The sequence below is a fragment of the Microtus oregoni genome, unplaced genomic scaffold (assembly GCF_018167655.1).
Source record: "Microtus oregoni isolate MIOR12 unplaced genomic scaffold, Mior012 000029F_ref0000214, whole genome shotgun sequence".
Taxonomy (NCBI): domain Eukaryota; kingdom Metazoa; phylum Chordata; class Mammalia; order Rodentia; family Cricetidae; genus Microtus; species Microtus oregoni.
Genome location: NW_024543088.1, coordinates 19,482,797 through 19,766,249, shown reverse-complemented (window position 1 = coordinate 19,766,249; position 283,453 = coordinate 19,482,797). Strand labels below are relative to the sequence as shown.

At 48.1% G+C, this 283,453-nt stretch overlaps 11 protein-coding genes and 1 pseudogene across 12 annotated transcripts; 6 read left to right on the top strand and 6 right to left on the bottom strand.

Annotated features, from left to right (window-relative positions):
- Positions 1 to 76,750: 76,750 nt before the first annotated feature.
- LOC121464722 (immunoglobulin omega chain-like) lies at positions 76,751 to 77,248 on the bottom strand. Its single transcript, XM_041677757.1, has 2 exons — positions 77,203 to 77,248; positions 76,751 to 77,115 (listed from the first exon to the last, which is right to left on the bottom strand). The coding sequence occupies exons 1-2, from the start codon at positions 77,246 to 77,248 to the stop codon at positions 76,751 to 76,753; spliced, it is 411 nt and encodes a 136-aa protein (XP_041533691.1).
- A 35,101-nt stretch (positions 77,249 to 112,349) lies between these two features.
- Positions 112,350 to 115,695, top strand: Slc25a1 (solute carrier family 25 member 1). Its single transcript, XM_041678090.1, has 9 exons — positions 112,350 to 112,608; positions 112,932 to 113,039; positions 113,119 to 113,218; positions 113,292 to 113,430; positions 114,078 to 114,162; positions 114,283 to 114,387; positions 114,544 to 114,659; positions 114,744 to 114,817; positions 114,986 to 115,695. The coding sequence occupies exons 1-9, from the start codon at positions 112,515 to 112,517 to the stop codon at positions 115,098 to 115,100; spliced, it is 936 nt and encodes a 311-aa protein (XP_041534024.1). The 5' UTR covers positions 112,350 to 112,514; the 3' UTR covers positions 115,101 to 115,695.
- A 15,473-nt stretch (positions 115,696 to 131,168) lies between these two features.
- Gsc2 (goosecoid homeobox 2) lies at positions 131,169 to 132,559 on the top strand. The gene is made up of 3 exons (XM_041677642.1): positions 131,169 to 131,430; positions 131,551 to 131,804; positions 132,458 to 132,559. Exons 1-3 carry the CDS (start codon positions 131,181 to 131,183, stop codon positions 132,557 to 132,559), a joined length of 606 nt encoding a protein of 201 aa, XP_041533576.1. The 5' UTR covers positions 131,169 to 131,180.
- A 2,848-nt stretch (positions 132,560 to 135,407) lies between these two features.
- On the bottom strand, positions 135,408 to 136,040 carry LOC121464804 (annotated as a pseudogene).
- Positions 136,041 to 136,377: 337 nt separating this feature from the next.
- On the top strand, positions 136,378 to 147,768 carry Ess2 (ess-2 splicing factor homolog). The gene is made up of 10 exons (XM_041678295.1): positions 136,378 to 136,526; positions 137,452 to 137,620; positions 137,706 to 137,801; positions 139,620 to 139,789; positions 139,896 to 140,013; positions 140,303 to 140,436; positions 141,179 to 141,281; positions 142,396 to 142,505; positions 144,663 to 144,778; positions 145,268 to 147,768. Exons 1-10 carry the CDS (start codon positions 136,392 to 136,394, stop codon positions 145,545 to 145,547), a joined length of 1,431 nt encoding a protein of 476 aa, XP_041534229.1. The 5' UTR covers positions 136,378 to 136,391; the 3' UTR covers positions 145,548 to 147,768.
- A 112-nt stretch (positions 147,769 to 147,880) lies between these two features.
- On the bottom strand, positions 147,881 to 148,957 carry Tssk2 (testis specific serine kinase 2). The gene has a single exon (XM_041678345.1). It carries the CDS (start codon positions 148,955 to 148,957, stop codon positions 147,881 to 147,883), a length of 1,077 nt encoding a protein of 358 aa, XP_041534279.1.
- A 3,374-nt stretch (positions 148,958 to 152,331) lies between these two features.
- On the bottom strand, positions 152,332 to 153,432 carry Tssk1b (testis specific serine kinase 1B). Its single transcript, XM_041678334.1, has one exon. The coding sequence runs from the start codon at positions 153,430 to 153,432 to the stop codon at positions 152,332 to 152,334; it is 1,101 nt and encodes a 366-aa protein (XP_041534268.1).
- A 2,100-nt stretch (positions 153,433 to 155,532) lies between these two features.
- Positions 155,533 to 220,850, top strand: Dgcr2 (DiGeorge syndrome critical region gene 2). Of its 2 annotated transcripts, none has more exons than XM_041678024.1 (10): positions 155,533 to 155,868; positions 182,471 to 182,593; positions 193,715 to 193,840; positions 196,847 to 197,066; positions 199,111 to 199,187; positions 199,513 to 199,689; positions 207,005 to 207,208; positions 215,347 to 215,499; positions 216,533 to 216,769; positions 217,938 to 220,850. In XM_041678024.1, exons 1-10 carry the CDS (start codon positions 155,790 to 155,792, stop codon positions 218,192 to 218,194), a joined length of 1,653 nt encoding a protein of 550 aa, XP_041533958.1. In that variant the 5' UTR covers positions 155,533 to 155,789; the 3' UTR covers positions 218,195 to 220,850. The 2 variants fall into 2 exon arrangements, with proteins under 2 accessions (XP_041533958.1, XP_041533959.1); XM_041678025.1 differs by having other exon boundaries at positions 196,856 to 197,066; positions 217,938 to 220,849.
- Positions 220,851 to 222,183: 1,333 nt separating this feature from the next.
- Positions 222,184 to 224,731, top strand: LOC121464634 (carbonic anhydrase 15-like). Its single transcript, XM_041677671.1, has 8 exons — positions 222,184 to 222,250; positions 222,425 to 222,460; positions 222,857 to 223,027; positions 223,447 to 223,607; positions 223,689 to 223,781; positions 224,071 to 224,137; positions 224,243 to 224,406; positions 224,519 to 224,731. The coding sequence occupies exons 1-8, from the start codon at positions 222,184 to 222,186 to the stop codon at positions 224,729 to 224,731; spliced, it is 972 nt and encodes a 323-aa protein (XP_041533605.1).
- Positions 224,732 to 225,811: 1,080 nt separating this feature from the next.
- On the bottom strand, positions 225,812 to 226,492 carry LOC121464803 (protein FAM246A-like). The gene has a single exon (XM_041677903.1). It carries the CDS (start codon positions 226,490 to 226,492, stop codon positions 225,812 to 225,814), a length of 681 nt encoding a protein of 226 aa, XP_041533837.1.
- A 24,604-nt stretch (positions 226,493 to 251,096) lies between these two features.
- Znf74 (zinc finger protein 74) lies at positions 251,097 to 260,789 on the top strand. Its single transcript, XM_041677902.1, has 5 exons — positions 251,097 to 251,261; positions 257,578 to 257,703; positions 258,089 to 258,173; positions 260,187 to 260,384; positions 260,425 to 260,789. The coding sequence occupies exons 1-5, from the start codon at positions 251,097 to 251,099 to the stop codon at positions 260,787 to 260,789; spliced, it is 939 nt and encodes a 312-aa protein (XP_041533836.1).
- A 10,672-nt stretch (positions 260,790 to 271,461) lies between these two features.
- Scarf2 (scavenger receptor class F member 2) lies at positions 271,462 to 282,539 on the bottom strand. Its single transcript, XM_041678389.1, has 11 exons — positions 282,341 to 282,539; positions 277,704 to 277,762; positions 277,511 to 277,612; positions 276,815 to 277,334; positions 276,510 to 276,728; positions 276,243 to 276,371; positions 275,636 to 275,739; positions 275,442 to 275,559; positions 275,121 to 275,236; positions 273,644 to 273,796; positions 271,462 to 273,007 (listed from the first exon to the last, which is right to left on the bottom strand). The coding sequence occupies exons 1-11, from the start codon at positions 282,490 to 282,492 to the stop codon at positions 272,157 to 272,159; spliced, it is 2,523 nt and encodes an 840-aa protein (XP_041534323.1). The 5' UTR covers positions 282,493 to 282,539; the 3' UTR covers positions 271,462 to 272,156.
- Between the last annotated feature and the right edge of the window lie 914 nt (positions 282,540 to 283,453).

The following is a 283,453-nucleotide window of genomic DNA, read 5'->3' as shown; positions in this document are numbered from 1 at the left end:
AACTTAAGTTAACCCATAATTCTTATCTATGTTTAGTCACATGGCTTGGTACCTTTCAGTGCAGCATTTTCATCTTGCTTCTTCTGGGTGGTGACTGCAGACTGAGCTTTTCCCAGAATTCTCCTAGTCTGGTCACCCCACCTATACTTCCTACCTGGCTACTGGTCAATCAGCTTTTTATTAAACCAATGTGGGTGACAAATCTTTACAGGATACAAGAGCTATATCCAACAGCATCACATAGTGTGACATTTTTGTGATCTCCACAGTTCATCAAACCAACTACTTATTTACTTGAGTCAGCAACAGAATTCCTAGAGGCTTCGTGAATTGGTGAGTGGGATATTGAGACTTGACTCCTATCCCAGCTGCTAATTTTGAATGCTTTTGAGTGGAAAGACAACTTATTTTGTTTGGGGGGATCAGCCCCCACATGCAAACTTTGAATCCATTGTTATCTTTCCCATGTTCTGCAACAAGGTGCAGGGGAATGCCTTCATGGAGATGGCAGCTCATCTTCCTGGTAGAAGTAGGTATTGCAATCTCTATCTCTAGCTGGGGAGCCACTGGGTCACAGCAGAGCTTATGACAGCAGACCTTGCATTTTGATGTGTGTCTCAGTCACTGTCTATTGCTGCGAAGGACACCATGACCAAGGCAATTTGTAGAAGAAAGATTTTAATTGGGGGCTTGCTCACAGTTTCAAAGGGTGAGTCCACAATCATCACAGTGGGGAAAATGGCAACAGGCACGCAGATGTGGTGCTGAAACAGCTGCTGAGATCCTACATCTGGTCCACAAGCATGAGATAGGGACAGAGAGATTGGCCTGGAGTGGACTTTTGAAACCTCAAAGCCCACCCCCAGTGACACACCTTCTTCAACAAGGCCACACCTCCTGATTCTTCCCAGAACAGTTCACCAACTGGGGGCTAAGCTTTCAAAATATGAGCCTATGGGGCCATTCTCATTCAAACCACCACAGTGTGCGTTTAAAATACAAAGATTGAATATATAGAAATACCTTTATTCGTTTTAATTTTTGAGACTTTCATATGTGAGTATAATGCATTTACATCATTTCTATCCCTTCCTCTCTTCACTCCAGCTCCTACTGGGTGTTCCCACCCAGGACCTCCCTGTTCAAATTCATCACATGCATGCACATGTGCGCGCGAGCACGCGCGCGTGCGCACACACACACACACACACACGATGCAGGATGTGGCAATGAGGGACTATGACTACTGCTACCTTATGATTGAGCACACTGAAATTTAGACCGAGAGGATTTCCCCAAAGCACGCCACAGGGCGGTAATGACTGCGGGGCGGAAAATGTGTTAGTTCCATGAAGGAAGAGATTCCTGACCCTCTGAGATCTCTGGATCATGACCTATACAGCAAACCTAGGACTTAACATCATCTTTCCAAGTCCTCCTGCTTCAAGATGGTGACAGGGAAAAACAACTGTTTTCCTGGAGGGCCCTGGCCCTCAGAGAATGGTCTGAGCCCTGAGTCAGCTCCAGTCTATTTCACCCTCTGAACCGACAGACAAAGTCTTTCCTCAGATCAGCCCTACTGACCACCCAGGAGGCCCGCTGCCCTCCAGGGCCACCCTGAGGGCCTGTGGACTACTGGACTGCCAACTGGCTCAGAACTCAGAGCATTCCAAACCAACTGCCAACACAGCAGTTGCATAGATAATTAGCCTCTCCCTAACTGACCAAGTCCAGAGATGAGACTTAAGCCCAAAGAAGCAGGAAGGTGGCTGGTTGGCTTCAGATGTCTCAGGAAAAGTCTTTGGTTTCCCAGGGTCTTTGCTGACTAAAGTCTGACCTGGTGGCTGAGCAGGTAGACCAAGGCCAGGCTGAGAGCTGCCAGCAAGGCGTCCACTCCTTGTCTGTCCTATTACAGCCTGTGCTGACAGTCTCAGCGTTGATATGCAAATATCAGTCATTGTCACAGTCTCTGCAAGACTTGCAGAGAGTGGAGGGGGAGTACCCAATCTTCGTGGTCTTTTCCCAAGGCAGTTAGGAGGCTGCAGGCCCTGCTGGCACAGGTGGTAGCTTTCCTAGACTGGGGACTCAGTTCCTGGTGTGTCTTATGTTTGAATGTTTTAGTGTCTTTGCTTCTTAATCTGCAGTCTTAGAAAACAAACTCACAATGGGTAATTTTTGACACACAGGTGGCAGAAGGCCATAAGAAAGTATTATCTTTTCCAGGTTCCTGATTCTTTTGTTCTTGACATGCCGGGGCCAAATGAGTCCATACTAGACATAGGAAGAAAAGTCTCTGTGTGCCATGAATTTAACACACATGGGGAGGGGGGGGCTGACAGGAGAGCACAACTCTTACTGAGAGGAGGCGATACAATGGCCAAAGCCTGGGCATGATTGCTGCCTAGTGTGTACTCGGGTCCCACATGAGCAGTGTGACCCAGGGAACTGTCTTTAGTTTTTACTCTGTGATACTGGTATGCTCTTAGGGCCTACTTACTAGTGCTGTGTTGTGAGGTGCAGCCTCAAACCGCAGACAGAACCTGAGGAAGAATGTCTGGTGCGTTTGTGGTGTGCCTGAGCCAGATTGTGAGGTGACTGCATCTTGCAAGAAAATGGGGGTGGAAGATGTTACTTGGAAGATATGACACCAAACAGGGTTCCCATGGGTCTGGTGCCTTGTAGTTTATCCGGAGGATCTGTGATCACCACACCGACCTTGCAGGGAGGGCTGCGCATGAGTTGAGCAGTGGTCGGGCCCACTGTTCCAGCTGGACAGGGGGTGATAGGCCCAAGATGTGAAACATTGGTTCACCTGACCTCTGACCAGAGAGGCAAAGGCCTCCACTCCATTTCCCAAGTTTTGTCAAGTGTTTGGCTATGGGAGATTGTTGATGTCCTTCCTGTATGAGGCCTGAGCCAAGAGAAGGGCAACTGCTGGCCCAGACCAAGTCGGGGTCAACAAATAAGCTATCAGATAAGCTCTGCCATTTTCCCTCTGTGGAAACCAGGGCAGCCCACTTCAGGTCTCTCTTCCCCAGTGTCTACCCATCAGCTTCCCCCTAGATGTCAGATGACAGCTCACGGTTCCTCTGGCTCCAAAGCGGCTCAGATTTCAGGCCTTTTCCAATCCACTTACAGAATGCTTTCACGGGGAATAAGCTCAGATTTAACTGGCCAGGCCTGGATGAACTGTTACTGCTAATTATTAGGGACAAAGTTGTCTGATTGCCTCATGCCACAGAAGCTAGTGTAGGATGCTTGCATGTCCCCACGTGTGGTCCCTGCTGATCTGACAGCAGGCAGAGGTAGACCTGGCTGAGAACAGAAGGTATCTGCATCCGCTCTAAGTGTGCTCCTTCCCAACCGCCTCCCTCTTCAGCAGAACCCACCCCACAGCCTGTCGGCCAGCCCAAGTGCTGCGGGCGAAGGCCGAAGATATCACTCCTCTAAAGAGTCACTTGATAGCCGCTGGACCAGATTGCCCTCTTCACTGATTTCCTAGGCCCTGCTACAACCAAATGCCCACTGTTCCTCCTTCTTACCCCCAGCAGTGCCCAACAGAGGGATCACGTTCTCATCAGCCCCATGAACTTCCTACCCTCACCTCTCAAGTTTCTTCCCTTTCTGAACACTCTGCCAGAGCATCAATGGCTGGCGTCAGATTTGGCAAATCTGATCAGGCCCAATTCAGTCTCTAAGTCACCTCTCTTGTGGTGTTTACTACTGAAGCAAGGAGAACAGGGTGGCAATGTTTCCTCCCCTCTGGTCCCTGCCTTGCTGGACAGGGCTTCATTTCTGCCTGAAATATTGGGTAGAATTCAGATGTAGCTCCCTGGCACAAAGAGTGCTTCATTGAAAAATGCACCTTTCTGTTGTTTTAATTGATGCTGATTATTTCACAGTATGACTACATATGGAATACTGGCCCCTATAAGTTTATACACCGGATGCCGACAGTCAGGGCAGAGTCCTGATCTAGTTCAGTCACAATAGCAGTCTCCTGGCGGGTGAAGGAGTAGCAATGTCTAAACTGAAAGGTTACAAGAGTGAAATGAGTTAGGACATGCGCATTCTGAGCACTGTTAGCATGGGTGGGTGTGGCAGTTCGCTGGGGGGAGGGTGGGGCCAGAGGCTGATTTCAATGTTCCCCAGGGCTTTCTGCTGCGGAGCTGAGATGCCAAAGGTTGGTGGCTGTGCTCACAAAATCCACTAAGGTCTACCTTGTGTGGGCTGCTTGTGTTTTGATATATGTGTATTTATTTTTAACAACAATGAAAATTTAAGTTTTAAATATGCAATGTTTTTCTGAAGCTAGTTCTAAAGCTATACAACTAAAAAGCAAGCGGTCACAAATTTAATCTGGTTAGAGGACGAGACGTGCAGATGGCCCCTGTCCTCTGACCTCAGGCTTGATGTGAATGCCTCATTTAGAGGACCCCAGGTCACTGCTCCCCCACATGTTGCTCTAGCATCTGTAGCACAGACACAGGATCTGATCACCGGGGGACGCAGAGATGAGGGAGCAGGGGTCCCTTGTGGGAAAGCTGGGTAGGACTCCAGGCCTCAGCAGCCCTGGGAGGTGGCCTTGGGCAGCAAGGCCAGACTTCTTTTATCAGACATGGACATTGTGGTTACTATAAATGGTTAGGTTTAGGGAAAAGCCTGGGGCAGGCAAAGGGTTTGATCTAAAGGTTTCAGCCATTAGGAGGGACACAGTGTCGTCCTTTAGTCTTGGGGAATGATGTAGAAGTGGGGTGCTGTTGTGCCTGGTGACATCATCTAACTAGGTTGACAACACTACCTTGTTGTCCAATACTTGGGCTGTGCCAGGTATTTAGCAAGTTCCTAGGGCGTTTCTGGGTAACTGTGTGGGGATCCACAAAACAATGGGCCCAGTTAAATTTCTCTTGCAGTCTTTGTTTAGGGCTTTGCCACCTGGAAGCCCTGTTTTCAGAAGGGAAAGCATGAACCCCTCCAAGTAGTGACCTGACAACCAGCTTACAAGCACACCTCCCAGCCTCCCTCTGGCCCAGCTGGAAGAGGTTTTTACAGCCTCAGGATGGAAAGCCCTTAGCTTCATCAGGCACCCAAGGAATGGGCTCGCTGACCATGATGGAGCCAGGTCTTGCACTGTGAACACGGACAGCTTCCAGGAGTTCTTTCCTTTTCCTGAAAACAGTTATCCATTGCCGTCAAACCTCGTCCGTGTCTTTCAATAGAAACAATTACGCTGTGGTAGTTAAAAAAATATATCTATACACGTATTTTCAGTATATCAGTATAATAATGCAGAAAAATGCCATTTAAAATGGAATAAATCCAAGTATAAGCTTGGATTTAACTGACTAGGCCTGGACGAACTGTTATATAAGCACAAAAAATGAAAGGAACACACGTAATTCTTCAGGGTCCTGCCATCAACATAAACCGAGCCGAAGCTGCCATGGCTTTGCTTTGATCTCTTGTGTGTGCTTTGTTTATTATACACATATGAAAAGCCCAGAGAACTCCAGTACCTCCGGTACCATCAGGTCTTCCCCAGAGCCATCCAGACTCCACTGCAGCTGAGTACCTGAGCTCACTCGCATCCCAACTGTCTGGGATGCTGCGGTGGCGCTCACTGATCACAGAATCTGCTCAGCCCCCACGGGATGGGCACATTGGAGCAAGTGGACCGTCCTTCCCCAAGTAGCCCGAGAGAAGGTGGTCAGGGTTGCCGCGGCACTGCTCAGCCCACAGGGTGTGCTCGCTGCGCTGCCTTCACCGCCCCTCCTAACGCCCTTCCTCCCTCTCCTCACATCCATTGCCATCCTCACTGTTCTCTGGGGATTCCACAAAGAGAATAACGGTGATGCGTGCCCAGAGTCTCAGTGCAGAACTGGGGTGGGGTGGGTGTGCCCAGGGCAGCAGGACCAAGGCCAGCTGTTGCAACCCACAACCTAGTTCCTCAGGATCTTGCTCCTTTGTTCAATAGTATGAAAGAGGTTAACACTGAGAGGAGGCTCTGGAGGGAGACATTTTAATGCAGCGATGTCCTCTGCACCTCAGCTGTGTGGATGAGACCGGGAGGAAACTGATGGAAGAGCAGAGGGAGTGGGGCGGAGCTGGTCCAGGAGGCCAAGAGGGGAAGGGACAAAGTGGATGCAATCTCATGCTCGTTGTTCACCATTCACTGTCACCTTCTGAGTGGCACAGAGCAGGGACACTGAAGGGTTTCAGTTGTGGTGATTATCTGGGGTGAGTTTAATCCTCATATAAACTCTACTTTTGGAGGAATTAAAGATAACAAAGCTAGGACTAGAGGTGTCATGACTTGTTCAAACCCCCTTACTTGGCAGGTAAGGCAAGAAGCTGAAGCCATGACAGTTGGTGCTGGAGTCTGCACTGGTGCCCAGGGAGCGTGTATATGACAGGCATGAGGTTAGCAGAACTAGGGAGCTTGGTAGCCACTGCACTTGGGGCAGTGCGTCTCAGGACAGGGAAACTCTGTCCCGCTTCCCAGAGGCCAGTGACTGGCCCTTCCCACACCTTTCTGGGATCTTGCCTGGCTACAGAGGGGCAAGCCAGACTCAGGCCTCATATAAGCGAGCAAGTTGAGCTAGGGTTGGGAGAGTGGTGGAGGCCCCCGTGAGCTTAGGTTATGCTTCTTCCTCATCGCCCTAGGAGTCTGGGCATACACAGCAGTCTCGGGGGAGACCTTGTTGTCCTTGTCAATTCTGTAGGATCCAGAGAAGGAGCAAGTGCACAGTGAGCAAAGGAAAAGATACACACCAGGGACTGATAGATAAATGGGGGGATCGTTAAATAGGGTGCTCAAATCATCCACGGGAGATCAACTTGTGAAGTTGAGGCCAGTAAACTGGAGTTACTGATTGAGTTTCTCTCCATGACCGAACTTCCAACTTTCCTCCCTTTCCCATTGCAGGCATTGTTTGTTTTGTTTTATCAAGACAAGGTTTCTCTGTGTAGCCCTGGATGTCCTGGAACCCATTCTGTAGACCTCACAGATCCGCCTGCCTCTGCTTCCTGATTGCTGGGATTAAAGGTGTGCACCACCACTCCCCGGCTTCCATGAGATAAACAGTGGTAACTTATTTCGGAAGTGGTTTACCTCTTAGCTGTTCTTAAGGACACACCATGTTTCTTTTGCTGTTGTTTAGCTGCTCACCGCTCCCTGAAGGACACAGTGTTTCCTTTGTGGCTCTTTTGTTGTTCTCTGCTATCCCTCACGGAGTTAGGGAGACCAGGACATCCCCTGACAAAGGAGCCTAAAGGACAAGTTAAGGCAAACTTGTTTAGATCTGAAATGAGGGGGCCACCTTGACTTCTAAAGCCAACTTTTCAGCAAGTTCAAGCAACACAACAATTCACCAATGTCTTGAACCTCACACCTCTCAGGCCTGGTCTGTGCTATAACCTAGAAGTGCTGAAAGTTCTGAGGGGGTCAACTTCCTGTCTCCACTGGGCACACGTGAGGGTCAACTTCCTGTCTCCACTGGGCATACGTGAGGGTCAACTTCCTGTCTCCACTGGGCACACGTGAGGGTCAACTTCCTGTCTCCACTGGGCACACGTGAGGGTCAACTTCCTGTCTCCACTGGGCACACGTGAGGGTCAACTTCCTGTCTCCACTGGGCACACGTGAGGGTCAATTTCCTGTCTCCACTGGGCACACGTGAGGGTCAACTTCCTGTCTCCACTGGGCACACGTGACGGGGGAAGCTGTCAGCTCAAGTCTGTGCCTACAGAGCAACTCTTATCACAGCAGATTTGATTTCCCTCCTGGGTCAACACCCTAGACCCAATCATGCATAGCTTATGCTGAGTTCCCTGGAGGTACCACCAGCACAGCTGAAGGATTTGATGTTTGCTGGGACAAAGGCAGGAAAAAGCAGTTTTAAACACCAGAGCTAGGGAAGATAACCTTAGAGCCGGCGCCAGCACACTCCACACCCAGAGACTGTTGGCAGATGCAGGTGACAGGCAGACCCAGCATGCATTTTCTTTTACTTCCCAATCTAATGTTCAGTCTTGGAAGCAATGGGTGGTGCCTGATTGCTGGTGACTCTGTTGCCCCTGGGCCCTACCTGGAGAACAGGTCCCTGCCTGAGAGTCATCTTGGAGTCACGAGGCTTAGGCTCACACACAGAAGCAGCAAGTTAGTAGTGACTGGTGCTCCTCTGCCAGTACCTGTTAAGGTCGCTGTGGCTCGCACAACACCCTCCCGGAGTCTTTCCAGTCAGAGGTCTTTAACAAAGTACTGCAAGCCACTGCAAACTTGAAGACGAGGGAGGGGAGCCAAGGTCAGCCTGTGCAAAGTCACTTCCTTGTTGCCTGCAGGCCTCTAAGCTCCGCCTCCAGCCACACCGCCCTGATGCTCCACTGTGACATTGGCATTAAGTGAGCTTGGAAAGCAGGCCATGGCAGAAGTTGAGTCAGAGATGCCCCCAGGTGTCCCAAGCAAAGAATGCGTTCTTGATCGTCAGTGGTGTGCAGCTCTACGGGGCATCGGGGATGGGGATGGGGCAAGTGGGACTAAAGGATTAAATTCTCTTTAATTGCTCAAATACATTCATTACTAAAGCACATTCATACAGCGGCCATACTGGATAGCTCAGGCCTCTAGAGCCTGAGGATGAAGAAGGCAGGATTCTCTGTCCTGGGGCTTCCCCTGCGGAAAAGTTGGCTCCTGGGTGGGGATCTCTCATTTGTGGATATTCCCTGGGTACATGTACTCTGTGGGGCACCAGGGGTGTTGAAATAATGAAGGCTGCAGCTAGGGCAGAGGAAGCCTGGTAGGGAATGTACACGGGATGGGAGAGCCCTGTGAACACTCAACACATCGGTGTAGTAGGATATTATACAGAGGGCAGGCTGTGGGCCCTGGGACCCCGCCTCCTGTCTCTTGGCCCTGTGTTGAAGCCCTGGGCAGGTATATGCACAGGTGTGACTCAGCACACTTCCACAGACCTGAGGGAGATCCCAGCCATGAGCATCAGAAACTCATGGGGACCAGCAGTGCACAGTGATGAGCATCCCAAGGAGAGTCCTATGCTGGAGTAGCGTCTAGGACCAAGATCCCTCTATCTGTGAGCAGAACATAGAGTTTGGAACTGACCATCTTAACATGTGTCAACGATGCTGTCAAGATGGCATCCTCAGGGCCATCCAATGGAACAGCAGAGATGACTGAGAGACCACTCTATTGCTATATGAAGTATGTCTGCGCTGTGGCCCATGGCACCTGTCTTCCCTGCAGCCAGAATGTTTGGCAACTGTACTAGTGAAGTGGCCTCCTATGGCTTTCCGTTTAAATGTGGCTCTGGGCAGAAAAACCATGGGTTAGCAGGTTCGGCACCAGGGCTGCTTACAGGTGACTTCTAAGAGCGGGAGAAAAACAGGGGCTGGGCCACGTCCCGGTTTCAGGCTAACCAGGTCTTAGAGCCCCCCTGTCTGCCTGCCCTTCCATATCTGTTTTTGCAGTCTGGGTCTGAGGAGCAGAACCCTGACTCCTACCTTGCCTCCCACCAGATGCCACAAAGGAAGGTGCCTGGCACACCCTCATAGCTCAAGAAGACATGGAACAGGGAAGTAACCATGTCTCCTCGGATATCTCAGAAGATTTCAGTCACGGCCCCCTGTATTCTCCTCTTGTGGAAGGAGCGCAGAGATAAATGGCCATGACTGGACGTGGGTGGTGATCTCCACCTACCTGACTGTTAAAGAACCTCCATGCTCTGTATCTTTCTCCTTCTGAGATGTTCAACCGCAGCCCCAAGCTTGCCTTTGCTGCGGACTATGCTGGCCAGCTGCCTGTGCCTTCCCCTGGTCCCTAGTTTTGTAGCTCTCTCTTTAGGCATTTAGTTAGATCAAATCCTTCAAGCACTGGGGAAAACCATTACAGAAAGTGGGGCTTAGGGCAAACTGACAGTGGAAAGCATGTCTGTCATTCGGTCAAGTCCTGTCAGCACTGTGGGGAATACAGGAAAGGCACAGCTTCCCAGGGCCACTGATGGGGCCCAAATCTTTGGGGACCTTGGTTCAAGCCAAATTGGGGTTTGTGGCTTTGATTCAGAAAAAAAAATTCAGGACTCACCATTATGAAGCAGAGTCCAGGTTTAGTGAAGACTTTACTAGGGACTCAAAGGTGAGCATTAAAGAGAAGTAGGATGCTCAGAAGCAAATACAACACACCTAAGAGCGGAGGTGCGGGCATCTGGGAGAATCAACGACGTTTGTTGTGCAATAGCTGTATGTAGGACCTTGGTGGGGTTTGAAGCTGTTGTCAAAAGGGTGGCTAAGGATCTAAATGGGAGCACAGGGTGGTTCTTGAGGGCCCCTGACGGGATTACAGTTGATAAGGTTAAGGTCTAGACCATAGGGATACAGAAAGCAGGATATTGTTTCTGTAAACAAAAGTAGCACTCCAAGGTTCTCAGTAAATGGCTGGGAAGAGGGACCCTTCCCAAGGTCCCAAGCCTTACTCTGTTGCTTTCGTAGAAAACATGTGCCAGAGGAAAGCTCTCGTTGGGGGCCTTCACAGCAAATGTTACTAGTGCTGGGACTCCTACTTCTCATCTGGGGAGGTTTCAGATCCCGGGGCGAGAGTCTCTTTCCCAGTCCTGTGTCCCATGATTTTCTTTTTCTATCTTGCCCTACTTTCTTCTTGTTCTTATGGTAGGACAATGTTGGTCCCAGTGAAGAAATCTAATCCTATTAGGTACAAGAACTTCACCATCTGAGAGACCCTCAGACCAGCAGTTGTCTCGTTTTGTATTTGCATTTTTATAAACATATTGACATGCATTCTTAGGAGGGAACTCCAAAGCAGCTGTATTTCAAGTTCTGTCGGGCAGTGATGGGAGTGGGTGCTCGTCTGCCCCATGGCGGAGTTTCCTTTGGCCCACCCTGCAGCACAACCTCCCTTTCTCCTAGCAAGGGAAGCGTGTGCCCACACTCAGCCCTGGAGAATGCCGTCCTACTCGCTGCAGGCCACACAGTGTGTGTTGTCCAGGGCACAACCCTGAGGAAGACAGAAGTCTCATCTAGGAACTGTATCTGAAGGGAATGAAAAGACAGAATTTTCCTGAAGAGAGTCGGTATAAAATTGCTTGTGACCGGAGTCTTCCCCTAGGGGTGACAGGTGGCAGCACCTGGGGCTCCTTGCTTTAAAGGTAGGCTGAGGATTAACCATGAGGCTCTGATTAGGGAAAGGCATTGGGAACACAGACAGGGGCCAGCAATGGGGCCACCAGTCGAAGAGACAACCCTGGAGATGACTAAATTGTGGAGGGATTAAAGTACATGGGTGCCCCTAAATTGTGGAGGGATTAAAGTACATGGGTGCCCCTAAACTCTGCCCTGGGAGTGTCTCATCCCCAGACGGTCATGACAGATGCAGAATCTCTCCCAGGAAGCAGAGTATTAGAAATGGGTCTGGAGTTTTAAGAAAGTTACCACATAATCCAAGTCTTTCAAGGGAAAATGTTTTCTGCTGAAGGACATGTAGCCATGTCAAATGAAGCAGGCAAGCATTTTTGTTAGTGCAAAGGGGTCCCATGTGTCCCTGAGTGCTCAGAACTTGCCCTCACACGCTTGTGTAAGAGTGCTGACTGGGAAGGGATTTTTGCATATGGTGTTTGTAGAACAAAATTTCTTTAAAATTTCTTTTGACCCTTTTAGGCCTTTGATAGAAAAGATGATACGTTTCATTCCTATCCAGGTAATTTCCCCTTCACAGTACATTTTCATCCTTTAAATCCCATTAACACCCTCTGACTTCCCTGTTTGACGTGTGGAACATATATAAGATGCAGGAATTGTACTAATGAATTGCAATTTTAATTAGTTGTTGGATTAATTATCATCTGTGTGGGATTGCGCAACACCGTGCTGTAATCCTGGTTCCTATCTTCAGAGCCAGGGAAGTCAAGACCCCTTTCTATTGTTTAACCATCATTCCTTAAGATTAGAAAAGGGTCCCTTATTCCTGCATGATTTTCAGTTAACTCAGTGGATGAAACAGCCCCGAGGAGTCCTCGTGCTGCCTCGAGGAATAGCCTGGAAGCACAATACTACCTGCCGCTCACCACACAGACGCCTGGCCTGCTGACACCGTGTGTAGTTAGTCTGTTTTCCCAGGCTGTTTGTATCACTTTTCTATTGCTGTGGTAACACACGTGGAAAATGTAATTTGTAAAAGAAAGCATTTAACTGGCTTACACTTTCAGAGGGTTAGAGTCTGTGATGGAGGAGCAAAGGATCAGCTGAGAGCTCACATCTTCATCCAAAACCACAAGGCAGAGAAAAAGAGGCATACACTGGAAATAATGGGAGTCTTTTGAAACCTCAGAGCCCACCCTGATACATCTTCTCCAACAAAGCCACACCTCCAAATCCTCTTGAAATGGTTCTTCCAACTGGGGACCAAACAATCAAACAGGAGCCTATGCGGCCATTCCCATTCAAACCATCATATCATTTGCCTGGAGGCATCTGCTGATAGGCTGTAGTGTTCCTAGTGTAATTCACAACTCTTCCTTGGCTGGGTCTGCATTTTCATTATGGTAGACCACTAATCAAATGCTGCTGCTATTTGGTTCTTAGCCTTAAACTCACCAGGGCCTAGCACCCTGATGGAATCTAGATAGACAGAGTCATGTGACACCATTAGAGTCACTTCCTTTCTTAGAGAGACAGCTGGCGTTGACCGTGGCTAGCCTGCTGATTTTGAGAGGGCTAGCCAACTGGATTAAAGCACGGGTCCTCCACCTGCCCTGGAATATTTGGAGCGGTGGTTTCCCACAGTATCACCCACCCTCCAGTACTTAGGCTAGAGAGGTATCCTATTTCCACAGAGGCACACAGAGGCTGTGACATCCCGACACCCTTCCAGGCAGCAGGAAGGAGAAGTGGTTCTGAGCGAGGGGACTCTAACTGCTCCAAGGGACAGCGAGTGCCTTTGCCTCAGTCTCGCAGCCCTGACCGTCATCTGTAGTGCACAGACATGTTTGATCTGTTCCAGCCGTGTCTTCATTTCCCTGTGCCATTTCTGTAATATTCTGGCTCTTTAAGAGACAAGCCACACCTACTCCCTTCCTCCTTGTAGTCTCTGTCCCACTTCCTCTCTTCCTGTCCCCTTGCTGGGAGAGGCAGCTTCTGCCTCTCTCCCCACTTCTCCACTTCCCCCCCTTTCTGTCTCTTTTCCCTTTTTCTCTTCTCTCTCTCTCTCTCTCTCTCTCTCCCCCCCCTCCTCCTTCTCCCCTTTTTCCTTCACCTCCATAACCCAACTAATAAATGCCCAATACTATTCTGTACGATGTGCCTGTCTATGTGCCTCCCACCCCCCCAGGGACCAGCCCCCCACCGCATGACTGGGGCCCAGCCACCTTGGTTTGTGAACCTAATGCCACCAGGACCCTGCAGCAGAGCTGCTGGGGACCTGCTGCAAATTCATAACAATTTCAACCTCTATAGCATCTCTTAAAAATTTGATTTCTACCACTTGTACTATTTTGTCATGCCTAGGGATCTCTGGCTTTTATAATGTTTACAGGATGAGATTAGACACACTTCAGACTGAATAGTTAGTATGGAAGGTTTTTTTTTCTGTTTTTTTGAGACAGGATACAGGGTTTCTCTGTAGCTTTGGAGCCTGTCCTGGAACTCCCTTTGTAGACCAGGCTGGCCTCGAACTCACAGAGATCCTCCTGCCTCTGCCTCTGCCTCCCAAGTGCTGGGATTAAAGGCGTGGGCCACCACCGCCCGGCTCAGAATATCTTCTTGATGAAAGAGTATCTATTTCTCTGAGTCCCATTGTCAGAATATTTTTTGGTGTGTATATGTGACTGTGTGTGCACATGTGTGTGTGGGTGTATGTGACTTTGTGCGCACGTGTGTGTGTGTAATGTATCTCACCTCTTTCTGTCTGAACCTTGGTCGTGCTGATTTACAGCTCCTCCCTGGCCCATTCCAATTAGTTCTCTTTCCAGATTTTCACTAATATTTGGTCTCCAAGCTGGAAAGAATGAGCTGGCGATTAGAGTGTGGGGTCTGGGAGAGAAGAAGGCCTTGTAACCCAAGAGAAAGGGAGCAGAGGAGAGACCACACATAACTGATGATTAGTGTCCACGATGGGATGGTTGATGACCCTTTCTAGGCATGGCAATCAATACTGTTTATACAATACTTCATAGGTAGTGTCTCAGTCACTGTTCGAGTGCTGTGAAGAGACATCATGACCAAGGCAACTTTTATAAAAGAAAGTTAAGGGCTAGCTTACAGTTTCAGAGACTTAATCTATTATCATCATGCCAAAGAACATAGTGGCAGGCAAGCATGGTGCTGGAGAAGTAGCAGAGATTAGACAAGGGGAAGAGGGACAGAGGAGGGGAGGGGAGGGTGAGGGAACAAGAGACTGGACCTGGCATAGGCTTTTGAAACCTCAAAGCCCACCTCCCCAGTGACACACTTCCTCCAACAAGGCCACCTCCTCCTTATCCTTCCAAACCTTTTAAAGAGTTCCACTCCCTGGTGACAAAGCCTTCGAATGTATGAGCCATGCTTATTCAAACCACCACAAACAGGAAGGTCAGTGGGCTTTTCCAGACATCACAATGCAGACAGCATTTTATAGGGGAACAGCCCTAGGTCCTCTTGGGGGACAGTGTGGGTTCTAAGCAATGCTATAGGCAAACATTTGATCCAAGGCAGTGTAGTGTCTAGAATTAGCTCAGTGCTTCGCTGTCTAAGGGTCTTCTGCCTTGTTTCTGTTTTGCCTAAGGAGGGAGGGTGCTGAAAAGTTTTTACATCCCAACAAACCTCTCTGCTGATGCAATAATCCAAATCAGAACAAATGAAACTGAATTAGAAAAAGCCCAGTTTTGCCGGGCGGTGGTGGCGCATGCCTTTAATCCCAGCACTCGGGAGGCAGAGGCAGGCGGATCTCTGTGAGTTCGAGGCCAGCCTGGTCTACAAGAGCTAGTTCCAGGACAGGAACCAAAAAGCTACGGAGCAACCTTGTCTCAAAAAATCAAAAAAAAAAAAAAGAAAGAAAGAAAAAGCCCAGTTTTAATGGATGCCAGCGCTCCTGGATGGCCTTCCAGGCCCTCAGAGAGGAGATGGGGAAACAAGACCAGGAAACCCACGTGTTTGTTCTCTGGGGGTCAGTTTAAATAGCCTGTCGGCATGATCTCAGACCTCTCTGGGGAGGGGGTCACCATTTGGTGGGCTTTCTCAGAGATGGAGTCTGAACTGAGGCAATTCCCAGAGGAGGGGGCCTGGACTGGACTGGACTGTTTATTCTAGACTCTTTGGGTAAAGGGGGGTACCAGGGGGCTAGGGCAACACTTGGCACAAATGGGTGCCTAGGAGTTTGATGGACAGTTCCAGTTTAGTATGTAATCTTTTTACAATTCCTCTCAAAATATAGTGGGCATCATTACCTTAATGATTTAAGGTAATTTCCATTAAGCCAATCATGGCACACCTGGTTCCAAGAGAACCATAATGACATTACCAACAGTAGCCACTGGAAGGGGACAGGGAGGGAGCCTCTTTCTACCCAAGGAGGTGGTGGTTCACCATCATCAGTAAATAGTTCAACTTTTCTACCTTAGGTATTTCTGTTAAGCCCCCTTGGATGCTTTGCAAGGTTCCTGAAGCAATCTTTCTCAAATGTATTTGGACTTTGTTTTGTGGGACTGCCAGCTCCCTAGTAATGACACAGCGACTATTAAACATGGAAACCCAATCTTTAGCTTGGTTTGTTTACAATTAGCGCTTATAACTTAATGAGCTCAGTTTTTAATCTACATCCTGCCACACGACTCCGTTACCTCTCCTCAGCACAGCATGTCTGACTTGCTCTGAGTTGGCTGGGGAAATCTGCTCACCTAGATCCCTCCTCCTCTTCCCTTCTCTCTCTGGGAGTCTCACCTATTCTCTCCTGCCTAGCCATTCAGCTCTTTATTAAATCAATCAGAAGGCTCCTTGGCAAAGACATATCTTCACAGTGTACAAAAAAATTTAACACGTTTCCAGGTGAGGAAGCCTCTCATCTGAGGTTTGTTTTCCTATTTGCTGCCTTTTGGTTTATAATCAGAGAAATAATACATACCCATACCTTTTAGCAGTGGTGTAGACCCCTACACAATGATAGCTTTTGTGTAACGACACGCGTAGCCTGAGGTCCCCAGTGACCTTCTCACAAGGTGTGTATGAGTGTGATTAGTGACTTTCCGGTTACTGTCATAAAACATTACCAGGACAACTTACATAAGTAAGAGTTCATTTGGCTTACAATTCCAGAGGGTTAGAGTCCATAATGGTGGGGACAGCATGGTGGCAGGTGGGATGCATAGTGGCCACAGCAGGAAACTTAAAGCCCACACCCTTTACCATAGCCTGAAGCAAAGAGAGTGGAGCTACATGCAGGCAGGGCTTTCTACTTCAAGCCTGTCCTTGTATCACCCCAAATGATGTCACCAACTGGGGACCAAGTATTCAAATGCCCAAGGCTACAGGGACATGTCTCATTCCATAGCTCAACTGGTTGGGCAGGGGCAAATCTCTGGAGGTTTCATGGCTTCTCTGATATGGAGAGGACAGATGACTTATCAGGGAGGTCCGTGATTCTCTGAGTCCCTGCTGGCCTTGGAGGGCAAAGGCCAAAATATTGCCTGTCCTCTTTCAACCTTCCCATCCTGATTGGTGTAAGCATCCAGGCTTTGATATCGGATACACAGGAGGGTGAATTCACCAGTCATATAATTTCAACTTCTGTGTAACTTTTAGATAAAATCACCCAAAATGTTTAAAAGAAATATTGGATTTGTTAAGACCAGTGTTCCTAATGGTGAAAGGCTAACACATGATTATCTTGACTAGACGTTTGCTCTGGTTCTTTTGATTTGGTTCAGATAAATTCTACCCTGAGCAGACCAGCAGGATGTGGTAAGCCCACAAGTGTTCTACAGTGGATGTACAGCTGACAGATTTACTGGACTATCCATGGGAAGTGTGTGTGCACACCCACATGATTGTGCAGAGCTACGGGCACACCTGGCCTTTGGATAAGTCACTGTTAATTCTGTAGAAATCCTGCGAAACCACGGCATTTCTATAGTATCCCAGCAGTGTATGAACCTGGCTTTTCCTAGAAGGCAATGACACCTTCCCCACACGCTGAAGCCCCCGGCGTGAAAGGATTCACTCAGTCAAACCTTTGTTCTCATAGCTAAAATCTACATAAAACTAGTCCCTCACAATCTGTCTTTATTGACAGTAGTCACTGATAAGAAAGGAGCCTCATATGGGAGGTAGTGTGTCTGCTCTAATAGCAGGTGTGATCTACGGGTCTTCTGCTCTGACTTAACAAGCTACTAATATTCTATATTTACCCTTCATGTTGGTTTCAACTAACATAAGATCATAGCCCAAGAAATTAACCGTTTATATAAGGAAAAAGGTCTGAGTCACTAAAACTAGCTTCAGAGAAAAAAAATTCTCATGTGGGCATCCCGCTGGAGTCAACAGCAAAGTCCCCAAAAGAGATTCCTTTTAACTCAACCAGCCAGACACTAATGTAAATCAAGGCCGCAGGTTAGTATAGCTACCTATACCATGTTTCCAGCCACCAGGGAACTTCACAGCGACGCCCACTCTGAGACATAAGGCGCCACCTTGCCAGATCCACTGCTTTTGGGACTGACTCTGAAAATGCCTGCTTGATACTATTGTTACCACCTATGGAATTGCTAACTTGTCTGTATGCCTATATAAACTGTATGCCTGTTTAAACTTTGCGGAGATCACCCTTATGCTTCTTCTTCTCACTGCTTCTTTGTTCCAGTGAATAAAGAACATGTAGCAGTAACGTCCGTGAGTCGATTTATTTCATTTTACCCTCAGATCCAATTAGCCAGGTTTTCAGTCTCCCCTTCAAACAGTGTCATCCTTAAGGCCTGTCCTCTACAAACCTCGTATAACTAAGACCTTCTTTGACCTGGCTTTACAAAATTCATCCAAAACTACTCTCTCCCTAACTCCTTTAGCCAAAAATATAAACTGATACTTTCATATTTTTCAACAGATTCCTCTCACATTTACTGATTTTTTACCCTATGCTCTTCATCTGTTCTAATTGAATTTATATAAAACTGCATAAAAACTTGTAGAAGTGCCTAGAAATAGGATAGCCGATCTAATGAAGATCAGATGCAGCAGGGCACTGCCCCGTCCAGCCTGAAAGTCAGGCCCTTCAGTAGCTTGTTTGCCTTGAGTGTTGACCGCGGGAGCTCACAAACGTTAAGCTGTACTTGAGAGTTCTTCTGCGTCCATGATCTGAAGATATGTGCTCCTATTGCACCCTGTCTTTGTGTTGAACCAACAGCCTCTGAGCTAGATTGTCTGGTTCCTTCTCTCCACCACCTGCCATAGATGCAAGAGCCCTTGAGCCATGACCTTCCTCTTCAAATTCCAGAGGATGCTCAGGGTCACTAGATAGGAAGCTGTCAGTGCTGGTCTGGCTTCAGTGGAATGTCATCTAGTCTCTACTCCAGCATCTCTTTTGTCATCGAGTTGCCTTGGCCCTCTGCTTTTGGGAACGGTGTCTTAGTTATGGTTTCTATTGCTGTGTAGAGATCATGACCAATTGGGAGCTGACCTACAGTTCAGAAGTTCAGTCCATTATCAATATGGTGAGACACGACAGTGTCCAGGCAGGCATGATGCTGAAGAAGGAGCTAAGAGTTCTACATGTTGATCTACAAGCAGCAGAAGCAACTATGAATCACACTGGGCATAATTTGAACATATAAAACCTCAAAACCCACCTCCACAGTGGCACTCTTCCTCCAACACAGCCACTCCACCTAATAGTGCCACTCTCTTGGCAAAGCATTCAAACACATGAGTTTATGGGGGCCACAACTATTCAAGCCACTACATTCCTTAGTCAGGATTTAGAGTCACAGAACTTACAGAATGAATCCTCCCACCCCATATAAAGAAAGTTTGTTGAATGACTTAACAAGCTGCAGTCCAACAAGGCTAGCCGTGAACGGAGATCCCAAGAATCTGGTAATTGCTTAGTTCCATGAAGCTGTGGTGTGGAAAGTCCTTCTGTATATGTGTTGCTTTTATTAGTTAATGAATAAAGAAGTTGCTTTTGGCCAATGGCTTAACAGAATATAGCCAGGCTGGAAGAGATATATATGTATAGAGAGAGTAGGTGGAGTCAGAGAGATGCCATGGAGCCAGACACCTTACAGAACCTTGCTGGTAAGCCACAGCCACATGGTGATACATAGATTAATAGAAACAGGTTAAATTAAGATTTAAGAGTTGCCAATTGGAAGCTAGAGCTAATGGGCCAAGCAGTGATTTAATTAACACAGTTTCAGTGTGGTTATTTCGAGGCTGAGCAGCTGGGAACAAACAAGAGGGCTCTTAAACCAGGCTGGGTGTCTCAGCTGGTCTTCTGTGTATGCTGGAATCCTGAAGAAGCAGACTCCAGTGCCAGGGAAGGGATGGATGTGCTGACAGGGGGAGGGCAAGCAGGAGAAGAACAAACCTTCCCTCTTCCACTGTCTTTATACAGGCTTCCAGCAGAAGGTGTGGCCCAGATTAAAGCTGTGCCTTCCACCCCATGATCCAGATCAAAGGCTCATTGTCTTCCTGCCTCAAGATCCGGGTCACAAGTGTGCCCTCCATTTCTGAACTGTAGCTCATTCCAGAAATGGAAAAGTCGGCGACCAAGAATAACCACCACAAAGGGTGAGTGTGGTGAGCTCCGTGACACCGTGACCACTGGGACCACGGCTGCTGCCCTCAATGGGAGTTGTGACGGCTGCTAGACCAGCAGACCTGGTCCCATCGGCTTCGCCTCCTGTCAGTTTGCAGAGGAGCTCTTTCCCATCTGTGTCTTCCTCTTGTCATCCCTGTTTGATGTTCTCGATGGTCACGAAAACTTGCGCAGGATTTGTCTTGCTTTGGCTGGACCAGGTCGCTGCTGTTGTAAATTTCTCGCCTATACTGGAATCCTGTAGTTCTGATTATACCTGATGTCCAGCGTCTTTGAGGGACTGATGACAAATGTGTCTTGACACTTGCCATTGTACTCTGACACATTGATGACACCCTAGGGTAACGTCTGATAATCTTGGAAATTGCTCTGCTCAATCTGTGATGACCCTGGCAAACCTAGCACTTGGGCAGAGACATAAATCTCCTGTCGCTGAAGTTCTTTTTTTTTTTTAATTTATTTATTTATTAAGGATTTCTGCCTCCTCCCCGCCACCGCCTCCCATTTCCCTCCCCCTCCCCCAATCAAGTCTCTCTCCCTCATCAGCTCGAAGAGCAATCAGGGTTCCCGGACCTGTGGGAAGTCCAAGGACCGCCCACCTCCATCCAGGTTTAGTAAGGTGAGCATCCAAACTGCCTAGGCTCCCACAAAGCCAGTACGTGCAGTAGGATCAAAAACCCATTGCCATTGTTCTTGAGTTCTTAGTAGTCCTCATTGTCCGCTATGTTAAGCAAGTCCAGTTTTATCCCATGCTTTTTCAGACCCAGGCCAGCTGGCCTTGGTGAGTTCCCGATAGAACATCCCCATTGTCTCAGTGTGTGGGTGCACCCCTCCCGGTCCTGAGTTCCTTGCTCGTGCTCCCTCTCCTTCTGCTCCTGATTTGGACCTTGAGATTTCTGTCCGGTGCTCCAATGTGGATCTCTGTCTCTGTCACCTTTCATCGCCTGATGAAGGTTAATATTCAGGAGGATGCCTATATGTTTGTCTTTGGATTCACCTTCTTATTTAGCTTCTCTAGGATCACGAATTATAAGCTCAATGTCCTTTATTTATGGCTAGAAACCAAATATGAGTGAGTACATCCCATGTTCCTCTTTTTAGGTCTGGCTTACCTCACTCAGGATAGTGTTTTCTATTTCCATCCATTTGTACGCAAAATTCAAGAAGTCCTTCTTTTTTACTGCTGAGTAATACTCTAATATGTATATATTCCATACTTTCTTCATCCATTCTTCCATTGAAGGGCATCTAGGTTGTTTCCAGGTTCTGGCTATTACAAACAATGCTGCTATGAACATAGTTGAGCATATACTTTTGTTGTATGATAGGGCCTCTCTTGGGTATATTCCCAAGAGTGGTATTGCTGGGTCCAGGGGTAGGTTGATCCCGAATTTCCTGAGAAACCGAAACACTGCTTTCCAGAGTGGTTGCACAAGTTTGCATTCCCACCAGCAATGGATGAGTGTACCCCTTTCTCCACAACCTCTCCAGCAAACGCTATCATTGGTGTTTTTTATTTTAGCCATTCTGACAGGTGTAAGATGGTATCTTAAAGTTGTCTTGATTTGCATTTCCCTGATCACTAAGGAAGTTGAGCATGACCTTAAGTGTCTTTTGGCCATTTGAAGTTCTTCTGTTGAGAATTCTCTGTTCAGCTCAGTGCCCCATTTTATAATTGGGTTTCTTGAGTTCTTTATATATTTTGGAGATCAGACCTTTGTCTGTTGCGGGGTTGGTGAAGATCTTCTCCCAGTTAGTGGGTTGCCTTTTTGTCTTAGTGACAGTGTCCTTTGCTTTACAGAAGCTTCTCAGTCTCAGGAGGTCCCATTTATTCAATGAGGCCCTTAATGTCTGTGCTGCTGGGGTTATACGTAGGAAGTGGTCTCCTGTGCCCATGTGTTGTAGAGTACTTCCCACTTTCTCTTCTATCAGGTTCAGTGTGTTCGGACTGATATTGAGGTCTTTAATCCATTTGGACTTGAGTTTTGTGCATGGTGATAGATATGGATCTATTTTCATTCTTCTACAGATTGACATCCAGTTTTGCCAGCACAATTTGTTGAAGATGCTCTCTTTTTTCCATTGTATACTTTTAGCTTCTTTATTGAAAATCAGGTGTTCATAGGTTTGTGGGTTAAAGTCAGGGTCTTCTATTCGATTCCATTGGTCGACTTCTCTGTTTTTATGCCAATACCAAGCTGTTTTCAATACTGTAGCTCTGTAATAGAGTTTGAAGTCAGGGTTGGTAATGCCTCCAGACAATCCTTTATTGTATAAGATTGTTTTGGCTATTCTGGGTTTTTTGTTTTTCCATATAAAGTTGATTATTGTCTTCTCCAGATCTGTGAAGAATTTTGATGGGATTTTGATGGGGATTGCATTGACTCTATGGATTGCTTTTGGTAGAATTGCCATTTTTACTATGTTGATCCTCCCAATCCAGGAGCAAGGGAGGTCCTTCCATTTTCTGGTGTCTTCTTCAATTTCTTTCTTCAAAGACTTAAAGTTCTTGTCAAATAGATCTTTCACTTCCTTGGTCAGAGTTACCCCAAGATATTTTATGCTATTTGTGGCTATCGTGAAAGGTGATGCTTCTCTGATTTCCCTCTCTGCTTCCTTATCCTTAGTGTATAGGAAGGCAACTGATTTTTTGGAGTTGATCTTGTATCCTGCCACATTACTATAGGTGTTTATCAGCTGTAGGAGTTCTTTGATAGAGTTTTTGGGGTCGCTTATGTACACTATCATATCATCTGCAAATAATGAAATCTTAACTTCTTCCTTTCCAATACGAATCCTCTTGATCCCCTTATGTTGTCTTATTGCTATTGCTAGAACTTCAAGCACTATATTGAAGAGGTATGGAGAGAGTGGACATCCTTGTTGTGTTCCTGTTTTTAGTGGGATGGCTTTGAGTTTTTCTCCATTTAATTTAATGTTAGCTGTCGGCTTGCTGTAAATAGCTTTTATTATATTTAGGTATGACCCTTGTATCCCTAATCTCTCCAAGACCTTTATCATAAAGGGATGTTGAATTTTGTCGAGTGCTCTTTCTGTTAGAATTCTTGACACAATATTCTAACCTGGAAATCTCCACTCTCACTCAGTTATCTCGTGCTAATGGGTGTATCTGTAACTTACCGTTCTCTTCTGTGACTATGTACCTGGGAACATTTTTTACCGCCAATAAGCCCGAGAATCTGGCTTGCTTCACGACTCCAACTGGGAACTGTCCACTGTATGAGTACCAGCTTGTTGGTGCAGCACATGATCAATCAAAGGAAATCTGTATGACAGTTGTGTAGTTTGGTCTATTTGTGTGACTCCTAGCAGTGGGATCAGGGTCTGTCTCTACTGCTTGAGCTGGCTTCTGGGAACCTATTCCCCATAGTGGGTTGCCTCGCCCAGCTTAACACAAAGGGAGGAGCTTAGTCCCACCTCAACTTGGTATGCCATGCTTAGCTGGTACCCATGGGCCCCCTTCTGAACAGAAACAGAGGAGGTCTGGAGGGGGGCAGAAGGGAGGTGAGTGAGGGAACAGTAGGAGAGGAGGGAGGGGAAACTGTAGTTGGTATGTAAAATAAATTTAAAAATTTAATTAATAAAAACAGGAAATCTCTGGATTCAATCCCAGCACCCAGACAGGCTGAGCTGGGTGATGTTATGTGCCCAAAGACAGCAGGGAGGCAGAAGTAGGGAGGGTTCTGGATGCATGCTGGGTGAGATAGGAAGAGAGAGGCAGTATGCAGGAGTATAGGCCCTGCAGGAAGAAGTTCCTTGTCCCGGGCTGCTGCCCCCGGGTCAGAAACTCACTCACCCCAGAAATGGTTCTCCCAGTGCCCAGATCAGATCTCCGTGCTGGTTGGGTAGCTCATAAACAAAGCGCCTACCTTGCTTGCTGCAGGCAGGCTATTGAAACAAAGGAATTCCCGCCCGCCCGGATGCCCTCCGGATTCGATCCCAGCACCCAGACAGGCTGAGCTGGGTGATGTTATGTGCCCAAAGAGGACAGAGAGGCAGAAGTGGGGAGGGTTCTGGATGCAAGCTGGGTGAGATCTGAAAACAGGAAATCGGAGAAAAAAATCAACATCTGAGAGCACAATAGGTATTTCTAATGTCAGTCATCCATTCCCAAAATATGCTGATAGCCAGGTTTTGAGCTGTTGGTGTGTTTCCGTGTGCAGGCATCCTCCCTGTTAGAAGCTTGGGGAAAGCAAGTTTTGGCAAGCCACAGATGAAAAAGCTGTCATCCCTACAGGCTTGGCAGGCAAACCTTCTCCTACCCAGCAAAGCCTTCCAGGCCGTGCAGTGTTCTCGCTGCTCTGTGAGAAGGAGGCCTCTGAATGCCTCACAAAGCCACCTGCTGCCAAACAGCAAATTAAAATAGCTTAACGGCAATGGCGTAGAGCATTGATTTCAAGCCCTCCTTCCAAACAGGCTGTGGTGTGTTCAGGCCCAGCCTCCGTTCCTCTACCAGCTATGCTGTGGACTTCCTTAGTTCTGGGTGGAATCTGGATCATTGGTCTCTAGCCCAAGCATTGTCTTCAAGATAGCAAGCACAATAAGCAACTTAGACTTAATGCTCCTCCTATTGTTTCTCTTTGGAAATTTCATTCCCTAAATAAAAACTGAATCTAAATTACATCTGTGGCACATTAGCAATGACCTTGAGTAGGGACACTGCCTGCAAAGTAGAAAAGGCAGATCACAAGAATAAAAACCATCCAGGTATAAACTCTGCGTTTGCACTTCCAGATGATGGCAGAGACATTTATGTCCCTGTTCTCACCAGGAAAGAAAGGAGCACGCACTTCAAGTCAGCCAGAAACATCATTTCTTTTCCCTTTAGATTCCCCCTCAAATCATTTGGAACTTTTTTGGTTTTTTGTTTGTTTGTTTCATTTTGTTTTGTTTTTTTGTTTTTTGAGACAGGGTTTCTCTGTAGCTTTGAAGCCTGTCCCAGAACTAGCTCTTGTAGACCAGGTTGGCCTCGAACTCCCAGAGATCCGCCTGCCTCTGCCTCCCGAGTGCTGGGATTAAAGGTGTGTGCCACCACTTCCCGGCTTTATATTACTTCTTGTGTCTGAGCAGCTGTTAGTCACAAAGTGTAGCTTAAGGATCCTTGTCTTTTTCCAAGTAACTATGGCCCCAGTAACTGTTATCCCTTTCTCATCCTGGGATGTGAGGCAAACACTTGACATTAACATCAGCTCAGGGTAGGTCCAGAGCTGGGTCCAAAGGATTGATTCAACTGACCAGCAATTCCATATGGATATCCTTTGAGAGTCCTCATCAGGGTGCCTCACAGGACGATTTGAACAACCCTGTTTTTATCAGTCTTATATCCTCTATTCTTCCCATCACTTCAAGAGCTGTCTAACCAGAACCTCAGCATTCACCTTAACGAGCCATTGCTGGAGAGTCAGAGACTCCCCCTTTCTCCCTTTTTCTGTCTTCCTGGAGTTGCTCACACACCCCACTCCCTGTACTAGACGTTGCCCCCTTTGTTTCTCATTTTCAGACTAATTCAGTCACCAAGGCATAGTCCAATTTTGTTACCTTGATTTGTTCATGAAGTTACCTGGTTTTCATGGTGCTTGCCTCGTGCCCTTCTCTCTGAGATGCTAATCTGGTTGCTGGTTGCCATGGCACTTGCCTCATGCACTCCTTTCTTTGCCGGTTTACTTCTGACATAATCTGGTGTAACTTGACAAGGCGAAAGGTTTTACTTCTTTGCACAGAGCATAGCTGGGGGCTGCACGCCTCACTCCGAGTGGTCAGAGCTCAGTCTCTAGTCCTCACCTGACTAAGACTGTTTCTGTTTCGATTGCTGTGAAGAGGCAACTCTTATAAGGAAAACATTTACCTGGGGCTGGCTGAAACTGTTTTCAGAGGGTTAGTCCATTATCATGGTGGGACATGGCAGCGCGTAAGCAGATGTGGTGCTGGAGAAGGAGCTGAGGGTTCTACACCTTGATCTGCAAGCAGCAGACGGGCGTAACTTGAGCATAGCAGACCTTGAAGCCCACCTTCACAGTGGCACACTTCCTCCAACAAGGCCTTCTAATAGTGCCACTCCCTACAGGGCCACTTTCTTTCAGACCTCCACAGCTACCTTGGAGCGGGCCAGTTGATAATCATCAGAGTATTCCTTTGGAGAACAGGACACAACTTTCAGCACATGCTTTAGGCTTAGGAAAACGCTGAGGCAGGAAAATGATGTTTGCCAGATGGCATCTTTAAACTTCCATAAAGATGGGACCTCCTTTCCTTCATTTGACCTTTGACAGAAAAGACAGCGCGTTTCAGTTATGTTTCCACACAGAGGAAGGACATGCGTGGGATCTGATAGCATCTCTCCATCACCCCCTTTCCTCGTGAGTCAAATGACAGTTATTGTCTATTCTCTTGTGTCTGACCAATCAAAATCCCGTGGAAGGAATGTGAAGGATAACTTGGGGGTGAGCTGTACCCTGGAATTCCTTCTGCACCGTACTAGGATCCTGAGAAACTATCTGTCCACTATAAACTCATACTTAGGGTAGCAAGAGGGCTCATGAGGAAAGCACTCGCTGGAAGTCTGAGAACCTGAGCTCAATCCTCGCAACCCACCCACCGCAGACGGGGGGACTGATAGAAAGTTGTTCTCTAACTTTCATACGCGCACTGTGGCATGGACACGGATGTGCAATGCGGTAATCTTGGTAATGACGAACATAATTTAAAGGCCTTTTCTAGGACTGAGAGGTGACTTAGAGCACATACAGCTCTCGCAGAGGACCTGAGTTCAGTTCACAATGACCTGTAACTCAAGCTCCATGATGACCCCCTGTACTCTGGTGTGTTCACAAAAACATGCATGCTCACACACACATGTACACACATACAATTTGAAATTTTAAAAATTAAAAAACTCCTCTTTTCCTAATGGTGGTATAGTTCCATCCCTGAATCTTAGTATACAAGATACTGAACAAACAAAGTTTAAAATTTGACAGATTTTGACAAACGTTACCACAGTATACTAATGTGGTCACTGTCCTCCGTTCTGGACACAGAACTTCAAAACCTTAGCATTTCCTGTTTAGTGGGATTGCCTTTGCTATGCAAATGAAGCCAGGGACAGGCTAAGGGACCAAGGGAAAGACCAGCCTCCTTACTTGGTGAACAGACTCAGGAGACTGGGTTCAGTTATGTGGCCAGTATTGTACTATATAGCGCCTCTGTGATGAAACCCAGAGGAGCTCAGCCTTGCGAAACGTTGTGGCTGCTGGTAGGTCTCATATTCAGGACTAATAGCTACTGGAAGTGCCCATTTAACACATCAAAGCAGATTCTGCCCCTGTCTCCCTCGGTCTCTAGCTGGCTTGTCCCGCCTCCACGCCCCCATATCCCCACATTCCTAGGCCCCACGTCCCCATGCCCCCACATCCCCATGTCCCCACGCCCCCTATGTTTAGCCTCCAGCCGCTGCACTTCAGTGCCCTTCCTCAGGCTGCTCACCCAACAGAACCCAGCCATTTTGGACACTAGGTTTCTTGGGCCCCTGGCTCTTGGCTAGCTCCACTCCTGGATCTCTTTTGGTCCTCTTGCCCGCATCCCTCTCGCACTCGGGGCCAAGTTCAGTCTGACTATGCTACCCCTTTTATCTACAGTGAACCTTCTCCACTATACCTAGGAGCCTTCATGGCCTCAGTTTTTTTTCTTTCCCACTTAGCGGAAATGACTAATAAAGCTGAGAGCCTAGGAAACTTCAGGAAAGGGCAGGAAGCTGTAAGTTGGGACAGTTGGATGTTGCCCATGCACGGCCTTTGTAATTGCAGAGAGTGTTTTCCTTAGTAAGCAGTCACTTCTGGTGAACTGTTAAACCAGGGGAGGTGGGAGAACGGTTGTGTGCAACCCTAGGCTAGAGTTGGGAGAGGAAAAGATGTGCACCTGCACAGTATGAGGAAGCTTGTTCACTCTAAGGAGGCAGAGAACAGCTGAGGCACGAAGTGTTGGCTCTGCTTTTGTCAGGGGCTGGAGTCTAGAAGGGAGTCCAGGGAAAGGTGGTGTGGGGGTGGAGGAGGGTTGGAGGGGTGGTGGGCTTGGGAAGGGGAAGTTGTGCAAAACTGACTGCTAGGTGGGAAATTACATGATGGTTGCAGATACGGCTTTTCAAGTTGGTCAGAGTTGACAGAGCCCTGCAAGACGGCATTTTATTCTGTGGTCAGAGTTGACAGAGCCCTGCAAGACGGGGTCCATTTTATTCTGTGGTCAGAGTTGACAGAGCCCTGCAAGACGGGGTCCATTTTATTCTGTGGTCAGAGTTGACAGAGCCCTGCAAGACGGGGTCCATTTTATTCTGTGGTCAGAGTTGACAGAGCCCTGCAAGACGGGGTCCATTTTATTCTGTGGTCAGAGTTGACAGAGCCCTGCAAGACGGGGTTCATTTTATTCTGTGGTCTGGCCGCCCGGTTCTGTGTGTGGCCTTTGCAAATAGTTCATCAGCAAACACGCAGGCAGCCATGGCACTTCCCAGCTCATTGAGACTGCTTCAGGGGGCAGAACAAGAGAACCAGGGAGATTTAGGAGTCATTTTGTATTGGTCCTTTCAGGGGTATTCAAATACACAGCCGGTGTCCGAAGCATGGGTCCGTCAGAGGGTCACTAGCTAAGCAGCTGACTGACGAGTCTTGTGAGGACTTTACCTTCAGCTTGCAGAACTGAATCCCAGCACAGAGGCTGGCCCTGCAGTTGCACTGTGGTTACCCCTGCTGATGGGAAGTGGACGGCTTCATGTCAGGCTGTGGAATTCTCTGGAACAATCTGGATTAAGTGTCCATTGTTCGTAATTTAAGTATGAGAAAATCAAAGCCAGGCATAGTGATGAACACCTTTAATCCTATCACTTGGGAGACATAGGCAGTGAGGTGTCTGTGCATTCCTGGCCAGCCAGAGCTACATAGAGAAATCATGTCTCAAAACACCAACAACACAGATATATATATATATATACATATATATATATTTACACATACACATATATTTCTCACTGTATGCAAAATCTACTCCAGATGAAACAAAGACCTTAATGTAATTTTTGACACCCTAAACTGATATAGGAAAACATAGAGAAAATACTTCCAGAAATAGATTCAGAAAATGACTTTTCACCAGGACTTAAGCTGCTCAGAAAGAAGCTAGTAGCTGATAAGTGGTTCTTATGAAATTAAAAGACTTCTGTTCAGCAAAGGGAGCCATGGAATGAAGAGGTGGCCTACAGAACGGGAGAAAAGTTTTGCAAGCTGAACCTCTGACAGAGGGTTACTATCTAGAATCCACAGTAATCAAAGAACTCAGAACAGTGAAGAACCATGACTGGAGAGATGGCTAAGCGTGTTTGTTGCTCTTGCAGAGGACTTGGGTTAGGTTCCTAGCACTTACCTGATGTCTACAATCATCCATGTTTCAGTTCCAGAAAATCTAACACCCACTTTGGGATCTGATACCCTCTCTTGAGCTCTGGGCACCAGGTGGTCCTGTGAAGCACATGCATACCTTCAGGAAAAACACTCATAGAATAAATCTAAACAATGAGATCAAACAGCCTAGGCAGTAACTTGGTTAATGAAATGAACAGTTTAGAAACAAAGAGATACAAATGGCCAATAAACATGAAAAAAATGTTCAATCTCACTAGCAAATTGAAGCTACATTGAGATTCTGTCCTACCCCGGTAGGACAACACAGCAGAGAGAGGCACCCAGAGCTGTTCCGGAAGAAAACAGACGACCACACTGGCACGGAGCCACATCCCCGGCCCTGTGCTTGATTCCTGTGTGATTCTGTGTGAAACGCACACTGTAGGAGTGAGATCCTTAGAAACCCTTGTATGTTCATGCTTTAAAGCAGTCTCCCAAGTGTTTGGGGTAATAGAACTGTCATAATATTAAAAGTATTTTAATAATACCACAGATCCTGCTAAATGTGAAATTAAAAACATGAGCAGAGGCAGGAGGATCTCTGAGTTTGAGGCAGCCTGGTCTGCAGAGCAAATTCCAGGACAGCCAGAGAAACTCTGTCTTGGAAAACAAAAACAAAACAAAACAAAAAAATAAAAACAAAAATTAATCAAACCAAACAAACAAACAAACAAACAAAAAACCCCCAAAAGCAACCACATAAAAAACAGTCTGAGCATTTGTTAGGTTAGAGAAGAAATCCCCCAGCTTTATGAGACAAGATAAAAGCCATGAATTATAAACCCAAGAGTGTGGCTGCAGATTCATGGAGGCACACAGACCTCAAGAAAACCAAATGGAAAGTTATAAGAATAAAAGAAATACTCTTGATCCAAAGAAACTGAGACAATACCCTTCATGTCCAAGACAGAATGTGTATATAGTAACGTCTGTTTTTATTCAAAACAAAAGGGTTAGGTTCCCATCACAATGACAGTTCCCTGAAGATGTTGACGTCAGTGTGGTCAGTGACAGCCTGGCCCATGGCTTCAGGACTGTGACAAAGCAGTCTGTGATAGATATCCGAGAGCAGCAGATCAAAGCTGCTACCTTAGGACAGCTGGGCAGCAGAGACAGGAAGGAAAGACCCACCCTTTTCTGGGTTCCTCCCTAAACTCCCCAACAGCAGCAACAGTCTGGGGGACCAAACCTTCAACACAAGGGCCTTCGGTGGACATCTTAGATTTTGAATGACAGCAAGCAAAGAAAATAAGGATGTCAGAGGAAAGTAGGCAGGTAAAGGAAAGGAGGAAGGATGGGTTTGGGTCCATCAGAGCCAGTGCAGTGCGAAAGAAAGTAGATGCCAGATAAGACTGCACTGTCCGTAAACAGGAGGCAAGCCAAGCAAGGGTGTCGGAAGCAGACAGAGGCAACAGTGCTTTAGGGAGAGCAGGCCTGACCAGGCCATGTCCTCGCTCTGCAGTAAGGCGTGAGCAAGGTTGTCCATGTTAAGTTATGGTTTAAGAGTAAGACAAATGGCGGCGTGTGTAAGTTCTCCGCTACCCCAGTACAAAGAATGGCCATAGTGAGGCCGTCCACAGAAGGAGGGCGGGGAGGACAAAGAGCGGGAACTAGAGCCGTAACAACTGCAAACAGAAGGGTGCTTGTACAAAATTACAATGGATTTGGCATGAGTCAAAAACTGAAGCTTGCCTAGAAGACACATAGATGTCTCAGTAAACGCTGGCCGTTGTGACAGAGCAGTGGAGAGGAGTGGCCATGAAGCTCACGTCTATGCAGCAGGCTGAACACGCTTGCAGACAAAACACACCATTTTGTCCTCAGAAAGTTGTCTCTGGTGGTAAATTTCAAAGAAAAATGCTACGGTTCTCAGTCCTGACGGTGACTAGCTGTGTGACTGCCCCTCAGTGGTCATAGCATGGCTTTGTGGTAATAAAAGCACGGAATACCTGGTTGTGATGGGAGTTAAGGGTGATCCCATGTGTGATGAAGTTCTCTGTGCATGTGGGTTTCTGTGATTCTCAAGGAACTCTTTGGGTGCAAGGAAGTGTCCCTCCTCTACCTCACTCCTAGGGCCTTGCTCGGTGCTGGGCACACAGGTGTTGGGGCTAGCTCGATTCGGCAAATAACCAGGCTGGCTTAAATATAAACAATTACAGTTTTGATTGTTATAAGGGGAAAACTCACGCCACAAGAATGGGAAGTCTGAGTTCCTCTGTGTCTGGCGGGAATCACCCAGAGAGAGAGTGCACAGCTGGTCCGTCCCAGTTTTTCTTCCTGGGCTCCAGGTAGCCATGCCTTAACTAGGTGTGATTGGTTAACAGAGCTTCCCCATCACACAGGAGCAGCAGAGGTGGCTGAAAGGACTGAATCTCCACTTCAACAGCTGGTTGTCCTCCCCACCATGTGTTCCCACTTCTGCCATGGCCTGGCGGGGGTCAGAGCAGCAGCATTGGGGCCCATTGTGCCGAGCTGGGACTCTCTGCCTCTTGTCTGTACCAGGGTGGCAGAAACAGGGCAATTCTCATGTTCACATATGAGGTCCAAAGCTGGGAAGAAGGGCAGAGTAGCAACTTGCCCCAGGATGCTTTTCTCTTAGTCCGGCACACTCTTCATGCCCTCTGCAGGAGTGGGTCCTGACCCAGAGGAAGAGAGTCTCTGTGGACAGCCGTGTTCTGGACAAGGGTCTCTGAGGCTAGGACCCTTCTCTCTGTGCTCACCCAGGAAACATAATGGTTAGGGTTTGAGGTCTGTATGGACTTGTGCCTGAAAGTAGCTTTGCTTGCTATGATCTGTGCCTTGGAATAGAAAATAGAGGTTTCTGTGGGGGAGGGGCTTGAGAATTAAAAGATGGGGCAACATTGGCTCCAAACACAGGGTTATTTTTTGGGGGGGGAGGGGGAATCCCCTTATCATGACTAAGGTAGTATAACTAAAAGGAGCCAGATTGAGGGTCACCCCTCTCCAACCAAGCTCACTGGTACTGCTAAAACTGCCAACCTCAAGGCGGCCAGGCATACCTAGGGCAGTGTTCATCCACCCTGACCATGGCTGGGCCAGACACCGAGCATGCAGTTGGCAGCTGCAGACCCAGAAGCAATGAGTATGGGGTCGCTGGAAGGAAGCTAGCAAAGGGTAGCTGGGTGCTGCCATGGGTGGCTGAGGGGGCATGTATGAGTGCCAAATTCCAGTTGTGCCTCTTGGGGTAGAAGCAGGGCACAAGCAGGAGTGAGAACTGCCAGGTCCCAAGCTAAAGAGCCCGTTGGAGGTGGAGCTTTGTGCAGCTTTCGGTTAGGACCTCACTTGTGGACTAGGTTGTGTCTCCAGGGCTAAGGAGAAACTTCACAGTTGGTATGGAGTGGTATAAACTCCTGGCAGGCAGTGGAAAGACAGTCATGCCTGAAGTCAGGCTGCCACAGTTTATGTATGGATTAGAGGGACTGGACAGGACGAAAGGAGCTGGAGTCTGTAGGAAACCCCAGGAGGAGAGACTGGGAAGACAGCCCGAGATCCACTAGGGGATTCCAACTTCATATGCCGACTGGGGAGTAGACCAAGCCTACAGATATACTGATCAATGGGCTGGAACTCAGGGCAGAGGCAGTGACTGGCAGGACGGGAGACGGACACCAATATTCCAAGAGAAAGGAGTCTTCTGAGAGGAAAGGTTCCCTCACACGGGAACCGAGGACTCTGTTTTGAAGGCTTTGGGGAGGCAAATCTGGTACCTGCGGCTGCTGTGGCAGCTGAGGCTCTGGGATGCAGAGCCTGATTCCTCCTCTTCCTCATCCTGAGGCCCCCACATGGCTTTGACAAGAAGGGCTAAGTAAGGAACAAGCAAGGGCAGAGTTGTCCCTGTGCAGGGGATGCAAGCCGCCTCTCTCTTGATAAGTGTCCGTGAGGTAGTGGGACCAAGGGCTAGGAGAGAGAAGCAGCTCTGAGAGGGAAGCTGGGGCAGGGGACCTATGCTTCGTCTCAGACACGGGGCACCCTGAAGCAGCCACGAGAGTGGGTGCCAGGAGACTCTATGTCTAGAGTTTCCTTCTGCATCTCTTGTGCTCTTTGGCTAAGCTTTGGAGGCAGCAGGTGGAGAAGTCCACCCCTTGGATAGAGTGAAGGACTGGGTGTCACTGCAGCGCTGTGGCCTTAGACTCACCCCTAATGTACTCTTGATGCTCTGAAATCCACCTGCCTTTCCCTGCCTTGGTGCTGTGCTGAATGGTAACCACACAGCTCTGGGGTGGAGGCAGCATGGCAGGGTCCCCTCGCCCATTTGGCAAACAGAGGAATCTTGTACCTTTGCCGCCTCAAACTGGTGCACACCCACTTCCTCCTTCTGTCCTACCTCCCCTGGATTTTCCTCGGAATTGGCAAAAGATGAAAGGGACACTGGAACTTCTTCAGAGTGCAAACGTCCAACACTGAACACAGAGCAAGGTGTCCCCAGGGCAGAAGCTGCCTCGGTCCAATTGCAACATTACCGAATATTGCTGTGCACAGGCAGAGGCCTTGGGCGACTTCTGACATTTGACCTGGTGTGTAAGTCAGCTTGCTGCAGTACCCTTGAGTCCCAGAATCCCGGGCCACATTCCCCACAGAAGGCTGTGCAGGAGTCTGAACCTCTCGCCCAGGTATAAGGCTACTGGGGGCTCTCAGAGTTGGGGCAGGAGTGACTCACTGAGGCGGGAGTGTGAAAGAGGGTGAGGGGAGAGCTGCAAGTGGCTCACCGGGAAGAAACTGACTGTGAAAGACACACAGAGTTCCTTGCTGGTCCTAATCCTTAGACTCTGTGAGACAGGCTTCTCCATGTACAAGGAGGTGGTGACAACATGGCCTGGGACAGGGATGGACTTAAAAATTTAGAGGGGAGCGTGGGTCCTTGTTGGGAGCTGTGAATCCCCAGATCCTGAATTTCTTGTAAACAACTTGTTTTCTCCTGATCTGAGTGCGTACAGCTGCTCTGAGCATGAGACCCTCAGGAGTTCCTGATGGCAGGAAAATGGTTTCTGGTGCATTTGGCTGGGGCGTGGCTATCCCTATATAAGCTGCCCCTGGACACAATAAAGGGGGCATTCTTCGGGCAGTCTGGCATCAAGCATGACCTGTGTCTCTGTGAGTCTTTGTGGGTTTCAATCTCCAGCCCCTTGCCCGGTTCACGAACTGTATGGTGGCGCATAGAGTGTAGACGGGTGTGGTGCACTGCAGGTCCTGCTGTTGTTGTTGCTGCTGCTGGGTGTCCTGCCCCCGGAGCTCAACCCCTACTCCTCTCCTGTCTCAGGGCCTCATCGCTCACCTCTGCGGAGGAAAGGGTGTGCGCTCTCCGGGGCTCTTTTCCAGCCCAGATTCCTTCCCTGGATTGAAGAAGCCCTAATTCTTTTCGTTCTTCTGAGAGACAGCCTCAGTATTTTGTTTTGTTTTGTTTTGTTTTTTCGAGACAGGGTTTCTCTGTGGTTTTGGACAGCCTCAGTATTAATGTCTCCTCTTATCTTGTACCGACCTCCTGCCACACCCCTTCCTCACGTTGACTGTCTTTTCCTTCCTCCTTCCTCCTAGCCATCTCCTTTTTCCTTAGCAGCCTCCAGCACCATGGTCTTCCTTTGAAGACACTGACTGGAAGATCAAGGCCATGCTGTCACCCCCCACCCCCCAGGTCACGAGCTAATTATAAACTGTCCACCCAAGCCATGAGAACCTGTATGCTTAGGGTGGTGTTGTGCCCTGTGGGAGAGAATTTAGAAGTAACCCACATGACAGGAGAATTTCCTGAGCCTGGGATGCCTTGGGAATTGGGAAACAGTGGGTCTTCTCGGCACTTGCATAGCTGGCTAGAGATGATAGTTTGTTAGCCATGGAGTCATTTATACACAGATGCTAGTATGCATGTAAAACCTACACAGGATGGATTTACAGCCATGTAAAAATCATCAGGACCTACCAAGGTTTGCACCAAATGGGAAGAAAGGCACATAGCAAGTCAGGGTCACGGTGAGGGTTTGGGCCAGCGCAAGGTCTGGCGGGACCACTGTGGCAGGAAGCCATGTTTCCTAGAAGCTCCACTGTTGGGTCTAGTCTAGGTGTCTACAGACATGGCCAGCAGGACTCTCACTGTATGACTGCCTCCCACAGGTCCTTTAGGATTTATGCCCTGCCGTGGACGGGCCTACGGGACAACGGGACATGAGCTGCACAAGGAGATGGGGCTTTGCTCCTAGTTCCATTGATTGAGGATTGGGTGAAAGATGTGTGGGTGTGGTGTGGGAGTGGGGTGCTTGTCACTGCTTCTCCAGAAGGACCATGTGCAGGAAGACCAGAGTGACATCCATCAGCTCACCCACTCTGGCAGGGTCCTCAGAACCAGGAGTGGACAGTAAAGACAGAAGATCACAGTGACATTGTGAGGTCTAAAGTGGGCAGGTGGGTGACTATGCCCTTCCCACTGCCCCAGGCTTCTGGAGCACCCCTGGTAGAGAGTCTCCTCTGTCACTGGAACCTTTCCAGAGGTGTCACGGCCCACCTCGTCCAGCAAGGAATGACGTGACCACCGGAACTCTTCTTGCAGCAGTTTATTCCAGGACTTTATTTACTTTCTCTCTCTTTCTTCCTCTCTCTCCCCTCTCTCTCTCTCTTCCCCTCTCTCCTTCTTCCTCTCTCCTCTCTCTTTTTTTCCTCTCTCCCCGGGCAAAACTCTCCCAGCCCTTAAGTAGGCATGGGCTGCCAATCCCGAACTGCCAGGTGGGCACTGCCCATAGGTTCACGCATATGCAGGCAGCTGATAATCATTGCGTGATCATCAGGTGTGACACCACGCAGCTCGCTACAGTTCCCCCTTTTGTTTTGTAGCCAAACTTGGGGAGACTGTCCTGCTTCAATGGCCGTGAAGGCCTGAATGATCATAACTGCATTGCAATGCTGTGAAACCCTTATGTGGCAAATGCACCGCAGGCATACCAGGGAGGCAAGCACCATTAAGCCTTGTTAGGGCTCCTACTCCCGTCCACTCCTTCAGATGATCCATGGAGCGATCCAGGAAGATAGTCCTTCTGCCAGGCTGGTATCCATGCGTGTGGAATCTGCAGTCACAATCGTCACCCGCAGCTTTTCCAGTTGTTCGAATTCACCAGACCAATTACCTAAAAGATAGCTAGACAATTCTTTAAATTTTTCATATCACACACAGCCCCAGATATTTCCATTCACAGCCAAGCTGAGCCAATTGCCACAGCTGCAGCTGTGCCGCAGCAGCAAGGGCAGTCAGAACTGGTAACAGAGGGGCCAGCACAGAGGAGAGGAAAGGAAGGCAATCTTGCTTTCCCTTCCCTGGCTTTCCTCTGCCTGCTCCTGTCATTCCTGGGGGTTTGACTTTTAGGAGTGGCTTTGCCATGACCCCAGGAGCAGTCAGAAACCACAGCTCCTTCAGCAGTCCCCCAAATAACATACCCCAGGGGTCATACCCCCGTGGCTCATTTATTCCTGTCAGCTGAGTGCATGGAAGACACCTTCTCCCTCGTGCACCTCTTTGGTTTCTCTAGCAGCTCAGCTGATCCTGCTTCTGCTCTGAAGGGACTCAGCTCAAACTATGTTTTAGAGAATTTGGGTGTTGTCAATCCGTCTGGCTACTTCCTGCTGAGCGGGGATGTTGCATTCTTTTTTTTTTCTTTTAAACACTGCCTGGCCCATTAGTTCCAGCCTCTTATTGGCTAGCTCTTATATATTGAGCTAACCCTATTTTTTTTTAATTTATTTATTATATTATGTGTATAGCATTCCTTCCACATGTGCCTGCAAGCCAGAAGGGGGCACCAGGGCTCATTATAGATGGTTGTAAGCCACCATGTGGTTGCTGGGAATTGAACTCAGGACCTCTGGAAGAGCAGTCAGTGCTCTTAACCTCTGAGCCATCTCTCCAGCCCCCCCCCCATTTACTACAATCTACTGCCATTTTCCAGTCGCACTGGGACTCAGGTCGCGGCTGTAAGGTGGAGGCTGGCTGAGCAGCCGCCCTGACTTGGTCCTGGCCAGTTGCCCTGGGCTAGGACAGAGGTTCAGATCTTAACGTGTTTGTGTTGCACTTCTATGCCCTGAGGCAGGTCCCAGTGTTTGCAGCTTAGCAGACCCTCAGTGCTGCTTGGCCTTGGAGCTGCAGCTGCTCACACTCCACTGCAAACTCTGGAGGCTTCGGTAATTCAAACCACATGAATATAACTCCCTTCCTTAGCATACCTTGTTCAGTGGCAAAATCCAGATCTCTACCAAGCTTATCCCAGGATGACACATTAAGATTGCCAAAGACGCCGGGCAATGGTGGCGCACGCCTTTAATCCCAGCACTCGGGAGGCAGAGGCAGGCGGATCTCTGTGAGTTCGAGACCAGCCTGGTCTACAGAGCAAGTTCCAGGACAGGCTCCAAAGCCACAGAGAAACCCTGTCTCGAAAAACAAAAACAAAAACAAAACAAAACAAAAAAACAAATAAGATTGCCAGAGACGGCAAACCAAGAAACAACTGTGTCACATTTAGCCAAAAAACTCTCCAAAGTGCTCCGTAACAGCTCGTTAAGAGCCAGAAAAATCAGGTGTGATGTTGAAGCGCCCATTCTAAACTCCCATTCTTAAACCATCCACTTTGGTTGTGGCCCTCATTTTAAACCATCCACTTTGATCATGGCTCTGACTTTAAACCGTCCGCTTTGGTTGCGGCCCTATTACCCCCACTCTCCCTTCTTCTACAGGAGAGAGCGGAAAACCCGCTTTTTGTCGTGGATCCCCAATCTTTACCTTGAGGATTATTTGGTGCACCCCCTGACTGCAGCAAGTTCTGGGCTCCACAGAGAGAGGTTTGGAGGTTCCCCGTACGAGGCCACCAACTGTGACGGCTCACCCTCGACCCTCAAGGATGACGCGACCACCAGAGCTCTTCTCACTGCAGTTTATTCCAGGACTTTATTCACTCTCTCTCTCTTTTCCCCTCTCTCTTTGACCTCTCTCCTCGGGCAAACCTCTCTCTCTGGGCAAACCTCTCCCAGCCCTTAAGTAGGCATGGGCTGCCAATCCTGAACTGCCAGGTGGGCACTGCTCATAGGTTCACGCATATGCAGGCAGCTGATAATCATTGCGTGATCATCAGGTGTGACACCACGCAGCTCGCTACACAGAGGGACAACACCCCAGACCCAAATCAGGCCTCTTGTGTACACCTCCCAACAGATGTCCACCAATCAGACATAATGCCCTGAGGCTGAGAAGCTTGTGTTTCAGTAGCAAGGGGATGGCCAGACAACAGACAGCCCTGTATGGACTCACTGACATAGGAAAGAGCTCATAGTTTCTCTAGTCCATGCTCCTGCCTGGGTCTCAGAGCCTCAGGTATACCTAGCTTCCTCATCCCCAGAAAACATTTCCCACAGGATATGGCATAGCCGATGACCTCAAGGAGTTTCCCCACCTGAAGTCTTCATTCAAATCCCATTGTGCATGATTCAAACTTTTAGATACACAAACATCCATAGAGAGTTATTTGAGAGTATGTCACCTATGACTCTACAACAGTGTAGAGTGGATGCCATGACAGTGGCTTGCCAGACTAGGGCTCCTCTGTCCTTGAGTGAGAAGACAGACAGCATTTGGTACTGATGATCCTGAGGTGAGTCAGAGAAGCTCCTCAGCACTATCTCTCCAGCCACTTGAAGGAGAAGTGGGAACCACTGAGACAGGATCAGCATCCCCCTCCCACTGTGCAGAGCTTCCCATGGCCCTTCATAGCCCTGCCCTGCACCTAGAGCATACGTGTGCACCTCCCTCCAGCTTCCTCGTGGCAAACAACTTTCAGCAGCGCCTATGCCAGTAGCAGCTGCCAGGGAACTTCTAGGACTGGCTATGAGTAGAAACTGATCCTGGTTCCAGCTCTGCTAAGGCCTGGGCAGCTGGTCTCCATTCCGAGCTGAAGAAGAGAACCATTGTCCCCCCAACCTCCGCCCGTCTGCTACCAACTCGAGCTCACATAGCTGCTGTCATCAGTCGTGACTGTTGCTTAGGGAGGTGAAGGCGTGGACATGAAGGAAGCTCACTCCTTCAGGCTTTAGGAAGACAGCCATGCTCCTGCTGTCCACCACACGGGTATGGTCTGCTCATTCTCACTCAGGAGGGGACCAAGTATGCTTGACTTACCCTGGAAGATGGTGACATTTCTGCTGACTTCAGGTCTGGCTCCTCCCCTTGTCCGGTGCCCGTCCTTCATTCCTTCTGCCACTAGAAATACTGTTCCTATTTGCTCCTGTGCAAATAGCAAAAAGAGTGAGTTGGACAAAATGAATGTTACAGTTTACCTCTGAGCCAAAACAAAGGCTTTCGTGTGGGATGACGGTCATAAAAGATTTGCTTTGGGGATAACTTCATGCCATACAATGTATGATTTAGTGGTCCTATTGTAATCATTTTGACATCTTCAAATTGTTAGGTTTATGAAAACAGAAAACAAAAGAAATGCTGTCCCTCTGGAGCTACTAATTTTCCATCCGTGGGTTGCTGGCCTCAGCATTAGAAGGGTTGGGTTCAGTTTCTAACCAGATGAACCAGGTTGTCTTAGTGAGGGTCACTCTTGCTGTCATGAAACACCATTACGAAGCAACTCGGAAAGGAATGGGCTTTTTGGCTTACACTTCTGTATTGCTGTTCCTCATTGAAGGAAGTCAGGACAGGAGCTCAAAGAGGGCTGGAACCTGGAAGCAGGAGCTGATGCAGAGGCCAAGGAGGATTGTTGGTGACTGGCTTGCTCCCCGTGGCTTGCTCAAGTCTGCTTTCTTATAGAACCCAGGACTATCTATTGAGGGGTGTCCTCATCCACAATGCGGCACTAGTTAAGAAAAAGCTCTCCAGGCTTGCCTACAGCCCGATTTTATAAAGGCATTTTCTCAATTGAGGTCCCCTCCTCTCATATGACTTTAGCTGTATCAAGTGGACATAAAACTATCCAACACACAGGGTCTCCTCAGAACCCCTGGAAAACTGTTACCTGGGGACTCAAGACTTTCTGGTACAATTGCATCTCAAGTGCAGTTTCTAGGGTACAGAGCGACATGTTTAAGCCTAGAACTCTTTTTCTTTTGTGGGAAAAATATACCAAAGTACAATTAAACGTTACTACAGCATAGTGCATTTCCATAGAAAGCGTGTTCCAAAAGAATACTTAAAGACTGAAGAGGTTTGTGTCAATGGTGAGGGCTTGCCCTTTGAAACCCTACCTGGGGTGCAGTTCAGTGGTGAGAGTCTGACTACCTTCCACAAAGCCCTGGGTTCCACACCTAACAGCACATAAATGGAATGGTAGTCCATACCTATAATCCCAGAAGGTGGGAGGTAGAGGCCTCCAAGGAGGACCACACGTTCAAGGCTTTATCCTTGGCTACACAGTGAGTTCAAGACCAGCCCAGGCTACATGAGGCTCTGCCTTAGAGATAAAGTAAACCAAGACTTTCACAGCACAGTTTGGCTCTATTTATTATCACTTAGACATCAAGGGATTATATTGACCTGTCTATTCAAAAAGACCTGCAGTAGAAGCCAGAATCTGTTAGAACAGTTCAGATAGAGTGCAACATTACAGTCTCCCATCCTGAGTCCCTGGATTGCAGACTGCTGTCTACCCTTCATCTTCCTAGGAAGAAGCCACACACTTTCCCTGGTCCCTCCCAAGGATACATCTGGCCTCGGGGCTCTTTTTACAGCGTTCCCTGGAAGCCAGCCTCTGAAGTGGGAGACAGGTTTTCCATATCAGCACGGCATTTCATACTCCCAGGAACACCATCTTAGGGCCAATAGCAACCTCCTTGTGGAACAGTCTCTAAACCCTGCCAGAATTGGGTATGGCCTCACTGCAAAGGCAGGCCCGCCCAGCAGCCCAGCTGAAGATAGGCTCAGGGAGGTGGGTCCTGAGGAAAGACTCAGAAGTGTCACTGGTGGGGTGGGAAGAACTCTGTAGACTGCAGAGAGGTGAGGGGTGCTGTGTGGAGGGGTGCTGTGTGGAGGGGTTCTCCTGGCCTGGCCTCTCAGTGGGAAAGGCGGAACGCAGCTTTGGCCTCCAGAGCCCAGAGAACACTGTCCTGGCTGTTGATGAGCTACCTCATGTTGTTTGGAATTTGATTTTTATGAGCACCTTTAGTCGTTCTGCAATGGTGTGGAGTATTGATTCCTTTACATTAACGTTTATTTCTTCTGTGTGCACATATCAGACCATGCTTGTCGAGGTCAGAGGACAGCTTGCGAGGAGTTGGTTCTCTCCTCCCACCATGGGAGTTCCAGGATTTTGAACTTAGGCTATCAGGCTTAGTAGCAGGCCCCCTTACCCACTGAACCCCCCCTTGACAGCCTGCGATTGTTTTGCTTTAAGAATGATGGCATTAAGGATTGAAAAGATGTCTCAAAGATTAAAAGCACTTGCAGGACTTGCAGAGGACCTGAGTTTAATTCTAAGCACCCGAGTATCTAATTCCAAGACAGTTCTAGAGGATCTGATGCTCTCTTCTGGCCTACACAGGCAGCAGCCACACATAAGCTATATATACATACATGCAGACAAACATGTATGCATAAAAAATAAATTCCTGAAAAAGATGTGCTAAAGAGATAGCTCAGCAGTGAGGAGCTCTTCGCTGCTCTTTCAGAGGACCTGAGTTCAGTTTCCAGCACCTACCTATATCAAAAGACTCACAATCACCAGGAGTCCAGGGAAGCAATGACCCCTTCTGGCTTTTGCTGGCACCTGAACACACACACACACACACACACACACACACACACACACAAACAGAGAGAGAGAGAGAGAGAGAGAGAGGGAGAGAGAGAGAGAGAAAGAGAGAGAGAGAGTTTAAAATATATATAGAAACATATAAATACCTACAAATATTTATAATATATACTAATTATATACAAAAGTCCGAGAGAGTACTTTGGTGGTAGAGTTCTCACGTAACATGTACAGAGCCCTGGTATTACTTCCCAATACCACACTAATAAAAGTAGAAAAAAAATAATGCTGGAATCTAAGGGATTCTCTATCTAATGAATACAAAAACAGACAAAACGTCATATACAGGCACACTCAAAATCAAGCTTTGTGGATGCAAACATGGTCCCCATTCCATGTTCACATCCTCACACTGGCAACACTGAACACAGTAGATTGCAGAGGCTACTGACTATGGCCACAGATCTTTATCTGGAACCTGAATTTCTACCTCTACCCCAATCCTCATTTACAGCAGGAAGCTAGAATCATGGCCAAAGCCACTGAGACAGTTGTGTATCAGGGGCCAGTAAAGGATTCCCCAGCCACACCATCCTCTGTGTCTCTGGTGTCCTTCCTTGTTACACAGGAGGAATCAGAATGAGGGGCTGCCCATGCTCTACTCTGGTGTCAAGAAATAGCAATCAAGTAAATGAAACTCAAAGACAAGAACAGAACAAATAGTTACTTACCAATACCAAGAGACACAAGTTCTTCATGGCAGAAATTTCTCAGGCCATTTTGTTGGGCAATTTCAAAACGTATCTTCAAGTGGAAAGAAGAAGAAAAACACGCTGCCAAGGGAAATACCTGCTCTCACAGTCTGTAAAGATTCTAGTTCGAATCAGATCTCACATGGCAAGCTTTTTTCTCTTCTCAATTTCTACTGCCCAAGAAATTGCCTCTCACCTATATTACATGCATTCATATTATCACACCTTAATATTTTGAAAAAAGAAGGAAACGTCGGTGGTGAGGGGAGCAGGACAGAGCTGGACAGTGCCACCTTGGGAAAATGGGAGTTTCCTACCTTAGGGACCCCAACTCAGGCCACACTTGGATTTGTGGATTTGATGTTGAAAAGAATTTCAAGAGTATCATAGAGAAGAGTGGTATGGTGAAGCACAGCTGGGGTTCTAGAAAAGATCTTCTAATACAGGCTGTGGTGGATAAGCTCATAGGGAGTGGTACTTTTAGGAGGTGTGGCCTTGTTGGAGTGCCACTGTGGGAGCAGACTTTGAGGTTTCCTATGCTCAAGATACTTCCAGTGTCTGAGTCCACTTCCTGTTGTTTTCTGATCAAGACATAGTCAGCATCACGTCTGCCTGCAGGATACCATGTCCTGCCATGATGACTATGCATTGAACCTCTGAACTATAAGTGAGCCTCCCCAAGTAAATGTTTTCTTTATAAGAGTTGTCATGGTTATTGTGTCTCTTCACAACACTAGAAACCCTAACTAAGACATAGTCTTAAGCTATATTATAAGAAGCATAAGAAAGAATCATCCAGAAGAAAGAAAGACACACTTACTGTGGGACAATGGTCTTGTACCCTATATAGATTTGTTACTTGTATTGGTTTAATAAAACTCTGATTAGCCAGTATAGGCAGAGTGGCCAGAATAGGAGAATTCTAGGAAGAGAAAAGGCTCAGTCTACAGTCAATACCCAGACACAGAGGAAGTAAGATGAGAATGCCTCACTGATAAAATGTACTAAGCCACGTGGCTAACACAGACAAGAATTATGGGTTAAATTAAGATGTAATAATTAGTTAATAAGAAACCTGAACTAATAGGCCAACCAGTTTATAATTAATATAAGACTCTGTGTGTTTCTTTGGAACTGGGTGGAACAGAAACCTCCATCACCATACACTGACTGTGTGAGTGTGGACTTTTCAAAGAACAACTAGCAGAGAGTAAAATACACCCAAGTGTGGTGGGTGTGGACTTAGCCAAGAGGAAGTGGGTGATTGTCATAGTATCAGCCATATATACCATTTCAATGACTCTCTGTTTACTTTCTAAAATACTCCTACGAGGCCTTCCCCCATCCTTTCTTTTTTGTTAATATGGCTCTGGAGATGCCCTAGATGGAATTGTAACTCATGGTGAAACTAAAAGCCACCAGGGCTGCACAGGGGGTTAGTCCACGTCCCTTCCCTGTGTCTGATGTTCTAGAAAACTTCAGGTTTATGGCTAGGGTGATTAGTATGTGCTCATCTCTGGTGAAGTTACTAAGTAACCCCCAAGACCTCTGAGGGAGCTGGTAGGAGGAGGGGCAAAGCTCATTTATGTGGATGCAGGGTAAGCATGGAAGGCAGAGAAATGAGAGTCAAATAGGCCAACATCTTTGTCTGTCCAGCTAAAGGCAGCTAGGCAGTGTGGAATGGTTTAAAATGAGGGAAACCCTGCACACGCATGTGACACAGCTCCTCCTGTCCTATAGAAGGTAGGCAGTTGACTGGCTTCTCCACAGCTTCCCATTCTTTTCCACGGTCCACATATTGGAGGCCACGTGTGACTCAATTTCCAGAACTGAGTTGATTCAGACTTAAAAGTCATTTGAGTTCAAGCTTGCCTGAGAGACAGTTCTGATTAAGCCCAAGGGAAAGAGCATTTTTGCCCATGAGATCTACAAAGATTCAGGCTGGCAAATGCCAACTGAGGGCACATCCAGTTAGAAATAGAAACTACTTGCTGCTTGCAGGATTCATGTGAGAGAAAGTGAATCTGCTTGCATGTCCTGCCAAGGACAGCACAGGGAGGTGGTTAACTGACTGTGGTGCTCTTTGGTCCACCTTTTGCCATTATTCTGTATAAAAGCAGTTCTGAAGTAAACTCTAGGCTGTTTGGCTGTTTTGGCAAAACTAAAGAGACTTCCCAATTCTATCCTGTGTTTTCTGTCTCAGTTTCTTTCATATGACATTTTCTTAGCCTTAACAACCTCCAAATCCAGAAACCTTAGATGACTTTGTGGGAGTAGGCTCCTACACCCACACTTGAGGCTAAGATACCTATCAACATGCTATGAAATCATTGTGCTATAAAGGGGCTAAACCCATTGTGAGCCCCAAGTATCAGTGAGGAGCAGCCAAACATCCCCCTAGGCTTCGCAGGTGTTGCACAGGTCAGGTTCAATGTGGGGTAAGCAGAGAAGATTGGGGTGCAGCCAGCCAAAATGAACGCCAGAGAGACACGGAGCAAGAGCCACAAGCAGAGTTCAGGAGTCAGTGGACCCCACCTCCCACTACCCACCTCCAGCTCCCAGAACCAGTAGCTTGGCCATTGTCAGGGATCTCCATCCTGTGTTGCTGCTGGGGAGCAGGTTTTCCTTACTAAGTGGTAGCTGTGGGATCAGTAACTATGTGTACTCCTAGCCCATCCAGTGCTGAAGGAGATGTACTGAAGAATAGATGTGGGTGGCCTGGAGGCTGTGAGGGTGGCAGCTGAGGCTTGGGACAAGGCAGGCATCAGACATATGCTTGTCCCAGATCAACAGCCCTAACCTTTGGTGTTTGACAAAGAAGCATTGAGCTTCTGTGCTCACAAAGCCTGCATGTAAACATTCTCCAGCTCTATTCTGTTCTATTTGTGTCTTCTAGCTACTGAGGTCATCCTGTCTTGCTTTATTTTATGTTCTGTTATTTATTATTGTCCTTGTAGGGTGAAAAAGGTCAAGGAAAAACATCCTGACCTTGACTCGACCTCAGGACTAGGGTTTGAAATTTCAATTCCTGAGCTTGCCCCAGAATCAGACCACAAAAACCACCAATCTCAAGGCACCCTATAAATCTCTGCCTCACCCCAAAAAACCCTATATAAACCCTATACCATGTTCAGTTTGCTGCTGCTTCTCACTTTAGAGGCAATCACCCTTCTGCATTCTTCCTTCCCAAAAAAAATTGAGTGAGGTTTGTTGTGCGGTGTGACAGTTTTGCCAGAGCAGACTCTGTAACAATTTTTGCCAGAGTGAAGCAGAGCAGAACTGTAACACTTTTCCATAGTAGAGCAGAGTTGTTCACTCTGGGGGATCAAAGCCAAGTTATAACACTTTCACTGCAGCCATAACACTTTGGGGAGCTGAGCAGAGCTGTAACACTTCTCCTGAGCAGGGGTGAGCAGAGCTGTAACACTTCTCCTGAACAGGAATGAGCAGAGCTGTAACACTTCTCCCCAGCAGAACTGAGCAGAGCTGTAACACTTCTCCCCAGGAAGGCTGAGCAGAGCTGTAACACTTCTCCTGAGCAGAACTGAGCAGAGCTGTAACACTTCTCCTGAGCAGAACTGAGCAGAGCTGTAACACTTCTCCTGAACAGGAATGTGCAGAGCTGTAACTCTTCTCCTGAGCATGGCTGAGCAGAGTTGTAACACTTCTCCCCAGGAGGGCTGAGCAGAGCTGTAACACTTCTCCCCAGCAGAACTAAGCAGAGCTGTAACACTTCTCCCCAGCAGAACCGAGCAGAGCTGTAACACTTCTCCTGAGCAGGGGTGAGCAGAGCTGTAACACTTCTCCTGAACAGGAATGAGCAGAGCTGTAACACTTCTCCCCAGGAAGGCTGAGCAGAACTGTAACACTTCTCCCCAGGAAGGCTGAGCAGAGCTGTAACACTTCTCCTGAGCAGAACTGAGCAGAGCTGTAACACTTCTCCCCAGGAAGGCTGAGCAGAGCTGTAACACTTCTCCCCAGGAAGGCTGAGCAGAGCTGTAACACTTCTCTCCAGCAGAACTGAGCAGAGCTGTAACACTTCTCCCCAGGAAGGCTGAGCAGAGCTGTAACACTTCTCCCCAGGAAGGCTGAGCAGAGCTGTAACACTTCTCCCCAGGAAGGCTGAGCAGAGCTGTAACACTTCTCTCCAGGAAGGCTGAGCAGAGTTGTAACACTTCTCCCCAGGAAGGCTGAGCAGAGTTGTAACACTTCTCCTGAGCAGGGCTGAGCAGAGTTGTAACACTTCTCCCCAGGAAGGCTGAGCAGAGCTGTAACACTTCTCTCCAGCAGAGCTGTAACACTTCTCCCCAACAGAACTGAGCAGAGCTGTAACAACCTCCCTTGTCAGAGCACAGTTGTTACACTTGCATTGGGGAATCTTTCCCTGGAGCAGGGCTGTAAACTGCTAGGCTTATGGGGACTTTGTGGTATTCCTTGGCTCCTGACTGCCAGGATCCCTTTCCATTTGAGCTGCAATGCTTACATTTGGTGTTGTGACTCAGACTCACACAGTGCCTGTGCTCCAGGATCCCTTTCCATTCAATCTGCAATGCTTACATTTGGTGTCATGACTCAGATAGACTCACACAGTGCCTGTGCTTCTCCCTCTTGGTCTGAGTGAGCTGCACTGGGACACTATCCCTCACCTCCAGTCCACTCAAAACAGACTCACCTGTCTCACCAATAACTCAGCACTCCATCCACCAGCACCAATTGGGTAAGCTTCCCCTTTGGTCAGTGTAAACGTTTCCCTGTGTTCAAGGAAGTAACCATTGAGTGTCTGGCACCTCTTTGGTACACCTGGCACCCGACCTGAAGGGCTCTAAACTTACTCACTTTTGCAATTAGATTTGGCTTCAGTGCCCCTTAAATAATCAATCCAAATGGGCACCTAATGGCACCTTAGACCCTAATATTATTTGAGAGCTTTACAAATACTGTGAGTAATTGCGGAAATGGAAAGAGATTCATCCATTCTCTATATTCAAGCTTTCTCTTTTCTTCACTCCAAGCCCAGGGTTTTTTTTTTTTTTGTCTGATCTCCCCACTCCCACATTGTGTAACTGTCAAGTCTTTTCAAGCTACCATTGATAGGCAATAAGCCTGTTGCAAAGTAGGACCTGGAAGCCGAACCCAGTGAGGGTAGAAAGCAAAGGAGTAGGCCAGCTGCAGTATGTGCATCCCTGGCACACACTCCTCCCTGGCTGGTGCATCTCTCAGCTTCTTCCTGCAGCATTCTTTATCTATGGCTAGTGCTCAAAATTTTCCTATATTTAAGCTTTCTTTGTTCCCAGCTTACTGGACTCACTTTTACAGGAATTCAGGTATCTTCTATGTATGAGTGGTGTTAGACCATTGTTTTATGCTGACCCACCTCAATTGAAAGTTGACTCTGCAGTTGGGGTATAGCTCCCCTTCCTCTAGACCCAAGCATGCTTGTTTAAAAGGTTTCCTCCAAGGAAGAGGAGTGGGGGGAAATGCATAATTCAATAAGAATATTTTTTTTAAAAAAAGGTTTCCTCCATGGGTTTCTCCAAACCCACAGAGACACACAAACTTGTGGGAGTTCACAAACTCTAGACTGAGATCTGGGGAGCCTGCATGGGACTGAACTAGGCCCTCTGTATGTGGTTGACAGTTTTGTAGCCTTGTCTGTTTGTGGGCTCCTGGCGATGGTACCAGGATCTACCCTTGGAGCATGAGCTGGCTTTCTGAAGCTCATTCCATACGGTGGGATGTCTTTCTCAGCCTTGAGGAGGGGAGAGATGTTGGTCCTACCTCAACTGAATGTGTCAGGCCTTTTTGACTCCCCTTGGGAGGCCTTACCCTTTCTTAGGGGTGGGTTGAGGGGAGGTATTGGGGGAGCAGGAGGAGAGGAGGGGGAAGGAACTGTGGTTGGTATGTAAAATTATTATTATTATTTTTTTTTTTTGGTTTTTCGAGACAGGGTTTCTCTGTGGCTTTGGAGCCTATCCTGGAACTAGCTCTGTAGACCAGGTTGGTCTTGAACTCACAGAGATCCGCCTGCCTCTGCCTCCCGAGTGCTGGGATTAAAGGCGTGCGCCACCGTCGCCCGGCTATAAAATTATTTTTTAAAAAATATTTAAAAATAGGTTTCCTCCAAAATCTCTTTCCCATATCAGGCGATCTACCTGTTGTGTGACAGAAAAATGCGAGCAACACTGAAAATAAAGGGGCAGACTATTTCCATGGAGACTGTTGCTACGCGTCTCACAAGCCCAGCAGGTATCACTAGTGGAAGTTAGGGAGTCCTGAGAGCTAGGTAGCCATAAAGTTTGGTGGCAAAGTGCCTGTTACTCTGAGGGTGCAATGCCCAAGTAGAGCCCCTTCTCAGTGACTTGTTGAAGAGGTAATTGGGCATTAGACTGCTGATGGCATTCTCCAGGCTTAGGCATGTTGGAATAGGATCCCATAACTGCAATTCCCTTGTAATATGGAGGGACCGTATTGTAGCATACCCAACCAGCACCAGTCTGGAAGCATTCAAGACAGAGAAAAATTGGTCTAGTAGGGTGAGAAGGGGGTGAACTTCCTGGGGGCACTCTGGGGAGAATGTCTGAAAAATTGCTGATCCCCGATTCCAGGAGGGTGATTGTGACTGATTATTGCACCAATGTTGGTGGAGGTGGCACTGGCTTTGATGGTGCCAGCACTACGTTGGGTCCTACCGCTGAAGACTTTGGGGTGTTTATTCACACTTGGATGCCAAGGAGTAAACCTGGATCAGTAGGAGTCGATCGGTTTTTATCATAGAGCCTATGCCCCAAGTTAACCCTCCCTGCCAGCGTTCACCTGCCCTTCCTTGTTCGGTAAAAGAAATCTTTAAGAGTTACAGTGACCCTCTACCCAAGTCCTTGAAAACACCTGAGCCCCCTTCCCCATCCAGACCTGTCTCATTGTCCTGCGGGGCCCTTTAACACATTGGGGTCGGACAAGCCTTTTTATGGAGACCAGATCATCAGTTTTTGGTGCCGTACACCAAATGTGCCCCGGAGACACACAGTTCCATGACCTGCAATAGAAACTTTCAGTTCCCCACATTTTTTCCCCACTGTTTAGCCCCACCAGTGTGACCAGGACAGGCAAAAAAGTGGTATTGTTGGCAGACGTTGTCTGATATTGTCAACTGTAAGAATGTGCCTAGATCAAAGTACAAGTCTGAGCACCAAGTCCAAAGGGGGGCTACCTTGACATTTGCACTCCAAATCTTTTGGGTGGCCAAGTTGTAGACCTCCCAGGTTTGACTCACTGCACGGCGGGGGTTCAATGGGGACACTGGCACTGACTGGCAGAAGCAGCAAGGCAGCAGTCAGCATGGTCCAAGGGGGCCGAACCATCTGCAGCATCACACCCCGAGTTTGAGGGGATTGTCGGGGTCCCTGTTGACTTCCCATCCTTCTCCTCTGTACTCCTCTCTGAGTGTGAGGGGATCTGCAGGTCTGGCATGAGAGTAATGGATCCAGGAGACTATGCCATCAACCTTAACAGCAGTGGGTATCCTCAGTAGGATGACGGAAGATCCCTTCTACCTGGGCTCTAATGTTTCTTGGGGGTTCCTTTTGACGTAGACCCAGTCCCCTGGCTGGAACATGTGGGATTTAGGAGGGGCATCAGACACATAGAGGGCTCTGAATTTTGGCCATACATGCTTATGAGCCCACTGGACTCCCAGTATGGCATCAAAGGCTTCTGTCATCCAGCTCTGTCTGCCAGGAAGTCTACCTGCAGGTTGGGAATAATAGAGAATAGAGTCCCAAACATAATCTCAAAGAGTTTCAGCCCCTTCTGATAGGGTGAGTTCCTAACCCTAACCAAGGCAAGGGGGAGGAGGTTCACCCAGTCCATGCCAATCTCCAGGGCTAATTTGGTAAACGTCTCTTTGAGAGTTCTATGTATTCTTTCTACCTGTTCTGAACTCTAGGGTCTATAAGCACAATGTAATTTCCAATCGCTCCCCAGTGCTAAACTCTGACTTACCTGGGACACAGAAGCTGGTTCATTGTCTGATCCTGTCATAGTAGAAAATCCATTCCTGGGCAGGATGTCTTCTAGGAGCTTGTTTGCCATAACCTGTGCTGTCTCATGTTTGGTGGGGAATGCTTCTGTCCATCCCAAAACGGTGTCTGTAAACACTAACAGATATTTATATCCATATTTTCCAGGTTTAACTTCAGTGAAATCTGCCTCCCAATATGCACCAGACCTCTTTCCTCTGAGTCGGGTTCCAGGACCTTTAGGATCAGCAACAGCATTGGTTAGTTGATGGGCTTTACATTTAGAGACAAGGTTTGTGATTTTCTGTGGTCCATCTCTGGCTTTAATTCCTGAGGGTCTCAACACCCTTTTATTCACCTCTTTCAGGTCATGAGCTGATTTATAGCCATTGGTGTGTGGTTTCTTAACAGGCAGCAAAGGTGTGTTCCAGGTCAACTGCACAGGACGGAGGACTCCCAAGACTAATAGTAGCCTGATGTGTGAGGTGATGCCCTTCTTGGCCTCTGGAGACGTGGGATATTGGCAGACTTTGACCGGATCTGCCCCCGATTTGATCTCTACATAAACAGGGGGAAGGTGAGCTGCCAATCCCATATCCCCTGTTTCAGTCTATGCCAATGGAAACTTTTGGAGCCATTTTTCCAATTAGGGTTCAGACTCAATGGCCACTTGATGCAGCCTATAGTCTTCAATCAAGCTATTAGTCACTACTAACAGGCTTTCTGTCTTCATGGAGCTTCTTAACTCCTTTATCAGAAAAAATGTGTCTGGGCTTTCATTTTTGTCAATAGATCTTGGCCCAATAGGGGATAGGGACATTCTGGAATTACCAGAAAGAAGTGGGTTACCCGTGTGCCGTTCCTAAGCCCACCATTCTTCTGGTGGTCCATGAACAGAGCTTTGCCCCCGAGGCCCCTTGGATCCAAGTATTTTTTTTGGCCATGGGTCCATCAGCCTTTGAGTATTGAATTTTGAACTCTTGTATCTACCATGAAATTAACGTTTTCCCCCTCCACTCTCAGGGTTACTCTGGGTTCAGGAAGGAGAACCAAACCCATCTCCCCTAATCACTGCCCAGCTCTGGCTAAGGACTTTGGCATTTTCCTTGGTCCTCTTCTTTGGGTACTTTGGGCAGTCTCTCGCCCAATGCCCTAGTTCCTTACAGTATGCACATTGATTCTTTCCCAGCAGGGGCCAGGGGCCTTTCTTTGTTACCTCTCATTGTCTCTTCCTCTTCTCCAGCAGCCAGGTGTCTCAGTCACCGCCTGTGTTTCTCTCGTCCTGCTGTAGCAGCTCTAGGATGCCAGGGAGATGCTGGTTCTTGTGCCATTTCTTTTCATCGCCTTGTCTTCTGCACTATCCCTTCCACAGGACACTTTCTCAGCCACTGCAACACACTCTCGAATATTCCTGTCTCCTAAGTGTTCTAGCCTTTGTATTTTCCTTTTGATATCTGGAGCTGCCTGTTTTTTTTTTTATTGTTTTTATTGAGCTATATATTTTTATCTGCTCCCCCCTCCCTTCCTCTCCCTTCCCCTTCAATCCTCTCCCATGGTTCCCATGCTCCCAATTTACTCAGGAGATCTTGTCTTTTTCTACTTCCCATGTAGATTAGATCCATTTTTTTTTACTATGTTAATTCTGCCTACCCAAGAGCATGGGAGATCTTTCCATTTTCTGGTGTCTTCTTCAATTTCTTTCTTCAAAGACTTAAAGTTCTTGTCATACAAATCTTCCACTTGTTTGGTTAGAGTTACTCTGAGATATTTTATGCTATTGTGGCTATTATGAAGGGTGGTGTTTCTCTGATTTCTTTTTCAGCTGGAGCTGCCTGAATGCTAATGTCAAAGCTACCACACTTCTTGTGACTCTGGACCAAATGGTGAATATCTTCTGAAAGCCTCCTGTAGCTGCTCCAAAAATGCTGGGGGGCTCTTATCTGATTCCTGTCTGACATCACAGACTGCACTCAAAATTGCAGGCTGTCTTGAGGTTGCTTTGAAACCCACCAACAGATCCTGGCAGTAGGCTAGGAGATTCCCCTTACCTTCTGCTGTGTTGTAATGCCACTCAGGGTGGGTTAGAGGGAATGCAGCATCTATGAGAGCCTGGTTGGTTTAGATACCCCAGCAGGTCCTGAAACCAATTTCCAGATTTCCACCTGGATCTGATCCCTCTCTTGCATGGTGAACAAGACGTGCAGGAGCTGTAGGCAATCATCCCAACTTGACTGATGTGTGAAAAGAATGGTTTCAAGGAGGTTAATCTAGTCTCAGGGATTCTCAGAGAAAGGGACATTTTGGAACTTCCAAGTATAGAGCTCACTGGTGGCAAAGAGCCAACAATAGAAAGGTTGATTCCCATCTTGGCCAGGTGGTTCAGTGGCCCTCAGGGGGAGAGCCATGGTGGAATTAAGAGTTCCCCCTTTCTGTCTCCTGGTGCCTCTGGCCAGCCCTGATTCCTCTGCCTGCACGGAACCTGCAGAGAGCTCAGGAGGCTTCTCCTGGGTTGCGCTGGTGCTGACTGAGGTCTAGGGGTGTGAGTATAAGGAGGGGGGAGGAAAGAAGTCTTCTGTAGTATTTCCCTCCTGAAAGACCAGGGTGCAGGGGGGACCGCCAGGTAGATATTTCTTCTCTGTTGCCAGTATCTTGACCTGATGGAGAATAAAAGCTTTAACCCAAGAGGGAGGGTCTTCTATCAAACTTCTCCAGGTTACAATGTAAGGTATCTGGCTTGGGTGTCCAGCTCGAGGTCTGAACACAATGTCCTCTATGGCCCTAATCAGACCAGCACCAAAGGTTCCCTTCAGAAGCCAGTTGACAATAAATGTGGGCCATTCTGTGCTGCAAAGAGTAACAAACTTTCCCTTAGGAATTTTCATGCCTTGTTTATGAGTCATGGCTGTTACATCCTTCCAATGAGCTAAACATAAGTCGAAGGGTGAGGAGGGGGACAGTCCCATCATTTCTACCTCAGTCAAATACACAAAGGTGCCAAACACAGACAACATATAAAACTAAGGGCACACAAAAAGATTTTGTCCCAACGAGTCAACCAACAAAGTTTCAAAAATAGTAACAGCTTGGTCTTCTTAGGAGGGAGCAACCCTCTAGGCCCAATTACACCAAAAGCTGTCCAGACACGAGACTTTCCATCCTTGATCAAGCAGACCTTGGGGTACTCCTCCACAGGGAGGTGGGACTCAAACCCACAATCTCCCTCCTCAGGGTTTGAAACATCTTCCGGATTCTTGTGGTCCTGGCCCTCTAGTGTGTCTGCTGGCGGTCTCAGCAACCCTGTGGGACTCTAACCTCGTAGCCTCTGACCTCGACCTTTACCAGACCTCTTCACATACTCTGCGTGCTTCAGAGAATGGGAGCGCAAACACAAAGACAGAGACAAAGAGCAACCAAGAGATTACTATCCGCTCAGAAACCCCTTGGGCCAGGGTCTGGGGAAAGCCCCCAAATGTTGTGGCCATGTCATAAGACCCCCAAACAAGACCACCACAGGAGCAGTATCCAATGCAAACACAAAGGGGTTTATTGAAGCAGGTCCAGACCTGGGCGGCAACTCAGCACTCGGGAGGCTGAGAGTGGTCCTGAGCATTCAGGTAGAGTTTATGAAGGTTTATAAAGGTTAAAAACCACAAGCAGGGTTGGCATTACCCAGAATGTCTTGGGGTAGTTGACATTTAACCTGATTAGTTGTGGCGAGCATGGAAGCACAGAATTGAGGGGTAGGGTTGTTAAAAATACATCAGGCGTAGTTAAGGCATGTGGTTAGTAGCTGTCAGCAGTCATGCCCAGGGTAAATTTCAAGCCATTCTGGGAACATGGGATCATGGAGAGGGCATAAGATGGGTGGTCTTAGTTTAGTTTAATTTTAACCTTCATACTTGCTCCTATCTATTAGAATCCTCCCTATTCTGACCTCCTCCCGTAGGAGCTGCCTGCTAAGCCCCAGCAGCCTCCTTAAGCCTATCCGGGCCTCTGCAGCCTTGTTCCTCCCATCTCTCAGCCCCCACTTAGAGCTTATAGAAGCTCCCTCCAGCTGAGTTATTTTGTGACCTTCCTCCTCTTCCTCCACAGACTCTGTAGAGTTCAAATGGCCAAAATTGGTGTTGCATCCACCCTCGACCAGCAAGGAAAAACACAACACCCGGAGCTCTTCTCACTGCAGTTTATTCCAGGACCTTTATTCACTCTCTCTCTCTTCCTCTCTTCCCCTCTCTCTCCGTTGACCTCTCTCCTCTCTCCTTCTTTCCTCTCTCTTTGGGCAAACCTCTCCCAGCCCTTAAGTAGGCATGGGCTACCAATCCCGGATTGCCAGGTGGGCACTGCCCATAGGTTCACGCATATGCAGGCAGCTGATAATCATTGTGTGATCATAGCATAGGTCAGGCCTTAGCCATCTCAGGAGTTGATTATATATCTCCATCAGGTGTGATTCCATGCAGCCCGCTACAGTTCCCCCTTTTGTTTTGTAAAGCCACAGGTAAGAGTAGAGGTCTGATCTTTGTTAAAAATGAAACATCTACTAGTGTTTGTCCAGGTGTCATTCACTCAGAGAACACTAGACCTGTCCGGTGCCTTTTTACAGAGGTGGGAGCTAGACACCAACCCACATGCAATCAGACTTGCTCTTCTTGAGGTTGATGTATGCTTACCTCAAGTGCAGTGCGTAAGCCTTGCATCCTGTGCTCGCTTACATCTCTTTTAAGGTAGATAGCCAAACTTGGGGAGACTGTCCTGCTTCAATGGCCGCGAAGGCCTGAATGATCATAACTGCATTGCAATGCTGTGAAACCCTTATGTGACAAATGCACCACAGGCATACCAGGGAGGCAAGCACCATTAAGCCTTGTTAGGGCTCCTACTCCCGTCCACTCCTTCAGATGATCCATGGAGCGATCCAGAAAGATAGTTCTTCTGCCAGGCTGGTATCCATGTGTGTGGAATCTGCAGTCACAATCGTCACTCTCAGCTTTTCCAGTTGTTGTTCGAATTCACCAGACCAATTACCTAAAAGATATCTAGACAATTCTTTAAACAGATTAGCTGCATGAGAATATTTTTCATATTGAATGCTGGTCACACACACAGCCCCAGATACTTCCATTCACAGCCAAGCTGAGCCAATTGCCACAGCCGTGGCTGTGCTTGCGGCAGCAGCAAGGGCAGTCAGAACTGGTAACAGAGGGGCCAGCACAGAGGAGAGGAAAGGAAGGCAATCTTACTTTCCCCTCCCTGGCTTTCCTCTGCCTGCTCCTGTCACTAGGAGTGGCTTTGCCATGACCTCAGGGGCAGTCAGAAAGCATTGCTCTTGTCTGTATGCCAATGCCAGGTTGTTTTCAGTACTGTAGCTATGTAGTGGAGTTTGATGTCAGGGATTGTGATTCCTGCAGAAATTCTTTTATTGTACATGATTGTTTTGTCTATTCTGTTGTGGGTTTTTTTTTTTTTTTTTTTTGCTTTTCCATATGAAATTGTGTACCATTTTTTCAAGGTCTGTGAAAGATTTTGCTGGGCATTGCATTGAATCTGTAGATTGCTTCTGGTAAGATTGCCATTTTTATTATGTTACTTTTACCTACCCAAGAACATAAGAGATCTTTCCACTTTCTGGTGTCCTCTTCAGTTTCTTTCTTCAAAGATTTAAAGTTCTTGTCATACAGGTTGTTGTGATCTAGCTGTCCTCACTCCCCCTGACCAACAGCTGAACTTCCTTGTGGTCTGCAATTGACAAGGATGTTTGCGTTCTTTCTGGCCGGTGGTTTTCCACATAAGCAGAAAAGCTATAAAAGGCTTTAGCTCAGGAAAAAATAAAGGTTGCTGTTCTTCCACCTGAAAAGAAGCCTCCGTGTCTCAATCCTGGCACCCCCACCAGTCTTGGCATCTAAGCCACGCCAGCAGCATGGCACAGGTCTTCCACATGTTTGGTTAGAGTTTCTCTGAGATATTTTATGCTATTTGTGGCTATTGTGAAGGGTGATGTTTCTCTGATTTCTTTCTCAGCCCATTTATCATCTGTGTACAGGAGGGCTACTGATTTTTTTTTTAGTTAATCTTGTATCCTGCTACATTACTGAAAGTGTTTATGAGTTGTAGAAGTTCCTAGGTAGAATTTTTGGGGTTGCATATGTAGACTATCATATGTGGAAGCCCACTTGTGACTCACTTTCCAGCTGGAGTCATTTCTGACTTAGAGATGTCATTTGAGTTCAAGCTTGCCTTCTCTACTTTTTCTTATAACCTTAAGGGCTATGAGAGACTTCTGATTTAGCCTGTAAGAAAAGAACACTCTCTAGTAGACAGTATACTGCTGATGACAAACCTCAGGAACATCAAGACAGAAAGTAAGGCTCCTTCTAAGCAGCAAGCACATGTTGGAGAGGAGGCTGCTCACTCAAGGACAGGAATGGTCTTGTGGTTAGATACTGACTGACCGTCTGTGCTGTGCTTTGTTCTGTTTCTGTATATAAGCAAGTCCTGAAATAAACTCTGGGCTGTATGGCTACTTCAGCATGACCAGACAGACCTCCCAATTCTATCTTGTCTTCTGTTTCTTCTGACTTTTCTTTAGTCTATTTTGTTGATTTTCTTAAAGAACCAACTCTCTTTCTCATTGATTTTTATATTGTTTTTCTTTATTTCTGTTTTGTTGATTTCAGCTCTCAATTTGATTATTTCCTGCTGTCTAGTTCTCTTGGGTGAGTTTGCTTCTTTTTGTTCTAAAGTTTTCAAATGTTCTGTTAATTCACTAGTGTGGATTTTTTTCAGCTTCTTTATATAGACATTTAGTACTATGAACTTTCCTCTTAACACTGCTTTTATTGTGTCCCATAAATTTGCTATGTTGTGTGGTCATTTTCATTGAATTTAAGAAGTCTTTAATTTCTCCCTTTATTTATTCCTTGTCCCATTGAAGATTTAGGTGAGCATTGTTTAATTTCCATGTGTTTGTGGGCTTTCTGGACTGAGTATTGCTGTTGAATTCTAGTTTTAAGTGATGGTGATCTGATAAGATACATGGGGTTATTCCATTTTTTTTTATCTGTTAGGTTTTTTTTTTGAGACAGGGTTTCTCTGTAGCTTTGGAGCCCATCCTGGAACTAGCTCTTGTAGACCAGGCTGGCCTCAAACTCACAATGATCTGCGTGCCTCTGCCTCCCAAGTGCTGGGATTAAAGGCATGCATCACCACCGCCCAGCCGAGTTTTGTTTTGTAACCAAGTATGTGGCCAATTTTTTAGAAGGTTCCATGAGGTGCTGAGAAGAAGGTATATTCTTTTATGTTTGGATGGAATATTCTATAGATGTCTGTTAAGTCCATTTGGGTCATAACATCTGTTAGTTCCCTTATTTCTCTGTCAATTTTTTGTCTAACTGAGCTGTCCAGTGGTGAAAATGGAGTGTTGAACTCTCCCACTATTAGTGTGTTGGGATTATAATTTAAGCTTTAGAAGTGTTTCTTTTACATATGAGGGTGCCCTTGTATTTGGGGCATAGGTGTTCAGAATTGAGATTTCCTCTTGATGTATTTTTCCTGTGACTAATATGAAATGTCCTTCTTTGTCTCTTTTGATTGATTTTAGTTTGAAGTCTATCTTGTTAGATATTAGGATAGCTACACCAGCTTGTTTCTTAGGTCCATTTAATTGGAATTTTTCCCCAACCCTTTACTCTGAGGTGATGTCTGTCTTTGAGGTTGAGGTGTGTTTCTTGTATGAAGCAGAAGGATAGATTGTGTTTTCGTATACAATCTGTTAGCCTGTGTCTTTTTATAGGTGAGTTGAGTCCATTTATATTAAGGGATATTAATGACCAGTGATTGCTATATCCTGTTAATTTAGTTTTTGTTGGTGGTGATGTTAATTTGTGTGTTTTTCCCTTCTTTGGGATTTGCTTCTGTGAGTCTCTGGATCTGGCCCACTCACTCAGCAATTGTTCCCCTGTGCCTGCTCCTGTGGATTTTGCTGTCTGTGTTTTTGTTGATGTAGCCAACTTCATTGGGTTGAAGTTTTCCTTCTAGTACTTTGTGTAGGGCTGGGTTTGTGGCTAGGTATTGGTAAAATCTGGTTTTGTCATGGAATGTCTTGTCTTGTCCTTCTATGGTGATTGAAAGTTTTACTGGGTATGGCGTCTGTGATCTTTTAATGTCTTCATAACCCTTGACCATGACCTTCTCATTTTCATTGTCTCCAATGAGAAGACAGGTATAATTCTGATAGGTCTGCCTTTATATGTTACTTGGCTTTTTCCTTTGCAGATCTTAATATTCTTTCTTTATTCTGTTTGTTTAGTGTTTTGATTATTATGGGTTGAGGGGACTTTTTTTAATCCAGTCTATTTGGTGTTCTGTATGCTTCTTGTATCTTTGTAGGCATATCTTTTCTTAGGTTGGAAAAGTCTTCTATGATTTTGTTAAATATCTTTTCTGTGCTTTTTGAATTGAACTTTTTTTCTTCTTCTATACCTATTATTCTTAGGTTTGACCTTTTCATGGTATCCCATATTTCCTGGATATTTTGTGTTAAGCTTTTGTTAGATTAAGTGTTTTCTTTGACTGGTGATTCTATTTCCTCTATTGTATCTTCAGCATTTGAGATTCTCTCTTCCATCTCTTGTATTCTGCTGTTTATGTTTGCATTTTTGGTTTCTGATAATTTTTTCATGATTTCTGCTTCTATAATTCTAAAATTGATTTGTGTTTTTTTATTGTATCTATTTCAGTTTTCAAGACTTGAATAGTTTATTTCATATGTTTGATTGTTTTTTCTTGGTTTTCTTTAAGGGATTTGCTGATGTCTTCCAATTTTTTGTTTGTCTTTTCCTACATTTTTTGAGGGAATTTCTCATTTCCTCTTTAAAAGTTTCAAACATTCTTCTGAAGTTACTTTTGAGGTCATTTTCTTCAGATTCATCTATATTTGATTGTTCAAGTCTTGCTGTTATAGGGTCTCTAGCTTTCTGGTGTCATGTTGCTCTTTGTGGTGTTGCATCTGTTCTTACCTTGTCTACTCATCTTTTCCTTAATTGATGTGGTTGGGGCTGTCTGTGACTCTGGTGATTAATCTTTTAGGTTCCAGTAGATCCAAGGCTCAGATGGTTGTTCCTTGTGGTGCAGTCAGTGCCACAGTTCTAATTACCCCGTTGGTCATTCTATGTTCCTGGAGGTTGCTCAGCGTTTGCTCCACTCCCATGGAGTTTGCCGGCTCAGACCTGTTTCTGTAGATGTCCCTGGTCTAGATCTGCTCCTGCAGAGGTCCCTGGCTTGCGGTTTGTATTGCAAAGATGTCTAGCTCTGATCTTCTCCCTCAGAGGTCCCAGACTTGGGTGTGCCCAGACCTGTAGAGGTTCTGGCTCAGGCCTATTCCCTCAGAGGTTCCAGACTCACGCCCAGACCCACAGAGCTCCTGGCTCAGGTCTACTCCCTTGAAGGTCCCAGATTCATGCCCAGATCTACAGCAGTCTCTGGCTCTGGCCACTCACTCAGCAATTGTTCCCCTGTACCTGCTCCTGTGGATTTTGCTGTCTCAGGTCTGCTCAGGCCCAGGTCACTAGCTCAGTCCTGTGTCCACAAATGTCCCTGGTCTGGATCTGCTCCTGCTCCCATAGAGTTCACCATCCCAGACCTGCTCCAGTCCAGGTCTCTGGCTCATTTCTGCTCCTGTGGAATTTGCTGCCTCAGGCCTGTTCTGGGCTAGGTTGCTGCCCCAGTCCTGCTTCCACAAATGTCCCTGGTCTGGATCTGTTCCTGCTTCCATAGAGTTCACCATCTTAGGCCCACTCCGGCCCACGTCTCTGGCTCAATCTTGCTCTTCTGGAATTCTTTACCTCAGGCTCACTCAGGCCCAAGATCACTGGCTCAGTCCCACTCCCGAGGAGCTTGCTGCCTCAGGCCTGTTCCAGCCTAGGTCGCTGGCCCAGTCCTGCTTCTGCAAATGTCCTTGGTCTGGATCTGCTCCTGCTACCGTGGAGTTGACCCAAAAACTTAATCTTTATCTTCCATTCTTTGTTGACTCCTTCAATTCACCCTCCCACCTCCTCTTTATTACTTTCCTGCTGGCCAGCTTTCTGGAGGGTGTTCCTCAGAGAGAGTCTCTAGTTCCTGGTCTCCACAGTGCCTCCTGCTGTGACACCTGCATGCCCAAGCACCACTATCAGGCAAGAGTCTGGGGATGAACAAACACACAAACAAAGACAGATACCCATCTTCAATCCACTCTCACCATTCCCGAGGGTGATCTCTCAGAGTTTCCTGGGTTCCCATCTCACTGAGAGCCTCCACTTACACCATTCAGAGCCACTGCGTGTACTATGGTACTAAGCCTGCAGCTTACTGTCTGCACTATGGGACCATTTGCGAGCCAGGAAAGGGGCTGGATGTTTAAACATATACACAGAGAGAGACATGGGGACATGGCTCATTCTTGAAACAAGAATTTCCCCCTTTATTGTGTTCAGGGGCAGCTTATATAGTGCTCTGGCCCTGCCCCAGCTCTTGGGATCTTTCAACTGCAGCAACCAGAACCAGCTCCCCTGTCTCATGCTCAGAGCAGCTGCAAACACAAAAAAACAAGTTATTATAAGAAATTCAGGGTCTGGGGGTTCACAGCCCCCAACAACTCAGACCTTCCTAACCCTTCTGAGCCAAAAGGACTTACCAGTTGCATCATGCTACAAAATTATAGAGGATTAGATTTTCTAATAGCAGAGAGAGGTGGTCTTGTCTCTTCCTTGGGGAGGAATGTTGCTTCTATGTTAACCAATTAGCTATAGTAAAAGATAAGATCCAGCAACTCTAGACGGATCTTCAAAAATGAAAGAAACAGCTTGATGATGCTGGCTAGTGGATCATTGAAAGTTCAATATGGAATTGGATGCTACCCTTCTTAACCCTCTCTCTTTTCTTAATCCTACTAGCTGCACCCTGCCTTATAAACTTTTTGTCAAAATTTCTTCAACAGATCCAAAAGATTTCTAACAAGACATTTAACCAGTTACTATTACAAAATTATCAGCCCCTAGCTATGGAGCCAGAGGCCTGTAGTACCTACCCAATTACATCCTGACAATTTATAATGGGATTGCCCCCAAGGATCTCAATGGTCCTAATCAGCAGGAAGTAGTCTAATGATAATGTTGCCCTCTTTCCAACCCCCATTGCTTATTAATAAACAAAAACTGGAGGAATATAGGGTGAAAAGGGCCAAGGAAAAATACCCTGACCTTGACTTGACCCCAGGACCAGGGCTTGAAATCCCACCAATCCCTGAGCTTGCTCCAGAGTCAGGCTGCCGAATCCCATCAATTGCTGAGCGTAGAATCCCACCAATCCCTGAGGTCCCTGAGCACAAAATTCTACCAATCTCTGAGCAGGAAATCCCACCAATCCCTGAGTTTCCCCAGAATCGAACCACAAAAATCTACCAATTTTTGTGGAATATTGTTTTAAGGTGTGTTACATTTGTTTCTGCTGTGGGACGTTTGTTTAATGATGCAAAGATGTGTTGTGATGGAGGAAGGTCATTGGTTAAATAAAAAGAAACTGCTTGGCCCTCACTGGTTAGAAGATAGGTGGGAGGAGTAAACAGAACAGAACGCTGGGAGGAAGAGGAAGTGAGCTCAGACTCCACAGCTCTCCTCTCAGGAGCAGACGCCTCAGAGAGACGCCATGCCCCGCTCCCAAGCAGACGCATGCTATGAAGCTCCGACCCAGGATGGACATAGGCTAGAATCTTCCCGGTAAGCGCACCTAGCTGTGCTACATAGAATATTAGAAATAGGCTAGTCCAGGTGCGAGAGTTCGCCTAGAAGAGGCTAGATAGAAATGGGCCAAGCAGTGATTAAAAGAATACAGTGTTCATGTAATTATTTCGGGGCATAAGCTAGTCAGGCAGCCGGGATGCTGGGGACGCAGCCCCGCCGCCCTTATTACTACAGTGTTGCATTCTTTTATAATGGATTTGTTTAATTCTGTGATGCTGTATTACTTTATCTAAAATACCTGATTGATCTAATGGAGCTGAACAGCCAATAGCAAGGCAAGAGAAAGGTAGGTGGGACTGGCAGAAAGAGAAAATAAATAGGAGAAAACTGGGGAGAGAGAGATCAAGGAGTGAGAGTAAAGAAAGAGAGGAGGACATCAGGGGCCAGTCACACAGTCCCACAGATACACAGCAAGACACAAGAAGAAAAGATATGTAGAAATAGAAAAAGGTAAAAGCCCATAGTCAAAAGGTAAATGGACTAATTTAAGAAAAGTTGAATAGAAATAAGTCAACCTAAGACTGGGCATTCATAAGAACATGTCTCCATGTGTATTTATTTGGGAGATGGGTGGCAGGGCCCCCAAAGAGCCAAAGAGCCAAAAGAGTAAAAACCAGCCTGCAGCGCCAGCACGGCAACTGTGGTTCTTCTGAGCGAGGGACATCGGGATTAACACGCCACACAACTTCAGGTTCTGCAGACAAGCCTTTTATTCCACTTTCTCACAAGTGTATATAGCCCTCAGCAAGGGAGGCCAAATCAGCAATAGCAGGAAGCTCATCATCATAACTCAATGGCTTAGGGGTAAACATCAGATTGTTCCTGTTTTTGTTCCTGTTTTCAACCAACCTCAAGAGTGCAAAACAGATCAAGTGGGGGTGCGAAGGCCTGTCCTCTAGGGACCCAACACCAGCCAACTACAACCAATCCCAAGTCACCCTGGAAATCTCTGTCCCACCCATAAAAAGCCCTATATAAACTCTGTACCCTGTTCAGTTTGCTCCTGCTTCTCATCCTAGAGGAAGCCAACCCCCTAGATTTTTTCCCAATAAATCTCTTGAGTAAGGTTTGTTGTGTGGTGTGACATTTTCATCAGAGCAAGCCCAGCTATAACCACATTCACGGGAGCCAGAGTGGAGCATAACACTGTCACTGGGGAAGCTTTCCCCTAGTGGAAGAGAGCTGTAACACTTCTCCCGAGCTGAGCAGAGCTGTAACAACTTTGCTGGGTAAACCATCTGCTCAAGAGCAGAGTTGTTACACTTGGCTTTGGAGAAAACTTTCCCTGGAGCAGAGCTGTAGGCGCCTGCGGTTATGGTGGCTTTGTGGTATTCCTTGACTCCCAATTGCCAGGATCCCTTTCCATCTGAGCTGCAATGCTTACAGTCCTAGGAACAATAGTCTGTATCCTAAGCACTGCACACTAATTAGAGGCCACATTTACCAGTAAAATAAAATGTAGAAGTCGTGTACATAGTTTAATCTCTACTCTTTATAATTGTCCTATAAGACTTTGGTATAAAGTTCTGCACTCAAAGGCCTTACATAAAAGAATCTAAGAGAGGAAAAGCCTATGTCATCTATCCAAATACCATTTCTGTTGCTCTTTTATCTTTTGGCAAAATCTGGTGATATAGCCCAGCTTAGGTTGGCCTCAAACTCTCCCATCTTCCTCAGTAGGCAGGGTTCTGGGATTCCAATGCTGGGGGTGAAACTCAGGACAAGATCTCTACCTCTAAGCTGCATCCTCAGGCCTATCTACCATTGCTTATCTCAGAGTTCCATAGCTCCCCCTGAAACTCCACTTCAGTCTGAAGAAGTGCCGTGCCTATATTTTTATAGGAAATGTGGTGGCAAATTTTCTTTGTACTCTTTCACTATTATTGTCCTTTGTGATTGTTCTTACCTCACTACCAATCTTGGAATACATCTCTGCTACATTCTACAGCCCTGGCTGCTGCTTTCTGTGAGTACTGCAAAATTTCCCAGTCTCTCCTGCTGTACAGTGCTGGACGAGAAGTCACAAATAGCTCAGTCCTCCTGCTGTACAGTGCTGGACGAGAAGCCACAGATATCCCAGTCCTCCTGCTGAACACTGCTGGATGAGAAGCCACAGACCTTGTCCTAGTGTGCTTTCTATGACTGTCCCAAAAGAAACTTAGAGAAGAAAGGGTTTATTTCCTTTTACCACTCCCAGGTCATATTCCATCACTGAGGGAACTAGGGCCAGAGCTCAAGGTGGGGATGTGAAATCAGAAACTGAAGGAGGGTTGATGGAGAAATGCTGTGTACTGGTTTGCCTCTTGACTCGCCCACTTTGCCAGAATGACCTGCCCAAGGGTGGCATCACCCACAGTGGACCAGGCTCACCCCATCCATCACTAATCAGGAAAATGGTTCGCAGTCTTGCCTGCAGGCAATCTGCTGGGGGCATTTCCTTACGAGTCTGTTGATGCATTATTTGAATGACATAAAGCTGACAAAAAACTAGCCAGAATAGTCCCTAAATTTGGAAATCTCTTCTATATAGCTAGCCACTTCCCCTGATTTAAGATTATCTTCTTTGGTATGTGCTTCATGAATCTGTGAAATTTCCATTCATTCTTGCGTATTTCCCTCATCAGCTTCCTTCACTCCTTCAGGCATTCCCATAGTACGGATGCTCACACCTGGTGCTGCCGCATCTCTGAGGCTGCGCTAATTTTCATTGTTTTTCTTTCCTTTCCTTTTGTGCCATTGATCTACACAACCTCTCTCTCTCTCTCTCTCTCTCTCTCTCTCTCTCTCTCTCTTGTGTGCGCGCGCATGCGCGCCTGTGTATGTGTTAAATATTTTATTTTATTTTGAGGCAAGGTTTCTCTGTGTAGCTTTGGAGCCCGTCCTGGAACTAGCTCTTGTAGACCAGGCTGGCCTCGAACTCACAGAGATCCTCCTGCCTCTGCCTCCCGAGTGCTGGGATTAATTAAAGACATGCTCCACCACAGCCCAGTTGATTTTATTTTTTTACAAAATAAAATATAAGATAAAACAAAAACCATTACATCAAAGTTGAACAAGGCAAACCAACAGAAAAAAAGATTGTCAAGAGAAGACATGAGAATCAGAGACAGGACTCCCATTAAAATACTAAGCCGAGAGCTATAATATATAGGAAGATCTGGTGCAGGCCTTGCAGGCCCGTGCATGCTGCTTCAGTCTCTGTGAGCTCATACGAGTTTTGCTCAGTTGATTTAGAGGGCTGTGTTCTCCTGGTGTCCTACAGCCCTCTCGCTCCCACACTCCTTCTACCCCTCTCTCTGAGGGGAGGGATTTAGTGGAGACATCTCAATTATAGCTGTGTGTTTCAAGGATTCTCTCTCCAGTAACGTGTGACTGTGGGTGTCTGCATCTGTTTCCACCTGCTGCAGGAGGAAGCTTCTCTGATGGTGGCTGAATAAGGCATCCAAGCAGCGTCAGTATAGGTTCCATCTTGTGGAGTGGGCCTTAAATTAAATCAGACATTGGTTGATTACTCCCCACAAACTTTGTGCCACCATTTCCCTGGCCTATCTTGTAGGCAGAGCACCATTGTAGATCAAAAGTTTTGTGATTGTGTTGGTGTTTATGTTTCTCTTTTGGTATCCTGCAAAGTGTACCTTCCTGTACCAAAGAACTGGACCATGAGTGTACGGTTCTATGAAGGCATCAGCTCAACCTCTCCATGGTCAATGAGTTATGTGGGTGCTGTCTTCAGCAATGAGGCCTTGCTGTCAGTTTGTGAAGAGCAATCTATTGTTTTAGAAGCAAGTTTTGGGGATTTTGGGACTCCTTTGGCCAAAAACTCAATTGTATGTAACCAGGTCCTGGTACTGAAAGCTTTATTTGGTGACAAGAGATGGCCAGTTGGGACTCCATCTCCCGTATTATCTGGAGACCTCATTAGGATTGCCTTCCTATGTTATAGAAAGTTTCCTCTACACTAGGTTTCCATACCACCCATCAAATACCTCTCAATTCTTTCTCTTCCCGCATCCCTTCCTCAACTCCATCCCTCTCCCTCTCCCCCACCCTCATTTGATCTTCCTGTTCCCATTCCCCCACCTCCAGTCTACCCATAAAATCTATCTCCCACTCCCAGGGAGATGCTGAGGATGTAGTTGGCTTTCTTTGGACCACCAACCAGCTCCCAAATAAAGACACAGAGACTTAGTTATGAATGCTCGGCCTTATTTTATGCTTGTTCCACTAGCTCTTACAACTTAAATTAACCTGTTTCTCTTCATCTACATTTTGCCTCGGGGCTTTTTACATTTAATTCCGCATGTCCTGCTCTATGTCTTCCTCTGGAAGAACATCCAGTGCTCTTAACCACTGAGCCATCTCTCCAGCCCCATACCCTCAGTTTTAATCTGCCCATCGTCAGTCAGTAGACAGCTGTTTCTGCACCTTGGATGGTGAAGATAAGGCTGCAGTGGACAGGAACGTGGTCCACTGTTGACCCTGACTTCCGCTCTTTTAGAGGTGTGTTCAGAAGTGGTTAAACGAGACAAATACAGGTAACTTCTGCACAGTGTTCTATGAGACATTTGAGCAGACTCCTATGGGATGGGGAGATAGCCCAGGCATCAGCGTGCTTGTCTTCTAAGCCCAGGGACCTGAGTCTGATCCCCAGAACCCATGTAAAGAAATGCCAAAGCTGGTGTGACACTTGCCATCCCAGTGCATGAGAGGTGGAGAGCGGCAGATCCCTAGTGTCCTGCGGCCCCTGGTCTAGTCTCCCTACTTGGTGAAGGCCAGGTCCATGAGAGAACTTGTCTGGAAAAAATGACAGCACCTAAGGAATGACACCTGAGGTTGTCCTCTGGCCGCTATACAGACAGGCCCATAAATCACAGAGTAGATTGGGCACATGGAGGGAAAGATGGGCAGCTGCTGTACAGAGCAATGGGAATGGAAGGTGTTCTATATTCCAGAATTTTCTCTGCAATGTCATGCCTCTATGCCACAGTACTGTGATATGTAGTGTAGCTGAAAATCTGTTCAGAGGCTTGGTGAAAATTATTCCTATTAAGATGACAATATTAGGAAATTCCTGGAGCTCTCAATATACCGCAAGTATGTAACTGAAGCAGCAGCCAGCTCTAGAATCAGGGTGTGATGGCTTTACTTAGTTGTCGGTTTGACTGTATCTGGAAGGAACTGCAATCCAGAAATGAGGGCACACTTGCAATCTGGATCTTGAGGCTAGAAAACACAGCTTTAATCTGGGCCACGCCTTCTGCTGGAAGCCTATATAAGGACAGTGGAAGAGGGAAGGTTTTTTTCTTCTCCTGCTTGCCCTCCCCTTGTCAGCACATCCTTTCTTTCCCTGGCACTGGAGTCTGCTTCTTCAGGATCCCAGCATACACAGAAGACCAGCAGAGATACCCAGCCTCATGGGACAGGGCAGCTACTGGATTCTTGGGATTTCCAGTCACAGCTAGCCATGGTTGGGCTGCATCCTGTAAATCATTCCAATAAACTCACATATATACGGTTTTTTGGTGGGTCATAGATATTTGTTATAATTTAAGGGAATATAGGAATTCAGGATAAAAAACAACTATTAATCTCAGATAATTTTGCCTTGGCATGGATTTTGGTAGATTGATACAAATTCAAAGTCAATATTCTTACTCTGTGTGTTTTTGCTACTGTTGAAAGGACTTTTGTATATTGATACAAATTTAAGATAATTTTTGTCACAACACACTGCATATATGTTTCTACTCCTGTTTAAAGGAAGGTTATTTTGTTACAGCATGTTGTATATATGTTTCTGTTCTTGTTTAAGGTACTGTACCTAGGCTGTTCACTTAAAAATGTAAGACAAAATTCTAGTTTTTGAAAGCTATTATTATAAACTGTGTAGGGCAATCAAGAAACATAGGTCAGTAGTCTTTTATAACAATCAAATTTGTAGATATCTTAGGTAGGTTTTCTAGGTTAAATAGATATATTTTAGATAGATTGTCTTCAAATACTTTAAAGTCCTATAGAATATGGCATTTAAAATGTTTTGTTGATTAAAAGATTTTCATGACAGTGAGATACATCCTGGCAGCACCAATTTACTTCAGAGAAGATGAAGGACATTGAAACTCCTTATGGAGTTTGTTTTCATTATGGCAAGGTTAGCCACTGAGCAAAGAAATATTTTGCCTTCGACTGATGACAGTGTGATGACAGGAAAAAAAGCTGATGAAATTTGCCAAAACAAGGCAAAACAGTCCTTCAAAATTCCTGTTTCACTGAGAAATCTGCCTGATACTCTAGGCCTGTAGGCTGAAGATGGATGCCCCAATATTGCAAAGGAACTTTGGGTGACTGCCCAGGCAGTCAGATGCCTGTCATTTCTAGAATTTTTGGAAGTCATTTGCAATGCACTTTTTATTTACTTAAATAATATTATACCCTTTTGGTGCCTTTGAAGGAGCTGAAGACTAGATAGTTATAGTTGTAGTTTTCCTTAGATGTGATAGAATGTAAGGGTAAATCCCAGTCTCTGGCCTCCATCTTTGGAGGCCCTGCCCCTGAGCCCCTTGCACCTTGACCCCTCCCCAGAGGAGGGTCAGGACCACTCCCCCAGTCTATTTAAACTGCTTCCCAGAAAATTAACACATGGGCTCCCCACCCCCACCCCGCATGGTCACATTGGTGTCTTCCCAGGTGCCCTTGGGGCCACCTCAGTGCAGGAGTCCTAGTCAACCTGGATATGTTTTAATTCAACTTATTTTGATTCGGCATGATTGGGATTTTTGCGTCAACAAAGAGCTCGTGTTAGAAAATATTTCTAACAGTAAGTTAGGTATAAAATTTTGGATTTGCTAAGATAGGATAGATTATGGAGTATTTTCTTTAAATTTACCAGACAGATAAAATTGGAATTCATTATAATGTGAATATAATCTTTATTTGATAATTGTTTTTATTGTATACAGTCTTACTACGTTAAAGTTAAAATTTTCATTTTTGTTTAGAAAGAAAATAAGGTAAAATGTTGGCGAACATAATTTTAAGGTATGTTACTTTTGTTTATGCTGTGGAACATTTGTTTAATTATGTGAGATGTGTTGCTTTTGTTTATGCTATATTTGTTTAACTCTGTGAAGCTGTGATTCTTTGCCTGTCTAAAACACCTGATGGTCTAATAAAGAGCTGAATGGCCAATAGCAAGGCAGGAGACAGGACAGGTGAGGCTGGCAGGCAGAGAGGATAAACAGAAGGAGAAAAGAGGAAGAGGAGCAAGGAGAGAACAAGGAGAGGAGGCCACCCAACTACACAGCCAGCCCTGGAGTAAGAAAGAAAGTAAGATATGCAGATGCAAGAAAAGGGAAAAGCTCAGAGGCAAAAGGTAGTCAGGGTAATTTAAGAAAAGTTGGCAAGAAACAAGACAAGTTGAGGCCAGGCATTCATGACTAAGAATAAGCCTCCATGTGTGATTTATTTGAGAGCTGGGTGGTGGACCCCCAAAAGTTAAAAAAGTCAAAAGAGTAAAACTTCAGAGAACATGGGGGGAGGGGTCTTACAAGGTGGCACTTGGAATGAAAAGGGACCAGAATGCCAGCGCAGTCTTACCCTGAGTTGGTAGTGAGCTGGGGGAGGGGCCTATGTGGAGGGAGAGCATGGAGTAAGCACTGGGGACAACAGGACAAAGGTCCTTCCATCTTACCACGCGTCTTTGTGGTGGGCACTCACTGTCCGGGCCATTTGTTCACTGTGCGTATGAAAAGGACAGATTTCCATTTTAGCATTCTCCTTTCACTTGTCAACTAAAACAACAAGGCAATAAAGAACCTCCCAGGGCTAGGAAGATAGCTAACTGGCTAAGCCACTTTTTGTACAAGCCTGAGGACCTGAGTTTGAACCTCTGGAACCCATGTAAAAGCTGGGCACAGTGCCTTGGATCTGTAATCCTAGGTGTCTATCCTATGGGAGTTGGGATCCTTAGACGTTCTCAGGCCAGCTAGCCTGGCACCTGCTGCAGCAAGCAAAAAAGAGATGAAGAGCCAACGTTTGGCCTCCCTGTGCATACAGAGTGTCACAGGCACACCCACACTCACACACACAAACGGGCTTGTTCATACACACATAGATGCACACACATAATATATATGCATCATAAACACACGAAGAAAAACAGAATGAAAAAAAAGAACCTCCTCCATACCGAGAGCATGGCAGCATACTGTTGCAACCCCAGCTATCTGGAGAATGAGGCAGGAATCCAAGCCCAACCTGGGCTACACAGTGTGAGACCCGTCTCAAAGAAAACAACATAACTCACCCATAACTTAGCCCTCTGAGGGACTATTTGAATATCAGAGGCAGGATAAACATTGAGTTCTCCTCCTGCTCATCTGTCAATCATCACTATAAAGGGCCGCGAGCACATGAGCTGAAGACGTGACTGCTCCGAGTACGGCTGAAGAGAAAGCTTTTACTGGAGACAGGAAGGAGAGTCCAGGCAGAGGAAGGAGAGTCCAGGCAGAGGCATCTGAAGAGCCCAGAGCAGAGAGGGAAGGTAGTAGATTGAGAATGGCCAGTAAACAGGACCGGGTCATTGCTGGAGAGAAAGAGAGCGAGGGCAAAGGAGACCAACAGTGAGGGGGAAGAGAGGGAGACAGAAGAGAGAGCATGGCCGAAGTAACTGGATTAAAAGGGAATGAGAAGCCCATGAGCTGGAGAAGATTGGGGTAGGGGTGGGATGAGAAAAGCTGAGAGGAGCCACCAATACTTAGGACAACTGGCAATCCCTGGTGCCTATTAGCATACCCAGCGCATGCTGGCCCCAGGCTCACTCACGTTTCTTTTGGACCTGATAAGGAAATGGCTGAGTCATTTTCCTCTCCTTAGCAACAGACTCAGGAGAAAAGAAGTAGATAAATTTCATGATTTTCTTTAAAGATATAATTGAGTGAAATAACCCTGCATTTGCACACTAGTGAAAGCAGAGCCACCCAGAATCCATGAACAGATAAGGTGGGAAAGTCTAACATGTTCGTGCCCGCAGCCTGTGGACGCTCACCAGCTCTGGCGAGACTAGAAGTTTAGTATCCTCTGCTGCTCAGCCCCTCTCCCCGCTCCCCAGATCGGTTCTAGGTGTCAGGGTTCCAAGAGCGAATTCTTTCCAAAGGATTTTCTAAAGGGGGCTAGAAATGCCCTGAGTGTCAGCGTCCCTGATGCCAGGGTAGAGCAGAACATGGGCATCTGTTTAGATGAATAAACATCTCTAACTGCCTGAATCAACAGTAGCCATATATCATATTTTTCACGAATATGGTTATATACAGACAAACATGTTCCTGCCTTCTGAGATTTCACGTGTGCAAGAGGAAGAACAGTGATCGTTCCAGAAATGTCCACTGTAGTTGTTAGATTTCAGACATGGCCACGTCATTGCTAACACTAGGGAAAGTTCCAGTAGTTCATGTGAGCTTGTCCTGAACCCAGGCCTTCTGATGCCTACCTACATACACCTGCTCAAAGACCTGCAGGAGACACACTCACATAAACACATATAATATATATGTGTTTTGCTATGTGCTAGAATATGTATGTTATAATTGAAGGTCCTTGGATCTCCATCCCTACCTCAACAAACCTACACTGGTTAGATAAGGTTAGTGTCAGGGTCCAATGCCCCAACATAAACTATCTTTCTCTCTGGACTGGCGTGGAGGCACGGGAATAATTAAGACACAGTTTACACAGCAATATCAGAAGGGAGTCTCAAGGTTCATTCAAATCCTGAAGATCACCTGCATTTATTATCCAAACACCTTTTATCCCCCAAGGTAAACTGAGGGGGAAGTTCATTAGCATTCTGTTTGTGGGGGGTAGCAGGACTAAAGTCATGTCCTCTGTCACTAGCTTGGAATTGACCCCTCTTCTCAGATCTACATAATTACAAAGCAAGGAGCAGCGTATCCTGAGCTCCGGAATAGCAGCAGCACTCTGAAAACGCTTGCTTTCGGCATCTCTGCTGCTATTGTGACTTGAGAGGCTAGCTTCTGATACAATGTAGAAATATGTGGCCTGTATAATATTGTCCCGTGGGTTAGGGGTTTTGTTTGTTCATTTACATTGTGATGGTAGAAAGCCACTCACATTGTGGAAACCATACTTTGTATTTTTAGTTTGGCTGCTTCCAGAGCCATGACTGTGTGGCTTGAGCCTCTTGAGAAGCAGAAGAATTCTGATACATAATTACAGAAAAGTCATATTAAAGTAGTATAAAAACATTACTTTCTTGTGTGTGTTAGAAAATATTATTTTATGGTGTGACTTCTGTTTGTTCTGTGAAGTTGTGATTCTTTGCCTGTCTAAAATGCCTGATGGTCCTAATAGAGTCAAACAGCAGAAACAAGGATAGGCGGGTCTGGCAGCCGGAGAGTATAAATAGAAAAACAGGGAAAAGGGAGAGCAAGAGAACAAGAAGAGGAGGGCATCAGGGGCCAGTCAGCCATGGAATAAGAAGGAAAGTAAGATATACAGAAGAAAGATAAAAGCCCGGAGAGAAAAGGTAGTCAGAAACAAGTCAAGCTAAGGCTGGGCAATTATAAGAAAGAATAAGCTTCTGTGTGTGATTTATTTGGGAACTGGGAGGTGGGCCCCCCAAAAGAGCCAAAAAGAGCAAAGAGCAAAAAGAGCAAAAAGAGCAAAATACCAACATCCAGGAGCCCCTCAGATCCCCTCCCCCAGGGACTCAGGATCTTTCTCAGGTCAAAATGTTTGAGTCGCTATCAACATGTCCAGTTCAGTTTGTTCTGTTTCCTATTGGCATTTGGAAGCTGTGTGCATAGGTCACCGTCCTCAGAACCCCACAGTTCCACACGACTGTCAGGAGTCCTCTTGATTTTCTAAGCGGAGTCTTTGCAGTACTAGGTACTGCACACTGGGACCCGCCCCCACTCGCTCTCTGGCTCAGGCTCAGAAGGTTCCCTGCGTTCCTTCAGTGCCTTCGCCTCCTTCAAGCTTTCCCTTGAAGGTTACAGCATTCAGTCACTTGTTTCATTAGTCAGACATCAGAGGATGGTAATGTGACAGAGGGAAGCCACAGAGAGACAGAGGTACAGACAGTGAGAGAGTGTGGCCAGTCACAAATGTGAATGTGAACCTGGGCTTCTTCCCAGTCTCCCGGAATCGCAGTGACCCCAGCCACTGTGGGGTCCCAATGAGATCCTAATGAGAGTAGCCTAGAATTCCTTCGCCCACGCGTTCATCACTCATTCCCTCGCTCCCCTGCCTGTCTCATCACCTAGAGTGTTTATCACACGCAGAGCCTCTAGCCAGCTGGGAATTTGCAGGCTAGCATAAGAGTCTTGCTAAATAAAACCAGAGCTGCGAGGCAGGTGCTAACTGTAATTAGGAAAACAGGCTGTCTGCCCACTGGAGGGAGGTAACAACTGAAGAGCGGCCAGGAAACGGTTGCCCAAGGAGGGGGAGGAGAGATCGCTGTGGAGCCTTGCATCAGTGCAGAGGGCAGACACAGTCCAGGGACAGCTTGAGGGAAGGTTTGGAGGCCACCAAGCGAACTAAGCACCTGATCAATGGCAGTTAGGGGAAAGCGGCAGAAATGGACGGGACAAGACAGGAGTTCCAGCACAGGAAAGGCTGGATGGTGAGCAATCTGAATTCTGTCCCTTCAGTCTGTGTTCTTTTCATCCACCATACACAGTTGTGGTTCTGAGCTGAGATAAACCACAACTGTAAAAACATACTGGATTACCAAAGAAGTAATTAATCCTCATACATGCCTATTATACTGGTTTCTCATTAAAATGAATATACTGGAGATAAACTGTGTTAAATAAAATATATCTTAGAAACCATTTCACCTGTTTCTTTTTTATTATTATTTTTAAATCCTATTTTTAGAAATGGGAAGTCACACTTTGTTTCCCAGGCTAAAAACCCTGAACTCAAGCAGTCTTCTGCCGCAAGCTACCAAGTAGCGGGGACCACAGGTTCGTGTCGGCGTGCACAGTCACTTTGTCTGAATGCGGCCGCTGGAGAGTTGGGGACCATGGATGTGTCTTGCCCCCATGCCTTAGAATACAGGAAACAGTCTGCGGTAGAATGAAGGCAGGTAAGGGACAGTAAGGATAGGGGACAAGTCCAGGATCCAGGAGGGAGAGAGAGACCTCAAGGGTGAGAAACAACTTGGACAAAAGGGAAGGAACTGGCACAAAGGAAGAACAGGCCACACCCGTGACAGACAAGTCTAAGGTACGCATTTCATATAAATTAGTCAGTGTTTGGCCAACAAGATGGTTCAGCTCAGTGGGTGAACATGCTTGCTGCGTGTTAGGACCTGAGTTTGACTGCTAAGTCTCGCACAATGGAAAGACAAAGATGACACGCTCAAGTTGTCCTCTGAACTCCACACGTGTGGCATGGTGCGTGAGCATCCATACGCACACACACACACACACACACACACGATAAATAAACTACTAAGTAATTAAAATGTTAGTCAATGTTATTACTATCCCCGTTTCATATAAAAAAAAAAAAAAACATTGGACTTCAGGCCAGACACAGGGCGGTCTTTGCTCTGGCAGGCCAAGTCTAAGCTCATCTTCCTCTGAGCTGGGGAGATAGGAGGAACCAGATGGTGGAGGAGGCCGAGCCCCCACTGCTTCCTGGACTCCTTGTTACAGCATGGAGTTACCTCAGGTGGTAAAAGACAGAGCAGAAGAGGGGCATGTAAGAGTAAAGACGCTAACTCTCCTTGGAAATTATGCTCCCAGAACCCTTCCCACAGGGCGAAGGCCACATGCAAATAACTTGGTGAGCTGAGGAGATGGGAGCCAGAGGGGCAGAGCAGGACAGACGCTGAGGACACTGTTTTACAGATCAGAGAGTCATGGGCCAAAGAATGACACTGGCGTGTATCCACTACTCAGGAGGGGACCCTTGGGGTAAACAGTGGTAAGCAGGTGTTCTCAGTCATATCTGAATGCACAAAGGACGCCATATTGCCTGGCACCTCCCTGAGGTGAAGCATGTCCGTACGACACAAACTCCCACTTTTAGGGGCACTTTCTGCACCGCCTCCCTGGAGATCCAGACACTAAGTTGTGCCCAGGACTCTGGGAACTCTTCCATCCCCTGTAGCCAACAAGCCTGGTGTGGCCTCAGTGGACCATACACCTCATATTTGAAGGTCTTTCCACAGGCCATCGCTCAGAACCCGAGGCCCTTAGACAAGAAAAGTTGAGAAGGCCCCTGATGACACCCCAAGTAGGGATTGTTGAAACAGGCAGGAGTGTGACATTTTTCTCCAGAGCAAGGGCAGTCATTTGTGGTGAGGGCCACATCCTGCCCCCCTGGCCTATTCCTTGAAGTTAGCTTTGCAGGCAGCTGCACTGGTCACTCACCCATTGCCTGTGGCTGCTGCTTTGCTCTAAAGACAGAACTGGGTATCTCAACAGTCAGATGGTCCACAACAACAAGGCTAAGAACAATCTGGCCTTTGGGAAAATGCCGGCTAGTCCCATCACTCCACTGCACAGAAGGTAGATGTGTCTCTCTCACCCTGGGGACTTTTACTGCTATCTGGAGCCATCTGGGGTTGTCATCACTTACAGTGGGGACATGTGCTGTGTACTGTATTTGGTAGCAGAGAAACTGTTGAACACCCACAATGCACACGCAGCCCCATGGCGAAGCAGCCTCATCCCAAAGCATCACTAGGTACCAAGGAGGGGAACCTGCTGTACCCCAAAGTAGAGGGCCAGTGATGGTGTTCCCTTAGCCCCTTTACTCTGTGACTCTGAAGGCAACAAGAGAGGACCCTGCCCCTGGCAAGGAGGTCCCCCTCCAGGATGTTTCTGTCACCCACTTGCCCCATGATCATAATGAGCTTGCTGTTCATGGTGCCTGGCCAAGCTGAAAACCACTAGTCAGGTTCCAGGGACTAGCCAGTTCTTACATTGGTTCTGAGATCACAAACCAGTCAAGCCAAACTCAGAGAAACAGCTTTAATTCTATAATCCAGCCTCCAGTGGGGCTCACAGCAACACTGCAAGACAAGGGAAAGCTGAATGGCTCCATCTCCTTGGCTCTGCGAAGCCCCATGCTCTACCCCTCCTCCCTCTACCAGCCTAGCCGAGCAAAGCAAACTGCACCTAAAGTTCAGGATCTGAATGTCTCTAGAGCCTGGGATCCCGAATCTAGAACTACTTTTCTCCTCCTCTCTCCCTCTCCATCCACTTCTCCCTTTCCTGGTTCCGGGGCCCCATGGCGCAATAATACACAGCCTCGTCCTCAGGCTGCAGTTCAGAGATGCTCAGGTATACCAGGTTCCTGGCCTCGTCTCTGGATCCGGAGAAGCGAGCGGGTATCTTGTGACCCAGGAGCTTGTCTGAGTGTAAGAAATGTCCCAGCAGGAACCTGGGAGGGTGATCAGGCCTCATCTGGAACCAGTAAATGCTGTAAATGTCCATGTTATAGTTGCTGCTCAGGGCGCAGGTGAGACGAATGGTGGTTCCAAGCGAGGAAGAGGCAGATGGAGGTTGATGCAACACGGGCTGAGAGCCACCACCTGGGAAGACAGAAGCGTGCCCATCACCCGGGCAGAGCAAGGCAAGAGGAGGGGCAAGGAGGCTCTAGGCCCCAGGAGTTCCCTTACCTGTGAGGTGGGCCAGCAGCATGATCAGGACAGAAGTCCAGGCCATGGCTTGCAACCTGCAGCAGTCTGCTTCCCACAGTCACTGCTCCTGGGGCCCTTGCCGGCTGGGAAACACTCTCCTCCCTGCTTTGAGAAGAGGGTCATTGCACCCTGGTTCCTGCTCACCACCCTCCCGAGCTTTCTGGAGCATCACTTACCAGAATGGTGTGATGGTAGCTTTTGTGGCTTTGCCTTGGTCCCGTGGAAGTGTGCTGGGAGGAAGCACCTGCTAGAAGCTCGTGACCAGAACCCAGGAGCTGGCAGGTGGGCTCATCTCCCTGAGGGAGAGTGACCTCAACTGCCCCTGAGAAGCTGAGCCCCGTAGAAACAGATTTCTTGTTCACGTGTAAATGCCTGGTGAACTGGGACGACAGGATGCATCCTCAAAGCAGGAAAAGCACCTCTTCACACAACAGGAAACCGGGGGCCTAGGAGAGGGGTGCTCTGACTGCTTCCAAACTCTGAAGAGCCATCAACCCTCCTAGAACAAAGTGACTTTAGAAAGAAAAAGCAACAGGAGCCGTATCTTCCTGCCCTCCCTGCTCTCCGTTCACTACACATGTGTCTGCTACAGAGTAAACTGCACCTCGTTCATACACCGAAGCCATGCTCACCAATAGACTTCTATGCCCAGATAGGGGCTATTAGGAGACCACCGATGGGACCCTGAGCCAAAAAATTGCATCCTTATAAAAATGGAAAAACTGAGCAGACGCTGTGGATGAAGGGCATTAAGAGAAGGCCTCCATCTCTATGCCAAGGCATCTAGTCAGATTCCCCCTTCTAGAATCCTTAGGAAGAACCTGCTGACAGCCTTTGGAGTTTCAACCTTCTGAGACAGGAGAGAACAAGTTTCTGTTATTTAAGCCACTCAGCATGCAGGGCCTTATCCCCTGCAACCTTAGGAAATGAATAGAGAAGCTTCTCAGTCTGTGTGAGCTACAGTAACAAGAGGCCATCCTCTGGGTGTCTAAAAACAGAAACTCATATTTTACACATCCCAAAGCAGCAAGGTCCAAGAGCTCCATTCAGTTCTGCCTGCTGAAGGCTTGCTTCCTGGCTCACAGAGGGGGGCCTTTTCCTTCTGACCTCACACGGCAAAGGGGAAACGGAGCTCTGGTGAGCTTTTTCATAAGACCTCATAATCCCTAAAGACCCCATCTCCCCACGTCATCCTGGGGGTTAGTATCTCAGTCTGTGAATGCTAGGTGACCCACGCATTCAAACTATAGCCAAAATGGACTCCAGAGTGGCCTAAGAGCCTCTCCCATATGCTCATTCTTGTACAAAAAGCTAGACTTTCCTGTCCCTTGAATCCCATGCACCGGGTAACACAGAACAAGTCACCTTGTCTGCAAGTAAGTCACATATGATGGCAGACACCCTATCTTAAATGAGCCTATGTCACTTCTCTCCCTGATGCAGAACAACTTGACCCATCCTAATCAGCTGGGTGGGGACTGGAACCTTCTCTTCCTGCCACCGCATTTGCCAACATTATCCTCTGCTAAAGGGGTGTTGGGCAGGCCTCTGTGGACACACTTGAATAGCCTTGTCCAGTCATGGCTGTAGCCATATCCAGAACCTGTTGCTATGGCTCCTCCCTGCTCTCACACGCCGGGGGGCAGGGGATGAAGCACTGGGTGCTCAGACCCAGAGTGAGAGGGAAACTTTGTCCGCTCGTGTGTTTGTTCACTCAGTTCTGCAGGAGTAGCTATTCATGTGCTCGGCCTGTGTTGGTAAAAGTTTCTCTTATTGCCTGGCTCCCACAAAGAACCTCGGTCTTAAGACTCAGAACTGGAGACGGTCCCACTTGTGAACATCAACACTGCAACCAGCCCTGTGGGCCCCTCTCATCACTAACACGATTGGAGCTTTCTTATCCCTGGTGATTCTCACAAAGGACATACGGTTGTCCTTGTTGGGATAATATTGGAGCCGAGACTCACATTCAGCCACAGAGATGTCCTAGTCTCAACTTTGTTTCTGCAGACTTAACCTCATTCCTCTAGGATCCTAGGCAGAGGCTGGTGGGTCTCTGAATTTGAGCCTAGCCTGGTCTTCAGATCCAGGTCAGAACAGCCAAGCTTAGGCAGTGAAGGAAAGAAGCTGGTGAAGATATAATTGAAGGAGCGGGGCATGTTCAAGTCCTGACAAGGAGCAGAACCTGGCAGCTTCGGCCACATGGTTCTGGAGTTGAGGGTGGAAGAAAGGAGCTATGAAATTTGCCCTTGAGACTAAGAAAAACTGCTGAGGCCAGGCATGTGTCAGGGGTGTTCCTGAGTGGAGAGTGAAGAGGCCATTGTGTGAAGCCATGGAGGTGAAGCCTTGACTGCCTTGGAGACCCCAAGATGTTGGAGATGCCAGAGCAGTGGGATCCAAGTCAAGGAGAGCTGCTGACAAGGGGTGGGACGAATCCAAGAGAAGGAAGTGTGCTGCAGCCAACAAAGCTGAAAGGACTGGAGATCTGAAGAGCATTTTGACCTCGGGTATGGAGATGCAGAGTTTGGCATTTGCCCAGCTGGGTTTCGTTCTTGCTTTCATCCAGTATTTCCTCACTATGCTTCCTTCCCTATGTTTTGCAATGGTTATAAATATTCTGAGCCATTATGTTGGAATTATGCGATCTGTTTTTTTATTTTGATTTTATAGGGAATTACAGTTAAGAGATTGCATGAATCTCAGATGATACTTTGAACTTTAGACTTTTAAATAAGTTTGAGACTGTTAAAGACTATGGAGCTTTTGAAGTTGGACTGAATGTATTTTTGCATTGTGATATGGCTATAAGCTTTCGGGGGGCAGGGAGTTGAATGTGGTGGTTTGAAAGAAAATGGTCCCCAAAGGGTGTGGCACTATTAGGAGATGTGGTCTCGTTTGAGGAAGTGTGTCACTGTGAAGGAAGGCTTTGAGGCTCACATATGCTCAAGCTACACCCAGTGAGACAGACCACCTCCTGATTCAAGATGAAGGACTCTCGGCTACTTCTCCAGCACCGTGTCTCCAGCTGCCATGTCTCACTAGATGAACTGAACCTCTGAACTGTGAGCCACTTCAATTACATGTTTTCCTTTATAAGAGTTGCCGTGGTCATGGTGGCTCTCCACAGCAACAGAAACCTTAAAACACCCTCACACCACCCACCTGAAAAGATTGGTTTCAAGTGGATACCATGTATGGGAGGAAGTGTCTGCAGACTCCTAGGCCCTACAGGAGATGTCTCTGGCTCCTGGAACATTTGGGCTTGGAAGCGCATCCACACACTGTTGACTGATGCAATCTCTTGTTCCTGCAGCCTTACCCCCAACCATGCCCTCACGCAGCCACTAGACTCATTTATGGTCAGGTAGGACAGCTTGATGGAGCTGATATATCCTATCCTTTTCCCAGGCATTACACAACTCTTCTTTAGACCAAAACAAGGTTATCGATACAGTCCAGACTTCGAGGTCTACAGAACCTCTAGGCTACCAGGAGCCCATGGTTTTTATCATTGTTGTAGAACAGTACCTGTGAGTTGACACATTCCATCCTTCAGGGAAGCTCCTTAAGTTACAAGGTGTTTTAAAGGGAGTCTCCTTAAGACTCGGGAAGTAAATGTGAGGCTAGAATAAGAACAGGGCACCTCCCAAGTTAATGGGAGACTAAAACAGGAAACTATACCTGGAAGAGGCCCAGACCAGCAGACTAAGGGTTCTGTCTGCAGTTAAGACAGTTAAGAATAACTTCCTGTTTGTTCTATGTTTGTTTGATCCATCCACACCATACGTGTTTGATCACATGTGGGCAGGAGGAATGTGGGCAGGAAGAATGTGGGCAGGAAGTATGTCAGGATGTACACTTACCCATGGTTGGATGGATGTAGGTAGAAGGTACACAGACAGGAAATATGTCAGAATATATGCTTGCCCCTGATTGGAAATATGGTGGCCTTGTGATTATACCTTTAGAAATCTCAGCAAAGGTGACTCAATGACATTCCTGGGAACCTGGGTATGGACCTGGCCATTGTCCATCATCCTGGCCAATATCCAATTAGAGTGTACTTCAAATTTGGCTCAAAAATTGTGGAATTGGTCTTTTGCAATGTTTAGGATTAACAGTAAACAACTCAGAAGCTTCAGGAAGTTCCTGAAAACTAGCCAGATTCACTAGGGCCCTCTATCATCAACCTTGTAGAAAAAGCAAGGACGGCTGAGAATCACACAGAGCTGCCTAAAAGAGACCCAGAGCAGTAGAAAGGACACTGTCCACTCTCCTGGGCTGCCTGAAAGCTGCACAATGAGCTCCAGGTGGCCAGCTCTCATGAGTTGTGGTGGTCAACATTACATTTAAGATTTAATTACTATACTTAAGATAGATATATAAATGGATAGATAGGTATAGATAAAAATGAACCCCTAGTTTGTATAGGTTATACCCTGTCAGCCCTCTTCTTCTAGATGTTGAAGACTATTCTCAAAATTTACTTATCTTGAAAGACTTGTTGTTCTTGCAAGATTAGTCATAAGATTAGCCACTGCTTCTGCTTTTGTAATCAAACTTGCTTACTCTGCCCCAAAAGAAGACAACTGCGAGACACACATGTTAAACTAAGCTTCTGCTGAGTGTGGTGCTGCACGCCTTTAATCCCAGCACTTGGAGGCAGCTGCAAGCAGATCTCTGAGTTCGAGGCCAGCCTCGTCTACAAAGTGAGTTCCAGGACAGCTAGAGCTACACAGAGAAACTTTGTCTCAAAAAAACAAAAACGAAAAAGGCCAGGTGCTGCATCTTAGGAGCCCTCTCAGGTGTGGTCCTGGTGCCACTATCTGAATAAAGTCTCCTCTTATGAAATGTATTCATGGTCACCGTGAATCTCTGAGTGACCCCAGACCCATAACAATTGAAGGTTCCACTGAGATCTGGGTGTTCAGCCCGATTCGCCATTTTCTTTTGACCAGCATTGGGCCCTGAGGTTCCAGCAAACTGGGAACTGAGAAATCAGACAGGACCAGCATTTGAAGGGAGCCCCCAGTCCCAATCCTTATTATCCACACAGAGGCCTTGAGAGCCTGAGGGCTTCGAGCATGGGGGAGCCAAGACCTCTGATGGACCCAGTTTGTTGGAGACCACCTACAGATCCTCACCAAGGTCCTCAACAGCCTGGCTGAGAAACAGGCAGCCGAAAGCCTCTGGAGGTGTAGGTAAGGGTCCTCTCTGTCTGCAGCGCATCTGTGGGAATCATGGGAAGGCTGAGCACAGTGTTACTTCCTGAATCAGAGGGACCCTCAGAACGCAGAAGGGTCCTTGTTTCTGTTGGAAAGCAATAGTTCTGGAAATAGGAAGTGGCCCCAAATCATAGTTCTGTCTGTTTTATGTTGTATGGATTATTTGTTACGTTGTTTCTTGACTTTGAAAATAATTTTAAAAGAATTGGTCAGAATCTTCAATTCAGAAAACAGCACCGATCTGTGTCCTATGGTTGTAGGTTTCATTTTTGCTGTCCCATCCCTGAAATGTGTTTCTGTGCCCCCTTTAACCTTTTCCATATATGGAAAAGGCTTCCACACCAACCAAGAGGACAGAATGAGGGCATGGGCACAGCTGGGGCAGCTCCTTGCTAGTACTTCTCTCTGCTTCCTCCACTGTCCTCTGTCTATAGCCAGGACTGGAACTCTGGCTGCTGCCCGCACCACACACCCCTACACCTGCCCACCCCACTTACCACCTCCATAGGTACAGTAACCCCCAACCCTGCCTCACTCGTCTCCAAATCTAAGACTAGCCACGGCCTTGCTGGGAGCCTTCATGTTGCTTTGTATCATTGTAAACAGATTTCTCTAGACCACACCAGTTCTGCTTGGCACCCTCAGAAAACCGTGACCTGACTGGGCCGGGAGAGACACTGTCATTGTAGTCATTGTCCTCTTTGCCACCGCTGCTTTGATAGCCAGGGCTCAGAATTTTCCACCTCGTTCTGGTCCCTCCCCCTGGTCACTGGACTTGGTTTTGCAGAGATTTAGATGTCTTTTAGGTCATTGTCGTGGTGAATATCTGAGCAGCCTCAGACCCATAACAAAAACTGTCACCCATGCCGAAGCAGGCTTTGGTGAAGCAACCGCCTTTGAGTCATTTCTCTTCCTGTATGTAGCCCCAATAAAACTCACTGCTCTACAAAGTTGAACTTTCGTGGTATCTTTGCTTTGGACTGATGTGGCTCTCTGTCTAGGGTGAGTAAACATTTGTTCAGGTCTCCCCAGAAATAGTCTCTCACAACGATTACCTACTGTTTCATGGCCACCCAAGACACTGCAGTTTCAAACAACGAAAGCTGAACTCTGGATATCAGAGCGGCCTTCTGGTTCTGCCTGTGATCATGTGTGTGGTCAGTGGTGGCAGCAGCAGGTGGGCTGCAAAGTCCCAAAAGGTCCCAAATGGTAGCTCATTCTTCCCGCAGCTCGGCTCTCAGCAAGACCTTCCCACCTGATCCGGTCCCTCTGGCCCCAGTCACTGAGACCCAGTCACCCAGAAAGGGTCTCAAAGGTGAATGACATTCTCTAGCTTTTTGTTTGGCGGTTGAAAGGGGACTTTGCAAAGAGTTTGGGCCTCCATGGGAAGACTGTGAAGCTCACTGTCAGCTGCCTGTTTCTGTGGTTTTTCTAGGAATCAAATATTTTCAGAAGCAGTCCCCAAGCTGTTGGCTCAACAGAAGAAACCTCCAGGGTTGCTGGGGCCCATCCTGACTGCCTGGTGGGGTTATAATACACACACGCCTTAATTCACACACACACACACACACACACACACACACACACACACCATATACATACATAAATAACTAAAGGAATAGAAACACAGTAATATTGAGACAAGAAACATTTTTTTAAAAAAGAGTAATTGATAAAAAAAAAAACTTATACACTGAGACCTAAAAATAGTGTGAGGTCTTACAGGGAAACAAAACAAAACAATGGAGTCCCCAACACTACATGCAACTGGATTTAAAGCACGCAAGAAGTAAGAATCTTCCCAACACCAAGCTATCAGCACGCGCAACTCTGCCTTGAGTCTGAGCTGCATACTCACTGTGTCTTGACATCTTGGTCTTTTCTTCTCCAGGCTGGGTTCCAGCTTTGGACTAGGTCCTCGCTCTGGCAAAGAGCTCCAGGACTTCCTGAGTCCAGCTCAAACACTCCTGGGAAGAAACTGCACTTCTGCTAAGCAGCTGCTTTGTGGCCACACAGGGGTAGCTCTGAGGCAGCTGGTGTGTGAGCGGCTTCATTTGAGGGTGCTTCCTTTGCTGCACAGGGTGGCCTAATGGCAGGACACTGGGGACCCCTGACACTGCCTGTTGATAGAGGCCAGGTGCCTGTCAGGGTAATGATCTCTTTCAGAAGTAGCTTAGAGAATTCTCCAACGACCAGCTCGTACAGAAAGGCAGAGCAAAGAGAGTGACATCCAGAATGCTAATTTTTTTTTAATCCCTGCAGGCCAGAAGAGGGCACCAAATCTCATTACAGATAAGGTTGTGAGCCACCATGTGGTTTCTGGGAATTGAACTCAGGACCTTTGGAAGAGCAGGCAGAGCTCTTAACCACTGAGCCATCTCTCCAGCCCCAGAATGCTAGTTTTGAGGTCACATTCTAAGCCCCAGTACCACCAAGGCACACTTTCCCCTACACCGTGTATGTAACTATTTTCCTCCTGTTGTTGCCACGGAGACCCAACTGCTTTATGTCCTTTGCACTGGCTAAAGTTCCCCAACAATACCATTAGCAAGAATGGTTGTTCCTAATCTCACCACCTTTAAAAAACACCCTTAGTGGCGCACGCCTTTAATCCCAGCACTCGGGAGGCAGAGGCAGGCGGATCTCTGTGAGTTCGAGGCCAGCCTCGTCTACAAGAGCTAGTTCCAGGACAGGAACCAAAAACTACGGAGAAACCCTGTCTCGAAAAACCAAAAAAAAAAAAAAAAAAAAAAAAAAAAAAAAAAAAAAAAAAACACCCTTAGCTGTCCTCCTCCCTCAGTTTGTGAGTCTCCTTCAGCATAACACAGCCCTTGGTCCCTGTCGTAATCACCACCTCTAGTTTTTATTGGTTCTATTTTTCCATTTATCCTTGCCACATACTTACCTACTTTTACCACTACTAACAAGTTTTGGATTCATTTTTTAAGACATTGTTTATTTGTGTGTGTTCATGTGAGTGTGTGTATATGTGTTCCTGTGTGTTCCTATATGAACAAGTCTGTGTGAGTCATGAGCACAGGTATGCTCATAAGTATTCTGTGCCTTATTCTCTGAGGCAGGGTCTCTCACTGACCCTGGAACTTATGGTTTCTGCTAGAATGAGTTGCCAGTGACCTGTGGGTATCCTTGTGTCTCCACAGCCCTGCTGTGGGTTTACAGACATTTAAGGACATGCCCACTATTTTACATGGGAAATTGAATTCAGATCAATTTGAGTGGCAAGCCCTTTTACCCACTAAACCATCTCCCCAGCCCATTAGCCTATTTCTCTTCTTAAAACTTTTTTGCTTTTAAAATGTATAATATTTCACCAATTATTTGAGTATTTCATATGTGTATACAATGTATTTTGATCATATTCATTCCCCACTCTCCCCAGAACCAGTCTGAGCTATCCATATACTCATGGATGTAAAGCTATTCACTAAAGCATGGTTAGCCTACCGAGGGCCACACCCTTAAAGAAAACTTGTTCCCCTTCCCCTAGCATCCATCAGCTGTCAATAACTCCCCAACCCCAGTCAGAGTTCTGGACAGCTGGCTGACTTTGTCCTGTGCGGGCAAGCAGAGTGGTGCTCCTCTCATATCCAATGACTCTCCCTGATTTCTGGTTCCTATCAGCTTTCTGGCCCCCTTTCTACAACAGTACCTGAGCCTTGTGGGAAAAGACACGTGATATAGATGCCCCAGTATGGCTGAGCACTACATGGTCTTTTATTCTCTGTTCCTTGGCCAACTGTGAGTTTTTGCATTAACTGCCATCCACTCTACAAGTAAACCCCTCTAATGAGGTCTAAAGTGGATATAAAGGTAGGAACTCAGTGTACAGCTTGGGCTTCTGCCCATTTAGCTAAGTAATAGCATTAGGTTCATCCCTGGGATCTAAGAGCTCTCCATCCATGAGTTCTTGGCCAGATTTTCAGTGTCAAGCATGCATTTTCTTCCTAAATTGGATCAGAAAGCAGTTGGTAACCCCCATAACACTTGTACCACTATTATATCCTGTTGTGTGATATTTGGTTTGTGTTCTGACAAATAAAGCCTATCTGGAGATCAGAGGGCAGAGCTAGCCACTGGTTAACCATAGAAGCCAGAAGCGGTGGCACATACCTTTCATCCCAGCACCTGGGAGGAGGAAGCAGGAAAATTGGGAGTTCAAGGCCACCCTGGGTTATAAGAAATTGAACCAGTCTAAAAGAGAAACAGAGCCAGATGGTGGTGGCTCATGCCTTTGATCCGAGCACTTGGGATCTCAAATCTTTGATCCCAGTACTTGGAAGGCTCACGCCTTTAATCCTAGCACTAGGCAAGTGGAGACAGGCCAGTTCAGTCTGAGGATTCCTAGAGACTAATTAGAATTACACTTCAGTATCCATGTATGTATCTTGGCATGCTGGTTATTACTGTTATTATGAACTCGCAAGGTTCAAAGTTGAATACGATTGTTGGTGAGTTTTATCCCCTAGCCACCTAGTAATAAAAAAGCTATCTGACTTCGTTTGCTTTTTGTTGTGATAAAATGCTGACCAAAACCAACATGGACAGGAAAGAATTTGTTTGGCTTACACGTTCATGTCACAGTTCATGCAGGGAAGTAAGGGCAGGAACTCAGAAGATCTAGAGGCAAGAATGGGAGCAGAGGCCATGGAGGAATGCTGCTTAGCAGCCTGCTCCTTAAGCTCGTATTCGTATTTCTCAGGACCACCTGCCCAAGGGCTGGGACCTCCCACATCAATCATAAATCAAGAAAATGCTCCCCAGAATTGCATGCTGGCCAGGCTGATGGAAGCAACTCTTTGGCCTTATGACTCTAGCTTATGTCAAGTTGACAAAGATATTAACCAATGCACTAGCCATGAGAAAGGAAGCTTCCCAGTCAGTACCAGCTGGGTTTCTCCATGGCCTGTGACCAAAGTATGCTGGTCAGCAATAGGCTCTTACCTTCAAATCCTAGTGGAAAGCAAAGAGCAATGGGGGAGCTCCAGGACACCTGGATCAATACCTTGAGAGCAGGTATCCCACCCAGGGCACTAGACCATTTCTTAATTGTGCTGTTTGTTAAATAATTAAAATATCAGAGATTCAAGGCAACAGAGGCACCTGAGAGACACGCAGGAACTTTGTGGGGATGAGGTGTTGAAGGATGAGCCTACAGACACGCGGTGTCTCCAACTGAAAAAAAAAAAACAAACAGTAGGTCTGATGTGAAGATGCTTTTAAAAAGTGGTTTCGTGGGGCCAGGCGGTGGTGGCGAATGCCTTTAATCCTAGCACTTGAGAGGCAGAGGAAGGTGAGTTCGAGGCCAGCCTGATCTATAGAGCGAGTTCCAGGACAGACTCCAAAGCTGTCTTGAAAAATCAAAAATAAGTAAGTAAATAAATAAATAAAATAAATTTTAAAAAAGTGCTTTCATGGAATTGGAAAAAAGATGGCAGGGTGGAGCAGTACATGACCGCAACAAGTGTGGGAGCCTGGCTGCAGAAGACAAAAGAGCATGTTCTTGCTGAGTGGGGCCTCGGGCCACTGGGAGGCTCCCGCACCACCACATCCACCTCGACCTGTTCCAACCACAGGTTCTGCCCACTACATGGAGCCTCCACGCTGCTGCTTGCGCTGCTCATGCTGCTGGGGGGAGGTCAGTGTGGGCTCTGGTACAGCCAACTGGGGGCTGCAAACATGATGGCTTTGCTAGAGCCAAGGGCAAGGTGGCACAGCAGCCTGGAGCTCTCGCAGTCCTGGCCCTGACACGCTGCACAGCCTCGTGGTCACCCTGACTTTGAGTGGCAGCAGGATGTCTAAGAAGAGTGCTTCATGTTCTGGATTGAGTCTCCTCTGAGGGACTTCTGTGGTTCGTACTGCGGCCGGAGGCCATGTTAGTGTCTGTGATATATGCTGCTGTTAGAAGCCATGTTGATGTCTGTGACCCATGTGCTATTGGAAGCCACACTGACGTCCATGGTCCAGGCTGCTGCAGGAGACCATGTTGATGTCCGTGGTCCGCGTTGCCACTGGAGACCATGCTGATATCTGTGATTCCTGCTGCCTCCAGCTGCTACAGGCAAGAAAGCTTCTTTGGCAGTGGTATCAACAACTGCAAACGCATAAGTGATAATGAGACACATTGTAGGGTTGTGTGACAACCTTTCCCCCTGCACCAAGAAAGGAAGCTATTGAAAAGAGTCCTTAAAAGCCGTGATAAAGATGCTGAAGTGTAGCTCTTCAGAGTTGATGGCCTCTGGCAAGGGGTGGGGGCGGGGAAGGACTCAGTTATCTTTAAGGGTTGGCCACAGGGAGTTCTGACCGCATTCCACCGAGTGTATGAACATCACAAATTGGACTTGGTGGGGCTTTTGGGGAGGGTCCAAGGGTGGGAGGGTAGATCTGGGAGGAACGGAAAGTGAGTGTGATCAGGATGCATTGTACGAAATTCCCAAATAATTAATAAAAATAATATGTTGGGGAAAAATTATTAAGATGTAAGTTCTTTATATATTCTGAACATGAGCCAGCTATGTAACAAACGTATTTCCTCTCGGTTTGTAGCTTGCTCTTCACCTTTCTAATGATAGCCTGTCTTAGTCTGCTGTCTCAGACAGGCCCCAAACCTAGGTGAGACTAGGAAGGTATTTTCCACAGTTCTGAAATCTATGAAATGCAGGTTCCTGATGCCAGCATGCTTGTGCCTGTCAGGCCCAGTCTCTAGGATTCTGTCCCTGCTTCTTCCCTCTCTAGGGGAAGAATGTTGTATTTTTACATAGAAGGAAATAGAGACCATGACCACAGCAACTCTTATGAAGAAAACATTTAATTGAGGTGGCGGCTTACAGTTCAGATGTTTGGTCCATTATCACATGGTGTGGAACATGGCAGCGTGCAGGCAGACATGGTGCTGGCTACATCTTGATCAGAGGGAATTAGACTGTGACACTGGAAATAGCTTGAGCATAAGGGATAGCCCCAAAGTGACTCAGTTTCCATCTGGAGTTTATTCTGACTTGAGTTCAAGCTTGCCTGCTCTGCCTGCTCCAGTATCGTTAAGAGCTGTGAGAATGTTCTGATTAAGCCCATGGGAAAGAGCATTTTGCTCATGAGAAATATCACATCATCTACAAAGACCCAGGCTGGTAAATGCCAGCCAAAGGCACATCCAGATAGAAAAAGAAACTGCTGCTAGCAGGATTTGCGTGATAGATAATGAGGCCACTGCTACTTGCTTCTTTCTCTCAAGGTCAGTGCAGGGAGGTGGTTAACTGATTATGCTGTTCTTTGGGCTGCTTTTTGCCTGTAATTAGCATACATGCTGGGTGAGAAATAAACTCGGAGCTGTGCACTATTTCCTGGCAGTCCTGAATCTATCCTGTGTTTCTGTCTCAGTTTCTTTCAATCTGACATTTCCTTAGGCTCATGCCACCTCCAGGTACCAGGGTTGATTTAATGGAGCGGTCTCAGACAAGCATAGGAAAACTCAAAGCCTGCACCCACAGGGTCACACTTCCTCCAACAAAGCCACACCCACTCCAACAAAGCCACACCTCTTAAGAGTGCCACTCACTTTGGGGGCCATTTTCTATCAAACCACACACCAGGACAGTTCCTGAAAGGCTTCAGTCCCAAATCCAGTCTGCACGCTCATTTTATGCTCTAAAACCACAAGGTGAGGCAAGCAAGTGCACAAGCAGGACTTTTTCCAGAAACATACATGGCAGTTAGCTTTTTTGCTTTTCAAAGGTAAATTATTGTTAGTTGTTTTTTACTCTTCACTCTTTTGGATCTTTTATGGGCTCACCACCCAGCTCCCCAAATAATCACACATGGAGGCTTATAATGCCTGACCTTATCTTGACTTGTTTCTTGCCAGCTTTTCTTAACTTAAATTATCCTGACTGCCTTTTGCCTCTGGGATTTTTCCTTTTCTCACTTTTGTATTATCTTCTTTTCCTTCTTACTCCGCGGCTGGCTGGGTGGCTGGGTGGCAAGTCCCTGACGTCTTCCTCCCCTTGTCCTCTGTGCTCTTCCCTCCCTTCCAGATTTCTCCTATTTATCCTCTCTGCCTGCCAGTCCCTCCTATCCTTGCTCCTGTCACACTATTGGCCATTCAACTCTTTATTAGACCATCAGGTGTGTTTTAGGCAGGCAAAGAACCACAGCTTCACAGAGCTAAACAAATGCAGCGCAAACAGAAGTCACACACCTTACAATAATATTCCACAACAGCAGATGCTATAATTGACAAGTGTAAGCTTTTGTGCTCAGGTTGCTAAGGGCAAAGACTACCTTGGGGCTGGGACTTTTCAATTGCCTTGGCCCCTGTCAGGGTCATTCTGTTCCAGATCATGAAGTTAAGCTTGGCAGTAAACAGTGCAAGCAATGCTTTAACTAAATCACCAAGTGAATCAATGAATCAATATGTATAGTTGGTCTTTGCTATCGTGTTCTGTTTCCTGTTTAGTAAGGCACGTCAGTATGGAAGCCAGTGGATACAGATTCTTCTTTACTCAGATGCTCACCAGCATTTGCTTTCTTATTTATTCATTATTTTATTTTATAATTTATTCTCTCACACAACACATCCTGACTACAACCTCTCCTCCCTCCCTTCCTCCTTGTCCTCTCTTCACCTTCCTTCTTTAGATCCACTGCTCCTCTGTTTCCCCTCAGAAAGGATCAGGCCTCCCAGTGATATCAACCGAACTCAGCTTAACGAGATGTAATAAGACTGGGCATAAGCCTCATATGCAGGCTGGATGAGGCAACCAAGTAAGAGGAAAAGAGTCCCATGAGCAGGGGAAAAGGTCAGAGACTCCCAGTCCCACTGTTAGGAGTCTAACAAAAAACCCATGCTAAACAACCGTAATACATATAAAGGACCTAGCACAGACTCATGCAGGCTCTATGGTTACCATTTCAGTCTTTGTGAGTACTTAGGAGCCCTGCTTAGTTGACTCTGTGGGCCATGTTCTCACGATGTCCATGACCCCTCTGGCTCCTATAATCCATCCTCCCCTCTTCTGCAAAGTTCTACATGCTCTACCTAATGTTTGACTCTGTGTATCTGCATCTTTTCCCATCAGCTGTTGGAGGAAGCCTTTCTGATTGGCGGACTGGGTGTGGGTGGGTATGGGAACAGGAAGGGTTACAGGGGGCAGGGAGGGAACAGAGGGAAAGACAATTAGAATAGATGGGCATTTAGGGGTGATATGGAACCTCTGAGGGTGACCTACTGAAGATGCCTAGTAATGGAGGATTAGGAGTCTGAACGGGTGTCTTCTGTAATCAGGCTAGACTCCCAGTGGTGCGTCTGGAAAACCAACCCAGTCACAAAACCTATGACCTACAATCAATCCGGTCTGCAAGATGTGCTAGGGCAATCAATGGTGGCTCAGAGATTATGGGTATTTGCTGTGGGGTTTCCCTCTGTATGTGAATACCATTAGTTAATAAAGAAACTGTCTCATGCCTGAGCAGGGCAGAACAGAGGTAGGCAGGGAAAATAAAACTGAATGCTGGGAGAAAGAAGGATGAGGCAGAGAAGCCAGAGACAGACGCCAGACAGAACTTTACCCAGTAAGCCACAGCCAAGTGGTGATACACAGATTAGTAGAAATGGGTTAAATTCAGATGTAAGAATTAGCCAATAAGAAGCTAGAGCTAATGGGCCAAGCAGTGATTTAATTAATACAGTATCTGTGTGGTTATTTTGGATCTGAGCTGCTGGGCAGTAGGGAAATGAACCAGCAGCCTCCTACAGCAGGTATTGGTAACCAATGACTGAACTAATTTGAGACTCATGCCACCAGAGGGAACCTGTCCTAGTTAAGGTTGATATGCTGTGAAGAGACACCATGACCACACAACTCTTATAAAGGAAAACATTTCACTGGGCAGCTTACAGGATCAGAAGTTTAGTTTATTATCATCATGATGGGACATGGCGGCATGCAGGCAGACATGGTCGTGGAAAAGGAGTTGCATCTTTAACCCCCAGGCAAAAGGAAGTGGTCTGAGACACTAGGCATGGCTTGAGCATATATGAGACTTCAAAGCCCAATCCCACAGTGGCACACTTCCTCCAACAAAGACATAGTTACTCCAACAAAGCCACATCTCCTAATAGTACCACTCCCTATGTACTTATGGGGGCCAGTGACATTCAAACTCCCACAGAGCCCAGTGGTCAGGTGACGCTGTCTGAATGGCTGGGATCTGGAAGCTGAAAGGCTCAGAGTCATAGGTAGAAACAAACATAGCTGATGAAAAAAGCCAATGAAATGATTCCTAATGATATTCTGCTATACTTACAGGATCATTTGTTTTCTTGACAATAGCCATTCTGGTTGGTTTAAGATGGAATCCCAAAGAGGTTTTAATTTGCATTCCATTGGGGGCTAACATTGGTGTTGAACACTTTTCAAGTAGTTGCTGGCCATTTGTATTTATTCTTTTGAGAACTCTCTGTTTAATTAATCACGTTTATTGATTGGGTAGTTTGGAGTTTTGTTGATTAACTTTTTACCTATTTATATATCCTAGATTAAAATTCCTCCATGATGTGTAGTTGGCAAAGGTTTTCTCCTATTCCGATGCTGTCTCCTCGTGCTCTGGAGAGTTAGTCTGCTGTACAGAACTTTTTAATTTTAATATGATCCCATTCCCTGCACTTGTGGAGTTCCTTTTCAGAAAATCCTCACCTGTGCCTGCACCTTGAAGTATTTTTTATCTGTTTTCCTATAGTAGTTTCAAAGTTGCGGGTCTTCAAATATTTGGTCCACTTTGAATGGTTTAGTATATGCAGGCATGGTGATAAAAGGGAGTATCTCAGCTCTTTGGTTTCAGTAAGGGTTGATTTGTGGCTTAGCATGTGGTTTATCTTAGAGATGCTTCCCATAGGCTGAGGGGAAGAATGTGTATTCTGTTTCCATTGTATGGACTATTCTGTACATATCTGTTGAGTCCATTTGATCTATGGTGTAGTTTAACTCAGGTTTCGTTATTGGTTTTTCGGTCAGGTGACTATCTAGAGGTGAGAGTTTGTTATTAAGGTTACCCACTAGTTAGTACCAAGACCTGTATGACCTTTAGGCCCATTATTGTTTGTTGGGAAACCAAACATTTGATGCAAATACATTTACAGTCGTTATAGCTACTTTCTATTAATACCATTATTTTATTGCATGTATATGGGTATTTTGCCTACATGCATGTCTGTGCACCATGTTGTGTCTAGTGCCTGCAGAGTTCAGAAGAAGGCGTTGGATGCCCTGGAACTGGAGTTACAGACAGTTCTCAACCACCATGTGGGTGCTGGGAACTGAACCCAGGTACTTTGCAAGAGTAGCCAGTGCTCTTGACCACTGAGCTGTTTCTCCAACCCCTGTGTGCCTTCTTGATAAATCATTCTCTTTATTAATAAATAATGGCATTTGTCTCTTCTGATTAATTTTGACCTGAAGTCTCATTTATCAGATGTCAGAATAGCTATAACAGCTTGTTTTCAGTCCCCATTCATGTATTAGACTCTTTTCCATTTATTGACTCTCCGTCTATAGGAATCTTTATCAATAAGATGTGTTTCTTAGTAACAACAGATAGCTAGATACAGTTTCTAAGCCAGTAGGTAAGTCTCTGTCTCCATTGGTGTGTTGAGGTTATGTACTTTTAAAGTTCTTCTTGAAAGATGTTTATTAGTTCCTGTAATTTTGTTCGCAGTTGTTCTGGTAGGCTTCTTTGTTCTTTACTTTATCCCCTATTAGCATGGAGTTTGCTGGTTTACTGTGTTGGGCATGAAGGACTGCTTCCTCTTTCCTTTGTTCCACACTTCCTCTCATGGAATGCATCTGCCCTGTGCTCTTGTGACTACGCATTGCCTCCTCTGTATGTAGCATCCTTCGAATATCTCCTGGGGTGTTGACTTTGTGATTATGAACTGCCTTGGTCTGTGCACGTTTTGCAATGTCATCGAACGTGATAATAATTCCAACATCATAGTCAATTTTATTTGGCAGCACTGGTCTAGAATTTAAAACAGTGCTTCTGTTATTAATTGTGCTAGTGGTTCTAATATCAGCAAAGGAATGCTGATGAATGCATCAGGAGAGATGAACTTGCCAGTGAGAGGGACAGCAAGCAGACAAAAAGCAAATGCTTCCTTCTTCTATGTCCTTTTACGTGGGCTGCCACCAGAAGGTGGCACCAAGGGAAGCAAACAAACCTGTAACATCGCGTCTGGCATCTGGAACTCAAAACTAATCATCTGGGTTCCCAGGGGCTGAGCTAGTCCTGCACATCTAACTGGGCAGCCTGTGGCCCAAATGCCCTCTCTTTGGGGCTGGTTTACTGATATATACCCACATTTCTTCTGGAATATCCCATGGCTCTTGCAGAGGACCTGGGTTCAATTCCACACACCCATGTAGTGGCTCAGTGCTAAGCAACTCCAGAACTAGAGATCTGATATCCTCTTCCGATCTCTGCAGGCACCAGGCACACACGGTGCACATGAATACAAGCAGGCAAATCATTCATACACATAAAATTAAATACCAAAAATAAAAAGCCAAGGTTAAAAAAATCAAAATTCTCCCACTAACAATCAGATCCTTACTGTCTGTACCAGGCCTGGTGGTTGGTAGTGGCATAAATAAATAATTACTCCTACTAACCCCACTGTCTTACCTCAAATGACCCCAGAGACACAACCAAGTAACTTAATTATTATAAAAGTACTCCATCATCTCATGGGGGGGGGCATTATTACTCATATTATCTCTCTGTCTGTCACTCTCTCTTTGACTGTCTCTCTCTCTCCTCCCTCTTTCTCTCTCTAATTTTTTCCTGTGTTTCTGTGTTTTCCACAGTGTATATTCTTTTTGTTTGTTTGTTTGTTTGAGACAGAGTTTCTTTGTGTAGAAACTCACTGTCCAGAAACTCACTCTGTAGACCAGGCTGGCCTCAAACTCAAAGAGATCCACATGCATCTGCCTCCTGAGTGCTGGGATTAAAGGTGTGTGCTTCCATACCCAATTCCACAGGATATATTCTTTATTAAAACTTTGTATATAATCATGTACCTGATGGTGACCTTCGGGCCCCATTTGATAGTTATAGACCCATGGTCACACAGATGACCCTGGTTAAACTCAGAACACAAAACAAAATAAAAACTCACAGAAACAGCTGAGTCAAGCTAGTGGGAGCTCGCTGACCCCAGACTGACAGCTGAGGATACAGCATAAGACTGAACTAGACCCTTGAATGTGGGCGACAGTTGTGTGACATGGGCAGTTGGTGGGACCACTACCAATGAAACAGTATTTATTCCTAGTGCATGAAATGGCTCTTTGGAGACCATTGCCTAAGGAGGGAATCCTTGCTCAGATTAGATAAAGCGGGGAGGGCCGTGGTCCTGTCTCAAGTGATGTAACAGACTTTGTTGACTCCCATGGAAGGCCTCACCCTCTCTGAGGAATGGATGGGGTAGGGTAGGGAGAAAGTGGGAGGAATGGGAGGACGGGAGGGAGAGGGAATTGGGATTGGCAATAGCTTTAAAAATTAAAATTAAAAAATAAAAAGACATGAAAGGAACTGGGTGTCGATGAGGGGGACAGGAGAGGGTGAAAATAATCAGAACACACTGTAATATGTACAAAACTGTCAAAAAACACACAGTCCATTCATTTTTAAAATCTATATCAGTCTTATAAATATGTTAATCACCATACCTTGGGCTCACTGTTTCCAGCATAACAGAAACAAGAGTGGCGTGACTGGGTAAGTTGGCCTCCTTAAAGGCAAGAGCCTTCCTGAATTCAAAAGGAAAACCATATTGCACAACCTAAACAAGTCTAGTCTGTGCCCAAGGTGGAAAGAAACACGGGACACCTGAAGACAAAATAGCACAATGGCAGACTCACTGTCCCCTTCAGAAGAAATGCAGCCACAGCACTCCCCCAAGCTGATGCAGTTGCATCCGGACCCCTTTGTTCTTCTGGCTCAGTGGTTGTCAGCCTTCCCACGGCTGTGACCCTTTAATACTGTTCCTCATGTTGTGGCCACAACCACAAAGTTATTTTGTTGCTACTTCATATCTGTAATTTCGCTACATAACTGTAATATGAATCGTAAACATCTATTTTCCAATGGTCTTAAGCGACCCCTGTGAAAGGGTTGTACAATCCCTCCCCCCAAGGGATTATGACCCACGGGTTGAGAACCACTGTTCTAGCATTTTCCAGGAGCACAAACTTGTCTGCACTGTCATTAAGTGCACATTCTCTCTCCCCGTGATGTCAAAAAACTGTCCTCCAGGTCCCTTCTGCAGCTGCTTCTAAATTCCTTTATCTACATACAGAGGAGACTGTGTCCCAGGCCCTGCACACTTCCCAGTTTCTGGAGGAAGTCTGCTTGAGGCATCATCAGACAGTGTCTCTATTGTTCTTGTCATTCTCCAAGATGGCTAGACACACTGCATAGGGACAACCAAGACTAGCAAGGGAACAAAGCCTCACCCAGAAAGTGGCTTCAGCCCTAAACATGTGGTCCCCTAAGTGGGCCTCCCTGGTCCCTTACCAGCCTGGTGCTTTAGGCCTCAGGGCTCCAATTCCCCTTTGCCTCTCCTAAGGTCCACCTGTTCGTCTTCTGCCCACTGTTGCTATTACACATTAATAAACGTTAGGAAACACCATTAGCCGAAAGTCCAGGCTGCTCAGTCATTAGAGTATGACCATCTTGGAGACCTACCTGAGGCTACTGACATCTGTCGACATCTCTGAAAAAGATTGCCTCCACGGGGACCAGGAGAAAAGAGTCTGTTCCGTTTTAATGGAATCCATATCCATCAGACAACCCTCTAGGCAGAGCCCAGTCACAGGAGAGGTGGGGGTGAGGGCGGGGGGGGGGGGGGGCACAACAGCACAGGGCTGCAGTCAGTGCCTTTGTTCCTGCTGGGCTAATCGTTGTGTCTGCTCTAACTGATTGCCTGCAGCCACCTCCCAGTGGGCACACTCCTATTGAAGTGCGCTGGCCCGGCTTGCTGCTTTCAGGTCTAGAGTAGAGAGCCTCATTACACAAAGACTTTGAGAGAAGTGTGTCCTGAGGTAATCTTAGCTTGGGCAAGGCTGACTCAGACAGCAGGTGGAAACCTACTTCTGTCCCTAAACCTTCCTGGATATATGTATATGTGAAAGGGCTCTGTGCTTTTCCTGAGAGGCCACGATGCCAGACTGTCTGCTCCCATGGATGACCTGTGCCTGTGCCACCTCATGCCTGTCCCTTGGGTTTAGCCTTTCTGATAACTCCCCTGCTGTGACAGTGCTGTCTGTCTGCCCCACAGCACACTTGTCCTGAGGGTGGCACTTCTGCATCTCCTGCTGGGGGGGGGGGGTTGGGCTTCCTTTGATTCCAGACACCCTCAAGATTTGAAGCTGAAAACATGGCTGAGATGCCTATCAGTTGTGAGACCTCCTCAGATCCTTTTTCTGTCAACACACCGTGGAGGAATACTTGACAAAAATTATAGGTTCCCAAAGTCACTACCCCTAGTACCAAGCACAAAGGGAGCAGCACTGGTCATCTTACCTGCTGCATGGGGACACCGCTGCTCTGTGTGCTAATTAATCTCTGATTGATGAGGGTGTCAACAGGTGAATCACTGTGATTGGATGAGGGTGTCAACAGGTGAATCACTGTGATTGGATGAGGGCATTGTGACCAGGGATTGGTTACTCACTTCAGAGTTGGTTCTCAGATCCTAATTTAAGGCTCTGGTTCCACACAACACAGCCTCTGTGTACTGTTTGACAGTGACAGCACCCTCTGTTAGCACAAGGCTTCAGAATGCCCTGTAGTGTCTTCATTAGAGACTTACTGGAATTGTATTTTCCAGGAACACTGGCTTAGCACAGCAAAGATAACAACTTCTTTGTTATTTCAAGTACCTGTTTAGAGCTGGGCATTGTGGTGTGGTAGTGCCTTTAATCTCCTCTCAAGATCCAGTGGCAGCTGCATCTTGTGAGTTCAAGGTCAGCTTGGTGTATATAGTGAGTACTAGGATAGTCAGGGCTACATAGAGAGATGCTGTCTCAGAAATAAAAAAAAAGCAATGAACAATCAAGTACTTGTTTAGGGTGCTGTAATTCTTATCTGGAATGTAGGTGGGCACAGATCACTTTGGTGGAATATTATTTTAAGATGTGTTACATTTGTTTATGCTGTAGAATATTTGTTGAATGATGCACAAATGCATTTGTTTGACTCTGTGAAGCTGTGTTACTTTGCCTGTCTAAAACACCTGATTGGTCTAATAAAGAGCTGAATGGCCAATAGCCAGGCAGGAGAAACGATAGGTGGGGCTGGAGAGCAGAAAGAGAATAAATAGGAGGAGAAATCTGGGAGGAGAGATGAAGGATCAAGGAGTAAAAGGAGGAGAGGAGGGCTCTAGGAGTCAGCCACCCAGCACCCAGCTATACAGCAAGACACAGAATAAAAAGTAAATAAAGGTATATAGAAATAAAGATAAAAGGCCAAGAGGCAAAAGATAGGATAATTTAAGAAAAGCTGGCAAGAAATAAGCCAAGTTATGGCTAGGCATTTATAAGTAAATAAAAAGTCTTCATGGGTATTTACTTGGGAGCTGGGTGGTGGGTCCCCAAAAGAGCAAAGAGTCAGCTACAGATCATTCAGGGACTAACCTGCACCTCTTCTGTTGTGAGAATGTGGGAAAGCATTATCCCTCAGCACTGAGCCCATCTGGACAAGCTCCCAAGGTGGACAGGGTCCCACTTTCCATGCCTGCCCCAGACCGTCTTTGAGGAGTCCTCCCAGTCTCCTCCTTCTTTGGATGTATTTATTTTTATGTGTGCAGATGTTTTACCTACATGTGTGTCCATGCATCACATGCATGCAGTGCCTATGGAGACCAAGAAAGGACGTTGGATCCCCTGAGACTGGAGTCACAAGCAGCTGTGAGCCACCATGTGGATGCTGGGAACCCAGGACCTTTGCAGGAGAAGCAACTGCTGTTAACTGCTGAGACCTCTCTACAGCCTACCCCTTCTTTTAAGCTGGAAAGATACAGTCCCTTATCCCACCACACAGGAGTCTACGACAGGAGGATCAAGAGTTCCAGTCTGAGTCGGGCAATGGTGGTGCATGTCCTTAATCCCAGCACTCAGGAGGCAGAGGCAGGTGGATCTCTGTGAGTTCAAGGCCAGCCTCCAGGACAGGCTCCAAAGCTACAGAGAAGCCCTGTCTCAAAAAAACAAAAGAGAAAAAAGAAAAGAAAAGTTACAAGTTGGCCTGGGCTACATAATAAGATAGCAAGACACTAAAATTTAAAACTATTTATGTTTTAAAATGAAATGTTGAATCAACTTAAAGCGTCAAGTGCATTCCACTGCTTTCCCAATTCAGTTGGCACTGAAATATAGCACTGTCGGAGACAAGGGATTTGAAGAAGCTCTGGTCTCTGTCATAGCCTTTGTAACAGCCGGTCAAGAGATACCTACTCAGCAGCCACCCCACAGGACAGCCTTGGCTGACCTCACAACCAGCTGCTCCCAGCCCCATCACTTCCACCTGGGTCTCAGGCCGCCACTGTGCTTCTTTCGTACACCCGCCTGTCTCACGGCTCATCCTCAGTTGCTGCTCTTACTGCCCTTGCGCACGCTGCTCTGAGACCACAGTGCTCCGGGCAGAGTTCACACCTGATGAGGGACTCTGCAACCTAAGTATGGGTTAGAGGCAAGATGGTGGTGGGCAGGGCTGTCAGAGTGACAGGGGTGCTGCTGGCACGTGACCAGGGAGCCTCTCTGCAGACAGGATGTAGGAGGCAGAGGAAAGGAAGCTACAGGAGAGAGGGACATGTCGGACTGAAGTGGCTGAAGTAGGCCCTGGGAGGCCACAGAGCATCTTCACCATAGGGTTCCTTCCTCTGTCACCGCTTCAAAACCAGCAGAGTCTGAGCTGGTCTGCAGTGCACTCTCATCATAAGCCCTGCTGGGAAGGCTTCATTGAGAGATTAATTGTTGAAGCTGGAAAGGCTTTCAAGGGCTTTGAAACTTTGTTGGGAGAGGCGTGGACTCTTATTTCACTGTTAAACTTAGAAACTCTGCATGGAAGATTATGTGCTATGTAATTGCTGCATAGATTACAGAACAAAGGTGTTGGAAATAGATTTCAAGAAATGGCAAGAACATAGCCTGGAAAACGGGAGAGAGGAGCTGAAGAGAAACCTAATCCTGTTCCTGTCGTTGAGGAACACGGAGAGAAGCAGACACTCCATGTGGAGGAAGTACTGCAGATTGACTCCCATGCTCTCCGCCTGCACAGACCCTATATGTAATGTAGTCACATAAGAGGGAGAACGTGGGTATAGACTATGGGACTAGAGAGGAGACCGTGAGACAGTACGGACAGCTGAGGAAAGAAGATAGGGCAATAGGACATGTGCACCATGAAAGTGAAAGGAGGCTCTCGGGGGAGGGGAAAAGGGACAGGAGGAGCAAAGGGATGGGGAATACAAGGGAGGAAGACAATTAACAAAAACTAATTTTGCTTGGAAATGACATAATGGAACCTAATATTGTACACATTTGTTAATTCAATTTTTTAAGTTTTATTTTTATATTACGTGTATTAGTGATTTGCCTGGATGTAGGCACAATACTTGCACTTGATGTACACACTCACATGGCAGCACCAGATCCCTTGGAATTAAGATTACAGACAGTTGTGAGCCACCATGTGGGTGCTGGGAGTCAAACCCAAGTCCTCTAAAAGAACAGCAAGTGCTCCTACCAACTGAGCCATCTCTCCAGCCCTGGATTGAATTATTTCTAATATACATATATATATATATTCTAATATGTCTGCGTGTGTGTGTATCACATAAGTAGACTCAAGAACAGAAGCCTCATGAATCTCAATAGATTTAGAAAATGACTTTGATGTCGGGCGGTGGTGGCACACGCCTTTAATCCCAGCACTCAGGAGGCAGAGGCAGGCGGATCTCTGTGAGTTCGAGACCAGCCTGGCCTACAAGAGCTAGTTCCAGGACAGGCACCAAAGCCACAGAGAAACCCTGTCTCGAAAAAAAAAACAAAACAACAAAAAAAGAAAAGAAAATGATTTTGAGAGGATGTAACCCTTCTTGACAAACTAAGAATAGAATACACCTCAACATAATGAAGGCAAAATACAACGTATTTAGAGCCAATATTATACCAAGTGGAAAATAATCAAAGAATTCACACTAATCAACAGCTCCTCAGTGTAGTGCTGGAGGGCCTAACAACAGCAAGTAAACAAGAGAATCAAATAAAAGGGAAGCAGATAGGGGGAGTCACCGTCTCCTTGTTTGCAGATGACATGAGAGTTAACATTAAGGTTTCCACTAGGGTACTCTTAGAACTTCTAAACACTTTCAACAAAGTGGCAGGGTTTAAATGAACACACCCACATCCGCAGCCTTCCTACACACCAGTAGCAAGCCTGGTGAGGGAGGAATCAGATCCCATTCATCATATACAGGCTCATGCACACATACATGCACACAAAAGCACACACATATGCAAAACTTACCAGAAATCTAACTGGAAAAGTCAAAGATCTCTACAACAAAAATTTTAAAACACTCAAGAGAAAAGTTAAAGAAGGCACTGGAAGATAGAAATGTGTCCCATGCTTACTGATCAGGAGGGTCAATATTGTGAAAAATGACTTCCTTACCAAAAGCAATTGACAGATTGAATAAATCACCATCAAAATCCCAGGTTATTCTTCACAGAAATAGAAAAAAAAATCTTAGACCGGGCAGTGGTGGCACATGCCTTTAATCCCAGCACTCGGGAGGCAGAGGCAGATGGATCTCTGTGAGTTAGAGACCAGCCTGGTCTACAAGAGCTAGTTCCAGGACAGGCACCAAAGCCACAGAGAAACCTTGTCTCAAAACAAAAATTTAGTTATTTTTGTTTGCTTGTTTCTGAGATAAGCTTTATATAACCCTGGTTAGCCTGGAATTTGCTATGTAGACCAGGCTAGCCTCAAATTCACAGAGATCAACTGATCTCTGTTCCCTGAGTGCTGGTGTTAAAGGTGTGCACTACACTCAGTGAAACATAAGAAATATCTGAAAATCCAGGGGAAGCTCAAAAGACCTTGGATAGCCAATCATGAGGGGGAAAAAAGGCTGGTGGTATCGCCACACTGATTTCAAGTTCCAGTACAGAGACATAGTCACAACCCGCATGATGGTGACACAAAACATTCATGTTGATCTGTGACACTGAACAGAAGATCCAGATACAAACCCACGCAGCTACCGCCTCCTGGGTTTTGAAAACGACTCCAAAAGTAGACGTTGGAGGAAAGTCAGCCTCTTTAACAGTGGTGTCAGGAAAACTGGATATTAATATGTTAAAGAATGAACCTAGTTTATCTCTTACCCTTAGTAAAAAAATAACTCCAGATGGACCAAGGACTTTAGACTGAGGATCTGAAACTGTTTATGGGAAAAGCAGGAAAATACATGAATCAGATTTAGGCACAGGCAAGGGCTTTCTAAACAGGACACCAGTGTCTCCGGCCAATGATGGGCAGATTGGACCTTGTGTCTGCACAATGAAGGAAACAACACTGCCTGGGGACAGCCTGCAGAGTGGGAGCCAGGTTTGTGTCTAAGAGAGAACGAACATCTATACAAAGAACACGGGGTGGGAGTGGGGAACATCAATCAAAAAGTGGCTTGCGGGAGCTGGTTCAGTGGTCAAGAACTTGCGCCTCACAAGCATGAGGTCCTGGGTTCAAATGCCCAACACCCAGCAGGAAATAGAATCTGTCTCGTTGTCAGTCAACTGAGGAGGAGTGATGCATACATACCTCTTGCCTGCTCTTTCACCCAACACCCAGCAGGAAATGGAATCTGTCTCGATGTCAATCAACTGAGGAGTGATGCATACCTCTTGCCTGCTCTTTCGCCTACACCTCCCATCAGTGCCCTGCCACTGGATCCTTTCCTAGTGTGGTCACATGGACAAAAATCTCTTTTATCTGTCAGCTTGGCATTATTACTCTTCTCTTTAAGAGGCGTCTGAGGACAGGTGACAGAGCAAAGCTTGTTAGAGATGCTGGGACCAGGCCTCTGCCCTCAACTGGAAACAAATGCTCTTTGTTTTCTTGCCTTTTCCCTTCCCGTCTTCCTACCCCTCCCACGGAAACTTCTAAAAAGCCCTTCTTTTGTGCTCACACCCAAACTATGGCCTCGCTTTGACACAGTACCCGTGTCGTCTGGAAGCCACGTCAACTGCCAAAACCTGTACTACCACTTGGGGGCAGCCTTGCCAGCTGCCCAGCCAAGCCAGCCCTGTTCCTGTCCAGTGAACTAATTTGTTCCCTGCCTTCACACAGCCTATAATGTCCTGTTGTACTGTCTCCCCTCCAAAGAACAGAGAGCAGCATCCATGTTCTACCCCTAGCTAGCCAAGCCCATGCACGAGACCATCTCCACGCATCTGTCCTTTCTCTTAGTGCTGCTACACTAACAGTGTCTGAGACACTCTCACCACATAAAGTGGCTCCTGTCTCCGTCAATTCTTTCATTCAAGAAACACTTGGTGTCCAGTGCTTTGCAATGAATTGAAATGGTCAGGTGACTTCGGACAGAATAGGTAACCAAACAAGAATGTCTGCTCCTAGAAGGTGGCCAGTAGCTGCCTTGGGTCCTGGTGGGACACAGTGGAAACCTGGACAGGACACGTGAGTTTACAGAGATTGCAGTGACCTAGCCACAGCAACTTGACTGGCAGACACAGGGTGGGTAGGCCTCACTGCAGGAACCATGAGCTCCATCAGACACCTGACATGCTAGTATATGGGGGTGCCAACAGCATCGGGACTCGAATGCCTTTCTTCTCTTGTGCTTCTTCTAGTAGAAACCTTGTCAAGATTAGTCGAGTGCTCCAGGAACATCAGCGCACGCAGATGTCACAGGGCCTGGGGTTTGGCTATGGCTGGCAGAGGTCTTCAGCGACAGATATGGTGGTTAACTGCAGTGATTACTGCGTGGCTCTTCTAAGGTCACTGATTATATTCTGTGTCCTCAGCATCTCTGGTGTCCCTGTTGATTTCACCAACTCTTTGGTGGCTGGAATAAGCTCCCTGCTTGCTGGATGGGGAAGGAGAGGTGGGAAGAGGTGGATGTAGGAGGCACTAACTGACCTTCAGGCTTGGGCCCCTCACTGGGACCAGCTTCTGCAGTGGGGTGGAATTTCCTGCAGAAGAGTCCCCTGCTGTGCTCCAGATGAGGGTCACGTGCCGCTGGTGCAGGAACACAGCTCCTAGAACGTGGCTGAGGAGAGTGGCAAGGTGCATCCTGGTGGAGGAGCTGTCAGGGCTACCTGACTCTGACTCTCAGTGTGAGAAGGAAGCCAACAGGAACCCCTGGGTGTGTTGAAACAGCGGATGTGGTGGGAACAGTCTCCGGCAGGAATCCTGGGGCACAAGTCTGCCCTCTGCTGTGTCGCCACGTACACTACACGGAAGGCTGGAAGACTCAGGCTTCTGAAAGAAGACAAGACAGCAAAACAGACCAACTAGCGCTGACAACCATTGCTCAAGGAGGGAATGGGAATTGAAGGGTCGGCACCTCAGTGCCCAGGAGCAGGGAGAAGTAGCACTGGGAAGTGGCCAGAGAAGGCTGCAGACTGTAGTGTCCTGAATACTGCATCACTGTCTGGAAGTGGTGTCTGATTGGAGTGAGCACACTGGCAGCTCTCCTGACAGGTGTCCTGGAATGAGTGAGGGAGCAGTGGCAGTCTCTGGGTAACAGGAGGCTACGGTAAAAAGGAGTCATTGTGTTTTGTTTGCTTCTGGGGAAAGAGCAGCATTTCCTTAAGCCTACAGGATTGGGGTTTCTGGGAGCCTGGTATGGAGCGAGACCAGAAATTAGTGATCCATTGTGCCAGTAAGGGAGACTTCCACAGTCCCAGAGCAGTGGGAGGGCTCTTCTGGGGGTTTTCACTTCCTCGGGAGACAGGAACTATGTGCTTACCCTGCGGAGTCAGAGGTTTGATGGAGGACAGCGGGATCATGAAGGTGCTCATGGTTCCCAGAGACACATCAGCACTCTGGACCGAGGCCATCCCTGTCTCTTCCCCCCACCCCCTCCAGTCCCCAGAGTAGGTCAGGCACAGAAGTGGCCCTGAACAGGGCTGAGAAGACCTGAATTGGTCAGGGGCCAGGCAGTCAGTACAGGCAGTCAGCAGAGAGTAGGTATCAAACAGCAGGAGCAGAGGTGCTGGTACATAGACTGTGGGCACCTGACACAGGAGTTCCTGTATGGCAGCATTCGGGCATGGTGCCAAATGACTTGTGTGGTAAGGAAGGCAAAGTTCTCAGAGTACAGGAGGCCAAAGGCCTTGTCTGAGAAAGAGATCGGGAAACAGCAGCAGAACAAGGGTTACTGGGAAAAGTCTGACGTCAGCTTCAGTCACAGCCTGGGGGCAACGAGGAGCCTATCTCCCTAGGGCCCCACCAGTGTGGCACGGGTGTGGAAGGTGACAGCCAGGGTCACCTGGGAGCACTCAGGCGGAGATACCCTGGAGAATTGAAGGCTTGCCTTGCCTTCCAGGTGTTCTGAGTGATCAGGAGGGTGCTTGCCGCCTGAGCACATGAGGAAAACACATCGCCATGCAGTCACTGAGAGCCAGCTCAGGACAGTGTCCCATGTCAAAGCATTTCAGCAGAGCTCCCAGCCGACTGCAGGCAGGAGGCCGCTGCTACAGGGGCATATGAGGTTACCACACTGCATATAATTCCAGCACGCTGGAGTCAGATGCGGATATCATCTGCCCTGGTTCTGAGCTTCAGCAGGAGCTTCTTGCTAGGGATGGAGGTGATGGGGGCACTGACACTAAGGGGGTGGCCACTTCTAGAAACAGGGTGAAAACTGAGAGGAATATGAAACCCCACTAAATTTCTTCAGATTGAACGGTTTTTATGCCAGACCTGGTGATACAGCCCTGTAATCCTCGTTACTCTAAAGGCTAAGAAAGAAAGCGCAGAAAATTCAAAACCAGCTTCAGCCGTAGAGTAAGTTCAACACCAGCCCAGACAATTTCATGAAATGTAGTCTCAACGTTTAAAAAGTCTGAACCAGCTGGGCACACCTACAGTCCCAGCACTTGAGAGGTAGAGTTAGGAGGATCCATACTAAGTCTGAGGCCAGCTTGGGCTACATAGCTCAAGAAAACAAGCAAAAAGTAACAGAGGAGGTTATGAATGTGGCTTACTTGCTTATCATGTATTAGACCTTAGGTTCAATGTCCAGGAGAACAAAAGAAAGGATGAGGGTAGAGAAAGAATCGAATAAAAGGCAATTCCTTTTAATATATATGTTAATATATATTATATATATGAGTATTTTGCTTACAAGTATGTCTATGTGCCACATACTTTTTTCCTGGTGCCCTAGGAAGTCAGAACAGGGAGTTGGATTCCCTGGACTGAAATTATGGATGGTTGTGAGTCATGTGTGTGCTGGGAATTGATCCTTAGTCTTCTGCAAGAACACATGCTCTTAACCACCAAATCGTCTCTCAAGCCCCCACAAAGGGCATCTTCTCCAGCGTGTAGGTGGCTATAACTCAATCTAACAAGTGTGACAGAATTCACGTCCTGTCACCTACTTCACTTCCTGTTGAGAGAAATTAAAAACCTAAGCTAACACCAAGCTGAAACCACGTTTCTGCCATGAGCGGTGGCTCAGACCTGAATCCAAGAGTCTGCTAGTCCGGTCGGGCAGCCTGAAGGGACTGCCAAGACCCTGAAGGCATTGCTAGCTCTGTCCAGCTTGAGCCTGTCCCCAGTGGGGCAAAGTAAAGTTGCATAAACCAGCTATCATGGTGGTATCGTGCCTGCTCACTCTCAAGAGCTCCATGTGCCAACTGTTAAGGAGTCACAGCAGCTGGCAAGCATGGCTGAGGCTCTGAGTCCTCATTGTTGTCCTTGGGCATTTCTAGGTACCATCGCAGGGTACACAGGCAGCGACTGTCACGCACGTAGCACAGGCGTCTAACTCTCAGAGCGCTTGGCCTGTCGCTAACACTCCAGAAAACCCACAGTTCTCAATGTCAGGATCAAATCACACTTCATACCAAGGTGTTTCAGGTCATCCCATTTCATCCAGCCCTTAGTGAGTGAGTATATGGTCCTTCCTGAGGGCTAAAGCTGGAGGTGGCTCAGTGCAGCCCATTGGGGGGGCATGGAGATGCTCAGATGACCAGCTAGTGGGTCACAGTCACCTGGTCTTACCCTGTAATACCTGCCCCTACGCCATGACAAGTGAGCAGTGGCAGCAGTGCTACCGGGGACTGGCCTCCTCCAGCCAGAGCCAAGGCAAAACCACCAGCAGGAAGTGGCATGTTTAACCAAAAAGTATTTTTGGCCCTCCTGTCACAACTTGGGATGTGTTGCTGTGTGTAGGAGACGGAGGCCAGGAGTGGCGCCTGGAAGAAAGACGGTGCTCATGCTACAGTGCCCATCAGGGAAGCACAGTGAAAAGTGTCCCCAGATGGGAGTAATGAGATGAAAGACGGTTGCCAGTGGCAGCCGTGAGGCCTGGGGTGCCGCCAGCTGAGCTGCTGTGAGGATTATAGTCTAAAGGAGATAGTCTAAACAAGAGGCAGTAAGGTTGCTCCTAAAAAGCACAGGTCACAGTGATGGGTAAGCAGACTGAGTTGTGTGACCAGCATCAAGTGACGTTCCTATCTCCTTTTCTCCAAAAGGGAGAGTAGTTAACACCTGTCCCAAAGGAAGAGCCAACACTGAGGCAAACCAGCAAGGTGCCTTGAAACAGTAGCCACAGGGGCAGGCTTTTCTCCCGGTGGGAGTTCTGTAAATGAGATTGCTTGCGAGCATGGGAGTGGAGCTAGTGGTAGAGTGGTACCTGGCATGCACAGGGCTCACGGAGGCATGTCTAAATACACACACACACACACACACACATAACAACATGCCACACCACATTTCCACGTATGGAAACAGAACCTAGGCACTACCATGCCTGGCTCTCAGTTGGAAGGGCTTGAGGACAGTGGAGAAAAAGCAGCTCCCTGTTTCTTGAGCACCAGCCACACTGATGACTGCTCCATATTGGGTTATGACCTGGACCAGTACCTTTCCTTGCCCACAGCAACCTGGCACTCTCCTTGTATATCTAGGTGTCTGGCCTTAAGTTGGAGCCACTGTCTTCTGAGTGTCCCACCTTCACATGCTACTTTTGAGTGGTACAGCAGGACCATAGAAGACCACATTTGGTCCCTAACAGAGCCCTCTTTAGGAACAGGTTGGTCATGTATCCACACTTGCTCTGCAGTAAGCACAGACTGGGTGGAGGTAGTGCTGCTCTGCTGCAGAACAGCATGCAGGTTCCGGGTCGTGTTGCCTCTGCTGTGGGACACAATCCATGCAGAATGCTGCAGTCATACAGTCCCAGACTGGCCAAGGAGCTGCTGCCATGACTCTTTAAAGGAAGTGAGCAGAGTGCCTCAGGACTTGTACATGATATGGTCTGCTTGCCTGGAGCACAACTGGCCTGGGGGCATAATTCTGTGGGCTTAGTTGTATCCTACTTCATCTAAATGATAAGACAATGACTGGGCAAATAAGTATTAGCTTTGGCTCAGTTGGCACAGCCAATCCCTGATGGAGACTCTAGCCTGGGCCAGTTCTGGTAGTGGGTCCCTTTAAGACCAGGCCTGTTTGCTCTCTAGCCCTGGTTTGCCTTTAGGAGTGACCTTTTCCCTTCAGGCTTGAGAAGCTTTCTGCCCAGTACTGTCCTGCTCTGTATCACTGAGAGGCTGGGGTAGGCCTGGGTATGAACCACCTGTATCAGTTCTACTCAGCCCCCTTAGGAACTGCACCAACACGTACCACCAGAGTGTGAGACATGCAGGCTGGCTGGCAGTGGCTTTATCAATGGCAGTGGGTACCAGCTGGGATACAGCTATCCAGTGAAACCTTCGGTACAGCCCACTGGGCTCTATGCAGCCAGGTTATAGTCCTGCAAAACAGCCAGTTGAGCCTGGGGTGCACTGGTTAGTGACCCCAATGGGGTGATGCCCTTCTGCCAAGCACTTGGCATGAATGTTACCACACAAATGAACGAATGATTCCTTTCAACAGTTTAGAGGGGATAGTTTTATTACCTCACTGAAGTGACGAGATGACAGTGAATCAGAGTCCTACTCCAGGCACCCGTGTCACCTGACTCAAACTTGTTGTTTCTAATACTTGGGAAGACCATCTCTCAGGAGTACTTTCAACCTACTGCTAAACACCAAGACCGCTTGAAGCCCTGTGTGCTGCAAGGCCACACCCCGAGGCTTTGTACTATGACTCCAAGGCACGGAAGCTGGCCTGGTTGGTGTGGACTAGAAAATAAACAGGTCTATGGAAATAGGGCTGCCAGCCCCAGCCTGCAAAGGCATTCATGCTAGCAGCTGCCTAGAGCACCTCCCGAAGCTCCGTGCCCTTAGCAAGGGCCCCCACAGAGACCAGTGAAGGGCCATCACCCTGTTACAGCAAAATATCCCATCCAGACAACATGCCCTGGCCACACAGCATAAGCTGCCAGGAGACAAAGACTGTTTAAGTTTACGAGAGCCCTTAATTACCCAGGATCACAGACAGCAGCTCCCTGTAAGAGCAGCCCTCCATTGGACATCTGCTTCTCTTTTCCCTGAAGGCTGTTAACCTATGGGTAGCCTTATACAGAGACCAATTTAACGAAGGACAAGGGTGGTCTGAATCTCTCATGGCAGTGAGACCCATGGGAAAAGCATGAGAACTCGGGGCCCAGCCAGACCTCAGAGATGCCAATACACATGTCCTCAGTTTTAATTCTGGAGTTCCTGTCTTGAAGCCCCTTCCTCCATGGTTACCTAGAGCTCCAGACCATGTGCTCTCACCTCTTGCAGACAGACACGCTCACTGCCTGCGAGAGACCGAGCAAGCCAGAGGAGTACTCGGAGAGCACGAGAGCTGCATTCTTGCTCTATGCATGCACGTGTTCTGCAGGCGCCACCCTACAGTAGAGAAAGACAAAGAAAATTCATGCTGCCCTGCCCTGGTTGGGCTTCAGATGGGTGGGTGGAGGTGGGAAGGACCCAGTGGTGACCAGGTAAGGCACTCAGTGTGTCCAGAAACACGGGCACAGCCAGCATTCTCCTTAACTCTGTGCCCAGCTGTGGACTGGGTGCTGTGACCCACCAGAATCTGGGGGATCTCTTACTGGTGTGTGCTGGGAAGGGTTTTGCACTGAGAGCCCATCTGGGATTGCATGGAAAAGACTGCAGAGGCTGCTGGATCCCAAGTATACTGTAGCGCTAACACAGGTGGGGAGAAGTATACTGTAGCGCCAACACAGGTGGGGAGGGTATGCTGTAGCGCTAACACAGGTGGGGAGGGTATACTGTGGCGCTAACACAGGTGGGAGGGTATACTGTAGCGCTAACACAGGTGGGGAGGAGTATACTGTAGCGCCAACACAGGTGGGGAGGGTATACAGTAGCGCCAACACAGGTGGGGAGGGTATACTGTAGCGCTAACACAGGTGGGGAGGAGTATACTGTAGCGCTAACACAGGTGGGGAGGAGTATACTGTAGCGCTAACACAGGTGGGGAGGGTATACTGTGGCGCTAACACAGGTGGGAGGGTATACTGTAGCGCTAACACAGGTGGGGAGGGTATACTGTGGCGCTAACACAGGTGGGAGGGTATACTGTAGCGCTAACACAGGTGGGGAGGAGTATACTGTAGTACTAAGGCAGCTGGCACACTGGCCCTCACCAGCTATTGTCCACCTGAGCTAAGTGTCCAGTCTGCGGCCCACCAGCCCTATTGTATCTGCTATGGATACTCTACTGTTCCTGCCTGCATGGAGCCTCCTCGAATTTGCTTGTGCACTGGGTACTGTGCTCACACGACACCCTCGACCCAGTTATTAACCTTTCCGGGAAGCATGGCACTCCAGAACCACAAAGGACCCCAACTGGCAAAGGACCCCAACTGGGAGGTACAATATCTGGGCAGGTGTTTTGTTGAAGCCCAGTGATTAGCTTCTGAGCCAATCTAGAGCCTGGGGAAACCACTGGCCACCAAAAGTGACTGCTGCCATGAGACCGCATGCAAAGATTCCTGGGAGTTTCACCCCAAGCTGTCTAGGGCTGCCCCCTCCAGGCGGCTTTGAGGATTTGTATGGCAACAAAGACCTCACAAGACTTTGAGCCTCCTGCCGACCATGAATATTAAAATATGTTTATCAGAGCAAAGCAGCTCTGCCTGGTGATTGTGTGGGTAGGAGGGACAAAGGCCAACTTAATAGGCCCATCAGCCATTAAAGACTTGCTAGAACCTGAGAGGAATGAGAACCTGCATTTGACCGGGGACCCTGCCTAGGAGAATTCTGTTTCCGGGAGTGGTGGAGTGATCGCCCTGCCCCGCAGGGTACACGAAGGCCAAGCTCTGTGACTACAATGTGTCCAGAAGGCTGGCCTCAAGCGACAGGGGAAGATGTGTCCCTACCGCCTCCGAGATCTCGGGGAATCCTGTCACTCGAGGCCCACCATAACCACAAGGCGCGCTCCAGGCGCACGTGTATCCACTCTAAGAGTTAGAGAAACTGCACCTTGACCCACTGCTACCCTACCCGCCTTGGCACGACGCCGCTGTACGGAGGCCACGCCCCCAGCCCCCGGGTGCTCCGTTCGTTCGCGACCCAGCTTCGGCCATTGGCTGCTCTTCGCTCTCCGCCCCGACGCGTGCCTCAGCGCACCCCGCCCCAGCCTCAGTTTCCCGGCTGGCACGGGGCGGGACGTGGGCGGGGCTCAGCTCAGACCACGCGGGGCGGAGCTCGGAAGCTGACGTGACCGCCCCGCCTCCAGAACCAGAACCGGTCGGCGTCTCAGTAGCCTCCGGCCCCTCCGCCTCCAGAGAGCCCCGCAGCGGAGGCTCGGACCCGAGGTCGACGCCGGGCGCACCTCCTCCTGCTCGCCATGGCTGCGCCCCGCGCGCCCCGCGCTCTGACGGCCGCCGCGCCCGGGTCCGGGAAGGCCAAGCTGACGCACCCCGGGAAGGCAATCCTGGCAGGTGGGCCACTCCGAACCCCAACTCGGAACCGCCTGTCTGTCCGCGCTTCCGGGTGGGCCGGGGACACCCAGGCCCCGCCCAACTTCCGGAGGGGCGGAGGGGCGGGGGCGCGACCCGGGCCCCTAGCCCACGCGCCTGCTCTCCCCGGGAGTCTTTTGGCCATGCCAGGTGGAGACCACCATGTGGGGGCGTGGGCACTGTCCCGTAGCGGGCCGCGACGCGGCAAAGTCCGGGAGGGGGAGGGGCCGCGCGGTGACGGCGGAGGCGGCGGCCGGGTCCACCGGGCCAGGGTGTCCCTAGTCCCGGGCGTTCGATCCCTGCAGGCGGCCTGGCGGGAGGCATAGAAATCTGCATCACCTTCCCGACCGAGTACGTGAAGACGCAGTTGCAGCTAGATGAACGCGCGCACCCACCGCGGTACCGGGGCATCGGTGAGGAGGGGCGGCCGCGGGGTGGCGTAGGGGGCACCGTGGGGCGGAGGAGCCAGGGTCCTGACCGCGCCTCCCGTAGGGGACTGCGTGCGGCAAACTGTCCGCAGCCATGGCGTCCTGGGCCTGTACCGCGGCCTCAGCTCCCTGCTCTACGGCTCCATCCCCAAGGCGGCTGTCAGGTGAGACTCGGCTCTGTCTGAGCGACCCGGAGGGAGTGGCCTCAGCGATCCTCTCACACGCCTTCTTTTTTAGGTTCGGGACGTTCGAGTTCCTCAGCAATCAAATGCGGGATGCTCAGGGTCGGCTCGACAGCAAGAGAGGGCTGTTGTGTGGTCTGGGCGCCGGCGTGGCGGAGGCAGTGGTGGTCGTGTGCCCCATGGAGACCATCAAGGTGAGAGATTGAGGCTTTCAGGGGTGGTCAGGGTACTTTGAGGCTTATGGGGTTATCCCAGGCTTTAAGGCCCGTGTGCCCCATGGAAATGGTGAAGGTGGGAATGATCCCCACACATACACACCAGGTTCATGGTGAGTGCATCTTAGGGGTGGCAGGAAGGGGCCACCCACCTGTGGAGGCTGCCCACCTGTAACAAAAACATGAACAAAGTCTAGTTTCGTTGGTTTTTTTGAGACAGGGTTTCTCTGTGTAACAACAGCCTTGGCTGTCCTGGAACTCATTTTGTAGATCAGGTTGGCCTTGAACTCAGAGATTGCCTGGCCTCTGCCTCTTGAGTTCTTGGATTAAAGACGTGTGCCACCAGTCCCGGCTGAGCAGTCTTTAGAGCGACTTTTATAGTTAAAAAAAAACTAACATAACTCACTGTCCCAAGTGTAGAAAATAGCAACCAGGATGCTGGGGACCCCTCTGAGGTCTTGAGGCCTGTGTGTAGTGGCTCCAAAACAGCATGGGAGGAGAGCCAGGGCATTTCATGCAGAAGAACTGGGGATCTCCAGGCTTGGTGTGACCTCGGTGGGCCTTGGGTCTGCTAGCTAAAGTTCAGATGTGGCCAGAAGTCAGCGCCTTTGCTTCCTCCCTTTCAGGTGAAGTTCATTCACGACCAGACTTCCCCCAACCCCAAGTACCGAGGATTTTTCCACGGGGTTAGGGAGATTGTTCGGGAACAAGGTAAGCCCCAGAGAATTAAGACCTCAGCCAAGTGGAAGAGCCTCTACTTGAGTGGGTCCCCCTTGCCTACAGGTGGGACCTGGAAGGCTCCAGCCTGACCCCATGTCTGCTTGCCCCCAGGACTAAAGGGGACGTACCAAGGCCTCACAGCAACTGTACTGAAGCAGGGCTCAAACCAAGCCATCCGATTCTTCGTTATGACCTCACTTCGCAACTGGTACCGAGGTATACCTGTGGCCTAGAGACCCGTTCCGAACACTGAAGGCTTTCAGACAGGAAGGGGAGGGGTGCTTTCCTGGGCCCTACCCTAGGTTCTTTGTTGACTCTAAGATCCCCCCTGACCTACCCTGGTGTTCTGACTGCAACTGTGCTCCAATTCAGGGGACAATCCCAACAAGCCTATGAATCCACTGATCACGGGGGTCTTTGGAGCCATTGCTGGTGCAGCCAGTGTCTTTGGGAACACGCCTCTGGATGTGATCAAGACCAGGATGCAGGTAGGTATGGGGGGCTGAGAAAGTGGGGACAAGAACCCCAGGCGGGTTAGCGGCTAAGCACTCTGGCTCTCTGGTGTCCTGCAGGGCCTGGAGGCACACAAATACCGGAACACACTGGACTGTGGCTTGCAGATCCTGAAGAATGAGGGACCCAAGGCGTGAGTAGGATAGAGCAGTGCTGTTGACCCCATTCCAGGCCCTGTATGGGCTGTCGTTCTTCTGTCCCTCCAGTATCTGGAGAGTGCCCTTTCTAGAACACTTTGCCTGCTCTCCCCCCAGCTTGTTCCTCCCTCGTTCTCACCTCCAACCCTCTCTGCTCCACCCAGGTTCTACAAGGGCACTGTTCCCCGCCTGGGCCGAGTCTGCCTAGATGTGGCCATCGTGTTCATCATCTACGATGAGGTGGTAAAGCTGCTCAATAAAGTTTGGAAGACAGACTAAGCCTAGAGGGTGTGGCGGGGTGTCCCAGACCAGACCCCGCCACCCACTCTTATGATTCCAGTGCAGTAGTGCCAAAAGGCCCCTTCCCTTGTCCCTTACGTTCTGTGGCCTGGTCTGTTCATGGTGACTACCATGTGTTCCATAGTTCTGTGTCTCCCATGCGGTCTGTATGTGACACTACTATTGTATCTGTGTCCAGCCTGGCCATGGCTGGGTGTCTCTTTAGCCTGTGAATATGTGCTCACTTATCCATGTGCTTGCTTGTGAGCCATGTGCCTGTTTCATGTTCTATGTCATGTGACCCTGTGCCCCACTTCCTGGGGCGCCTGTGTGCCCTGTTCCACGGCCTTGGAGTCATGGTCAGGTCACAGTCCGGTGCCTTCCACCCCCGATGGTAGGGGCGCCCTGCCCTGGCCTACCACAGCTGCCTCCGGGCCTCGGCCTGGCTTCACCGCATTCCAGGGGCTACAAGTCCCCCCGCTTCTCCCGCCATTGGCCTTAAATGGCCCTCGGGCCCTCCCTCTGCCCGGGACAGGGTGGCACCTGCCACTCTCAGGACCACCCTGCCAAGGAGAATAAACCGGATCCTGTCGCACTCTCCTGTCCATCCCTTTGTAGCTGGGGGGATATTGGTGACTGAGCCTCCTCAGGCCAGCATACCCTTCACCTGAAGACACTGCAGCAGGCAGAGCAATAGGAAAGCTCAGCAACCCCTAGTGACAGAGCCTTTAAGAGGCCCAGCATGGAACCAAAACGAATTTGTGCTACTTCCTGACTTTAATAAGGCAAGTGAGGTAGGTCCTGCTGTCCGTTGAAGGGTATAGCCACAAGGTTCTCAGTGGACTGGCAGACAGACGTGGATAGGCCAAAGGGCTGGCATGAAATAATACTCCAGGGGTTCCTCTGCCCCTCACTGAGTGAGTTGGTTCTAGGACGTCCAAGCCTGTTAACCTGTGGCATGGCCAACCCAGCCTCTGAATCTGAACTGATTTTTCAGGGAGAGGATATTAAGAAGTGCTTGGGATTGAGGCATGGAGACACTGACCCTGTGTCCCTTAAGATTATAAGCAGGGGTGATAGGGCTTCTCGCAGGGTAAGAGGTAGCTAGCTGTTTAAGCAGAAATGGGGGTAAGGGGAGGGCACAACATCTTGGTGCCTCAATCCCTGCCCCTGAACATCAAGCAGGTATTCCCTATCTGGAGGCCTCATACCTCACAGCCCAGGCACAGATGAAAGCCAGGTCGAGGCTAGAGGCTATATAGCTGAGCCTAAGGTCACTGTGGCCCTGCCCACTTCTGCCAGAACCATGGACCAAGAGGAGAAACTCAATGAATAGAACACTGCCAACGGGTACTCCCAGCTATGCTAGGACAGAGGCAGCTTCCTGGGAAGCTAGAGGTTACATACAAGCCTTTGTCCGGCCCTGGAAAAAAACCATTTTGACAGAAGGAGCTTCCCTGTAGGCCTGGGCCTTTGGAGAAGGCTGGCAGATTCTGCAGAAGCAGCCATGAAGCCTAGGCAGGACGTGTGGAAGGGAAAATAGTGCAGAGCAGATGAGGACCACATGTAGGTAGGTATGGTGTGCAAGCCTTGATAGACTGATCTCAGTGGTCCTCTTCAAGAGAAAGCCCCCACCCTCCACCAGGGGCTGCCCCTGCTTCCTCTAACACCAGAGCTAGGCCCCAAGACCCAGGTGGCTCACTTCAGAACTCCACCTTGGCTGTGATAGTACAGAGGCACTGGCTCCCTGGGGGTCCACTCCCTTGGATCACGCTCTTCCCTTGCCCACTTTCTGCACAACCTTGGGCAAATCACCTAACCACAAGTCCCTAATCTAAGAAATGGGGTTAAGAGAGTGCACACCACTGGGTAGTGTGTCTGAAGTATGATCTCTGTAGGGAGGGAACCTGGACCTGACAACCTCACTAGTGCCTTACAGTCTCCCTGGGTCCATGGTGCATCTGAGACAAGTAAAGCCCGGCTGCTGCCCAAGAGGAGTACCTTTGCCCCCTACTGTCATGGTGGCGCCATTACAGAGCTTAGAGCCCCTGCCCATGCCATTCAAAGGAAAGGTCATGGCTATACTGGCCCTCAAGCAGGTTACATGATGACCCTTGACTGTTCCAGGATCCCTGTGCCTCAGCCCAGTCAGAAATGGTGACCAGACTACATCTAATTTCTCCAAGGGTTGAATACAGGTGCCCTGGTGGCCTCGCACCATAGGCTCCATTGTATAGGAAACCTTGTTATAATGGTTGAGTCTGGTGGGGAGGGAGTGCCTGATGGAACCCATTCAAAACCTCTGACAAGTTGGGAAGTTAACTGTTTCGGAGAAAAAGGTAGGGGTCTTCAAGAGTAAAGTGCATTCAACCAGGACGGCTGCAGAGACTGAAGGCAGATGATGCAGATTAGGCCTCTAGGCTGGAACGGTCTATCTGTTAGCAGTGGAGGCAGAGAAATATGTAGTCCCTGATCAAGATGTTCTGCAGAACAAACCGTACCTCTCCTTGAAACCCCAGAGACAGCTGGGCAGTGGTAGCGCATGCCTTTAATCCTGCCAGTTGGGAGGCAGAGACAGGCAGATCTTTGTGAGTTTGAGGACACCTGGTCTACAGAGTGAGTTCCAGGACCAGCTCCAAAGCTACAGAGAAACTCTGTCTCAGGGGGAGGGGGAGAAACAGACATAGCCTATGTTGGAAAGACTCCCAGGAGGTTATGAAGTTTGCACAGCAGAGGCACACAATCCTCAGAATTATGCCAGGAAGAACAATAGTCTCTGAGTGATGACAGGTCTTTATGCCAATTCTGAACTCTGTGAAGCTCCTCTTACAGCTGGAATTTTCTACGTCCCTGTGCAGGTGACGAATGAGTTTAGTATCCAAAAAAGCCACACTGGGGATTCCAATATTAGTTTTCTTGCTGGCTTTTAATTTCATGTTTCACAGATTTCTGGATTTATAAATTTATAGGTATAAGGCCCAGAGTTAGGGTCTGAGGAACTCCTAGCTTCCTCAAGATCTCAGACCACGAGGTCCTGACACACCTAGGACTAAGGGATGGAGATGCGGGCCGAGAGGAGGGTTAGCTTAAAAGAATAATGGAGAGTGTGGCCCTGAAAACTTTCCTTCTCACACTCTCTCCTGGCGAATACCCGAGAGCATTCTCACCTGGCAAACCCTGAGCTCCCAGTGTGGCCTTTAAGACAGCTGTCATACCTGTCTTCTCAGTGAAGGGCAGTCACAGCTATCCATCACAGTTTATCCTCCACTGGCAATGCTTAAGTTGGAACCTCCGACCTAAACACCCTATACGCCAAAGGCATTGCCTTAGTGAGCCCAGAAGACAAGCCACCTCACTCCTTTGGTCCCCAGCTCTGCTGAAATGCCTACCTCATTAGCCTCACTACCAGAGAAGTGCAGCGTTGAGCGCTCTCAGGCCCCGGGGCGGTTTTCAGGCACTGACTAGAAGAGAGTAGCCCAGGCTCTCTGACTAGTCTGCGCAGCGGTCCACACCTACACAGGCTGGCTGTGCGCCAGGCCCTCTTGAACAAGGCAGCGCCTCACGTCACCCGCATTCCCGGGGCTCTAAGATGAAAACTACAATGCCTGCGACCATGATCCAAAAGCTGATCCGGACGAACAGAGCAGAACACGAGAGCGCCTCTACATGCGGCCATAGAGGGCTACAGAAGAGACTGCTCGAGTGAAGCTTTGCGGAGTTCACTTCTGGAAAAAGAGCTAGCTCTCCAAGATCTCGGAGTCAGGCATCCTTTATCCAGAGCCTCAGCAAGCCAGCCAGAGTACGTCGCGCGGCGCTTACTGATGGCGTCACGAGGCCACACCCGTAGTCAGGGGCGGTGCACGCACTCTGCAGGCAACCGTAGGAATTGCGTGTGTGTATTTGACTCCGGTCTCCTAATGCTTCGGTCTCGGCTGCTTGTCTAATCCGGAGAGCCCTCGCGGGCACTCCTTTTCCTGCGCTCGCTTGCCAGCACCACTCCTCTCGCTTGCTCAACCACCACAGTTCACTCTGCGGTGTGTAATGGCGCCCCCTGGCAACTCCTAACCCCTTAATTTGAAGAGACCCTTCCTTCCAAGTCCCAGAGTTCCACCCCTTGTGATTCATTCTGTCTGGACTGCGCTTCCTGGCTCTCCGTCTTTGCCCTATGATTCTAACTGCCCATGAGGCCCTGAGCAGGTCAGGAGCCTAATCCTTTTTTCACAACTACCCTCTCACCTCTGTCTTCCTGTGAGCTCGTATCCAAACTCAGAGATGACAATGAGGTTTTTCCCTCTACAGAGCCTAGGCCGGGAAGTCTTTAGTCATTACTAAACGAAGGAAGGAAAGACATCATATCGTTGCCTTCCCTGGATCTTAGTGGTTCGGTGCCGGTTAGGGCACAGGTTGGGGACCAAAGAGGGTCCACTAATTTCTTGTGCTGGCCTGCACATCCTTGGTACCCGGCTAGCTCCAGTTCAGTCACCTGTTGCAATTTTGGGTTTGTCAAAGGCATAATGTTTGCATTTCCATGGAGGAAGAGACCAGGAGCAGGTACATCTCTGAGTCCCCAGCTCTGGGCTCTCTCAGTAGCTTCAAGAGGGATCTGTGTTTGTACAGACGGTAGCAATGAGCACATGCTGCACTGCTGGACTGGGTACGTGCTTATCCTGGCCTGGCCCCGCCTCCTGTGGGCCAGCCTCATTGATCAGATGAGAACATCCAGATGGAGATCAAAGACGAGATCAGGAGTCCCTAGACAGCAAAGCCTCACCCTGCTCCACCAAAGCGACTGGAGAAAAAGGGGTGGTGTCACTCAGCCTTGTCAGAGAGTCAGTCAACAAATATGTTTCATTGGTTCTTCCTTGGAAAGTGATCCCAAGGGGAAAACGAGCGGGAGGGGGCTGCAAACGACGGCTTCTTGCTTGTCTCAGCATCTGGATCATCTGGAAAGCTTGCAGCCTGCCTCCTGGCCCTACACTATGGGAAGTATGTTCACCCTCCTGAGAAACCCAAATTGGGAAAACTGGAACCTCATTATGGTGTGGGTCCATAAAGGCGCAAGGGGTGTCCTTCCATTTGCCTGAGAAAGGACGGAGGCTCTATGCTGTGTCCCCTGGGAAAGGACAGAAGCTCTTTGCGGTATCCCCTGGTGGTCCACAGAGGAGAGTAATAGTGGACCAAAGACCAGTCAGGCTTCACACTCGGCAGCTGCCCAAATTCACTCAGCCGGTGCTTTGGACTCTTCCAAGGGCCTCTCTGCCTCTGCCTCTGAACACACTACTGTTGGGGAAACTGAGACCTCAGGTCTCTCCAACTCAGGAATGTTCCCTGCTTGTGACAATTGAGCAGCCAAAGCAGATTAACCTGGTGTTAATCCCCTCTAATGGTTTCAGAATCCTTGGTGCGAGGCGCTAAGCCGGCCTTTCTCCGCGGCCTGCTGAAGCCCTTCCCGAAGCTTCGCCTGCAGCGGCGCCGATGCTATCTCGGCCCCGCCTGGCAGCGAACCCCCGCTAATCCCCGGTGCTCGCTTTCTTCCCCTGCCTGCCTGAGATGGGGCCGATTGGCGTTTGATTACCGCGCTATCGAGGACCCTTTGTGCAATCGGCCTCAAATCCCCTAATTCCGTGATAAAGGAGGCATTAGCAGGCGTTTGCTGTAGAAAAGGCACTGGCATGAAAGAATGCAATCAGGGGAATCCTGATGGCCTGGCCCAAGCCTGCTAGCAAGTGAGGACAGCAAGGAGAGGGGGAGGCCTCTGTCCTCTAGGACAGGGGAGGGGCGGCCCAGCAGAGGGCATCGTGGGTCCTGGCTTCTTCTGACTCTCCAATCCATCTTCCCCAGCTCTAAACACTTGGGCTGCAAGACAGTCCACCCTCCCTCCAGCCTCACAGTCGCACTTTCAAGACCTTTGGCTTTGGCTCTATCTGCCCTGCCTGCTCAACCTCAGGCTCCTGGTTCTGTCGGTCCTCGGATCCTCTCATCTGCCCTTCTCGTTGGGCAGGGACACCGCTGGAAACAGTATGCTGTCTTCAGACTGGGGAAGGGTGACAGACAGGAGCTGTTAGAATGGCCCCCACTAGAGGAGTATTGGGGAGAGGGGTGGCATACTGATATTTGAAGACAGAGGCCTCTGTCAAGGCCACCAGAGCCCCAAGATTTGGCTTCACCGAGCCAGGATAGGCATGAGGCCAGCACGCTGGAAGAGCTGGCCATGGCTTGGGCAGCTAACAGTGGAGAAGAAGCAGCTGATGGAGAGGAGTAGAGTGCTGGGACACTGAGGGAGGGGATTCGAAGCAAGGGAGCCTCAGGATGTGATCTGTGTGGGAGAATCATGGAGCCTACCGTGCAGAGTAGGGTTAGGACAACAAAGTGACTGGAAGTGAGTTAGGAAGCTATGCCTGGGCTGCCATATTTTTCCACACCTCTATTTCAATATTTGAGAGGTGGAGGCAGGAGAATCCAGAAGGTATCAAACTACACAGTAAGTTCAAGATCAACTCGGGGGGCTGGAGAGATGGCTCAGAGGTTAAGAGCATTGCCTGCGCTTCCAAAGGTCCTGAGTTCAATTCCCAGCAACCACATGGTGGCTCACAACCATCTGTAATGGGGTCTGGTGCTCTCTTCTGGCCTGCAGACACACAGACAGAACATTGTATACATAATTAATAAATATTTAAAAAAAATCAAGATCAACTCGGACTATAGAAGACTCTGTATCAATAACAAAATAAAACTAAACAAACAAGAAAACAAAAAAGTCATTCTTCAAAGCAAAGAGTAGATGGCAGAGGCTCGTCAAATAGCACTGGCAGGTCAGCACCCGGGAGGACTGGGCAGGATGGGAAGTGGGTAGGGAATGAGTGTTGAGCATGGTCTCAGGGCTGAGGCTCCAGGGATAGACAAGATTTCTCAAGTCATGCAGATGGGCTGGAGGGCTCTTCACCAGGACTTGGCATGTTATTTCCTGAGGTGTGTAAAAGAAAAAGGAGGTCATGCCAAGGAGGACACGTGACTGATGTGTACTGTGGCTCTGTCCAGAGCAGTCTTATCCGTCCTCTGACTGCTGGGGGCAGCTGCTGACCTTGGCTATTATCTGGGTAGTAGAGCCACCCAAACCCTGAACAGAACTCTGCTATGACCCTTTAGACCCCAAAGGCTGGCCCTGACTTCAAGGTGGGTCAAAGATGAGGTCCTAGGACCTCTATCTGGAAACTGGTTCTGAGCCTGCCAACTGCTTAGTCTTCTCCCTCCTCTGTCCTCAGCTAGCCCTGCCCTGCCTCCAGGGTGACCAACCAACTCAGTGTTCTTAGATCAAGGAAACCTCCTGAGAGAACAGGACACTGAACACTAAAAGTGGCCGACTCGAGAGGAAGCAAGGTGACTAGTACACCTGTGTTTGCTTGTCCCTCAAAGAGGTGTATCAAAGTACTACCTGAGACTGATGAGATTGCAAACACGGCCTTTGTCGCCGCAATTAAAATTAATTAGGGCTGGGCGATGATAGTGCAAGCCTTTAATCCCAGCACTCAGGAGAGTTGAAGACCAGTCTGCTCTACAGAGTGAGTTCCAGGACAGTTATATAGAGAAATCTTGTCTCGGGGAGAAAAAAAAAAAGATTAATTAGATGAGGTCCTGCTGGACATGCTAAGTGCTCTACCACTGAGCCGTACCCATTGGTGTTCTTTTTCCACTTTCAATTCTCTCTCCCCCGACCCCACACACCCCTTGTCCTTTACTTTTTTGTTTGCTTCTTTGAAACAGAGTGGCCTACTGTAATCAGGCTTGCCTCAAGCTCCCAGTGATCATCCTGCCTCAGTCTCCTGAGTTCTGGAATTGCAAGTTTGAGTCACCATGTCAGGCATCTAGTTTTCTTCGACACGTTTAGTTTGTTTTTGAGACGGGGTCTGATGTAATCCAAGCTAATCTCAAACTGGCTATGAAAATAAGAATAACCTTGAACTCCTGATCCTTCCAGCCTCTATTTCCCATGTTGTTAACAGAGTGCAAGTGTTTGCTACCATGTCTAGCACACAATTGATTGGTGTGTGTGTGTGTGTGTGTGTGTGTGTGTGTGTTTAGTTTTTCCAGATCCTCCTGGTTCTACCTTCCAAGTACTGAGATAACAGGCGTGTACCGCAATACTCAGCTTGCCCATCTTGCATGGCATATTTTGTGTCAGGGTAATCATGCAATAACATATTACAACTCTTCCTTTACATTGCTTTTCATGTTTGCCCATCTGTTCAGCATCTCCTTCACCAGAGAAGAACCGAGTTTGACCAATATTATTTATTTTCAGTATAAGGTGTTTCTTGGAGTGTAGGGCTGAAAATGGCAGGTCATCTTAGTTTTGTTTATCTAGAAGAACTTTTATTCCACTTTTGCTGTTAATGGGCTCCTGAGTGTATGTCGTTTCCCCATGCTGAGCACATTAAAGCTGTTAGTCCACTGGGGATGGCTTCCATCGTTCCTATTTTTTGTTTTGAGACAGGATCTCATGTATCTCAAGTTGACCACAGAGATTCTGTGGTAGGATGACCTTGAGTCCTCCCTGGTCCTCTTCCCCACATCTCCCATGTGCTGGGGTCACAGGCCTGTACCGTCATCTTCAGTGCCTCATCCTGTTCGGCGCCTCCATCGTGCTCAGCACCTGCCCTCCATCATCTTTGGTGAAAAGTTAGCTAATACTTCTATCTTTTTGCAGTATGCAGCAATCCATTCTTCTTTGACTTCCTTGTACTTGCTGGAGTGTTTTTTTTTTAATCTTGTTTTTACCTTGATTGAGGTATGGTGATACTGGCAAATCTACAAGCCTATCTGAGACACAGCAAATGTGAAAGAGTTTAGCCCATTATATCTAACGTATTGTTTCTACCTTGTAGTGGGTGAAATAATACCCCACAAGAATGTCTCTATCCAAATGGCCAGAACTTGTGAATATGTTGTCCTGCTTGACTCCGAGGACTCAGAGAGAGGGGATGTTCCTGAGGTGTTCCACTGGGTCGTCCATAGTCACAGTGACTCTAACAAGAGGAGGAATGAGAAGTCAAAGTGAGGCAGACATGAGAAAGACTTATCCCAGTCCTGGACTTGCTGAGACGGGAAGAGTACACATGGGTAAGTAGGCCATGGTAGGCCGTGGGTAATTTCTAGAATCTTGAAAAGTTCAAGACAGCCAGGCGTGTTGGCACACATCTGTAATCCCAGCTCTAGGACTGAGGCAGGAAGACGGGTTTGAGTTCAAGGTCAACCCAAAGGTAGCAAGGTCAAAAACAAAAAATAAAAGAGCAAAAACCTGTGTTGTTTTAAAGAAACTTCAGAACAAAATACAGCTAGAGGACACCTTGATTTCAATTAAAAAAGACCTGCAAAGTCATAACTGCATGTCTATGGTGATCTGATACACACAACAGCCACGGACACCAGCATGTGTCTCAACACCCCCTCTCTGTTTCTTTGGGATTCCGGTGATTTAAAAAAAGTAAATTACATCATTTTTCCCTTCCCTTTTTCTCCCTCCAACCCTTCCCATGTATCCCCCTTGCCCTCTCTCAAATTTGTGGTTACATACACACTCACACAGACACACATATTCCTAAATAGATAAATACAACCTGCTAAGTCTGTATAACGTTACTTCTATGTGTATGATCTCAGGACTAAGAGTAAGTCTCAGGACACTTGGTAACCAATTTGGGGCATCTTACCTGAGGAAAACTGTTTCTTGTCCAGGTTTTTCTTCATGACACAATGTCTTCTTATTAATTATGAATGCTTGGCTTAGCTTAGGCACACTTCTGGCTATCTCTTTTAACTTAACCTATTTCTCTTCTCTACCTTTTGCCTCGGGGCTATTTACTTTTCTCTCTTTCTGCATATCTTACTTTCTCTGCTTCTGGTGTCTGGCTGGCTGATGACTGCCTGGATTCTGCCCCGGGTGTGTCCCGCACTCTCTCTTCCTCCTTCTTCTCTAGTTCCTCTTTTGTCACCCCCCCCCCCCCCCCCCCCCCCGCCAAACCCAAGCCTAGATTTCTCCTCCTATTTATTCTCTCTGCCTGCCAGCCCGCCTATCCTTTCTCTGCCTAGCAATTGGACATTCAGCTCTTTTTTAGACCAAGCAAGGTGAAACAAATGCAATACATCTTTATATAATTAAAAGCACAGTCTTGTCTCATTATATAAATGCAGCATAAACAAATGTAACACATCTTTGCCCAGTCATTACCTATAGTGGTTTTACTTGAGGCCCCATGACGCTTCCACCTTCTGTATTATCTTGTCTATCTATTGATATCATCCTTGTTACAGGTCTTGTTCAGGCAGCCATGTTGATGAGATTTTGTAGGTATAGCTTCTCAGACATTTCTAAGAGACAAAATCTCACAGTAAACTTGCCGTTCCTATGGCCCTTTTGATCTTTCTACTCCCTCTTCTGCTATGATCCTGAGCCTTAGGCGTGAGAGTCGTGTTGTAGGGTGTATCACTTGTTCTTCACATTTTTGATTGGTTGTGGTTTTCTGTAATGTTTCTGTATTTTGCAAGGAAACGTTTATTTTATGGGGGATAAGACTTCTACTTATCTATGAGTATAAGGATAAATATTTAGGATGTAGTTAGGAGTTATGTTGGTTTAGAAAATGATGGTGGTAGATTCTCCTCCAAGATCCAGAACTTCACTAGCCCTTTGTAGTTGGCTAGGTTTCCAGTATCTACCAGACATGGTATCCCTCTTTTTGAGCGGGTCCAATTGAAGGGTTGTTGGTTACTTCCAAGGCATGCGTGCCACTGTCGCACCCTTAGGGATATCATGCCATGCTGATTGTTGATTCTGTTGATAGACGTCATAGCGGGGTGAGACTATTGGTCACTGTCCTCCCTTGGAAGCTTGCATGGCACCTTCTGCTGTCATGAAAGCCAGTCTTGGGGAGGAGGCTTTCAGATCAGTACCAGCTTGGACCTCTGGGTCCTGTGTCCAAAAAACATGGTGTCTTCAGCAATAGGGACTCACCTTTAACTTCCCTGCACAACAATGATCAATCCTCAAAAGAGCATTTCTTATGCTTTGGAGTTTCATTAGACTGTCTGTGGCTCTGGGGTGTGGGGAGGGAACATTGTCAGTCCAGATAGGAAATTTTTATTTAAAATACATAGGCATACACAGATTTATATGTATTATATGTACTGTTAGGTAGATAAGTAACATGTTTTCTTATGACTTTTTCAAACATCCTATTGTTCTATTCTCTTCCCTCATTCTTCTGTACTAATCTCTCTCTCCTTCTCTAACTAAATACCCCTGCTGTTTGTCCCACTTCTCACTCCAAATCTCTTGCACCCTTGGTGTCCCCCTCTCTACCGCACCCCTGCCATGGTCTCTTTTTCATTTCCTGGCTTCTGCAGTTGCCCCAGGTTATATACTCACATCTGAAGATTTGGAGCTAGGAACATCAGGTGCAATGCTTGGGTTACCTCACTCAATACAATTTTTTGCTAGCTCCTTCCTGCAAATTTCATAATTTCAGTTTTTTTAATAGCTAAATAGCATTCCATGGTGTATATGTACCACATTCTCATTATCCATCTGTCCATTGAAAGATGTTTAGGTTGTTTCCATTTCCTAGCTATTGTGAATAGAGCAGCAATGAACATGACTGAGCAAGTGTCTCTGGAGTAGGATGCTAAGTCCTTTGGGCATACACCCAAAGTAAAGTGGTACAGCTGGGTCACATGCAGATTTATTTGTAGCGGTAGAGAAGAGTATGTAACCCAAACCCTTCAACCCAAGCAGGCAATCACCCTCACTCTGCCTCTACAGCAGTCCCTGCTTTTATGGGACACCAATACATTAAAGGAAGCTCCAAACATACCTGAGCCTTGAGCACAATCTCACTCATATGTCCTGCTGCTCTTTATGGGACATCTGATCTGTACTGTTGCTTTGCTCTGATCTGCGTCCATCTTTATTTCAGTTATTTTTTTAAATATTTATTTATTTATTATGTATACAATATTCTGTCTGTGTGTATGCCTGCAGGCCAGAAGAGGGCACCATACCCCATTACAGATGATTGTGAGCCACCATATGGTTGCTGGGAATTGAACTCAGGACCTTTGGAAGAGCAGGTAATGCTCTTAACCTCTGAGCCATCTCTCCAACCCCTATTTCAGTTATTTTAATTAGACGCCCAGAACCTGGAATGCCTGGTGCAGACATTGACCACAAATAACAAGAAGAGGGCTGGGAATAGAGTTCAGTGATGGAGTACCTGCCTAGCGTACTTAAGACTCTAGGTTCACTCTCCAGTGCTGAAGACAACAGAGAGCATAATACTAGCATGAGAGTAAGCATCTGGGCTGGAGAGATGGATCAGCAGTTAAGAGTGCTTATCGCTCCTTTAAAGTACCCAGGTTCTATTCCCAGCACCCACATGGCACCTCACAAGTGTCTGTATCTCCAATTTCAGGAGGTCCAATGTTCTCTTCTGACCTCAGACATGCACACATGTGCTACAGGGGCTCTAGCTTCTTATTGGCTAGATTTTACAACTTAATTTAACCCATTTCTACTAATCTGTGTATCACCATGTGGCAGTGGCTTACCGGCAAAGTTTTGGCTATCTCTAGCTGCGCCTCCATAGCTCCTCCTTCCCTTCACCTTATTCCTCCCAGCATTCAGTTTAGTGTTCCCTGCCTAGCTAAGTTCTACCCTATCAGGCCAAGCCAGTTTCTTTATTAACCAATGGTATTCACAGCATACAGAGGGGAATCCCACATCAACTTGTCCATTACTATGATAAAACATCATGATCAAAGTAACTTACAAAAAAGGGGTTTGTTAGCCGGGCGATGGTGGCGCACGCCTTTAATCCCAGCACTCGGGAGGCAGAGGCAGGCGGATCTTTGTGAGTTCGAGACCAGCCTGGTCTACAAGAGCTAGTTCCAGGACAAGCTCCAAAGCTACAGAGAAACCCTGTCTCGAAAAACCAAAAAAAAAGGGGGGGTTGTTGTTGGGTCCCCCACTTGATCTGTTTTGCACTCTTGTGGTTGGTTGTGCCAAAAACAACAGCAAAAACAAGAACAAAACAATCTGTTGTTTTCATCAATGTTTCTAAAGATGTTTACCCCTACAGTGTTGAGCTTATTGCTTTTGCTGGCTCAGCCTTGCCTGCTGAGGGCTATATATACTGTGTGAGAAAGTGGAATAAAGGCTTGTCTGCAGAACCTGAAGTTGTGCTGTGTGTTAATCCTGAAGTCCCTCGCTCAGAAGAACTACAGTTGCCATGCTGGTGTGGCAGTTTGTGTGCTTACATTTCTAGAGGGATAAGAGTTCATCCCTGGCACAGTGGGGAAGCTTGGCAGAGAGCAGGCATGATGACTGGAGCAACAAGCTGAGAACTCACATTGCAAACCACAAGCATGAAGCAGAAAGAGTGAACTGAGAACAGCGTGACTTTTTTATTTTATGTGCATTGGCATGAAGATGTCAGGTCTCAAGGAACTGGAGTAATAGACAGTTATAGGCTACCATGTGGGTGCTGGGAATTGAACCCAGGTCCTCTGGAAGAGCAGCCAGTGCTCTCAACTGCTGAGCTATCTCTACAGCATGTTTTTTTAAACCCTAAAGCCCAACCCCAGTGGCATACTTCCTCCAGTAGGCCTTACCTCCTAAACCCACCCAAACAGCATCACCACCTGGGGGTGATCAAGTATTAAAACATCTGAGCCTATGGAGCCATTCTCATTCAAACCAACACAGCGATGCAGCTGTCCCGAGTCACTTCTGTTCCTGTAAGTAACCTCACCAAGCTAGACTTCAGCAGTATTCTTACTTTGGCTACCATTGGTTCTCCACTTGGGGTGGGTAGGCATTTGTTCACTCTATCTCAGGAATAGTATCACATGACACTATGACATGATAAAAGTGCCATTGCCCCAATCAGCTGCAAGCAAGTTCAGAAGACACAACTGAGCCACATACCGAGTGACTGCCACCTGCACAAGGCTCACTGACACCTCAAGGTGGTTCTGAATGGCAGCACTGAGGGTGGGAGAAGTCCCCAAGGACATGGCTTCCATGGAGTGCTCTGTCATCTTCTACATGAGGATACATACAAGGGAAGAGGGCAAGGACACGGACAGTGAAGGAGGGAGATACATCAGACATCACAAAGGGATTCCTGCCCCCGGCCTCGCTGTCCCATTCTGAGCAGAACTCCAGTTTGAGTAGGATTAGTAGGCCACCTAGTGCCCCTGGGCATTGTAGTGGGTGTAGGCACAGGTGTTCTAAATGGTTCTACATGAAGTTCTGCTAGACAAGGTTTCTACATCCAAAGGAACATGTGGGAGATTTGGAGCTATGGCAGCCATTCTATAACCATGAGGCAGGCTGAAAGGTCACACACAGAGTTAGTGATGCTATCCCTGAGCCTCTCAGATGAACATACTCTGAGATTCTTGTGACAGAAATGAGCCAGCAAGGGCCACCGCTTCAAGTCATCCCTCACTGGTACTAGAACCTAAAGGAGGGCTCGGAAAGGTGAGGAAGGGTGAGTGGGTAAGCAGGCTACAATGACAGCTAATGTTCCTGGGGCCCCACCCCTGTCTCCAGGGGAGTTCTGACACCTAGCAACTGCCTAAACCCTAGGAACAATACCTTTTTTGGAGACAGTGTCTCACCATGTACCTCAAAAATCTGTCTGCCTCTGCCTCTCAAATACTGGAGTTAAAAGTACCATTGTACTATGCCTTTGGCTTTTTGAGGGAGATTTTTTTTTTTTAGACAGATCTCAGGGGCTGAGAGATGGTTCAGTGGTTGAGATCTGGTGCCGTCTTCTGGCCTGCACACATGGAAGAAATTCTGTATACATAATAAATAAATAAATCTTGAAAGAAAAAAAAGACCAATGTGCATAGAATAAAAATAATTTTAAAAAAAAGGCAGGTCTCACCAGACTGGTCTTCCGCTCTTGCCTCAGCCCCTGGAGCCCTGAGATCCTGCAGATGACAGAACTGCCTCACAACTCTCAACATTTGTCCCCTTAAGCACTACTCTTGACAGTTGTTGGTCAGTATCATGACACTGGATAACCCAAGGAAGGAGCCTTTGGAATGTCACACAGCCAGGAAGAGAGTAGTACCAGTGAACGCGGTCTATTGCCCTGTTCTGTAAGATCAAAAGCAAAGAGTCTTAAGCTAAGGGCCGGAGGTCCAAAGCTTCGTAATTGACAATGGCGTAAACTGAGTCAGGCACTGGTCTCTGGTGGGAAGAATGGTGGGCAGAGGTTACATTGTAAGGCAGAGCAGAACTGGCCTGGGCCAAGAATAGAGGAGGAGCATGTGAAACAACTCTCAGGCACTGTGGCGTGAGGGGGATATTGATGTTTGAGGGGATCGCGGCAAGGGTGTCAGGGGTCTTCTAACAAGGGAGGTAACAAGAAGACGGGCTTTAGACGTGGTTAGAAAATCCATCTAGATCCTAGAAAGAACGCACAGAATTAGTGACTCTCCCAGCATTTGGGAGACAAGGAGTAGATGAATCTCTGTGAGTTCGAGGCCAGCCTCGACTTCCCACTCTGGAGACGGTATTTTGCTACAGGAAAATCAGACCGGGGCTCCAAAGTGAGCAATAGCTGTGGTGTGGGATGACCTGACTGCCAAGGGCGCTGGACTCACTCGAAGTAGGGGAGGAAATTTGGTTCCCAGGAATCTGCTCCACTTTCATGGGTGGCAACAGAACCAGGAAAGTCACGGGTAGAGCAGAGGCGGGGACCCTGTGCGCTCAGAGGTCTCCAGGGTCCTGGTATCCTTCCCAGCAAGCAACTGAGCCATAGAAGACAATGTGGGCTCCTGACCACTTCCTTTCCCACCAGCTCTGGACATAGGAAAGCACAGGGCTCCCTCCTGGCGTCGTGGCTCCCTGCACCCAGACGGAGTGGCTCTCCCTCCTCCGTGCCCGGGGATTAGCTCTCTGAGAACTGGCGACGGGATTAGCACACACGAAAGCGGCGCCCGGCCCGGGGATTACCGCACCTCCCACCCCCGACGTATATATTTGGACGCTCGCGCCAGCGGCCCGCGGGCATGGCGACTACAGGCAGCGCGACGAGCCGCAGGGATCCTGGACGACCCTGCCCTTTCTCCATCGAGCACATCCTCTCTAGCCTGCCGGAACGCAGGCCCGTGGCACGGCCACAGCAACCCGTCGGTGACCGGAACCCCGCTGAGCCCGACGAGCCCGAGGCTCCTGCCGCCGCAGCGCCCTGCACCTGCTGCTGTTGCTGCGGCCCGCGAGCATCACCCCGCGGAGTCCCGGAGGCGGCGTCCACACCCGGTGAGTGCGAGCGGCGGGGCGAGGGGAGCTTCGGGATCTCGCAGGGCGGCTGATGGGGCGAGCTCGGCTCCCACCCTAACCCTATGTCTGACCGCGCCCTCGCCCCGCCCCGCCCCGTAGGAGTGCGGCTAGCGTGGCCCCTGAGACTGGCACCGGCGGCGTCCTTGCCCCTGACGGCGCCGAGCGCAGGCTCGCCGGCTCTGACCGGCACGAGCGGCCAGGGCCCGCAGCGGCGCACAAGGCGTCACCGAACCATTTTCAGCGAGGAGCAGCTGCAGGCGCTCGAGGCGCTCTTTGTACAGAATCAGTATCCCGACGTGGGCACACGCGAGCGCTTGGCGGTCCGCATCCGCCTGCGGGAGGAGCGCGTGGAGGTGGGTGTCTGCCCCGCAGCCAGGAGGCCAACTCTGGCACCACACTTCTGTTTCAAAGACCGACCAGGCTGGAGGTCATCTCATAGCTCTCCACGCTGGAGGGAAACCCCCAGGATCAGTGGATGGGAGCACAGGACCAGTTCCTGTATCATGTTTTGGGGGTGCGGCCGAAATTGGAAGGCGTTAAGAGTCTTTTTCTCTGACTTCGTCTGTCTTCCCCGTTTTCCCTATTGAAGAGAGACGCGTTCTTTCATACCCCGATGCGGGAAAGTTAAGAAATGTGCAAAACTAGCCAGGCACGGTGGCACACGTCTGTAATCTCAACATTCGGGGAGGTGGAGACAGGAGGATCACGCGTTCATCAGAGTCATCCTTGACACATAGCGAGTTAGACGACAGCCTAGATTACTTAGGACTTTGAGAGAGGGAGATAGGGAGATCCTGGTTGCTACTGGGCCAAGGCTGGGAGACTAGGAAATCTCCCTGTAGGAGGTCTTGGTTCTTTTCTTTGTGTGGCTAAGGGAAGTGACGCAGGTCCATTCACCTGCACCTCTGTGGTGTCGCCTACCACCCGGCGCGCCTATCAGCCCTTCCGAAGTTCTTTGGGTGTTGGTCCATGGAGCCTGAGCTGTCCTGGTCCCCTTCCTCCTCAGGTCTGGTTCAAGAACCGCCGGGCCAAGTGGCGACACCAAAAGCGTGCTTCATCATCAAGGCTCCTGCCTGGAACCAAGAAACCTCCCAAGGAGAGCTGTTGATGGTGTCTGGAGTTTCTCCTGGCTTTGGCAGTGACTTGGAGGACGACAAAGTAGGAGGGAGACAGAGCTACTTGCACAGAAACTAAGAGAGGACAGTATCCTCTTCCATGGTTCTCTTTCAGTGTCCACCTGGCCAGTGCTGGGAGAGAGGGGATCCAAGACCTCTTCACCTATGACGGGAGGGCACATGGGGCAGGAACCAGAGAGCTCCTGCAGGTAAAGTGCAGACAGAGCAGGTCAACTTCTTCGGACATCATTACCACCTAGAGAGGCACTAACTCCATCCAGGACCCCAAATCCTCTCCAGGGGAGCCTCCCTCGCTGTCTCCAGGACTGGCCCAGTATCTAGTCTTCCACTTTCTGGGCTTATTCTGTCCTCTAAGGTCCTACACTGGACCTGTGTCAGGCCCTGTGGAATAAGGAGGCTGCGGTTGGTATGTTCCGGATCCCCACACCCACTCCTTCATCTCAGCCTTGTGCTGTTACCAAGAAATAAACAAGATCTACAAATACCACCAAACAGTCCAGGACCCCAAGTCCTCGTTTCAGGCTTCATTTCCACACCTATTGAGGAGCTAGCTCCCCTCCACATTTCCAGAGAACTAGGGGATCAGCATGTCTTGGAGAGCACAGCTCAACAAATCCTCAGTTCTAGTACCATGTTTCCCCTACCAGAATTGAAGCCAGTGGATGGTAGCAAGGCCTCCTGGGATTTGCTATGCCCTCTGGGCACTACCAATCTGCTTCCCAGATGGGAGATCTTTAGCCACTTGCCCCCAGGAGGTTTCCTACAGTGGCATGTGCCTATTGGGTGGGCAAGAGGAAATTAAATTCAGGGAACATCCCATCCCCACTTCCTTGGGGAATGTTTGTCCTCCTATAATCCTGGTCACACAGAAGTGTGCAGGATACTACAGCATGAAAGTGCAGCTTCCATCACCTGCTGACCTGTGCAGTGGGCTGGAGGCAGCTAACGCCCCCTATATCTGTCCTGATCTCCTTGCTCTGTCCCCTTACAGGTTCTGAAGTGTGTGGTGGTGTCTGCAAGAGATGTGGTCCATCCATGGAAGCTAAACTGTAGAGCCAATGGCAGAAAATCTTGGCACTGTTGTAAAGATGGTTGGTTTAGCCGGGCAGTGGTGGCACACACCTTTAATCCCAGCACTGGGGAGGCAGAGGCAGGGAATCTCTGTGAGTTCGAGGCCATCCTGGTCTACAGAACAAGTTCTAGGCTCTAAAGCTACAGAGAAACTGTGTCTCGAAGAACAAAACAAAACAAAACAAAAAATGGCTGGTCTGGAGAACACCGAGCAGGCACATATTCCCAGCCAGAGCTGTCCCTAACACTGCTAGAGACCTCCAGGATGGGGACTCCTTCCCTAGTCCCTAGGATGCATACTTGAGGCTGCCGCCAGACTCTTCTTCCTGAACTTTGGCCTTGCCTTAGAAGATGGCGCTGTCTAGCTTTGGACACAGTAGTCTAGGAGGTCAGCTCACCTGCAGGCTTGGGCATTCACATTGTGCTGGGTTCCAGGCCCCTGTCCTTCTTGGTTATCCAGAACCAGAGTTTGCCTGTCCTCCTCTCGCTGTTACCATCCCCTGCAGAGGCTCCTCCCTCCCCTCAGCTGATGCCTGGCCTTAGCAAGTGTCCAGAGACTCCATCTCAAAGCCTCTCCCATCTCCATTCTCTTCTTTAAAAAACAATCGTGTGTGTGTGTGTGTGTGTGTGTGTGTGTGTTGCCTGAATGCATGCATGTGCACGATATATTTGCTCCTGCTGGTGGAGATCAGAAGAGGGCATTGGAACCCCTAGAAGTGCAGTTGTGAGCCACGGGGTAGATACTAGGAACTGAACCCCAATCCTCTGGAAGTGATTTTAAAGGATGAGCTATCTCCACACCCCTCTCCATTCTCTTCTTACAGTATCTCTGTCCCTCACGTAGTCACACCAAGCCAATCCAATGTCGCCTCTAAATATGTCAATAAAGCCTAGGAACTAGCGTCTCTGTAGCTTTAGCTGCGCAAACCTGATGAAAACTGCCGTCACCTTGCAGCATGACCATTACAACTTTCTCTAGTTATGTTCACCTGAACCCACTCTGGCCTCCCTTTCAAAATGAAAATAATGTTTCTTGCCAAGACCCCAAAGATACTGTGCAGCTCGGCTCTGCCCCTCTGCTGTCATATCCTTCGCTGCACTGTGTGAAAAACGCCCTACTTTGGGATTTGCCTTGCTCCATCCTAGCCTGGGCCCCTGCACATGCCTCTCCAGTGCCACTTGACTGAAGCCTGTCCATTCGTCTTGGACTATGACCACAATCTATGACCACATACTTCCTGGGGAAAATGTCGTTTGATATGCCCTGTGTAGAAATCAGGATTCTCTGAGTACAGAATTCTTGCAAGTCACAGATGTGATTTTACACATTTTCAGGATGACTTAATGTGTGTTTATTATTGTGGTCAACTCTATGGGGGCAGGGACATAGCCATAAAGTCCCCAGTGACTCCCAATGAAGGAAGAGATCATTGGAAAAGCAAAATTATACCAAATCATTCTGGGCTAGAACTTGTGTGGCAAAATTCACGATGTCCCTTAGGATGGAAGTCCCTTGAATCCTGTCAGTGAGTACACGCCTCTTTTGGGAAGCCCACTCGGCAGGCAGGGAACTAATAAATCTAACCAGAGATTTAAGTGTCCTCTCATTCTTTCCTTTCATTTACCTTTTGTTAGATAATCTGGGAAGAATTGTCTTAGTGTTCTTTTTCTGAATTTCGAAGTCATATATGATTTTTTTGACGGTCCTATATTGTTTATTGGGTATGAATTGTACAAACATTACGTATATTAGCAGTAACGGTGGAGCTGTAGAGTGTTGCGCCTTCTCCAGGCTGCACGGCGAGAGCCACCAATAGTGTGGTGGAACTTGTGGCTCTTTCCAAGGCCACGGCTCTTGCGGCCTGCAGACGTCAGCCCACGCATCTCTCTGTGCTTGTGGACCGGTTTGGTGATCCATTGGGTGTCAGGGTTTCTTCTGATAGCTTTATGGAATGGATCGATGCGGATAACCTCAAAAAAATTTGTATGTGGAATCTTCGCCAACCCAGTAAGAATTCAGTACTCTCAGAGCCCCACAGTGGCGTCCAGCTCTCTCCTCAGCAACAGACTGAGGGCTTCGGGCAAACTTTAGCTGGTTCACACCATGATGGACAGGCTTGCCGTAGGTCGCACCCTTGGGCACCCGGCGTTTGCGGCCACCACGGCGGACGCGAATCCTGTATATGACGTAACCTTGCTTGGCCTTGTAGCCCAGCCTCCGCGCTTTGTCGGGCCGGGTGGGGCGGGGAGCCCGGTGCAGCGCGGACAGCTGGCGGTACTGCCAGCAGCGGACCCTCAGCAGGACGCGCATCACGTCCGACTGCTTCTTCCGCCACAGCTCCTGGATGTACTTGTACGCGCCCATCTTGGCTCACCTGATGGCCGCCGTCAGAGGAAAGCCATATATGATTTTTGAAGTATTTAAAATCTCCTTTGAAACATATGCAGTGGGTTTCTTTTGTTTTTTTTTTTGTTTTTTTTTTTTTTTTTGAGAAAAATTGAAACTTCTAACAGAAGGAATGTGGCATCAAATATTCACCCCACAGCGCCCCCTAGTGACCATAGTCTAGACAGGCACGAGCAACGCAGACGGGAATCAAAGACTACAAGTCTCTTAAGATCCGGCGCTCCCAGTGACATCATTTGGAGCGCCGGCTTTGTTATAGAAATACTGCTTCTCCATTGGCTGGCTGTTGGTGTTGCCTACGCCGCCCGAGCGGTTCTGGGATAGCGATGGGGACGCCCGGGACCTCGGCGGGCTCTCTGTTTCTGCCCTCCGCGTCCGCGCCCCCGAGGAAGCGCGCGGCTGGGGAGGCCGGGGTTGCGAGAAGCAAGCAGCGGGTTCTGGATGAAGAAGAGTACATCGAGGTACCAGCTCAGTGCGAGCGCTGGCTACTTTCGGGCCCCTCCCCCGATTCGCGTTCCTCCCCAGTCCTTTTTCTGGTCCAGGAACTCTCAGCCTCCTGGGGAAGCAGAACAACTGCCTTTGGGTTTGGAAAATCTTGAGACCCAAGGAAACAGTGCAGGAGCGGGTGTCCAGTTTTCAACGAAAAGTTGGAGTTGTCTGTTGAGGGTCAAGGAAATTAAGTTTCCTGTTAAAGTATGGGTAGAATTTTGACACGTTCTTAGGGTGATGGCGAAAAGGACTTTCTGGAAGGCAGCGACGTTAAACGTAAAGGCTAGGGGGTCCTGGAAATAGACCGCGGTACTGGCCATGTTATTGAGTGAGGGTCTCGGTTGCTCGTCGAGTTAGGGGTCCCACTGCAAACATGCTGGAGGGCAAGCTGACATAGGTCTAGTTTTAGACTGGTTAAATTTAGTACGCTTCTGGCATATGCCAGCATGTGTCCTTGCCACGCAGCTGGGTATACAAATTTGCAGCTCCACAGCAAGGTCTGGCTGGAGGCGATACCTTGTGAATTTCATCCGGTGGTGGCAGTAGTGGTAATTGGCTTTCAAGAGAAAAGTTTGGATTGAAATAAAAATTCATGGGTGGAATGAGGATGGCAGCATCCACATTAGTCCGGCTGGTGTTGTAGATGGCACCAGCAAAGGAGAACGAGAAAGACCAGTTAGTGAAGGATTTTTATGGGCATCAAGAGGTTGTTCAGTAATGTTCGGTAATCAGAGCCATATGAGATGGACCACTTTGCTAGAAAATGCTTCTAAACCATCTTGCAAACCGCAGTTATCCAGATAGGCAGAAGTGAAAAGCCCTTAGGGCCTAACATGGTTATTGGTGTCAAGGCTCCCAGATGCCAGCTCTGGCCTTTGTTCTGATTGCTTATGATAGGGACTCCAGACAGTCATCCAGAGAGATTTCTTCCCTGATGTGGAGAAGCTGCAGGCACAGAAGGAATACTTGGAGGCTGAGGAAAATGGAGATTTGGAGCGTATGCGCCAGATTGCCATCAAGTTTGGCTCTGCTCTGGGCAAGATATCTCGGGAACCTCCACCACCCTGTAAGAGGATGCCACTCTACAAGGGCACAGAGGGAAGTCTCTTGTCACTTTAGACTTGCTCTAATTTCTAACTTGCTTCCCTCAGATGTTACTCCGGCCACCTTTGAAACTCCCGAGGTACATGCAGGCTCTGGTGTGGTGGGCAGCAAGCCCCGGTCGCAGGGCCGGGACCTAGATGATGGTGAGTGAGCACACTCTCTTGGTCTCATGGTCGAGAGTGCTTGGGAGCCATATTGAGTTTTCTCAGGACCACATTTCATCCTTGAGGGGTCTCCTAACCTAAGTATCAGCTTTTGGGATCAAAGCTTGGTGTGGGAAGCAGAAGTTCTGTCCAGCTCCCCAGTGGGTAGGAGCAGTGTTCTGTGCCTGTCTCTGGAATGAGAGCCCGTCACTGTCACCAGCCTGTTAAGTGTGCCAGCCTTTGCCTTGTAGGGTCTGTGGGCTGGGAAAGCTCTTTCGTTACTGACTCCTGAAGATGCCTTAGGCCCCTTCTTCCTTCTACGTCAGTTGCTGCTTGTGACTCTCCCTTCAGGTCCGTATTCGGGTGTTACCTGTTTGGGCTAAGAGGCAGAAACTTGTGTGGACATTGAGGTTACTGACTTTTTGTGTAAAGTTGGAACACCCTGGGGCTCTATACCTCATAGCTTGCCTTGGTTTCTCTGATTTGTTGTGCTGAGACCGGAGTCTCACTGTTTGCCACACTGCTGGCTCTGTGTTTCCCTGCAGGACGTAGCATTCCTGAAAGTGTTTCTTGTTTCTCACCCTAACTACTAATTCGAAAGCCCTCCCAGAGAGCAGGGTCGTGGTCTTGCTCCCATCGGAGGGCTCCGCATTTAGATTAGCACATGGTGTGCTGCACATCCACAGGCATGTAGAACATGTGAATGTGCTGTCTTCCACACATCGGATATACGTGTGGGGTGTATCTTAAAGTCAGGAGGAGCCTTGTATAGATCTCATGTGCGTGTTCCACATCCTAAGGGACTTGTCTGGGTTGGTTGATCAGTAATAGGATTTATCACTAGAGGTGGGTAAGATGCTTCTGTATCAGGCTCTAGTCTGCAGCGTGCTGTACTAGGGCAGATGTACAACGTGCTCACTCAAGCATAGCTTCTCCACAACACAACTTTTTTCTGCCATGAACACAGTAGTCGCTATCCTTGGAGCTTGATCCTTGATGGAAATACAGTAGTCACGGGTCAATCTGAAGATGCCCTTCTTTTTACACATTTATTTTACCAGTAAACGTTGGAGTTCTGTAATTACAGGTAAGGAAACAGGCTTTGAAAGGCTGTAACTTCTGTAGGTATCAGGAATAGTTAACAGTTGAATGCTCTTGAACTTGTGTTTGGCACTGGCTGGCACACAGATAGTGGTTCAGACTGTCAGAATGGATGAGAAACCTCTGCCTCACATGCTCCCTTGAGATTTTCAGTGCTACCTCTACAGGATAATCACTTGCCTTGGTGGCAGGGATCAAGGTGGTATGGTTGGCTTTTGTGGCCCAGAGTCTGTGTGTCCCTCTCTGGAGCGCTGGATCATATGGCTTCTGCCTTAGGAATGAATTTGATACCCTGATGCATAGTGACTACACTCACCTGTAACACCAGCCAGGAAGGGAAAGGTAGTTAGGACAAGGCAGTCCCAGGAAGGAAAGAAGAACTTTGGGGCTTTGGAGGTCAGTCCTCTGGGGTTAGTACAGTTTGGGCAGAGGAAGGGGCTGCTAAGCTGTCCTCATGAGCTCTTGCTTCAGTGTTCGTCCCTGCCCCTTCACCAGCCACTCAGATCACAGACTTCTTTTGGTATCCAGCAGATGAATGGAGCTGGCCAGCAGCTATGGGTGCCACTTGGGGCTGCCTGAACACTTGGGGTTTGCTGTGTCACCTAGCAGGAGTCAGGGTCCCAGCTCTTCCAGAGTGGCGTGGTCCCCAGACTGGCTATACAGTGGTGATCATGTGAGTGATTCTGTGTTCCCTACCTGTGACCCCTGCCTGAGCAGGAGAGGCTGCAGATGAGGAGGAGAAGGAACCGCTGCCCAGCCTGGATGTCTTCCTGAGCCGCTACACAAGTGAGGACAATGCCTCCTTCCAGGAGATCATGGAGGTGGCCAAGGAAAAAAGCCATGCCCGTCATGCGTGGCTCTACCAAGCTGAGGAGGAGTTTGAGAAGGTAGTCCCAGAGTTTGAAAACATGGGCACCTTCTTTGGGGATGGAGTCCCAAGGCCACAAGGTCTGAATGCCTCCCTGATCCTACTTTTCCTCCATATCACTCTAGCGACAGAAAGATAATCTTGAACTCCCATCGGCAGAGCACCAAGCCATTGAGAGCAGTCAGGCTGGAGTAGAGACCTGGAAGTATAAGGCGAAGAATTCTCTTATGTACTATCCTGAGGGTGAGTGAGTAGGACCGAGGGCCAGGACTTTTAAAGTGTGTGTGCGTGTGTGTGTTCACTGCAGCATGGACCAGAAAGAGGTCCTGGGCCATCTTGGGGTTGGGAATATGTGACATCTGTGGAGCATTGCCTTCCACACCACTTTATTAGGTTCTGTAGGTGTGGTGTTGGTTGGGGGTGACTTAGCTAAGTATGCTTCTACCCCTTAGGCTGCATGACCTCTAGGGCTGGGGTGGGGCATGGAGCATCCCACCCCTGTGATGCCTGCACTGTGCTCTTCCTTTCATAGGTGTCCCTGATGAAGAGCAGTTGTTCAAGAAACCACGTCAGGTAGTTCATAAGAACACACGCTTCCTCCGGGACCCCTTCAGTCAGGCCCTGAGCAGGTCCCAGCTACAGCAGGCAGCTGCCCTGAATGCCCAGGTGAGTCAGCAGAGCTACCAGGCAACTGGACAAATGTGATGGGCTAACTATGGATAGGTGTGGCATCTTTCATTGTAGTTGTCCCCTTTAAGTTAGGATTGTCCTGAGGCCAGACAAGAGCTTAATTGGCAGCAGGGGAAAATGTATAGCTCAATAAATCAATTTAAAAAAGGTTAAAAAAAAAAAAAGCTTAATTGGCAAAACTACCACAGCCCCTTTGTGATACAACCCATGTCTCCTTTGGCCCCCTTCCTATGAGTCCAGCTCTGTACCAGCTGCTATGATATTGGTCTGAGGGAAGAGAAGCTTCTGGAAGCTAATCCAGACCCATACCTATCTACCAGGCAGGGAGGGGAATAGAGCAGTGTGTTCTGGGAAGTGCCGGGGGAGTCTGATCAAGAGAGTGAGTACTCTCAGAGAGTAGCTCTGGTCATCATGGGGTTGTGGGAAGAGAGGCAGGAATTGGGGAGATTTAGATGCCTCTAAGGAAAAAGACAGCACCGACTCTTTGTAGTATTGCATCCCAAGAGATTCATCCTTGGGTGGAGGAAAAGGAGCACCCCTTGCTTGATGGTCGCTACTACAGTCCCTCAAAGCCCTTGGGAAGATATGAAAATGAGGGTCTTCCTGCTCTTTCCCGAAGAGCCTCAGCTCTACCCCAGAAGTGTTTCCTACATGCACCCCAGCACCTGCCGTCAGTCAGCTGTGGAGACCCCCTGACACTGGGTTCTCTCTCTTCCAGCACAAACAGGGCAAGGTTGGCCCTGACGGCAAAGAGCTTATTCCTCAGGAGTCCCCCCGAGTGGGCGGCTTTGGATTTGTTGCCACTCCTTCTCCTGCTCCTGGTAAGACATGGGCTGTGAGCCCAGACTGGACCAGGCGGTGCACAGGCTAGACTCTTCTGGAATGTGCCTAAGTTTCCCCAGTGTGCCATGTCTTGTTCTGGTCTTCTCTGTGATGTGAATAGGCAGATGTGTGTGCATGCCTGGTGCTTACAGATATAAATTTGGAGAGTTTTGTAGGTGGAGAAGTTCTGGACACCAGGCCTGCTGTCTCTCTGCAGGGAGGCAGCTGAGATTGGGTGTGTCCTTGATACACAGGCTGCTCCTCTGCTTCACTGCATGCTGGTTCCCATACCCAGTGCTGTCGGAGGCCGCTCCGGCAGAAATTAGCTGGGGGTTCCCTGGGAGGGGGCGCTGAGGCTACAGAAAAGTTAGATTGAGAGAAATGAAGACAGAAACATAGGCTAGACCAGGAGGACCGATGGTAAATACCAAACAACCCTGAGTTTATTTCTCTAATCACAGTCAGAAGGCAGAACAAAGGGCGATCCGGTCAGCTAACCACCTCCCCTGCACTGTCCTTGGGAGGAAGCTCAAACAGGTGCATTATCTTATACAGTGAAGAGGCTTCTAATCTCTAACAAGGAGTGCTTCTGGCTGGCATACACCAACCCAAATCTTAATAGAAAGATGTGCTCTTTCAACTGGACAAAAAAATACTCTTTTCTATGGGTTAACACAGACATTATTCATAGCCCTCAAGGTTACTGGAAAAGGCAGAACAGGCAAGCAAGCTTGAACTCAAATGACTTAAGTCAGAAATGACTCCAAATGGAAACTGAGTCACACGTGGGCTCAAGGATGTGAAGACACTATAGGTTTGCACTGGGATTTAGGAAGCCTTGGAAACCCAAAGTGTTTTCTTCTGTTGATGCCCCTGGCCTTATGCTAGGATGGGGTCCAATAGACCCACCTTCCCCAACCTAAGTACAGCTCTCATGCCTTGAGGCTGTGGTGTCTTTGAAGTTCCCCTTCAGATGGTGGGATGCTAGGCTCTGGAGTCTTTGATGTTCCCCTTCAGATGGTGGGGTGCTAGGCTCTAGAGTCTCAGGGAAGAAGAGTTTGCCTGTTGGCCTTAAGACAGCACCCCACTAGGTCCTCTGCTCTCTGTCTGCAGGTGTGAATGAGTCCCCCCTGATGACTTGGGGAGAAGTTGAGAACACCCCCCTAAGAGTGGAAGGGTCAGAGAGCCCCTATGTGGACAGGACACCAGGCCCGACTTTCAAGGTGGGTTGTGGTGAGAGGACGTGAGGCTGGGACTTGGTGTGGATGCCTTCGTGCTTCTGCTCAAGACCAAGACGGGACTTCTGTGGAAGAGGGGATTGTGGTAGGACTAGCAAACCCTTTGGGAGGGTGGAGACCAAGGCAAGGTAACAAAGCAGGCCTGGAGGCTAGACTACACAGAGTTAGCCCAGAAACTCCAGCTGCCCTGTAGGCCTGCAGACATAGTGTGTGTTTCCAGAAGGACCATGTGCTGGCCTCTGATTACATAGCATAGTAGGGACACTCAGGATAGTACAGTGTGAGCCTAGCATTGTAGGACTGGATCAGTGGAGGTCAAGACCTAGAGCAAACCAGAAAGACTGAGTCAGATAAAGCCTGGTATATATACATCATGTGGCCTCTCTCTGGTGGAACAGGAAGTTAGAGGTAGACAAACAACATGTACAAATCAGGTGACCCCTGATGGAGGGAGTGGGTGGGTGGGAGGCAGGTATGCCCGAGTGGGTGGGTGGGAGGCAGGTATGCCTGAGAACTATGGAGAAAGAAAATACAATGTCCCTGGCTTCAGGGAGTTTGTGGACAAAACAGAGAGCATCAGTGTGGTTTGGAATGTTAAGGAGAAAAGGTCCCTGATACTTGAGAGTATACTTGCTCACTGTGAGGGTGCTATCCCTCAGGGTATTGAGTGGGCAGATCAAGAACGTGAATCTTCTTTTGAAACCTGACAAGATTAGATGTGGTGTTGATAAATATGTAGGTATGCTTTGATGGCTGGGCCCCAGGTCATCTCAAGCCTCCAGATACCAGCTGTAATCAATTCAGGCTGTGGCAGAGAGAGCTCATGTTAGTCAGCAGTAGAGTCCATATCCCCAGGAAGAAGCATAGCTTTCATAAGGCCAACGTCAGACATGCACTGCAGTCCTGACACTGCTCTCCTGATCCGAGCCAGGAGGACCTTCCCGACCTCCAGAGCAGTCGGTAGAGTTCATGTACCACACACCTAGACAGATCATGGGTGGAGGTTTTGGAGGTCTTGACTGTAGACTGTATCTGGGATGTGAGATAACCAAGCCAAAGAGGAGAACAAACAAGGTGCTGTTGAACATGAAAGTGTGGACCACGGCTCTGACAGCACGGGAAGTGGCACTAGCCCTGCAGTGGCCTCTTCCAGGAAAGAGTTCTGAAACAAACAAACCCTGGGCACTGCAGGGGACAGGGCAGAGGCAGCCCACTGTGCCTTGTGTGCCCAAGTGTCAAGCAAGATGGAAAGCTGGGGGCAGACAGAAAATGGAGGGTATGGGAGGGAAAGGTGGTATTTCAGATGGTGTGAGGTTGCAGGGCCTTTGAGGATAAGGTAAACTAGGTTCTGAATATTGGTACCAGCAAAGTAAGTTCCAGAAAAGTGAAAATCTTAAATATAAAACAATAATTTAAAAAACAACTAGAAGTTAATGGTATAGTTTAAACTGTTTTTGTTGGTGGTGTTAGTTGTTTTCATTTGAGGTTTTTTTGGATGTTTTGAAATTTGCCTGGACCTCGCTGTGTTGATCCAGCTGTCCTTGAACTCAGAGAGAGATCTGCCTCTCAAGTGTTGAGACTGAAGGCATGCGCCACCACTCAGCTCCCACCCGCCTATTATTTCTTTGTGTATGTGTATAAGCATGTATGTGCGTGGCATGTGATACAGCACATGTATGGAGGTCAGAGGACAGCCTGTTCGAGTGGTTCTCTCCTTCCGTCCTGTGGGGTCTTGGGGGATTCAAACCAGGTCATTGGGCTTTTAACAAACACCTTTACTCACTGAGACATCTTGCTTTTCTTTGTGTTTAAGACTGTGTCTGATTGTATAGGCCAGGGCGGCCTCACATTCTGTAGTCTTCTGCCAATTGCTGGGATTTCAGAAATGCACCACTACATGTAGCATGATCAGTAAAAACCCAGAGACAGATACAACTGCAGGACCAGGCGGGACAGAAACTTCCGTCTACGACTTCATCCAGCTGGGCAGTGCTTTTGACAGCTATTGGGACAGATGAGTTGCTGGATTATAACAGTTATGGAGGAGAGGCTGGTACCCATGCAGCTGCCCTGCTGGATAACAGACTGCCTGGCTGGGTAGCAGGGCCATCACAAGTCACTCACATGCCCGCTACCTTATAGATCTTGGAACCAGGCCGCAGGGAGCGTCTGGGTCTGAAGATGGCCAATGAAGCAGCTGCCAAAAACCGGGCCAAGAAGCAGGAAGCATTGCGGAGAGTCACAGAGAACTTGGCCAGGTGAGAGGCAGCTGGACCTTTGGGTAGGAAGGGTAGAGATGAGTTTGTGCCCGTCTCACTCAGCCTCTAAGACCATGTGGGTACATGACTTGCAGGACAGAGCCCAGGGTGTATCTACAGGGTTTTGCGAGGGCTGTGGCTGTGTATGGAGCAGACTGTGAGGCACTCTCTGTCTCTCAGTATCTTCCTTGGCCTTCTTTAGGCTCGTTGCCTGGCTGTGAGCTCCTGTTAGTTCTGTGGAGTCAATGTCATTCACTTTGGAGAGAGTTGGAGACCCCAGCTCCCAAAAGTCCACGTTCCATCCAGTCTCACAGGCAGAGGTAGCTGTTCCACAGATCTGACCTGACTGCTTTGTGCCCAGTGTTGTCGTCCTCAGCTCAGAGTGACCATATCTCTTGACAGGGCTCCTCCTGAGGAACTGAGGGAGGCCTTGCCTTGAGTAGCACCTGGCCTCTAACAAGGTTGCTTTTTTCTGTCCCTTCTCTACAGTCTTACTCCCAAAGGCCTGAGCCCAGCCATGTCCCCAGCCCTTCAGCGTCTCGTAAGCAGGACAGCCAGCAAGTATACAGATCGCGCCCTGCGGGCAAGCTATACACCATCCCCAGCACGTTCTACCCACCTCAAGACCCCAGCTGGTGGGCCACAGACCCCGACAAGCACACCAGCCCCTGGGTCTGCTACCCGCACACCCCTCACACAGGACCCAGCCTCCATCACAGACAACCTGCTGCAGCTTCCTGCCCGGCGCAAAGCTTCAGACTTCTTTTAGAGCCAAGCCTGGCCGGACCTGTGGATGCTTTGTGGGACACTTTGTAGAGCGTATACGACAGCTGTCTACTCTTCAGAGGACTCCAGGCCTTGGAGAGCCAGACCACAGGCACCACAAGTGTGTAGTGCTGTGCCGTGGCCAGGTTGGCACATCACACTGACCACTCCTCTTGGGAGTATAGCATTGGTGCTGTCCCCCAAGGCCCTGCTGAAACTGAACCCTCATTAAAGAACACCTGGCACCATCTGGCCGGGCTGCCAATCCATATCCTGGGGCCCACCTGGGTGTCTCAGGACCTCAGGACTAAGAATCAAGGGGCTCTGGGGGAGGAGATGTGTAGCTGACAGAGCTGCCTTCTATGCTGAGTTCACACCTGAGCCTTCCACTGTGAAGGGTAGCTCAGACCCCAAAAATCATGCCATTGCACTCATGGGTTCTGGGTCCAGCTCGGCAGCTCCCAGCTAGGTCTGACTATTTGGATTATTGGTTACAGGCCCCGGTAGGTCCTGTTTATCAGGCTAACACCAGGACGAGTCACTTTCCTGTGACTTCAGCTCTTACCTCCTAGCACCTAACTTCTAGCTCAGGTAGGCCTACAATACCTCCCCGCCCTAATCTCTGCTTATCCCAGTGTTCTTGACACTTCCTCCTGGGCTCTGCCAAGACACCAGCCTTACCTCAGTCTGGGCTGTGATATGAAAAGATGAATTTGGGTTTGCTGTAAACCTGTGAGTGCCATGTGCACCAGCAGCCTGCTCTTTGCCTGTGGATTAAGGGTAACTAGCCCTCAGGTGACTAGTGGCCTACTGGGCCCATGAGCCTATGCCTTACAAAGGTGAAGAGTCCCTACTGTCTAGGCCTATCAGAGTCTGAAACTATGATCTAATTCCCCATCCAATGGTCTTGAAGCTGCTGGTGGTGTCACAGGGCTTGAGCTATTCAGGTAGCCTAAAGCACACCTGACTCTTCTTAGCCCCAGACCCTGCTTTGATTCCATGAGAGCCACCTTTCGAGTCTGCTGGCGTTGGTCCACTCAGGCCTCTGCACTGGTGTTCTCTGGAAACCACCTGGGTTGGGTACTCCCTGCCTTGGCTCTTGTTCTGCCTGGTGTTTGTCTGTTTGACACAGCTGGAGTTACCCTAAGAGGAAGGAACCTCAACTGAAGAATTACTTCTCATCAGACTGTCCTGAGGGCATGTCTGGGGGGGGGGCATTTTCTTGATTGCTAACTAATGTAGAAGGGCCGGGCCCTGCAGCGGCATACCTGGGTGGTGGCCCTGGGGAGTAAGAGCCTGGGAGTAGGCTAGAGAGAAGCCAAGAAGCAGCGGTCCTCCATGGTCTCTGCTTTGGGTCCTCCTTGGGCTCCTGCTCTGGCTTCCCTCAGTGATGGACCGTGACCTGAAAGTGTGCACTGAAATAAACCAGTTCCTCCCCTAAGTTATTTTTGGTGAAAGTTTTTATCATGGCATCAGAGACAAACTAGGTCAGGCCTCTGCTAACCAGATGTCCCCCATGAGTTCCTGTGCCCTGGGAGCCTCAGTACTAGAACTGGGATCCTAGGCTAGGGAGTTTGTACTTTTGTCTCTCAGGGAAGTTGAGCTTTAATCCAAGGGGTTCCCTGAGTGAGTGGGAAGCAGAGACGGGAGATGGGAGCATGCATGCTGCCTAGGTGCTGACCCCTTCAAGCATTTGACCAGTGTGAGGGAAGGATGTAACCAGGAATGGCATCTAGACACTTTGATTGAGGAATGCAGGTCGACAGGATGGGGAAGATAGCAACAAGCTGTCAGCTGGGCCACCCCATTCCTGGGGATAGGAGGGTGAGGCTTGAGCAGTTTTGATTGTCTCTGAAGTTAATGGATACTGACCACTGGGGAGGAATAAGACAGGGTCAGGGTAGCTTATATTGCATTAGTTAAGGAAGAAGCATGGAGCTGTCCAGGCCTGGAAGCCTTGGGGGTGGGAGAAGGCCAGAGGCTGACAAGCGTAAGCCTGGCAAAGGACTATGGCAGAGGTCCCCTCTGCCACAGGCCTCATTGAGTCTGCCTGGGCCTGAGTATGCTGGACATCCCCGCGCTGGATGAGTCCTAGAGAAAAAGACTCCTCACTGGGCACTCTGAATACTTGTATACACTTTGTGATTTATTTGGTGGTCAGTAATTAATGTCTTTGCTACTAAGTGGAAAAAAGCTAATAGAACGTAATCAAAATAGTGGTTTAATTGACGGATTTTACTTGTTCCTTGCGCCTGTGCCTTCTTCAGCTCCTACCTGCCTATTTAGCTTATGTGAGTGCAAACTGCACACCATGATCCCCCAGCGCCCTCTCCACCACTAGGTACTTGCTTTCCCCACCTCAGCTCCAGAGATGTGATGGTCTTTAGCTCTGGAAGTCTCAGCCAGCCTCTCCTCCATCCTGTCTTCATTCTCGGATGATACCAGCATCCGGTGCTGGGGTTTGGTTGCCAGTTTGTGGTCAGGCCGGTGTTCGGGTCTTGAACCTGGTCGAGTATCCAACTTGCAATCAGCTCGATACTTGCCCTCCCCCTCCCTCTTGAGGGAAGCAGAAGACATGGCTTTGGGCTTGGGAGGCTGTAGCCATGAGTGGCTGAGGATCTCATCAATGTGCAGCCGCCGGTTGACATCTGGCTGCAGGATGCGGTAGATGAGGTCCTTGCACTCACCAGTCAGGTTCTTGGAGCGTGGGAAGTCCACTCGGTGCTCCTTCTGGATGCGCAGCATCTTTTTGATGTCAGAATCATCGTAGGGCATGGAGCCACAGACCATGATGTAGAGGATCACACCTAGGCTCCAGATGTCATATACCTTGGGCTGGTAGGGGATGCCCTGCAGCACCTCAGGGGCCGCATAAGCTGCTGACCCACAGAAGGTTTTGCTGAGGACGATGCGCCCGCTCCCGTCCCGCAGGCAGCGCTTGGAGAAGCCGAAGTCAGACAGCTTGATGTTGAAGTCCTTATCAAGCAGAAGGTTCTCACACTTGAGGTCTCGGTGAACAACATCCAGATCGTGGCAATACTTGACGGCTGAGGAGAGCTGGCGGAACATCTTGCGTGCTACATCCTCATGCAGGGCTCCTCTGCACTTGATGAACTCAAGGAGGTCACCCTGGACACCCAGCTCCATGACAATGTAGATGCGTCCATCAGAGGTCTCAAAGATCTCATAGGTCTTAATGATGGAACGGTGGTTGACGGTTGCCAGGATGTCCATCTCCCTAGGAAGGAATCTCTCCACAAAGTCCGTGGGTGTTTTCTTGCGGTCTATGATCTTGACTGCCACATTGAACTTGAGGCGCTCAGAGTAGGCAGATTTGACTTTTGCATAGGAGCCCTTGCCCAGGTTGATTCCCACGATGTAACCCTTCTTCCTTAGGACCGCGGCATCGTCCATGGTGTCAGGAGCGGCCGATGCCGCCTCCCTCTACATCCCCTCCCCACACGGGCCAGCAGGCATGGTCCTCATTCCCACTGTGGGGAGGTGTCTGGTTGGGCTGGGCTTGGACTTGGAGGAGTGGAACGCTCAGCATTGTCACCAAGTGACCAGTGAATGAAGTCATAAAGCCAGGCTGCTAAGAGTAGGGACTAGGCTGTGGGGAATGGGGCCCCTGGAAGGCAGGAAGGCCTAGAAGGAGCACCCCCTCCCCACCCACTGGAATGAAGCTGGCATTCAGGCCTGTGGTAACCCTCCCTGGCCCTCTTTCTTGCTGTGGCTTTCTTGTCACCAGTGAGGCCCTAAGGGAGGTGATCCAGGTCTAGCCCCAAGCGTGGCCCTGTGTTTGTCATTTCACTGGAGCCAATCCCCTGCTGCTTCTGTGGGGTTGAAAGAAACATTCCTGTGAGCTTATGGAAGCTTCCCAGGTTCAGTCAGTCCAGTGGTGGTCCAGTCTGCTGGATGAAAGCAGTTCCATGTTTGGGGTCAGGAGTTGGCAGAGTGAGCAGATGAATCACAGACCTGGTGAACAGGAGTGGGTGGGTGGGTGGGAGGGTAGGTAGTGCTAGGGTTGTTCTGAGCAGCCAGGATAGACAGATGCATGTTCAATGAGGTAGGGCAGGTGTGGAGGATGGGGCGAGCTTCAGCTAGGTACAAAAGCTGCTAAGATATCCAAGCAAGCAAGTGCTGAGAATGGCTAAGGTATAAGTCAGGAAAGAAGAGAATATCATGAGCTTTTCTCTAAAGGATGGGCAGGCCTTATACAACCCAAGTCCCTTTTAAGATGGTTGCTGTTAGAAAATCCAGCTGGCTTTGGGATGTATGTAGAGGCCCAGGACTGTGGACCAGAGCAGGCCTCTGAGGGTGAAGGGTGGGGGAGTTGGGAATAGCCAGCCTGAGCCTTTTTCCAGAAGGAGGGGACTGTGTTGGGCTTGGTGTTAGATGACCCAGGAGTTGATGGCCTTTAGCATTGTCCATAAAGAGCAAGCTTCCGAGTGGAGGTTTTGTGAGCAGTGAGCAGGGGTGACATGAACTGCTGTGGCATGGCCCCCCATTTGTGTGTTGGACTGTCTTGTATTTTGTGCACGAATGTTTGTTTTGCAAAGTGGCATCCTGTATAATCTTGGCTACTTTAGAAGTCCTGTGTTCATTTTCACATCTCACAGGAGTCTTACACTTACAGTGAGCTGCCAAGACGTGATCCAAGGATGCTGTGTTCAGAGGGAAAGCAAGAAGGCCTGTTTCTAGTGGGGGAGGCGGGCCAGAAGGCTTCAAAGAGGAAGTGACATAACCCAGGTACAGAGGAGCTACCAGGTAGTCAAGAGGGAAAAGATGACACGAGGAACAAGAATGCACCATAGAAGCCACCCTGAAGTCCTGTCCTTGTCCTAAAACCCCCGAGTACCACTCCAGATAGCTAAGTCAGATTCAGTAGCTCACATGAATGATTAGGCTGCTTGTAGAGGACTAGGCTCAGTACTTGCGCATCATACTCTGGGTGCTGTACTTTCTGGTAGGAACCCACCTTCTCTGAGCTATTTCTATACCTGGAATGCACATAGCAGGAGCTCTTGCATCTCCTTGCTACCCCAACTGTCTCCTACTTGAATTTCAAGCAGCCTCAGGTCCTGTTGGTGTCTTCTGTCCCCCAAATCATGAAAGACTACAAGAGATGAGAGGGGAGAAGCCTAAATTCTTCTTGGGGCACCCCACCACCACCCAGTCCCATATGTCCTAGAGCCTTCTGCCCCATCCAAGTTCCTTCATAGGGCTTCTCCAGTCTCACTCTCCCCAGTGTTACTCAGGGTCAGCACCATGCCTCAACCATGGATACTTAGTCCTCACAGGCAAAAATCACAGAAGCAGGCTAAGAGTGTCGCTTGGCCCTAGAAGGCTTTGAGGAGGACAATGTCCCTTAGGTGAGTCTGGGGAGATGAGCACAGCCTTCAGAGCTGAACTGGCAAGTATGCTTATGGCACATGTTTTGGGGTGCAGGGATAAGGGGCTGTTGATGGGCAGATTAGAAGCCAGCACTGAAATCCTTTCTGAGGGTGGTCGGATGTAACCTAGGTGATTATAACGCTGGGAGATTATAGGTAGAACAGCAGACAGTGGGGTGAAGGTGGGCTGGATGAGGTGGGTGGATGTAGGAAGAACATTCAGGAACTCACAGGATCCCACTTCTCTAGAGTAAATTGGCATGGGTGTCTTCTCAAGGTAGAGACATCAGTGGGGGCAGGGTTGAGATGAGTCTAAATGTTATTTTTGTGTATTAAACCCTTAGACCTCCATGAGGTTGCCCAGAGTGAGCTGAAGAAAAAGGGGCCACGACAGCAAGGTGAGGACTGCTTGGGACATGGTGTAAGCAAGACAGGCAGCACATGGCAACCCGTGGTGCCAGATGCAGGCCACGCCCATGTGGAACACCAGAAGCTGCCATGTGGAATGCCAGTAGCTACCTTTCTTGCCCATAGGGTTCAGACATGCTGCCAATTTTGCTTCCACCTCTGACTGGGGGCATCTCCTCTGGAACGGATTAAGATTGGAAGAGACCAGGATGCAGTCAAAGCTACCCATGACTGTAGGACATGATTGGGTTAACTAGCAAAGCCCCCTACTTCTGGGCTGAAAAATGATGGTGTAGAGCAACCAAAGGCACTGTTGAGAACTGGTTGTCAGCTGGACAAGGAGGAACATGCCCCATGATGAGCAGAGCTGAAAACCAGCTGCCAAAAAAGTTGGGAACCAACCAAGGTACTTTGGGGGTCCACCACTGTCTGTAGTCTTTCCCCAGACCCTCACAGGTGTGTGCAGCCGAGAGCCCCAGGGTAGTGATGAAACACCTGCCTGGCCCCTGAGCTCCTGATGCAGCCAGTGCAAGCCCTCCAGTGCAAGAGAGGGCTCTGGCTGCCTACCCTTCCTCTGCAGGTGCCTTTTCTCCACCCTTCTCTGCACTTCTTGGCTTCCCTCTAGAAGTTGTGTCCTCCTCAGTTAGCCATCATTCCTAGCTTCTGCCCCTCCAAATGCCCCCCAGCCAGCCTGAGGATACAGTTTAGGCTAGTGGGTGGGGAATGGATTCCCTTATGAATGAGGATTTGCAGTCTGATAGGAAGCCACGGGGAGCCCAGGACTAGGGTCTGCACCAATATAGTGATTTATTGCTTCTTTAGCCATGTGAGTTACCAAGTTCAAAGGGGGGGGAGAAGTGACGAAAATAGCAGCTCCTCCGGGACTGTCTTCCTTCTCTCTCTCTCATCCCTTGACTTCTAGGCTCAGGCTTCAAGCCAGAGCTGTGCCTCATTCCCTGCTGGCCCCCTGGGCTTGCAAGGGGCTCACTAGGTATGTGTCTCTGAAGACTGTTGGGGGTGCCCTTCCTCTGTCTCCCTGTTCAATTCACCGCTGAGGCCCACAGTCTCTGACTGCCTGGCCACTTGCACAGTGTCTTCCTGGGGTTTTGTCTCAGGTTGGGTCTCGGATCGTGCCTCTTCCCTAGGCTCCACCTTGGTGGCAGACTTCTTATCAGCACCAGTGGGTTCAGGGGTCCATACGGGCTCAGTTGCCCGGGAGCTTTCCCCCTCTTTGTTGACGGCTCCAGAGGACAGACCTCGTGCCTTAGGCTGCACCCAGCAGTGGCTGAGGATCTCATCAATGTGCAGCCGCCGGTTGACATCTGGCTGTAACATTCGGTAGATGAGGTCCTTGCACTCACCAGTCAGGTGTTTAGAGCGTGGAAAGTTGACTCGGTGCTCCTTCTGGATGCGCAGCATCTTTTTGATGTTGGAGTCGTCATAGGGCATGGAGCCACAGACCATGATGTAGAGGATCACACCTAGGCTCCAGATGTCATATACCTTGGGCTGGTAGGGGATGCCCTGCAGCACCTCAGGGGCCGCATAAGCTGCTGACCCACAGAAGGTCTTGCTTAATGTCAGTCGGCCACTATCATCCCGCAGGCAGCGCTTGGAGAAGCCGAAGTCAGACAGCTTGATGTTGAAGTCCTTGTCAAGCAGAAGGTTCTCACACTTGAGGTCTCGGTGAACAACATCCAGATCGTGGCAATACTTGATGGCCGAGGAGAGCTGATGGAACTTCTTTCTAGCATCATCCTCTTGCAGGGCTCCCCTGGTTTTGATGAATTCAAGGAGGTCACCCTGGACTCCAAGCTCCATGACAATGTAGACCTTGCCGTCTGATGTCTCAAAGATCTCATAGGTCTTGACAATAGAGCGGTGGTTTAGCATGGCCAGAATCTCAATCTCCCGGGGAAGGAATTTCTCCAGGAAGTCCGTGGGGGCTTTCTTGCGATCGATGATCTTGACCGCCACGTTGAACTTTAGGCGCTCAGAGTAAGCGGATTTGACTTTGGCATATGAGCCCTCTCCCAAATTTATCCCCATGATGTAGCCTCGTCGCTTGAGGACGGCAGCGTCATCCATGGTTCCGGGAGTGCCCAGTGCCTCTGAGGCTGCCCTCTACATCCCTGCCAGACATGGGCCAGCAGCGTCCTCATTTACACTGTGGACAGAGAGTCCTCTGAGCTGTCCAGGCCTGCTGTCCCTGCCTCCTAAGAGGCCAAGACTCTAGCATGGAACATTCAGCACTGTCTCCGGGGTGACTTCAGTGGGTGAAGTCACAAAGGAGTACTGCCCTGGGGGAAATGAGGCTATTACCTGAGCCACTTGAACGTGGAACCTGAGAAAGGTCTGCCAGTGTACGGGAACAGACTAAAAGTGAACAAAATGGCTCCATGCTTGGCTCCGGCCGAAGGTAAGAGGGGGTTATGGGACACAAAGTTCTGCCCATGTTTCTAAACCTAAAGACTGAACTATGTAGAGGCATGACTCATTATTGCAAGCCAGGTCAATCCAGGGGATCTAGGGTGGGTGGTCCTGTCTGTCAAGGACCCCAACAGGAAACAGAAGATAGTCTCAATTAAGGATAATCAGAAGAAGTCTGGGTAAGGGGGTGCTTCACAAAGGTGGGAGCAAAATGTAGGGAACCCTGTTCCCTAGGGTCGGGGAAGGAAATGGAGAGCGCCACTCTTCGCAGGCCAGTGATAAGAAAACCATTTGTGACCTGCACCCTTTCCGCTCTTGATGCTGTCTGCATAGGCAACCCTCAAAGGCACATAGCAGGGCCGAGAAGGGTGAGGGTTCTTCTAAAACACCTTTCTTCAGATCCTTGATCTCCTCTGGCCCAGTGTTTATTTGGGGGTAACACAGTGTTTTCACTGTGGGCTCAGTAGGACTTTATGCTGTACTGCTCTTCTCACCCAGACCTTTCCTGGTTCTCACAGAGGCACCACAGGTAGACAGCTGCAGGAATTGGCTGTGAGTTCCCTCCCAAGGGCCTGCCCAACCCATGGCTCTGGCTGGCCTCCAGGGGCAGATTTGGAGTGGGCTTGGTATTGGGGCAGAAGGCTGGGCCTGGATATTGTACTGAGTGCTGGGAATGTGCCACCGAGACCGTCCAAGTGCCAAGGGCAGTGCTGGATAGGTATCTTTGCTTCTGCCAGCAAGGGGCTCTCCCTCCGTTGTGACAAGATTTGAGTCCAAAATCTGCCTTGGGGAAGACCTATGGAAGTTGGAATATCTGATGGTCTGACCTAATCTTGGGTTTGAATTTGGCTTTATCTACTTGTTAGGAGTTAGCATCCCTCACTCACATGGCTCCAGTTACCACAGATTGGAATCCCAGGACTTGGTGGAGGCACTGAAGTGAGTTAGGTATGCTGAAGGTGGCTGGCTTTCCCCCTTTTCACTTCCTTCCCCAGAGCTGTTCATCCACTGCAGGGGCTGTACAAAGGTGGTGGTCCTTCCCCAGAACAGGTCGCTGCTCCATCTGCTGTCTCTCCTTCCACGTTCATGCTGTTCATGAGGTCAGCACTTGGAACCTTGTTTCCAGACTTTAGCCTCATCTCTGCCTGAACTTTTCTCCTTCTTTGTATAGGCAGGACCTTTCCAAGATTTGATCCGGAGGATCTGGGCTTCTCTGTTATTCTCTCTGACATCCCTTACGCCATTTCCTCCTCTGTTGAAATTGTTTTGTGTTCCTTTCCCAATCTCAGAGTCGGCCAGCTCTCTGGATTTCTTCACTTTCTTCATGGAGGTTGGGCCTTTAGAAGACCGCTTTAGGGTGTATGTTGGGCACTGGGGCAGACCTGGGCCTCCAGGAGTAAAGATCATTAATGCCCTGTGCTGCCTCCTCAATTCTCTAATCGCAGGTCCCCACTCCTACCTCCTCCAGACCAGGGGCCTACACTGTTGATCCTTGTGATCCCCACAAAGTACCAGGGACCCCTTTGGTCACCTGGCCGCCTAGATTCAGTCCCGAGCCCCGCTTCTTGACTCAGCCAATGGCACGCCTCATTTCCTATAAGCCCGCCCCAGACCCCGCCCACTACCGCCCAGGCCCTAGGCCTGGCCTCTTTTCGGCCCTCCTGCTCACGCCCCGCCCTCGTCTGGAGCGCGCCCGTCTTGCCCTCCCTCCGCCTCCCCGCGCCCGGCTCGGCTTTCATTGGTTAGTGTGGGCTGGAGGCGGGGTCGCGCGGGCCCGAGCAGGACAGCCGCCATCTTGCGCGAGCCGGAATCCCGTCCCGCTTTTGCGGCCTAGAGTGCGCACGGGTCGGCGGCATTCCCTTGCAGCCGCCCAGCGTCGCCGCGGCCCAGCTGGATCCCTCGCCCGCCACCTCTCTGCCCCCGGCCGGAGTCCGGCCCTCACTCCCTCATCTGGGCCAGGTCCGGCCTGCCCGCGGGGTCTCGCGGCTGCCCCGGGGACGATGAACGGAGGATAAATGGTGCCCAAGGCAGACAGTGGTGCCTTTCTGCTGCTCTTCCTGCTGGTTCTCACTGTCACCGAGCCGCTGCGGCCAGGTGCGCGGCGCTGGGGGTGGGGGCGCGGTCGGGGGTGGGGCCTGGGACGTCCTTTCACCCGCAGCAGCTGGGCGTCCACTGCGCCTCGGCAAGGCACAGGCGAGGCCTGGCTGTGGGCCTCTTGTCCCCTGCCCGGGCACAAGTTGGATTGTACCTGGGTTCGGAGCCTCGAGGAGTCGCCTTTGAACCCACGTCTGTAGAGTGTGCCGTGCTCTGGGAGCCACTGGCCAGGTGCTTCTGCCGGGCTGAGTGGAAGTCAAGGGGCAGAGAGCAGCTTGTGGAGGCACCTGGTGTCCCAACTGTCCGCCCAACTGTGGCTTTGTGCCAGTGTTTCAGCTCTGGACAGCGATGCCTGGTGGCTTATTGCCTCTTAATGAAACGCTGCATCACGGAAGTCTAGCCCGGCCCAAAGGAGGTACTGGGAGTAAACCAAACCCCGAGTGCAGGGGACAGAGTCCTCTCAGCGGTGCCCGGCACTTAGTTGTGTGTGATGTGATTAAATACTTCCGGTACTCCCTTGGAGTTTTGTGTGTGGTGGGGAACCTCAGATCCCCTTTTTTACCTATTTCAAACACTCCTAAACTGCACCAAGAAAACCTCACTGCTCTCCCACTCTCCAAAACAGGGTTGATTTAGCCATCAGGTTCAAGAGTTCCCATTACAGCCTCACTGTCCCTTTAGTAATCTGCCAAAAAGTTTTAGAACTAGCAGGGGTGTCTGAACTTTCGGTGAAAGGGATGCTTTAATATGTGTGTGTGTGTCCTGTGTCGGCAGACTTACCTCTGTGCCAGTGCAGTGGCAAGTATCGTGCTTCGTGTTTTTAGTGGGGAATGGTTCCCATGAAGGAATGCCCAAGGCAAGTCTTCTGTGGGTGACATCATGACTGGGTGTCAGCAGATGGGTGCACCCACAGCAGTGTCCCAGCCCAGCTCCCGTCTTGTAACATATTGCAGTGGTGGGCTTTGTACCTTTGTCACACGTGGAAATGTCTGCCTAAGCCCCAATGACCAAGACCCCAGGCCGACGCTGAACTGAGGAGTGCCTCCCTGGGCTCCCGAGAGGAACTCAGTGCAACCGGCCGCTCTACATAGTGAACTGACTGTAAAGCAGCCTGCTGGGTATGGTTCTTTTGTCGGGCTGTTGGGTTTGTGGTTCTTGTGATTGAAGTCTTGGTAAACATGTATGCCTGTATAGAGTGGATTGCCATCCCTTTCTGTTTTCTGGGTCCCAGTTTTGCAGCGGAGGTTTCTAGGCCTTGAAATAGAGCCATGTCTGCCTGCCTGCCTGCCTGCCTGATGCCTCTTGTTCCAGAACCAACTTCTGTCTAGTTACAGAGGCTACCAATGTCCCTAACCATTTTTCCCCGGCCAGTTTGTACACATATCCTGCCAGCTGGCTGAGAGCAATTGGGAAAGGATACGTGAGTTCGTGCTGCCTGCCATCACTGAAGATAATCAAGCGCAGAGAACAGCCCTCTCCTTAGAAGTGTTGGAGAAGAGAGCAAATAGGAGTTCTTCAGTATAGTCCTGTGTGTCGAGTATCCCTGAGCATGGAGCCTGGAGACTGATGACAGAGGCCATCCATCCGTTTGTACATGTGCAGCAAGGGAGGGTCTCCCCAAAACCCTCCTACAGTCTGAATGGGCCATGTAGTGCAAGAGGCTCCAATAGAGGGAGTAATGTGCTCTCGAATCTGTGGCTTTCTAGGCTGGAACTTGGCAGTAGACCCCAGAGCTGTCTTAAGTTGTCCAGTACGTAAGCACTCTAATGTACCCCCTGACATGGTCAGCAAAGACAGGGGTTGCTGGGCCAGTTTTTTTTTTTCTTGTGTGCTGTTGTGTCTGTGTGCATGTTTCTCCTGTCTGTCCTGGGAGTGCTGGGCAGTCTTTTTGTTGGGTTTTCGAGAGAAAGGTCCTTCTCTGGTTTAGATTTGCTTGCTTCCTGTCAAGGTCCTAGGTCTGATCCATACATGGGTGTGAGGAGAATACAAGTTAGGTCTCTCAGGAAGGAGGCAGAGGGTTGTCCTCTTGCTTCTGCCCAGTGTTACTTGTGAGAAAGAGCCAGGACATTGTGGGTTTCTTTTGGTGCAGGCTAGGCCTTTCAGAGATAGATGGGGAGGAGGCAGTGTGTGGAGCGGGGCTTGACTTGTCCAAGCTTCTTTTTCTATTTTGTTTTTATAGTGATGGGTAATGAAATCCAGGACCTTGTGCATGCTAGGCAAACACTCTGCCACTGAGCTATACCTCTAACCTCCATATTCTTTAAAATGATCTTGGTTGTTTGAAGATGTTACATGTCAGGCACTGTTCTAAGCATTAATGTTTGTGTTAACTTTCGGTATTCGCTGGAACTCTTACTAGCCCAATTTTATAGACAGAGAAATTAAAGTAGAGAATGCTCTCGTAAAGGCTAAGTGACCAGGTGAAATTTCAGTCTTATGGGCCTGACTGATTTGGTCACTATACACCTTTGTTTGGATCCTTGTCCATCTGGCTGTTTATGTCTAGTTTGGGCCTCAGAAGAACCTCATGTTACTCTATTGGTTGGTTGGTTTGTTGGTTTTTTTAGATAGGGTTTCTCTGTGTAGTCCTGGCTGTCCTAGAATGCCCTCTGTAGACCAGACTGGTCTCAAACTCTGAGATCTGTCTGCCTCTGCCTTCTGAGCACAGATTAAAGCACATGCTACCACACTTGGCTTATAAATTGTTTTTTAACTCTAGATGTGGAATCTCTTACCGCCTTTGTCTTCTCATGGGTCCCAGAGGTCCTTTAGGTTCTTTAGATGATGGTACCAAACTTCTGCCATCTTAGTACTTTGCTCTGATTACCCCCCCCCCCTTTTGTGGTTGACCAATGCATTAAGGCCTCTCAATTTGGGGAAAGGAGGGTTTGGACCTTTTAAGTAGTTATGACAAGAAGCTGGCATGGTATAGGGGGCAGGAGGGCTATGAGAGCCACTACTGGCTTTTTTCCCCACCTGTAGGGAGTGCAGCATTAATTGCTCACCCTAACACTGTTGAAGGTCTCATTTGGAAGCAAAATCATACCATAATTTCGGCGGCCATATCTTTCTCCAGGGTGATTCCAGCATTGGTAGTTAAGAAAACCTGCTTTCTCAGCAGGACTACAGTTTAAGAATCCTAGTCCCTTGCCTATTACAGGTCCCTGTAGGGAGGTAGAATTGGCAGCTGTCTGTATTCCAGCTGTGCTGCTCCCAGCTGGGAGTGACCTTAAGTCACTGACTCTCCCTACTAGCTTTGCAGCTAGAATAGAAACTTGAGTGAGCTGGCTCCTAGATCAGGGTTCTTTCACTTCTGGGGTCCAGAATATCAGGTGGAGTAGCACAAGGGCTGTCCTCTATTTGAAGAAGAAATCTTTTAGAGCTGGGGTACATGAGACCCCCAAAAAAAGAATGAAAGAGAAAATAATTTAAAAATCATGAAAAAGGTATGAAAAAAGCAAGCACCCTGCATATCCTTATGTCATAAATGTCATAACCGTGTACTAAAGTGCCTAAGTGCCCCACCTCCCTGCTGAACCATTTCAGAATCAGTTGCATCCATATGTCATGGCCTTTTACTGGAACTGGAGGTGGCTTCTGTTTAGCTCTACCCTGCTTTGCTCACTAGTACCTGCTTTGTGCCATGTCAAGGAGATAGGTTACAGGAAGCCTGTGGCTAAAGCTTAGCTGTGGTGGAGGCAAGTAGGCATTAGCATGTGTGAGTGCATGCTCTGTTATCCAACCTAATGCTTCTGGAAGATGTGCTAAAGATAGGCTTTGCCTTTTCTGTTGCCTTCCCTGGCCTGGCTCATGGATCCTTTCCTCCTAGCAGTGGTGAGAGGTGTCTGGATACCAGGTAGTGTCCTAGCAGCAATGGCGGATCCTCTGTCTGCAGATGGTTCTCTTAGCCATAGCAAGTGAGCCAGTGATAGCAGGTCCTCCTAGGGATGATAGTGATCCAGTAGTTGATTTTTCCACTGGTGGGATGAGCCTTTGACTCTTGGAGAGTTCTTTTGCCTCCTCTGGTCCTTTGGTAGGTTTTTGATTCTGAAATGTCAATGTCAATATTCAGGAGCCAGTAAAGAGCCAGTGACCAAGCATACTACGTTTTCTTGTTCATCACCTGTGCTTGTGGGTACTGAGGACTTCATGACCTTTGCTTCCCCTCCCAGCCTGCAAAGCCCAGTTTGGGGTCCCAGACAACTGAGCAGCATGATGCTGTGATTTAAAGTGTGGTTATTCTATGGCAGCTGTGGTTTTGTTTCTGGCTTGAGTTACCAGCTGTCTTGGAAAGTTTAGTGGAAGCTAGTCGTATTTTGCCATGGCAGGCCTTGGTAGAACAAGCCCAGGCTGGAGGTCAATAGCTCAGAGGCCTGTGGTTATGGTGTAGTGGCTGTGGACATAGATGTCTTTGTACTTAGGTGGTAGAAGAGTCGAGTGTAACTGTTATTTTAGATGATCTGTCAGAAGATTAGAAGTTGACATAGTTTGTTATAGCAACTTGGGGAAGATGGGGTTTATTTCCTTTTAGTCCATCGTGAAGGGAATGCAGGGCAGGAACCAGCTTTCTTATATAACCTAGACCCACCTGCCTTAGGGATGGCACTGTTCACAGTGGGATGGTCTCACCTGCATTAACTAGCAATCAAGAATATGCTCTACAGACATGCTCACAGGCCAGTTGTGATGGAGGAAATTCCCTGGTGTGCCAGGTTATCTCCTCCAGGTCAATGACACGTGCTTGTAGTGATTCAAAGCCACGTTGCCTGGGTTCAAGGTTGTCCATGGTGCTTTTGTGTTCTCTCTCTTTCTTGGTCTCTCTGGTTACTTTTGTGCCTCAGCTTCCTCACTTTGAATGTAAGCATCATAATATGGCTTCATGGAGATGTAAGGATTAAAATGGGTAAGGAAATATTCCAAAAAGTGCCTGATATACAGCAAATGCTTTATTCAGGTCATCTGTTGGTATGTTGCACAGGTAGATTGAAGGAGTCTAGGGAACCCTTAGTCTGTGAATCTCATGGTATGTGCATGTGAGAACTCAGTGCAGTGGTTTTAAATCATGCCACACATATAGCAGCTTCCGCAGGATTTTCTTAGCAATCACACTTTTTGTTTTAAAATTGTATTCTTTATGTTTTTACATTTATTTTCATTATTTTTGAGAATCTCATGCATGAATGCTTATTTAAATCATTTCTACCCTACTTCCTTCCAATTCCTTGTGTCCCTACTTGCACTCCTTTTTCTTTATTATTGTTGCATATATTACATATACACATGTACACATAAATACAACCGGCTAAGTCCATTTAGTGTTGCCTGCTGTATATGTGTGTTTTCAGGGCTGACTGCTTGGGATTGAATGACCTGTCAGGGGTTCATCCCCTAGAAAAGAAGAATGATTTTCTTTCTCTTAGCAGCTGTTGTTTGCCTGTAGCTCTTCCTCTAGGTGTGGAGCCTGTGAGACTTCCTCTTCCACATTGGATATTAATTGCTATTGTGTTTATACAGATCTTGCTTGGAAAATATTGTTATGATTTCATGAGTACAGCTCCCTGTCTAGAAGATGCCTTGCAGTGAACATCTTGGTCCTCTGCCCCTTAAAGTCTTTTCTACTCTCTCCCCTTTAGGGTCCATGAGCCTTAATTGTAGGAGTTGTATACCAGCTAAGGAGGGACCCCCCCACACTTATTATCTGTGTTTTGACCAGTTTTAGTTTTCTGTGATTGTACTGTGAAAAGACGCTTCTTTGATGAGAGCTGAGAGCTTCTCTTTGGATATAAGGATAGGTATTTTATTTAGGATGCATTGGGAATTAAACTGCAGTAGCAGTAGATGGTTCCTCTTTAGCAGTGGTTCTCAGCCTGTGGGTCATGACCCCATAGGGTCACATCAGATAGCCTGCATATCAGATGTTTACATTATGATTCATAACAGTAGCAAAATTACAGTTAGGAAGTAACAACAAAATAATTTTATAGTTGGGGTCACATGAGGAATTAAAGAGTTACAGCATTAGGAAGGTTGAGAATCGCTGTTCTTTAGGATCCATGAACTTGCCAGTCATGGATAGTTAGTTGCCTTGGGTAACTAAGTTTGTTTATAGAACAGTTTATAGGCATGAATTCCTTCAGTCCAGCTAAACAGCCTTTGGTTACTTCTAAGATACAGATGCCACTATTGCACCTTTGGGACTATCTTGCCATGCTGGCCACTGCTGTGTTGCAGGCTTCATAGCTAGGTAGGTCTGTTGGTTGTTTTTTTCCCTTGACAGCCCACATAGCACCTTTGGATACTATGGGAACTAGTCCTCAGGGAGGAGGCTTCCAGGTCAGTTTTAGCTCAATTTCTTTATTGCATTTGTCCAAAACGTATGGTGTCTTCAGCAGTTAGTTCTTACCTTCAAGCTCTGGGAGGCAACCAATGGCAACAGCAATAGCCTGCTTTGTTTTGGGAGTCTCTCCCTGACCAACAACTTTAAAGGAGGTTTCCCATGCCTGGTACTAGGGTTTTTGTTAGTCTGCGGCTCTTGGGAGGAGCATTAGCACTTCAAGTAGTGTAAATTCATTTGATTTATATAATGTACATATAGATATGTCCAGTTCTAGGGCTTCTGACATTGTCACACAGACATACATGCAGGCAAATCACCAATGAACATAAAATAAAAAACAAATTATATATTTTTAAATGTAAATAGAGCTGGAGTATTTTAGCCCACCACCAAGTCCCAAATAAACATTTAGAAGTTTATATTAATTACAGAATGCTTGGCCAGTAGCTCAGGGTGATTACCAACTAGCTCTTACATTTAAATTAACCCATTTTTATTTATGTATTGTCATGTGACTTGTGACTTTACTTGTCCTCCAGCATCTTGCTTCTTGGGTGACTTGTTGGCATCTCCCCACACTCTGCCCTTCTTCATCCGAGTCCTCAGTTTGATTGTCCCGCCTAACTTTATCCTGCCTTGCCAAACAGCTTTATTATTAACCAATGAGAATAATACATATTCACAGTGTACAGGATTATTCCACAGCATTTCAAAAAGAAGCTCATTTATTAAACAAAAGAAATCAGTTTCTGAACAATGCACAAATGACTATATTGTAACATGAAGGACAGTAGTGGTTCCTCTAGGGAGTTTGCCGTATAGCTGCCCTGGCGGATGGAAGGAGGATGGGGTCGTTGTAGCCATTCTATAGGAACATGAGGTGGGTGAGCAAGGGGATACAGCCAGCTGGCTGGCCTCATGTTTGGTGGAACTTGCTTGTTGGGTATTAGCTATGCTGACAGGCAAGAGGTGAGGGTTTCTTGCCAGTGTGGATCCTTCCTAAAGCTTGCCAGCCAGTCAGCCTAGGGTGGAGATGGGGTCTCCAGAAAGAGGGAGTTAGGCTTGACACCTGGACTGGGGAACACAGATGACTCTACATGAGCTTTTCCTGGGCAGCTTATGTTGTAGACTGTGGTTGGGACATGTGGCTAGGCACGACGGCTGCACTCTTGCTCTTAGCTTTCTTCCCTCTTCTGCCTGGTGGAGCTGTTACTTGAGTTACCCTGAGCTGGTCCTCCTACGACCGTGCTTCTTCCTACTCTTGCTTCCTTCTGCCGGCTTCCTGCATAGGTGACTTCTGGTTGCTGACATCCAGCCATTGTGTCACTCAGCTTGTTCTCTCTCTCCTTCAGCTAAGGGGCAGGACAAGGCTGAGTGCAGGACTAAGGGAGTTAGTTGGCTTGAGAGTGCACCCAGGCAGATCCTGCCTGTTCCCTGGAGAACCTACTTTAGGAGTTCACAGCTATACTTTTGTGTATGTGGGGTGAACATCAGCTGTCATTCCTCAGGCACCACCATCTGATGATGTGTATGTGTGTGTTCCTATGAGTTTATGTGTTTATGGGAGCATGTGTTCATGTGAAGACAAAATCAATGTTGAATATCACTCAGTTCATTCTCCATCTTAGTTTTTGAAGCAGGGTCCCTCACCGTATTTGGAACTCATGGATTTGGCTAGATTGGCTGACTAGCAAGCCCCACAGATCTTCCTATCTTCACTACCCTAGTGCTAGGGTGGGGCACATGCTGCCACACCAATCTTTAAGTAGTTGCTGGAACCAAACTCAGGTCTTCATGTTTGCACCAAAAGTTATTTCTTGATTGAGCCATTTTCCCAGCCCCAAGCTGTTTTATGGGGGGGAGGGCAGGAAGAGGTCACTGGCCTGGAATTTGACCTAATTAGGCCAGTCAGAATCACCAGGTATCCACCCCTCCCTTCCCTATACTGGGGTTACAAGCCTACACTACCAGAACTGGTTTCTCTGTGCAACCCTGGCCGCCCTGGAGCTTGTTCTGTAGACCATGCTGGCCTTGAACTCACAGAGATCCACCTGCATCTGCCTCCCAAATCCTGGGATTAAAGGTGTGCACCACCACCACCCTGCTCACAATTGGTTTTTGTTGTTATTGTTATTTTGTTCTGTCTGCATGCATGCATGCCTGCCAGAAGAGGACACTAGATATCATTACAGATGGCTGTGAGCCATCATGTGTTGCTGGGAATCGAACTCAGGACCTTTGGAAGAGCAGCCAGGGCTCTTAACCTCTGAGTCATTTTTCCAGCCTCACAATTGGTTTTTAAAAGTAATTTCTGGGGCTTGAACTCATGTCCTTGCATGGCAAGCGCTTCACCAACGTTTTATTTGAAACGGTGTCTTTGCAGCCCAGGTTATCCTAGAATTTACTGCATAGCATAGGCAGGCTTTAACCCATGCTGATTCTCTTGCCATAGCCTCCCAAGTGCTGGAATTATCATCGTGAGCCACCACAGCCAGCCCTTTTTCTTTCTTTGTTTTTATGTTGTTAGTTTGTTTTTACGATTTATTTTTATTTGAATGTATCTGTACATAGATATCAGTGGAGACTAGAAGAGGGTGTCACTTAGATTTTAATCAGAAGCAGAAACAGGCCACTCAGGACCAGCATGTTGGTGACATGCTTTGCCTCCTGCGAAGTGCAGAGTCCTGTGTAAAGATAGGTGCTTTGTCATTGGGTTGAGACTCTTCGGTGTTCATAGTTTCCTAAGGGTGGGCACTGCTGCTTTACAACTCTTCTGGCCTGGGTGGCCTGTTCAGGGCGGTCAGTCAATGGCTTCTGCCTGTGATCTCACCACACTGTCTTTGTCATCAAAGGAACGCCTGCACTGCATGTATTTCCAGAAGCTTGGGAGGCTTACTTACAATTTGAATCTTTCTGTGTGCCACCTTTTGTGTGAACTTTGTGGATTTTGAACCATGTGATTGGTTATATTACCTCTTAAGACATTTTCATGAAAGTGAAGGGTCATCTGGGTATGGTGACACACACCTTTAATCAGGAGGCAGAGAGGCAGGCAGATCTCTATGAGTTTGAAGTCAACCTGGTGTACAGAGTGAGTTCCAGGACAACCAAGGCTACACAGAGAAACCCTGTCTTGAAAGAGAGAGAGAAGAAAGGGGTTAGAAAAGATATTTTACTCAACACCCAGAAGAGTCAGGCAAGCTCATGAGTTCCAGGCCAGCCTAGGCTACATAGCGAGTAAGACTGTCTCTGAAAACAAGGTATTTTTAGGGCTTGAGGAGATAGCTAAATTGATAAAATGCTTGCTAAGCAAGTTTGAGTTCCTGAGTTTGTTCCCTAGCAACCAGTGAAAGAGTCAGGAGCAGCAGCTTGGGCCTGTGAAAAGTAAAGAATAGGGGATCCTGGAGCTCACTTGCCTGCTAGTCTTGCTGAATTGGTGAGCTTCAGGTCAGTAAGAGTCCCTGTCTCAGAGGGAAAAAAAGGTGAGAACAGTTGAGCAAAACACCCAACATTGATTTCTGACCTTTGCATGAGTCCACGTGTGTACACACATACATACAGTGTTGGGGGTGTTTTTAAAAAACTATGCATATCTGTGGAGATCAACTTTTCAGAGTTAGTTCTCTGTCTACCTTGTTTTGTTTTTGAAAGAGTCTAACTATATAGCCTAGGAGGCCTGGAACTCACTATGTAGTTTGTCTTAAGCTGGATGTGTGCCTCTTCTGCTTTGTTTTTGAGGGAGGGTCTCATCTCTTCTAGAGTATCTTGTGTGATCCAGTTCTCCTGCTTCCTGTCTCTGCCTCTCATCTTGCCCCAAGAGTGCTAGGGTTACAGATGCAAGCCCCTCTATGCAGCTGTTTTCACGTGTTCCAAGGACCAAGCTCAGAATTCTGTTGTTTTATTTTTATTTGCTGAGCCATTCCTAAATAAAGGCATTATAAAAGGAACTAGATCCTGTAACTAAAGGTAAAACATGATTAAAACAAACAAAAATAAAAAGTAACTAACTATAAAGATGATTAGAACACAAAAATGATATCAAATTGTAGCTAAATGCTGTTACATGTTAATACTTCATAGTGCAGTGTGAGGTGGCTTAACCCCATTTTACAGGCAGGCAGAGTCTAGGAGAATAAATGACTTGTTTAAGGTTACAGAGCTCCAGAGCTGCAGCTTATAAAGTAGAGCTAGCATTTGGAGTCTGGGCAGCCTGACCGTAACACATGGATGTGTGCAGCCTTAGTGGGTGTCAGAGTTCTAGTGCTAGAAAAAGACACCATGAATGACCATGGCAACTCTTATTAAGGAAAACTTTTAATTGGGGCTGACTTAGTATTCAGAGGTTTATAAATGTCCATTATCATGATGGCATATAGGCATAGTGCTGGAGAAGGAGCTAAGAGTTCTACCTCTTGATATGCAGGCAGCAGGAAGAGGCTGAGCCACTAGGCCTGGCTTGAGCCATTGAAACCTCAAAGCCCACCTCCTAGTGACATTCTTCCTCCCACAAGGCCACATCTACTATTAGTGTCACTCCCTGTGGCCTATAGGGGGCTTTTTTATTCAAACCCTCATAGTGGATTTGTTTCCCTCTGTTTCTTGTCTTCTACCTTTTTACCTTGAGTCTCAGTTCCCTACATATTTTTTTCCTAACAATGGCCACCATCACCACAATCCTATCTTTCTGTCCTTACTGCTCCCTTTTGCTACTGTGCCCAGCACTACCCTGTCAGGAACTGAGCACTTACCTCTCCACTTGTCCTGTAGTCAGTCTATTCTGGGCTTAGCTGCTACTGTCATTGTCCTCATGCCTCTATACTGTGTTTGAGCAGCCCCCACTCTGCTAAGCATTTGGGGTGCACAGCCTAGATAACCATAAATGATAACGTTCCTTTATCAGATAGAGATTCTGGTATGTTGAAACTTGTGCTTGATCTAAGATTCCAAAGGAGTATATGAAATGATGCTTTTAGGCTGTATTGCCTTTGAATTCTTCCCAGAGATATCAGAGCTCTGTGGTGATAGCAGTGCATGATAATGTTCTGATCTATGTGGGGGTGGGGAGAGATGGGGTAAAGCTGCCCATTGCTGTTGGCCTTAGATCATCTTTTTGCATGCCTCAGAACTATTGTTTAATATTGCCTTTAGGTGTTGCTGGAGTGTATAACTCATTGGTCGAGCACTTGTCTATCATATCTAAGATCCTGATTTCCACTGTCTACTACCAGGAAAGAGGGAGAATTTTGTTGGAGGGTAATTAGCATGGGCTGCAAAGTCAGACTTCCAGCTCAACAAAAACTTACCTATGGGACTTTGAAATCTTCCCTTATTTTGCATGTGCTTTTGAAGGTCAGGTAACTTCTCTGCTATTCCATTTGGAAAACTGGTTCTCAAGAAGGATGCGGAAACCTCATCTTTTTTTCTCTAAATAGGGATAGTACTTAAGAAGTACTTCAGATGGTTAATACAGGGAAGCAAAGTGGACCAGGCTTTTTCTTTTGGGCCACCAGTCAGCTCCCAAATCATGACCCAGAGACTTACTGGTAGTTATAAATGTTTGGCCTAGCTTAGGCTTATTTCTGGCTAGCTCTTTCAAATTAACCAGTTTCTCTTTATCTACCTTTTGCCGTGTTTCTTTCTGTATGTCTTACTTTCCTGCTGTCTCTAGGTTTGGCTGGCTGTTGGCTGCCTGGCTTCTGGCGCCAGGCATGTCCCTTTCTCCTCATTCTCTTCTTCCCTTCTCTCGTTCTTTTTGAGTCTAGATTTCTCCTATTTATTCTCGCTACCCACCAGCCCCACCTGTCCCCCTCCTGCCTAGCTATTGTTGTTCAGCTCTTAGACCAATCAGGTGCCTAGGCAGGCAAAGTGAAACAAACGCAACACATCTTTACATAATTAAACAAATGCAGCGTAAACAAATACAACACATCTTTACATAGTTAAACAAATACAACACATCTTTACATAGTTAAACAAATACAACACATCTTTACATAGTTAAACAAATACAACACATCTTTACATAGTTAAACAAATACAACGCGTCTTTACATAAACAAATGCAGCATAAACAAATGCAACACATCTTTACATAGTTAAACAAATACAACACATCTTTACATAGTTAAATGCAGCATAAACAAATGCAACACATCTTTACATAGTTAAACAAATACAACACATCTTTACATAGTTAAATGCAGCATAAACAAATGCAACACATCTTTACATAGTTAAACAAATACAACACATCTTTACATAGTTAAATGCAGCATAAACAAATGCAACACATCTTTACATAGTTAAACAAATACAACACATCTTTACATAGTTAAATGCAGCATAAACAAATGCAACACATCTTTACATAGTTAAATGCAGCATAAACAAATGCAACACATCTTTACATAGTTAAACAAATACAACACATCTTTACATAGTTAAATGCAGCATAAACAAATGCAACACATCTTTACATAGTTAAACAAATACAACACATCTTTACATAGTTAAATGCAGCATAAACAAATGCAACACATCTTTACATAGTTAAACAAATGCAGCCTGAACAAATACAACACATCTTTACATAGTTAAACAAATGTAGTGTAAACAAATGTAACACATCTTTGCCCACAACAGCAAATATATATTCCACAGCAAATATTCCACAACAGCAAATTCAGTTTTCTTTTTAATTTTATTTTTATTACGAGTGTGTGTGTGTACACACTCGTGCACTCACTCATGCGCTCACAAATGTTTGGAATGTGAATTAGTTCTCATCCACTGTTAGTCTTAGGAATTGAACTCAGGTCCTCCAGCGTAGTACAAAGTACCTTTACCCACTGAATCACTTTACCAGTCCTAAGGTTAAGTTTTCTTGAGATAGTCCCGTGTAGCCACAAACTCAACTATGTAGCTGTGGTGGTTTAAATGAGAATGGCTCCCATCGGCTCATATTATGGCCTTGTTGAAGGAGGTGTGTCACTGAGGGGTAAGCTTTGAGGGTTTCAAAAGTCTGTGCTACTGCCTCCCGTGTTGTCTCAAAATGTAAACTCTCAGCTACTGCTCTAGCACTCTGCCTGCCTGCCCCCCCAAGGCTTCCCGCAGCCATGGTCAAGAATAACTCAAGCTGTAGTCCCCCAGTAAACTGTTCTGTAAATTGAGTTGGCTATGGTGTCTCTTCATAGCAATAGTAAGGTCACTAAGATACCTGACCAAAGGGTCTCTGAATTTATTCAGTTTCAGGTTCAGTTAGGTGCTGGCAACCCTAAACAGGGCTTTATAGTAGAGACCCAGCAGTGTGCCATGCTCTGCAAAAGCCTAGACTCCAACTCCCCGCTGCTGATGGGACCTTCTCAGAGAGTTTGCCTCTTCAGGATCATTGCTAGCAACAGAACACTTGAAACTTCAGTAAAAAGCACTGCTTGAATGGGTTGTTCTTGGGGCTCAGGACTGCCAGGAATGGTCACCTCCATGGTCTCAGAACAAGGAATGGGGCCTAACAAGATATGGTCATCATGAAGTGTGGAGCAGAGGCCTGTCTTATGAGGGGTTCCTGGTGCTTCTTTCTATACTAATCTCCACATACACCATTCCAAGAAGCTATAAGGGTCAGATGGTTGCACATGGCCATGACTAGAAGGGAGCTATGTGCTACAGGGATACAGCCTCAAGGACTGCCAAACCAGGCCTAAGAAGACGGTGGGGTTCTTGGGGGAAGGCGGAACAAATGGTGTAACACTGGAGGATGACGGGGAGTTCCAGGAATGTGCAGAAGTGACAGTTACACAAAAATCTGAATGTACTTTATGCCACTCAATCACATGCTTAAAACAGTTAAGGGGCTGGAGAGATGGCTTAATGTGTAAAGTGCTTACCCTAAAAGCATGGAGGACCTGAGTTCGAATCCCTAGAACTCATACAAAAGCTGCATGTAGTATTGTGCTTCTGTAATCCTAGTGCTCCCACAGCAAAAGAAGTGGGAGGCAGAGACATGAGAATCCTGGGAGCAAACAGGCCAACCCACCTCACGTAAGCATATACAACAAAGAGACTGTCTCAAAGTGGTCCTCTGACCTCCACATGCATGTCCATACTTGCACAAACTGCACACATTGTGACGCATACACACACATGCAAAACAAAACATAGTTAAAGCCTGGGAACGTTGCTCAGATCATACCAGATAGAAACTGTACCAGTTAAATAATAGCTTCTCCTTTTCCCTTAGTTCCTGGCAGTCACTAACCAACTCTGTCTCTATGGTTTTGTCTATTCTGAACATTTTATGTAAGAGAAATTATGCTGAATCTGGTCTTTTGTGATTGCTTCTTTGAGTTAGCATATTTTCAGATTCATCCACATTGTAGAACATAGACGTTATTATTACCAAATAATATATACCACATTTCTATCTATCCTCCAACTGTTAGAAATAGGTGCTGATGTGCACATTAGTGTACAACTACTTGTTATAGTCTCTGCTCTCAGCCCTCCTGAGTATATGTCTGTGAATGAAATTGCTAGTTGATACACTAACTCTGTGTTTCCCCAGATGCTGAGTCATCGCACACTGCTGCAGTCCTGCTCTAAGGCTCCATCCTCTACACCCTTAAGAAATAGCTGTTCTCGTGGATGTGAGGTGCTATCTCACTGTGGCTTTGACTTGTGTTTCTCTGATGCCTGTAGTGTTGCTGAGCATTTTTTCATGTATTTATTGTTCATTTGTATTTCTTTAGAGAAATATCTACATGAATTTTTTAGTTTTAAATTGAGCAGCTGTATTTTTACATTGTAGGAATTCTTTATATATTCTGAATATTAATACCTATTACTGAATTTAATATGGTGTGGGGAGCTGCGGGTTGCATTCTGCCACCCAGCTCCCGCCACTGGCTAGCTTTACCCGAAATAACAACACACAAATTGTATTCTTTTAAACACTGCCTGGCCCATTAACTCTAGCCCTTACAGGCTAATTCTCATATCCCAATCAACCCATCTCTAATAATCTGTGTAGCATTAGTCTTACCAGGAAAGATTCAGCATGTCTGACCTGGCAGCTTGCTTCATGGCGTCTGCTCAGGAGAGGGGAGCATGGCCTCTGAGCTCACTTCCTCTTCCTCCCAGCATTCTGTTCTGTTTACTCCTCCCACCTATGTTTTAACCTATGAGGCCAAGCAGTTTCTTTATTACTTAACCAATGACCTTCCTCCATCATTAATATATTTTATTTCATTCAGTGGGTTATTTTTCTAGTCCTTGACAATCCTGAGATCCACAAACATTTTTTTCATGAAGTCACCATTGTGTTTTTTTCTTTTGCTGATTTTGCTGTTGGTTTGCATCGAGGAAATGGTTTCCAAGGCTGACATCAGGGAGTATCCCCTGTTTTCTAGGTGTTTCATAGTTTTAACCCTTACAGCAGAAGTCTGATAGACTTTGAGTTAGTTTCTATATTTGTGTTAAATGAAGCCCAGCTTTCTTTTCGGTTGACTGTATAGTCATCCTTCAGCACCGGTTGCTGAAGATACTGTCATTTCCTGGGGAATAAAGTAGTGATCCTGTTTGTGTCACAGTGACAAAATACCCAAGAAAATCAACGGAAAGGGAGAAGGTTAATTTCAGTTAAAGGGGGTGTGGTGGTTTGAATGAGAATGGCCCCCATCATGAACTCATAGATTTGAATGCTTGGTCTCTAGTTGGTGGACCTGTTAGGAAAGAATTAGGGAATGTGGCCTTGGCAGAGGTGTTTCACTGGGGGAGGGTAGCCTTTGAGGTTTCAAAAGCACACGCCATTCCCAATTAGTGCTCTCTCTGTTTCATGGTTCTGGATGAGTATGCAAGCTCTCAGCTACTGCTCCAGTGCCATGCCCGCCTGCCTGCTGCCTTGCTCCCCAGCATGATGAAACTGTAAGCCCCAACAGTGTTTTCTTCCGTATATTGCCTTGCTCATGGTGTCTCTTCACACCAACAGAAAGAAAGGGAACTAAAGAAGGGGGAAAGGCTCCAGTGTAAGATCTGGTGGCTCTGCTGCTTTGAATTAGAGACAAGGCAAAATATGCAGGTATATGTGGTAAAGGAAGACATTCGCCTTGTGGGGCAGGAAGCAGAGACAGGAAGGAGATGAAGAGAAAACATGTCCTTCCCAGTGAATTGTTTATTCTAACTAGCCTTGCCTAATAACCCACTCAGAGGTGAACTCATCAGTGGATTAACCAGTCATGAGGTCAGAAACCTTATGATTTAATTAATACTCAGCACTATCAGCTGAGGACCCAGCCTCTAACACATGTTCTTTTCAGGGACACACACAGCCACGTACAACAGATGCACATCTATAAGTGGAATTGCTGGATTATATTGAAAATCTGTTTAGAATTTTAGGCTCTGGTGGAGCTTTTTTCTGCTTTAATAAACAGAACAGAAAATACTGATAGATGTTGTAGGAACTGCGGGCTGTGTTCCTGCCGCCCCAGCTCCTGGTCACCTGGCTAGCTTATGCCCCGAAATAACAACACACAAACTGTATTCTTTTAAACACTGCTTGGCCCATTATGTCTAGCCTCTTCTCGGCTAACTCTCGCACCTGGACTAGCCCATTTCTAATAATATGTGTTAGCACCCCAAGGTGCGCTTACCGGGAAGATTCTAGCCTATGTCCATCCTGGGTTGGAGCTTCATTGCATCTGCTCTGGAGAAGAGAGGCATCGCATCTGCCCCAGAGAGGAGAGGAAATGGCGTCTTAGCTCACTTCCTCTTCCTCCCAGCATTCTGTTCTGTTTACTCCATCCACCTATGTTCTAACCTATGAGGGCCAAGCAGTTTCTTTATTTTTTAACCAATGACCTTCCTCCATCAGATAGATATAACCCACATAGCAAAACATTTTTTAAATCCTCAGTAATTTTAGCATATAAAGAGACCTTGAGTTAAAATGTGTTAAGGGTGGCTGGGCGGTGACGGTGCAAGCCTTTATTCCCAGCATTTGGGAGGCAGAGGCAGGCGAATCTCTGGAGTTCGAGGCCAGCCTGGTCTACAGAGTTAGTTCCAGAACAGTTAGCTAGGGCTGTTGCATAGAGAAACACTGTCTCAAAAATAAATAAATACACGCATTAAAGGTGTGGGATGCTGCTTGGGAACTGCTGCCACACTGGGACTTCTTGTTTTGGTACCGAGGCCACAGACTTGTGTCATGACAGCAATATTGTCCTTGACTAGGAAGAGCTGAGCTGCCTCAGTCGTGCCCAGCAAGGAGTCAGTCATAGGGCCTAGGTACCAGGATGCAAACCCAAATGCAAAACAGGGTGGCTCTTTTAGCAACTTTCTCTAAGGCAAAAATTGATACTAGTTTCCCTTTGGAAGGACCGAAAGGATTTTCCAAAAGAAGTGAGAGGAAATGTTGATGTGCAGGTAACATATAGCTAGACCCGACAGAACCCCTGTTCCGCACACTGCAGATGATGCAGACTGCGGAAGTGCTGGAGTGCTCCTGCATGGTTCACGGCCCACCTTCTTCCCTAATAACAGACACTCCAGACACTGTTGGAAGGTAGAATCCCAGACGTTGAGGAGGAGCTCATGTGTTGCTCTGGGACAGCAGAGGAGGGTCAGGAAGGCCAAGAGCCTCCTGCTTGGGCATTCACTGAATGCTTGTAGGAACACGGTTCCTCAGGTACTTGGAGTTAATGCAAGAGGTGGGAATGTGCTCAGTCTAAGAACAGTTCTAATGAGACAATTGCACATGCCTACTCACTGAAAGGCTAGACTAAGAGACCCAGCAGACCCTGCTGGGAAGGTGAGGGAAGGCTTCCAAGAAGAGGGTGTGTTTTGCAACCTGAGATCCAAATACTCCTGAGTCCAGAGGCCAGTTGTATTCTGAATGAGGAAAGACAAACCACTCTGCCGAAAGCCATCTGCTCATCATGCCCTCCTTCCCCTTCCCTCCCCCTTCTTTCTTTAAAGAAAATTTAAAGGACCAGTTTTTGCCAAATCTGTCTGGTTGCAAAGAATAACTAGGAAAAAGAGGCCCTTTTCTCTGACCTGAGGAAGGAAGCATGGATGCTCAGGGAACTGGGGTGTTAAGGGTCCCTACCTGTCCCTGGTTTTTATCCTGTCTCAGATACACACACAGCATGAACTCCCAGTATCTTAGGGTCTCTGAGTCACCTATCCTGGGACAGATGACTTGACCAGTCTATACAGGCAGTTTTCGACTGGAGAGGCTGTTGGAACTTTAGGATGCTTTGCTAGAGGAGTTCATACACAAAAGTTTACACATGCCCCACCCCCAATGTCTAAGTACTGAGCACTAAATAAAGCTGGGTGTGTAGGAATTAGGGGCTGTTTGCCAGAGCAGGCATGCTGACCTCAAAATGTTTGCTTTTGAAGAAAATAATAGTGATGTTGGGAAAACAAATCTCACTGGATGACCATTTCCCAAAGGACTTTGAGGCCACACATTGAAACTTCTCCAGGCATGGTGACTTTTTTTGTTTTTGAGAGAGGGTTTCCTCTTTGTAGCTCTGGTTGTTGAAACTTTCTGTAGACCAGACTGACCTCGAACTCAGAGACCCTGGCTGCCTCTGCCTCCCAAGTGCTTGGATTAAAGGCATGTGCCACTACAGCCTGGTTGCGTGGTGACTTTTTAAAAAAGAAGCTATGAGTGTACTCCAAACAGCATTGTGGCTTTTTTAATAGAGTGGATAGTGTTAAAAATGTTCTTTGCTAATTTTTTTGTCTTATTTTTTCTCATTATAGTTTAGAAATTAGTTATTAACCAAACTGGAAGACCAAGAATCAAGAATGGTTTGGGAAGAATGATGTATTGCAGGCACTTAACTTAATGCTTAGGGGTGCAGACTTGAGGCCAGAAGAGACCATCCCCATTATTAATTCCTCATCAGATAAATAGTCTTTAGTAGTGAGTCAGCCTTGGGACTGTAATTATGAAGCCTGATTCCTGCTCTGGAGTTGTGGTAGTAACTGAGCAACGCCTAGCTGATCCAGGTGAGGAAGCAGGTCGTAGAGGAAGTGATTAATCTTGACTGACCTCACTGGAGAGCTGATTATATAAACTGAAATCTGTTTTAGATGTTGTGGTACAACTACCATATAGTAAACTACACATATTTAAAAGTTGTCCTCAGCCGGGCGGTGGTGGCGCACGCCTTTAATCCAGCACTCGGGAGGCAGAGACAGGCGGATCTCTGTGAGTTCGAGACCAGCCTGGTCTGATAATTTATTTGTTACTCTTTCGTTGTTATTTTCTGTACCTCTAGACATACCGGGACTCACTATGTAGACCAAGCTGAACTGCCAGAAATTTGCTTGCTTCTGCCTCCCAGGTGCTGGGATTAAAGGCGCGTTCTACCACTACCGAGTTGTTACTCCTAAAGACTTACCTTTCACTGGACACAGACTTAGAAGTAAATTACCACCTGGAGAGATAGCTCAGCGCTTAAGAACATATACTGTTCTTGCAAAGAACCTGAGTTCAATTCCCAGCACCAACATCAGGCAACTTAAAATTACCTATAATGCCAGTTCCAGGAGATCTGATGCCTCTGGCCTTCAGGGTTATTTAGATCATATTTACATACCCAAACACAGATAAACAGACATACACAGAATTAGAAATAAAGTAAATCCTCAATAAAAGAAATGGAAACGCTCAGGGAGGACAGCCTGTCTCTTGGCAGTCCGCATTTCCCCTTGGCTTCCTTCATTCTCTTAGCCAAAAATTTTAGCATATTCTTCAGTCTCCACATTTTTTTTTAGTGCTTTGTTTCTTCAGAGCAACATGTCTGTGTTTGTGTTACAGGAATTGTGGAATAACAAGACGCTGAATATTTGGTGCTTTTGGTCCTGGGCTCCTCACCATCTTTGATTAAGGGCTTCCCGACAAAATTGGAGGAGGCCATGCTCTTTACAGAGATGGAAAGGCTTTGGAATCTGCTAGCTTTTTTGGGTCCTAGTCACTGAGGCACAGTAGTATGGCAGTCCAGGAATCTCCTTCTCTTCTTTTTCTAAACAGCACTAAGTTGAGAGCACTCAGATTGGCGTCCACAATGCCTTACTCAGCAGCAGGTGCACTCTGCTGTGGGTCAGTACACCTTGCTTCGTGGGAAAGGTGTTCTTCTCACCGCTGATGGGGCTACTTCTGTGGTCACATGCATCTCACAGAAAATACAAAACTTAAGTTTATTGTTTACTTGACAGCCAGTGACTGGAACTGGAAAGAAGATAATTCAGCTTCATCTCAACACAGCCAAGGCCCCACAAAAAAAAAAAAAAAAAAAAGAAGAAGAAGTTGTTTTGATGTGTGTGGTATATCTATTTATGTGCTCATTTGTGTGTGGGTACTTTTGCTCATGTGGGTCCATGTGGAGGGAGACCAGAGCCAATGTTGGAAGAATGTCTTCCTGAATCAATTCTCCACCTACTTTTTGCAGACAGGATGTCTTGCTGAACCTGGCTGGAGCTTGCTGTTTCTACTAGACTGCCTGGCCAGTAAGCTCCTATGATTTTCCTCTCCCACTACAGCCAAGGTAGCAAGCACACTGGTTATCACCACAGATGTTCTCCTGTGCCCTTTGGTAGTCTCTCCCATCGCCCTCTCATTTCTGACCTGCTTTCTGTTGTTGCATATTGAATGTGTGTTTTTAAGAAGTTCAGGAACTATCTTGAGTACATAGTAGTTTCTTCACTTGGCATAATTGAAACTCATCTGGATTTTACAAGTTTTATAATTAGCCGGGTGGTGGTGGCTCACGCCTTCAATCTGTCTACAACAGCTAGTTCCAGGATAGGCACAGAGAAGTCCTGCTTCAAAACCAAATGTGTGTGTGTGTGTGTGTGTGTGTGTGTGTGTGTGTGTGTAATTATGTTTATGTGTCTGTGTGAATCATTATCCCTGGAATTAAAGTTACAGGCAGTTGTGAGCTCTCTGATGTAGGTGCTGGAAACCACATCAGGTCCTCTGAAAGAGCAGCAAGCACTCTTAGCCATCTTTCCAGCACCCATTTACAACCCCAGTCTTTTCATTCTCTTAAGCGTTCCAGCTGGGCATGGTAGCACACTGTTCTTTTTTAAATACAAAATGTGTATGGCTTTTTTGTTTACATGTATGTCAGTGTACCACATGCATACCTGGTGCCTGTGGCGGCAAAAAGAGGGTGTCAACATTGCCCTGGGAGCTGGGCAGTGGTGGCGCCTGCCTTTAATCCCTGCACTTGGGATGCAGAGGCAGGTGGATTCCTGTGAGTTTGTGGCTAGTCTGGTCTACAAGAGCTAGTTCCAGGACAGGCTCCAAAGCTACAGAGAAACCCTGTCTCGAAAAAACAAAAACAAACAAACAAAAAAATTGCCCTGGGATTGGAGTTACAGGCAGTTATGAGCCACCATGTGGGTACTGGTTATCAAGCCTACGTCCTCTGAAAGAGCAGCCAGTGCTCTTAACCTGAAACTCTCTCTCCAGCTCCTAAACATTTATTTTATTTGTTTGTATATACATGTGTGTGTGTGTCTGTCTGTCTGTCTGTGTCTATGTGTCTGTATGTGTAGCTGTGGGTATGTGGATGTGCCCCTGGAGGCCACCAAAGGTCATGAGATCCCTTGGCTGTGTGTGTCTGTGGATGTGTGTGTCTGTGGATGTGCCACTGGAGGCCAGAAAGGGTCATGAGATTCCTTGGGTGTGTTTGTGTGTGTCTGTGTCTGTGTGTACCTGTGGATGTGCCCCTGGAGGCGAGCAAGGGTCATGAGATTCCTTGGGTGTGTTTGTGTGTGTCTGTGTGTACCTGTGAATGTGCCCCTGGAGGCCAGCAAGGGTCATGAGATTCCTTGGAGCTGGAGTTCTAGGTATTTTTGAGCTTCCTGATATGAGTGCTGGGCACTGAACTCTTCCTCTGATAGAGTAATAAACTCTCTAGAGTAGAGTAGCTGCTGACCCATATCATCAGCTCCTGACATACACTTTTAATCCCAGCAGTTGAGGCAGAAGCAGGGGTAGACAGATCTCTGTGAGCAAGTTCTAGGCTAGCCACAGCTACGAAGTGAGACCCTGTCACAAAAGAAAGAGTTATAAAATTTAGTGAAGTCCAGCTTATCTGCTTTTTATTTTGTGACTCAGCATAGATCGTCACAATCTGCCTGAACCAAAGTTACAAACTTTTCCCATGGTTTCTGCTCAAATTTTGATAATTTGGAGCTTTGCATTTATCTAGGCCTTCAATGTATTTTTGAGTTACTTTTTCTTACTGGTACAAGGAGCAGAGCACAGAGTTTTCTTAGTGGGAACCAATCATCCCATGTCCAGTTGTTGAAACTCACAGAGATCCACCTGCCTCTTCCTCCCAAGAGACAGATTAAAGGCGTGCTTCCATGGGGCTCTGTGATAACCTCTTGATACCTACGCCACCCTGTCTTGGTTTCCTGCCATGCTGGGTTGTTGGTTGTTCTTTTCTGCTAGATCCTGGAATGTTTTTGCTGCTCTAAATTCTTTGCATTTCCACAAATTTTAGAGTCAATTTGGCAGTTTCTACAATCAAGTCTGGTGGATATTATTGGTAGCATTGAATTTGGGTAAACTGAGATCTTAACCTTTTGAATTCATTTTCCATAGGTTTAGATCTTTTAAATATATTTTTCAGCCATATTTTTCTATTTTCACCAACAGGATTTAAACGTCTTTTGTTAGATTTATCACTTATTTTTCTTTTGCCATTTTTTTCAGTTTATTTATTATTATTTATTGAGACAGTCTTACCATATAGCTAAGGCTGACTGTGAATTTAGTACTGCCTCAGCCTCCAAAGTTCTAGAATTACAGGCATGTACCACCATGTCCAACTTATATTTGTTTTGTAATGCTGTTGTTTTGGGTGACTTTCTTAACTCTGAATTTCTGGAAGAGTTGACTTTTTTTGAAACAGGGTTTCTATGTATAACAGCTCTGACTGTCCTGGAACTTGCTCTGTAGACCAAGCTGGCCTCTTAACCCACAGAGATCCGCCTCCTTAAGATTTAGTTTTATAGTGGTGGCCTTTAATCCAAACACTTAGGAGACAGAGGCAGGCGGATCTCTCTGGGTTCGAGGCCAGCCTGGTCTACAGAGCAAGTTCCAGGACAGCCAGAGCTGTTACACATAGAAACCCTGTTTCAAAAAACCAGAAAGAAACAAATTTTTAGTTTTATGTTTACTTAAATGTGTATGTATGCCATTTAGGTATGTGTGCCCTCAGAGGCCAGAACGGGGCACTGTATTCCTGGCAGCTGATGTCACAAAGTTGTGAGCCACCTCAGCGTGGATACTGTGTACCAAATGTGAGTCCTGTAAAAGAGCAAAACATACTTTAGCAAGTGATCTGTCTCCCCAGCCCTGATATTAGTTCTTCTTTAAAGAGTTAGTGGACTTTTTCTAGTGAAAACACTTGAGCCTCGACTTGCCCTTGTGTAAAGCAGGAGCACCGACTATTTGACATTGTGGTCTGCTGATGTGTTGAGCTGTGTTCACAGTTGTCCTGGGGTGCATGTGGTCTGTGGGCCTCAGTTGGATACACCTGGTTTTTTGTTTCTTTTGAGGTGCTGAGGGTCATACTGAAAACCTCCTAAGTCCTAGGGAAATACTTCAACACTCAGCCCCATGAGTGATATACCCTAGCCCTTATAAAGGGTTTTGCCAAATGCTGAAGTTTTTTTTCAGCTGTAAGCTTTTTATTTCCTTGCTCAGGAGACTGGGATTCCCTTCCTCACATCTCTTTACCATGGGCTGCTTTTACTGAGGCAACAGGAAGGTACTCACTGTGTGCAAGACCTGACAGTGGGCATTCCAGTCCCCAGAAGTGTGGCTGATTAAACTGTTGGTTTTAATATGAAAAGATATTTGTATTATTTTCCTAATAGCATGTAGTAAATATACCAGGTTGCATTTTCTAAGTTGACAAATGAAACACAGGGCAACATTTTCTTGATACTCCGTAGACTCAGAACATCTGGGACACTGTGAGGGCCCCAGCACAGCTTAGTAGCGAAGGACCCTCTGCTGCGTTGTTCTGGTCCATGTTCAAGGACTTCTCTTTTTTCTTCAAATTTGGGTTTTGGCACTTGTTCTTATGTTCATTTTTTTCATTATTATGCAAAGGATTTGGTTGAGGGATAGGTTTTATGTGTCTGTGTGGACTGTTACAGAAGGTGGTAGCACACTGTCCTGTTGTCAGATGTCAGAGCATGCTCTGCTCTGCAGTTGCAGTCTTCTGAAAGGAAAGGGTATGTAGACTTAGGACAGACAAAAGGTAGCACTACGCTTTGGACTGGAATATCTGCTTCCAGATAGTTGTGTTTGCTCACAGCCTTTTCACTGCTGCTGCAGTGGTGGATCACGATCCTCACCAAATGATATGGGAAAAGATACTGGGAAGAAAGCCTGCCTGTAAAATAAGCGCACAGATTTTCATTGCTCTGTGCTGCATCTTGCCTCAATCCCTAAACTGTTGTTTGTAATTTACTTACTCTGTGGTAAATTCTGTGATAGGAGCAGAAAATGGACATGGAAAACATACTGCATCTAGCCATCTCCACTATATATACAATGTATATCTGTATATAAAATTAGCTTATGGTAACATAGACCCTCCTTGACTTCTGATTGGATATGTCCCAGTAAAGCTATAGTGACTTAAAGATACATAATTGGAAAGTACATTTAATATCCCCAACCTGCCAAGCACCGTGGTTCAGCAGCATGGTGTGCTAGAATATTGTTTGTCTATTGTTACATCATGACTGACTGGAAGCGGTATACACTGCTATTGTTCAGTTTTGGGATCTGCTACATCCTGACTGTCCACGGTTAGCTGAATGTAGACCACCTAGTCTACTGTCCCATAATGTAAACTGGGAAGCATTTGTGCATAGTTGAGGTTTTTCAAAACATTTTTGTTATCTTATATGCATGAATGTTTTGTCTGCATGCATGTTTGTACCACATGTATGCTGGTGTCCATGGAGGCCAGAAGAGGGCATCGGATCCTCTCTAACTGGGGTTACAGATAATTTTAAGTACTATGTGGGTGTCAGAAATCACAACCAGGTCCTCTGCAAGAGCACTCACTTCTCCTAATTGCTGGGGAGGCAGAAACAGGCAACCCTGGAGCTTGCTGGCTAGCCAGTCTAGCACTAATCAGTCATCTCAGGCCAATGAGAAACTCTGTTTCCAAAAACAAATTGGACAGTGCCTGAAGGAGGAACACAAACCTGAGGGTGGCCCTGGCATGTGTGTCCAAACACAGAGGTGGGGAGAGGAGAGAGAGAGCTGTCCATAAGCCCAGGGATGTAGGTCAGTCGTACTGTGTGTGCTCTTTGGTGCTAGGGATTTAGTCCAAATAGTAAATAAGCAAACAGCCTATATGAAAGTGAGTCAGGCTGGAGACAAAGCTAGCTCTCTAGTTAGCTGTTTTTAAAGTGTAGAGTACTTGCCCTGAGCTATGAGCCCAGGTCAAGAACAGATGGCCAGTTTGCTGGTATGTGCCCAAAGGCTAGCCCAGGCTGCACAGTGACAGTCTGTCTCTGAAGTTTAAAAAAAAAAAAAAGACGGGGAGTAAAGTGAAAATCAACAAGAAGGGAAGAATTCAGCACTTGGCTGTAGTGTGTAGGCTTCTAACTTCTATTGAAACCTGTGTTTTGCTGTATTAGTTTATCTTGTCAGAAACCACTGTCAGCGTTACCTTATTCAAACACATCTTCTCATTACTGCTTTTAGCTGTTTGCAGCATGCCAGATAAAGGTCAGAAATCTATTAGCCTTGCATCCTCCGAAGTCTGGATTTTCAGTTACTTGAGTGACTCCCATTCGTTCACACAGTCATCTCAGTGTGCCTTCTTGTGAGCCCTTATTTTCCTGGAGTGTGGTTACTGTGATGTCACATGACTTACCAAAGCATCACCTTCCTATTCCTAGTCCCATCTTCTTGGAAAAGTATTCCAGTATTCCCTGGCTAAAGAGGGTGTTGTCTTTCACCTTGCATTGAGATACCATTTCAGTATTCCTGGGAGGGAGGTGTGCTGTATGTTCTGATGCAGGACTAACCATTCTCTTCCCTCAACTTCGGGACCATGTGTTCAGATCCCCCGAGGAAGCAGATTGGGGCAGCTGCTCAGCATCTGGACTACTTGTCCCAGGGCTACCTTGACGTGGATAGAGTTCTGTCCTAGGTTTCTGCTTCTGTGCCACTTCCTCAACAGCCTCTTGCCCTTTTGTCCACAGAGCTTCGGTGCAACCCTGGGCAGTTTCAGTGTCACAGTGGTACCATCCAGTGCATACCCCTCCCCTGGCAATGTGATGGCTGGCCAACGTGTGAGGATAAGAGTGATGAAGCCGACTGTCCAGGTGAGTGTGTAGGACCTGTCTCTGCCCTGGCCTTCTGCGGGGAGGGAACGGAACCAGGCAATCTGTGTGGTCCATACACATTGGAAGGGTAGTGTGAGCCAACCCCATTCTTAACCTTTTTAAAACAGTGTTGGCATGGGACAACTCTAGAACTCATGAGTTTCCAGCACTGGGGATGCAAACAGCCGTGGGAGTGCAAACATGACCTTGGGAGTGAGCCCTTTCTGAAGGGGAGTGTCAGCCTTCGGCCTTCGGTGGTGGCTAAGGGTGTAGGTGTCTATCAAGACTTGGCTAGTGTGCTGCTAAGTATAAACTGGGAAGTAGCATTACCCTTCCTTCCCTTACCCAAGTATTCTTTAGTAACGTGGCACTTAGGGATTTCTTGTGGCCCCGTAGAAGCTCCTAAAGACTTATGGAGAGGCCATAGTTTGTACATTTTTGTTTATCCGCGGATCTGTCCTTAAGCACCCTGATGAATATAAAGCTCCATGAATAATAGCATTCATTCTATCCACAGGTCTCAACTCGAGGATAGGTGGAAGGGCAGCACCCCATGCACATTCACACTGGCTTCTAACAAAGCCTGTCAGCAAAAGGCACATCATGTCATAGAAGTAATATGCTTTCTCAGTGAGAAATTACTCCGCACACTGAGGCGAAGGAAAGCACTCTACCTAAGCACCTGGTCAACTGGTTTAATGCCCAAATAGCAGTCAGCTCCCAGTAGAAGATTGCACTGGCTCATAAGCACCTTAGGCTTATGCATTCCATGGACACTGCCAGCCGTAAGTCTCTTTTGGGTCATGGCCCCAGGTTACACTTTGAACAGTTAAAACAGAGACAGGAGGCTGCAAGTCTGGTTTAGCTTAAGGCAGATAGATTTACACAGTAAAGATATTACGTATTACCAGCATTATTTAAGTACACCAGTGTTGCTCTTTTTCAAATAATTGTTACCCAGGGTCACCGTGCCTATCTGGCAGAGTTGTTTTTCCTGTAAGAGCACAGGGAGCTTTATGGCAGACCTGGACTTAGTGATGGTCATGACCCTGTTGTGGAAATCTTTCTTGTGTAAGCACTCTGATCCCAATGAGAGTGGAAAAGAAGAGATGTCACTGGTGGAAGAAAGCCAGGTTAGGTCCTGAAAGGCTTTTAATATCTGGTCCAATTTGTGTCCTCAGTTTGTGCTCTTAAACCACAAGTTGGGGCAAAAAAGCAAGCAGCCATATATAGCGGTATAGGTGGCAGTCAGCTGTTTAAGGGCAGCAGCCTATTGTGTTAGCTATACCTCCAGGTCATTCTGTCCCAAGTAACAAGGGAAGTCTTGGCAGACAGGCTACAAGCAGTTTTTTAAATAAATCACTAAATGAATCACTATCTAATAATTGGCCTTTTCTAGTTTAACTCTGCCTCCTCCCCATAAAGCTGTCCAGTAGAGATAGGTCTTTAGTATGGGAATCGGCCTAATGACTGGTCAACTCTGGTGAGTAAACATTTACATCCTAGCGCCCTAACTTTACCTTGTCTCTAACAGGCCTGGTTAGCACACTACTTTTCTTGGGGTATTTTGGAGACAGTGCTCCTTTAGATCAATTCCACGGTGTCTCTTGAGCAGTTGTAGTAGTAAGTCCCTTAGAAAAGCAGTTCTATAATTTTATCAGTCATCCTCCAACTCAAGAATCACAGCCTTGCCTTTAATACCAGCACTCAGGAAGCAGAGGCAGGTAGATCTCTGTGAGTTCGAATCCAGCCTGATCTACAGATCTAGTTACAGGACAGCTAGGGCTACACAGAAAAACCCTGTCTCGAAAAACCAAAAAAAAAAAAAAAAAAAACCCCAAAAAATCCCTTTTAATCCCAGTACCTAATAGGCAGAAGCAGGCAGATCTCTAAGTCTGAGGCCAGCCTGGTCTACATAGTTCCAGGTCAGCCATGGCTACATAGTGGCCTGGCACAGAGGAGACCTGCCTTAAAAAAAAAAAAAAAAGGCGGGAAAGGTAAAGGGGGAGAGAAAAGAAAGAACTCATAACCTGATACTGGCCTGGCATTGAGACCCCTTACTGTATGGTTTAATTCTTCCTTGCCAATCTTTTTTTGTTTTTCTTTTATTTTAAAGATTTATTTATTATGTATACAGTGTACTTCTTGCATATGTGTCTGCAGGCCAGAAGAGGGCACCAGATCTCATTACAGACGGTTGTGAGTCACCATGTAGTTACTGGGAATTGAAGTCAGGACCTTTGGAAGAGCAGCCAGTGCTCCCAACCTTTGAGCCATCTCTCCAGCCTTTTTTATTTATACCATTTTGTTTATTTGGTTTGGCTTGGTTTTGGCTTTTCGAAACAAGGTTTCTCTGTGTAACAGCCCTAACTGTCCTGGAACTCTCTCTGTAGATCAGGCTGGCCTCGAACTCACAGAGATCCATTTACCTCTGCCACCCGAGTGCTGGGATTAAAAGTGCACCACCACCGCCCAACTCCCTTGCCAAACTTTTATGTCACTGTTGTTCATATCAGGTGATGTACTTCCTGTGTCCACCTTGTTAACTTCTCACTGCATGGATCCTGTGTTTCTTGGTGTTTTCTTGGGGATTCTTTTGTTCTGTTCTTGCCTGGATCAATGTGCCTTCTTTAAGACTTGTCTCAAATGCCAGCTGCCATCATGAGAAGATACCTCTGTCCCTCTGATTGAAGCACCTGATCTCTTAGTGTGTCTAGAACTGTTAGTTAATGCTCACTGTTGAGGGGTATGATGGCTCTTCTTTGTTGTCAGCTTTTCCATATCTGCAATGAGCTACAGTCCAGAAATGGAGGGCACACTTGTGACCCGGATCTTGAAGCAGGAAGACAACGAGCCTTTGATCTGGATCATGGGGTGGAAGGCACAGCTTTAATCTGGGCCACGCCTGCTGGAAACCTGTATAAGGACAGTGGAAGAGGGAAGGGTTTTTCCTTCTTCGCCTGCTTGCCCTTGCCTTGCCAGCACATCCAGAAGGCCACTGAGACACCCAGACTTGTAGGACTGAGCAGCTACTGGATTCTTGGACTTTGCACTCACAGCCAGCCATTGTTGGGACTGCAGCCTGTCAGTCATTCCAATACACTCCCTTATCTGTAGAGAGAGAGGGAGAGATTCAGACCATAAGTTCTGTGACTCTAGAGGACCCTAACCAAATACCAGGGGCCTGTTCTTCATTTCTTTTTTTTTGGGGGGGGGGCTAACATTTTTTTTTATTGAGAAAAGGAAAAAAACAAGTTTCCTCCTCCCAGCCTCCCATTTCCCTCCCCCTCCTCCCACCCTTCTCCCCCTCCCCCTACTCCTCTCCCCCTCCCTCTCCAGTCCAAAGAACAGTCAGGGTTCCCTGCCCTTTGGAAAGTCCAAGGTCCTCCCCCCTCCGTCCATATCTAGGAAGGTGAACATCCAAACTGGCTAGGCTCCCACAAAGCCAGCACATTAAGTAGGATCAAAACCCCGTGCCATTGTCCATGGCTTCTCATCAGCCCTCATTGTTCGCCATGTTCAGAGAGTCCGGTTTTATCCCATGCTTTCTCAGTCACAGTCCTGCTGGCCTTGGTGAGCTCCCAATAGATCAGCCCCACTGTCTCAGTGGGTAGGTGCACCCCTCGTGGTCCCGACTTCCTTGCTTATCTTCTCCCTCCTTCCGCTCCTCATTGGGACATTGGGAGCTCAGTCCAGTGCTCCAGTGTGGGTCTCTGTCTCTATCTCCATCCATCACCAGATGAAGGTTCTATGGTGATATGCAAGGTATTCATCAGTATTGCTATAGGATAGGGTCATTTCAGGTTCCCTATCCTCAGCTGCCCAAGGAACTAACTGGGGACATCGCCTTGGGCTCCTGGGAGCCACTCTAGGTTCAAATCTCTTGCCAACCCAAAGGTGGCTCCCTTAACTAAGAATTGTGCTTCCGTGCTCCCCTATTCAACCTTCCTTTATCCCAATTATCCTTTTTCCCCAAGTTCCCCCCATCCTCCCCTTCTCCCTTTTCTCTCCCCATCTCCCCTTACCCCCATCCCACCCCACCCCCAAGATCCCAATTTTCTCCCCGGCAATTTTGTCTACTTCCCATAGCCAAGAGGATAACTATATGTTTTTCCTTGGGTTCACCTTCTTACTTAGCTTCTTTAGGTTCACCAATTGTAGACTCCGTGACCCTTATTTATGGCTAGAAACCAATTATGAGTGAGTACATCCCATGTTCATCTCTTTGGGTCTGGGTTACCTCACTCAGTATAGTGTTTTCTATTTCCATCCATTTGCATGCAAAATTCGAGAAGTCATTTTTTTTACCGCAGCGTAGTACTCTAATGTGTATATATTCCACACTTTCTTCATCCATTCTTCCATTGAAGGGCATCTAGGTTGTTTCCAGGTTCTGGCTATTACAAATAATACTGCTATGAACATAGTTGAACAAATGCTCTTGTCATATGATAGGGCATCTCTTGGGTATATTCCCAGGAGTGGTATTGCTGGGTCCAGGGGTAGGTTGATCCCGAATTTCCTGAGAAACCGAAACACTGATTTCCAAAGTGGTTGCACAAGATTGCATTCCCACCAGCAATGGATGAGGGTACCCTTCCTCCACAGCCTCTCCAGCAAAGGCTATCATTGGAGTTTTTGATTTTAGCCATTCTGACAGGTGTAAGATGATATCTCAAAGTTGTTTTGATTTGCATTTCCCTGATTGCTAAGGAGGTTGAGCATGACCTTAAGTGTCTTTTGGCCATTTGAACTTCTTCTGTTGAGAATTCTCTGTTCAGTTCAGTGCCCCATTTTTTAATTGGGTTAATTAGCATTTTAAAGTCTAGTTTCCTGAGTTCTCTATATATTTTGGAGATCAGACCTTTGTCTGTTGCGGGGTTGGTGAAGATCTTCTCCCAGTCAGTAGGTTGCCTTTTTGTCTTAGTGACAGTGTCCTTTGCTTTACAGAAGCTTCTCAGTTTTAGTAGGTCCCATTTATTCTATGTTGCCCTTAATGTCTGTGCTGCTGGGGTTATACATAGGAAGCGATCTCCTGTGCCCATCTGTTGTAGGGTACTTCCCACTTTCTCTTCACTCAACCAAGAAAGAGAATTATAGGCCAATCTCACTCATGAACATCGACGCAAAAATCCTCAACAAAATACTGGCAAACCGAATCCAAGAGCAAATTAGAAAAATTATCCATTATGATCAAGTAGGCTTCATCTCAGAGATACAGGGCTGATTCAACATACGAACCATATCTATCAATGTAATCCATCATATAAATAAACTGAAAGAAAAAACCATATGATCATTTCATTAGATGCTGAAAAAGCATTTGACAAAATTCAACATCCCTTTATGATAAAAGTATTGGAGAGATTAGGGATACAAAGGTCATACCTAAATATAATAAAAGCTATTTACAGCAAGCCGACAGCTAACATCAAATTAAACGGAGAGAAACTCAAAGCCATCCCACTAAACTCAGGAACACGACAAGGCTGTCCACTCTCGCCATACCTCTTCAATATAGTGCTTGAAGTTCTAGCAATAGCAATAAGACAACATAAGGGGATCATGGGGATTCGAATTGGAAAGGAAGAAGTGAAACTTTCGTTATTTGCAGGTGATATGATAGTGTACATAAGCGACCCCCAAAACTCCACCAAAGAACTTTTACAGCTGATAAACACCTTTAGTAATGTGGCAGGATACAAGATCAACTCCAAAAAAATCAGTCGCCCTCTTATACACAAAGGATATGGAAGCAGAGAGGGAAATCAGAGAAGCTTCACCTTTCATGATAGCCACAAACAGCATAAAATATCTTGGGGTAACTCTAACCAAGGAAGTTAAAGATCTATTTGACAAGAACTTTAAGGCATTGAAGAAAGAAATTGAGGAGGATACCAGAAAATGGAGGGACCTCCCTTGCTCTTGGATTGGGAGGATCAACATAGTAAAAATGGCAATTCTACCAAAGGCAATTTATAGATTCAGTGCAATCCCCATCAAGGTCCCATCAAAATTCTTTACAGATCTTGAGAGGACAATAATCAACTTTATATGGAAAAACAAAAAAACCCAGGATAGCCAAAACAATCCTATACAATAAAGGAACTTCTGGAGGCATTACCATCCCTGACTTCAAACTCTATTACAGAGCTACAGTGATGAAAACAGTGTGGTACTGGCATAAAAACAGAGAAGTCGACCAATGGAATTGTATAGAAGACCCGAATTTTAACCCACAAACCTATGAACACCTCATTTTCGATAAAGGAGCTAAAAGTATACAATGGAAGAAAGAAAGCATTTTCAACAAATGGTGCTGGCATAACTGGATGTCAACCTGTAGAAGAATGAAAATAGATCCATATCTATCACCATGCACAAAACTCAAGTCCAAATGGATTAAAGACCTCAATACCAGTCCAAACACACTGAACCTGATAGAAGAGAAAGTGGGAAGTACCCTACATTTCTTTCTTTTTTTTTTTTTTTTTTGTTTTTTCGAGACAGGGTTTCTCTGTGGTTTTGGAGCCTGTCCTGGAACTAGCTCTTGTAGACCAGGCTGGTCTCGAACTCACAGAGATCCGCCTGCCTCTGCCTCCCGAGTGCTGGGATTAAAGGCGTGCGCCACCACCGCCCGGCTTATTTATTGTTTATTATGTATACAGTGTCCTGCCTGTCTGTATGCCTGCAGGCCAGAAGAGGGCACCAGATCTCATTACAGATGGCTGTGAGCCACCATGTGGTTGCTGGGAATTGAACTCAGGACCTCTGGAAAAGCAGCCAGTGCTCTTAACTCCTGAGCCATCTCTCTAGTCCCCTTCATCTTTTCTTCCAGAGCACAAGCCTCAGAGTGGGAAGCCTCTCCTCTCCCTGTATGGACCCTAGCCTGAGGTAGAAAAGGTACAGCCTGGGCTGTCAGGAAGGTATCCACCAGGAAGTGATGTTTAAGCTCTGCACAGTTCTTTGATGGGGTTCCAAAGTAAGGTGTATAATGGGCACAGTGCTGTGCATCTGTGGTCTCAGCTACTCAGAAGGATGAGGCTGGAGAATTGCTTGAGTCCAGGAGTTGAGACAAGACTTGGCAGCAGAACAGCATGTCATCTCTGACAAACAGATGGGCTGATGAGCCGTGCAGCACATAGAACAGAAGGCCTTCATCATCATCCTGAGCCTCCCTTCTGCCATTGCTTCACATGTGTCTGCTGGAAGCATTTGCCTTTCCAGAGATTTGAATGATGGCAGCCTGGTCATGGCCCTCTACGGCCATCCTATATTTCTGACTTATTTCTTGAGTCATAGCTGAGAGAGAGTGGACTTCCCAGCACTTGGCATCAGATGTTAGCGAGGACCATGAAGCCACAAGGGGAAGCCTCCCCAAGGCCATAGAGAAAATGAAGCCCCTAGAGTGGCCTTTTGGAAAACTGTGAAAAAGCAGATGATTCTTGGTTTCCTTCAAATGAAATAAAGCTATTTGCTGCTCTGAACATGTCTTTTGCCTTTACTTTTAAAGTTGTGCAGTTTCACAGACGCTGCCGTGGACTTTGCAAGTAGTTCTGGTTCCCTTTCAGACCACGTGGCCTAGCACAGAAGAGGCCTTAGCACAGCTTGCATGGTTGAAAAGCCTGTGGGTTGCTGTGCTCTTCAGAAGTCCAGTGCAGGGGAGACTGTTCCAGGCTCTTCGAGTCACATGTGACAAGTAGGAATGGTGTGTGTGCAGAGACACTGGCGTCTGGAGGTTGAGAACTGAGCCACAGCAGACCTGCCTAACCTCTCCTTGTCTCTGTCTCTACTTGTGGTGGGCTGCCAGTCATAGTCTGCATGGGAGCAGATTGAGTCTTAGTTCTAAGAAGTTAAGTTATAAAAATACACTGGAGTAATATAATACCTGATCTTCTTTAATAGCTACTGAAATTTTGTTGCCCCTTTTCTAGCTTTTTTGTTTTTTAACTTTAAAAATAACTGACCGTTGTGGTTCATGCCTATAATCCTAGCACTCTAGAGTCTGAAGGAAGCAAGATTCCCCCAGGTTTGAGGCCAGCCTAGGCAACATGGAAGCTCGGAGAGCATTTCACAGGAGGGAGCCGAGATTTAGTGGGTATTGAGTACCTGTGCTCCGAAAGCTGTGCCTTCTACAGAGCATGTGATGATCCAGGGGAAAGCCCGGCCATTCTCAGGGAGGCCACTTTGGCTTGTGGACTTGAAGTTTTCTAAAATTGTCCACACTAGACTATTTCATTGCCCCCACACTCCAAAAGTGTGTCTGAAAAGATCACAAAGATGGAAAGTTATGGAAACAATGAAAATGAGGCCAGTCCTTTTAGCAACAGAAAAGTAGTGGTTTCAGTTCTGCCTTGTTACTGTTTTGTTTTTGTTTTGAGACAGATTCTCACCATTTAGCTCAAGCTGGCCTAGAACTCATTGCAGTCTGGTCTACTCTGCTTTCCAAGTGCTGGTGTCATGGATAGATATATGCCACAACTTGAGCAGGTGTTGGAAAGCAGAAATGGGTGGCATACTTGGTGCACTGTGCTTCCTTTCTGGGCTTTTCTTGTGTTTTAGAAACTGGCAGGCTGGAGTCCTAGTCCTCAGAATGCCCTGCCACAGCCTTCAGTGTGGCCTTTGGCTCTAGCAGGTGCTGACGAGGGCCAGGAAGGCAGAAGTCAGGAGTAGCTGCGAAGGTGAAACTGGCAGGCTGGAGTCCTAGTCCTCAGAATGCCCTGCCACAGCCTTCAGTGTGGCCTTTGGCTCTAGCAGGTGCTGACGAGGGCCAGGAAGGCAGAAGTCAGGAGTAGCTGCGAAGGTGACACAGAAGGTAGAGGTGTCCATTTGACTCTTGCTCTCTGTAGCTTTGCTTTTAACTTTGGGATACTGATTCTCTGTAGTAACCAACAGAAGGTTTTGTGGGAATGTGCCATCAATTATAAGATGTGAGGAGGGGTTTTCTTAGAGCATTCTGAAGAAGGTACAAAGAGCAGTTCCTACAAAAAGCAACCCTCTTGACTTCACCATCATGGAAAGGAAGACTGGAGGGGAAGATCAGTTGCAGAAGAGTAGAGGTGAAGCCTGGGAAGGAAGGCAAGAAATATTAAAAGGGAATTCACAGTCGGGCTAGTTAGTTTTCATGGCCTGTGTCTACCCTCTTTCGTTAATGCCCAGCCCAGCCCAGTCCCACTCTCTAGCTTTCTCGCTTTTTTCTTCTTTTCTCCTTGCTCTTTTCACCCGAACACAGTCTGTCTAGATTCATGGGGTCTCTGCATCTTCACTTCCTGAGCTGGGACTGTCATCCAAGAGCATATTTTCACCCCCATTTCAGTCTACCCTTGACTGAAACCCCCTCTTCCCATACCCACCTTTCTGCCCCTGTGATTTCCCCTCCTGTTTGCCCCCTCTACTTTGTCTCATCCCAATACTGATCACCAGTCTTGTTGTGCTCATTTTTTTTACTTTTTTCTTTGCATTCATACCCATAATGACATATTAGTACATACCTTATAACAGTATCCCTAAGGTGATCATCATTTAAACTTATTTTTATTTTATGAGTGTCAGTGTTTTGCCATGGGTGTTGGGTCGCCTGGAACTGGAATTATAGACAGTTGTGATCTGCCTATCATATGGTTGCTAGAATTGATTAGTATTTAACATGTGATTATTTGGGAGGGGACTGTTGGTTAGGTTTCTTTCTAATTATTATTTATTGTTATTGTTTAGCTGGTTTTTGTTGTTTGATTTGGGGGTTTTATATAGGTTTTTTTGTATAGAGTTTTTTTCAGGGCTGATTGGTTTGCAGTTGACTGTTTTCATAGAGACTGTCCTATGTGTTGACTGTTGTTGCGAATAGTATTTTACTAATGGAGAGGAATGTGGATGAAGCCTCATACTTCAAAAATGTTTCCGCTTCTACCACCTAGTCTTTCCTGAAGAAAGGTGACCAAAATAAAATAATAAAAAGTCAACCATTGATTTAACGCCTGTTACAGACTCCAACCCCCAGTCACGAGCGGCATCAAGGCTCCCAAGGTGGCTCAGCAAGTAAAAGTGCAAATCTGGTGGCCTGAGTTCAATCCCTGGCTAAAGGAGAGAACCAAACTAAATCCTGAAGGTTGTCCTCTGACCAACACACACACACACACTAAAACTGTAAAAGAAAAACACAGGTAATATGGCTTCTATGACATGTCTCATCTGAAATACACAATTCCTGAATTAAGTCTCCCAGTGACAGCGACTTAGATGAATTTCAAAAAGAATTCAGAAGTATAATGAAAACTTTTCAAGAAACAGGAGTAAATTTAAGGAGAACACAGAGGAATGAGATAAAGAAGTCAATGCAGAATGAAAATAGAGTTAATAAAGAACAATATTGAAAAACAAGCTGCCAGGTGGTGTCTTACTCTTTTAATCCCAGCACTTGGGAGGCAGAGGCAAGCGGATCTCTGAGTTCAAGGTTAGTTTGGTCTACAGAGCAAATTCAGAACAGCCAGGGCTACACAGAGAAAACATGTCTCGAAAAATCAAAAAGAAAAAAAAACTGAAATGATACCAGAAAAGAAAACTTTAGTAAATTAGTCAGATGGCAAGCACATTGGAAAGCCTCACTGGTGGAATGGGCCACATACATGGCAGAACTTCAGGGCTTGAAAACAAGGTAGAGGAATTGGTGCATCATTAAAACCATCAGTAAGATCTTAAACACATACAAATGGAATGTCAGGGAATCCTAACAGAATGTTCTCAGGCCTATGAGACTGGAAAGGGCATCCCAGGCCTTAGGAAGAGCTCACTCACCAGGCATTCCTGCAGAGCTGGCCCTGCTGACCATTGTAGAGAAAAGCAGGAAAGGCTGACTCTTGGCTGTTTTCAGAGTACTTGCAAAAGGACAAGACCTTATTTCCTAATAACAATAGAGTAAAAGTTATACTTCCCCAGAAATACACCTGTTTATGTGAACAATGGTAGCTTTTAGACATCCAAAGAAAACCGGAATGTGACTCCTGATGCCACATGCCCACCAGGCTTTTCCATCACTGAGCTGCCATTGGACTTGGTGCCAGCAAACCACAAGGTTGTGTTCTGGCTGCTGTAAATGGGCTTATGACATACTTCTTTTGCTTTCAGAAGTGACTGGAGAGGCCCGTCCTTATCATGGGAAGGAGACCTTGGACCTGCGACAGGGGCGGACCAGAGGAGGTGACCCCACACACTTCCACACGGTGAACATGGCTCAGCCTGTCCGCTTCAGCAGTAAGTTGCAGACCTGCCCTAAGGCAATGCCCACTAACATGTTTGTTATCCCACCTTAAGATTGCAGCTTTGCTCAGTCCTGGCTCTCTGCAGGCCACTGATGAGACGGTTTATTAAAGCAGCCCTGGATGATGTTGCAGGAGACGTGAATGAGGCTGCATGTGAGAGTGTATAGCTACAACATGGAAGCAGTCTCCCTCTTTTAGTGACTAGATAACCTGTGACATTAAACTTCTCAAGGGCATAGCAAGGTTGGAGAAAAGCAAAGCGGTTTAAAATGCCCCACCCTAAACAGGCATGCTGGGGTGATGATACCCTCTTGTGTGTAAGAACAGCCAGACTTGGGGCAGAAGAACTTGTGTTTAATGTGCTTGCTGTGGAGCACAGGGGTCTGTTTTCTGTGTTAACTCTTAGCCCACAGCCTCAACATGGGAGGTGAATCAGAGGTACTTTGCAAACTCAGCTTCTGCTTGCAGCCTATACCTACCATCACCAGTCCTAGGGTTTGGCCACCAAGCTACAGTGGCTGCCTGAGCCAACACAGTCAGTGCAGTAAGGAGCCCTGGAAAGTCAACCACGTGGCAGGCTCCCAGCATCCACCCTTGCATGGAGCCGTAGTTCTTGGTCTGAGAGAAGATGGGAAATGTATAACCAGGTATTTGATCTCTTGTAAGAAACTTGAAATAAATGCTGTCTCCTCCTTATCCTCAGGGAGTATGTTCTATGTATAACAAGCCACACTGGCTCTTCCAGGGGAGGTTCTATCTCCCTATGCACTCAACTGTGCTTATCTGAGGCCTGAGCAGTGAGCAGATCCTGTTATCCAGCTTGCCATCCTTGTACACAGTATTGTCAACATGTCTCAGCCGTGGCCCAGCTTGCCATTTTCTTCTTATGGCTCCATTAATAAGTCAGTCACACATACTTTAAACATGAGGATCAGGCTGGTAAGATGGCTCAGCAGTTAAGAGTTCTGTTCAAGGGACATAGGTCTGATTACCAGTTCCCACATGGTGGCTTACAGATGTCTGTAACTCCAGTCCCTGGGGGGATTTGACACCCTCTTCTGGCCTGTGCAGGCACTGCGGACAGATGGTACACAGCCGCATATAAGGAACCCACACACATAAAATAAAATAAAAACACAAGCATAAACCCCCTAATAAGTGTTACTAGCTCCATGGCATGTGGGTAAATTTTTAAATAACATCTTTTGACAACTGATGTAGCTAAGCATATAAGAGGTACTCTAGCCAGGTATACTTAGAAGTTAGAGTCAGGCAGATCTCTAGGAGTCCAAGGCCAGCCTGGTCTACATGGAGTTTCAGGCCTTCCAGAACTACATAGTGAAACCCTGTCTCCAAGGGGAAATAAATACTTTTAATAGTGAGTGTCCTGGGGCTGGAGAGATGACTCAGAAGCTAAGAGCACTGACTGCTCTTCCAGAGGTCCTGAGTTCAATTCCCAGCAACCACATGGTGGCTCACAACCATCAGTAATGAGATCTTGTGCCCTCTTCTGGCCTGAAGGCATACATGCAGGAAGAACCCTGTATACATAATTAATAAATAAATCTTTAAAAAAAAATAGTGAGTGTCCTGTAGAGGAACAGAACTGATAGAATGAGTCTAGAGGGGGGGCGGGGCTTATTAGAATGGCTTGCAGGCTGTGGTCCAGCTAGTCCAGCAATGGCTATCTACCAGTGGAAAGTCCAAGAATCCAGTAGTTGTTTATTCCATGATGCTGGATGCCTCAGCTCAGTATACCCAAATCCTGAAGAAGTGGGCTGTAATGCCAGTGAAGGAATAGACTTGTCAGCAAGAGCTAGGGCAGGCAGGCAGGCAGAGAATGGATTAAAGGAGAATCTTCTCACATCAGATTATTTCAGGAAAAAAAGCCCTCACAGGTATACCCAGCCACTTGGGTTTTAGTTAACTGCGGATGTAGTCAAGTTGACAGGCAAGATTAACATCATGGCACTCCCAACATTTGAATGCTCCACATCTGTAGAGCACACTACTGATACCATCTTCATTAAGGTATAAGGTGCCAGCACTTCCCGTGCCTGAGGGGCACATGAACCATCCAGTAGAATGAGAAGGTGCTGCAGAGGTCCTGGAGATAGGACTCTGACTACCTCAGCCTCACCAGCTGCAAGAGTCACCTGACTCTGGAGTCAGGTTTGGACCCTCTGGAATTAGATTTAAGAAATTGTTTTAGGGAGATGCTGATTGGCACCCTACTGAAAACACCTGTGTGAATAGAAAAGAGGAATCAGTGGGCTTGCTGGCAGCAGAGGACTGGTAATATGCTTACTCCCATTCTGCTTTGTTAACCAGATACAAGCAGAGAATGAACTGTGTTAGAGAAATTTTCTCAGCAACTGTTGTTGACTACTAAGAAGTTGAAGAACCATGGGCAATTAAGAGGACTCTGAATACATGTGTACCATAGGTTGAATTGTGCTTTTTAGAAAAACTAGAGCATTTGTAGCCAGTGTGATCTCAGCTAGGACCTTATCACTATAAGTGAAGCCACAGTGGAGCTACTAACCTAGACTACTCTGTGGGTAGGAAGATCTATTGGGGATCAGACTGCCAAGGTGCACGCTCTCCCACTCACTCTCAGTGGAGGCAAGAGAAGATGTGGAGGAAAGGCAAGCAGGTTTTCTGAGTGTCGGGATGGGGGGTCCTTGAACTGATAAAGGTGTGTGGATTGACTAGATGCCCTTGCCTGGGGTAGTTGACCTATTCGGGAGGATTAAGAGTGGTTCCTGGTAAACAGAGACCCACCTCTCGGTCTCTGTTTACCCAGCCAAAGTCTTTCTATTTAGGACATTGTCCCCAGTACTGCTATTTTTGGGGCTCTGTTTTGACCTACTAACCATCTCAAGCTCTAGATCTCCACGGTGATTCTGAGGTGTGTCTGTTGTTGATGCAACACTTGTAATTTCAGTTTCGAAGTCATGATCCTAATTTTGGGGACAACTCCCCTTCCGTTCTTCATGCTTCCTAGGGAAATGCCCGACCGGGTGGCACCACTACGAAGGCACAGCCAGCTGCTACCGGGTCTACCTCAGCGGAGAGAACTACTGGGATGCTGCGCAGACCTGCCAGCGTGTGAATGGCTCGCTCGCTACTTTCTCCACTGACCAGGAGCTGCGCTTTGTCCTGGCCCAGGAATGGGACCAGCCAGAGCGGAGCTTCGGCTGGAAAGACCAGCGCAAGTGAGTCCCAGGGTTCTGAGTCTGTTTGCTGCTGAGCATTCGTTGGCAGCTCCTCCTTGGGGAAGGCAAATCCCCATCAGTAGCAGCACCTAGAGACCCAGTGGCTTAGTTTGGCATCAAGATGAAATTGGGGGCCTTTGAAGGCGCAAAGAGTACAGGGCCCTCTTGCTTCTTTGTGGGACTATGGACCAGCCCTATTCACTGGTTCCCTCTGTGGATACAGCTGTACTGGGTGATTGTGGCAAGGAAGGACTCAGTGTGAGGCTCTAGGCATGATGGAGGATACCAGGTGAGTGGGAATGCCTTCTGATAAAGTGAGCCTGTCAGCTCTGCTGGCTGCTGCTTATGGCCCTGCTCAGTCTTTCCCAGACACCCTAGGCTTCCAGAGTGCTTGCACATGTGACCATTGATGGGCTTAGGGGCATTGCCAGGCTTAGCTCAGGCAGTCTGCCCAGAACCTGCCTTCTGAACTCCAGGGCCTGCTCATCTAGAGGAAGCAGAAAAATAGCAGCCAACTTAAAGGCTTAGTATTGGTGGGGCTTTCATTTAGGGAGCAGAAATGTGCCAAAGTTCTTAGTGTGCCACCTCTAGAAGCCACACCATGTGCCCTGTCCGTGTTTAGGGGTGGAAGTTGGAAATGGCAGCCAGTTGTCTCTTCTAGAAGGAAAGACAAAAGATGGCCAGTGTTCACTGCCAGTCACCTGCTGCCTCTAACAATGGCACAGCTGCCATTCTTCCAGGGGAGCATGATGACCTAAGGCAAAGTGGCCCGAGGGCCATTTCAGGATGAGCTACAATTAAGTCATGTGTAGCATCCAGAACCACCATGCTGCTTCTTGTCTGCAGCTGCAGTGTCGGATGAACAACCCTTCTTCCCACTGGAAACGCCTGAAAGGGCACTGGCCTTGCTGGGGAACACCCTGTCTTCTGTGGTGGCCACATGTGTGCGTGTCCCACACTGCTCACAGCAGTGTGAGCTCAGTATGGGCTGGAGTGGCATGTTACTTCAGGTGGTAGCAGATCTGCAGGAGGGCGTCTCTAGGACTGGACCTGGAACTCTAAGGCAGCCTGGGAGGGCACAGAACTCTCAGGTGCTTGTAGCATTCAGTTACTTCCATGTACAGGTGCCTCATTGTTTGGATGTGACAGTATGTGTTCACAGGTCTTTGTTTCTTCAGAGTTTACTGTTCTATGATTTTAACATACTCAAAATTGTGTTTTTATGACATTATATCCAAGGTCATCCTGGTTTTGAATGTGAAAAATTTTCTAGAATCAGCTAAAAAGAACAGGCTTCGCAAGGGTGCCAGATGTAAAACTTTCTGACCTGTGGATTTGTTTAGAAAATGGATTCTTTTCAAATTGAGAGGAAAACTTTAATGACTTGTGTAAACAGATTTTTCTTTGGGCTGTTAGCTCACAAAAAACTACACAGAGACTTATTATTTATGAAAGCTCAGCCTATAGTTTAGGCTTGTCCCACCAGCTCTTATAACTTAAATTAACCTATTTCTGTTTATACTTACCTATTATCATGTGACTTTTACCTCTCCTCCCTCTGGCAGTTCCTCCTCTCTTCTTCCCAGAGCTCTCTGTCCTCAAGAGTCCCACCTATACCTCCTGCCTACCTATTGGCTGCTTAGCTTTTAATTGAACCAATCACAGTGTCACATCTTCACACTGTGTAAAGGAATATTCTACAACAAATTCATTTTAGAATTTTACTTTTTTAGAGGTCAGTATAACCATGAAAACATATATACAGGACTAAAGGTATAAGTCAATGGCAGAGAACTTCCCCAGCACACATGAAACACTGGGTCCAGCTAGTTAGGAGGCTGAGCCATTAGGGTCAAAGTTCAATGCTAGTCTATCCCAGAATAAAGAAATAGTTAATGGTGCAGGAATAGAGTGCTTGCCTTGCAAACTTGAGCTCTTGGGGCAAAGAGACGGGGGGGGGGGTCCTCAGTTCTACTAAATACATAGGTCATCATCAATGGCTGTTTTGCCCCTGTACTGAGGTTTCTCTTTCTGTCCTCTGCAGGCTGTGGGTTGGTTATCAGTATGTCATCACTGGGCGGAACCATTCCTTAGAAGGTCGCTGGGAAGTAGCATTCAAAGGTAAGTATTCTTGTTTGTTAAGTGTGAAATGGAACCATCCTCAGAAGATATTGCTGGAGTTTCCCTTCCTGCTTCTTTCCACCCAGTGGTTTCTTGATTCACAGGACCACAGGGGATGGGGCACATGGAAATGGGGAGTGGTTGCCGAGAGGGCACTCTGGGTCAGCATACTGCCTACCAGTCAGGCCCTGTGTGTTTCCAGGACCTCCTCTGGAGCTGCAACAGCCTTTAGCTCTTGGCAGTCTCCAGCCCCACTATTGATGCCCAGTTGACATCAGGACCACCTTGAGGACATGTCTGTCCTCACCTTTATTCTCCTCCACAGGCTCCTCGGAAGTGTTCCTGCCTCCAGATCCCATCTTTGCCTCCGCCATGTCTGAGAGTGACACTGTGTTCTGCGCCCAGCTCCAGTGCTTCCACTTTCCCACGCTGAGGCACCATGACCTTCATAGCTGGCATGCTGAGAGCTGCTCTGAGAAGTCTTCATTTCTGTGTAAAAGAAGTGAGTCCCAGCGGTCAGCCTCCAGTGGGCTCTGACCTCGTGGTGCTCTGAAGGGACTCTGCCCAGCTGGCCTCTAGCTCTGTGGCCTGGGAAGCCATAGGTGTTCTTGACCCCCTGACTACAGTTCTTTCTTTGCTGGCTTAGTGTTCTTCAGAGATTGGGTGAGATCAGTGATCTCAGGATTTGCCAGTCCTGTCACAGCTCTGCAGCATCAAGGGCCTTGGAACCTTTCAGCTGCATATTCTCTGTCTGACTTGCGTGACTTCTCTTCCCTAGTGTACGGGATCAGGAGTCTCCACAGCCCTCTGCCAATGCATCTAATCAAATGTTACATCACTTGTTGTCTAGACACATCAAACAAAAGTGGGACTCCCCTCCTCCTACCCCCAGCTGGTCCTCTGGGAAGGGGCAAGGAGGAAGAATGGTCTTGATGACTGCTGAGTGGTTCAAGTGTGGTGTGTGCTCAGCTCTGGCCTTGTGAACTAGCCTTTCTCCTTTGCTGATGTATTGGCACTCAGTCCTCCCGCTCTGTCACAGGCCAGGCTGGCAAGTGTCTGGGCCTGTTCTGACCCTTGCTGCTGTCCGTCAGTTTGTGTCAGCACCATGTGCCAGGGGACAAGGGTTAGGCTGAGCCTCAACATCTAGCATGTGTTTCTCTCTGTCTCTCTCTCTCTCTCTCTCTCTCTCTCTCTCTCTCTCTCTCTGTTGTTCTTCTAGGACTTTTTCTCTTCTACACAAATTTTAGAGCTTTTTATTTTTCTTAATATATTTTTTTTTTTTAGTGTGGAATCCTCTTAGGTATCTCTATGGACAGTTTTGTAGCTTTGAAACCTTGCACCTAGATTTCTTGAGCTCTTCTTGCTGGGGTCTCCAGTACAGTGTTGATTAGGAATACCAAGCATGTGTTTAATATGTCAGCGTCAAGCTTAATGCTTTCTACAGAATTTTAAAGTGTATCCTTGGGAGTAAAGGAATTGTGTTTTCCTTCTTTTCCAAGAACATTCATGGCACAAAAAATACTGTGTTTTATTAGAGGATTTTTTTTTCTGATTTTCAGAGTTTTCTTCTTTAATCTTATCACTTTGTTCATTTTTTGTTAGACCTTTATTTTGATCTAGGTTACTGTGTTGCCCATGCTGATTTTAACACCTGGGCACAAGTCTTCAGCCTCCTGAGTAGCTGAGACTTCAGGCACTCGCCATCATATTTGATATTTAGCCACCCTGTAGGCTTGAGCACCTTACAGTGCCGAATTTCATTTGCTGATACTTAGATTGACGTTTTGTTTTTCCTTTACTCATAAGAAGCGATCCTGGCCTGGTCCATTCCTTTTATGTACTCTTAATTGGCTCAGATGTCTGTTTTTTTAAATGTAATTCAATTTTAACTTTATTATTGTAACTTTTTTCATAATTCAGATATCATAAAATGCTATCATAAAATGCAAAGAAAATTAACTTTCCACAATATGTCAGTTGTTGGCACTAAAATATATCCCCAAGGCCCGTGAGATTGAGCCTGGCTCTGAGGTCAGTGTCCAGGACCCAGCTGGTGTGAAGAGAGAACCTCCTGCAAGTTGACTTTTGACCCACACACATGCACCATGGCACATACGCACCCACCACACACATACACAAGCAAATAAGTGTAATTTGAAATTTTTTTTTTTTTTTTGGTTTTTCGAGACAGGGTTTCTCTGTGGTTTTGGAGCCTGTCCTGGAACTAGCTCTTGTAGACCAGGCTGGTCTCGAACTCCCAGAGATCCGCCTGCCTCTGCCTCCCGAGTGCTGGGATTAAAGGCGTGCGCCACCACCGCCCAGCTGTAATTTGAAATTTTATAAGTTATTCAGATACAAGTGACAGAGACCCAGTTTTCAAAATGAAAAGTACTCAATATATTAAAAGTTAACAGTAATTTATATAGAGCATATGAAAAAGTGACATTCTACTGGGCCTGGTGGCACACACCATTAATCTCAGTACTGTGAAGGCAGAGGCAGGTGAATCTCTTGAGTTCTAGGTTCTAGGCCAACCAGAGTTACATTGTGAGACAGACAGACAGACAGACAGATAGATAGGCATTTTGCCTTCATTAGAAAGGTGTTAGGTTTTGATTATACTAATTTTGGCAAAGAAATTGTTTTTAATAAGAAATGCCATTATAGTGCTAGTCTAACAGTGCTAGTCCAAAGCAAGAAACAGTGCAAGGAATCAAGACACATCCAGGAGGTGAGCTTCTTAGCTCCTAAAGCACTTGCAAAATATACCCTTGGTGGGCTCGGGAAAGGGGGTGGGCAGCTAGGGAGAGGAGGGGCAGCTGGAGATGACTGAAATGGAGAGTACTCACTGGCCAGGTGTGTCTGTTGAATTCCTTTCCTTGGCCACTTTTTATTCCTCTACTACAGTTTCTTTGCCTTTTTTTTCCCATCAAAATATGAAAAGTATGGAATATAGACCATCCCTGTACTGCCTGCTCAGCAGTGTCCAACTCAAGCATTTTCAAACTATATGCATATTGATAAATCCCGTCAAATCTTGGATAATTTACTAATCTACAAAAATATCAGGGCACAAAAAGAACTAAAGCATACTTTTTACTTGATGCGCATAAGATTCAAATATTGAGTCTGAAGTTAAACATAACATTTTGTCCCTCTTCTACATTAGTGCGTTGATATTGTCGTTAACTATTCCTGTATGATCGTGTTTGTTTTCACTGTTTTGCAACAGGTTTGAAATCTCAACAAGAACCATCCATACATAGCAGGTCGTTAGGAAGATTGTCTCTCTTCCTGTTTCCCTCACCTTCATAACTATAAAGCTAATTTTATGACATGACGCCAAACCCTAGGTTGTGATGACATGCTAGGTCCAGATTCATTACAAACCCTTCATGGTGTGACATAGTTGGTACACCCCAAGTGTGGAAGCCTGCATCAGTCCTCCAAGCAGATTGCACTGTGTGACAGCTTGAACATTAGTTATTTGTAGGCTGTTGCTGCTCAGTTCCTCCACCTCTGCTTTGCATCTATAGTTCCATTCAAATCCCTAAGGAGGCAATGTTAAAGTCCCTGAGCATCTTATAGAGGGGACATCTGACCCCAGTCAGCATTTCTGAATTATTTTATGCAACCACCAACATAGGTTGTATAAAATCAAACTCAGGATGAAAATAGATCCACAGGGCTGAAGGCATGGCTCAGTGGTTAAGAACTATGTACAATTAATTCACAGTAGCCATATTGGGCAACTCACAGCCACCTGAGCTCCAGCTCCAGGGAAGCTAATGCCCTCTTCTAATCTCCATGGACACCCACACATACATGAACATACCTACACACAGACATACACACACATTATTAAAGATACTTTTTTTTAATGTTTCATGTCCTAAGAATCTCTTTCAACAAATGTCAATGGAAAGACTTTTTATTATTTTTAAACATGTATGTGCACATATGAAGAGATCAGGATTGAGCTAGTTTTTTTTCTTCTACCATGTAGTTTCTAGAGATTGAACTGGGTCATCAGACTGGAAGACATGCCTTTCCCAAAATTTTCTTTCTTTTTTCTCTTTCTTTTTATTTTTCTAAATAAGGTTGACTCAAGTGTACTGTCTAATTCACCTGCATCACACCGGTTAAATTCTTTCACCAGGTCTCGGTGAAGCACTTTCTGACTGCCTTAGCGATTGACATGAACTTTTCTACAGACTCCTACTTCTCCCTCTCTCAGTAGTTGTTGAATAAAATATGTAATCTTGTCCTATGATTAGAATGTGCTTTCAGCCCAGCTGCCAGTTGCACACCCTTCCAGCTCTGGGATGATGTGGATGGCTCCTTCCCCACTCTAGTACAGTTCACATGAAGTCCATTCTCCTACTTGTTTTCAGTTCTAGAACGCAGCTGAAATAAGAACATCCTGCATACGCTTGGAGCATTAAGGGACTTAGTTGTTAGTTCAGCACTATTTCCTTTTTCCTGGAGTTGTCAGGGGAGATATAGCAAAAACAAAGAAATGGTCTTCAGGTTCTGGCCCCAGTATTGAAGGAGCACATAACCCTTTCCATGAAACCGAAATCTTTCGCTGTAACGTGCATGGCAGCACGGTTACTGCGTGTGTAGGTTATTTAAATTGCTTCGGCACCTTTGTTTGAGTTTTGATCATCTACTTCTGCTGCATCCTCAGCAGCGCACAGAAGAGACAGTGAATTGTGGCTATTTCTTGTTCTCCCCGGTGTTGTGTATCCTGTGCCTGCTGCCACCATCTGCTGTGCTGGTTGAGGCCAAAGCTTGAGAGCTCTCTGACCATCTATAGCCAGGCCACCCTCTGGGATAGGAGAGCTGGGAAGCTGAAGCAACAGCAGGAGAGCAGCAGGTTGGGCCAGCAGCCACCACTTCCACTACCCAGACAGGCAGACTGGCTCGCTTTTATGTCAGCATTTATATTTGTTATATATATTTATGGATATATATTACACATAAAGTACATTGGGAAGCAGTCCCATACCATTCTTTAAATCTGTACGTGTTGGAGATTACTTTGTCTTTGAGTGTTTGATAGACAAGACAAAGGACCATCTGTACTGGGAGGGGAAAGCAGGAGTAACCTTGGGTAACTTATTAGATATAATTTCACACTTAGGAAAAATTGCAAGGATGGTATAATGTGCTTCCTCATTTCCTTTATAAGACATGCTATATAGTGTATTTACTCACAGCCATATAGTGTATTTACTAAGAACAAATGCATACTCTTGCATAAACAGTACATTTTTCAACCTCAGGGTATTTCATTTGACAGTAATACCATACCATCATTTCCAGTCCATTGTTCCAGTTTTGTTGGTGGTTCCAATAATGTCCTTTTATAGCTAATTTTCTCCGGTCTGGAATCCTGTCCAGAATCACATTGCATCTGATTCCCGTATCTCTTGGTCTCTTTCTGTTCTCGAGTTTGAATGAGTTCTTGTTGTTATGTCAAGCATACTTAAGGGCCCATTGAGGGCTGTTTGCTTTACTCTTTTGTCTGTGCCTTGCATTTCTAGAATTCCTGTGTGGTCTTTCCATTTCTTGACTAACTTTTCCATCTGTGGTAGTTTGAATAAGAACAGCCCCATAGACTCGCTTAGTCACCAGGGAGTGGAACTGTTTGAAAGGATTAGAAGAATATTGGAGGAAGTGTGTCTTTAGACCGGCTCTCTGTCTGTGTCTCGCTCTGTCTCTCTCTCAGTCTCTCAGCCTGTGGATCAGGTTGTAGCTCTCAGTTATTACCCTACCTCATGTGTGCACCATGGTCTCTGCAATAATGATAATGGGCTACCCTCTGAAACCCCCCAGTTCAATGCTTTCTTTCATAAGGGCCGCCTTGGTCATAGTGTCTCTTCCCAGATAGATCAGTGAGTAAGGCACCCTCTGATCTTGTGTGTTAGAACCTTTACTATGTGGGCATTGTTGGTATTGGTGGTTCTTTCATCTGTGTCACATCTGGTCTGCTTGTGCTGATCTTCAGCTTGAGAGCATGGTGTTATTTTATTTTTCATTAAAAAGGAACATTGTCATGTATGGCAGTAGCCATAGGTGCTTACTGCTTGCTCTGTTATGCAGGGGATCCTTCATCTTAACATGCCACAGTCTTCCTATTCTAACTATCTGTTCCATCCTCCATATTTGGTCTGTCCTTTGAGCTGCCTCAGAGACTACCTGAAATAATTTCCTAGTGACAGTCAACAGTAGCTGGCTCGGTGCTGGTACCTTGCTGGTGACAGGGCTGGTGTTCTGATTCTGAATCAGCCCTCAGGGCCCTGAGTCCCTAGCAAGTGACTTTTACCAGTGCTTGTCAACTCTGCAGTAGGTTAGCTCCAGCATTGCATCTTGGGGTGCTTGGAAGGTTTCGAGAACAGGATTCAGTGGCTGGCGAGGGGCAGACTACTTAGCTAAGTGGGTGGGGAGCATGTTGGCCTTTTTTTTTTTTTTTTTTTTTTTTTTTTTTTTTTTTTTGCCTGATTTGGAAGTACAGGTAGAATGTATAGTTGACTGTGTTAGTCAGGGTTCTCTAGACAAACAGACCTGGTAGAATCGACACATCTGAAAGGGCATTTGTTAGACTGGCTTACAGGATACTGTCCAAATAGTTCAACACTGGAAAGGCCAAGAATCCCATAGTTGATCAGTCCACAAGGCTGGGTAACTCAGCAGTCCCATGCTGACACTGGAGTCCTGGACGGTTCCTGGAGAGCTACTGGACATCAGTCTGTTGGAACCCTGGAGTAGGTTCAAATTCTGGCAAAGGAATACCTCAGCAGCAGGGTAGATCAGCTTACCTGAGAGAGTAAGGACAAACAGGCAAAGCGTTTCCTTCTTCCATGTCTTTTTATGTGGGCTGCCACCAGAAGATATGGCCCAGATTTAGGGTGGATCTTTCTGTTTCAGGTAATTAATACAGTCAAGTTGGCAAACAAAGTTGGCAATCATGTTGACAGTCATTGACCAGTTTCCAACTGCCCAGGCTGGTTACTGCAGAAGTGGCCGAGCCGAGGGCCTATGTTGATGCATAACCGTTTTGGGATACTTAATGGCATCCTGTAGTTCTCTAAAGGTTCTGTTTCTTTTTCCTTGTTCTTTTCTCGCTGCCGTAGCACAGAATGTTCTCTGTCTTTCTTCCCCTGGACATTGGTGGCCATGTGCGTGGTCCCAGCCCTAACTAAGGAGAGCTGTAAGATTTCTAAAGTCTCTTTCTAGATAACCACATGCCACTTGGAGAGTAGAACAAGCTTTCTTTTCCGGGTTCCTTGCCTCATAGCCATCCCCTCCCCATGCATCTGTCACATCTGCTTACTAGCTTAAGGGACTAGTTGTAGCTCTTTTCCCTACCCAAGCCTTCTGGGTCATTTCTGTGCAACTTTTTACCTATGTCTCAGTTTCAGGGGATCATCTTGCAGCACCTAGAGTCTTGTTACACACATCCCCATTTTTAAAGAGTTAATACCTATAACATCTGCATTTTAGCATTTAGAAAATCTCATAAATGAAGTAGGGGAGGTAAAAGCAAATACTTCTTCAGGGACCTTTGCCCTGAAATCTGCCATTCTCTTCTGAGTTAGTGGCCTCTATTTGTCATGGTCAGCTGTGCTTTGTCCAGCTGCTGTGTGGTGACTGCTTCAGATCCGTAGCATGCCATACAGGGAGGACTTGCAGAAAAGTCCTGACCAGCTCCTCAGTAGCCCTGTTTTCCCCAAAGGTGTAGGGTAGTGGTGGGGAATCTGGGCTCAGTGCTGCTGAAAACACATACATTCATGCATATGTGCCCTTTGCAGGTCAAACGTGTGTTGATATCAAAGACAATGTGGTGGATGAAGGGTTCTACTTCACTCCCAAGGGAGATGACCCATGTTTGAGCTGTACCTGCCATCGAGGGGAGCCTGAGATGTGCGTTGCTGCCCTGTGTGAGCGGCCGCAGGGATGTCAGCAGTACCGCAAGGACCCTAAGGAATGCTGCAAGTTCATGTGTCTGGACCCAGGTGAGACAGACACCCCATGACCAAAAACAGTGATGAGTATTCTCAAGAGCTGTTGGACATGACACAATGTTGGTGACAACATATGCTTATATAGCTGGCTCAGGGCCTCAATAGGCATCTGCAAAAGCCCATTCATTAGTCTCTCTTTCCCCAACCCACATTGCCTATTTCTCACTCTAAGGCAGTGTTTACAAATCAACTTGCCAGCTTCAGACCTGTCTTTCACTTCTTAAGTTTAAGACCTAAACTTGAAATTTACATGTGCTTTTGAATTCTTCCTCCTTGTTTTGTGGTGGGATGTAGAAGGTAGTGAAATAAATAGTCCTTGCTTATAATCGGCACTGTTTTAAGGATAATGCCCTTAATGTTAGGATAAAACTTCACCACTGGGTGGCGCTCTACGGTACACACTCTAGTAAAGTTTCAGAGTAACTGTGCTCCTTTCACTTGGGACAAAAGAACATACATGGGACTTGGATGTTCTCGGTGATAGAGCACTTACTAGCACGTGCAGCCCTTGGTCCTGTATCTACTCCTGGGGGAGAATTCAACAGATGTGAGCCCTGCTCAGGCACATCAGCACCCAGAGACACCCTGCATGGCATCTTTCTCTGCTGTACATCTGAGCCACTGACATCTCAGCATGAACTGGAGCCTCAAGAGGAGCAGGAACTAAAAGCACAAATTTCTTTTCTTGGGTATCACGGTGTGAAAGTGATGTGGGTAGGCCCTGGGGCAGGCATGAAGATTGTGTCCTCATTCTCCAGGAGCTTTGTGGGAGGGAGGCTAGAGCTGGAGTATGAGGCACAACTGTATACTTCCCTGACAGAGTGCCATCATTGTCCTTCCACAAGGGTTGCTGAGTAGGAGAGTGGAGCTGTCCTAGAGCCTACGACGGAGGCTATACAAGCAAGGCATTCTGCACATGTACCATCAGACATGCAGAGACTGTGCTTTTGGTGAAATCCACCAAGGAAATTTGGGATCAGGGAGGTTGACACATGGACCTCTTCCTTCCCACAGAATAGACAGTTTTCTCATTGTATAGATGCATCCATTTAGGGTCATGGAAATACAGATGCCAATTGGGTATTTGTAAAGTGCCCCTAGCCACACTGCTGTAATCTTCCAGCTTAGATGTTATTTATGGGAGTCAAACTTAGAACTTTGACAAACTACATCATCTGAGTTCATGGTTTCACTTGTTAGGAATCTGCCTTTGCCTCTCTATTTGGGCTCTATAGAAATAACCAGATTATATAGGGTGGCCCATCTGTGATATAATTTGCCTATTAAGTCTGACCATCCATTGGGGACTTACCAGCAGAGCAGACAGGCCCCGAGCTTCCGCAGACCACTTTTCTACACAGCTGAAGGAGCTTGACCAGGACTTGCTCTGCTGTGCTGTTTCCACAGGACCCTGCCTTTCCCATAGAGGCCTTTGCTAGGGATTACTCAGTTACACCAAGGACCAACCCTGCTGTACAAGTAGAGACAACAGGGAGAGTCTCAGCGTTGGCCTTCAGTAATGCCAAGGTGACACTCTGTTCAATGTTTATTCAAGGCCAGAGGCATTGTCGGGAGAAGGGGGAACAATAGGCTTTTGGAGCAAGGGAGTCGGAAACATGAGAACATCACTCTTTGAAAATGGTATAATTACAAAGAAAGGAGGATCTACAGGAAAGTTACTAAACTACTAAGTTTAGCAAGGTCTTCAGATGGAAGGTCAGTCTGCAGAAATGCATTGTATTTATGTGTACTGTCTGTAACAGTTAAAGTACCACTTAAAATAGCACCCCAAAATAGGAAACATCTAACTGTAAACGTTGCACATTGTACATGCTGCCAGCATAAAAACACTGAGGTAAGAACGAAATCAAAGGCCTAAATAAAAAGAAAGATGCCGTGTTCATGGGTTAGAAGGCTCAGTGTCACTAGTACATTAATTTTTCCCAAATTTACTGTAGATGCTGGTACTTACAAAACAGAAATCCAGCTAATGTATTCCTAAGATGACTTACTTGGACTGGCAGAAGAGCTAGAATAGCCCAAAAAGTCTTTACAGAGTAAGAGTGTATGACACCCAGTTCACAGCTTAGATTGCAACCACAGCAGAGTTACTAATGAGAATAGTGGGGTATAGATTAAAACTAAGAAATAGAAATTAAAATTGATGAAACATTCAACAAGCAAGAAAAAGTAATTGGACAGAGAGAGCACAATCTTTGAACAAATGCATGGGGGCAGCCAGCTATCCATAAAGACCACATCTGCTACTGCAGTAAGTAGTCAAGAATCTTATAAACCAGACTAAAGAATGTTAAACTGACATTTGTGTAAGAGAATAAGAGGCCGGGTGGTAGTGGCACATGTCTTTAATCCCAGCACTCAGGAGGCAGGCAGATCTCTGTGAGTTCGAGGCCAGCCAGGTCTACAAGAACTAATTCCAGGATAACTAGGGCTATTACACAGAGAAACCCTGTCTCAAAAAACAAAACAAAAAAAAAAAAAAAACAGAAGGACGAGGGAATTTATGCCATGGGGTTATTGGGACAGGCAAAGATTTAAATACAAGCATGATCTTTAAAAACATTGGTTAAATTATATTTAATAAAGCTTACAAGTTCTTAAAAAACAGAAATGAAAAGACAAACAGGCCACTTATAAAGAAAGAGTATTTCTAAAACATAAGTCAGACAGAATTCTTATATTCAAAAAAATAAAAAGAACTCGGGGGCCTGGGAACATAACAGTTCATACCGTGTTGCCTAGCATGCATGAGTCCTTGGGTTTGAGCCCCACCCAGCATTGCAAAATAGAGCATGGGAGCACAGGCCTAGAGGCAGGAGGATCAGGGCCATCCTTGGCTATAGAACAAGTTTGAGGCCAGTTTGGTATATATGAGATTTTTGTCTCAAAAGACAGGCAAACCTTCTAAAAGCTCAATAATAAGAAAACTCAGCTGTATTAAAAATCATTTAAATTATACTTTGCCAAAAAAGATATATAACCATACTATGAAGAACCTGGGGGAAATGTTTACTATCACTCATATAGGAAAGTTATCTTCATAGACCAGAAGAGAGTTAAGCTTGAGAGCACACAGACTAGCATGGAGTGGCTAGAATACCTCGTGTGTTCCCGGGACCTTCACCTGCCATGTGATCTCAGTACAGCTTTCTGCTCTGTACCTCACTGTAGGTGGCTTGGTCCTAGATGTGTCTTCCTGGTCTCCATGGTAGAGGGGCAGTCCTTGAACATAGTTTTAGAACTAATTAGGAATTAGTCATTTGAATGAGGCTTCTTCCTTAGGCACTCACCTGGAAACTTAGTGCTTGCCTCCAGGGGACAGACCTGTCACCATCCCACAGACAGGGATCCCAGAGGGTCATCAGAGGCATCCAAACCAGCAGCTAGTTGACTGGGTGGATCTTTTCCACATATCCACTCCACAATTGAAAACATCACTTCCTGGTCTTACGAAAAGAGGGCCAAACAGCTGGGCCATTTGTATTGTCTAGACCAGCAGTTCTTAACCTGTGGGACCATCAGAAAACACTATTTCCAATGGTCTTAGGAGCTGAGACACCACTCAGTAGCAAAATTTCAGTTATGAAGTGGTAGCAACAAGAACAGTTTTTTTGGTAGGGGGGGTCACCACAACATGAGGAACTGTATTTAAAAATCACAGTGTTAGGAAGGTTTAGAACCACTCACTGGTCTAGATCAAGCTGGCTGGCAGGATTTGTTAGAGCTCTGTAGCCTGGCTGTACATATGTGGCTCATCAAGTATTTTTTTAGGCTAGTCTTTGGGGACCTGCCTTCCAAAATTTGTAGAGGTGGAGAGTGGACAACTCTAGATGGAGTAGGGCACTGCATATGCAGGGCCTTCCTTCTTTCAGGAGGGGCCACATCCTAACCCATCGGCCTGATACTTTATATCGAGGTTGAGAGCACATTAGAAGCTCCAGTCACACAGTGCAGCCACTTGGCAATAGAAGCCATCTACTACCTTCATAGTTATACCATGTTATACCTGGTATAACACATACCATCAATCATGCACCATCAGTAGACACACCTGTGAGTCCCCAGTGTGTACCAGGTCCATCTTGGTGTATTGGCATATTGGACCAAGGTTGAGTGGTGAGGGGCTTCCTGCCTACCTGGTAATCAGTGTCTCTGACCTATACTCACTAAATGCCATTAGCCCCTCCCTAAAGAATGGAAGGACTGCAAAGGGCTCTTCAGGTTGAACCTTTTGTTTCTTGGTCTCCAGTGAAGCATGAGGGCAGTTTAGCATCCTCTTTCCCCAAATTCATCCAGAAAGAGGAAGCTGCTGCTGCCCTGGTCCCTCCTGCACCTGCATGAGTGTACACAGTATAGCTGAGGCTTTTTACAGAAAGTCTTCTTCAGGCATTTGCAGTGAAGGCCATCCTGGGATCTATTGTGTGTTGTAGGAGGAGGGCCCAGTTGTTCTTCCCGGCCACCCAGCTACCTTAGCCCCAAAATAACCACACAGAAATTGTATTAATTAAAACACTGCTTGGCCCATTATCTCTAGTTTCTTATTGGCTAATTCTTGCATCTTAATTTAACCCATTTCTATTAATCTTTGCATCTCCACATGGCAGTGGCTTACTGGGAAAGATTCTAATCAGCGTCCATCTCAGGCGGGGGATCCATGGCTTCTCTCCAACTCTGCTTTCTTCCTCCCAGCATTCAGTTCTGTCCCCTGCCTACCTAAGTTCTGCCCTATCAAAAGGCCAAGGCAGTTTCTTTATTCATTAACCAATGAAAGCAACACATATTACAGAAGGACCTCTACACCATTTCCCCTTTTCTATTTAAACAAAAATGAAGGCTTTAACATAGTAAAATCACATATAACAAAACAGTTATCAAGCAAGAATTATAGTTACAATATTTATATCTACTTTATATTTTATCATAACTAAGAAAAACTATATCTATTCTTCAACTCCATCAAAGACTCCAGAAGGATATAATATTACCTAAGTAAACAGGAAGTACATTGTAAGCAACTTCCAAAACTCTAGAATTGACAGAGACATCTCGTTGCCTGGACAGTTACCCAAAGTTCTTCTGTACTGTTGGGGCATCCATCTTCAGCCTACAGGCCCATAGTATCCAGCAGACATTTTCATGAAGCAGGAAATTTCAAAGACAGTTCAGTCACTTTTCTTCTGTGTCCTGCAGAATGTCTCACGGACTCTTTCATGAAGCAGGAACCCCAAAGGACCATCTCACCTTTAGGCAAATTGAGCAGTCATCTTTCTGTGGGTACTGCATGTCCAGTGAAGCAGTCCAGGCAAGAGCAGTTTCTTGCCCAAATGGCTCCATAAGGAGCCTCTTTGATGCACATCTTCCTCTCGAAGTAGCTGGTGCTGCCAGAAGCAGATGTGTCTCACTGTAATGAAAAGTCCGAAATTCGATTTGAAGAATACCTGTCTAACTGAAATGTATCTCTATACATGTAGAAAATACAACTAACATGACTACAAACTTGACTATTATAGATTATCTATTAACCTATATTTCTTAATTATACATTACATTGTTAAATGAACTATACCATCACAATACCTTAATCAAGATCAGAAATACATATACATATAAAAATGACCATAAATTTGTATCAATAAATCAAGATTCATACCAATGCAAATTATTGATATCTATATCATATCCCCCTTTAAATGTAAATAAACATTTATAGACAGTATTTGGGAATATGGGTGCAGTTCTGTCCATACTGCTTCCTGCTGACTGGGGGCGCTGTTAATCGGGTCTTTCATGGTGTGTTCTGTGTGCAGTTGGGCAAAGTAATTTTTTGAGGGTATTCACAGCAACCTTTCATGGGGGCATGGTCTGTCAGGCCATATTGATCTAGAAACAATCCATAGATTCTCATCTTCTGTGAAAACAAAAGAGAAACCTCTTTTCCAAAGCACCATATCCTTTTAGGCCAAAATTCTGAAGTCAAGATACCTTTATAATATACATGCTGGTTTAGCTTGGCAGCCCATACAATGAAATGGCTCTCTGTACTTAGCTCATTCATAGTCCAAAAATTCAAAGAAAACACAATAATATATATAATTCAGACTCTGTAAATTTTCCATCTTTACGTGACTTGTTTCTACTCTATTACTTTTTAATATTTGTTTTATTATTTTTACTTCTTTAATCTATGACTGTACTCTGTCTATTTAAAGACTTTACCCTTTTTTTTAAAAGCATTAACTTTATTTTATGACTCTTTATACTCTTTTTCTTCTCACTTCCAAGCCTACATACATTTATCCAACACTGTGACCCATTTACAGGTCTTTTATGTCTGAATCTGTCCTACTGTGTATCTGTAATTGTTTATTGTCCAGGAGCACTTCTTAAAATGCTAAACACATCTTAAAAACTTAAGTTGCACCATTAGTAGGGGTACTACTGTACCACTGTTTGCCTGCCCAGTCTAAAATTTAAGCTGTGCTACTATTATGATAAATACAGTAGTTCCTGCTAGCTCTGCACAGTCCAGCATGGCAGAGCTGCTTGAGTCTCTGAACTGCTTGCAGTGCCTCACTTCCAGGCACACAGTGAGTCCATGTTTCCACCAAGCAAGCTGCAGCAGTCTACTCACAAACCCCACTCAGATGCTTTGTCTCCCACAGGAGCCAGAGGTCACTCTAGCAACATAGCCCAGAAAGCCAGCATTTTAAAGCCGCCACTTTTTTCCTGCTGTGGCTACTGAGTCAGAAAAATCTCTCTTAAAGGAGCTACAGCACGCAGCCAGCAAACAGCAAAAAGCTGTGTTAAACTCTTTATATTTTTTTCTTCTAGAATTCTTTTTTCAAGCCCTCTCAGGTTTTACATGGGTTTAGTTGACCACATTGGGTGCCAATTATTGTAGGAGGAGGGCCCAGTTGTTCTTCCTGGCCTCCCAGTTAGCTTAGCCCCAAAATAACCACACAGAAATTGTATTAATTAAAACACTGCTTGGCCCATTATCTCTAGTTTCTTATTGGCTAATTCTTGCATCTTAATTTAACCCATTTCTATTAATCTTTGCATCTCCACATGGCAGTGGCTTACCGGGAAAGATTCTAATCAGCGTCCATCTCAGGTGGGGGATCCATGGCTTCTCTCCAACTCTGCTTTCTTCCTCCCAGCATTCAGTTCTGTCCCTGCCTACCTAAGTTCTGCCCTATCAAAAGGCCAAGGCAGTTTCTTTATTCATTAATCAGTGAAAGCAACACATAAACAGAAAGACTCCACACTATTTGTGCTCTATTGCGTGTATGCCACAGTGAGATTGATTTCGGTGCTGTGGCTTGAGGACTCAGAGCTGCAGTGGAAATTGTGGGCATGTCCAAGTTAATCCTCCTTTGTGAGTCTTGGCCCAGACAGTTGTTGGAAGGCACCGTGTAGCAGCTTTCTCTTGCATGCCGTCCTCCAGTGAGCTCAGGCTTAGTCTTACCTGTATTGTCATTCTGTCGCTGTTAGACACCCACAACCTTGGTAAGGCACCTGGCCCCCCAGTTATATCACAGTCCAGCAAGTGCAAACCAGTCCTAGAGCAGAAATCTCTGCTCCCTTGCTCAGTGGCAGCGGCCTTTCATACAGTGGCCATACAGCCACTGTGTCCCAGAACAGAGAAATAGCGCCCAGTGTGCAGCGCCTTTGGAAACTTCTGAGCTGCATCCCCTTTCTTGCTTTTTCAGTGTTGTCACAACAGAGTCTCAATTTTGAGCATTTGGGGGGGGCGGGTTCGTTTTTCTTTTTGTTTGTTTGTTTGTTGAGACAGGGTTTCTCTGTAGCTTTGGAGCCTGTCCTGGAACTAGCTCTTGTAGATCAGGTTGGCCTCGAACTCACAGAGATCTGCCTGCCTCTGCCTCCGAGTGCTGGGATTAAAGGCGTGTGCCACCATCACCCAACTTGAGCAGTTTTCTTTTACTCTCTATTCTTAAAAAAAAAAAATGTCAGAAACAGTATAAACCACTATTGGGATGGAGGGGAGAAGCCTCAGCCATGCCGGCATTTGTTCTAGCCCACCCCTAGCCCTGCAAGTTCCTTTTCTCAGCACAGCTGCTTTCCTTCCTCCTCACCCCTCCTCATAGATGGCAGCAGCCTGTTTGACTCCATGGCAAGTGGGATGCGCCTGGTCGTCAGCTGTATCTCCTCCTTCCTCATCCTCTCGCTGCTGCTTTTTATGGTCCACCGACTGCGCCAGCGGCGCCGGGAGCGCATTGAGTCCCTGATTGGAGCAAACTGTGAGTGCCCTCCAAGGGCCACAATAGTGACCCCTCTCCAGCCCTCCTAGCTCTTCCAAGTCCCCCCAGTCCTAAGTTGTATCCCTCCAAGATAGAACCTGGTAAGTAGGAGAGAGCGGTGTCCCTCTGCACCTACACACCTGCTTGTTTTGGGTCTGAACACACCTTGGAGAGCCAGAGACATGGGATGCCTGAGGAAGTGTTTGTGGACTAAAGTTCAAGGCAGGCTTTCTGCCCTCTGCTCTTTATTAGGAGCAGCGTCCCTAAACATTAAGAGCTTTCTCGTGATTAGCTTTGGGTATGGGCTACCTGCAGCAGAGGCTCAGGTACCTACAGCCACAGCAGGAAGCTGACATAATGTCTTAGCCAGAGTTCTCCAGCTCCTGGCCAGAAGGCCTCTCCTCAACAACAGGAGGCTTAGGAGCAAGTTGCCCACAGCTACAAGGGATCTCACCTGTTCAGTGAAAGGGTCCCCAGTGTTTCCTAGGGCAGGGGTAAAGCTTGCTGACTAGGATCCCAATTTGTCAACAGTTGGCAGCAGTGTCTTCCTAATCTGCCTTAGTGCTCATCTAAGTTTCTTAATAGGTAGGTACCAGGAGTGAATTGGAGCTGGAGCTACAGTAATGCCAAGGGTGCTCCTGTAGTCAGGTGACAGGGTAGGAATAGGTTGCATATAGGTGGGGTGAGAACACCTCGGTAGGAGAAACACAGGGATGGGAGGTTCTGACTAAATCAGGGTCTGATGTGACCTGTTGGTGTGTGGCTGGCAAGTGGGTAGATGGTTACAGGAGTGTGACACTGGGGTGGCAGGGTCAGGAGTGTGACACTGGGGTGGCAGGGTCAGGAGTGTGACACTGGGGTGGCAGGGTCAGGAGTGTGACACTGGGGTGGCAGGGTCAGGAGTGTGACACTGGGGTGGCAGGGTCAGGAGTGTGACACTGGGGGGTGGCAGGGTCAGCCTTGGGAAGGAGGCTCAGGAGCCTGCCTCCAAATCATACAGCTTCCCTCCTGTTTCTCTGTTTTGACGGCTCAGTGCACCATTTCAACCTTGGCCGGAGGATCCCTGGCTTTGACTATGGTCCAGATGGGTTTGGCACAGGCCTCACCCCACTACATCTTTCTGACGACGGGGAAGGTGGGACTTTCCATTTCCACGACCCTCCGCCTCCTTATACAGCTTACAAGTACCCAGACATGGACCAGCCGGATGATCCACCACCGCCCTATGAGGCTTCCATCAACCAGGACAGTGTCTTCTATGACCCTGCAGGTGCCTGTCCCCCTAGGGAGAGGGAATATGGAGTTGTCAAGCGATCAGGAATGCAGGGGTAGGACTGTAGGGTTTCCTGGGATCTGAGGACCTGCTTTTCCTTCTGGCTGCTTTCTCAGTCTTACTTTAGGGTCGTTCTCAAGATTGCCCCCTCAGAAGGCTCTTGGTCCCAGCCTCCTGAGAGTTCTGAGGATCCATGGGCAGCATCCTTCTCTTCTCCTATTAGTGGCTGGGCAGCTCTCAGGGCCTCAGCTCTTCTCTATAAAGCAGTGGGGGCCTGGGCAGCAGGGACCACACGGACAGATCTGGTCCTGCCCCAGCTCTGGAGCTTGTTCTAAACCATAAAGACACCACTATAGCAGCTCCTCGTGTTGTATCGAAAAGTCTCCTGTTCCCACCTGACCTGAGTTGTTCTTCCTAGACTCCATAGCTCAGGAGGAGTGTCCGGTGTGCCGCTTTCATCCCTGGCCCATTAGGCAGGAGTGCTCTCCTGTTCCCTGCATTCTGCAGCCGAATGGGACTTTTAACACTGTTGAGGTCTGGGGCTAGGAGAATTTGATTCCTGCCTTCAGAGCAGATTGTCAGAGACTTGTCAGAGAGGCCACAGTCAGAGCTTGGGACATAGCTCAGTTGATAGAACGTTTGCATGCTAGAGGCCCTTGGTTGGATCTTCAGCACTGTAGAAGTGTTGAGAAAAGATGAGTTTCCACCAAGTCTGCACTAGATAAATGCCAATTTCCCTCTCGAGGCTGCAGAGCAGGAAGTGGGGATGGAAATAGCTCATAGCCTTGGCCTCTGGTCACCAGTATTCAGAACCAGCCCAGAGTACTAACTAAGCAGGGTGGTAGGTTGGTGCTGACACAGTGGTTCCTGCCCAGCCCCTTTGCTGTAGTTACCATAGTTCTGCAGCCCAGGGGGTTCTGTCCAGAAGCTCTTTGTTGTGTGTCCCTGTGGAGACAGAGTGCCTTCCCTCTGGTCTCCCTTTGTTCTGAGGAGTTGGTCACTGCATCTCACCTACCACAAACAGTGGTGGCAAGATGAACTGTGTCTGCCAGAACATTAGTCTGGGAGCTCCCTTAGGTCCTGTTTCCCATTCAGCAGTTAGGAAGAGGATCCTCTGTCCCACCAAACCATCACTTACTTCCGACATCCCTCTGCTCTCCCACAGATGACGATGCCTTTGAACCCATGGAGACCAGCCTGCCAACCCCAAGGGAAGGTGGTATTGAAGGTGCATTGCCCAGGCACTTGGATCATCCACTGCCCCCTGCAGAGACCTCCTTGACAGATCTGGAAGACTCCACAGACAGTAGCAGTGCCCTGCTAGTGCCCCCTGATCCTGCCCAGAGCGGGAGCACCCCAGCTACAGAAACACCACCAGGTGGTGGGCGCCACCCCCGTAACTCCCTCAATACTGTGGTGTAGGTGGACTAGGGGTATCTGTTTCCTGTTCAGAAGACACCTATCCCAGTGGGAGACTTGAAGGGGTCCTGTCATAGCCTGGACCCACTCCACTGCCACATCCCCACCAGCAGCAGGTGTGTACATAGAAACTGAAGCCAGGCACCCCAAGAGAGAAGCAAGTGCCTGTGCCATCTTTATCTGAGGGTTTCTCAGTCTCATTTTTAAATGGCAGAATGACACAGGTGTTTATACCACACTTTTCCAAGAGAACAGAGGCAGTGGGATGCACTCACCAAATATATCTTTGGATGGGCTTGCTTACTGCACTGTGTCACCCCCAGAAGCTAGTCACCAACCAGTGAGCACACCAGTACAGACAGAGCAGGGTTACCACTGTATGTAACACTAGCTACCTAGAGGCCGCTACCTAGAGGCAGAGCATCTGTGAACTTCCAGGGAAAGCATTCGCAGCTGCTGCACTGGCTCTCTGGGGGCATTCTGTTTGGCCCCAAATGCAAATATTGAGGTGCCAGTCCCTGGGAGAAAGTTGAACTTGCTGCCCCATTTCCAGCTTTGTTTTGAGGCCAGCACTGTGGCAGCACTCTCCATGGCGTAGCTCTGCATGGCTCCCCAGGAGTAGACTCTAGACCCCTTGGAGGGTTGGGCATGCTGGCTTTTTTCTGCCACCCACTGGATCCCTGTGCTCTGCTTGCTGGTGAATGACTATTGAGTCTGGCCAGCCCCCTTCACCTTGTCTGTGCCATAAAGGGTTATTCATTTGGGAAGAGAGTTGGCTCAGTAGACACCCTGTGGTTGTGTCACATGAGTCCACTTCACCCCATGACCACCGCTGGAGCCCAGCAGCATCTGCTGACCACACACATGCCTCCCAGCCCCTCCGCAGCACTGGATACCTGGGGCTTTTTGCCCCAAAGGACCCTGTTGCCAACTCCATGCCATGGTCTTGTCTCCTGACACAGGCCTTCAGCATTTCTATGGTTTGGAGATTAAGCAAGGTTCTGTGCAATTTTTAGCACATTCGTATCTTTTCTATGTTGAATGTCTGGATCTTTCTGTATCTGTATGTGTCCTCACGTGGCCAAATGTTTGCAGGTGATGGTGGGTGATTCATGGGAGCTCAGGATGGCCCACTGCCCCATATGAGTTCTTGGGCTGTTCTTAGACCACTGTGTCTGAGCTGCCACCTAGGCCGTGGTCAGTGGGACTGGGACTCCTGTCCAACTAAGAACATGAGCAGGAGAAACTACTACGACCTCCAGCTCTTTGGTGCTTGATCAGACCTGCACAGTTCTAGGCATATCCTTACACTGCTTGGAAACCTGTTTCCCCTCCCATGTGGAGCATCTTCAGAGAATCCCCAGGGCTGGCTGGAGGTTTAAGATTTGTCCCTGGATAGTCTGTCCCAAGGCTTGAGCCCACAGGCTAGCTGCTGCAGACATCCCTCTGCCAAAGGGCTCGTGCCTCCTCCACTCATGGCTTAGAAGAGCAGGAAGTTCATCATGCCTCCGGCAAGTATTGAATGCTGGACACTGGGAAGCCATGCTCCAGAGCAACAGTGGGGAATTGTCTTGGTGCCAGGCCACCCAGAAGAGTCCTAAGAACCACACAGCAGTGCCTCAGAAGGCCATATGTACAGACAGAAATTCTCTGGGGACCAAATGACAGTTGGGGTTGGGGCCTGATTCTAGGAGGCAGAGGTGAAGAGGGTGACTTAAAGTGGACCATGGTGCTGCTGAGGTGGGCCTGCGGGGCTACCAGGGTGCATGTGGCCTGTGTTTGGGGCTGTTTGAACTGTTGCTGTTGTAGTTCCAAGCACTGGGATCTGACACCTTCTCCAGATCTTATTGGTGAATAATCCCAGGTCCAGGATTTGCTAAGGTTTGTGTTTCCTTGCCCATCCCACAAGGCCCCAGAGGGACAGGCCAAGCTCCTGGGAGGTCCCGTTCCCAGGACTGCCTTGCCACTCCTGTGAGAGGCTGGGTGCCCTCTGACCTGCCTTGAGGTGGAATTTGATTCTGTACATTGTCTCAATGCCTGTTTTTACATACTCCTTTCACTAAAGGTTTTAGTTTGGGTGTATTTTTGGTCGGGTTGGCATTAATCCTTTCTTAAGATGCTGTGAGAACCATTTCATCCAATGCCAAATAAACTTGTGTTATGGAAAAGGCATGGTCGGTCCTTGTTGCAGCCCAGCCCTATAGCCAGAGCTCTCCTAAGTTTTCAGCCCTTATAGGCAACCAGCTGGCTTCTGACACCCTTTTATTAAGAACCAGACAGCTAGACCTGGAACGTCTGTACAGGGTACATGGCAGGGCCACCCTGTGCTCCCTCTGAAGCGTTATTAAAGTGACAGGCATGCTGGTTCCCTCTGGTTACTGGTGACCAGTGTGAGTTAGGCTGAGCAGAGAAGGACATGGGACTTGGTCCCTTAGCTGTTCAGATCGAGTAAGCAGCCCCTTCCAGCAGAGCAGCTCTAGGTTCTAAGAGGATTGGGCTGGCTACCTACAGCCAGGCTTGACTGGACCCTGCCTCCCTGCAGGGGCCAGAGAGGCCCACTCTGGCACTAGCAGGGCCTGTTGACTTGGGCTGGGCTCCCTCCTGAAGGAGGGTGGGGATTGCACTCATCCACTCTGGCACTTGGCCTACTCACAGGGGTAGGGCCTGGGGTGGGAACAGAGAAAGCACAGCAGGCTCCAGGTGGCTCTGTTTACTACTGCCATTTCTATGGTACACCAGGGTTCTTGATAGTAATTTCTTGAAGGAATCCTTAAGCTTACCTTCCTTTAAAAAAAATAATTTAGTTGGCTTTTTTGTTCTTTTTTTTTTTGCAGGGGTTGGTTTTTTGTTGTTGTTGTTTTTGAAACTCTGCATAGCCTTGGCTGTCTTGGAATTCACTATTGTAGACCAGGCTGACTTTAAACTCAGAGATCTGCCTGGCTCTGCCTCCTGAGTGCTGGGATTAAAGGCATGCACCACTATGCCTGACATCGTATTTTAGTTTTTATACTTTGTGTGTGTGTGTGTGCGCACGCTTGTGCCTGAATATATTTATGTGCACCACATGCATGCAGGAGCCCTCAGTGATCGGAACCCAGGAACGAGAGTTACAGCTGTAATCAAACTTGCTGTCCTAACAGCCTTTCCCACTAGCTTGGAAGGGCAATGACAGAACAGGCTCTCACAAAGCCTGACAAGAGGTCAGGGTTAGGAAGGAACTGCTGAGTCCTTTGATTGGAATTGGGAGCTTCAATCCCTCAACACGTCTGGGAAGAATCTGGTCCTCCAGCAATTGCTATCTTTGTTTTTGCAGCACTAAGGATAAATCCAGGGACACATGCTAAGCAAGTGCTCTTCCACTGCACTACCTGGGGCGATGGGAAGGAGATGCTGAGTACTGGCATACCCAGAGGGACAGGCCTCCAGCCCGCTCCCTGGTAATCATCAGTAGGACAAATCTTCTCATACCTACAGACACATGGTGTCCAGAGTGCCTGAGACTTGGGCAAGGGGACTTGAGCTACTGCGATATCCCCACCACAGAAGGGCTGCAGCTTCTCCCAAAACTTTTAGCAGAGTGATCCTCAGACAGGAGCATCAGCAGGAAGGCAGCTGTGGACCTGGACTTGGGACAGGTTGAAGTCTTGAGTTTGTAATAAGGCAAGAAACATTCATGCCTTCTTTCCCTAGCCTTGGTCACTAGTCTCCAAAGTGCCCTTAGTGGCTTTGGCATGTCACCCTGGGTCCCTGTCTCCCATTGCTTCTGCTGTAAGAGAATAATAATCAGCCTTCAGAATTAATGCTATTACACTGGCTGACACAGCCCTAGACCAGCTCCAGCCCACCTCTGTTCCTAGTGGCCCTACCTGGGCCCCACCCACTCCGGCCCTCTACAGCCCCGCCTCAGCATGAATGAGCAGCTTTTCAAGTAGCCTGGGCACACGTTTCTTGTCCAGTTTTCAGTTCTCCAGAGTCACAGCCCCTGCTGCATCATGTGGGCCCTGGGCTTCCTGCTCTGCTTTCTTGCCTTGCAACCTGTGGCACAGGTGGACTCCGAGGGTGAGCACCAAGGCTCTGCCTGTGTGGGCTTAGATCTCCCTGACACCGTGTAGGAGATAGACAGGGGAACAACCTCTCCTGGCTAGCCTGACCCCATTCCTGATCTCAGGCCAAAACTGAACTTTTAAAGTGCCACGTGGACTAAATAGCTCAGTCCTTGCCTCCTGCCTGCAGGTACCTGGTGCTACGACTCCCAAGACCCAAAGTGCGGTGAGGACAGTGTGACAGGCTATGTGGATCTGTGTGGTCTCTACTAGCTCCTATGCTCCTAAGGACTGGGCACTAGGCAGCAGGCACACTGTCGTCATGTGTGCCTGCTGTAATCCATGGTCAGGGTCTGTGAGCCTATGGGTGTGGCCGGGGAGGGGGGTCCCCAACATGAGTCATATCCCACATCTGTCTACCCTGTGTATGGGGCAGTCTGCCTGCAGACTCGCTCAGTAGCTAAGTCAGATGGGTCTAGAGAGCCACTGTGACCACTTGTGGAGGGAGGATGGAGAGAAGACAGTCCTCAGATGGGGATGTTCGGGTTATGGGATCCACCCTCAGTACATTCCCAGACAGCTTCTTTGGCCCTGCTGCAGATCTCAGGCTTTGTCTCCTCAGGCCCTACCCACTGGAAGGAGCTAGCACCGGCTTGTGGGGGCCCAGCCCAGTCCCCTATCAACATTGACCTTCACTTGGTCCAGCGGGACTACACTCTTGAGCCCTTCATCTTTCAAGGCTATGATTCAGCACCTCTAGACCCGTGGACCCTGGAGAACGATGGCCATACAGGTCAGCATCATAAAGTCAGGACCAAATACACAGAGCCAAGAAGTTCGCAGCTTTCAGAAATCTTACCCATACACAGGGATCAGGACACAGAGGAGCTGAGAAAGCAGCTTCTCTAAAGATCTCACCACCCCACCCCCTCCCAACACACACAAATGGACAGACCTAAGAAGCTATGAGAATGTGACACACATGAGAATCTAAATCCTCATGAACAAAGCAGATGAGGCTCTACACACACTGTAGGGAGGTGGCAAGAACCTGCCTATAAATGAAACTTGCCATGGTCAGTTTCACACCTAGATGTCAAGATGCTGGAAAGAAATCAAGACCCTCGTAACTGCACTGCTGGGGGCAGTTTGATTTCCACAGCAGGGGAGTCTGCTGGGGAGGGATAGACTCATATGCTCCTCCACCTTCAGTGATACTGCGAGTAAATTCCTGTCAGCAGAGCTGCCCGGTGATCCAAGGGGCTGGGCTGCCATCACCAGGGTACCGGCTGCTGCAGCTGCATTTCCACTGGGGCAGCCCAGGGCACAGAGGCTCAGAGCACAGCCTGGATGAGAAGCACTGCTCTATGGAGGTGGGTTCAAGATGACCAGAAGGAAGGTGGGCTTAGGAAGCAGAGGGCAGCCAGACACCACCTGTGGTCTGTATTTCCTAGATGCACATGCTCCACATGAACACAAAGTACCAGGATTTGAGGGAGGCACAACGCCACCAGGATGGGCTCGCCGTGCTGGCTGTGCTGTTGGTGGTGAGGAAGGGGCTGTGTGATTCCGTGCTTGTTTCCCAAAAGAGGGTCTTGGAGAGCAGGGATCTGTTTGAAGTCTGTGGGCATCATTGGACTTAGGGAATTTTCAGGGGGTGGGGGCCAATGGAGTGTTGATGGACATCGTGGGAAGAGACCTTCCTCGCTCCACCCCAAGATCTCCCAGACGGTCCATCTGGGCCCTTCCTACTGGTGTCCCAACTACCCTGTCTCATCTTTGGAAACACACACATACACACAACTTCGAAGCCCTTCTCACTGGAATTCTCCCCAGGAGGAGGACAGGGACAATACCAATTTCTCTGCCATTGTGTCTACCCTAAAAAATGTATCTTCACCTGGTAAGGAGCTGCAAGGTCCCATCTGGGCTGGAAGGTAGGTGGGTGAGGAACAAAAGCAGGGCGGGGGGGGGGGGGGGGAGTTCCAGCTTCTCTCTCGCCACACAGGGGTCTCTGTGAACCTGACATCCTTCCCTCTGGCCTCCCTGCTGCCAAGTGCCGTGGGGCTCTTGCGCTACTACCGATACTCCGGGTCTCTGACCACGCCAGGCTGCCAGCCAGCCGTGCTCTGGACAGTCTTTGAAAACCCCGTACCCATTGGGCACGCGCAGGTGGGAGCCACTACCCCTACCCGATGCCAGGCTCCTTCCCACAGCCTCAGTTGCCACCCCTGCCTTCTCTGTCCACCCCGTGGCGTCTTGACCTATCTTTACCCATCCTTAGGTAGCCCAGTTCCAGACCGTGCCCCAGACGGAGCCACCAGGTTTGCACCCCAGACCGCTCATGGATAATTTCCGCCCCCAGCAACCTCTTGGAGGGCGCAGGGTATGGGCCTCTCCTGGAGCATCCATCCGGTCCTCAGTCCCTATCCTGCCCTGTTTGCACCTGGCTCTTTTGGGCTTGGGAGTCGGCCTCGGGCTCTGGCAGGGCCCCTAAGATCCAGGGGTGACTCCTGCTTCCACAATAAATGATGCAGAGTGACTTTGGCCTGATGTGGCTGGGAAGAAGCGTGTGTCTAGTGGTCAAGGGGACAGTGGGGAGAGAATCCAACCCCAACCTCACTGCAGCCTCAAAGTCCATACAACCGAGAGGCTCCTGAGTGACCGCCCTTTTGCCCACCTCAATCATGGAAACTTCTTCTAAAACTGAGACCCACTCAGCTATGCAACTCTGACACCCACCTGCATCAACATGTTATTTTGAATCTCACAGTCAACGGGAAGGGAGAAAAATAATGCATCTCAAAAATGCCACCTATACCAGAAATTACATTTATTTTAAAAACAAGCTAGGTAACCAAAAAAGGGGTTTGCATTAAAATGACGATCCTCATTGCGACCCCAAGCCAGTCCTTGAGAAAAAGCAGGCTCCAGCAGAAGGCACTAAATTGGTTGCGTTTGGTGACAAAGTGCTATGAAGCCACTCCTGGTGACACTCTGGGGAAATTAGTACCCTGTGGAATGTTTTCTAGAGAGAAGCTGGTGCTGGGTGACTGTTGGGAGGGCTGAGTGAAGGGCTGTGTCCTTATCACGGTCCGAGGCTGAGTCCAAAGGATACTGACAGCGTGACGCTACAGTGCGAGAGTGGCCCCATTATCAGAAAAGTAGTGGTGGCTAGCAAACGGATGTCCGGGTCATGCCATGTAGAGGTGTATATTCAAGTGGTGCTGTGTCAGCTACCTAAGTCCCTAAAGTCTGTTACACGGTGCTATTCTAGTGCATGGAGGTCCTGCCTGCCCCTAGGACTTGAAAGGAAAAAAAAAAAGTGCAACCATTTGCTTCCAGGCTGCAGATCCCTTGGCTCTGCCAACTCCATAGCAGTCACATTCTGGTCCAGATTCTTCCCCGGCTTCAAGACTAAAGCAGGCTCTACAGAGCAGCCTCAGTCCGGGGTAGCGCAAAGCCATCTATGAAGCCTCTGCCGCCAGCCCTTTAAATAATGGTGCATCATTGGCGGCATCTGGGGAGTCCGTATAGGAGGACCAATTTGCTCCCTTCTGGGGCCGCCAGAGCCCCCTCAATCTCCTCCGCCTTGTGCAGCCGTTGGAGGCACTGGGGTTTTCTTGTGGTTCTTCCGGGCCACGGCTCGGTTTGCCAGGCCGTCGGCTGGGGCGTCCGGACCGTTCTCCGTGGCCCTCGAGGCTGAAACCAACGAGTTCACGGTGCCGAGGGCCCGCAGCAGGGCGGGACCGCGGGGCTCGCGGCGAGCGGGCGGCGGTGGCGGCGGCGGCAGCAGAGCTCGCAGAGCGTCTAGCTCGGTCCGCAGCTCCGCGCGCAGCGCCTCGAGCCCCGCACCCAGCTCCGCACGCACGGCCGCCAGCCCCTCCTGCAGCCGCCGCTCGCTCACCTCCAGGACACCAGCGGGATAGGTGGCGCCGCCGCGCGGCTCCCCGCACACCGAGCACACCGAGCCTCCGCTGCGCGCCTCGCTCCTCTCGCTGGTCCCTGCCGCCCCGGCTCGCGCCCCCGCGCGTTCCACCAACCGCAGCAGCCGCGGCGCCTCGGCTCGCCCCGCCGCCTCGGCCCGCAGCTGGCCACGCAGGCGAGCCAGGCGGCCCGGAGCGCGGATATCTTCGGGGACCGGCCCGTTGGGCTGCGCGCTGGGGTCTTGCCGGCGGCCTACGCCTCGCCTCAGCGCCTCTTTAGCGCCGTACACAGTGCGAGCCTGAGTCCACGAGCGCCCGGGCTCTGCCGCCATGCGCTGCCACTTGCACCACACTGACAACCCAGCAGAGAGGACCTGGGCCCCAGCCTGCAGCCTAGCGACCGTGGGACCCGCGGGAACGAGCTCCTGGGACGTCTGCGGGAACGACCAGGCCTAGGGGAATCCCGGCAGGGCCAGATCCTCCAGGGAGGCCGCGGGTTGGAGTAGAGCTGTGTCAGTAGGCAGGGGGATTGAAACTTGGCCCTAGAGACCATGTTGTAGGCTGGGGCCCCTATATGGGACTTAGGTTGGTCTCTAGGCAGCGGCAATAGCACATGGCGCAATGGCTGCTAAAGCCCAAGACACCTTAAGGCCAGAATCAAAATCCGCCTCACCTCCTCTCCGCGCTGTCCTGGCCACAGCAGGGCAAGCCTGGGATGGATAAGGATCAACCTCCTACTTCAACTCACAGTCCAGGTGGGGTGTGTGTGTGTGTGTGTGTGTGTGTGTGTGTGTGTGTGAGAGAGAGAGAGAGAGAGAGAGAGAGAGAGAGAGAGAGTCCTAAGCTAGCCAAACACTCTACCTGCTCTACATCCCCAACCCAAGCCACTTTAACTACTCTATCTCTTGTGTTGTGTCTACCGCAGTCCACATCCAGCCACAAGACTCCATCCTGTCACTGGCATCTCCAACCCCAAACTCTTGCCCCTCTCCCTAACCTTCTGAGGGGCGTCCTCACCCTAGCATGTGCCTATTCCTAGAGATGGCTGCGCCCCGGCCCATCTCATCCTGTGTCCTCCCATATTCTGTTTAACCAAACAACCTAACCAGCCCTCTGGGCCTTCACATAGAAAAACCCGGTGTCCCTGCCCTCTGCTGAGCTTCTTCTTATTCCACTGCTACACAGAGCCTTCCTTGACCACCTAAGAGTCGCAACTAGTAACAGGAGCCTCAACCACAAGCAAGTAACTTTCACAACATTGCAGGGGTGGGAGCGGGGGAAGGGTAGTGAAAACAGGGTTTCTCTGTGTAACAGCTCTGACTGTCCTGAAACTGACTTTGTAGACCAGGCTGGCCTTGAACTCAGAGATCCTCCTGCCTCTGCTTCCCAAGTGCTGGGAGTAAAGGTGTGCACCATCACCACGCGGTCTCCTATAGCTAAAACTGGTCTCAAACTCTGTATGTAGCCAAGAATGACTTTGGATTCCTGATCCTCCTGCCCCTCGAGTGCTAGGATTACAGGTGTGTGTCACTATGCCCAATTTATACCGTCGGTGCTAGGGACAAACCCAGGACCTCATTCCTGCTCAGGAGCCACCCAACTGAGATATATGCCCAACTGGCTTGGGCTTTTGTTTGGTTTTTTTATTATTTCATGTGTATGAGTGTTTTGCCTGCATGTGCGTCTCTGTACCACATATATGCTCGCAACCGGAGGAGGTGGTGAGCCTCCAGGTGGGTGTTGGGAACAGGACACTGAATCCTGGTCTTTCACAAGTGCCTTTAACCACCGAGCCAACTCTCCAGCATGTTGTTTAGTTTGGAGAAAAAGACTTGCTATGTTGCCTGGATTGATCTGGAACTCCTGTCCTCAGGTGTCTCCTGCGTCAGCCTCCAGAGCAGTTGAGACTGTAGGCACGTACCATTACACTGATTCTAGATGACTCTCTGCCCCTCCTCCACAGTGAGGCACCTGAGCCCATGGTTGGCTCTTCTGGGTTGAGTCTGGCACTGGGTTAGGTCCTTAGTGTTGCTAAACGTGTTGAATGTTTGGCGAGGGAATAACTATGTGGATGCTCAGGCTTGACCGCTCCTACCCACCCTGGCCAAGTTCCTGCCCTTGCTAACCTTTCATCCCCGACTGTCTTTATTATCCTTTCGCTTTCTGTGGAGCCTCTCACTACTGCCCTGGTTCATTGCCACCCCTGCACTTGTGTGTGACATAGTGAGTTATACATCCCTCTAGAGGGCAGCATCTCCCCACCTAGCATTCTCATTGGGGCCTTGTTAGCACTCTGGGTGCTCCGTGCCCTGGGACCTCCCAAGAAAATTATAAGGAGAAAGGGCGCTGCATGGATCCAGCAGTGCTGGGAGGAAGCCTTACTCTGAATGCCCAGGTGCGGAGAGGCTAGCCTCTGCACCTCTACCTGCACGTGTGTGGAGAGGCTAGCCTCTGCACCTCTGTACCTGCACGTGTGTGGAGAGGCTAGCCTCTGCACCTCTGTACCTGCACGTTTGGAGAGGCTAGCCTCTGCACCTCTGTACCTGCACGTTTGGAGAGGCTAGCCTCTGCACCTCTACCTGCACGTGTGTGGAGAGACTAGCCTCTGCACCTCTGTACCTGCACGTGTGTGGAGAGGCTAGCCTCCGCACCTCTGTACCTGCACGTGTGTGGAGAGGCTAGCCTCCGCACCTCTGTACCTGCACATGTGTATATACGCAGGGGAGTCGGGGGTGCTGTCTACTGTTTGTGGGCAGCTGGGTAGAAGGCCACATGTTTCCCCTCTAGTTCACTCATTTCACTCCATCATTCTCTAGAGTCAGGAGATGAGAATGTGGCATTTGGCCTCTCAGACTCACCCTATGCTCGCTGAGTTCCCTGTGTCCCTGGGACCACCTGTATTTGGTCCAGATGAACTCTAGAGCCCATTAACCACGTCCCTCCCCCAACTCCTAGTTAAAATGCTGCTTACTAAAATGCCCTGAACTCCTGTCCCAGGCCTGCTTTCCAGGCTGTGTGGCCAGAGGGGCTCTACCTTCTCTTAACTGAGTCTGCACCAGGAAGCCTAGCAACTGGGAGAGAGGGGCTGAGGGTGACAGGGCTCTGAGCTTGCAGCCCAGCGGTGACAATGTTATAGGCGGAGGGCCCCGTGCAGAGAGGCGAACAATTTAGTGTTTCTGTATTTTAGTCGGGGTGTTGTGAATTAGCCGAGTTACACACTGAGCCTCTGAGGTGGTTCCCAGGTTTGTCCATTGATAAGACTGCAGATGCGGGGTCTGAGGCTTGCGGCAGGAATCCATGGGGTGCCTAGGAAGGCTCAGAGAGTGGGGTCCAGAGTGGGTTTTAGCTATGAGAGCTGAAAGACAAGTGTGGGTGTACAGTCCCGAGCCTCCGAGTTCAAGAAGCAGGTGGCACGGCCTGGGGCTGTTGCGTTTGTCTCACACAGGCCTGGGGCCCTGGGATCATGACCCAGTACCACGCGGGGGAGGAGTAAGCCTGGCCTAGGTCTGGTGGGGGTGGCGAGGCTGCAACAAATGCTGAGGTCTGGAGGTAGAAGCTGTGGGAGAACAGACAACCCTGACCTGATGATTACTTGGAGGTGTGCCTTCAAAAGAAAAAAAAAAGGATGAAGTTCAGGTGCAGAATTGGACACAGAAGAAGAAAAGAGAGCAGGCTGGCCTCTGACCCTCCTGGGGGCTTCTCAGAGCCTGTCAGCCCTTAGCTCCCAGCATAGAGGGGCTGACTTAGACTAGGCTAAGGTTAGGCACTGTGACACCAGGAGCCTGGCTGCAGGATTGTCCCCATCTGGCCCTGCTCTAGCCCTGTGCATCCAGGCGGGACCTCCTGAAAGGGCAGTCAGTGACCCTCTGCTCATTAGTTCCTGAACGAGGCGGGTGGAGTGGGAACACCTGGAGTTCCCGGGCAGGGATCAAGACAGGGCAATCTCTTTGTATGACTTAAATGTCGCCACTGTTGCTATTAAACCCTGGTGGTCACGAAGGATTTATTTCCCAGAGCTGGAGAGCAATTGGGAGCCAGGAGAGCATTCAGCCATGTTAGAGGGGCTCTGGTGGCTTCAGAGGGAAGGGAGTTTGGGGAACTCCTGGAGAATGGGGGCTCGCTCCACAGTCCTCAGGAGGAATATCAGGGCACAAGCACCCCCAAGCCCCGGCCTTGTGATGTGGGGCTCTGCCTTCTCCGGGGATCCTGCCAACTTCAAGCTGGCCTAGTTCTTGGTGAAGCGACTTTGCACACAGAGTCCTTGAAGCCACCTGGCTAGCCTTGCTGCGGCAGACAGGAGGTGGCCATCTGTGCAGGCCCCAGAGTCCTGGTACTGCTCCGTGAACGTGGTGGGAGAACCAGAGGGGGTGACAAGAGCTGGAAGCGGCAGGATCAGGGCACAGCTGGTAGGTCTCAGCCTGGCTCAGGACCCCAGCTCCTACACTGACTTCTGGTGGCCCTGTTTCTCAACAAAGCGACATGTAATACTGAAAAGCAGAGACACGCGATACATCAAGCGTGGTGACGAGAAGAAGAGGAACAATTAGAGACACACACACACACACACACACCCCAGGCCATCTCTGGAGAGCATGCAGAATGCACAGCTAGGCCACCCTGGCTAATGTGGTCCTGGGTACTACTGCCTAGTGACAGTGCTGCTCCTCAGCTCCACAGGGTCATCTGACCGCTGTCCGCGCTTTCTGCAATCTCTTTCTGGGAGAGAAGTTTCCTGCTGGCTGGCACCAGACTTTCCCTGCCTCCAGCCTAAAATTTCTGGGAAAATTCAAATTCCCTGCTCCAACAGTCTGGCCAAGTGAGAGTGCAGGCACCTCTTAGAATGTCTGAGCTCCTGCCAGGGCAGATATAGTTCTTGTCACCCTACCTCAGTTTCCTCACCAGTTAGAGCTCTGGGGAGAGTCTGTGCTGCCAGGACGAGGTGAGGGTCGCAGGGGTGAGGGGCAAGAACATGCCTGTGCTCACACAAAAGCCAGACCTGAGGTCTCTGGACTTGGGGAATTTGTTTCCAGTCTGAGTGGAAGAGGCCAGTCCTGCCTGAGTGTCCCTGCCTGAAGTTTGGCCTGGTCGAGGGCTTCCTTCCACGAAGCTGGACTTGGCCATATCTTTCCTGAACACCCTGGGTACTGGACACACAGAGGTTTTCAGGGAACGTTACTGAGGCAAGTGACTTTGCAAGGGGCAGATTCGTCACCTTGTCTGACCCCTAATGAGGTCATTGCCTGGCAATGGCTTTGTTTGCCCTGGCCGTGGCGTCACCAGCCTCCCAGCCCCTGGAATACCTGGCCTGAGGTGGCTCTGACCGGTCTAGGGCCTTAATCCCTGCGACTTGCATGGGGCAGAGGTGGAAATGGACCCACCAACAAGTGTGGCTCAGAAGCCTCAGCTCCTACCGCCTGTCTCCTCCCCAGTGAAGAGCCTGGGTGGAAAAGGCCTTTAGCCCATGCCGCTTCAAGTGGTAACAATCCTTCAGCTAGCCAGACTTTCCTCAGGCCCCTGAACCTCCCTACACGCGTCTCTGAGCTTTCTCCCTACACGTGTCTATGAGGTTCAGCTTTACCATGAACTCTGAGCCTAGAATGTGACTCCTGTCTGTAATCCAAATATTTGAGAAGTTGAAATTGGAGGATTGCTGTGGGTTCAAAACCAGCCTGTGCTTCTAGTGAGTTCAAGGACAGCCTGGGCTAGAGTGAAACCCTGTCTCTGGAAACACAAACCCAAAAGGAATTCTGCTAAGTCAGCAAGGGCCAGTATCTACCCACCCCAGCCCCCACTATGTCCCAGATGATCTGTGGCCCGGCACACAGCAAGAATCCCCCTTGTTTCCTCTCTGTAATGTCTCATCATGGCTTCTCCCTGTGGCTCTACCACAAAGTCCCATTTGTCATTCTGTGTTTAGAGCTGAATTCCATCTCTTTCTCCCGTAGCAGAACCTACACCACCATAGTGCCTGGCTCTACCCAGAGGGTCTTCAATAAAGACCTATAGAATTACAATATGTGACTGAATCACTTGTGATGCAACCATGGATATGATAGAGGGCCAGCACGTGGAGCTGCTGTCGCAGGACAGAGTGTGGCTGTCTACCTAGGAAGGCTGTGTCCAGTTGTCTGAAAATCCTCCTTCCCCTGCCTGCTGAGGTGTCTCCATCATGGTCGTCTTCCAGACCATTATTCCTGGTGAAGGGAGCCAGGGAGAAGAAGCCATAAGCCTGGCTGAGGCCCTGGCAGAGCCACTGCAGTGGGACCCCCTCTCTCCTGCCCACTTTCCAGCCAGTACCTGTTCTGTGCCTGAAATAGTGTTGTGTAAACTTTTCCCTGCTTAGCCTCAGGATGGTTTACACATCATCACCATTACAGCAGCCTTCCCTGCCCCTCGTGCTTCTCCAGACTACCCCACTTGTCCTGCCTGAACCCACTTTTCTATGTAACTCCTCCAGGCTTACTCCCCTTTTTGTCTGCTGACACACTCAGACTCCGGGAGGAGCACCATCATAGAGCAGGCACATCGGGAGCACTCAGGCTATGCTGCCAGAGAGAGGTGAGGGTTGCAGGGGTGAGGGGCAAGAACATGTCTGTGCTCACACAAAAGCCAGACCTGAGGTCTCTGGACTTGGGGAATCTGTTTCCAAACTAGTGGAAGAGGCCAGTCCTGCCTGAGTGTCCCTGCCTGAAGTTCGGCCTGGTCCAGGGCTTCCTTCCACGAAGCTGGACTTGGCCATATCTTTCCTGAACACCCTGGGTACTGGACACACAGAGGTTTTCAGGGAACGTTACTGAGGTGAGTGACTTTGCAGGGGGCAGATTCATTACCTTGTCTGACCCCTAATGAGGTCATTGCCTGGCAATGGCTTTGTTTGCCCAGGCCGTGGGTCAGCTGGGAAGATCACTAGGGAAATAGCTTAGTCGGTAAAGCACGTACTACATAACGGGGAGGACCTGAGTTCAAATACCCAAAACCCACATAAAGTCACCTGTAGCCCCAACACAACTCCTCCCTCCAAAGATGGGGGACAGAGACAAGAGAATCCCCAGATCTCACAGGTCAGCTAGCCTGGCCCAAGAAATCTCAAAGTGGGAGGCAAGGAACTTCACCCCAGGTTGTACTCCAAACTCACACTCACACACAGGAACATGTACCAACATACACACACAAACACACACAGGAAAATGTTACACACACTCGTACAGTAGTGTACACACACACAAACATGCACACAAGCTCATTCACACACAGGAACATGCACACACACACAAGCATGCACATGGACACACACCGGAACAAGCACACACATAGGAACATATATATATTCAACCACAGGAACATGTACAAAGTCACACAGGAATACCTGCACACACAGGAACACACACACATGCACAAGAATGTGTATACATGCACACACACACACAAGCCTGCACATGCACACACACAGGAACACACACATGCACAGGGACTTGTACACACACACACACACACAGACCATTCAATGAATAAATTCACGTTCTTGGCCAATACAGTGTCAATACTGTGAGCCTGGGGCATGGCATTCAGTAGGTATTAAGTAAGTGATTGCTGCTGGTGCTGGCTCCATCTTCACATCTCCCGGCCAGCCAGAGCCCGGGGCGCCGTGCTCTTGCCTTCTTTCATGGAGAGACTGAGGTCTGCCCACCTGTACATCTTGGGAAGGGACAAGAGAAAGTGTCATCCTTGGGCTGCTAGTGCTGTCCTCTAGCAGGAAGGAGTCAGTAAGAAGACCTTAGCAGCAGGCAACATCCACGTGCTCACTCTGCCACCACCCACGGGAGCCCACGGGTGCCTCAGTTTTCATCTGGAGTCATTTCTGACTTAAAGAAGTCATTTGAGTTCAAGCTTGCCTGCTCTGCTTTTTCCTATAACCTTGAGAGTTGTGAGAAACTTCTGACTTAGCCCGTGAGAAAAGAACTAGTAGACAGTATATTGTTGACACAAACCTGAGGAACATCAAGATAGAAAGGGAGGCTGCTTCCGAACAAAGCAGCAAGCACATGTTGGAGAGGAGGCTGCTCACTCAAGGCCAGGAATGGTTTTGTGGTTAGATACTGACTGACCGTCTGTGCTGTGCTTTGTTCTGTTTCTGTATATAAGCAAGTTCTGAAATAAACTCTGGGCTGTTTGGCTGCTTCGGCATGACCAGACAAACCCCCTGATTCTATCCTGTCTTTAGTTTTTTTCTGACTTTTCTTTGGCCTCAAGGATCCCCCCGTTCAGGAACCCTAGCTAACTTTGTAGGAGTGGGCATCCAACGTGGGGCCTTCTGGGGAGGGGTATCTTCGTAGGGACACCACAGATTCCAAGGGTGCTCGGAGGTGCGGTAAGTATATCCCGGAAATATCAGCAGTCACACGATATAAATATCAAAATCTGCCGGGCGGTGGTGGCGCACGCCTGTAATCCCAGCACTAGGGAGGCAGAGGCAGGCGGATCTCTGTGAGTTCGAGGCCAGCCTGGTCTAGTTCCAGCTAATTCCAGGACAGGAACCAAAAGCTACGGAGAAACCCTATCTCAAAAATCCAAAAAATAAAAAATAAAAAAATAAAAATCTAAGTATTCGCACAGTATAAATACAAAAAGCTCAGCAGTCACACAATGTAAATACAAAAAAGAGGTTAGCTGTGCAGCATAAAAATAAAGTAAAAAGTAACTCGAGTATAACTGTAAAATAAAAAGTAACTTATAAAATAACTTGTACATAAGTGTAAACAAAGTAAATATGGGCCAAGAAAACAGCAAACAGCTCTTTGTACGTTTACTTATAGATACTTTAAAGGTTAGGGGTACTAAGGAAGGACAACGGCAACCGCTTCAGTTTTTAAAATATGTAAAGGATGTGTGCCCCTGGTTCCCTACAGAAGGGAGTATAAATCTAGAGATTTTAAAAGGTGTATGTAAAGAAATGAGCGTGCTTTGTCTTGGTCTGTGTTTTGACTGTTACTATGTTGCTGTTTTATGCGATCATGTCTTTAAAAAATTTAAGCAGTACCTGCCTGTCTGTCATTACTGTCGGCTTTTGTCTATTGACCTTCTTTGTTGTCCTGGAAGAGATGAGGCAGGCAGTCTCTGTCTCTAGCCTTCTGTGCATTTTTATTGGATCAGTTCCAGGACTTTGGGTCCCGAAAGAAAAACTTCTCTAAGGAGAGGCAAGGTAAGGGCCACCTCCCTTCGTTGTTCTCTGGCCCACAGCCAGGCAGCAGCTCCTACAGCGGGCAAGGCGTGCATGAGCATGCTCAGATGGGCAGAGACACTACAGGGAGACATGCACATGTGTGCGGGGCGGCAGAGAATTGACAGCTTGCAGTTAAAAAACTGCACAGATGTAAAATAAAAAAACTTTGATTATGGCTGTAGAAGTTAACAACTTTTTTTTTCCAGAATTACTGGTAGTCAAGGACACTCCGTGCCAACCAGCACTGCTCCCCCTCTTTTCTTTCCTAAGGTCTTCCTGTGATAACACTCAAGTCTCTTCTGCTGGCCAGCAGTTTCTCATCTTAACCCTTCTCTGTCTTGATACAGCTTTAAAAAATGTTGAGTTATTTTATATGCATTGGTGTTTTTTGCCTGTGTATATGTCTGTGTGACGGTGTCAGATCCCCTGGAAATAAGTTATAGACAGCTGTGAGCTGCCACGTGGGTGCTGGGAATTGAACCTGGGTCCTCTGGAAGAGCTGCCCGTTTTCTTAACCACTGAGCCGTCACTCCAGCACCCACGTGCTTATGTTATGAGTCTATATTAATTCTGAGGGTCGAAAAAATAAAGAACTGAGAACATAAATACAGGTTGTAAGGATTTAAAGGCATAAAAGTTTGGAGATTATATGGATCTGAGAGGATATTCTAAAAATATAGATAAAATTTATAAGAAAAATGGTTTAAAATGTATAGAAAATTTACAAGATATCTTTCCCCTTTCATGTAGAAGGAGCTGTGGGCTGCATTCCTGTCACCCAACTCCCAGCCACCTGGCTAGCTTATGCCCCAAAATAATGACACACAAACTGTATTCTTTTAAACACTGCTTGGCCCATTAGTTCTAGCCTCTTAATGGCTAATTCTCACATCTTGCCTCGCCCATCTTTAGTGATCTGTGTAGCACCAGTCTTACCGGGAAAGATTCAGTATGTCTGACCTGGCAGCTTGCTTCATTGCGTCTGCCCGGTAGAGGGGAGCATAGCGTCTAAGCTCACTTCCTCTTCCTCCCAGCATTCTGTTCTGTTTTCTCCACCTACCCAAAGGCTGGCCTATCAAATGAGCCAAGACAGTTTCTTTATTAACCAATGACCTTCCTCCATCACTTTCATAATATTATTATACTAGGATTTCAAAGGTTTAGAGTTTAGCATTAATAGAGTTCTGACAAGCTAATAGAGCAATCATTGCTTACTGTTTGGGTCACAAGCTCAAGATTTTAAGTTTCTTTTGGTTGTCATCTGAATATAGGCTTATGTGCTGATTAATCCAAATCATAGTTTTTGTCAGAACTCAAGGATATGAGTCTATTCTGTTGTTTTACAGGTACCTCTTACCTGCTTTTTGTACAATATGGATTTCAGTACAGATTAATAATGCTAACAAATCTAAAACTTTTATGTCTTTTTATAAAATGGAGATTCATACAAACTTTGAAAAATTTTAAAGATTATATACCTCAAATCCACTTCTCACAGTCAAAATGATTACGGTATTTTTTCTCTCTCCTCTTCTTGGGACTCTTCCCCTTCCGTAATTATTGAGAATATGAGTCTACAAGCTTCAAATGAGTCCATAAATTTAACTTCTGTTCCCAACTTTGTATCTGTTTCACCAGGTTTCCATTTCGTTGACAAATGCATCCAAGCATCAGTTGCTGATAACAACCTGCTCCAAATGAGTCCTAAACTTGCTGAAACCTGATGTGGACGGATCCAGCCAATGTGACTGCTGTCTTTCAGCTTGTCAGTGAACCAGATGCTTCTAAGTTCCCATTGCTTTTGACTCACATTCTAGCCTTCCAGGGCCCTGAGAACAATGTCCTAAAGTCAGCAGGAAGTAATTACAGCAATGAACACATCATCCCTGTTCCCCCCTAAAATGTTAGATTTAAAAAAATTTCTCTGTCAGTCATCACAGGGATTTTGGTCATTAATGCCTTCAATAAATAATAATTCCTATCTGAATGCCATTAAACTAATAATGTTAAAATCTCAATATCAGTCTCTAAAACAAACTCATCTCAAGGAGTTGAGATGATATACTATACAGGAGCAAAAAATTTTTAATAGGGAACCTGGGAGTCTTAATTAAAAATATAAGAAAAATGGGGGGGATTAGGGTTATACCCACGGTCACCATATATGTGTTTTATTTTAAAAATTTAAAATTTTGAAATTGGATGTCTATGAACAATCTGCCATAAATAGATTTTGGCATAAAAACACCACCAACATAAAAACACCACCACATAATTTGCTCAAGTTTAATGAAAAGATCCGTCTACTTGTTTATGAAAGGGTCCCAACAATGTTTTGATATAGGGAAAAGGCATGTTTGTGTTTTTTAACAGGATAAAATTAAAGTTCAATTGGTATGGTGTATAAAACAAAAAGATGCTGATTCTGATATTCCTGATAATAATTCAAAAAAAAAAAGCCAAAATGAGACCTATTGGACCTATGTTCCTGATCCACCTATTCTACATCCTGCTGTTTGGGAAGGAAAGGAAATTGTAGTCACAGCCAATGACATGCATCTTTTAGATTAACCTTCCATACAAGAGTTCATGATTACCTGAAAATTTTCTCATGTTGGATATGGTAAAACAATTCCTGTATGTTTAGCAAAGAATATTGCTTTGGAGGGATGTCTTGGCGTGTTTCCAAAATTAATTATGAGACGTGATAAACATGTACTTATTGTACAAAATGATTGCTTCCTCAAGGTAATTGGGTAAATAATGCGTCACCCTTCAAAGATCTCCTCCACACACAAGGAAACTGCCAGAGTCTAATAAAACTCTGTGGTGGACACAGTGCACTGGTATTATCCCACTAAAGCACAGCATCACAAGAGGGGCGTCACCGTGCATTCTTTTGTTTGTTTGTTGTTTGTTTTTTTGTTTTTTTTGAGACAGGGTTTCTCTGTAGCTTTAGAGCCTGTCCTGGAACTAGCTCTTCTAGACCAGGCTGGCCACGAACTCACAGAGCTCTGCCTGCCTCTGCCTCCCGAGTGCTGGGATTAAAGGCGTGCGCCACCACCGCCCGGCCACAGTACATTCTTGACTGGAAATCAAGACTATAGAGACTCTTATCCTTTGTCTACAGCATGATCTTGGGATCAAGGACTGCCAGCTGGAATTTGGTATTCCAGTATAAAATTTCTACAAACTTATATTTGGAAACTTGCTGCTGCCATGAGAACAGTGGCAGGACAATCCAGGTCTTCAAAACCCATTTGCCCCCTGAAAGGAACTGTCTTGGCTTATGTTGTTTTGGTGGGAGAGATAAAAATCTCCATAAATGGTATTATGTTTAATGCATCATGTCCTGATTGTATTTTGACTAATTGTATTTCTCAAGTGGATGATCATATCCGTGTATTGGTGTTAAAATAACCTTCTTTTGTAATGTTGCCTGTGCATGGTTTGATGACAAAGAGGTACAAGTAATTGAAGAAATTAAGAAAGCTTTAGGTAGACAGAAACGTGTATTGGATATAGTTGTAGCAGGAATTTCTGCTCCTGATGTTATTCTGACTACTACTGTGGTTGCTTCAGTGGCTTTGTCTCAGTCTATTCAAAACACTGGAATTGTTCATCAATTGTCTATGACTGTTTCTATGACACTGGAAACACAAGAAGACATCGATGTAAAAATGGAACATAAATTGAACGCCTTGTATGATGTGGTACAATCTTTAGGGGATAGGCTCCAAAGCTTAAAATCCAGAGTCCGGTTGAAATATCATGCTAACTATAAATGGATTTGTGTTACAGTTTTTGTGTATAATGAAAGTGTTATTGAGTAGGAAAGAGTTAAAACCCATTGTGGGGGGAATCTGGTATGATTCTAATGAATCTTTAGATTTGGCTATATTACATCAAAAGATTTTGGAATTAAAAATGCTAAAATGGATTTTGATGCATCAAAAAACAGTTAAAGATATCCTGAAACAATTTAAAAAGGCTGTTCCATCATGGTCAGGATTTACTTCTTAGTGGTACTGCAGTCGTTGGAGCTTGTGTTCTTTGGGGCATAATCTGCTTACCTGTAGTTTTCAAGCTGATTACAAACTCCTTATGAAAAGTGGGCTCAGGACTTCACGGGGTAAAACTCTGAACACTTCCCTAAAAACTTGACACCGGAGACTTAACAGTCAGAGTTGGGTGAGTTCCCTTTGTCCCTTTTCAACCTAAGACAGGAGATGGAACTCTGAGGTCCATTTTCCCATGACAGGTGAGACTAGCGTGCAGAGGAACCTCCAAGGCAGATGCAGTCTTCTGAGGAGCTCTGAGAGGTCCTTAAAATATAATTAAAAAGGGGGGAATTGTGGGAGCCCATGTGTGACTCAGTTTCCATCTGGAGTCATTTCTGACTTAAAGAAGTCATTTGAGTTCAAGCTTGCCTGCTCTGCTTTCTCCTGTAACCTTGAGGGCTATGAGAGACTTCTGATTTAGCCTGTGAGAAAAGAACACTCTATCTAGCAGAGCGTATACTGCTGACACAAACCTCAGGAACATCAAGATAGAAAGGGAGGCTGCTTCCGAGCAGCAAGCACATGTTGGAGAGGAGGCTGCTCACTCAAGGCCAGGAATGGTCTTGTGGTTAGATACTGACTGACCGTCTGTGCTGTGCTTTGTTCTGTTTTTGTATATAAGCAAGTCCTGAAATAAACTCTGGGCTGTCTGGCTGCTTCTGCATGACCAGACAGACCTCCCGATCTATCCTGTCTTCTGTTTTTTTCTGACTTTTCTTTGGCCTCGAGGATCCTCTATTCAGGAACCCTAGCTGACCTTATAGAAGCGGGCTCCTACAACCACCCAACAGACTTCTCCTGGGACCTGAACCAGTTCCTGTCGGGCATTTTCAGCCCATACTCCTCCACCCCAACCCCCATCAAGGGCTTTCTTTCCCAGCTTCTGTCTCCAAATGAGAAAGCTTGAAGTTGGTTAATTATTTTTTTGCTATGAGTTTACTGTAAACACAAAAGCACACAAAACACTACCTGCTATCTACTGAGGCTAACCTTATTACATAAGGCAACCCGCAAACCAACTATTGGAGCAGGGTGACCCCGGCTCTTCCTCCATCACCCAGAGACCCCTGAGTATATATCTCTTAGTAGCATGTGCCTTGGCTTCCCTGTCCCTGGTTTGAACAGGGTATTATGCTATATTGTGGTCTTCTGTGACTTGCTGTGTGCAGGCATCATTCCTCTTTGGGTTAAGTTTTGTGCGGTGCTGTCCTTGCTGCAAACAAGTACCCTGCCATTGAGCTACACTTTAGTCCTTACATAGAAAGTTTATGCATCTGTTGATGTAGCTTTTGAGGGACTCTAGCAGGCTCAAGCATGGCACATATGGGGCCAACAGGTTTTGCCTTTTACTATTCTCCCCTTTGGTAAATCCATTAGATTACATTCCTAAAGCTAACCACAAAGCTCCAGTCCCTTATTTGGCCACATCCTCCTCCTGAGGCTGACTACCAAGGTCCAGCTATCAGAAGCTCCCTTTGATTCACCTAATTAACATGCCCAGTTAAAATTAAACACCTCATCCTAACATGGTTTCCCTTTTTCCTTATTAACTGCCATTTGCCCGTGTGCCGCCTCTGTCTCCTCTATCCAGAGGCTGTTCTTTGTCCCTCAGAGGTAAGCATCCCTCCTCCCTCTCCCCTGTCTTCTATCCTCGGTCTTTGTCCCTCTGGGGCAAACAAATCTCCTTTATGCTGAGAACTTGGCCTTGCTGTGTCCTGTGCCGACTCAGGTCCTTCCAGCTTTAGTCCATTTATTTTTCACTGCTGTATAACATTTCAACTGAGTTATTTATACTTCTAGCACTGGACATTGGAAACATTTTGATTTATGTTTATTGCTATTTTATATGGTCATTTTAACATGTCTTCTGGGGCCCATATGCAATAATTTCTCAGAGGAATACATTGAAATATAAAAATATAGTGTGTAGTTTATTTAAATACTGGGGAAGGACTGGAAGGATAAAGATGTTTGCTGTTAAGCCTGACCACCTGAGTTGGAGCCCCAAAACCCACGTGATAGAAGAAGAGAACAAACTGTCCTCTGACCTCCTCACACATGCTATGTCACACAAATACACACACACACACACAAATATACTGGAGGAAGTGCTCATATGTTCACCAGTTCCCAGCCTCAGCAGCAGTAGAGACCCCCTCCTTCTCTTATATTTTGCCTGAGACAGAACCTCAGGTAGCCCAGGCTGGCCTCCAACTTGCTATCTAGCAAATACTGGCCTTAAACTCCTGAATGCCCTGCCTCCACCTCCCAAGTGCTGGCTTCCAGGCACGCACTACCTTGCCTGACTTCACCATCTTGCGCACGCTATTCATGCACAGTTCCTGCTTTGCAAAACGTTTGTGACCGAGTGGCCTCCTATAGCAGTGGGATGCTCCTCCTCCCATCTGTAGATGTGTGCTGGCCCTTCTCCTCCTGAAGCAAGAAGCTTGTGGTGCTGTCTGTGAGCAGGAGCTTTGATCAGTCACTTCCTTTACGGTTAGTGCATTGTGTGTTTTGCTTAATAATTTCTTTCCTCTGATGAAGGAAAGCACCCTGTACTCACTCTTTCTCTCTGTTGGGGCTCGACAGGTTAGAGACTTCCAGGAGCCCCTGATGATGGCATGTTGGCATTTTGTTCCTCACCTAGCCAGGGTCATACCAGGTACAGCCAGCTGCAGACTGGTGTCAGGACCCTGTGGGTGTAATCTGGAAACTAGTACCCGACATTTCCCCATGGTGGTTTGAATTAAAAATAGCCCCCAAAGGCCCATAAGGAGCGACACTATGAGGAAGTATGGTCTTGTTGGAGTAGGTGTGGCCTTGTTAGAGGAAGTGTGTCACTTGCGGAGAGGGTTGAGGTTTCAGAAGCTCAAGCCAGCTGAAGCAGTGGTGGCATACACCTTTAATCCTAGCACACAGGAGGAGTGGCAGGTGGATCTCAAGGCCAATCTGGTTTATAGAGGGAGTTCCAGGACAGCCAGGGCTACAAAGAGAAATCCTGTCTTGAAAAACCAAAAAAAAAAAAAAAAAAAAGGCTCACTGTCTCCTGCTGCCTGTGACCTCTCAGCTACCTCCAGCACCATGTCTGTCTGTATACCACCATGTTTCCCGCTATGATGGTAATTGTAGTTGGATTTTTCTTTGGGCCGCCAGCCAGTTCCCAAATAATGACACAGAGACTTCTTATTAATTATGAAAGCTCAGCCCATAGCTAAGACTTGTTCCTAACTAGCTCTTATAACCTAAATTAACCCATTAATACTAATCTACATTCAATAACGTTGCATTACCTCTCTCCCATCTTGCACCTCCTGTTTCCTCTCCATGTCTCCTGCCATCTCTCTCCCATGTCCAGATTCCTCCTCCTCTTCCTTTCTCTCTCCAGAAATCCCACATATATCCCCTGCCTAGCGATTGGCTGTTCAGCTTTTTATTACAACAATCACAGCAGTACACCTTCACACAGTGTACAAATATCCCACAACAGATAATGGACTAAAACTCTGAACTGTAAGTCAGTCTTAATTAAATGTTTTCCTTTCTAGAGTTGCCATGATCATAGTGTCTCTTCACAGCAATAAAATCCTAACTAGGACTGAGTTGGTACCAGGAGTGGGGTATTGCTGTAATAGATAGGCCTGGCCATGACAGAGTTGTTGGTACCAGGAGTGGGGTATTGCTGTGATATACAGACCTGGCCATGACAGAGTTGGTACCAAGAGTGGGGTATTGCTGTGATATACAGACAGAGTTGGTACCAGGAATGCTTTCATTTAGAGAAATGTGAACTTGGGACTTTGGATTAAAAAATCAGTTGAACTCTTTAAGTGGGGCTCAATGAGTCATCCTAGTAGGAACATAGAAGACAGTGGTGCTGAGGGTGATTTGAACTGTGAGGGTCTAGATCAAGAGGTTTCAGAGGAGAAGAATTTTAGTGTGTCATCTAGAGACTATTATTATGATATTTTGGTTAAGAATGTAGCTACCTTCTGACCTTGTCTGAAAAGTCTGTCTGAGGCTAAGTTAAAGAATTATGGATTAATGGTGGGGTAGTTTGAGAGAAAATGGCCCCCAAAGGGAGCCGTACTATTAGGAGGTGTGGCTTTGTTGGAGTAGGTGTGGCTTTGTTGGAGGAAATGTGTCACTATGGGCATGAGCTTTGTGGTCTCCTATGCTCAAGCTACTCACAGTGTTACAGTACATTTCCTGCTGCCTGCATGTCAAAATGTAACCAGCACTACATCTGCCTCCATGCCCTCATGTTTCCCGCCATGATGACAATGGACTGAACCTGAAAATGTAAGCTACCCCAGTTAAATGTTTTTCCTTTATAAGAGTTGCCATTGTCATGGTGTCTCTTCACAGCAATAGAAACCCTAGCTAAGATAGAAGTTGGTACCAGGGACTGGGGTATTGCTGTGATAGGTCTGACCATGCTTTTGTTTGGAGTAATGTGGGCTTCAGTGCTTTGAGTTAGGAAAGTAATGGAATGCTTTAAGCACTGCTCAATGGGGCATATTAGTAGGAGCATGGAAGACAGTGGTGCTGAGAATTATTTGAACTGTGAGTGGAGAGACTGACTCAAGAGGTTTCAGAGGAGAAGAATATTAATACGTGGCCTAGAGATCATTCTTGTGATATTTTGATGAAGAAAGTGGCTGCCTTTTGCCCTGTACAAAGAGTGTACCTGAGTCTAAAGTGAAAGATTTTGGATTAATTCCGTTGGCAGAGGAAATCTCAAAACAGCAGAGCATAGACTCTGTCATGTGTTTATTAGTTTATTATAATTCTAATGAAGATTTAAAATGAAGAGGAGCAGGCTGAGCAGGGTAAATTACAAAATGTAAAATTTAAAGTGAAGAGGAGCACCAGACATTGAAGTGAAGCTAAGTCCTGTATTCAAGGAGATAAACAGAGTAAGAAATGGGATAAAGGGAGTGGTGACTGTGTGAGTATCTGTTGCTGTGATTGGTTTAATAAAGAAGCTGACTGGCCTATAGCTAGACAGGATAAGGCTAGACAGAAGAGAATTCTGGGAAGAAGAAGGGTAGAGTCTAAGGAGTCTCAAGCAGATGCAGAGAGAAGCAAGATGAACTTGCCATGTAGAAAGCAGGCCCTGTCACATGGCAAAGAGTAGGTGATAAGAAATATGGCTTAATTTAAAATGAACCAGCCTGAGTTATCAACCAAGCTTTTATAATTAATAGTAAATCTCTGAGTGGTTATTTGAGAGTGGCTGCTGAAACACAGAGACACTCCACCTACATGTTCCTGTTCCAGCAAGCAGCAGACCTTGGCAGCTTCGGCCATGTGGTTCTGGTCTTAGAGTCAAAGACAGAAGAAGGGGGCTATGGAATTTGCTCCCACACCTAAGGAAAGTTGCTGAGGCCAGGCATGTGTCAGGGGTGTCCCTGAATGGAGGCCCAGAGAGGCCACTGCATGAAGCTGTGAAGGTAAAGCCTGATTTGCCTTGGAGATCCCAAGATGTTGGAGATGGCAGAGTCATGGGGTACCTGCCAGGGAAAGCTGCCAACAGGGAGTGAAACCAGCCTAAGAGAGAGAAGCTGCAGTCAACAAAGCTGAAAGGAGCTGGAGAGCTGAAGAGAGCTTTGACATGAGCCATGGAGAGGCAGAGTTCAGAGTTTTCCCAGTGTTTCCTCACTATCTTCCCTTCCTCATACTTTGGAATGGTCATGTATATCCTATGCTATTATATGTTATGAGTATGTGATCTGCTTTTTGATTGTAATTTTATAGTCGATTACAGTTAAGAGATTGCCATGAGTCTCAGAAAAGACTTATGAATTTGGACTTTGAGACTGTTAGAGACTATGAGGACTTTTTTAGTTGGACTGAACGCCTTTTTACATAATGATATGGCTACAAGCCTTTGGGGGCCAGGGAGTGGAATGTGGTGGTTTGAATGAAAATGGTCCCCAAAGAGCCACTATTAGGAGGTGTGGCCTTGTTGGAGGAAGTTTTTGATAGGGTTGGACTTTCAGGTTTCAGAAGCTCAAGCCAGGCCAACGGCTCACTGTCTTTTCCTGCTGCCTGTGGATCCAGATGTAGAACTCTCAGCTGTTAAATTTTGTCTGGGGATTAGGACAGAATTTCCAGTAATTTCTGACATGATCCTGAACACACGTCTGCTCTTTTGCGGGGTACTGTTATGCAAAAGGGCATTCTCAGCACTGACCACTGACCAATCACAGTATCATTCAGCTACACTGAAGACTACTAGCCAGCCAGATTTCCTCTTAATTCTTCTTTATGGGGCTGTAAGATGACTATGTGGTTAAAAGCCTGGCTGCTCTTCCAGAACCAGGTTCCACTTCCAGCGCCCACACAGCCTCTCCCCATGTATTTGTAACTCCAGTTCTAGGGGATCTAATATCATCTTCTGGCCTCTTTGGTCTCTAGGCACACACGGGGTGCACGGATATACATGCAGGCAAAATACCCATGCCATAAAAATGATAAAAAAATTAAAATATCTGCTTATTCTGTGTGTGGGTGTGTTTATATGTGTGTGTAAGCGTATGTGAGTGTGGATGTAGGGGTGTGGTGCGTGTGTGTGTGTGTGTGTGTGTGTGTGTGCATGTGTGTGTGTGTGTGTAGGTGCGGGAGGGTGCTCTGTGGAGGTCAAAGAACAACCCTTCAGGAGTTGGTGCTCTTCTGCCATCTTGTGGGATCTGGAGGTTGGACTCTGCACACACCTCTGCATGCTGAGCATCTCCCAATGCAAGCGTATCCATCTCATTAGTATTAAATTTGCTTCTCTTTCTAATAAACGGTAAAATTTTGGTGTGGTGGTACATACCTTTAACTTTAGCACTTGGGAAGCAGAGGCAGGAGTTTTCCAATGAACTCAAAGCCAGCCTGGTCCATGTAGAGAATTCCAGGACAGCCAGGGATACATAGAGAGATCCTGTCTCAAAACACAAACAAAATGCAATAAATGGTAAAAATTAATGTGTACCAAGAGTTGTAAGATAAAGTTACTTTTTTTAATTGAGACATGTTCTCATTGCGTACATAGGTCTTGAATTCATGGAGCTCCTCCTGCCTCTGCCTTGTGAATGCTGGGATTAAAGATTTGTGCTAGCATACTCAACCTAACAAAGTTTCTTTGATTTATTATCAACTCTATTTGATTTGCACACCTACTCTACACATCTACAAAGTCAGGGCCATGTAACTATTACTCAGGTGGAAAGGATGGTAAGTGAAAAAGATTGCAAAGGCCTGCTCTGAAGATCTCATAGCTTCGGAGCTTCCCTTACTACCCATCTTCAGGCTCTGTTGCCTTCTACCCGTTGCTGGTCTTCTCTCTAGCTCTTTCCCACTCCTTTTCTTTTTTTTTTTTTTTTGATTTTCGAGACAGGGTTTCTCCGTAGCTTTTTTGGTTCCTGTCCTGGAACTAGCTCTTGTAGACCAGGCTGGCCTCGAACTCACAGAGATCCGCCTGCCTCTGCCTCCCGAGTGCTGGGATTAAAGGCATGCGCCACCACCGCCCGGCTTCCCACTCCTTTTCATAGTGACCTGTTGCAGGAGATTTGATCGCACTGTGAAACTTCAAGACTGTGCTAATGAAAATTAACCTTGAATCAAGGGGTGGAGCCAGCGAATAGTTGACAAGAATTAGCCATCTTCGGACAGATCAGGGAAGACAGAGAGGCAGTAGGAGAAACACTCTCTTGCTGTGTCTCCTTGTCTCTGGCCAAAAAGGAGGGTCAGCTGGTTGCTTCTCAGCTTCTCTGATCTAGCAGGTTTTCACCCCAATATCTGACTCGCGAGTCTTTTTTGGTAAATAGGACAACTTAGATAAAAACAATAGTAACCCTGTTCTAAACACTGGAATTTTTTTTTTATTTAAACTCACTCTATCTGTATTGTTATCTAGTGTTGTACAGTAGATTAACTCCCCTCAAATAAATGGGCCAAAACAACAGGCTTCAGTTATCTTCTACCACGTATGTCTATCTGTGGTGTTCTAACTCAGGAATGCTCCTCCAAATGGTGCGGGCAAGAGACCAGCTTCTTGCTATTGAGATCTAATGTCCTTAGGACATGGTGTTGGCTCTCCTAGAGTGAGTGACCCAAGGGCAAGCGATGAAGCCTTGTGACTTAGCTTGATGATCACACCTCGGCACTTCCACAATGTCTGTTTCAGAGGCCTAGGTAATCATGGGAGATATTATTACACCAGGGTGTAAAATGAGTAAATCGGAATTATTAGGGTGGTGCAGGAGGCTAGCCATCACAGCAGGAGAGGTCTGGTGGCCTTCCCAGGTGATAGTGCTGACACTGGCTATATAGATGTGGGGGTTAAGCACGACCTGGATCCAGTGGGATAGGCTGGGAGTATCAGACCTTTAGAGTCTACACCAAGCTTAGGCTGCCACCAAGACTCTTCTTTCCGAGCACTTTAGGGTGGACATTGGTCCATGTCACCTCTCCTGTCTGATGGCATGCCAGAAAACTCCACCTTCCTGGACATGGATTTCTTCCCATTCTCTTAACTCCATGACCATGCAGGTGCCACCGTTATTTCCCTGAGGATGCACAAAGCTGGTTTCCTTACAGGAACCTGGTCTAACGACGCGAGTTCCAGAACTACATTACTTACAGCCAGCACAATTAACAAAAAGCACACAGAGACACACGGACAGCCAATGATAAAGACAGCCAGGGGTGGCCACCGCACAGACTTAACCCAGGGCATCCAGTGGCATCTCTCATGCATCCTGGACACTGTTTTATATCCAGCCTTTCCTCAGATGGTGCCATAGACAGACTTACCTCTGAAGGAGACACACCCAAGTGACTTTCTGTAATTTCCCATTTAGGATGGAGGCATCAGGAGTCTTTGGGGTGCTTAAGTTGAGGTGGAAGAGAAGTTCCCAAGGTCCTGGAACACCTCTTGTACGCACCCTCCATTTTCCAAGCTATCCAAACAGAGGGGGCACAAAGCCTCTGGTGCCCTGGAGTCTCGGTCTTTGGGGAATTCATTGTTGCCTCCAGAATACTGTGAGGTAATTCTGCCAGAGAATGCATGGGCACCCTTAAAGCGGAAGAGAAAGTCTGCATTGCTGGCCAGTGGCTGATGGGAATTTACCCAAATCATGCAGTCCCAAGCTTTACTGTCTTTTGTCTTTTATGCACAAAAACCAGATCTTGGTTGACATACTCCATTTAGCAAGAAGTTATCTAGAAGCAAAATTACAAAAGCCAAAAAGCAAGGTTAGTTGTATTTTAGGGGCTTTTCTGGATCCTGGAACTATGAACTGGGTCTTTGTCCTATTTTGGCTGGTGTTGCGACCTACATGCTGGGTCCTAAGATCAGAATTGTGCCTCTGACATTGTGGTAGTTTGAACGTAATTTGCCCCCATAACCTCATAATCTCATAGGGAGTGGTACTACTAGGAGGTGTGGCTTTGCTGGAGTGAGGAGGAAGTGTGTTTCAGTGGGGACGGGCTTTGAGGTTTCATATACTCAGGATACTGCCCAGTGGTCAGTTGGTTTCCTCTTGCCTGCAAGAAGTAGCAATCTCAAATACAAAACCATCAAGGCAGAAAGAGAGTTGCATATCCACATTAGGACGTCCTCAGTGGGCTAGGGAGATGCCTCATTGATGCTGGTGTCATACCCTATACAGGTTATTTAAGGACAGGTTAGAGTTAAATATTCCTCCTAATGATAAAAATGTATCTGTAACATAACAGGAACTTCCTGATAAAATAGTCTTGGTTAAAACATGGAAAGAAAGATGATGTAGCAGTCTAAGCTCCAACACCATGTGTTCCTGCACACCACCATGCTCCCTGAATAACTGACTGAACCTTTGAAACTGTAAGATGGCCCCCTCAATGAAACGTCTTTTTATAAAAGTTTCCATGGTCATGGTGTCTCTTCACAGCAATAAAAACCCAAACTAAGACAAACACCGTGTCAGAGCTAAGAACTAGGGCCCTTTAGGTTATAAGAGCACTTACTGCTCTTGCAGAAAACCCAGGGATAAGCCCCTCAATGCCAGGCCCACCCCTGAGGACCTCCAACCACTAGACTCCACCCACATGACTCTCTGCCATATGGCTGGACCCAATCCCTCCAGATGCCAGCAGTCAAACTCTGGATTGGATAACTCACCAATCCCTGAGCTTGAAATCCTATTATCTGTACCTTGAACTTGCCCCAAACTCAGGTTTTGAAATCTTACCAATCCCCAGTGAAAGTTTTTGGTGCCCCAATAAACCTCTACACTGAGGCAATAATCCAAAACAGACCAAATCAAACCAAGTTAGAAAAGGCCCAGATTTAATGGATACCAACGCTTCCAGGTAGCCTTCCAGCCCTCAAGAAAGGAGACAGGGAAGGAAGACTGGAAAACCAAGTATTTGTTCTCTGGGGAGTATGATTTAAATACACTATGAGAGTGGTCTTGGACATCTCTAGGGAGGGGTCATCATTTGGTGAGCTTTCTTGGAGGTGGAGTGTGGACTGAGGAAACTCCCAAGGGTTTGGAATAGAACTTTCCACTCAAACATTCCAGTCCAGACTCGTTGGATATATTTACGCCAGGGGCTGGGGTGACATCCAACCAAACACCCACTCTGAAAATCTCCACCCTGGAAAGTTCTTCCACCAAGTAACACTATAGAAACCCTGTTTTCTGCTCAGTTCTCTGCTGCTTTTCTACAGAGCAGAGGCAGCCACCCTCCTGGGTTCTTGCGTGAGGTGTGACTTTGTGGTATTCCTTGGCTCCTGGCTACCAGGCTCTCTTTCCCTTTAGAGATGTAATACTTTGAGGAAACCTTCCTCCCACCACAGCAGAGCTGCAACACTTGCAGCGGGGAGACCTTTCCCCCCACACTGGAGCAGAGCTGCAACACTTCCATTGGGAAAGCCCCCCTTCAGGGCTGAGACCTCTACACATGATTGGTTCCCAAATCCCACATGGGGCTTCAAAACCTTACCTAACTCCAATTCTAAGGGATCTGGCACCCTCTTCTGGCCACAGGCACCAGATATGCACACAGTGCACTTACAAATGTGCGGGCATTTACAAATATGTGTGCATATTCATATATATACATATATTCATATATATAAAGGCTTAAAGTTAGAAATGAAAAAGAATTGCTGGAGAGAAGGCTCAGCTGTTAAGAGACTTGATTCACAGGGCAGTGGTGGCATACACCTTTGATTACAGGAGGCAGAGGCAGGAGGATCTCTGGGAGTTCTAGGACAGCTTGGTCTACAGAGTGAGTTCAACAACAGCCAGGACTACACAGAGGAACCCTGTCTTGAAAAGCAAAAAACAAACAAAACAAAAGAAAAACACAAAAACAAAAGGACCTGTAGCTCTTCCAGAGGATACTGGTTCAATTCCCAGCACCCACACAGCAGCTCACAACTCCAGTTCTAGATATCTGACTCCCTTTTCTGGCCTCCACAGGCACTGTGCACACATAGCTCACAGAAATATATTCAGGCAAAACATCCATACACATAAATTTTCAAGAAATAAATCTTTTTAAAACTTAAAGTAGCAGTTCATGTGGTGTCATCCACACGCCGCAAAGGTGGTGGCCTGGAACCTCAGTCCTGAAATTTTTGAGCCTGTATTAACCACAGGCCTAAAAGAATTTATGATGGAAAATATCTCTGTACAACCAGAGCCTAAGATTTTTGAAGACGAGGCTGTGGACTTCACAGAGCAGGAACTGGCCAGCTTGACACTTGATCAGAAGGCCGTGTACGAGGATGTGGTGCTTGAGAACTTTACACATGTGGCTTTACCAGGGCACCTCGCAAAAGTAAGACAGTATGTCCAACTGGCCACCGAAGCAGATCACCCAGGGTGAAGGCCTTTCTCTAAGTCAGCCGTGCTGGAAGACGGATGAAGGAGGCGAGGTCAGAGCCATGTCACTGCTATCAAGTGCAGTGTTTTCTGTAGCCATGCATACTTCCATCCAAGCAGATGGATTATTGCTTTTAGTTCATTAAAGTTGTTTGTTACAATGTGCAAAAAAAATAAAATAAAATTTAGAGCCAGGAGTAGGGATGCATGCCTCTAATCCCAGGATTTTGGAGGCAGAAATAAGCGAATATCTAAGTTCAAGGACAGCCTGGCCTACAGAAAGAATTCCAAAACAGAAAACACAGACTTGAAAAACTAAATAAACAAATAAAATTTTAAAAGCAAGAAATGCATGGTCCTTTTTCCTCCAGCCTGAAAGGAGTCTTGGCTACAGTGCTGCTTCCCAGCTAACTAGATCACCTGGCTTTCTTTATCTTCTGGAAGCTAAGGAAAGACTCTGCAACCAATTTTGAATTTTATTTATCATATTTTAAAGTATATTATAGTTTCATATGTCTCCCTATAGCAGAGATAGCTAATATTGTTGGCATAATTTACTAGGGACAGGATTTCACTGTGTAACCTTCACTGGCTTGCTACTCTCTCTGTAAACCAGACTGTCCTTGAACTCACAGAAATCTGCCTGCCTCTGACTCTTGAGGGCTGGGATTAAAGGCAAGCATCACCAAACCATGCTCGCTGTCTAAATTTTTTTTTTTTTTGGTTTTTTGAGACAGGGTTTCTCTGTGGCTTTGGAGCCTGTCCTGGAACTAGCTCTCTAGACCAGGTTGGTCTCGAACTCAGAGATCCGCCTGCCTCTGCCTCCCGAGTGCTGGGATTAAAGGCGTGCGCCACCATCGCCCGGCTCGCTGTCTAAATTTTATACAGGACACTGAGCACATATTTTATAAAAGATAAAGAATATTTTAAAAAAGAATAGATCTTAGATTTAGAAGAATTAATGGGCATGTCTGAGGTTAAGATAGACAAAAGCTGCCAGGCAGTGTGGTACACGCCTTTGATTGCAGCACTCAGGAGCTGCCAGGCAGTGTGGTACACGCCTTTGATTGCAGCACTCAGGAGCTGCCAGGCAGTGTGGTACACGCCTTTGATCGCAGCACTCAGGAGCCAGAAGCAGGTGGAACTCTATGAGTTCAAGGTCAGCCTGATCTACAGATAGAGTTCCAGAATTGCCAGGACTACCCAAAGAAACCCTATATCGAACCCCCACCCCCATTCCCACCCCTCCAAAAAGAGAAAAAAAAAACAAAAAAGAGGCTATAGTTAATTCTGACAATTTATGTTTGCCTATTATCTATGTAATCACCGGTATAAAAGACTGCAGATAATAAACAGAATATTTTTTCTTTAGTTTTAATTTTTTTCCCTGTTTTTTTGAGACAGGGTTTCTCAGTGTAGCCTTGGTTGTCCTGGAACTCACTCTGTAGACCAGGCTGGCCTCGAACTCACAGGGATCCGCCTGCCTCTGCCTCCCAAGTGCTGGGATTAAAGGCATGAACCGCCACCACCAGGCTACGATGAAATCTTTTAATAATAGACACAATTTTGAGAACAGATTTACGTATTTGAAGTTAATGTACGTTTTATGGTTATTATATATCCAGTAGCGTCCTTCAGAGAGAATACATTTTTCCTACTGTTAAGGCAGTGGTTATCTAGCAAGTAAAGGCATTGGCCAATGGGAAAACATACAAATAGTATTTAGAGAAATGTGATTGCCATTTAAAATGGTTTGTTTACTAAACTGGAATATAAGGGTCTTTTTTATTTTTTATTTTTTTTGGTTTTTCGAGACAGGGTTTCTCTGTAGCTTTGGTGCCTGTCCCGGAACTAGCTCTTGTAGACCAGGCTGGCCTCGAACTCCCAGAGATCCGCCTGCCTCTGCCTCCGGAGTGCTGGGATTAAAGGCGTGTGCCATCACCGCCCGGCTTAAGGGTCTTTTTTAAAAAAAAAAAAAACTTGATCCCCAACTATAACCCAAGCCCTAGCCCTAATCCCAGCCCAATAGCTGACCCCACACGCTCTCACACTAAATCTTCCTGGGCAAGGAGCGAAACTTGCCTGGGGTGCAGCGCTGACACCGCAATCACATGTCCCAGAAGTCTATGTTACTCACAAGTCAGACGTTCTGATATCTTCTTGGGGAGGAGGGAGGGAGAAGGTCATATATTTGAGGGCCCCGGGTTTTCCGAGAATGGAGTTGATACCTGTGCACGACTGGGAAACATAGTCCACGTTCACTCTGCGCGGGCGCATTTCCCCAAGGCGCTTGTCAAGCTGCCTTTGTGGCCGCGATCTGTCTTTGTGTGGGGTTCAGATTCTCTGGCTCTAGGGCCATCTGAGCATTCATTGGCCAGTCTTTACGTGTGTCCCAGAGTTTGTCTGTCAGCTGTGCTACGCTCCCGCTGGCCCCGGGCACCAGAGTCCTAACCCTGTCCCCAAGAAGAGTGAGATGGGAGTCAGGACGAGTGTGTGACCGCGACAGGGCGAGAGTGAACCCTGCCTGTGTGTCGGTGGGCTAATGTGGGGGAGACTCGAGCCAGCTGGACCTGAGCTCCTGGGAGACGGGTCACCGAGAGGTTGCTCTGCAGGCTGCTGTCCCTGGATCCTGACTGCAGTACCTGATCAGGTGGCTATGGAGCTGCTCAGTTCTTCTTCAGGCAATGCTCAGAGGGTCGCCATGGAGACCTTGGCCCTGGAACCAGAGCAGACAGGGCTCAGTCTCAAAGAGTGGTGGATTTTCACCAAAGGAGGATAACTCCCAGAGAGGTCAGGCCAGATTACCTGAAGCAACATCACTTTTGATGCTTGTCTGTTGAGCTTGCTTGTCTCAATCAAACATGCTGATGGGAGGGAACTGAATGGCCATGTTTTTCCTCCTTAGCTGGAGTGTTTGGGACACTGAGAACCAATGTTGATCCCTGAGACTATATTAGATTGTGTCAGACATGAGGCCCATCCCCACACTATATCTGCCCTGTCTTCTCCGACTTCTAATTATGTCAAGGGAGTGTGGGCTTTAGCGCAGCTGTGAGAGCCTGGTGGGTGTGGTTAAACTTGATTTATTTCTTGACTCATTCCTCCATCCCCAGCTCAGGACTCAGTTCTTTCTCCCAAAGAGACTTCTCAGGATAAGTCAGACTGGGGACTCCTGGAAGCCAGATCTGAGATGAGTCTTTTATTCATTTACAAAGATAGCCACATTTCTTGCCCAACCCTGGATCTGTAGTCAGCCACAGACCGGCGATTGGGCACCTGCTTTGCAGTTCTTAAGGGGCTCTGGATAGCGGGAGCAGCACCAGTTAAAGAATCCAGATGATACCAGGATCCCTACTAGCCAGACTCAGTCTAGTAGGTCGCTCAGTTGCCAGAAACTGCTGGCAGCAGTTTTCCTCCAAGGTCATTTTGCTTAACTTCACCTGCGGGCCAGGACTGGAGAGACGTGGAGGGACATTTAGGAGAGTTTACAGGCAAGGCTATATGGGAGCCCTCAAAGAAGAGTGACAGTAGGAGGGGCTGGAGAGATGGGTCAGTGGTTAAGGGCACTTGCTGCTTTTGTAAAGAACCCAAGTTTGGTCCCCAGCACCAACATGGTGGCTTGCACCACCTCCAATTCCAATTCCAGGGACTTCGGTGCTCTCTTCTGGCCTCAGACACTAGGCATGCACATTGTGCAGACATACACAGGCAAAACACTCATACACATAAAATAAATGTTTACTTTTATTTAAACGGGCATCAGGGCCAGGCAGTGGTGGTGCATGCCTCGAATTCTCACACTCAGGCAGCAGAGGCAGGCAGATCTCTGAGTTTGAGGCCAGCCTGGTCTACAGAGTGAGTTCCGGGACAGCCAGGGCTACACAGAGAAACCCCTGTCTCGAAAAGACTTTAAAAAAAAAAAAGACCTAGCTTTTCACTAATAAATTAATCCCACATGTTGCATGTTGTGAGATGTGGCTAACTTTCTAAGATGTATTAGAACGTTCTAAGCTTGCATGGATGGATACACTCAAGATGCAACAACCAAGTACAGCATCTGATCCTCAACTGGAGCACAGACCCAAAACAAACGAGAAAAGGCAATCTAGGAAAATTGAGACAAAAATTGAAAACGAGTTATAAATCTAATAGTATAGTACCAATATTAAATTTCTTTAGTGTGATACTATTTCTGTGATTATATAAAGAAATAAAAGATGAAGAAGGTAGGGGTGAAATTCATGATGTCACAGCTTACCTTCAAGTGGTTTATCTAAGAAATGTCTGCATATGTTCTGTGTGTATGTGGAGAGAGAGAAAGAGAGAGACAGAGAGAGGCTACCCCAGTGTGGTAGTCCACTTGTACAGATGTGTTAGTGATGAAATATCAATTTGTCACATCTTGGAATGATGCATCCTCCAATCATAATAAGCCTTCCCCCAAGTGCACACATGTGAAAACTTATATACTGCACTAACGGTTTAGCCTGGGGCCTCATTTTAGTTGCCCAGGTTGATCCAATCTTGCTGCCTCATCCTCCCAAGCAGCTTGGATCATAGGCATGTGCTACCCTGTAGGCTGTGCCCTCCCTCTTGAGGGCTTTTACCTTTGATACTTTCTCACCCGTGATCCAAGTTATCCGGTCTGCCTGGACTGCACATGGAGGCCAGAGGACAACCTTGGGTGACATTCCTCAGGAGCTGTACAGAAGATCCCTAGAGCTCAGGAAGAAGGATGGCCTCACTGGTCAGCAAGCCCCAGGCACCCAATGTCTGGTGCCGGGATAAGCACACACCACGCGCTCGGCTCCGTTATGTGGGTTCAGGCCTTCACGTCCATGTAGCAACATTTTACTAGCTAAACTGTCTCTGTGGCTCCAGGTCTACCCTTTAGCTAGAGTTTCTGGACCATTTTCATGGAATGTTATTGGCAGTGTGGCTTGGGGTTTTATTTATAGCCTTGCTATTGCTCTCTCTATACCATGTGTCACTTTTGTTTCTATATTCAAATATATAGTCCCTCAGCACCTGGGATTTTCTTCTCTCTCTCTCTCTCTCTCTCTCTCTCTCTCTTCTTGATTGAATATCGGACATTGCAAATTACATTGGTGAATGCTGCCCTTTTTGGAATTCCTTAACTATTTCTGGGATTCACCTGGGAGTAGTAAAAATATGTGACATCAATTTGTTCCTCTGAAGGATGAAAGTTGGGGATAATGTGGTGGCGGGAGCCCTGGCAGGGATTTATGAGGCAGAAAGGAGTAGATGGCAGGCTGGGCCCAGGTGCCCGGGGCCACAGACTTTCTGATGCATCGTTGCCTTTCTTAGAAATAATCGATTGCAGCCTGGAGTTGGATTTTGTTGCAGTGTTAAATTTCCAATAAAGTTGCTGTATTCTTGGTACCAAATATTCAAGGTTTTGTTTGGTTTAGTTTGGTTTTACAAGACAGGGTTTCCCTGTGTAACAGCCTTGACTGTCCTGGAACTCACTTTGTAGACCAGTCTGGCTTTGAACTCACAAAAGTGCTGTGATCAAAGGCATGTGCCACCACACCCAGATATCCAAGGTATTTAAAAAAAAAAAGGATTTATTTGGGAGCTAGCAAGATGGCTCAGAGGTTAAGAGCTCTGGCAGCTCTTTCAGAAGTCCTGAGTTCAATTCCCAGCAACCGCATGGTGGCTTACAACCACCTATAATGAGATCTGGTGCCCTCCTCTGGCATGCAGGCAGAATACTGTATGCATAATGAATGAATGAATGAATCTTTAGATTTATCTTTAGAAAAAAAGATTTATTTTTATTTATGTGTATTGGGGAGATGCTCGTGGAGGCCAGAGAGGCCCTCTGAGTCCTTGGAACTGGAGTTATAGGCAGTTGTGAGCCACCCAACATGGGTGCTGAGAACTGAATTCACGTCTTCTGAAAGAGCAATCAGTACTCCTCAGGACTGAGTCATCTCTCCAGATCTCCCGACTTTCAAGTTTGTAAGTTTGTAACATTTGGCCCTAGGAAATAAAACACTCCACCTAAGAATGTACAAAAACTAGGAGCAGGTGGCAGGTCCCGTGGGTGCACAATGTCCATCCAGTCTCACTGCCAAAGCCCAAAGGCAGTGTGGTCAGGCCTCTACCCCGCCTCAGCCTTTGCACGGGCTTCCTGCTTCTGAGCTCAGTTGCTGCTCACCCAGGACCCTACAAGGTTCCTCATCCTAGGCTTTCTTGGAAGAGTGGACTCCTGTCCTCGGTGAATAAGAATGTATGTGTCACTTCAGGAACCGGTGACTTTCAAGGATGTGACTGTAGACTTCAGCCAGGAGGAGTGGGGCCAGCTGGACGCTCTTCAAAGGGCTCTGATCGGGAAGCGAGGCTGGAGAACTACCAGAACCTCCTTGCCCTCGGTAAGATGGCTCCTCCAAAGCTGGATGTCTACTGTCAGCTTTCTTCCCACGCCGTGTTAGGGAAGAGTCCTTTAGGATCAGTGCTGGCGGGCCAGGGTCAGCCATGCTAGAAGGAGCAGTAAAGCCACATCCTGGCTTTGAGCTGTGACTGTCCCAGAGCCGGGCCATGTAAGAGAGAGAGGCCTGATGAGGAGGTAAGGTGGGAGCTAGGAGCTTTAGAGCCTCTCCGCCCCAGAGCTTTATCAGGTGACCAAGCGGGATGCCGTGTATGGACCTAAAAGTGCGTGCTGTGGGGGAGTCCGCATCTGCCACGCTTCAGTGATTTGGGGCCCACGGGTCTCGTGTCCTGGTGGTGGCGCCCCCTTACAGTGCTTTGTCCTTCTAGGTAGAGCCATCAAACCCTGCTGCTTTCCCCCCAGGAGCAGAGCCTCCACCCCACAAACCAGAAGTGATCTCCCATCTGGAGCGAGGTGAGGAACCCTGGGAAGAGCTCTGGAAAATCCCAAGAGAGGTTTGTCCAGTTGAGCAAGTACCGCAGGAAAAGGGCAACAGACTTCTCCATGTCCCCTTTCCCCTCCTCAAGTAGCTCTCCCTGTCATAGCCTTTCTCTCCTCAGCGCTACTGCTTTGACCCTGTCTGCACCGTCCGGTTCCCCTCCCAGCCTCCCAGGGTTCTCTCTCTGTCACCTGTTGAGTACCAGCTGTGTGTCAGAGAATACAGTGCACCAGGGAAGACAGCAGTGGGCAAAGCTAACCTACAGCGCTGCCTTCTGACAAAGGCTGTCTGTGAGTGACACATGAGGAATAGAAGTCTCTGAAATCTCTTTGGCAGAGGAGAGTCAAGGGCAATCCTCCATAGGAGGCCGACATAACTTTTCTTATTTAAAAGAAGTGGAGGGTGCTGCTCACTCTGGCCTTGAAATCCCTATGTGGTTTAAGCTTGCCTCAAACTCAAAGTGATCCTCCTGCGTCAGCCTCCCCACTACTGGAATACAGTGTAAACTCAAACATCTTTTTTACTGAGTTCTCTTACAAAGTTGTTTAACGAAGAGGTGAAGGAGCTCATTTCAGCTAAATTGAACAGACAGTGAAGATTGACTATGTTAGGCCTCAGAAGCTTGAGAAAGACATTTCTGTGAGAATGAGACCAAAAATGATCAAAACAAAGTTATGTGTTTTGGGCAAGATTGCTGTGCCCAGGTAGGAGGGCACAGAGGTCAGGTACCTCGTTGATTCTCAACCCCATCTCTGTCTTCACAGCCCCAGTCCCCAGACAGCTGCAGATACCTAGGCCAGAGACCCTAGGTCTGGCCTTTGTTTCTGGCCCCAGTTTCTTCTGCCTTCTTTATCAAAATTAATTTTTTTAATTTTGTTTTGTTTTTGAGACAGAGTTTCTCTGTGTAGTCCTGGCTGTCCTGGAGGCCCGGCTGTCCTTTGGAGACCAGGCTGGCCTCAAACTCACAGAGATTCTCCTGCCTCTGCCTTCTGAGTAACGGGATTAAAGGTGTGTGCCATCAAGCCCAGCCTACTTCTTGTATCTTTTTGAGAAACACTGTTACATCTCAAACTAAACTCCTTCGGAACAAGGAGAGAAGGGCCTAATTGCTCCTGGGCAGTTAGATAAAGGATACTAAGTGGCAGTTAGTGGTAGGTAAGGGAAACTAGGTGGGGGCCACCTTCTTCCACATGCACCCCACAGAGTAACAAATCCATCAAGGCTGGCTGCCCTGGGGATGTGTTCCAGCCACTCCAGCTCTTCTGAGGGAATGCTAAAGAGGGCGGGGTGGCAGGCCTCTTTCCCTCGAGGCTCCACAGACCACGTCCTTAGACTTGAGTTTATGCAGGTGCATATCAGTGCGGGTTTCCATGATTGAATTAGCGGCTGATCCCCAGCCCTCCTGAGATGAGCCCTCAAGGGACTGATTTGAAGCCCACGCGTGTTCGGTTGGAAGAGTCCCTTTGAGCAATCCCTTCTGTCACTCTGCTCTTGTGCCTTCAGACTCCCGGGTGCTTTTTGGTTCTTAATTAATTTTCTGGTTTACCTGCATCTCTAGGTCAGCAATCCAGTCTGAGTTCCAGGGCTTACCCACAGAAAATTCCACTTTAATCTCTTACAGAGTGGAAGGCGAAGCCTGAGGTGATGGAGAAGGACCTTTACAAAACAGGGCTCAGAAGCTGGTTCTGAAGCAGCTGAAGAGGCCAGGTCAGATGGGAGCCAGCTTGGGTGATGCCCGAACCTGGGAGCTGCAGGATGACACAGTGTTAGGGAGCAGGCGGAAGCCAGCTCCTATTGCCAGTGGGGACCGCATAAAGGAGAGTCAGGGCAGACACAGGGCGTCTGAAGAGGCCTTCTCCTCCCAGCAGGGCACTCCCACAGAAGAACATTCACCTGGCAGATGCACCAGAGACACCCAGCCCACAGAGGGACTGGCCCAGAACCACCAAAGGATACGCTTCCCGTCAGAAGAGCCCGGCAATCCACAGTGGAGCACAGAAAGCATTGGATGGGCCGGGACGCCCAGGAGAGCAGGTTTGCCTGCAGCCAGTGTGGGAAGGTGTTCCTGCAGAGCTCAGCTCTAGCACTGCACTTGTGCTGGCACGAGAGCGACAAGGCCTTCCCCTGGAGCACCGACCTCCAGGAGCACGAGCGCAGACGCTCTGGCGAGAAGCCCTTTTCCTGCCGTGAGTGTGGCAAGGCCTTCAGCTGCCACTCATCTCTCAGCGTGCACCACCGAGAGGCCCTATAAGTGCGGTGCCTGCGAGAAGGCCTTCAGCTGCAGCTTGCTGCTCAGCATGCACCGCAGGGTGCACACCGGGGAGAGGCTGTATGCGTGCGGCGAGTGTGGCAAGGCCTTCAACCAGCGCACGCACCTCACTCGCCACCTCCGCATCCACACCATCCACACCGGCGAGAAGCCATACAAGTGCGGGTGCGGCCAGGCCTTCACCTGCCATTCCTCGCTCACAGTGCGCGAGAAGATCCACAGATGGGACAAGCCATTCAAGTGCGCGGCGTGCGGCAAGGCCTTCCACAGCCTCCACCAGAGGACGCACACGGGGGAGAAGCTATTCCAGTGCTCCGACTGAGGGAAGGCCTTCAGCTGCCATTCATCCCTCATAATGTATCAGCGCAACCACACCGGCGAGAAGCCCTACAAATGCCACCAGTGTGGCAAGGCCTTCAGCCAGAACCACTGTCTAATCAAACACCAGAAGGTTCACTCCAGAGAGAAGGCGTCCAAGTGCAGCGAGTGTGCAGGGGAGGCCTGCAGCTGGAGCCCACACCCCGAGCACCAAGTACCAGACATTGGCCATCCAGCTCAATAGGCACCTGCTGAGCACCTGCTGGGCACCTGCTGAGCACCTGCTGAGAAGGGAACACCCAGGCGAGGGGCATGGCTCCACAAACACCTCGGGTGTAGCAAAGCTCTGTGTGCGGACAGCCTCCGGCCAGTAGAAACTGCCCTTTGGAGAACAAGTCTGTCCATAATGACACTAACTGGTCACTTCCCCAATTACCCAAGTAATGTGTCATCAACTCTCTAGGCTCTCAGAACCAGACTGCTGTCCCTCCAAAAGGCCTTGAGGTTGTCTCACAGCCATTCCCTCACACTAAATACGGTCACTCCGGGGAAGGGACAAGCTACAGAAGAGATCTGAAGTTATCGCACCATCGTGTTTTCCTTAGCGGGGCCAGAGGTCACTAGTGGGGTATCATGAGACGGGGCTTCCTGTAGCCTAGGCTGGTCTAGCTGGGAATGCCCTTGAAGATCTATTCAGTCCTCTTGTCTCTACCTCTAATGAGATGACAGGTATGTGAGAACCACCACGCCTGGTTCATGCCATGTTGGGGACTGAATGGGGACATTCAGACATGTTAAGCAAGTTCTGTACCAACCAAGTCCCTTTCCCAGCCTGCGAAACTGTACCTGGCTGGCTGGTTGGCTGGTTTAGTTTTTAGAGACAGGGATTCTGGTTAGCGCTGGCTGTCCTGGAGGTCACCTGGTTGGTAGACCAAGCTGCCTCTGCCTCCTGAGTGCTGGATTAAAGGTGCGTGCTACCCCACCCAGTTGATTAATCTTTCTGTGGAAATGTGGGTAGGGAGGCATACACCAGAGATTGTAGCTCAATGGTAGAACGAGCCAGGGAAAGAACGTCTCTCTAGTCTACATCGGCTGCACACTCACTGTGCCGGATGATCTGAAACTCCTGATCCTCCCACTTACTCCTCCCACTTCCTCCTCCCACGTCCTGGATTACAGGTGAACACTGTCATGCTCAGCTTCAACAAAAAGTAGAAACTGAAAACGTGAGACGTATCCCAGTGGTAAAGAATTTGCCTAGCAAGCACGGGTTCAAGCCCCAGCACTAAAGAAAAGATTGAACAGACATAATTTCTGATAAACGTATGCTTTGATGCACTGCCTTCTTCTGTGTCCCCTGTGAACTTTTAAATTACTTTAAGTACGTATAGTTTATCCTTTATTCGTGTTGCAACAGTATAGATTTTTTCCACAAAAACCTGAACTCTGTGTGTGTGAGAGAGAGTGTATGTGTGTATATGTGTGTGCATGTGTGTGTGCATGTGTATGTGTGTGTGCATGTGTGTATGTGTGTGTGCATGTGTATGTGTGTGTGCACGTGTGTGTGCATGTGTATGTGTGTGTGCATGTATATGTGTGTGCATGTGTATGTGTGTGCATGTGTATGTGTGTGCATGTGTATGTGTGTGCATGTGTATGTGTGTGTGCATGTGTATGTGCATGTGTGTGTGCATGTGTGTGTGTGCATGTGCATGTGTGTGTGTGCATGTGTATGTGTGTGTGCATGTGTGTGTATGTGTGCATGCGTGTGTGCATGCGTGTGTGCATGTGTATGTGTGTGCATGTGTATGTGTGTGTGCATGTGTATGTGTGTGTGCATGTGTATGTGTGTGCATGTGTATGTGTGTGCATGTGTGTGTGCATGTGTATGTGTGTGCATGTGTATGTGTGTGCATGTGCATGTGTGTGCATGTGCATGTGCATGTGTGTGTGCATGTGTATGTGTGTGTGCATATGTATGTGTGTGTGCATGTGTATGTGTGTGCATATGTATGTGTGTGCATGTGCATGTGTGTGTATGTGTGTGTGCATGTGTATGTGTATGTGCATGTGTGTGTGCATGTGCATGTGTGTGTGCATATGTATGTGTGTGTGCATGTGTATGTGTGCATGTGTATGTGTGTGCATGTGCATGTGTGTGTGCATGTGCATGTGTGTGTGCATGTGCATGTGTGTGCATGTGCATGTGTGTGCATGTGCATGTGTGTGTGCATGTGTATGTGCATGTGCATGTGTGTGCATGTGCATGTGTGTGCATGTGCATGTGTGTGTGCATGTGCATGTGTGTGTGCATGTGCATGTGTGTGCATGTGTATGTGTGTGTGCATGTGTATGTGCATGTGCATGTGTGTGTGCATGTGCATGTGTGTGTGCATGTGTATGTGTGTGCATGTGCATGTATGTGCATGTGTGTGTGCATGTGTATGTGTGTGCATGTGCATGTGTGTGCATGTGTATGTGTGTGTGCATGTGTATGTGTGTGTGCATGTGTGTGTGCATGTGTATGTGTGTGCATGTGTGTGTACATGTGTATGTGTGTGCGCATGTGTATGTGTGTGCATGTGTATGTGTGTGCATGTGCATGTGTGTGCATGTGCATGTGTGTGTGCATGTGCATGTGTGTGTGCATGTGCATGTGTGTGTGCATGTATATGTGTGGGGTGTGTGTGTGTGTGTGCTCATGTGTGTTCTCATGTGTGTGCCTACCATGTGTGCCCACACACTCGTGGAGGCTGGAGGTTGATATGGGGAGGTCTTCCTCTATTGACCTCACCATTTTTTAAAATGTTCACTTGCGAGTTGGAGAGACTGTTTTCTCAGAGGACACAGCACTCACCGCAGCCTGGAACTCCAGCTCATGAGCATAAACACCTGTGCTCTCCAAGGGCACCTCTATACATCTGTACACACCCATACCCAGATATGTGCACACACGATTTAAAATTTAAAAAATTTTCAAATATTTGCATAGGGACACTGTGTGCACTCTGTTATGCACACAGAGATCTGAGGACAACTTCTAGGAGCCTTTTTTTTTCTTTTTTAGTCGTTTAGTTTTTCAAGACAGAGGTTCTCTGTAGGTTTTTGGAGCCTGTTCTGGAACTCACTCTGTAGACCAGGCTGGCCTCCAACTCAGAAATCCGCCTGCCTCCCGAGTACTGGGATTAAAGGTGGGGGCACCACTGCCCAACAAGAGTTTTATTTTCCTTTTTTTTGTTGTTTTTTATTTCTTTGAGATTTTTATTTTTAATTATGTGTATGTGTGTGTATTTGTGTTTGTGCACCCCAGTGCAAGTGGCTCGGCTGTGGCAGTTATAAGAGGGTGCTGGGTCCCCAGGAACAGGGCCTGTGACCTGCCTAGTGTGGATGCTGGGAACTAGGACCCTTCTGAAGAGCAGGAAGCGTTCTTACCCTGGACCATCTCCCCAGCCTCAGAGTTTATTTTTTTATCACAGTTTTTTTTTTAAATTTGTTTGGATATGCCTCTTGTTCCTCTTTCCAGTGGAGCCTCCCTGTATTCTTAAATCTGTCTCTAACAACTCCCCTTCCATATCAAAGAAAAAAATATATGTATACTGAGGAAATTTAAGAAAGATCAAGATTGCCAGGCGGTGGTGGCGCACACCTTTAATCCCAGCACTCGGGAGGCAGAGTCAGGCAGATCTCTGTGAGTTCGAGGCTAGCCTGGTCTACAAGAGGTAGTTCCAGGACAGCAGGGCTGTTACACAAAGAAACTCTGTCTCAAAAAAACAAAACAAAAAAATTAGAAGAACAAAACTAGTATTCAGCATCCATTCCTGGGTCATGGCCTGAGATTTGGGGCTGCAGATTCAGCATGCGTTTCCTTGCAGCTTTTTTCCTTACAATCACACTTAGGCATAGTCTTTTAAAACAAACCAAGGGCAGTGAAGATGGGTCAGGGGGTGACGTGCTCTTTGCCATGCCTAGACGGCCTGAGTTTGCGTTTCCAGAACCCATATAAAAAGCACGAGCAGTCACTCTACATCCCTGCACAGAGCAGGACAGGGACAGGCAGCCCCATGAGACTTCCGGGCCAGTCAGTCCAGCGGAATCGGTGGGACCCTGATATTTTTTCAAATTAATTTTTAGTTTTTAGTTTATGTGTATGTGTGTTTGATCTGCATGTATGCCAGTGCACCACCTTCATGCCTGGTATCCGTGGAGGCCAGAAGAATACATTAGATGCCCTAGATCTGGAGTTACAGCTGGTTGTGAGCTGCCAATCAAACCCAGGGCCTCTGGAAGAGCAGTCAGGGCCCTTAACTGCTAAGCCATCTCTCCAGTCCCAGAGACAACATTTTAAAAATAGAAATTAGAGCCAGACATGGTGGCATGTGACTTTAATATCAGCACTTGGGAGGCAGAGGTAGCTGGATCTCTGAATCTGAGGCCAGCCTCATCTACAGAGTGAGCTCCAGAACAGCCAGGCTACACAGAGAGATCCTGTCCCAACATAAATAAATAAGGGAGAGAGCCATAGAGAAAGATACCTGGTGTCTCCATCCTCCACAAACACTCACACAGATTAGGGGGCTCTGGAGAATTGGCACAGAGGTACCAGCATGGAACCCCGAGATCTGATCCCCAATGCATACACCCTCTCAGCATTGCTGCAGGGACTAGACTGCCGGTCTAGCTTCAGATTCCTAAGAGACCAGGAAAAAGGTAGAGTGGTATAGCAGGACACCCGATGTCCTCCTCTGACCTCTGCAAATGAACACATGGGCACACACACTCGTACAGCATCTACACTAAACACATGCGCACCAAAACCCACTTAGGACTTGGACTTAGTGGCACATGCCTCTGTTGTGATCCCAGCTCCCATGTAGAAACCAGGATTAGTAGCATGCTTGTCCTCACACTGCTGGGCATGCAGAGACAAAAGACCCTAGGGCTTGTAGGTCTAGCTAAATTGGGAAACTCAGGAATCTTTCGTCAAGGGCCGTTTACCTTGTTTTTGGAGACAGCAACCTTGGGCTTGATGATGGTGTTATACTGGCTGGGAAATCCCAGGCCTCTGCCTGTCCCCTTTGTCAGTGCTGCGGTTTCAAATATGCCTGTTACCAGCAGTCCTCTGATGTGAGCATTGGGCATGAAGCATGACCCCTCCCTCATGTTTGTGCAGCAAGCACTACCACCTGGCCTGCTCCCCCATCCCCTAAAGCTGTATAAACAAGCGGAGGAACCGAGACAGAGGGCAAGAGGCCGATCTACGGCCTGGATTGCCTCATTTTTAAATTCCTGTTCTAATATGAGTCCTGGTCCCAGTTCATGGGAGTAGGAATTTGGAAATTCACTTGATGAATCCAAGAAATGATCCCAACCCCAGATTTGCACGCTGGAAAGAGCCCAGAAAGGTCCTCCGAGAGCCACTGGTCTCCAGGTCACTATCAGAAGCCCCAGGTTCTCGTTACAAATTGCTTTCAACTTTCCAGAAGTGAAAACCTTAAAGATCCAGGAGTTGTGTTCAGGCAAGCTGATCTCTGTGAGTTCGAGGCCAGCCTGGTCTACATAATGAGTTCCCGGACAGACAGGGGTGCAGAGTGAGACCCTCCCTGTCTCAAACAAAGAATAAGAAAACAAACAAACTTGTGGGGTGGGACAGGAATTGTGGGGTTGTGGGTTTGGGGGTGGCCCATGCTTGGGCTCCAGCAGAGACCAGTCCCTTTGGCTCACCAGGTAAAGGCGTTCGCTTCACAAACCTCAATGGTTCTATCACTTAATCCACAGCGGGAGCAAAGACCTGATTCTAACAAGCTGTCCCGGACCTCCACAGGCACACTACGGCAGCGCGAGCATGCACCAAGATGTGCGCACACATCACATACACACGACAATTATTTTTAAGTTTTAAAATATAAGCCTAGTTAGTGGAAAGTCTGTGAGTCTGGGAAATGCCTGAAAAAATGGGCAATGACACCCTCCTACCGACTCGCCCTCTTTGCTCCACTTCTCTGTGCCTTCCTGTCCTTGCCACGGGTTCCCACCAGCCTGGCCTAGCCTTGTGTTCCAGTGTTGTTCAAGCTGCTCCTCTAGCTGCTCATGCCGGTGGAAAACCTGAGCCTGCCCCCCACCTCGGTGCTGTTTTTCCACTCTTGTTTGGGTTCCAGATGTTCTGGCGGTTGACCACTAGATGGCACCAGAAGAATAACAGTGTTCAGAGAGGTCCCATCTTTGGTCTTAAAATAGCAAGGGTGTCCTGCCACACAACAGACAGCAAGCAGTGTGATTGAAACGGCAAATGTCGCGCCTTTAGAATGAATGCTTTAAGCACTTGTTTCTCAACGTGGACATAAAATCTGGACGCTGGATATAGTGGCGTACACCTTTAATCCCAGTTCTCAAGAGGCAGACAGGTGTGTGTCTCTGTGAGTTCAAGGCCAGCCTAGTCTACACAGAGTTCTAGGACAGCCAGGGCTATTTAGTAAAACCCTGTCTTTAAAAAAGTAAAAAAGTTGAAGGCTGGTCTGGAGAGATGAGGCAGCAGTTAAGAGCTCCTGCTGCTCTTGCAAAGGTCCTGGGTTGATTCCCAACTCCCACATGGTAGGTAGCTCACAGTCATCTGTGATTCCAGTTCCAAGGGACTCGGCACTCTCTTCTAGCTTCCACAGACAGCAGGCAAACACTCATACATGCAAAATAAAAACCGGAAAGCCACTGGAGATGTTAGGAGTTGGTAGAGTGCTTGCCCAGTATAAATGAAGCCCTGAGTTCGACCCCTAGCACAGTTTATATTAGGCATGGTGCTGAACACTTATAATCCCAGCACTTAGAGATAAGGGTATGAGAGGCTCAAGTCATCCTCAGCTGCAAGGCTAGTTTGAGTCCAGCCTGGGCTACAAAACACACTGCTTGGGGGCCGGATAGATGGTTCAGCAGTTAAGAGCACTGGCTGTTCTTCCAGAGGTCTTAAGTTCAATTTTCAGCAACCACATGGTGGCTCATAATCATCTATAATGATACTTGGCGCCCTCTTCTGGCCTGCAGGCATACACACAGACAGAACAATGTATGCATAATAAAAACATCTAAATAAATAAATAAATCGAAAGAAAGAGGGAGGAAGGAAGGGAGGGCAGGAGGCAGGGAGGGAGGGATGAAGGAAGGAAGGGAGGAAGGAAGACTGTCTGGCAAAGAAAAAAAGACACTGGAGTAGTTTCCATGTTGCTGTGTGCAACTAGCACCTTTGGGGTCACTGTATCCATCGACACTCTGATACCCTGCACCCTTCCCAGCAGCCAGGCAGCTGGACAAAGGCTGTTGTAACTGGGACACCTAAGAAGATCCATGACGCAGCGAAAGTCTTTGCAAATATAGGGAAGCTGTTACCTTATCCCAAACAACATTTTTCTTCCTTCCCAATTGCTTTTGTTGTTGTTGCTCATTTTGGGTGATGTTGAGGATTGACCAGGATATTGTGCATGCTACACCTCCTGTTTTTCCAGGTCACAGTTTTCAGATGACTCCCAGTACTGTCTCAACACATCTGGGTGTTTCAGGGGCATGCACATGCTGTGGACCTCTGTCTTTCTACCTATGGACTGAGTGTGCTTTTCCATGTCTTTCCTGTGTGTCTGCATATCGGGTTATGGTGTGTGTGTGAGAGAGAGAGAGAGAAACAGAGACACAGAGACAGAGAGAGACAGTGTGGTCAGTGTCTTGATATCCAGCTGGCTTTGGTAGAGCACATGCGTGTTACAGGTTGTGCTGTTGTGTCCCTGTATCTAGTGTGTGTGCCACTGGTGGAGCTGTAGATGGCGGCAGAGGAGTGTCTCTCAACGTTCTTCCAGATGACAATGGTGTGTATGTTGCAAGTTTAGGTGAGCGCTCCTGGACATGCCTTGACATTTTGTCTAGTACAATGGTATGTGTCACAGAGAACAGGTTTAGTGAGTGTGCTGAGTGTTTGCCTCCCATTTCTGCATGTGGTGGTTATATGTGTGAGGTCAGTACTTGCCTCTGTTTCATCACATTGGGAATTGTGTGTATGCGTGCTGCAAGAAATTCGGTCTCCGTGTGGCAGGTATCCCATGTGATTCATATGATATGATCCAGTTCTTTCACCATGCCTGAAGTGTGTATATTGCAAGGTGTCTTGCTGTGTCCCCGCCCTTCATCTATGTGTTTTGAGGGCTGATAGTCCTCTGCATTACTGTGGGCTGTCTGGACATGTGTGTGGCAGGGTGTGTGTCCCTTGGTGTGTATGTGCAGTGCCACAGTATGTTTGTGTTGGACATGAAGGTCCATTTCCTCCTACTGGATGATATGTCTAGCTGCCCCTGTGTCCCAGGGAGTTCTGGAGCCTTGATGAGTATGTCTCTGCTTCTTTGGATGCAGTTTGTGTGCGGTGCATGCTGCCGTGTGTTTGTTCTGTGTTTCAGGGCTGCGCTGGTTTGTCACATGTGTGTGTTTTGCATTGAGTGTGTTGGTATTTCTATGCACCTAGTGGCAAATGTATGTATGCTGGTGTGTGTGTGCGTGCACACACATGTGTGTCTGTGTGCACGCATGTGTGTGTGCACACATGCATGTGTGCGTGTGCGCGTGCATGTGTGTGGTGTCTGGCACAGCCTGGCCTATCGGAGTGATGTGTGCTACATCCTGCTGGAAAACAGACGGAGCCCAGGCCCCTCTCCAGTCCCCACATTCCTTTGTGCTCTGTGCTACGAAAAAATATTTGCGTTTTCCACGACTCATAATTTTTCCTCCTCAATCACTACCAGATGTGAGCTCTGTGGTCCCCGTCCCCATGGCAACAGAGGTTCCAGCAGTTGTGGTTCCCTTTTGTGGCGCCTGCCCTGGGAGCTGGCACTACTGCAAGCCCAGAGGGGGTGGGGAATACCGACTGGTGAAAGACATTTTAAGGGGAACTCTCCTGGAGCGGGAGAGCCTGATGGACAACAACAGGCCAGGCGGCAGGGCTGACTGATGGAGAGCACTGGCCTCTGCTCTGGGATGTGCCCACAGAGGCTGCAGAAAGTCAGACTTCCTAGACAGTGGGAGGAGCGGCCCCAGGCCAGCACTGAGACATTCTTGCACTGCCCAGATCATAAGAGTCCAGACAAGGGAAAAGGAAGGCAAGAATAAGGAATTAAGGAGAAAGCAAAAGACCACTGTGGCAGGATGGCCTGGTAGGGGCATAAAGTGGTCAAGAGTTGGGCCTAACAAGTGTCCCGCCTGGGCCGCTGCACCTTTCCGGCTGACATGGAGCCTGACTGCAGCCCCAGCATCTAGAATGGCCAGGTGCCTCAATGGACCAGAGGCCAATCAAGACCCAAGCAGGAAGGGTGCCTTCCTGGCACAGAGCAGCAGGACTGCAGCCCATGTGTTCCCCAGTCAGGCCAGCCTGAGGCGCTGTGCCCATCAGCCACTCTGAATGCTCCTCCATTCAGGTGTGGGACCAAAATGGGCCTCAAAGTGGTAGTCAGACTGGCCAGAGAACAAGGCCCCTGCCGAGGAGTGCCCTGAGTTAGCAACATTGGAGATGCATGAAGCAGGATCAGCTTTGGAGCTGGGCATCAAGAGATGGAAAGAAAGTGCTGGAAAGCTGGCTCTGCAGTTAAAAGCATTGTTTGCTTTTGCAGAGAACCCACATCTGATTCCCAACACCCACTGGCAGTTCACAACCATCTATAACTCCAGTCCCACGGGATTTTACATCTTCTTCTGACTTCTGTGGCACCAGGCACACACGTGGTACACATACAGACAAAACACTCACGTATCTAAATGAATCAATCTTTCAATTTAAAAAGCAAAAAACATGGGAAAGTCACACCGATAGTCTCAGCACTTGGGAAGCAGAGGCATAAGTTCAAGGTCATACTGAGCTACAACATGTGACCCTGTCTCAACAACAAAGAAAAGTGGGGGACAGGAAGAGCCTGCTAGCGGCAAGGTGGTGGGAGGAACCCTGGAGGAGCACGGGTCAGGGCTCGGAAGATCCAGTTAGAAGTCTGCCAGAAGAGAAGGTGCTAGGGTGGGGTGGGGACAGAAAGCCCAGCAGCAGGCTGGCTTCCCTCTCTGTCCCCTCTTGAAGCATGTGGAGGTGGGGGTAGAAAAGTTCCCACAGCCGGCAGGGCACCCACTGAGGCAGACCACAGGCTCTGTGCAGTGGCAGACTGCTTTGGAAGCTTGGCTGGAGGCTGCCCATTGTCCCTTGCCCCCATCTGTCTCCAGAAACGGTTCTGTCCCCTGAATCCACCCTCCTTCCCAAGTGACAGCTCAGGACTGGTGGACTTGGAATACTTTTCTTCTTCTTCTTCTCCTTCTCCTCCTCCTCCTCCTCCTCCTCCTCCTCCTCCTTCTCTCTCTCTCTCTCTCTCTCTCTCGTTTGTTTTTTGAGGTAGTGTTTCTCTATAGTTTTGGAGCCTGTCCTGGAACTAGCTCTTGTAGAGCAGGTTGGTCTCCAACTCACAGAGATCCGCCTGCCCCCTGAGTGCTAGGATTAAAGGTGTGTGCCATCACCGCCCAGCTGGGCACACTTTTCACATAGCTCCTGGGGACCCACACTGGGGACTCCAAGGTTCTATTTAAGTGGAGGAGTCCAGAAGATGTCACATACAGGTTCCAAAGGGGCATCTTTGCCCACAGCCTCAGGTAGGAAGTAATCAGCACAGGAAGTGGGGAGAAGCATTTTATTAAGAAAGCTTTGGCTTGGCCCTGCTAGGAGGAACCCATCCTGGAGGCTCCAGATGGGATGGAAGCAGCCCTGCCCAGGGCCTATAAATACATCTAAGGCCATCAGAGTCACCCCTGGGGTTCCCACAATCATGGGGTGGTGGGAAGCCATCAAAACCAGCTTGACAGCTGAGGGACCAGGGCTGGTGTCGGTGAGGAAGGGACAGGCCAAGGTGCGCTGAGCTCCCTGAGGGGCAGAGACCAGCTCTCCTCCCCAGGTTCGAGTCAACCAGATACTCAGGAGCCCAGTCCGTGGAAGCAGCCTCAGGCTATTTTCAAGAAAAAGATCCTACAGCCATAGGCACCAGGCCCTGGCAACTGAGAGGCAGACACGCTAGGCGTCAGTCAATGACAGGGTAGCCCAGCCAAGCACGCTCTTGGCCAGTATAAAGTCTGTAGGCTCTCCCAGCCATGGCCAATGAGACGCAGATTGCTAGAAAACTCCCCAACACAGCTAGTGGGAGCGAGTAGCCAGCTAAGTGTCTGTCTGGCCGGAGAGCAGATCCAAGCCCGCAATGGCTGCTGGAACCCGGGCCAATCAGACACAGCCTCGTGCCGGGCGCTAGCTGCTTGGGCCAATGAAATGCTTCGCTGCGGCCACGCGGAAAACGCCGCTGAGAAACGCGGTGGCTCGCGCCCTGCGAGCCTAGGAAGCTGCGGGTGGCGCGCCCGGCCTGCTCGGCTCCCCCGCCGCCTCCCTGCTCTTCTTCCGAGGCGGCTTCTGGATGGGGGTCTTCTTCCGAGGGGTCTCGGGCGCAGACGGAGCGGCCGCTGCCTTCTCGGGCGCCGTGGCCTCCGACGCCGGCGACGCGCGGACCGTCGAGGCGGGGAGCACGGAGCGCTTGGCCTTCTGCGGCGGCGGCGGCTTCTCCCGCGGTCCCGGCGGCCCCTCGGCGCGGCCCAGGCTGCGAGTCTTGTCGCGCAGCTCGGCTGCCAGCATGGAGGCGGCCTCGGGCGCGCTTCGCGGGGGGCCACCCGCGTCCGTGGGCTCCGAGAGACCCGGGCCGCGGCCGCGCGCTCGGGCCCGGGGCGGCGAGGGTGCGGCCGGGGCGGAGACCTCCTCGCTCGGGCCTGGTGGCTGCACCGACGTGTTGCTGGGGGTCCGTTTCCTCCCGCTAGGGCTCGGCGCAGCTATGCGGCCTGCGGGCGGTGGCGATGGGGCGGCGGTAGCGGCGCCCTGCTTGCCGTGGATCCAGGACACCTTCGGCTTGGTGGCAGGGTCGGGTGGCGGCGGTTTCCTGCGCTCGGGCGATGGAGACAGTGACAAGCCCCCAGCCTCACCTCGGGCCCGGGCCGGCCGGGCCTCGCGCCGGGCCACACGTGCGTACAGCGCTCCTCCGGGCCCCTCCACGCTGGACGCCGAGCGTTCGCTGTCTGAGGATGCAGGGAGGGCGGCTGCCTCCTCCGCGGGCGCTGAGGTGCTCGTGGGCGCTAGGGACGCAGCGGGCACCTCAGTCAGTGCGGCAGGAGCTTCTGAGTCTCGGCTCTCAGTCGCCTCTAACAAGGGAAGGACAAGCAGTCACAACATCCAAGAATAGCGCGTGGATACAACCTCCACACGTGACCCTCCCCCCTCGGCCGAGGCCCAGCTGTCTCTGTGTGGTCCCGACATTCAGGCATGCCTGCTGCTTCCATTGCATTACCATGAACTTAGTGGGAACCCCCAGGGTGTGAGCTGACTTCTGGGGAATGAGGGATACTTTTTCAGGGCTCAGGCTCCAGACTTCGTTCCCTTCCCCCGCCATACTCCAGTCTCAGGGGCCACAGCCATTTAACTTTAAGCTGTTTCATGTCCTTTAAGAAGTAAGGTGTCTGATGTTGAGGAAATAGTCACTTGCTCAAGGTCACGTACTGGCACCAAAGTAGAAGAGGTCAGTTCCCTCCTACTAGCTATACTGTTTCTGTCTCCTCTGCCATTCCCTGTCCAGGTCCAGTCCCAGAAGTTAATATGGCTAACTAGAAGCAAGAGATTTCACCCCAGCAGAGCAGAAGCGCTCAACTTTTTGCTGGAGGCCTGTGACTATAGCTCCTAGGTCTTGGTCTTTTGGTGCCCGGATTCCCTTACCACCACCTCCAACATAGAGAGCAAGGCCTTTCACTGTGCCGGAGGGATATGCACGCAGGACCACTCACCCTCGTGGGGCACACAGTACACGGGGCCTTCATCTGTGCTGTCAAAGGACGAGAAGGAAGCCCTGGACGACCATGATGGAGAGGGCTGCTCCAGCCCTGAGGGTGGCTCCAGGAAACTGCAGTTGAGTGTGTTGTCTAGGTCATGATGAGCCACTGAAAAAAGGAGAAGCAGAGTTGCCAGGGATGCTGCCTTTTCCCAGTCTGTACCTTTAAGTACCTAATGTGAACAGTGTGGTCATGACTGCAGGTGGGACATGAGGTTCAACTGAGTCACTTTAGCTCAGGGCTGAAGGATGGCAGCAAGCAAACCCAGGAAGAAGGCATACGAAAGAAGCTGGCATGGTGGTGCCACCTGTAACCCAGTGCTTGAGGGTCAGAGGGAGGAGGGTCACTATGAGCTTGAGACTAGCCTAGACTACACAGCTGAGTTACGGGACCCTGTATCAAAAAAGGAACAACAACAACAAAAAAAAAAAACGGGCTGGAGGAATGGCTAAGAGCACTGGCTGCTCTTCCAGAGGACCTGGATGATTCCATTCCTGGACCCTCATGGTAGCTCGTACCATCTATAACTCCAGTTCCAGAGGATCTGATGTCCTCTTCTGGCCTCCACAGGCACCAAGTGTACAAGTGGTGCACACACACATGAAGGCAAAATACCTTACACATAAAACAAGTAAAAGATTTTTTTAAAGATAGGTTGAAGAATGAGAAAAAGAAGAAGAAGAAGAAGAAGAAGAAGAAGAAGAAGAAGAAGAAAAGATGCAAGCCCAATGCAGCCAGCTAGGGAGCTGAAAGAGGAGACTACGTGTACAGAAAACCTTACAGACCCTAGCACATGTGGCCAGGAAAGCCCCCATGTTCTCCAACCAACTCCCAACTCTGCCTGCTGGGACCTGGCCTAGAGGACTCCAGAGTTCAAGTGGACAGGGGCAAGACAAGTGCGGGGCTCTGGCTTTCCTGATACCTGTGTCTGTAGGAGTTCTGCTGCTAGAATAAACCAAAGCATTTTTCAGCTGTCCCCTTGACCTAAGAGACTGATTGACCCCACCAATCTTCAGAAAGAAGTGGCCCTAAAGGAAGGAACCACCTACTTGCCTGTCATCACATTGAACATCTACTAGAGACTCTGCAGTGGACCAGCCTGCCCTTCCCCAGGAAGGGTTCCAGTAACTGTGGGGAGCCAACCAAACTGTTGGGTGTGCTTCATCAAATACGCATATATGTCTCCTGCAGCTCTGCACTTCAATGTAGGCAGACACCTACAGGTCAGGTGGCTGCCACGCAATCACTCATGGATTTCCCATGCCTCCTGCATACCCCCCAACATCTGCCCACACATCTAGCACTACTTCCTTCCCCTACAGCCTCTCCCATAGCAGCATCCGTCCTTACTTTACCCCCACTTCTACACGGAGTCTTGTACCCCTGTACACCATTTTCTAGAAACTCCGAGTCCCAGAGCCTATAGTCTCACCTACGACTTTGGGCAGCTTCTGTCTGCGAAGCGGGATTCGGGGCAGCTTCATGCTGATGCGGCTGAAGCTCCCGCAAAGGCGTTGAGGTGCCTTCTTCCTTCCCAGCGAGAGTTCCCTGCGGGGGCGGGGCCTGAGCGAAGGGGCGGGGCGGGACTGGGAAGGGAGGTTCAGTCTCGGTGGGAACAGAAAGGGGATTGCAGGAAGAAAGAGAGGGCTGCGCCCTGCCCCGGGGGTGAGGTCTGGATTCAAGAAGCACACCCTGTCACTGAGAGCGTGCGACCTAAACCAAGCGGTGGGTGGGGGCTGGCTTGGGGCCTCACCTGCGGGCCGGATCCTTGCCCCGACAGGCGCAGCAGCAGCCGAGCAGCGAGAGCAGCAAGCCGAGGAGCAGCGTGAGCAGCGCGCCGGCGCCCATCACACCTTTGCGCTGATTGGTCTCTGTGGGGAGCAGCGGCTCAGCGCAGGATCACGCACCCCACTTCATTCCCTGGCCCGACGTTCTTCACCCACTCACCCAGGTGGCAGGCACCGGTGACCGGGTCGCATGATTCCTCGTGACAGCTGCAAGTCTGGGCGCAGTCCACGCCATGGAGCCCGGCCGGGCACGTTATATTACAGCTGCAAAGTTTTGAGGTCAAGGAGGGCCGCGGTGGCTCTCCAGAATGCCTCCTTCCCCTGCACCGGCCGCCACTGACCGCTGGTCCCGGGTGCTCTAGCCAAGCTCCTGACTCCGTTCTCTAGAGGCTGAAACCCACCCCCACCCGAGGGCGGGCACTCACTTGATAACCACAGTTTGGAAACGTGTGTGTGTGTGTGTGTGTGTGTGTGTGTGTGTACTGCTATCTGCAGGAGGAAGTCTGAAGGATGAGGCATGGGTTACCAGGGACTGACCGTTGTGCGAGTGGAAAATAGAGATCCCAGTTCAGACCACTCACTCGCTCTACACCCTATCTGTTCACATCAGGATGCCTTTTGGCCAGATTGCAGTCTGAGGGCAGGCTCCAAATCAGATACTGCCCTAAAGTGCTTGCTGACACTCCCTGGAGTATGGGTCCCTGAGGTCTAGCTGAAGGCCTAGTGTAGGGTACGAATTCCCTATCCCTCTCCAGGGCCCTACTCACTGAGGTCCGTGAACACCAGGGCTGCAAAGGCAGCGCCCAGACTGGAAGTCACAGTGGCCGCTGCCGCAGTCAGAGCACACGAAGGCACAGTCCTCACCGTAAGTACCATTACTGCACTTGGTCTCGCACCTTGGTATCAAGACAGGAGGTGTGAGTTGAAACGTGAGCCAAAGGCCACAGACCTACAGAACCCACCGTGCAGGGACTGTGTGGGAACCAGGACCAGGGAGCTGCGTGTGTGGGCCGAAATAAGCGCGGGCTGCTCACCGGTCGCCAATCCAGCCCGCATTGCAGCGCGTACACTTGCCAGTGACATGGTTGCAGGCGTGCCCGTCGCGGCAGGGTGGACAGCGGTGGCCGCAACCCTCGCCATAGAAACCAGTGGCGCAGGGTTGGTCACATTTGGTTCCGTTCCAGCCGGGTTCGCACGTCACACAACGACCATCGGCTACAGTGCAGGGCTGCTGGCCCTTGCACTGGCCACACCTAGGGAAGGGTCAGGAAGCTGAGCCGGATGGAGCTCTACCTCACCCCCTCCGCCTTCCCGCTACCTACCGGGCCCCCACGCTTACCTCCGGCGACAGCCCAGGCCATAGAAGCCAGCGGGGCATGGCTCGCGACAATACTTGCCCCGGTAGCCCGGATCGCAGGCGCACGTGCCGTCCACCGGATGGCACCGACCACGGAAGCACTGGCAATAGCGATCACAGCGTGCGCCGAACGTGTGCTCGCGACATTGGCAGCGGCCGCTCTGCTGCTCGCAGGGCGACGAGTTGCAGGCACACTGGTTGTTGCAGCTGCGGCCCCACCAGCCCGCGTGGCACAGGCAGGCGCCGGTCTGTGGATCGCACCGTGATGTAGCGCTGCAGTAGCATGCGCTAGCGCATTGCGCACCCCACCAGCCTGGCTCGCAGCGGCACGCGCCGCTCCGCGGGTGGCACGTGCCATGCTGGCACTGGCACGCATGCTCGCAGCGCGCACCCCAGCGGCGCGCGTGACACGTACACTGTCCGGTCACGTCCTCGCACTGTCCGTGAGGGTGACAGCTGCACCTCTCCTTGCAGTCGGGGCCCCAGAACTGGCGCGGGCACTCTGCAAGAACCCGGGGGGCGGGGCGATAACTTAGTTGTTAGTCTGCATACACCCCATCCTCTGCTCTGCCATAGCCAGCCGCCCAAAGCCAATCTAGCCCCAATCTGCCTCCTTGTAATCTCTCTAGTTTCCCTTCAAGCTGTCCAACACCCAACCCCACCTAGCCCCGCGCTCACTAGTGTCGCAGTTGGCACCAAAGTAGCCATGACGGCAGCGGCACTCTCCTGGCCGCACGCACACCTCGTTTTCTGAGCACGTAGAATTTCCTTCACACACGGCTGCAAACAAGAAGGGCTGAGCTGCAGCACTCTTTCCACCTCCACCCTGCCCCTCCCCCGCCTGCCCAGGACCCCAGAAAGCCCCACTCACCGATCCCACACTCATCCCCCAACTGCCTCCAGCCAGCGCAGCACGTGAGCACCTGGGAACTTGAAGCAGAGGACGTCTGAGTCCCTGAGTCCGAAGCCCTTTCCCCTACACTCCTTCCCCAGCTTTCATGGTGTCCTGCCTTAGGGAGATGCTTGGATACCCATGCCTGCGGCGGTCAGACAGTCAGAACTAACACTTCGCCGCCCCAGAATTCTGGCTCATACAAAAGGAGCGAAGAGCACGACACCAAGAGCTCATCTCCAAGAACTGTCATCTACGGGGGGGGGGGCGCTCCTCCATCCCATCAGCCTCAAGGATAAGAAATCAGACATAGTGAGGCCAAGAAGGGACCACTGTGAGCAGGAGGGAGCCACCTGCCTCTCACGATCTTTTTGAAGGTCTAGCACGTTTCTCAGGGTTGGGGGCCTAGCCAGATGGGTGTTAGGGATCCAAATGTGACATGACTACGATGGCACCATTGCTAGATGGGCCTGAGGGCACGTGGGCTAAAACCCAGGGTGGCAGAGCATCCTTGAGGAGAGGATGGCGCCAGTATAGACCCAGCAGAGTTCCCCGGGAGGGGTTTCCTGGAGGCAGACACCTGGGAACCTTGCCCAGGGAACCACACATAGGAGTCAAAGTAAACTGAGGCCCAGCGCCTTCCAGCGGCAGGCGGACTGGAGTATCTAGTTGTATTTAATGTTTTACTCTTGTTTATTTGACCTTACAAAGTGCATGCTATGTCTGTTTTTCAGGGGACTTCTGCTGACGGGCAAAACCTTGAGCTACACCCCAGAATTTCTGACTGCATCGTTTCAGGGTGGTTCATCCTAGAAAGGCCTCTGGTGTGAAAGCCCTGTCAAATGAAGCCAAGGAGGGTGCCTTGGAATTGACTTTGGGTGTACCCATTACAGTAGAAGGGACAGTCGCTGAAGCCATAGCTCCCCAGAGTCTCCTGAGCTCCAGAGTTTTACCTCCATCCTACAGAAATGTAACATCCATGTACAGTTTAGAGAAAACAAATGTGCTTTCTCTGAGGCTAGGGAATTTAGAACCCTGCAGGATCTGGGGGCAGGTTAAAAGGAAAGCCCACACTGCCCCCAGACCAGTTTGGGGGTAATAGTCATATTGTAGATACAATCTAGCTGCCTCAAAAGGCCCTGTGCCCAGCCAAAGAGTCCTCCCCCAGATCAAAGTTGGGTCCTTAGGGACAGGGCTCATAAAACCTTAAACTAGGGGAATGGGCTTTGCATATTTCCACAGACACAAGTGTAAACCACAGAAAACGAAACATGCCTGTTTTTGTTGTCCACATTGCCCACCCACCTTGCCCCAGGGATGCCAAGGATCCCTTCTCAGAGAGACCAGGGTCCACAGGCCCATGTCTCACTTCCACCTGGCTCTAGACCAGACTCTCCAGATAGCGCTTCTTCACAATTGCCAGGTGGCCTGGTGGGAGCCCAGAAACACTCGGTCCTGTCCTCCCTGGCTGGCCTAGTACACGGTTCTGTGCTTGGAAGTCTGGATCTAGGGCTACACTCCATGGTGTTTACAGATGGGTCAGCATATGTGGGAAAGCAGACTGCAGTAACCAGCAAACTGCAAGCATCTCAACTTTCCTCTGGTCAGATCCCTGGGTCCCATTTTTTAAAACAAACAAGCATGCAAACATACATTTATCTCCCTCCACCTGTGTGTGTGAGAGAGAGAGACAGAGACAGAGAGACAGCATATAAACCACTTTGTGCATGTGGAGATTGGGGACAACTGTGGAGATCAGTGTTCTCCTTCCACCACGAGGGTTCTGGCGATTGGACTCAGCTCATCATCCTTGGTGGCATATTTCTTTACACACAGTCCAGCAGCTTCAAGTCCCACTGTTTAGCTAAAGAACCTGCAGCTAGCCGGGCAGTGGTGGCGCACGCCTTTAATCCAAGCACTTGGGAGGCAGAGGCAGGCGAATCTCTGTGAGTTCGATGCCAGCCTGGTCTACAAGAGCTAGTTCCAGGACAGGTTCCAAAGCTACAGAGAAACCCTGTCTCCAAAAACAAGAACATAAACAAAACCCTGCAGCTCAGAGAAGTTCCTTGTCTGCGCAGGGCAATTCACAGTAACGGGAGCAGGCTACTGGTACGGAGGCCTTTGACTACAGCTAGCAGCAGACCCAAGCCCATTCCTGTTCACCAAGACAAGCGTCATCATTCTAGCAGGGATCATCACTGCAGACTAGGGTGGCTGTCGGAGTGAGCACTACCTTGACGAATCAGAAGTGTGCTACAGATCAATGCTCTGGAGGCCACTACCATTGCTGTGTGGCAACCAGCTCATTTCCCCCACTTTAGAGCCCTCTCATTAGATCTATATCTGTCCCTGGTCACTCCCAGATCCAAGCAAGAAAGCTTCTGCCGCTATTCCTCCTCTGGGTTCCCACTTGGCTCTCCTCTTGCCTCCAGACATGGCTCTTCTCTGTCCTGTCCATGCCAGCTTCTCCAGGGAGCTCTCCCAGTCCCCACCAGGTAAAGAGTCATGCTATGGGATCTGCTCCAGTGTGGCCTGCCCCTCAAAGCTAGATTCGTTAATGCAACTGCCCACTGGATGACATCACAACCCAGAGAGCTCAGGAGTGTCAAGAGCCATCCTCCTCTGTATTCTGTCTCCTCTGTCTCTGGTGGCCTCTGCCCCTCCCATGCTTGCCATGCTGTGAAGCTGAGACCATGCTCACACCAGACTAAGAAGTAGGTCTGCTCTCTCTTCCAGCCTCCAGAGAGCCACCTTTCATCTCCTAACTAGCTCATCCCCTGCCTCAGAGCGCATCCTTACCTGGTTAGGTGTCCCCTCTAAGAAAAGCGGCCTCCTTTTTAGAGCACTGGACACACCTCCTTTGCACCCCCTCGCACCCCCCTCACACCCTTCCCCAGCATCTGCAGGGCTTCCAAGGAACCTTCTAGAAGGGGGAGGGGTGTAGGGTGAGCTGAGTCTCAAATACCTTCAGAACTGCGTCCTTCTCTCCTGTAAGCCTGGTGGGTCTCCCCTGATCAATGTAAAGGAAAGGCACTCCCAACTCAACCACTTGGTACACAGGCACTGGACTCTGGGGCAGAGCCCCTGCACTAACAGGCCCAGCACAGCGTGCACATGATGTACTGGCTGAGCTCGCACCTCTTCCTCCTGGACCTTTTTCGATATAACCACAAGGATGGTCCAGACTCGGGCAGGCACAGTCCAGAGACCGTTCTTCCCACAAACACTCAACACACAGTCACGGCAACCTACCACCCCCAACTCCAGCACCAGGAGCTGAAGTCCATCCAACACTGCTTAACGGAGATGGAGAAAGACCCAGAAAATTCAAGTATTTGTTAAACCCAGACAGCCGGGGCAGTGTGTCGCCAGGGTATGAAGGCAATTCCATCGCGGCTGTGTGTAACCGGAACAGCCCACCTCCTGCTGAGATCGGTCGGCGGGAATATTGGAGGCCAAGGGCTCCCCCACTCCAGCTTCACCCACCACCCGAGCCCGCCCGTCGGAGGAGGAGAAGGCCTGGTGCGGGCCGACCGCCCTCCCCAGGCACCGCCCCGCCTGCCTCTGCCGCTACATTCCTGGGGCCGGGGAGGCCCGGGAGGAGGTGGCGGCGGCGATGCGAAGCAGATGGCTAGCCAGGCGGGCCCCCGCCTCCGAGGCGGGGCTCACAGCCGGGAGTGGTCTGCCGCATCTCGATCCGATTTCGGAAACCGCGCGGTCAACTTGCAGCCCCCTGTCTACTTAGACCCTCCGAAACCCTGGCTGACGTTTCGCACCCGCGGGGGACCTTAGACCCAGAGCGGAACCGGGGGCCCCAGCCTGGAGTGTCAATGCAGTCTCCCCAGCACCCGCAGAGGCGCCCCACAGCGGGTTCCTCGGCTCTGTGCTGAGATGACTTGAGTACGTCGTGGATCGGACCAGCCGACAGGTCCCTGGGCTTCTGCGCCGACTCCGCGGGGTCGCTCTACACCCTCGGCACAGGCTCCGGGCTCCTCGGCCTCTGGCTGGGCCTGTCCCACACCGGCTTCCCCAGCAAGATCCGCTCAGACACCCACCTCCGCGCACCCAGTGTCCGCCCTAGGCGCCCACAGGGGTTCCCATGTCCTCCCACCGCGCGTCCATCATTGTCCTCACCACTCCAGTTTCTGGTCCAACGTGAGGTCCCGGCTTTTCCGTGCTCACTTCCACCACCATCCTCCTCCCACTCCACGCCCAAGAACCAAGACAAATCCATCCTTCCCAGTCTCAAAGACTTTCCCAGTGAACAGCTCGCTCCTTCGCCCTTCTCGGCCCCCATTCCAGGCTCAAGATTGGCTCCTGGAGCCTGTCTGTGCACAGCTCTGTTCTGGTCTTTCCTGACGTATTTGGACACTACACAGTACCACCTCTGGGGGCCCACAGCGTTCCGTTATCCCCTCAGGTGATCTCCGGTCCAGTTGGCCCTCCGATGCACCCCGGGGCCCAGACTCGGCCTGGAACCGAGCCCAAGTCGCAAGGGAGGCCCGATGGACTCGTGTGACCAGTTTAGCGAGGTCCTGGATAGCCCGGACCGCAATGGGGCGCCGCTACCCCCAGCCCGCTTCGTGCCCCAAGCCTCGGCCAGGCCCAGCTCCTACCCGGGCGCGCGGCACACGTTGCGGCCTCGCGGGTTCAACTCCTGGGACGCCGCGAGAGCGGGCAGCAGCCAGAGCAGCAGCAGCAGCGGCGGCGGCCCTCGGGCTCCCTGGCACCGCGCCGGCCCGGCCCCCCGGGACCCTGCGCCCTCCATGAGGCGCGGGGCAGGCGCGGGTGGGCGCGGGCGCGGGTGCGGCCGCGGCGAGGGCGGCCGGAAGCGGAGTGCGAGGCCGGGCGGGGGGCGGCAGGAGGGGCGCCGGGCCGGGCAGGAAATTCCACATCGGCTCCCTGATCCTGGGCCAGCGCGGCCGGCCAGGCGGCAGCGCCCGCCCCGCGCGCCAGACCCCACCCTCCGGCCGCGCCTCCGCCCCTTTGCTCGGCCCCCGCCCCCACCTGGCCACGCACGAACTCCGGGCGAAGTTGGGGAGGCCCGGGCAGCGCTGCGGGAGGAAGGAGCTGCAGGAGTCCGCGAAAGCGTCCTGGTCTGCGCCTTTCCACCCGCCTCGCCAGACAGCACTGGCACTGGAGCCGCCAAGCTCGGGAGGGAAGGTGCCCCAGCAAAGGCCCTGGGTCACACACAGGCCTCGGACTGAAGCCAAGGACACCCCTCGGGGCCTTGTCCTGTGGTGTGCCATCAACATCTCCCGTAGAGTGCAAGATGTAGGCAAAGACCAGTGGAAATGAACTGGAGACCTAGGGAAAGGAGTTGGCTGCAGGAAATATTGGAGAGGTGGGAGCAAAAGGAACAGCCAAGGTCTCTGATATGATGGGGACATTGGAGATAGAAAGTGAAACTTAGAAGCCCTAATAAGGGATGAAGAGGAACTGGGGTGCCCAGAGTAACTGGGGGTGCCCAGGGTATGAATTCAACTCAAGAAGGTTACTGGCTCTCACGAGGGAAAAGTCCAGAAAGTGGAGTCAAGACTGACAAATGGAGACCAAAGGGTAAAAGGGATAGCCACAGAAACACACCCTGGCCATGAACCTGGAGTCAGTGGAAAAAACATACTTAGGCCCAGAAAGCAGAGCCAAAGAAACACACTTTGGACCTGAAACCAGAGCCAGTGAAAGAAACACACCCTGGTCCTGAAACCAGAGCCAAAAGACTAAAAAGG

Excerpts from the sequence above, each read along its gene's own strand:
- Tssk1b (XM_041678334.1), bottom strand. The coding sequence starts at position 153,432 with ATGGATGACGCTGCCGTCCTCAAGCGACGAGGCTACATCATGGGGATA.
- Gsc2 (XM_041677642.1), top strand. The coding sequence starts at position 131,181 with ATGGCGACTACAGGCAGCGCGACGAGCCGCAGGGATCCTGGACGACCC. Across the intron at positions 131,431-131,550 it reads GGAGGCGGCGTCCACACCCG|GAGTGCGGCTAGCGTGGCCC; the intron begins GTGAGTGCGAGC and ends CCCGCCCCGTAG. Across the intron at positions 131,805-132,457 it reads TGCGGGAGGAGCGCGTGGAG|GTCTGGTTCAAGAACCGCCG; the intron begins GTGGGTGTCTGC and ends CTTCCTCCTCAG.
- LOC121464722 (XM_041677757.1), bottom strand. The coding sequence starts at position 77,248 with ATGGCCTGGACTTCTGTCCTGATCATGCTGCTGGCCCACCTCACAG. Across the intron at positions 77,116-77,202 it reads GCTGCTGGCCCACCTCACAG|GTGGTGGCTCTCAGCCCGTG; the intron begins GTAAGGGAACTC and ends CTGTCTTCCCAG.
- LOC121464803 (XM_041677903.1), bottom strand. The coding sequence starts at position 226,492 with ATGGCGGCAGAGCCCGGGCGCTCGTGGACTCAGGCTCGCACTGTGTAC.
- Scarf2 (XM_041678389.1), bottom strand. The coding sequence starts at position 282,492 with ATGGAGGGCGCAGGGTCCCGGGGGGCCGGGCCGGCGCGGTGCCAGGGA. Across the intron at positions 277,763-282,340 it reads AACGTGTGCCGCGCGCCCGG|TTCCCAGGTGCTCACGTGCT; the intron begins GTAGGAGCTGGG and ends CTCTGCTTCAAG. Across the intron at positions 273,797-275,120 it reads GAAGCTGCCCAAAGTCGTAG|TGGCTCATCATGACCTAGAC; the intron begins GTGAGACTATAG and ends TCCTTTTTTCAG.
- Tssk2 (XM_041678345.1), bottom strand. The coding sequence starts at position 148,957 with ATGGACGATGCCGCGGTCCTAAGGAAGAAGGGTTACATCGTGGGAATC.
- Ess2 (XM_041678295.1), top strand. The coding sequence starts at position 136,392 with ATGGGGACGCCCGGGACCTCGGCGGGCTCTCTGTTTCTGCCCTCCGCG. Across the intron at positions 139,790-139,895 it reads CTGAGGAGGAGTTTGAGAAG|CGACAGAAAGATAATCTTGA; the intron begins GTAGTCCCAGAG and ends ATATCACTCTAG. Across the intron at positions 141,282-142,395 it reads CACTCCTTCTCCTGCTCCTG|GTGTGAATGAGTCCCCCCTG; the intron begins GTAAGACATGGG and ends CTCTGTCTGCAG.
- LOC121464634 (XM_041677671.1), top strand. The coding sequence starts at position 222,184 with ATGTGGGCCCTGGGCTTCCTGCTCTGCTTTCTTGCCTTGCAACCTGTG. Across the intron at positions 223,028-223,446 it reads GGAGAACGATGGCCATACAG|TGATACTGCGAGTAAATTCC; the intron begins GTCAGCATCATA and ends CTCCACCTTCAG. Across the intron at positions 223,782-224,070 it reads TGCTGGCTGTGCTGTTGGTG|GAGGAGGACAGGGACAATAC; the intron begins GTGAGGAAGGGG and ends AATTCTCCCCAG.
- Znf74 (XM_041677902.1), top strand. The coding sequence starts at position 251,097 with ATGGAAAATATCTCTGTACAACCAGAGCCTAAGATTTTTGAAGACGAG. Across the intron at positions 258,174-260,186 it reads GATCTCCCATCTGGAGCGAG|TGGAGCACAGAAAGCATTGG; the intron begins GTGAGGAACCCT and ends GGCAATCCACAG. Across the intron at positions 260,385-260,424 it reads CGAGAAGCCCTTTTCCTGCC|CGTGCACCACCGAGAGGCCC; the intron begins GTGAGTGTGGCA and ends CTCATCTCTCAG.
- Slc25a1 (XM_041678090.1), top strand. The coding sequence starts at position 112,515 with ATGGCTGCGCCCCGCGCGCCCCGCGCTCTGACGGCCGCCGCGCCCGGG. Across the intron at positions 113,040-113,118 it reads ACCGCGGTACCGGGGCATCG|GGGACTGCGTGCGGCAAACT; the intron begins GTGAGGAGGGGC and ends CGCCTCCCGTAG. Across the intron at positions 114,818-114,985 it reads AAGAATGAGGGACCCAAGGC|GTTCTACAAGGGCACTGTTC; the intron begins GTGAGTAGGATA and ends TGCTCCACCCAG.
- Dgcr2 (XM_041678024.1), top strand. The coding sequence starts at position 155,790 with ATGGTGCCCAAGGCAGACAGTGGTGCCTTTCTGCTGCTCTTCCTGCTG. Across the intron at positions 199,690-207,004 it reads TTCATTTCTGTGTAAAAGAA|GTCAAACGTGTGTTGATATC; the intron begins GTGAGTCCCAGC and ends TGCCCTTTGCAG. Across the intron at positions 216,770-217,937 it reads TGTCTTCTATGACCCTGCAG|ATGACGATGCCTTTGAACCC; the intron begins GTGCCTGTCCCC and ends GCTCTCCCACAG.